Source organism: Perissodus microlepis, chromosome 7, assembly GCF_051167445.1.
Source record: "Perissodus microlepis isolate ML-2025 ecotype Zambia chromosome 7, ASM5116744v1, whole genome shotgun sequence".
NCBI classification, from domain to species: domain Eukaryota; kingdom Metazoa; phylum Chordata; class Actinopteri; order Cichliformes; family Cichlidae; genus Perissodus; species Perissodus microlepis.
Genome location: NC_140467.1, coordinates 14849686 through 15083484, shown reverse-complemented (window position 1 = coordinate 15083484; position 233799 = coordinate 14849686). Strand labels below are relative to the sequence as shown.

The 233799-nt window shown below is 39.8% G+C and overlaps 18 protein-coding genes and 1 pseudogene across 28 annotated transcripts; 6 read left to right on the top strand and 13 right to left on the bottom strand.

The window, feature by feature from the left end:
* Positions 1 to 21590: 21590 nt before the first annotated feature.
* Positions 21591 to 25656, bottom strand: lmo2 (LIM domain only 2 (rhombotin-like 1)). The gene is made up of 3 exons (XM_084933747.1): positions 24948 to 25656; positions 24007 to 24222; positions 21591 to 23002 (listed from the first exon to the last, which is right to left on the bottom strand). Exons 1-3 carry the CDS (start codon positions 24986 to 24988, stop codon positions 22777 to 22779), a joined length of 483 nt encoding a protein of 160 aa, XP_084789873.1. The 5' UTR covers positions 24989 to 25656; the 3' UTR covers positions 21591 to 22776.
* A 6938-nt stretch (positions 25657 to 32594) lies between these two features.
* On the top strand, positions 32595 to 42607 carry caprin1b (cell cycle associated protein 1b). Of its 2 annotated transcripts, none has more exons than XM_084933746.1 (18): positions 32595 to 32745; positions 34140 to 34304; positions 34427 to 34489; positions 34566 to 34652; positions 34753 to 34991; positions 35098 to 35180; positions 37719 to 37895; positions 37997 to 38049; positions 38137 to 38220; positions 39459 to 39650; positions 39725 to 39833; positions 39917 to 39978; positions 40059 to 40151; positions 40310 to 40453; positions 41123 to 41276; positions 41475 to 41651; positions 41833 to 41939; positions 42036 to 42607. In XM_084933746.1, the coding sequence occupies exons 2-18, from the start codon at positions 34140 to 34142 to the stop codon at positions 42120 to 42122; spliced, it is 2076 nt and encodes a 691-aa protein (XP_084789872.1). In that variant the 5' UTR covers positions 32595 to 32745; the 3' UTR covers positions 42123 to 42607. The 2 variants fall into 2 exon arrangements, with proteins under 2 accessions (XP_084789872.1, XP_084789871.1); XM_084933745.1 differs by having other exon boundaries at positions 41472 to 41651.
* Positions 42608 to 44798: 2191 nt separating this feature from the next.
* Positions 44799 to 56208, top strand: nat10 (N-acetyltransferase 10). Of its 2 annotated transcripts, none has more exons than XM_084933742.1 (29): positions 44799 to 44930; positions 45147 to 45273; positions 45411 to 45502; positions 45618 to 45789; positions 46463 to 46585; positions 46683 to 46744; positions 46851 to 46965; positions 47438 to 47545; positions 47678 to 47811; positions 47911 to 48004; positions 48090 to 48188; positions 48284 to 48420; positions 49363 to 49487; positions 49573 to 49723; positions 50029 to 50125; positions 50250 to 50366; positions 51281 to 51382; positions 51478 to 51552; positions 52829 to 52945; positions 53039 to 53172; positions 53252 to 53300; positions 53398 to 53494; positions 53581 to 53688; positions 53774 to 53946; positions 54044 to 54163; positions 54287 to 54385; positions 55376 to 55449; positions 55533 to 55613; positions 55701 to 56208. In XM_084933742.1, exons 2-29 carry the CDS (start codon positions 45160 to 45162, stop codon positions 55837 to 55839), a joined length of 3108 nt encoding a protein of 1035 aa, XP_084789868.1. In that variant the 5' UTR covers positions 44799 to 44930; positions 45147 to 45159; the 3' UTR covers positions 55840 to 56208. The 2 variants fall into 2 exon arrangements, with proteins under 2 accessions (XP_084789868.1, XP_084789867.1); XM_084933741.1 differs by having other exon boundaries at positions 44806 to 44930; positions 45131 to 45273.
* Positions 56072 to 61471, bottom strand: mapda (N6-Methyl-AMP deaminase). Its single transcript, XM_084933744.1, has 10 exons — positions 61313 to 61471; positions 61036 to 61166; positions 60781 to 60841; positions 60600 to 60687; positions 58658 to 58739; positions 58427 to 58553; positions 57629 to 57709; positions 57387 to 57525; positions 56642 to 56742; positions 56072 to 56420 (listed from the first exon to the last, which is right to left on the bottom strand). The coding sequence occupies exons 1-10, from the start codon at positions 61349 to 61351 to the stop codon at positions 56229 to 56231; spliced, it is 1041 nt and encodes a 346-aa protein (XP_084789870.1). The 5' UTR covers positions 61352 to 61471; the 3' UTR covers positions 56072 to 56228.
* Positions 61472 to 61591: 120 nt separating this feature from the next.
* LOC146382811 (tyrosine-protein kinase CSK-like) lies at positions 61592 to 75810 on the bottom strand. The gene is made up of 13 exons (XM_084933743.1): positions 75330 to 75810; positions 68794 to 68893; positions 68588 to 68701; positions 68381 to 68493; positions 66110 to 66329; positions 65226 to 65319; positions 65011 to 65076; positions 64498 to 64597; positions 64323 to 64413; positions 64165 to 64238; positions 63508 to 63703; positions 63310 to 63396; positions 61592 to 63108 (listed from the first exon to the last, which is right to left on the bottom strand). The coding sequence occupies exons 2-13, from the start codon at positions 68806 to 68808 to the stop codon at positions 62923 to 62925; spliced, it is 1356 nt and encodes a 451-aa protein (XP_084789869.1). The 5' UTR covers positions 68809 to 68893; positions 75330 to 75810; the 3' UTR covers positions 61592 to 62922.
* Positions 75811 to 75969: 159 nt separating this feature from the next.
* Positions 75970 to 82685, bottom strand: edc3 (enhancer of mRNA decapping 3 homolog (S. cerevisiae)). Its single transcript, XM_084933740.1, has 7 exons — positions 82524 to 82685; positions 82128 to 82293; positions 81815 to 82041; positions 81387 to 81725; positions 81148 to 81301; positions 79566 to 79783; positions 75970 to 79447 (listed from the first exon to the last, which is right to left on the bottom strand). Exons 2-7 carry the CDS (start codon positions 82289 to 82291, stop codon positions 79113 to 79115), a joined length of 1437 nt encoding a protein of 478 aa, XP_084789866.1. The 5' UTR covers positions 82292 to 82293; positions 82524 to 82685; the 3' UTR covers positions 75970 to 79112.
* Positions 82686 to 85003: 2318 nt separating this feature from the next.
* On the top strand, positions 85004 to 91850 carry LOC146382809 (uncharacterized). The gene is made up of 21 exons (XM_084932521.1): positions 85004 to 85060; positions 85233 to 85327; positions 85393 to 85501; positions 85635 to 85760; positions 86486 to 86611; positions 86891 to 86995; positions 87089 to 87196; positions 87290 to 87507; positions 87613 to 87862; positions 88451 to 88550; positions 88674 to 88713; positions 88816 to 88873; positions 88980 to 89053; positions 89146 to 89230; positions 89319 to 89394; positions 89471 to 89538; positions 89616 to 89714; positions 90197 to 90301; positions 90376 to 90537; positions 91129 to 91189; positions 91491 to 91850. The coding sequence occupies exons 1-21, from the start codon at positions 85019 to 85021 to the stop codon at positions 91676 to 91678; spliced, it is 2295 nt and encodes a 764-aa protein (XP_084788647.1). The 5' UTR covers positions 85004 to 85018; the 3' UTR covers positions 91679 to 91850.
* Positions 91851 to 91969: 119 nt separating this feature from the next.
* syt18b (synaptotagmin XVIIIb) lies at positions 91970 to 95976 on the bottom strand. The gene is given in 5 exon segments (XM_084932522.1): positions 91970 to 92773; positions 92869 to 93026; positions 93747 to 93903; positions 94198 to 95228; positions 95727 to 95976. Coding segments are annotated over 5 exon segments (1644 nt in total). The 5' UTR covers positions 95872 to 95976; the 3' UTR covers positions 91970 to 92620.
* A 2226-nt stretch (positions 95977 to 98202) lies between these two features.
* Positions 98203 to 109354, bottom strand: LOC146382807 (AT-rich interactive domain-containing protein 3B-like). The gene is made up of 9 exons (XM_084933736.1): positions 108954 to 109354; positions 107673 to 108299; positions 103736 to 103810; positions 103464 to 103536; positions 102253 to 102436; positions 101191 to 101441; positions 100702 to 100965; positions 100512 to 100601; positions 98203 to 99450 (listed from the first exon to the last, which is right to left on the bottom strand). Exons 1-9 carry the CDS (start codon positions 108978 to 108980, stop codon positions 99311 to 99313), a joined length of 1731 nt encoding a protein of 576 aa, XP_084789862.1. The 5' UTR covers positions 108981 to 109354; the 3' UTR covers positions 98203 to 99310.
* Positions 109355 to 112290: 2936 nt separating this feature from the next.
* On the bottom strand, positions 112291 to 115665 carry LOC146382806 (cytochrome c oxidase subunit 5A, mitochondrial-like). Its single transcript, XM_084933738.1, has 5 exons — positions 115518 to 115665; positions 114287 to 114403; positions 113014 to 113135; positions 112800 to 112921; positions 112291 to 112704 (listed from the first exon to the last, which is right to left on the bottom strand). Exons 1-4 carry the CDS (start codon positions 115588 to 115590, stop codon positions 112808 to 112810), a joined length of 426 nt encoding a protein of 141 aa, XP_084789864.1. The 5' UTR covers positions 115591 to 115665; the 3' UTR covers positions 112291 to 112704; positions 112800 to 112807.
* A 349-nt stretch (positions 115666 to 116014) lies between these two features.
* LOC146382805 (ribonuclease P protein subunit p25-like protein) lies at positions 116015 to 117988 on the bottom strand. The gene has a single exon (XM_084933737.1). The coding sequence runs from the start codon at positions 117986 to 117988 to the stop codon at positions 117368 to 117370; it is 621 nt and encodes a 206-aa protein (XP_084789863.1). The 3' UTR covers positions 116015 to 117367.
* A 286-nt stretch (positions 117989 to 118274) lies between these two features.
* Positions 118275 to 128814, bottom strand: LOC146382804 (protein mono-ADP-ribosyltransferase PARP6-like). Of its 2 annotated transcripts, XM_084933735.1 has the most exons (23): positions 128626 to 128814; positions 127863 to 127934; positions 127282 to 127388; positions 127117 to 127177; positions 126346 to 126436; positions 126193 to 126259; positions 125940 to 126089; positions 125715 to 125856; positions 123767 to 123898; positions 123224 to 123319; positions 123031 to 123123; positions 122824 to 122949; positions 122665 to 122730; positions 122458 to 122525; positions 122162 to 122210; positions 121889 to 122001; positions 121710 to 121782; positions 121513 to 121582; positions 121356 to 121435; positions 121191 to 121254; positions 121029 to 121113; positions 120834 to 120906; positions 118275 to 118331 (listed from the first exon to the last, which is right to left on the bottom strand). In XM_084933735.1, the coding sequence occupies exons 1-23, from the start codon at positions 128665 to 128667 to the stop codon at positions 118275 to 118277; spliced, it is 1977 nt and encodes a 658-aa protein (XP_084789861.1). In that variant the 5' UTR covers positions 128668 to 128814. The 2 variants fall into 2 exon arrangements, with proteins under 2 accessions (XP_084789861.1, XP_084789860.1); XM_084933734.1 differs by lacking the exon at positions 118275 to 118331 and having other exon boundaries at positions 120037 to 120906.
* A 5039-nt stretch (positions 128815 to 133853) lies between these two features.
* LOC146382803 (pyruvate kinase PKM-like) lies at positions 133854 to 142199 on the top strand. The gene is made up of 11 exons (XM_084933733.1): positions 133854 to 133880; positions 135060 to 135238; positions 135400 to 135491; positions 137466 to 137597; positions 137680 to 137866; positions 137953 to 138223; positions 138321 to 138471; positions 138563 to 138715; positions 140464 to 140630; positions 141449 to 141630; positions 141742 to 142199. Exons 2-11 carry the CDS (start codon positions 135088 to 135090, stop codon positions 141846 to 141848), a joined length of 1593 nt encoding a protein of 530 aa, XP_084789859.1. The 5' UTR covers positions 133854 to 133880; positions 135060 to 135087; the 3' UTR covers positions 141849 to 142199.
* Positions 142200 to 143444: 1245 nt separating this feature from the next.
* On the bottom strand, positions 143445 to 164166 carry LOC146382802 (potassium/sodium hyperpolarization-activated cyclic nucleotide-gated channel 3-like). Its single transcript, XM_084933730.1, has 8 exons — positions 159873 to 164166; positions 155378 to 155801; positions 154181 to 154342; positions 153215 to 153433; positions 151830 to 151976; positions 150989 to 151229; positions 149663 to 149827; positions 143445 to 146721 (listed from the first exon to the last, which is right to left on the bottom strand). The coding sequence occupies exons 1-8, from the start codon at positions 160526 to 160528 to the stop codon at positions 145154 to 145156; spliced, it is 3582 nt and encodes a 1193-aa protein (XP_084789856.1). The 5' UTR covers positions 160529 to 164166; the 3' UTR covers positions 143445 to 145153.
* Positions 164167 to 166689: 2523 nt separating this feature from the next.
* LOC146382801 (neuroplastin-like) lies at positions 166690 to 185700 on the bottom strand. Of its 4 annotated transcripts, XR_014800675.1 has the most exons (9): positions 185156 to 185700; positions 176385 to 176553; positions 176207 to 176301; positions 175438 to 175559; positions 171728 to 171998; positions 170046 to 170067; positions 169894 to 169971; positions 167959 to 168035; positions 166690 to 167677 (listed from the first exon to the last, which is right to left on the bottom strand). XR_014800675.1 is itself a non-coding variant. In XM_084933731.1 (8 exons), the coding sequence occupies exons 1-7, from the start codon at positions 185244 to 185246 to the stop codon at positions 167975 to 167977; spliced, it is 831 nt and encodes a 276-aa protein (XP_084789857.1). In that variant the 5' UTR covers positions 185247 to 185699; the 3' UTR covers positions 166690 to 167677; positions 167959 to 167974. The 4 variants fall into 4 exon arrangements, 2 of the variants coding, with proteins under 2 accessions (XP_084789857.1, XP_084789858.1); XR_014800674.1 differs by lacking the exon at positions 170046 to 170067; XM_084933731.1 differs by lacking the exon at positions 169894 to 169971 and having other exon boundaries at positions 185156 to 185699.
* Positions 185701 to 190309: 4609 nt separating this feature from the next.
* Positions 190310 to 193764, bottom strand: LOC146382800 (UDP-glucuronosyltransferase 2C1 pseudogene; annotated as a pseudogene). The gene is made up of 2 exons (XR_014800673.1): positions 193622 to 193764; positions 190310 to 192232 (listed from the first exon to the last, which is right to left on the bottom strand). The product of XR_014800673.1 is annotated as a UDP-glucuronosyltransferase 2C1 pseudogene (transcript).
* A 4310-nt stretch (positions 193765 to 198074) lies between these two features.
* Positions 198075 to 210591, top strand: LOC146382799 (ubiquitin-conjugating enzyme E2 Q2-like). 3 transcript variants are annotated; one of them, XM_084933724.1, is made up of 13 exons: positions 198077 to 198344; positions 203335 to 203439; positions 203547 to 203669; positions 203755 to 203811; positions 203910 to 204059; positions 204425 to 204509; positions 204618 to 204678; positions 204775 to 204865; positions 204964 to 205022; positions 206594 to 206642; positions 206719 to 206814; positions 206961 to 207027; positions 208234 to 210591. In XM_084933724.1, exons 1-13 carry the CDS (start codon positions 198186 to 198188, stop codon positions 208263 to 208265), a joined length of 1134 nt encoding a protein of 377 aa, XP_084789850.1. In that variant the 5' UTR covers positions 198077 to 198185; the 3' UTR covers positions 208266 to 210591. The 3 variants fall into 3 exon arrangements, with proteins under 3 accessions (XP_084789851.1, XP_084789850.1, XP_084789849.1); XM_084933723.1 differs by having other exon boundaries at positions 203907 to 204059; XM_084933725.1 differs by lacking the exons at positions 206961 to 207027; positions 208234 to 210591 and having other exon boundaries at positions 198075 to 198344; positions 203907 to 204059; positions 206594 to 206774.
* Positions 210592 to 212793: 2202 nt separating this feature from the next.
* scamp5a (secretory carrier membrane protein 5a) lies at positions 212794 to 223090 on the bottom strand. Its single transcript, XM_084933728.1, has 7 exons — positions 222887 to 223090; positions 221971 to 222049; positions 221748 to 221867; positions 220452 to 220608; positions 220266 to 220367; positions 218719 to 218836; positions 212794 to 216296 (listed from the first exon to the last, which is right to left on the bottom strand). The coding sequence occupies exons 2-7, from the start codon at positions 221975 to 221977 to the stop codon at positions 216108 to 216110; spliced, it is 693 nt and encodes a 230-aa protein (XP_084789854.1). The 5' UTR covers positions 221978 to 222049; positions 222887 to 223090; the 3' UTR covers positions 212794 to 216107.
* A 2203-nt stretch (positions 223091 to 225293) lies between these two features.
* On the top strand, positions 225294 to 231352 carry parp16 (poly (ADP-ribose) polymerase family, member 16). Of its 2 annotated transcripts, none has more exons than XM_084933726.1 (7): positions 225294 to 225413; positions 226099 to 226295; positions 227037 to 227174; positions 227258 to 227464; positions 227603 to 227774; positions 229661 to 229805; positions 230657 to 231352. In XM_084933726.1, the coding sequence occupies exons 2-7, from the start codon at positions 226107 to 226109 to the stop codon at positions 230790 to 230792; spliced, it is 987 nt and encodes a 328-aa protein (XP_084789852.1). In that variant the 5' UTR covers positions 225294 to 225413; positions 226099 to 226106; the 3' UTR covers positions 230793 to 231352. The 2 variants fall into 2 exon arrangements, with proteins under 2 accessions (XP_084789852.1, XP_084789853.1); XM_084933727.1 differs by lacking the exon at positions 225294 to 225413 and adding an exon at positions 225442 to 225630.
* Positions 231353 to 233799: the final 2447 nt, after the last annotated feature.

The following is a 233799-nucleotide window of genomic DNA, read 5'->3' as shown; positions in this document are numbered from 1 at the left end:
CACAAGTGTAAATGTATCAAGCCGGAAATTCGAGCAACAACAGCTCCTAAATTCAGTCGTCGTTAGACTTCAGTGTTGCATAAATATTTTGTTTGTGTTTATGTTGTGGAGGCCCGCACGAAGCGCGTTATCAGGGGGGTCCGTTATGCGCACACGCCCATTCACAGTGGAGGAGAATCAGAGCATCATTAAGCAGCTTTGCCATTTGAAAATGAACACTTGTAAATATCGAATATGCCTAAATATGAATCGTTAAGCCCATCATGCTCGCTGAAATAGGTTACTTGGCTTCGTGCGCAAAGATCTGGTACAACGAAGCCGCGCCGGCAATTTGCCTTTTCTAGACTATAAAACGCTGGAATGAAGCGGTTAAGGAAACAAGACGGGCCTTTATGTCTGTCGGTAGTCAAATTGGTTAAGCTGGCTCAAATCACGTCCTTAATTTTTAGGATATTGTCAAGATTACCTAAGAGTTTGAGAGACAGCGAAAATGAGAAAAATAAATCCCAAATCTTTTACAATCTGGCGCAACCGAGCGTGTCTGATTCGCATTAATATCACATGGTGACATGGTAATATACATGGTAATAGTCCCTTAATATTTGGCCAAACTTTATTATTATTATTATTATTATTATTATTATTATTTGTTTCTGCATTTATTTTTATTAATCTAAATTCTCGAGTCCTCTTTCTTTCTTTCAGGTTTAATTAATTTTATAACTTTAATTGTGGCTCTTGTTTAGCAACATGATGCAGTCCACATCTGCAGCCGTGTACTCAGCCAGCAGGAGGATTGAATTTCTTAAAACATATAAGATAAAACGAGACACCAATAAACGAATTAGCTCTATTTTTAAGCTGTTAGCGGTTTGTTTTTGTTGCTTTTTTGCAGTAATCTTTTAGTATGCATTGTGTTTCTTTCTCTGAGGAGGTCCCTTTTTTCACATTTTAAATGTGTTCACTTGTAAAATAAGAAAAGAGCTAAATGACCGGTTGAGGCCCGGTGCACGTGCAGGCGATGTCCTGTCCACCGCCGGCTTCTCTCCGGCTGTGCGGATATTCCTTAACGAGACTTTTGACTGTTTTGTTAGTAAAAGTCTCCCGCAAAGAGACATTTCAGATATAATGAGTATGACTCTGGCTGCACACCACACCGACCCCAACTTTTCTTTAGTCATTTTCTTTTCTTTTTTATTTTGAGCCTGAGTTGCGGCTGGTAATGTGAGGGGCGATTAAACCTGTTCGGCTTTTATACTTCAGATCCCTGCAGTTTATTTCAGCTGTTTTATGTCTTCGTGTCTCGACGAGAGCACGAAGCACACGAATATAAACAAGCAGCAGAAAGCTTGGCTGCCACAGAATGATCAGTGTTTGTTTACGTTATCAACATTATGATCGTATGTGAGACAGAAGACAAGACAAACATACGGGTTTTTAATGCAGTCTGTAATTATTCATTTCGCACTGTTTTCTAATGATAAGAGAGATAAATAATTTTTAGATATTTTTTATGCGCTAAAACCGAAAGTCCCTGTTGCCTTTGAGTTCTTAAGACAAAAAAACCCCTTTTCTGTTATTTGGATTTTTGAGTATTAAAGTTAGCACATTTTATAATTTTACCAGGCTTTTCTTTGCAAATAAAGAGGTTTGTTTTGAGAGTGTTTAGCTGGTGTGTGTGCAGGATTTAAAAAAGAGAGAGAATTTCTACATGCATGATTTTACCTCATTTATAGGAAATCAATATAAGTGGTATGAATTTGAGTTGTTTTGCTGTGCATTTGTATTTCTATATTTTTTTATTATTATTTTCAGAGTAAGATCCTACAAAAAAAAAAGAAAAGAAAATACAAATCTTTTAAGGTAATCGTGTCACAATTAAGGAACAAGAAGTTAAAGGTTGTCACACAGCTCTCCAAACCGGAATAACAGAGTTTCCCTTTACTACAGTGTATATGCAAGCCTCCGTTAATACAAACCATTCTACTGCTACAGGCTAAAGCCTCAGCTGTCACAGATATACATCACCAATGCATGGCATTCTCCGTGAAAGGTTTCCACTTAACGGTGACCTGCCTGTTTAATTTCCAGCAGGAACCATGTCCAGGTATTCACCACTGAGCGGCCGGGCTCTGCACTGATGCAGCAGCTCTCTGCCTCTGGGGTTTGTGTTGGCACAGGCCTCGTGTGCATCAGCAGCAGAATCCTCCGGCTATCAGTTTCTTGTATGAGAGGTGTGGTGAAGCGGTAATGGGCTGGAGAGAGGGCTTTAGGTTAGATTACTCAGTCCCAGCGTTGCCATGCTCTGTTTGAAAGTGGGAAAGCTATAGACATGAGGGACAGGAAATATACACCCCGCAGAGAGTTTCTATGCTTGCTGGGAATATATATATATATATATATATATATATATATATATATATATATATATATATATATATATATATATATACATATATGAAACTATTGGAATGATGACTGTGATTTTAATGTTGCCGTGCAGATGGATCACTGGTTCATTTAGCAGATACATGTCATAGCAGCAAGTTAACTGAAACTGAAGTATTTCCTGTGATGTCCAGTTGCCTTATAGAAAGTAATGTTGGAAATTCATAAACCGGCTGAGACTCCTCAGACGAGCCTGTCACATCACAGCTTCAGATCAAATCTCCCTCTGCCTTTGTGACACAGTCTAATTTAGGGATGACATTGCTGTATGGAGTACCAGCATTCACCCCCTGCTACAGCACAGTACTTTTGGCTATATTGAAATTCTCTACCCCTCAATGTTTTTGCTTATTGTTACTTCATTCACATGTTGGTGCTTAAAAACTTGCAACGTTAGTGCAGGAACACTGTTTTCTGTGACTGAGAAAGATAGATTTGTTTTTTGACACGAGAACTGGTGTGTAAATTAATCACTCTCCACACAGACTAAATATAATTTCATTTCAAGTAGGAAACATCTTGTGTCCAAAAGTTACCGTAAATTTTTCTGTTTTTCAGTAAAGGAGAAGCAGTGTGTGCGTGTGTGTGTGTGTGTGACTTTTTCCAACTTTAAACTTGGAAATCAAGCTTTGTTTTTCTGTGGAAAAACAATACCAGACACAAATTGCTGCAGTATTCACAGCAGCGTAATTTTCTTAATAATGTCCAGAAGGGGCCTGCTTTTGAAGAATTCAGCACACAAGAGTGTCACTACTGTAACTGATTGTTGAATTTCTTCTGTCCGAACGCCTTGCCATTGTTGTTTGAGTAACCTTATACAGTAGCAAAAGAAACAAGATAATTTACCTCACTGACGTTTCCACGAAAACGCCCTCCTAAAACCTGCTGTCATTCTGTAAACATCACTCTGCTCACAGTTGTTGCCCCATAATTATATGTAGTGCCCAGCTTTCACCTGCTGTCTCCTGTTTAGATATATACAGGCAGAGTATTAATAGAAATGGGTCTCTGCATGTCTGACAAATAGCACACACCACGCCCTTTGTATATGTGTGTGAGAGTAAAAGGGACAGCAGATTTTTATGTGTAGCTTTAAATTGGTTTCACATGAGCTGGGCACACACTGCATCAGCAGATTCTCTGATCAAATTAAGCAGAGATGAGGGGAAAGAAAAAAGAGGCAGCGGTTGTACTGATGTGTAATTCAATAAACAGGACCAAGTAGGGGCAGACAGAGTGAACGCTGTGCTGCCTTCATCACTCAGCTCTATATCTGGTTCAGCCATGGATGGAGACACAAAGTAGCAAACGTCCGTTCACCATCGCCGCCGTAGTCGACAGAAAATATAGATACACGTCTAAGGAAATAATGTATATCCTCTTTGCAGTCTGTATCCTAACAGATCTGTCACATTACAGTTAATTCATTAGTCAGGATTTATTTTTACTGCCTCAGTTTTGAAATCTTCAATTAGCTGAATGTAAGCAAAGGTTTGAGGATTTTATTATGAGTTTTTATTCATGCATTATAGATCAAATTATTAAACAAAAGTTATTAATCAGTGATTTTTTTTAAAAATGGTGTCAGACTAAGGTTTAAGGTTTACTGTTAGGTTTAATTAATGTGATCTGAAAAGTTTTTCACTTCGATTGTTGTACAAATGATGCACATTTTTAATAATGTTGAATAACTGCTGACAACAAATTAATCACATTATTAACTTGTCAAGAAAAAGTCCCAAACATTCACCAGCTGCGATGTCATGATTCTGTTCTCAAGTTAACACATATCTTAGGTTAATTATAATTTTATTTAAAAGAATTGAAAAAAAGATAAAATGTCAGATATTCAGTCTTTCAAGTGGCATAAATGATGCTGCTGTCTGTTTTAAAATATATATATTTTTAACATAATATGTATGTTAGTAGGATAAGCAGTAGCGAATGGATGGATGGATGGATGTTAGTATTTTGGGGATATGGACTTCCTTTTAGACAAAACAATTTTAAGGTGTCATGTTGGGGTCTGAGAAATTATAATGAGCATTTATTTCTCCATTTTCTAAAAAATAAAATAATCTGTGGATGAATTTAGGAAATAATAAATCCATCAATCGTTTGCTGGACTACCACTGCTGTTTTTTCCATAACCACATTTACATCTGCATCCATTAACAGTATTATATGAATGTACAAATTAGTCCTTGTACATTTAGATGCAAAAAAGCTAAAAGGATAAAATGTCTAAACTTACGAAACAAGTGTTTAGACCCTTACTGCAAATATCAACCATTCAACCTGAAACAGAATATGTGTACTGTAATAATGAGCCGAGTGTTGTCATTGTGTTCAAAGGTAATTGGACACATATACATTCGGTCCAGCAGTGTCAAAATATTGAATATTTTATTCAGCGAAAGCCTGCAGCCAAGTTCAGCTCTCACTTATGAAGCCTTTTTTTGCCGTTAGTCTGGTTTTCATCGGGTGACTGAGTTGGCCCATTAAGGATATTCCATCTCTTCACCATGAAAAGCTGTTTTGTTGTTTTTCGCCAAACAATTTGCTAAATGATGAAATGTCTGGTGAATTTGGCTGAATTGGAGCACAAAGAATACTTTTGTTTCTCCTGCTGCTTTATCAGACTATATCTTGTCTTTCTTTTTTCTTTTCTTTGAGGTCTACCAGTGCTGTGCACCATTCATCATTAAGCCTCATGTGCATCTGCATCTTGAGAGCCTTACTGATCACAAAGAGGTTTTTCTTCATCATGGAAATTATTGTTCTGTTTATCCGACAGACTTGTGCTTCTTTGTCCACCAGGTTTGCAACTTTTTGACCACCTCTGATTTTATTTATTTTAAGCCACATTATTATTTTCTTCACTCACATGGCCACATCTGTGCTTCTTATCAATTCTCTTCAACTTAAACTCCAAGTTTCAGGTAGTTGTTTTGTGCATTAATAAACTAACATTATTAACATTATGTCAATTTTTTTTCTAGCCCCAGTTTCACTGCACTTTGTATTAAAAGGACTGTATACACACAGATAACCTAAATTGCTCTCACTGAGGTTTAGCACTTTAAAGAAGACCGATTAAACCTTTCCTTGAGACATGCTGTCAGAGAGGATGCTCACGTTAGACTAAAAGTTCAGTATATGTGTACATAATCTTTCACACTTAAGACCACTCTCAATCCTGATTTTCAGATTGTTTTTGTTACCTCAGGCTCTGTATGGTGTCACTCAAAGCAGACATCATTAATAGTGTAATGGCCACCACCTTTCAAACCTTCTGTTTGTGAGAAGTAGCCAATCAGAAGAAAGGTGGCTTGAACTGAGGATCGATAGCTTATAACTGATTGGCTGCACCAAGGATCAGCATACATCTATTATAATTATGAATAATGCAAAGCTACTGTAGTGGTGTACAAGAAAAAAATATGGAGATGGAAATTATTATATATAAGGTCTTTTTTAATATGACATTCTGTCAACATTTGTAGTCTTAAAGAAAAAATAATAATTTTAAGTAAAACATAATGACCTTGGAGAAATGCCCATTATAACAGGGTTGTGCTAACAGAACAAACACTTAAGATCTGGAAACTTGAATGTGCAATATATTTATTCATAGGGGTGCCTTAATGAAAAACTGAAGCAGTTTCAGTTCAGGTATATACATCTGAAAGATTTCAGAGCATGACTTTGAATAATTGTGGATGCCACGGCACTAAAGAAACTGCCTTAAACACTGAGGGAAAGGTGAAGAAGAAACCTCTCTGCGCTTGTGTTGAATGTCATTATATCAAGCACTAGTTGACGACAGCTAGCGGGCATCTTTAGTTTTAGTTGAGTTTGCAGTAGATCACATGTTAATGATAATGAGTCTCTGTGATAACGCTGTACAATTTGAGTGCAGACAGAAATTGCACCATCTGCCAAGAATTCTGAAGAGATAACAAAAATCTTATGTGCTTTGATAACAGCTCTTTATGAAAAGAAACTATGAATGCATCTTACATCATAATTATATAACTTTACCACTAAAATTATTGTTTTCCTTATCTTCATTGTAGTCAAATATGATTATAAACTATTTCTAGAAACACATTTAGCAGTATAAGATATCTGCTCCTGAGCATTTTCATACAGAGGATCCTATTCAAGGCCGGCCTAATGCAAGTCAAGTGCTTCCAGACTGAAAATAGCATTTGTTGCAGCTCCATGCACTCAGGTTTTATAGTTTCCATTGCTCTGATTTATAATACATGTTCTTACGCATGGTGATGTTTTTTAAGACAGGCCAAATTAGCTGGAAAACTGAGTTTCAGTTCCATGCTTTTAGATAAGAGCAGCCTAATAAGAGTGCAGTATTTAGGCAAGGAGAATGGCTAAGTTCATTCAATTAAATGTATAATGGCTTGTATTGTGTCAGTACAGTGTCATTTCCTTTTTACATGTGACTTGAATTTGTGGAGGCAAGGAACAAAATAAAAGCAAAGGGAATTACACTTGAGCATTAGTCTCTCACTCAAAAGTGTTTATTATGTAGAAGTCATCGTTCAAGAAATGTCTTCGTGTTTTAATTTCGGAGTGAGACTATAGCTATATCAGCCACTGGTGGCATCTTAAGACTGTGAGAGGTAACGGCTAAAAATACTGCAACTTTATTTTTTTTACCCAGGTCTTCTCTCGCTCCCCGTTTGATACAGTTTTAGTTAAGTGTTTGGATTGTAACAGAGCACCGTGTGTGTGCTGACCCAGCCTGATCTTCCCATAGCAATGTCTGGACCAGGCCAAGCAATGTGCACAGAGACGCAGGACCAAAACAAAACAAACGGGTCTCCGGGAACAAGTCTGTCAATCCTGGGTTCAGCGCAGCCACACAGAGCTCAGCAAGGACTCCTATCTCAATAGGGAAAGAGCCACATTCCCCTGAAATGAGCTTCTATGGGATGAAAGCCTTGTGTGAGCCCCCCAGATGACCCACGACCCCGTCTATATTTGTGCAGGGGGGAGCCCTGATCCTGAGCGCTCTGCCTCCCTGCCAGGATCCCGGGGAGTCAGGTTGGGGTGGCCAGACAACCCCACCATTCTGCCCTCGGGTGTTTTGCTTTTGGGGTAAAGAGAGATCCTCAGATGAGCCGGCACTGTCACAGCAGTAACCTTTCACCCAAGGAGTTTTTAGAGGTGGACCATAAGAGGGTCTTCCTGGAGTGCTATGCTATCCCATGTCAGGGTCTGCAGGATAGTAATATTTCACTAAATCTTGGGATCTCCTTTCATGGTTTGAGGTTTTAATATTGTCTGTAAATCATATGTATCTGCTTTCAAATCAAAGTTGTGTGATTTTAGTATATTACACAGGCAGCATGATGTCCACATTTTACTTGCAAGTAGCTGAAGCAGTCTGGCATGTCTCAGCAAAATGGAGGCGAGCTCCAGAAAATTAAATCTCTGAGAGAAGAGTTGAGGAGAGGAGCTGTCATCACAAACCTGTCTGTTCCTTTCATCTTCACACCCAAAAAGCTTTGAATCATAATTCAGAGATTAGAGAAGGAGAGATACAGATTCACAGACTTTCAAAAGTGCCCCCCTCCTTTTTTTTTTTTTTAACTCACCCCTAATACCTTTGAAAACCAAGGATGCTCTGGAACGTCACCAGGCAGCTTCGTGGCACATGTAGAGTGCATGCTGGGGCTACGATGACTAACCTATGCCCTACCCCTTAGGCTTTTCAGGATGTTAAACTCAGTCCCAAACATACCCAATTACAAACAAACACACATGCTCGAAATTCCACTTTCACTTAAAGCAGCTCGCTGACCCTCCTTTCCTCTCTATTCAGGTTACCTCTACCCACTCTCTCCCTCAGGCCAGCGGTAATCCAATAGAGGGCTTACTTTAAAGGAGTCTGAACAGGAAGGCAATGTGAGTGACTGGGTAACTAACCCAGCTGCCTCCTCCTCCTCCTTCCCCACCAACTTGTATATGTTCAAGGGGAGATGCAAAGATGAGTGTAGCTTGACCCGATTGTTATCTGTTCCAACAACAAAGTCCAGATTCCTGCAGCTCTAGAGCAGCTCTCAGAGGGTGCAGACACAATAGTGAGCTAAATGCTAACATCATTGCTGTTTTGCTTGTTAGCAATTTCATATTTAGTTATTAACAGAAAGCACCGCTTGGTCTGGTTTTGCAGTTTGTTTTTAAAGAATTGATTTATATCTTGTTCTGATCATAGCACTATTTTGAAAAGGTTTAAATATTGTTATTATTCATCATAACGAGGCATACTCAGAATTTTATTGCATTTCAAGGCAATCCATCCAACAGAGGAGCTACCGCACTGTTTGTTCACACTAACATGCCACAGTGCAGTTTTATTTTAGGCTTTACTGCTTAATAAACCTTTTAAATATTCCCAAACACAGCTGGTGTGAAGATATGTCACAGCCACTTAACTAATGATGAAACTGGCAGAAAGTCACCAAACTTTGAGAACTTCTACAATAAACATTTCACTTCAAACCACAAATGTGAACTTCTCTGTGATACAAGGGGGAAGTCAGACTTTTACCTCACAATAGTCTTTATAATTCCTCCTCTGGGGACGATGAACATAGGTACAAATAATCCCTCCAAGTTGTTGAGATATTTCATTTTAGACAAGAGTGAAAGATAGACAAAAGCTTCCATTCTTGTCAGATTGCAATTTATTTTCTTGGTTCAGTGGTGTTGCATTAGTCAGTTCTTGAGAACATTAAATGACTTGGGATCCTGTTTGGCTGGTATTATGAACCACCCAAATAATTGTCCAATTTTCCTAAATTTCCATTATTCCATTGTTTGCGAAGTTTCCTTTTGCAAACCCTTTGTTGGCCCACAGCATTTTAAGGTTGCATGACTTCCTTTATTTTCCCTTTGTTGCTCAAATCTGACTTCTCTTTTCCTTTCTGTTCCCATCTGTTACAAAAAAGAAAACTTTTCTTCAATGTTGCCACTTTTATTATGTCTTACTTTTTTTCCTTTGTCACATAATCACTCCCATTCTTTGTCTCTCCTCTAGTGCGAGGGTTTGGCATTTCTGACTGCTCGACATCCCAGATGGCAACATCCAGATTAAGTGGCTGTGTCATAATATATTCTGACCATGTGACAGCCAATAAATGCTCTTGGTCGACCCTGCAGCCGAGAATAAAGCTTCAGATTCCAGTCGTATCAGAGGCAACAACAAAAAAGCTAAAAATCCTGCTGTTTCTTTATTACTTCTTTGCGATGTATTATTTGCAACTAATGTGAACAGTAGTAGTATTTACTGTAATTGCTGTAACCTAATTTAACTAACTATTAGGGGCTCCTCACCTGCCATGTGTTAATGCTGGCACTGAAGAGCTGCATGCAGATGCATCACATGGACTCCCAGGTAGTCTCTGACCCAACAGAAAAGGTCGCCTCCGACAGACAAACAGAGCTCCACTCATTCACCTAATTGTCAGGAATGTTCTCGTTGAGATGAGAAAGAAGCTCTTTCACATGGCGTCTAATCAGAGTCATGCTCCCAGCACTTAATTTCGGAGGACACTTGTTGAACAACTGCCTTGTCCTCTTTCAAACGGCTGAAGCGACTCGGAGTCCCGCTCACCCCCCTCCGCACATCCACCACAGCACAATGTTAGTTCACAGCCTCTAACCTTTTCTCTAATCACATGTCCGTTCACTGCTGCTTTTAACAAAGCCTTACCTTCTTCTGTTGTACTACTTTGATTACTCAATTTGCTCTTGGTTTGAAGATCTGAGCGAAATTCAAAGAAAAATTATAGCTTTTCCAAAAAAAAAAAGCAAATAAAAGGCGTCCTTGCTTCAAAACAAAGAACAAATGCTGGCAAAAAATAAAATAAAATTGCATTACATTGTATTTTCAACACTATTTAGCCCTTTTGTTTTTAACATGTGTCATTGTGGATGTATAAAAGAGACAGTTTCATCCAGTATTCAGACTTTTGGTAGAGATATGGTTGTTTCAGTTGTTTTTGAGACATTTTTGATTTTTGATAAAAAATATAAAAACTAAAATTTCATATGTCAATACTTCACAATTACAGTAGCCTGTTGCTATAACTCATGGCTATTTTGGGGTACTGTTTGTCAGTCTGTCTGTTTCCAGGATTGCAGACAGACAGAGTATTTGCTATTCGCTAATAGTCTTGTCAGGAGACCACTCTCATAGTGCCTTTGTAGGTTGTTGACTAAATTACTTACCTATAGATGTTTCTATCTGCGTGTTACTGTAAGCCCATTTTTCTTTTGTTCATTGCTGCAGATGAAGCTGACTCAACTATGATTTGTGGGTTCAGATGTGATCTCAGTCAGCTGCAGTAGTCATCATAGCATCCAGGAGTCTATAACAATTATTAGTAACAAAGCTTTACAACATATAACTTGAGAATGGAGCCTCTGGCTGGCCTGCAGACCTCGGCTCTCACTATTGCAGCAGGTTATTACTGTAAATCTATGGGCCTTCTTGGCACAAGTGAAGAGGGTGCTGTCTATCTTTAACATATGACAGTTGGCATGTGCAATGATCAAGCATTAAAGACACATGTGGGATAATACACTTGTCTCCACACACATTTGCCAAGATTGCTTCCACAAGTCAGCTCCTCAAATGGTGGCAAGAATTCTTTGACATTTCTACAATCCTGTATTTAAAATTAACATTGTCTTTTATATTTTATAACCAGCCTTGACTTTTCTAATCCTGCCGAGGGCTCGCGTCTCTTTGGTTTAGTAATGAGCCATATTTTACAGACTGCAGCTCCTCTGTGGACTTTGATTTACTCTGAGAATTAGCAGACTTGAGGTAATTTATGGAGCTATTTCACTGCATCATAGTACAGCTTTGGAACGGGACATTTTTATTTTCTTTATTATAATGCCAACTGTTTCCTGCCAAATGTGCATGAGCTAGGGCAGAATGACAGTAAACAGCTGTGTGAACGTGTGGCTAATGGGTCTTCATGCACGGGTAATATTTCAAGCTGGGATAAGTTTTGCCACAATTCAGAAAAATTTCACAATCTTGCTTTAGCTGATGTTTACGCTTTTCTTTGGTTGAAAAACCGCCAAGTGTTTTGTGATCTTTCTGGACTGAATGTTTGTCTATCAGACTTAGCTAAGGCCGACATTCCCAGAGCTTGATGTATCCAAGTAACGGGATTTGTGGAAATTCTGCTCTCAGACAATAATAATTGGATGTTTTTGTGTGGTTGACTCCTGTCTAAAGATAGTGACTCACATGGCAAACACAAGACATGGCAGTCCCTAAACCTGTAAACTGTTCCTGAAATTGGTGGCCAAGCATATTGGAGTGGAGTGGTCCACACAGGGATGCTGGCCAGAGGCCGATCAGGCCGCATGATTTAGCCTGAAAGGTAGCAGCAATGATGGAAGGTCACGGACAAAGAGCCCACTCACCAGTGCTCTTTTGCTTTACGCCTCAAACTCACGCGCACTGCCCTTCGATTGCTTATTGAATTACATCTAATCATTCAATTAAAGTCACATGGAGGAGCAGCATACATTGTCTGAACCGAGGCACTGGATGGTGGATAAGGGGCACTGTGTTGTTTTTCGTGGGAAGTTACAAAACAAGATGTCTGAAATGTTAGCACTATGACAGGCGTCTCAATCTTCAGCTTCAGCTTGGGAAAGCACCATCGGGAATCTAGATCAAATACTGCGATTTCCCTCCGTTTTCCCATTCAAACAAAAGCTTGCGTACACTGACATACATGACTAGAGTGTTTTTTTAATCTATGAATAAAAATTCTGCTGATCAGGGAATAATTACCACATCTGTACAGCAGAAGTGTGCAGGAGACAATTTGGTAACACTTTGATGTGTCTAATAGACTAATGTAGCAGAAGATCCTGTGTTCTGTCAGCAAAGCAGATGAAGATGTGCGTCCAAGATGCAAATGAAGCAATGCACATATTCATACCAACCCCAAGTAACCAAAAGATGTATAAATAATATTCCTTCTGCTGCAACATCAAGATCAGGAGTATTATTATTATTATTATTATTATTATTATATTCTCAGCTTCTTCCGTTTATTTCTGAAAAATGTATTCCTGTCCGTGCTATAATGGCTTTTCAGTGATAAATTAGCCACACAAGAGTTCAATTTCATTAGGTCTAAGGATTTAAAAAAATGTTATGTGAATCCACTTTAAAGTCTAAAATCTTTCAGGATCTGATGAATTAAAATAAAGTGAAAAAAGATGGTGAAAAGGATTAGTGAGGACAAAGGAGGGCAGCTATGAAGACTGGAAAGATGGCACCTCCATGTCTCAGAGAGAGGGAAGACTGTGTCTGAGAAATGGAGAACAAGTGTACTGGTACCAAATTTCAAGAACAAGGCTGATGTGCAGAGCTGTAGTAAATACAAAGGGATAAAGTTGATAAGCCATACCATGAAGCCTTGGGTAGAAGTTGTTGAAGCCAGGTTAGGAAGAGAAGTGATGCTCAATGAGCAGCATTATGGCATCGTGCAGAAAAAGATGTGATGTTTGCTTTGAGAAAGTTGGTGGAGAAGTATAGAGAAGGTCAAAAGGAGTTCCACTTGTGTATCTAGAGGAAACCATATGCCAGGGTGCCAATAGGGGAACTGCGGTACTGTGTGAGGAAGTCAGGAGTGGCAGATAAGTATGTGAGGATAGTGAAGGACATGTAAGACAGTGTGACAGTACAGATTGGTCCAAGGTGGGGGTGGGATTACATCAGGCATTGCCTCTGAAACCCCCTGTTTGAAATAATGATGAACAGGTTGACAGATGAGGTCAGGCAGGAGTCTCTGTGGACTATGATGTTTGCAGATGACACTGTGATCTGCAGTGAGAGTAGAGCAGGTGGAAGAAAACTGGGAGGTACGTACTGGTATGTATGTGTGTGAATGAGAAGGAGACAGCAGTAGCCTGCCTCAGTACCTAGCGAGGTGTCTAGGTATTGAAGATAGAAGAGTTTAAATACCTATGGTCAACCACCCAAAGCATCAGAAAGAACACAAGAGAGGTAAAGAAGAGGTGGAGGGTGGAGCAACCAGGGTGGAGTGGCTGGAGATGAGTGTCAGGGGTGGTTTATGACAGAAGTATAGCAACAATAGTGAAAGGGAAGATGTATGGTTTGGAGATGGTGGCAATGACAAAAAGAAGATTCGCGGATGTAGAGAAGGAAGACATGTAGTGGGTTGGTGTAACAGAAGAGAATGCAATGTGAATGCAGTGTGAGATGGAGGTAGATGATCCGTTGTGCCAGCTCCTAAAGGGAACAGCAAAAAAAAAAGATTAATGGGGTAATTATCATGATCCCAATCACTTGTGTTTAATGTCTCATTTGTCAGTTAAATTTTAAAATCAAAGAAAAGTTTATTACTTTATCGTAGGAAGAAATGAGACTTATTCATGGGATTTATTGGCACATTTACCCATGTGTATTTAAGGCCTTATGCGGGGTCACTTCCAAGGTTTTCCTAATCTATACAAGCTCCGTGTGGAGATCTACTGTGGCTGGAGCAGGTCGGGTGTTGAGAGGCAGCAGTGAGTGTGAAGGAAATGGGGTCTGGCATGTTGACTCAGGAGTAAATCCCTTCGGACTTCTCAAAAGACTGTTATTAGAGTTTAATCACCCTGTGATCCTGGACACACTCTGAAGCTGAGAGGGATGACTGATGAGCAGGCAGCATGCAAACTATAAGCATCAACTCATCCAGAAGCTGCAATCAACGCTTTGGATGGATGAGTGCAATCCAGTGATGAGGGAAAGGGGGGAAAGCTTTGAAAAAAATGACATTACACTTTTGTTTCTACTTTTCACGCTTCCTTTTTTTTTAAAAAAATTGTCTTTTTCCTGGTGTTTGAACAATTGGGTTAGAAACCACTAGATTACACTTGTAAATTATATGGCTAGCACAAGTTATTTGTTTTCATAGTTAGATTTTATTACCTCAAATTTCCCAAGGCCTTCACAGCAGTGTTCTCAATTTCTCAACAATTGAGGCTCTTAGTTGTCATTAGGCGCAGCATATTTTTAGACAAAGGGTACATTCTGTTGTCTGCAAAAGCAAAAAGCAGAGCATGAGTGAATTGTTTCAAGAGAATCTGCATAATGCTTAGTGACCGAGTCTCCATTTTAAGCTGAATTTTTTCCAGACATGCTGTAGCGCTACCAGAGAAAAAAGAAAAAGACCAAGTGTGGAGAGAAATGGACTATCAAAGGAAGGAACTGAGCTTTCATGTTAGGACACTTTGATTGTGTTACAGATTGGTTCCAGGTGAGGCTCCTCTGAAAGTAAAGAAGTCAAAGGGAAGACAGAAATTCGTAACTAAGGATGGCATTGGCAGGATTTAAATATAAAGGCAAAATGTAGAACAACAGGTGTAGAGAATTGAGGAGGCTCAAACACTGTGGGTTTTTTTTTTTTTACAGTGGGTGGCGTGGAGCCCTCCAGATGTTTGTGGAAAGTGTCTTTCTTAATCATTTAATAAACTTTCAGACATCCCCATTTCCCAAAAGGTTGGTAATAACTCATACAAAGACAATATATTTATGCCAAAACTTAAGAAATATACATATTGGGGTTTTTAAAAACAATCTATATTCCTATCAAATGTTTTAAGACACAACAAACAAAGGGGAACATTTATGATATATTATAATGTTAGTTAAATACATTGTGATATAATGGTGGAAAATCCTAAAACTAATTAGGTAAAATACTAACATAAGTAAGTATTTAAAAGATAGTGAGTCTCTTATAAGCAAATATGTGGATCAGTTTAAGATGTAAGATTGTAAATATGTGGGCTTACTCATTATCTATACCGTGTAAAATATTAAATGATTTAGAAAATCCATAGAAATCTTTGTATGCAAGGGACAAATCCCAAAACCGAGACCGAAAGGGTTAAAAAGATGGTTAATAACTGAAACTATTCCATAGTGAAAAATATTGCATTGGGTTTGAGGCACAAAAAACATTTATAAACAAGGTCTAGAAACACTGTTACGTTTAATCTTTCGACTAAAAATGAGCAGGACTATTCAGCTTGTTCTCAGTGCAGTTCAAATGCTGGCATCTATGGTGGTAAGGAGGAGTGCACGTCACATGGGTAAGTGAAGGCACCGTTAATGCTAAATAGTATGCACAGGTTTTGGAGAAATACAGGCGGCTATCTCTCATCTCCTGAAAACATTTGTTGCATTATGAAATTTAAAAAATGACAAATGGAAGCACAAACTGTTGAAGAGCTGAGAAACAAACTGAAATATTTCACTTTCAAAGCTACATGATTTGATCTTTTAACTTTCTAAGTGTTTGCAAAGTATTGCTAAAAAATGAGGCAACACACCCATCCACCCCCTGTCCCAGCTTTCTTTGTTGTTGTTATTGGCATCAAATTCAAAGTAAGAACATCTTAAAAAGACATTTAAGTTTCCTACTTTAAAGATTGATATATTTTCTTTGTGCTAAAATTATTTGTAATTCCCTGCATTGTTTTCATTTTTCACAGAAAGTCCGACCATATACCGCAACCCCAAAATACTTAGTTCATAATGGAAAACCAAGGCGTGCAACCTAGTCTCACATTTCAATCAAGTGAACTGAAAGCATCAAATATTTTCTTTTTTTTTCTTGAAAATGAATGAAGTAGTCAATTACTGAAATACTGGGAGTCCTTTTCAAGAATAGCGATCGATTAATCAACTTCAGAGTCATTTTATGAATTATGATGCATTGTTACAGATGAAAATTTGCCATGTTTAGTCACGTACAGCATAAAAATTATGCATAGAGATTCTACTGTCAGTATGTCTATATTTTATTTTAGTCAAACTTTCAAAGCCAATACAAATATGCAAGTTAAAATCTCTGCCCAGCCAGTTTTCTGTTTTTACGTTCTTCATAATCCATCCAAATGCGGCCTACCATCCTGCCAATGTGACTGCCTGCACTGATTAGAAGCAGGCATCGCACGGGAAGTCCAATTAGAGACGGAAATTGCACGGAGGCCGGCACTGTATAGCGAAGGTTTGCCGCATGGTCACTTACCTGCACATCTGTACCGATTTTTTAAAAGCAGTAGCCACCTTTTTCCACCACCTTAATTGGAGTTTCCATCGCTGATTGCTTGAAAGTGAAATACACTGCCACGGTCTGCTTCCTGGTAATGGTCTGGCTTCTCACTGATGCCTGATGAGAAGGAGGTATGTGTCAGATTTAGATTTATACCAGGCAGGCCGTTTTATGCTCATCTAAATAGAGCACGTAAGGGATCCCAACAGTGTTTGGTACAAGAAGTTGTCTAATGTCGCTTGGATAAAGTGCCTTGATAAAATATTACGTGCATGACCGGGCTGTGTTTAATAAGAAACAGGAAGTAGTTGGCTGAAGGAAAAGACACCACAGCAATCAATCACTGAAACGTTCCTAACTGTGTGATTACCGTAGTATTCACATGTAACAAAAGAGAATAAATCACAAAGGTTATTAAGACTCTCAATTATAAGCATAATTTTTTATATTGCCTGACAGCTTTGCTCTTTATACTGACCTGCTCTCTGCTTTCAGCACAGGCACAGTTCACCTTTGACCTTTAACAGTTACTCATGGTCATACTGAACCCTCAAGAATCTTTTCATGTGTCACGTTAGCTCATTTTCTCTACTATTCATCCATGAAAACATAAGTCGGTGGTTTTGGAGTTATAAAGCACATAATTCCTACGATTGTAGTTTCTAATCTGTATTATGTGCTCACAGCATGCAGCTGCATTTATTATTGTTCTGCAGTTTTGCTGCTTGTCCATCCCAGTAGGGCGGCACTTTTCCCCTCAGCATGTTTGATGAAGGGCTTGTGTAGTAGGGTTATCAGAAGCCAACGCTGCTCAACATATGGGGATCATTTAAGAGCATAAAGTGACTTATGGCCCAAGAATTTTGTATGCTGAAAAAAGAAAACATCCTGTAGATTGGTTCAAAACAGATTTACTATCCCTGCATGATAGATCAAAAGAATTTGGACCGTGACAAACTGTAGGATATCTATATCAAACGAATAAAAATATATTAGGCCGCTCAGACTAATTTAGTTTGAAAAATAAAACAGACAAATTTGTTTGTGTTTGAGATGCAAAGTGTATGCCAAACATGCAGAAGTTGATGCATCACAGAGATTTCTCAGATTTCCCAGGGAGTTTGGACATGTAAACTGGATATCCTGATGTATTGGAAAATTCCTAATTCACTCATTTACAATAAGATAAAGGAGAAGATTGAAGGATATGTACTACTTTACTGCTTATATGGTAGAACTGCAGTTAAAGCTGGCAGCTGGCTAGCTTACTTAACATGGATAGGAAAAGGAAGGCTAACAACTAGCCTGGTTTTGGACGTAGCAAAGTCTGTATATTTTTGTTTTCATGCTGGGACTAGCAGGGAATCAGTGATGCTCCAGGTCCTGTTTAATCCTTGAAAAATACTGAATTTCACTTCTTTTCTAACTTTGGTTACATAGGGCCAGATCTAAGCTAACTAAGCTAACAGGTAGCTTTGAGGTTCTTTTTATCACTTTTTATTATGTGACTATTAGCAAAAATGCCAACTAGTATTTTAGCACTATTACTTGAATATGCTGTTATTTTCATTTTGTGCCACCTTACCTCAATTATATGGAGACAAATGAAGCTACCTAAGACATGAGAAAAACTAAGGAAACTAAAAAACAATTAGCTTATGAATTAAGGAGTTATGTAGTCTAGTTATAGCCTGAATAGTTCCATTTGTTATGCTGCCTGATTACAGCATTCTTTTAGTGATAAACATTTTTAGTGCAGGGCTTTTATATTGTTGCTTTATTGCATTTGATTGAGTAAATGGATTTGAATGCTTCTGTGCTGTACTTCTTCAGCCTTCCTCTTGACATGAGGCCTCCAGGCTAAAGTGGTAAACATCATCATAATCAGACTCCATCATGTCACACGTCTGTACATATGGCTGGCTGAAAGGACAATAAGAGGGGGAAGATTAAAAGACTCAAAAAGACATGGTGGGGTAACAACACATGGGAAGGTAGATGAGAATAGGTGAAAGAGGTTGTGTGTAATAAAAAGAAAGAAAATATAAAGTGGGAGAAAAGTCAATGTGGATGGAACTCAGTCATGGAGTTTTTCTGGGGCCCCAGATATTCTCTACCTAATAAATCCTCTGCACATATTTAATCTGTTCAGAAGGACATGCCCAGAGAGAGTTAAAGGATGCACGCTTATTACTCACCTATCCCTGTCTAAGTTTGCTGCCATACCAAATCCCTACAACCCAACCCCCCCAAACCCTAACTCCCACAGCCTGACCTGCAGCCAGACTGCAGGCGCTACGGGCTATCAGAGAATCGGAGCAGGAATGTGACTCCTGACAGACACATCTCTCAGGACCTCAGACTAAATATGTTCCCAATTAGCTCCATCTGATAAAGTGTGAGTGCAAGTGAAACCCAAGGCGGGCATGATCAATAGCACTTTGCTCATTTTTTTTTTTTTTAGATGGCTTTGACATTGACAGGCCGCACTGTGATTAATCGCTGTGGTGCTGAAGATAATTGTCCAACCACATCTTCCTTTAGAGGTGTTGCTGAACTTTCATTCATGTCTACAGAGCTTTGAGTGTAGGTCGTCACTTCCAATTCACTTCTAATCGTGGTCCTGAACTGGCATCCATATGAAAACCAGCTTTCCCTTAATCTTCCTGTCGTGCGCCACCCAAGACACAGAGCATCTACCTGGAGAAGAACTGCCATCTAATGTTCATGCTGCACACTGCACCAGAGTGAGCGCTATTAGTGGTTGTTGTTTCTGTGGGGCCAGCTGTTTGATAGAAACAAGCTGCAAGCCGCTGTGGTTTAATTCTCAAAAAGTTTCCTTGGTTTCCATGCGCTCACAGCTGGATGTTTTTAGGTTTACCCATATGGGACTGCTGTGACACGGGCACTGGAGATGAAACAGGCCTCCCTCGGCACACAAACACGCCACTACACTCCCAGCCTTGTGTACAGCTGGTAGGGATGACACAAGAGGCACAGGGCTTTATTGAGTCCTGCTGAGGCTGCAGTGCAAGTCAATGCAGTGCTCTGGTAATGCTCAGCCTGCAGGGCAACAGTGGAGAGTCAGCGGATGGAACACAGGCCGCTTGGCCAATGTAGAGAGTTTCTGTAGGCCAGTGTGTTGTGTGTTGTGTGTGTGTGGATGTTGTGAGATGGGCTATAACCAGCCATCAGCTCCATCCCTTTTAAAGAGTACAACACCTTCATTTAACCCTAATGTTCTGTTTGGTGTTTAATGGTTCAAAATACAAATCAAACATTGTTTAATTACCCTGAAATACAAGTTTCTGCTTCTTAGGCTTGGGATTATGAGGGAGTTAGGAGATGAAGAAAGGGAGCCACATTTCCTTTTTTTCAGAGAATTAAGTCATATTCATACTTGCACTTCAATCCAGATGTCGAGACAGGAATAAATGAATGAAACAACCCCATTGTTTTTATTATTCTTAAAAATGATGATGGTAGATGGTATTCTCTGCTGTGTGCTATGCATATCAAGCCTGGTGTTCAGTATGGAATTGTTTTATTGGTGAGACCACCGTATAGATTTTTAGGTTTTCTTTGTTATTCTTTTCTCTTTTTTTTTTTTACTATGGCACCATTCCTGAAGGATTGCCTAATGCCACACTGATGATTCTGGAGACCTCCAAACAAGCACAGGGCCTATATCCCTCTGTGTGCCCATCTAGTGTATTCCCATCTCTATAGTGGTAAAACCCATTAGTTTTCACCACAAGTGTCTCCTTCAGCAAGAATGTAATCTCAGCCTGGGGTGGGTTTGGTCTGTTTCTTCATTCCTTCCTTCTCTGTGAGGAAACTATCAGACCCAGCTAATCATCCTGGAGCTTCTGTGCTCTGACATGGGTTTTTCACCCAGCTCTCTCCTTTTTAGTCTCTCCTATGTCTCCTTTGTTGCAGACTGTTTCCCAATCACATCTTTCAACCACTTCTTAATGCCAGCTAAAGCGGTCTCCCTCACCAGCTAATATCGTGTGGTCAGGCGCCTTTATTCCAGAGCGGTTCATGGATTTAATTACTGGCGGGTGCCAGTAAAGATAACTGGGGATGGCAGGACGTTGTTGGATGGCACTGGAGGAGCATGCTTTGTGGCCAGTTCAGAGTGAGTTGTCAGCTGGCAGTCGTGAGGAGAGAGAAAAAACACTGTGTCCAAGCTTTGAAGACAGACAGTGTGAGTAAGGAAAGGATTGAGCATTACAGCCCCAGACATCATGACTTCATTAGAAGATTCTTCTGTTTCTGTCTCTTGGATTCATCGATCATGTCAGAAGAGTTTGATCTTATTGGGGAGCTCTCCTTCTCCTTGGCAAAAAAAAAAACAACCCCTAAACAAACTGAAATGTCATTATTTTAAGCTTGAATTTATAAATCATTTAGTGACCTCTTGTGGCTAAAAACTGGGTTGAAGAATTGGTATCTATTTACTTAGTTGCCAAATCCTTCTATTTACACCTTCTAACAAGCTTGATAAAACAAGCTTTTAATCAGATTTATTGCAGCTTCACTCTGCTTTCAGCTTCTGAGAGGTTGTGTACAAAATATTGATCATAATAAGAAATACATTAACTTAACATCTATTACTCAAGGTGATTATAGTTTAATGTTTGCGTTTTATTTTTAAGCAGTTATAGTCATGACTCTGCTTAACCTATCAGGATGCAAACAACACTGTTGTTGTCTGTTGGTCAAAGTGGTACTTCAATTCTCTGCTTCTTGTGTTTACATTCTAGATAACTTCCTAGCATGTTTGTTTTACTGTTGCTGTGACCAATGTGCAGTATATATTCCAACTCTGATTTGCCATTCCTGTTCGGAGCATAATGAGATTATCTTGACCATAATTAACGTATTATTTGCTGTTATTCTGGTAAATAACGTGTTACAAATTGTATCTGCATCACGATCTCACAAGCTGTTTGACTTTTTCTTTGTGACTGCCAGGAAGACACCCAAAGATGATCAGTATTGCTCTGAATTGTCATTTATTAAATAAATTCAAGGTTAATATACAAAAAGTCTTGAATGGATGTCCAGAGAATAGGTAAAATTACAAAAGACGCATGCAAAACCTCTGAAAAGTCAGTAAAACAAGAATTGCATGGGTTCCTTGACCACTAGAGGGCGGCACAAGTTCAACCCGGTAATACATAATCATTCTGATCAGAACTTCTTTTCTTTTTTTTTTTAAATAAGTGGATGTTGTTTTTCATTTATAATATGAAAATCAGGTAATTCTTTAATTACAGGTCTGTAATTTCCTAATAAATTCTCACAAATTTTCTTGAAAACTTTCAGAAACGATCATAGATGTACAGACACAGCATTCACCTGGCACACATCCACTTCATTCATTCCACCTAATTTCTAGTGAATCAGCCAGTGCAGCAGGCCGTTTGAGCATTTTAAATTTGTCCACAGGCAAACAATGACTTTAAGAGAGTGTTTCACAAACTTGGTTGTATGTGGAAAAATATCAACTTAAGTTGAATGAATGAAGTGGAGCGCTATAATGATGACTTGAATTTGATTTAAATTCAGCTTCAATGCTTGTTTCGTTAATTTTTCATAAAAATATGAAGAAATATATGTTGGTGGGAGTGATAACATGGGTGATCTCTTCTCAGCTTCTTACTGGAGGCATGCAAAATAAAGCCTGACAACCACTGCTTTAACATATTACAGTTACAATGAATAAGCATTCAGTTAATGTATGTTTAGATTTAGAGAGAGACGCATTCTTTTAACAAAGTTCAAAAATAATTAGCGCTGGGAAAGTATTAAGAAATTACAAATCCATAAAAGACAAGCTGCTGATCTGCTCAGTGTAAAGACTGCAAGAAACTGGACAAATATTTTTTTTATCTTGTTTTTGTTCTAAAGTTCCAGCGTACAACAAATGACCAATATTGCATTTTTAAACATTGTCAGTATTGGAGCATTTATTTTTTGCCTTCAATAAAAAAGCTCTCGGTTATTGCTGGTGCAGTCTTCATTAGTCCCCATCAGGGAGACATGCAGAGACGTAGCCCCTCGTTTGCTTTTTTTAATGATTCCATATTGATTTCAAATGCATTATAAAGCCTGCATTTTAAATATAAAATGTCTATCAGTAGTCCATTCCCTTTGAATCAAGGGGGAAGAAGACATCCTCCTAAACCATATTATTGTTGTTGAGCTTGGTCCACTCAAAGATGTCCTGCTCGCACACAATGTCTGAGTTGATGAGAAGGTAACGATCACCCACACAGAAGTGCTTCTGGCAGGCAGCGCACTTGAAGCACTCCAGATGGTAAACCTTGTCCCGCACACGCATCGTCATCTCAAACGCTCGGATCCTCTTTTCACAGGAGGCGCAGAGACCGTCCTGGCCAAAAAGCCTGAGTGGATGAGAGGACATCAACATGTTACTGGGAGGAAGATGGAAAACATTTACTCGCTCTTAATGATGTGAAGCTGTAAGAGAGACTGACAGTATCTCCATTAAGGTACTCTGGATCTTTCCCCTGAGCCTGAGGGATTGAGCTGTTAGAAACCACCAGTGCTTCACAGACTTTTTCTATCCTTCTCATCTTCAGAAGCTGAAAATGTCACACAAACACCCACGATTTTTAGCAATTATTAGCAATAATAAATGGATCAGAGCTGAATTTCTGGGAAATGGTGCGGAAGTATCGAAGCATTGCATTACCTGCTTCTTGTTTGTTTATTTTACAGATAGGTTGTACTGATCTGCTTTACTTTCGGTCCATATTTTTCACCATAAAGTGGAAATGCATCGTCATCAAAGCAACACATACCTTTATAGTGGTAATACAGAGCATTCACAAGCCAGGTCCAATCATACAGGTTCTGCCACTGATTGATACTACATATTTGAGAGCACATTACGTATTAGGAGTACACCAGTGGGTCTGCCTGAGTTTGTATCTCCTCCTGATCTTATCTTAGGTAAATGTGTTTACCTGATATGGCTGTGCACACAGCTACATATCATATCAAATTTTATCAGTTCTTTAACAGAGACCTGCCTTCTTCTCCTGAATCTATTTCAACTTGTCTGCACTTTCCGCAATAAAAAAGTTACAGCAGGAAAGAGGTTAGAAATTTCTATACTTGCCCAAAGTGTTTCTCCATGAGCCTTTAAGGTGTGATAAAAGATATACATACTAGTGCATCTCAAAAAGTGCATCTTTTTCTTAACTAAAAGGGTGAACATCAATATATTCTACTACATGTAGACTTCAATATCCTCAGTCTACTTTGGTTTAATGTTGATGCTTATGGCTTTAAGCTCCATGCTAGGACATTTTAACATGTTGACCAGACCTCATTTAGACGACCTAATTGATTAATTCATAATATCACTACCAACTGAACAAACCTGAGGTAATCTCTCCGACACAGTTTCCTTCCCAGCTTGTAGTAGAGCCGACGACCCACCTCTCCCAACCGACAGCCACACAGATCGCAGCTCAGGCAGTCCTCGTGCCAGTACTGCTCGATGGCCTTCAGGAAGAATCTGTCACCAATGCTCTGCTGACATCCACCGCATGTCAGCAGAGATGGAGGCATCTGGAGGACCTCATCCACAGGTTCCCTGGAAAAAAAAAAAAAAAAAAGCAATAAGGATTTAGGGCTGCATCAAATTTTTGTTTCCTTCATCAGTTAATCTGCAAAGGTTTCCCTCAGTTGTGTGATTGGTTAGTTAGTCAATGTAACATGCAGGTCTCTCAAACGTTCTGCTAATTGATGAATCAAATACTGGAAAAGAACTGTTCTAGCTCTGACACATACTTGTTGGTAACCTGTTGATATTTTGCTATTATTGTGCAAATAAACCAAACATTTCCTGATCCAAAGTCACAGTTAGTGTTCTGCATCAATATTCACACTGTGTTGTATCTAATAAGTGCTACACAACCACATGTATATCTGAGCTGGAGCTGTGTGCACAGATGTGTTTTATTCCCATCCACCTGAGGGAGCCATTGGATATCAAACCGCTAACTGATAAAAAGTATGTCACACACAACATTGTTTGTTTTTTTAATATGTCGATTTACGCTAGGAGTGCCTTAGCGCTCCACTTTTTCCTCGCAAGACCTTCATTTTGTTATTATTCACATTAACATTAACACATCACTCTGTTCTTAAACTTTGACATTTTTAATCTAACAGCAGGATACTTCAGACCTTATGCTACCAGCTCTCTGGAGCTGTCTCACCGGAGAGTTGTGGCTGTCCCGTGAGTGCTGATGCGTCACGGATACTTTTACTTGAATCAGAAATGACATTATTTAAACATCATTCATTGCTACTTACTCGCTGGCCTCCAGCGTCTTCCTCTCTATAGTGGATGTCATTCTTCAAAGATGATGTCCAGCCTGGTCCACCAGATTAGATTTTGAAGTCACCGGCCAGCAAGCTCAGTGGGGACCCGCGAAGCGAAGCTGCGTGCGGGCGCTGCACCTGCTCCCCCTCCGAGGCACCACCAGCACCACCAGCAGCCCGCGTCAGGCTTTCAAACGTGTTCAATCGAAGGCAGCTGAGTCCAGACGAAATGGCCGCAAGACGCGAAGTGTTCGCTTTAAGCGGCTAAGCCGTGATGGAGGACACTGTCATCATTTCCTGAGGCAGTGACCCGCGGAGAGACTTCGCGTCTTTTTTTCCAAGTGTGACTGCTCACCCCGCAGGGACTTTGCTGCCTGTCCGCTCTTTTATTAAAATGCACACGCCGTCTGATGCGATCAGAAGGTCACTTGCGTGGCTCTCCGTGTCCGTGCGTGCCTTTTCACAGGCGCGCGACTCCACATGAAGCAGCGGGCACCGTTATTGTGCAGTAGCAGCAGCATCGTGTTTTAAATACACCCCCGCGCGCCCTTCCCCTCCTCACACCCCCTCTCTCTCGCTTGTCAGGCTGTGCTTTCGTTTTCCTCTTCCTGCTCACGACTGTTTGACAATGGGGGGAAATCGGTCTTAAAGCGACAGCTTAACACGGCCTTGCTCTGTCAGGCGTGGGGTGGGTCGTGACTGAGGCTAATGATTATTATGCTTTGCTTCGCCAGAGTGCAGATAAGACGAAAGATAAAGAGTGGCACGCTCTAATTCTTTGGGGAGGAGTATTTGTGTTTTCTCTCATAATTATGCCCCAGGTGTTGCCAGTTCTAAAAGGTTTTGACGGTCACTTTCTGTAAGGGTTCAGACGATGATGGTTATCAGTGCGTTAAGTAATGTGAACTTGAATTCAGTGGATTTATTATATTATACTTAGAAGCAAATTCCAAGGACTTCATTTTACTTCCTAAATTGTGATTTTACATTTTAGAGGTCCTACATAAACACACAGCTGTAAACATAGTTGCCAGGGCCTTTTCAGACAATCAGGGAAGTCCCTTACTTTTTATTTTTAATTTATTATTTTTGTTGCATAACTTCTCTGTAATGTAATCTTAGATCACTGATTATGCACAAGAGTATTTTCAGATACTTTGAGCAATAACTTTGCATCACATATCTTCTAAACGAACAATTTTAAGGTTAATTGGCATGGCTGTAGTTTAGGAGGTACAGCAGGTCACCTACTAATTGGTTTGAGCCCTGGCTGCTCCGGTTTGCGTGCCAGATAATCCTTGGGCAAGATCCTGAACCCGAAGTTGCTTTCGAAAAGTGTGGAAAAGCACAAAAAAGTGCTTGTATGAAGTACTATATAAGTAGCAGTCCATCCACCAGTTAACTCACTAGTAATTACTTTAATGTTAATATTTCCATCTGACGTTTTAACGATTATGTCGAGGGTAAAACCCTCATATGTGTACTTGCTGATTCTTCACACAAAGCTCAGAGAAATTGTGAAGCTGGAGGAAGATGTGATTAAGCTATGCTTAGAAATAATCCAAAAGAAAGAGCTTGTGAAAGCTGCCTCTTTGGGGAATGAATGCATTGATATTTCTACATAGTTTGTGTCCTGATGGCTTTTCCTTTTCAAACCAGAGCTGCTGTGGGCCCTTCTCTTATCTACTGCCAGTGCCTCAGGGCTGCCTGTAAGAGGGAGGGACACCGACAGCAGTCTGACTGGACAGGGAAGATAAAGCACCTAAACTCCAGCACCCAGAATCAGCTCCGCAGCCAAATGTAACAGAAAAAGATCACAGGCGAACTCTAAGATGAAGGCTGAAAGCATCCTTGGGCCACACAGTTTTAGAGCTGAGTAGACTCACTGGATTGATACCAAGCTGAGAAAGCCCAGGAGCAAGGTGAGCATGGCTGTTGTGTGCCAGCTACGCAGAAAGCAGAGCAGCTTGACAGAGATAAAACTCAAACTACAAATCCTTCAGATGAGAAACACGTTCAGATTTTGTACAACACAATAACACAATGAAGGGACCATTTTGAGTATAGTGACTTTAATCTTCACTAAATAAAAATGTCATGCAGTTAAACCCTCTTGCTTATATGCAGTGCAGGAAATCATTATTTTATCCCCTGTAGAGTTTGTAAGTTTGCTCACTTACAAAGAAATTAACAGTCTCTAATGTTTGTGGTAGTTTTATTTTGTTAGAGAGACAGAATATAGAACAAAAATCCACATGTGCCATGTGGCACATAAACTACAATCAGTCAATCAATTACAGATACTCCTGATCTCAACTTATTATGTATACTTATTATGCATCCACTGAATAATTTCTTTCCATTCCAAGACCAAAAATCTGGCAAAGGATGTCAGAGACAAAAATTTAGACCTGCATTAGGCTGAAATGAGCCACAAGACCATCAGCAAGAAGCTTGGTGAGTAGATAACAACTGTTGATGTGATTATTCGGAAATGGAAGAAATATAAAATGAGCATCGATCTGGAGCTCCATGCAAGATCTTGCCTCAAGGGGTAAGGATGATCATGATAAAGGTTGTGGATCAGCCAAAAAGTACATGTGAGGAGCTTGTTAATGATCTGAAGCAAGTCGGGACCACAGTCAGAACACCATTGTCAACACACTACACTATAATGGATTGAAAACTTTCACCCGCAAGAGAAGTCTTGGGAGAAAGAGCTGTGGTCAAATGAAACCAAAATCAAGCTCTTTGGCATCAAGTCAACCAGCCATGTTTGTAGGAAGAGAAGTGAGTATGACCCAAAGAACACCATCGTTACAGTCAGGCATGGAGGTGGAAACAGTATGCATTGGGTTTATTTTTACGCTAAGGGTACAAGACAACTTCACTGTATTGAGGAGCAAATGTATGGGAGCATGTACTATAAAATCTTGGACAAGAACTTCCTTTCTTCAGCCAGAACGCTGAAGATATGATGTGGATGGGTCTTCCAGCATGACAATGACCCAAAGATATCACCAAGGTAACGAAGGAGTGGCTAAAGAAGAAGCATGTTAACATCTTCGAGTGCTCTAGCTAGTCTCCAGGCCTCAATCCTATAAGACTTCTGTGGAAAGACCTGAAGTTTAACGTTTCTAAGCAGCAACAAAGAAACCTAAAGTATTTAGAGAGTTTATGTAAAGACTAGTGGGCCAAAAATCCTCTTGCGATGTGTGCAAACCTGACTAACTACAAGAAATATATTAGTGATGTTTGCAACAAGAATTTCTCCACCAAGTATTAAGTCATGTTTTTTCTTTCTTTCTGGATGTTTGGTCGATATTCTGTCTCTCTCCATTAAAATAAAGCTACCATAAAAATTAGATACTGATCATTTTTTTGGAAGTGAGCAAACATACAAATTCAGCAGGGGATCAAGTAAGTATCCCCTGCTGAATCCATATGAACAACAACAGCACAATGCAACTTTCCCTTGGTATTGTAATGCAATGATTTGCACATATGGTGTAATTAATATTTCTTTGGTACTTTGAAAAGTTCCTATCCATATAGTTTAATATTAAAATTTAAAGTTCATTCTTTCTTGTCATAAACAATCTTTACATGCAGTCAGCCAAGAAACTATTCTTGAGCTTTCAATTATGTAAAATAATCAAATAATGAATTAAACAGCTAAAGTTTTATTGACTGAGTGCCAATTTACGGTGCCACAGATCAACAGTTTCAGTCAGTGCCTGCATTGTGTCATTTAGGAGGGGAGGTTTGTAATAGTCTTTTTAGTTTTTGGTATTTTAACTTTCTCCTCTCTGAAACAATTAAACAAAGGAGGTTTTGAAGCTCACAATCAATACTACCCATGAATACATGTGTAGTGATAATATTTGAATCCTTCCAGAATGCCACGTTGCATTAACACAAAGCACATGAACAAATTCATGACAGATGAGAAACACAAGAGAGAAGACAAAATCAGTACTGACATGACACAAGTCATCTACTACTTCCTGTGGAGTTGACTGAGAGAGCCCAGAGGATGTTCAAACTGGCATGCAGAGACGAAGCTTTCCTGAAGGGTTGGTGCACATTGCATTCACTTCCTACTCCTCTACATGCACGATGGCACCCTTCTCATGGTTTCCCAGATAGACTGCTAGACTCCAGATGGCTCGGGGTGATAGGAGAAAGTATTCTCATACACAACTCGAGGCTGTAGTGACTGGGTGGTAAAACCCATATCTCTGTTTTAACGCTTCTTAAACGCCACCAGAAAGGAGGTGCACTTTACTGTAGATCTGACATCCATGTGTCACCCTACTTCTGTAATAAAACTGAAAGGCGGGGGATTTTCACACTTCATGCTTTGAACTTTATAGCATTTAAAATAAGGGCAATAGTGACCTTTTATGCGAAATGTGGTTTGCTATTTTCAGCTTTTATTCCTCTCTGGGGTACAAGTTGGGGAGCAAACAGTTAAGAGTGTAGACAACCTTTAGGGAAGTGCATGTCCAACTTCCTGTTTTGCCTGTTTTGTACTGAGAGCATTATGGAGTTGAAAGCAGTGTGGAATGTCGGGGGGAAAAAAACACTGCTGCTAAGCAAACAGTAAAATCATACAGAAGCTAGTCATTCAGCAAAGAATGGGAATTTATTTCCCAAGAAACAAAATATTGAAAGTGCTTGCAGGCAAATTTCCTGAAGTAAAAGACTATGGACATGGTGTTGACTCTACAATTGTGCAAACTCTGGAACAGCATCAGTAAAAACGACTACTTCCTGTCCAATCTAAAGTGAAATGATAGCTAGCTCTGGTTTAGCACGCCCCTCCTAAACAGCAAAAGGTCTAGAAATGTTTTATTGTTTACTGGCACCACAAAGGTCCAAACTGAGTTGTGCTTTTAACCTAAAAAGTTTTGTTGTAAAGGTCAGAGGTCAGATGAGGACCCACCCTAGAATTCTACTAGAAAACGGCTGGTCAGTCGTTGTTCGATTGAAATATAGCAGGCTGCGGAAATGAGTCACTGAAAGGGAGCTTCATTTACCCTTGGGATCCTCCCATAATCACTATTATCCTAAAAGAAAACACTTTTAGTGGAACATTGCAATCAAAAAGCTGTGCAGACATGTTAACTGCTTCCTGTATTTGGCAAAACAACAGAAAGCTGGCTACACATTCTTTTCAATAGTCTCCTGGTAAGCTTGACTGGCAAGCTGGTAAGTAACTTACATGGAAATTGTATAAAGTAAAATAAAAAAATAAATAAAATCCAGAAGCAGTTTTGTTTTTTTAAAATTCTGCTAATCAAGTCCATTTGTTTGTTAGCGTGAGTCCTTTATCCTCATTTATAAATAAAAACTAAATTTTTAAAGATTTGAAGTCTGAGTAATTACATTTATTAAAAACAACAACATAATTTCAACAACAACATATTTCCATGTAAGGGAAGAGTGAAACTTTCACTTCAGTCCTGCATCAATATTTGTTGATCATATACTGACCTTTACTGCCACCTGGTGATAAGTAACTAAAAACTATCTTTGGTTGAACATGTCAACCCTGTAAGATCGTTGTTGCCGTTGTTAAAATCTATTTGTTTAGGTGCTTGTAGAACTAGACACTTATTTTTCTAAAATGGATAAAAGTAAAATAGAGATATTAACTTAAAGTCTTTTTTTCATATAAAAAACTGCATTGCAGGTTTTAGACCTTGGAATCATGACAAAAGAGGTGCAGGAGATTCCATCTGTCTATTTTCATCCACTTATTCAATCTAGGGTCACAGAGGACAGAAGCCTATCCCAGCTTTGGCAGGGTACACCCTGGACAGGTCACCAGTCCATCACAATGAGGCTGTAAATGTTCTCAAATAATTCCTCAGGATTGTTTTTTAAGATGATTTCTAATTTTAAGTTCTTGAAAATATAACACAAACATATCATGCCTGTTGTTATATCCATCATAGCTCTCTAGCTAGCTGCCGGTATTAAGTTTAAGTCTCCAAAGCATGCTGCTGGGCCACGTTTTTAGTTGGACATTGGCTACTTTTTCACTTATGTTCAGTCCAGTCCTTGTATCTCACCATTTTCAGAGGATGTTTTTAATGTTTTGATTTGGGCTTTTTTTTGTTAGTTTTTTGTTAAGCCATTTGTTACTTAACCATGAATCATTCAAGCATAAAAAGGCACCTAACTCAAGGACCATTGTTGTGTATACATATAACAGACACCTAACACATTATTTTTTCCCGTTTAGTTGAATCTATGAAAAATACCAAAAATAACACACAGGCGTAACATAGAATTTTTGCACTATCAAGGTGATTCCCAAAGAGACCTGGTATATCTTGGTATGGTGTGCCCTTAAAAAATCTGAGGAAACTAAACAAGTGGAGGATAAATAAGTGGCAGGCCAAAAGAACTGTCCACACCATATGAACATTATTTAAAACTTATGTGCTTAGAAATGATTTCACTGGAATGGTAGCTGTCAAGAAGCTATTCCCAAGGAAGGGGAACAAGAAGAAAAGGTATCCCAAATCACACAAGAATTGGACTGAAAATCAGTGGTAACAGGTCGTATGGAGTCATGAATCTCAAATCATTATCAGTTTGTATAAAGGAAGTCAGGATAGAGGTACAACAGTGAGTGTCTACAGTCATCTGCAAAACACAGTGTAGATGACATGGCTCTTCAGCCAGTGGAGTTGAAGATACTGTCAAAATTGATGAAATTTGCAAAGCAGAAAAGTACAGACAAATTTTAAGACACCATGCAATACCATCTGGTAAGTGTCTGATTGATAATGGCTTCAGTTTTTAGCATGGCAATAATCCCAAACACGTGCCAATACAGTAAAAGCATATCTGGACAGAAAAAACACACAAGTAAAGAGTATTAGTTATGGATTGGCCTCCAAGGGACCAGTCAGTATAAAGTCAGCCAGTCAGTTTAAAGTCAATATATACAAATGTTAATTCTCAGGGTTGTTGAAGCTTTCCTAGGGATGGTCCAAGACTTTTGTATACTACTGACCTTAAAACATGCAATTAAGGAAAGTAGTATGTTACTTTTAAATTTGCATATTGTGTCCTTTTTTGTTTGTTTTTTGGCAAAATTAATTACATGCAAAGCTTGAGTACAGAGAGAAAGTATAAACACAGACACACACACACACACATATATATATAAACTCAAGGTAAACTTCTGAACTCTTAGGGGTCTTACAGGCCATCTTACATATTTAAATGTACACTTACATGATCTATATAACTTTAAACTGCTGCTATAAAGGATTGTAGAGCAGGTGTGAGGTGGTGCTCAGAGTAGCAGTGGATAAACTGTACGAGGCACAGGGAAAGATATGATAGCCTAATCAAAGCTAATGATTGTGCAGATTTTCTGTTTGGAGGTTGGAGACAATTATGCCTGATCACAAATAGAAACTTCAAACGTTTAATTGGCTTATAACTTTCCATTTATTTAAGTGATCAATTATTGATTTCTTAATGGTAAAGTCTGACTTTTTTAATTGTTTGCGTTAAATAAATAAAAAAATTTTCGTGATTTTTCCGCGTATATATATTCAGGCATATCTAAGATAGCTAAAAACGGACCTTCGCCTTTATAAAGAGTTTCTTCTTCTTTCGAACCGTCTCAGTTGTCGGTGAGGCCGGCGGGGCGGATCCCACATAAGAGTGCAAGAGAAAATAAAGCAACACAACAATAATAACAACTTGGCCTTTTCGTACTTTTCGCTGCCGAGCTCCCCTGTGGATATAAAACAGCAAGGTGGGTCATTCGGGAGCCGCTGTATCGAGGCAACGGGTCTCCCGGCGGCCGGCTGGTGGTTAGCACGCGCTGCTGTAGCTATCAGATGCTAAGTCAGTGGTGTGTGCTAACGGTAGTGCGGCCAAGGCCATTTTACCAAATCGAAGAGATGAGATCTGCAAGCTGGCCGTACTGCCGAGGAGGCTCAGACTTGCTAGCGAGTGGTATAGATTTACAGCCCGAGGTCTGAGGAAGCTATATTGACGGGGCGAAAGTGCGGGGTTAGAAAAATGATATCTCTCAAGGCTGCGCAGTTTGGATTAAAGTTAGCCAGGTGCTATTAGAGAATAGTTTTAAGGCCTAGGGTTTTTGTCTTGAACACTTACTGTGTTACGAAACTATAGCTAACTTCACTGTCACTTAAATTACAGCTATAATACATCATGTTTAAAAAAAATATATTAGGTCTGCTGTGTTATTTGGGCCAGTTGCTCTAGTTATGTTATTCACCAGTGACCATATTTATTTTCGTGTATAGTATAGTTAACTGTTTTATTTACGTAACTTGAGTGTCAAGAATATACATCAGGAGCTTTACATTCTAAGCAGAATAGTTCGCTGTCTCTCCAGAGTACGCACAAGGAAAACTTAATAAAGCTTTCAGTTAACCTCTCAAATATACCCATCCAGCAATTAGTCCATCCAGACCCACCTTAGCATGCACATGACGGTATCTCATGTAGTATAGGGACTGACAGCAACAGTTTTCTCAAAGAATTCAGTCGAAATTGTGAAGCACAGTGCAAAAATAAATCCAAATCTGCAGCTTCTCTACTCGTCATATATTCTGATACTTTGTTCCCAGTTTTTTGTTGTTGTTGTTGTTTTTTATCAGTTAGTAATATATTAACTCTGGATATCTGCTTATTACAACTTCCAGTCAAGTCATCATGTTTATATTGTAAAAAACAATCTACCACTTAAAATCTGTGCATTTTGCTGCTTGAAATGAATTGGAATCATTTATATGTTGTTGTTTTTATAGTAACATGAAGCCTAAATCTGCTGTGGCACTAAATGCTGAGTCAGGGGCCTGCTGTGGCTGAATCTATGTAATTCTTATTGATGTAGAAAATTATCTGCAGTGATCCTGCCTAAGAGGATCTATTTGGTGTGTCCTTTTTGAAGGTTTTGAGCGAAATTAATAATTTAACCTAAGATGATTGTCAGGTTAATCATTAATAAAAGTTATCTTTAGCTGAAGCAAAACAATGACACTGTTCCCTGTGGTCCACAGATAGTTTTGAGTATTTTCCACTATACCTTTTTTTTTTTTTTTTTTTTTTTCTTTCTGTTTTTTGAGTACATGAAAATATTGTCACCAAAAGCTGAACTGTTATACTTTAAATTCCTAGATGCCCTCAGCAATGAATGCAAACAGGACGGTGCAGTCTGCCAGCCCAGATGTGGGATCCGCTCCAGGGTCAATGGGCAATCTTGCACTTGGTGGACAGTCTGAAGTTTTGAAGCAAGTTCTTGTTGTTATTGAAAAGAAGGTGCGCAACATGGAGAAGAAAAAGGTGAGGACTATTGACCGGTTTGTTCCACGTCTTCTTGACTAAACTGAATTTCTGACAATAACCAGTTGTCTACATTGTGGTTAAATTTGAAACTGTTTGTTGCATTTTGCATCTTGTTACAGAGCAAACTGGATGATTATGAAGTCAGGAAGAATAAAGGGGAGGGTCTTAATCAGGACCAGCTGGTGGGTACTTCGAAACCAAAATCATTTTTAAAAGGAATGTAAAACTTGTGAAACATCTGTTCCTTCATCTTTTTAGGAAGCCCTCTCCAAGTACCAGGAAGTCATGAATAACTTGGAATTTGCCCGAGAGTTGCAAAAGACATTTGTCACATTGGGACAAGATGTAAGGTTGAGTTTTAGTTTTCTAGAAATGTTCATCAAAGATGTGTACAGCCTGGATTGTAATAACTTGATCTTTTGTGGCTCATACGCATTATCCTCAGATCCAGAAAGTAGTGAAGAAGTCTGCAAGGAGGGAGCAGCTGCAGCGGGAGGAAGCTGAGCAAAGGAGGCTGAAGACGGTTCTGGAGTTGCAGTTCATCCTTGATCGGCTGGGTGATGAAACTGTGCGGCAGGACCTGAAGCAGGGAGTCGGTGGCTCACCACTGCTGACAGATGCAGACCTTGCAGCTTTTGATGAGTTCTACAAGCTAGTGGGGCCAGAACGTGACCAAAACATCAGGTTTGTCTAAGGCAATGATACAGAAAACTTGTGCCTAGTTATGGGTTTTGTGTTTTCTTTTTCCCCATAAAAAGCTGATTTTAAGCGCTTATTTTTATCTGTGCAGGCTTGCTGATCAGTATGAAGATGCATCTGTTCACCTCTGGGACCTGCTGGAAGGGAAGGACAAGGCTGTGGTTGGAACAACATGTAAGCCAAATTTTAACTCATTTCCGTAGTAATCAACTCTGGTGTATTATTCGGTTTCTTAGTTTCTCTATTGCTTTGGCCAATTAGCTAAAGCTTTTTATTTCTCCTTTTAGTTTTTTATAGACAAGCAGTTCGTCTTATCAAAAATAATATCAAGTAAAATAATACTTGAAATAATGTAATTGCAGCCTTGCTAAAATTTATTGCAGAATTAAGGGGCGTCATTATTCAAGACAAATTGGCTTTATTTAGATGCCCAGCTGGCACTGAAAATTGTTGGCAGGACATTTTATCAGATGGATGGTGACACAACAGTCATCTGTAAGCTTTTTATCACACTGAAGCTGGTCATAAGTAATCTGTCGCATACTTTGGGAGTAGTTGTCCGAATCTGGAGATCCCAAATCAATGCCGCCTGGTCAAAAGTTACTCCGGTTGTAAGTCAGTCTTAATACATTAATGACATGTGCATGTAGCGTTTTTGTTAATGCAGCAATGTGAATAATCAAGGCTTGGGGCTATTGGCATTACTGCATTCTCAGCGATCTGACCTGAAGCCTCGCACTACTGCATTCAGCTCGGGGGCTGAGAGCTGTGGGCTTATCCTGACTCAGCAGTAGGGCAGGGTGCCAGCAGCCCTGTCGCCTGTGGTTCCACTAGTCAGATTTTTGGAGCCACATTAGGATACTGGTGACCCAGTTCACTGTGACACCTTTCAACCCTTTCCTGTCAGTCTGAGGTCTCATTCAGAGAGTCAGGGTGAGATTGATCAAAGTGACAGCAGACTTTTTCACCTAAAGCATAAGGCAGAGAAAGAAAAGATACTGGGCTGCTTTGGCTGAAGATCCGAAAGCATAAATGCATGAATCATCTTGAAGGTTTTCTACTATTTTCAAGAAAATTATAAATCATGTTTGGATTTATAATCCAATCAGTAAGCTCTTACCAAAATTGTTTCCAATGTGTGGGCTTAGATTTTTTTATTTATTTATTTTAAAAACTTGCATCAGTCTTCACATTGCCATATTTTTTTTAGTTCATAGATTTAAAGCAACTTAAGACTGTAAGTTCCCTCATGTTTATGTGTGCCAAAAATCCCATTTGGAGGCTGTTTTACAACAATACTAGGGATACTTGTATTGGCCTTTCTGTGCAGTATTTGTTTGTTCTCTGTGAGCTTATCTAGGTTCTCAGTCCTCTGGCATTCTCCCAGAGTCAAAAGACATGTCTGTTAAATAAATTAGTATATTATAAATTGGCCAGAGGTGTGATTGTGAGCATGAATGGTTGTCTTTCTGTGTTAGCCCTGCAGTGGGCTGGTGACCATGCCACAGTGTACCCTGCTTCTCATCTGACATCTGGGAGAGGCTCCAGCCCACCACATGACCCAGAATTGGATAATTGGTTAAACATGTATATGAATAGATACATATTTATAGGAAATATTATGCTATTTTTGTTGCTGTTGTACCTGAAGAATATGACTGGATATGTATAAAGCCAATGCGGTTGTGTAGTATTATTATTATTATTATTATTATTATTATTATTATTTCATATTGAAGTAGGGTAGGGGGAGTCTAAAACCTACTACTTTCATAAAAATCTGTTTACAATATGGCTCAGCAAAGTGTGGTTCGTGGTAGTGTTAATTAATGTGGCTTTGGTACTAAAAACTGAGCTGCAGGGAATCATCCTTTTTTTTTTTTTTTTTTTTTTTTTTTTTTTTAATTATTTTTATTGCAAATGTTTGTAGGCTTAGTCTGTATATGGTGTTGTAGAGACTAAAGGTGGAGTAGCACTGAATTTAACAGTTTTGAAAGTTGGACTTGGAAAATTACCAGAGCCCTACTGTGTCCAACTGAGGAAAGCTGGAGTACTAATGCCATTTTCTACTACATGAATCAACCTTTTAAAGGGATTTGTATTTAGAAATGATTAGCTTGTGTTCTTTTCTTTGTAGAACAGTTCAGTTAATGTGTGAATTTTCCTACTATGCATCCACCACCATCTACATCGTGATTAAAAACATTGTTTATTTTGTAAAGCCATTTTAACCTTTAGCTAGACAACAATGTCTCATACAGGGGCAGTTCTGAAAGTAATAATAAAAACACTGATCTTTGGCTTTGATTCCTGTGGAAGATGCAGGGGGAAAACATTTTGAGGCTGCAGTCACTAAATGTGTGGTCTTTTTACTGATGAAATTCCTCAAATTTGCACATTTATCTTAAAAAAAAAAAAAAAAAAAAAAAAAAAGAGAGGAAAAAAAAAAGTGGAAGTTCAGGTTTAGTGTGGGATGTAAAGCTTGCATCACTGCTCAGTTTTTATTTAATTGAAACTCAGTATTGTTACATCTGTTTGGAGTTTAGCTTGTTAAGTTCTCCTTAGTGTATCAGAAACACTTCCCGTTAAGTCATCTATTGATCCAAAGGTCACCTTGTTATTCCCGTGACAGCTCAATGCATGCTTTGATGGTTTGAGTTTCTGTTGAAATGCTGAATTTTATTTTATTTTTTTTGTCCCCCTCTCTGCTAGACAAGGCACTGAAGGAGACTTTGGACCAGGTTCTGCTGAGTGGGTACTTTGACCGGATTCCATCTCACCAAAATGGAGTGTGTGAGGAGGAAGAAGAAGAGGAAGAGCCAGCTACTGCTGCAGCACCTGCAGCAGTAGCTGAATCGTCAGAAGCAGAAGAGCAGACTGCCGATCCAGGTCTTGACCACTTTCTGATGTCTTGCCACTTAAAGTCCTAACATAATCCAGCAATAAAGAAGTCATCACAGCATTCACTGAATAATTTTTCCTCTTTACAGACACTGAAATAATTGAGGAATTCACAGAGCCCATTGCAGTGGAAACAACAGAGGTGAGAGCAAGTTTTTCTCTTCCATCAAAATCTGGGGAGCTTATTATATTTTCATCTTTGTGCTGATGTTTGCTTTATTACTTCCAGTTTGTAAACAGACAGTTCATTCCAGATGGCACATACAGCGGCAGTGAGAAGGAACAGGGAGACGAGTGGACCCGAGAAACAGAGGTATGATGTAATTATGAAGTAGATTTGAAAATTAATGAGCTTACTCAAAGCTAGTAGTAGTAATTAAATGTTTCGAAAGAAAATACATCTTCTGCTTGTACTTAAATCTCCAAGAGTTAGATTTTTTTGTACAGTCTTTATTAATTCAGTGTTTTTGTAAATTCTGGCTTCTGAAGCGGTTTCAAAAAATCAGCAACATGACCATGAAACAGAATTTTGTAGAGAAGAAAAAAAACAACTAGCTGCTGCTGCTATCGCAGAAACTAACATTTTCATTCTCTCATAAGAGGGTAATCTTTCTGTACTTTTATTTATTTCAAAAACTTGAAAATTTGGGGATAAATATTGAAGAAGATTTAGGCAACACTTGAAGTTTTATTTTATTTATTTTTTTTTAAATCCAGTCTATCACATGTTTTGCTAAACTCAAGGAGTGGTGGTTGTGATGACAGCAGCCACACTTTTCTTTAAGTGCAGCTGAAGAAATGTGGTGTAACCTGTTTGCTAAATGGTTCAGTATGCAGTTACCTATAGAGCTCTGTGGAGCTTTTGATTCTGATTTAGGCAGTACATGGCTAACAGTTTAACTCCTTTTTACTTATTTGAGTTTGTGTGCTAATTCTGAAGCCAGTTATTTTTCATTAAAGACTTGATTAACCAACTATGATTCAGGATAGAAGTCGTTATCATTTCCAGGCTTTTTTTCCCTGCGAGTCCTTCTCAGTGTATTGGCATTCATTGGCACCTGCTAACAGAACTTTCTAAGAACTGGTTCTCAATTGGGACAGTTTCTCTGTACTCATCTGAAAATGAAATGATTAGTGAGGGGGGGGGGGGGAATCCCTCAGGGAGCAGTAAATCTTTTTCACATCTGGGGTACTTCTATATATATATACTCTGGCTTTGTCTACTTACAGGTTGTCACATCCATGTTTGAGCGCCACCCTGAGATGGTATGAATGCTTGTGACAAGTGTGCAACACACAGGGTTTTGTTTTTAACTGAGGATATCCCATGACTCGGTCTGCCTGACAAGAAAGAAGTTGTCGAGTCAATGAAGTAATTGCAATGCTGGAAAGCTCAGATTACATTTTTGGTCTTAATCTGTGATGTCTTGGTTTACTAATCCTGATGTGAATACGAATGCATACAACTTTTCATGAGCATTAAACCACTTTTCAGTTGTTCTCGTTCAGTGCATTTCTCACTCACTTGTCCTGTCCCCCTTCCACTATCAGGCAGTTGCTGCCTTACAACAGCAGCAGCAGCAACCGCAGCAGCAGCCTGTGCAGCCTGCAGCGCCCCCTGTTGCCCTGGATACCCACCCAATGAACTTGACGTCTCCTGCGCCTCCTACTGACCCCATGGCCAGGAAGCAGGTGGTGCAAGACTTAATGGCGCAGATGCAGGGGACGTACAACTTCATGCAGGTGTGGATTTAGTTGAAAGCACTGCTGTTTGTGTTTGGATGTTGTGACTTGGTACTAATTACCTCTATTCTCAGGACTCCATGTTGGAGTTCGATGGACAGCCTATTGACCCAGCCATTGTATCGGCGCAGCCCATGAAACCTGCCCAAAACATGGAGGTGCCACAGATGGGGTGTCCTCCAGGTATGTTGTACCAAAGAGAAACATAGTCTTTATTTTATTTGTTTTAAGTTATGGCAGGTCTGACAATGTTTAAATTGTCTTAGTTCATCCTGAGACCCGGCTATCACAACCCAACTCTGTTCCTGTTCAACCTGAGCCCACACAAGTAAGTATTTAAATATAAGCAAACATGCTGTAAGAAATTGTATGGAGAATGGGTGTAATTTCTACTCCTACTGTTTACAGGTTCCAATCATATCTCCAACACCACCACCTATGTATCAGACCTCACACACACCAGATCCTCGACCCTCAGCAGAATCCATTGACCCCATCCAGGTAAACTGTGGTGGGACTTCAGTAAAGCTTTAATTTTTAAACTCTTTATATATCGAGTAGTTTTTCCATTGAAAGGTGGGGAAGTGCTCATTGCAGTCATGTGAAATTTTGCTGACCGTTTTTAATGTGATGTGTATTATGCCTTCCCTCCTCAACAGCCCTCCATGTCTTTGTCGGAGCAGCCTCCACCCTCTACAGTTCTCCCTCCAGCCTCACAGACGCCGGTGTTCCAGCCTGTTTCCAAAGCTCCTCACAGCGGTGGCATCAATGTCAACGCAGCACCATTCCAGTCCATGCAGACAGTAAGGCTTTGCTTCCTTTTGATTTTTTGTTTGTTTTTGGAGGTATAAATATGAACTGCTTCTCATGTCATAAAATAGCCTGTGTTAAAACCATGTTGTTCTTTATGGCAATTTCAGGGTTTACTCCATGTGGGGTTCTGCTTTGTTTCATGTATTCCACACATGCACTGTTTTCCATATCTTTGGTCCTCTAATTTTGTTAAACATTCACACACTTGTCAACTTTTCATGCTGTTCAGCCAAATACAACAAACAAGCTGCTTTTTAGCATGCATGTGTGGAACGTGGTTGGATACCCTCAGTTGTGGTGTTGTAGCATTCACAGTTCTCGTGCATCGTGCAGCTGTTCCCTTTCCATGCTTGGAGTGTGATTAAAGCAAAATTTTACTGAAATCTGGAGCATCAAGCGCATCATGTGGATAAACCAGCTGTTTGGAGCACAGAGTGCTCTTCACCACTGGAGTCACAACAGAAGTTCATTAATGACTTACTTTTTTGTTTTGTTTTTTTGAGTCCTGAAGTGACCTTATCACATTGCGTTTAAAATAAGTTTATAGCAGAACAGTTGGAATCAGGAAATGGGTGGCAGTGGACTTTACTCCTAATAACCATGTGACCTTTCCTCTGATTTTGGCTTCATAACAATGTGGGCTTTTGTTCATCCCTCAGGTGTTCAACCTTAATGCTCCAGTCCCACCAGCTAATGAGGCTGAGGCTTTGAACCAGGCCAGCCAGTATCAGAGCTACAATAACCAGGCTTTTAGCAGCCAGCCACAGCATCCAGTGGAGCAGACGGAGATGCAGCCAGAACAACTGCAATCTGGTGGGCAGACTTTAAATTTTATTTTTGCAACTTAAGTTTTCCTGTCCTTTTTTTTTTTTTTTTTTTTTTTTTTTTTTTTTTTGTTCTTCTTAGGGGCTTCACTGCAGTTAAACTTTATTTAAATGCATGTTCTTGTTCAACTACAGACTGAGTTATTGTGTTTTGGACCCCTTGCTATCTTGGTTTATTTTTTAGTAGTTGGTGCCTTCCATTCCCAAGACCAACCTGGAGGCCATCAACAGCCTTCCCAGCAGGGTCCAGGCTTTGGCAGGCAGGCTCAGTCCTTCTATAACAGCAGAGGCATGTCTCGTGGTGGACCTCGCAATGCCCGGGGCATGATCAATGGATACAGAGGCTCATCAAATGGTTTCCGAGGTATGATAACACCCCCAGCTGTAAGTTAGTGGTTTCACTTTGAAACAAGACTGAATATGTAATTTATTTGTTAATTTTTTTTATTTAATTTTTTTTTTAGTTCTCTTTTATTACACATTTGTGTATTTGGTAGCATGAGTTTCTCATGCATGAATTCTAATTTGTGTCTTTGTGTTTCCAGGTGGCTACGATGGTTATCGTGCTCCTTTCGCCAACACTCCAAACTCGGGATATGGACAAACTCAGTACAGCACACCTCGGGATTACTCAAATGGGAATTATCAGAGGGTATGAAAAAGTGTTCAAACTGTACGTGATCTTTGTTGCTGTTTTGTTGTTACAATTTCTAAAACATCCCTTTCCTTTTTGTTTTTTCTTTGTTAGGACGGTTACCAACAGAACTACAAACGTGGAGCTGGTCAGGGACCCAGAGGAGTGTCAAGAGGCAGCACTCAAGCAATGCGATCCTGAAAAGGCCTTTTCATAATGACTGTGACTGATTAACTTGCACCACACTGAAAATCCAGAATTCGAGAATGCATTTGCCTCATCTCACTCACGCCCATTGTTTTTGTTTTTTCTTCTTCCCCTCTCGTCCATCTCTTAAATCAAAGTAATGCCTGCTTTGATATTTGGAAGTCATTTAAAGTTTCAAACGCAAGCTAAGCTGTAAATCGATGATTTACATATGCCCTGTGTCTCAATCTTCCTGTAAACTTGAACGATTTCATAAGTTATGTTTTTTTTTTTTAATTATTTTAATTTTTTTTGTATTTAAAAATACACCTGCCACTGGTCCAATCCCTGGGAGTTGTTGTTTTTTTGTTTTGTTTTTTTTTCCCTGTTCTTTTCTGTAATTTTGGCTCCAAAAAAAGGCATTTACGTTCAACAAGCTCCCATTTCCTTGTTTGTAAATGGATGTTGCTTCAAGAGTTTCAATAAAGTTGTGTTGCATACCTGTGCTTCAGCCTTGAGTTTCTTGCTGTAGGGTAAATCTCATTTTACTTATGTTATTGCTCCAAAGAGGTTGTCTCCAAAGATAACACTAATGTAGTGGCAGGCATCTTTCTCAGTAGAAATTGTTTTAACCCAAAGAACACACTGCACATGTCCCCCAACACAGAGTAATATAGTGTACGCTGTTAAGTGCAAGTCCTGTTCAGTGTATTGGCATTCATTGGCACCTGCTAACTAAACTTTCTAACAACTGGTTCTGAACTGGGACAGTTTCTCTGTACTCATCTGAAAACGAAACGATAACAGATTAGTGAGGGGGGGGGGGGGCGAAATCCCTCAGGGAGCAGTAAATCTTTTTCACATCTGGGCTACTTACACACACACACACACACACACGGGCTTTGTCTACTTACAGGTTGTCTCATCAATGTTTAAGCACCACCCTGAGATGGTATGAATGCTTGTGACAAGTATGCAACACACAGGGTTTTGTTTTTAACTGAGGATATCCCATGACTCGGTCTGCCTGACAAGAAAGAAGTTGTCGAGTCAGTGAAGCAATTGCAATGCTTGAAAGTTCAGATTAAATTTTTGGTCTTAATCTGTGGTGTAGGATTGCAATGATATATACATCGGGGAAACCAAACAACCTCTGTCGAAGTGGATGGCACAACACAGAAGAGCTAACTTGTCAGGGCAAGATTCCGCAGTCTATTTACACCTACAGGCCAATGGACACTCTTTCAATGATGAGGATGTGCACATCCTGGATGGGGAGTCAAGGAGGCCATTTAGGTGAAAAGGGAATGACCGTCTCTGAATCAAGGAGGGGGCCTAAGGTTACATCTTTTGCCATCTTACAATTGATTGCAGCCATTCCCCAACTCTCTGTGAATGGTACTCATGATCTTTGATCGATGGTCATGACAATTTGCATATTAATGATCAAAGAAATTACCTCACAGCCCATTGTTCATTCGGTGGGATGATTTCAGTTATTGTGCAAACATGTACTGTTTATAAGGTTGGGGAAACCTGCAGTCAGCTGAAACTGAATAAGTCACTTGGATGAGTGATGAAACGTTTCTCCCATTGAAAACGCTACGTCGAGATGAACAGAATCTACCTTTTGGGACTTACTTACCTGGATGATTGAGCATGCGTCAAGACATCTTTTTCTCAGTACAGACGTCTTATTTTAAAGATGACTGTAGTGAAAATTCAGTTTCGTTGGCTCACGTGACTCTTAACTTTACTTTTTATTGCTACCAAAATATCTTCTCTGTAATGTTATCAGTCTAAGCGTCTCTCCTAAAAAGGAAAAACGGAAAACATCTAGCTGGTTGCTCAGTGTGGGATACAGCATCACCCTGTGGCCAGAGAGTAGACACACTGTAGTGCCGTCCTGACACGGGACAAAGCAAAACTAATTTTACACTATAAATTGCTGCTGCAATGTCTCTCCAAGCTATTTTAAAACCCGTTTTGTCCACACTGAATTCAAGTGGTGACTTTGTAATAGACTTGGAAAAAAGGCGCTGTGTGATAGCCGTCAGTCAAATATTTTCTCAAACTATTGAAAGGAAAAACTCCCCAAACTAAACACTTTACTTTAACGTGTTATAACAGTAGTTGTAGATAAGTCTTTCATTTAAATTTTTTTAAATTTATTTTTAATTTAACTGATTCTCTCCCCGTATGATATGCTTTTGTTTGCGTATTCAATAAATATGTCAAAAACAAAAACAAAGCCTCACTTGTAAGTACATGTAGAGATTTAACCAAAATTATTACTAGAAGCCGAGGCTATTCAATAGAAAATATAAGAGGCCAAGTTTTTATTTAATTTACATGTATTTGTCTTTTTAAGTATAACACAAAGCATTTTGCTAAAAAAAAAAAAAAAAAAAAAAAAAAAAAAAAATTACAGGGATTTAAAGGTAACGGAAATTATTCCAGGTTAAAAAAAAGAGCAAAAATTAAAAAAAAAATAACAAATAAATAGAAAATATCCAATATCCTTGTCTTTACCATTGCTTTCAGAATAGACTAAAATGTGTGGGGGCTATGAATATTGATTTACCCCCCAACCCCGCCACACATACACTTTGTTGAACTTGCTCCAGTTGTAAATGCTGTACGCTCAACACAGGAAACTTTTCAAACAAAGTCGCACAATTCTGACGTCACGCAGGGGTCCTCCATGAAGCGCAGTCTCCACGTGAATTTATCAACAACGTGATGGCTGGCGTGTAAGCTTAGCGTGCAACTTGCTGTGTTTTTACAAAAGCTAAAGGCCTGACAGTTCATCTGTAATATCAGGTAACCGGAAACGGGTCCATCCTACAGTGTTTCGTGTGTTTTGCTAGTTTAATCCTTAAATATTTTTGTTTTAGTTGTAAGTTAGCTCCACTGAGTTCTTCCTCCTGTTTCAGTTGTCAGCTCTTTGCGGCTCTGGCTCCACCGCTTTTGTCACACTGTTTAACTAGTGTCTGCTTCTGTGTGATTTTGCTATCGGACAGTTATTCTCTCTCTCAGGAGCAAATACACGATGGCAACCGTCCGTAAGAAGGTAGACAACCGGATCCGGGTCCAGATAGAGAATGGGGTCGCTTTGCAGCACAGGACCTTGTTTGTTGTGGTGGGGGATCGTGGCAGAGATCAGGTAATCCCATCACTCCCCGCGCATTCAAGACACATTAGCTTGCATTAGGAGCAGTGGGCTTATTTTACCTGCAGGGTTGTGAATTTACATGTGTGTAACTGAGCATTAAAACACAGTTGCCCCTCTCTGTTGTCCAGGTTGTCATCCTACATCACATGCTGTCTAAAGCGGCTGTGAGAGCTCGACCCTCGGTGCTCTGGTGCTATAAAAAAGACCTGGGATTCAGCAGGTGTGTGTGAGCTCACAGGAGAGAGGGTGCAATCTGTCAAATATTTAAAGAGTTCCACAAATCTGGGATTAAAAAAAAAAAAGTGTTTCTCATTATCATCTCATTTGCGAAACAGCAATAGAAAGAAGCGCATGAAACAGCTGCAGAAGAAGATTAAAACTGGCACGTTGAACCTGAATCAGGACGACCCATTTGAACTCTTTGTTGCCGCAACCAACATCCGCTACTGTTACTACAACGAGACGCACAAGATCCTGGGAAACACCTACGGCATGTGCGTCTTACAGGTGAGTCTCTGCTCTGGTTTAAAAAAGATTTTAGAGTAAAATAAACCACTAGGCTTCTGGTACAATAGTGTGACATCTGCCTGCAAATGAATAGTTACAGGGTTTGAAATGAACTTTAAGTCAATCTTTATTTGCCCTTACCTATTACTTGTTATATTGCTCATACTAAGCTTGGCCAAAGCTTCAAATAATGAAGTTAGCTGAGCCAAAAGCTGCACACTGCTCTAAACACAGTTTTGTGCGCTCATGGATCAGTACAATGAACGTCAGTGAGACTAGATATGCTTAATATGGTCGTTTCTGACAATGAAGCTCCACCCACCTGCTGTTCGAACGTTCTGTTTGGAAAGTACAGCCAATCAGAAAAAGGTTGGTTTAAACAGAAGGGCTTCTAGGTGCCTTCTTTGTCACACTGGATGAACTGAGAGGTTAACAGAGGCCCAGCATGACATTAAGCATCATTTTGAGCATCTTCTAAACTTCCCTGTTCACTTTTCTAAATGCTCTTTAAATTTGACCTTGTTTTTGTTTTGTTTTTTTCCTGTTGATGAACTTATGTTCCTGTTCCTTACAAACAAGAACATAAGTGCATTTGATCAGATCACATTTGAGGGCGGGTGAGGTGGGGAGGTGCATCAGGTGTTTGATTTCTATTGTTTCTCTTGTCACACAGGACTTTGAAGCTCTCACTCCTAACCTCTTAGCAAGAACTATCGAGACTGTAGAAGGTGGCGGTATAGTGGTCCTACTGCTCAGGACCATGAAGTCTCTGAAACAGCTGTATACAATGACTATGGTAAGGATTTAATTTATTATTAGATTCGGTTTGCTCTTCTGATGACGTGGAACCCACTGTGACCGACTTCCCCCCCCACCCCTTCTTCTTTCTCCAGGACGTGCACTCTCGATACAGGACCGAGGCTCATCAGGATGTGGTTGGAAGGTTTAATGAGAGGTAGGTGCTTTGCCAAGAGTTCATGGAGTTTGAAGTGTATTTGCTCAGAGGAATGAAAATTGAACCGTCATATTAAAAATGTGGTTTTATTTTTGTGTTTTTTAAGGTTCATTCTATCTTTGGCGTCCTGCAAAAACTGTGTCGTCATTGATGACCAACTTAACATCCTGCCAATTTCCACCCACATGGCAAACATTAAACCAGTCCCGCCAAAGACTCAGGTACCTTTTTTAATTATATAGTATAAAAGGGGTTTTTTTATCAGTTTTTCAGCAGATAGTTTGCTGACAGCAAGCTTCATAGTGGTTATCCTGCACATGGGAGGATTAATGGTTTAGACATTGTTCTGCTTTTGTGTGTTTATGATTTCAGACTATTAACTTGCATAAAACAGGCACCCAGGATTTATTGTCTGTACAATATGTAGGTTGCACTGCGTTCTGTCCCTTTTTAAATAAGTTTAAAAATGTTTCATACATTATAAAGACCAGTCGGGCCTCTTTGAGAAGTTGGAGGGTTTTAAGGACAGGCATTTCTGGCTGCTCTGAGAAGAAGCAATGATAATGTTTTTCCTGCTGTTGCTTAGGATGCTGTGCTGAAAGTCTCTGAAAAACCAATAAGTGCACATTTAGGGAGAAAAAAAGACTCCATACAGTATGCTCCCTTCTGACTGGCTCTCTCGTTCCCCTTCAGGAGGACAGGTTGCCTCCTCGAGAACAGGAGCTGAAGGATCTGAAGGAGTCCCTTCAGGACACTCAGCCAGTCGGTGTATTGGTGGATGCATGCAGGACTATGGACCAGGTCAGGGCCTTTTAAATGCTACAGACACATTCACCTCCTATAACTGAATTCAAGTTGACTGCAATGTTATAGTTAAACAGTAAGTAGCAGATGTGCAGGTGTCCCAGTTGTTATTTTGAATATTTTCTATAGGCAAAGGCGGTGTTGAAGTTTATTGAAGCAATATCAGAGAAGACGCTGAGGAGCACTGTGGCTCTGACTGCTGCCCGTGGTCGAGGCAAGTCTGCAGCTTTGGGGCTGGCTGTTGCTGGAGCTGTGGCTTTTGGGTATATATGACTTTTATCAATGCTATTTTAAAATATCAGTTTTGTCTGTTTTTATTCTTCTCGCTCGTCACCTGTTATTGTAACTTTTTTTTTTTTAAGCTACTCTAATATCTTTGTAACTTCGCCGAGCCCGGACAACCTTCACACTATGTTTGAATTCATCTTCAAAGGCTTCGATGCCCTGCAGTATCAGGTAGGCTCTGACTCTTCTCTGCACCACTGATGTCATGTGCACATGGTGAGCACGTACTGCTTCTTACTCCCATTTTAATTCGCAGGAGCATCTCGACTATGAAATCATCCAGTCTTTGAATCCAGAGTTCAATAAAGCAGTGGTGCGGGTGAACATATTCAAAGAGCATCGGCAGACAATTCAGGTAAACAAGACTAATAAGAAAAAAAAGTGTCTTCTTTTACAATAAAAAGTGAAATTTACACCTGATCTGATCGCACCATTACTGTGGCCCAACAGTATATCCACCCAGGTGATGCAGTGAAGCTGGGCCAGGCTGAACTGCTTGTCATCGACGAGGCCGCAGCAATCCCTCTTCCTCTTGTTAAGAAGCTGCTCGGGCCTTATCTGGTTTTCATGGCCTCCACCATCAACGGGTCAGTTTAAAACCTGAGTCATATTTATACACCACAAGATGCTTGTTAGTTTTGTCTGAATATATTACCGTGAAGACTTTTTTGAGTAAAATGATCAATGAGAGAAATGAGGCACTTAAATATGGAACTCCTGAACAGAAGTCAGGGCTCTAACACACAAAAATGTGCATAAACATGCTTATTTAGTCCCAATTTAGTCACACTTACCCACTGTCAGCACATTAGACAAGCGACTTTCCCGTCTCCTGACAGCTGACAATGACCTAACTAAACAACAATAACAGCTGGTTATAAGCTAACATCAGGCCAGCTAACATTAGGTTTAAGTATGCCACCATAGCTTTGTGCAGTCTACTGACATCTAGTGATGCGATGTTGCACACTGCACCTTAAGTCTTAAGGCACTGCCTTTCAAATCATCACACAGATCAAGTTTTGTGGCTGGGATGCTCAGAGCAGTTGCACAGTCTGCTGCCCAGCACTGGCACAAGGAAATACAAACTGGCTGTTGAGCTAAGCCTTTTCAACATGACTGAATCCAAAACTAAGCAACTTATACAGCACACAGTGTGTTTTTGTGCAGTCGGTGTTTAAAACTGATCATATTTGGAATTAAGGGAGCAAAATCCATCATAATGTTCACAGTTCCAGCAGCACAGGCATGAGATCCTGGGACTTAATGTCCTTCTGTCTTTATCTTCAGTACTTGTTGTTATTGCTGTAAATAAGTTTATGCAATCGTACATTTCAGCTTTAAGCTGTAGGAATATTGAATGAAGGGCTAAAATAAGCAGACAAGGCACTATTTTCAGTTTTTTTTTCTTTTTAAAAAAATCAAAACCAGTTGAGAAGTGCACACACCTGGGCTACTCGGGCACAAGAAGCTGCAACCAGTGAATTTTCAAATTTCTGTTTCCGTGCTAATTATTTGTATTTCTGCAGCTATGAAGGCACCGGGCGCTCTCTTTCCCTCAAGCTGATTCAGCAGCTGAGGCAGCAGAGCGCAGACAGTCAGCAGAGCATGTCTGCAGAGAACAGAACCACCAATACAGCCAGACTAGCAGCAGGTGAGGATCTCCGTCGCTCACCGTGTTTATGTTCAGTGCATCTGTATCGTGTGACTCACTGCTGTTTACCCATTTCCGTTCGCAGCTCGTTCTCTCCACGAGGTTTCTCTGCACGAGTCCATTCGGTACTCTCCGGGAGACCCTGTAGAGAAGTGGCTGAATGAGCTGCTCTGTCTAGACTGCCTCAACATTCCCAGGCTCATTTCCGGCTGCCCGCTTCCACAAACATGTGAACTGTATCCTTTGTTTCCCTAATAATCCCGCCTGAAGCAAATTTACATGTGTAATTTTTTTTTTTTTTGCTGGGTGAGCATTAAGTAGGCACAGTGTGGTATTTTGTGCATAGATCGAACATTTAAAGTCAGGCTGCAGAAAATGCCGTGGACAGTTATTATTTAAAATACTGAATTTGATCTCAGTATTGAAGTCTGTGCAATAGAAACGAAAAAAAAAAATTGCCAGATTTCTAATCTATGGTGCACATCACATCACCTACATTCACTATGCAAGTTTGCATTTGTCCTTATCTAATGCTGTGCAGATACTATGTGAACCGAGACACACTGTTCTGTTACCACAAAGCGTCTGAAGCTTTCCTGCAGAGGTTGATGGCTCTCTATGTGGCATCGCACTACAAGGTGATTGTCGATTGCAGTCCTTTGACTTTAATTTATTTATTTCATTTCCCCCCCCTTAAATCTACCGGCAGCGCAGTGCCCTGCACAGTGTTGTCATTTTTGTGACTCGTATTTTTGTCTCCAGAATTCCCCAAATGACCTGCAGATGTTGTCTGACGCTCCGGCTCATCACCTCTTCTGCCTCCTGCCACCTGTTCCTCCCACACAAAACTCACTACCCGAGGTCCTCGCTGTGGTGCAGGTGCTGTAATACACTCACAGACCCACTGTTTTAAATCATAGAGTGGGAAATGAGTAGTTAATGAAATTCTACTTATTAGTTATTTATTACAAACCAACAAAATTATGATATTTGCAAAAAGATTCACAACTGCTTATATGGGCATCTCAAATTTTTGTAAGTGGTAAAGAGTGTGTAACACCTTTATAAACATTATGTAGGTGTTGTAATTGATTTGTGTAGACTCTATTTTAAAAAAGTGTATAGCTGGGCAGGTCAGGAGGCACTGGTATAAAGTAAGACTGTGAACCTTTAGTCCATATTTTGTGTCCTGCTTCACTCTGTTTAGTTTCTATGTAACTCACTTTTTTGTTGTCACTTTCTCTCGTGGTTTGGTTTTGGTTTTTATGAACCAAAACTTCTTGTGTAGGTTAGGAAATAGATTGTGGTTTAGGTTAAGCTATTTTGATTTGGGACTGAGACTGCCCCCATTATTGCCGCTGCACATGGCCTCGGAGGACTACTACAGCCATAGGGCAGGGGTGTCAGACAATGAGGGCCGTGGGTCCGGAATCGGCCTGGCAAAGATTCCAGTCTGGCCCACTGGATGGCTTTGGAAAATGTGAAGAACAGAAATCTGGACTTTTAATTGTATTTTCATACATTTTTACAGCTTTTCCTACATAGATAGATAGATAAAATTTAATATTTATTTTACACATTTACTTCTTACAGTTATTTACATTTCTGGCCCAAATAAGGTCAGCAGTGAGCTCTGTTTGGCCCGTGATGTAAAATGACTTTGACATCCCTGGCTTAGGGTTTTTTTTAATAGTGATTTATTGTCACTAGCATGCATGAGCTCTATGAACATCACTGATAGGCGACCTTTTTGATTCCACTCAAACATCTATTTGCACCCTCGTGTCCCCCAGGTATGTCTGGAGGGGGAAATATCAAGACAGTCCATCCTCAACGGCCTGTCCAGAGGGAAGAAGGCCTCAGGCGACCTCATTCCCTGGACTGTCTCAGAGCAGGTACAAAACCTTCAACAAAACCACTACAGCTCATTCTTTTACATTCCAGTGAAGACATTTTTAAACTAATACTGAATCCTCTACTCTTGTCACAGTTTCAAGACCCGGAGTTTGGCACCCTCTCAGGAGGTAGAGTGGTGCGCATTGCTGTTAATCCAGACTACCAAGGAGTAAGAATCTGTCATGTTTTTCTTGATATACACTGTACTGAAATATTTCCGCTGCAGTTGCTTTCCTCAGGGAGTAAGAGTGGTGAGGAATTTCCTAAAGGGCATTTTTGTCTGCATGAACTATTATGCATTTTTTTGTTTGTTTTGTTTTGGGTGGCCCAAAGCTTCATGTGCAGTCCACTAAAGCATGAAGCAAAGTTCAGGGCTGTTTTTGGAAAGAAAGAAGCACCTATTCTGGGGTACTTCTGAGCGGCCCTGAATTACTCCTAGGTTAAACTCAGAGAAGATAATAACAGCCAAAAATACAATTTTTAAAAACCCTGAAACCCATCAGCAGTTATGTGAAGAACAGCAGAATAAATAAAAAGAGACGACGTGATGAAGAATACATGTTAGAAATTGATCTGTGGGGTGGTGCCTGTTACATCACTTACATGTTCAGAGAGATTTCTGCGAGAGAAGTGCCACACTTTAAAATAACGAATGGCAGCGGCATTAATTTAGGCAAAACAGAACTGGAACTGCTTGGACAGGTTGACGGATGAGGTGATGCAGGAGTGCCTGGGGACTATGATAGAAGAGAGACTGAGAAAGATGTAACCTGGTCCCTATTTTTGGGGGTTTTTTTTGTTTTTGTCTCATGTGTAGATGCAGCTGACCTATTAGCTTAATCTCAGAGGGTCTTCTCTGCACAGGAAACTCAGACAAACAATGTCCTGAAAGAATCTTTTAGCTCCCTGAAAAGGTTTTAGTAGTTAAAAATAAGGAAACAGCTGTCCACTAGACCATGCATCTAAATTAGAATAGAATTAGAATAGAATAGAAAAAATTCAACTTTATTCTATTCTAATTCTATTCTAATTTAGATGCATGGTCTAGTGGACAGCTGTTTCTTTATTTTTGTTTGTTTTTTTTGTTTTTAACTACTAAAACCTTTTCAGGGAGCTAAATTAAGTTTAGGGGAGATAATATTACACCCCTTAGGTGAGTACAGACTTCAGTGCTTGGTTGCAGCATTGTGTTTTTTTTTTTTAACCTGTCAGCGCATGAATGTCATGATTCAGAGGGAAAAGCCGTTTATTGTTTTCTTTAGTTTTTTGTTGTTTTTTTTTTTTTTTTTTTAAGGCTTTGGCCTTACTGTGTAAACAAAAGAAATCTCCACATGACAGAGGAATGCTTGCCCTCAGGAAGTTGGTGAAATTTGGGAAATGAAAGTTCCCAGAGCTTTTGTTGGCGTAGTAACACAGTTAATTTGAATAATCGACCTGTGCACCAGATGGGCTACGGCTCCAGAGCTCTCCAGCTGCTGCAGATGTACTACGAGGGCAAGTTTCCCACGATGGATGAGCGCACACAATCAAACCACAATGAAATCACCTCCGTCAGCAGTGAGGTAAGACACCGGTGTTTTCAGCAACATCTGCTAGACATTATTTGCGCACTTGAAGTGTAACCGGAGTGAACCTTGCTACGGTTTGTTGTGCAGGCTGTGAGTCTGCTGGAAGAGGTGATCACTCCACGCAAGGAGCTCCCTCCTCTTCTGCTGAAGCTGAGTGAGAGGAGGGCAGAGAAACTGGACTACTTAGGAGTTTCCTATGGCCTTACTGCACAACTGCTTAAGTGAGTTGGCTTAACATGAAGTGAAGGGGATGAATCTTTTGGAAGTGTATAAAAATGAATCTGTTTTCAACCACAACAGGTTCTGGAAGAAGGCAGGATATATTCCAGTTTATTTGAGACAAACCCCAGTAAGTACCATTCAGTCACTTTTTCATGTTTCTTTTTGTTGTTGCTTTTGTTTTTTTGCACTGCTGTAATTATTTTTTCATGTGCGGTTGTATGTAGAATGACCTTACAGGGGAGCACTCCTGCGTGATGCTGAAGGAGCTAAATACAGATGAAACCCCGGAGCAGAGCCAGTGGCTTTCTGCCTTCTCCAAAGGTGAACATGCTTACACTGCCTGAGGAGAACTGGTGTGCTCAAGCTTGTCAGGCTCCTTTAGAACAATTCTTCTTCCCCTTCCTCAGATTTTCGTCGGCGCTTCCTGTCTCTGCTCTCCTACCAGTTCAGCAACTTTCATCCGAGTCTAGCACTGAGCATTTTGCAGAATAAGAAGTCCAAGGAGAATACCTGCAGTAAGAGTCCTCTGTTTAAAACACCCTGATCTGATTTCTCCAGCGTAGACCTCACCCCAGTCTGACTTGTCTCTCATCATAACAGTTCTCAGCAGCTCAGAGCTGGCGGCTCACTTCAGCCCTTATGACCTCAAACGTCTGGAGCTGTATTCGAGGAGCATGGTGGATTACCACCTCATTATGGACCTGGTCCCAACGGTGGCACGCGTGTTCTTCCTCAAGCAGCTCGGTGATATGTCTCTCTCAGCAGCGCAGTGTGTACGTTTCCATCAACATTTTATATGACGGGTATCCTTCCGATGCAGCTGATTCCTCTGTTTAAGACGTTAACTGGCTGATGTCTGCTGTGCTCTAGGCTTTGCTGCTGGGAATCGGACTGCAGCATAAGTCTGTGGATCAGCTGGAAAAGGAAATTGAGCTTCCAAGCTCACAGCTCATGGGCCTCTTCAACCGCGTCATCCGTAAATTTGTGCAAGTGAGTTGCCAATAATGAAGTCATACAGAAAAACCTCACTTATGGATGATGTACAACTCACTGTTAATTAAAGCAGCTGCAATAAGACTGTAACATCAGATCTTTTCATTATTACTGCATTAGATCTTCACCGGCATCCAAGAAAAAGCAGTTGAAGCACAGATGGCAGCCACTAAAGACGTTGCAATGGAGCCAACTGTCAGAAGCCTCAGTGAAGATCTGGTATGTGTGCTAAATTATTACTGATGATTAGCTAATGCTGGAATAATTTACAGGTTATTACCATTAACCTCCTAAGACCCGAACTCTTCCACGGCATGCATTTTTAATTTCTCTTTGATATTTGGGCATATTGGGGCCCGATGAATGTAAAAACAAAGAATTACTAGATTTATTTTTTTTTACCTTGTTTTTGTTTTTATGAAAAATAAGAGCCACATATGAGGATATTTGTTTAAAATTCTGATAGAACAGTAGCAGTATAATGTCCTCGTAAGTGGATATCAGGCCCTTGTAGAGCAAAAATCTCAGCAGGAGAGACTAATCCAGCTTCAGGGGTCATAAATTGGTGCTAATCCATCATAAGGGAGCAGCAGAAAGTTCCTCCTTCATTTTATGCTTTTGTTTAAGGGTTTAATGACTCACCACATCCACGGTTCATGTAATGTTTCAAATTTCGGGCAACAGTTTTTGCCACAATCTTTTATTTTTTCATTTACTCGAAGAGAAACGAAAAAGAAAAAAGTTAAATTCTGTTCCCCCCCCCAAACCACAGCCATAAACACGACCTGATCATGAACTGAGAGTGAACTCATTATTCTGATGCATTTCTAATTAGCTTTCAGTTCTCGTTGGCCTTTTATGCTCATTTATGGCTTCACGTTTTTATTCATGGACTCTTCTAGAAGCAGCTTTGCATGCTCTGCAGCTTTAGCGCCCTTCCTCCTCCGTATGGCAGCTCACTTCTGATTGGCTGAAAGTTTGAAGAGCAGGTGGATGAGGCTGCTGTGCCTGTAAAGCTGTTTCTCTGTATTACAAAACACAAAGATGGAACCACAAAACCCCCACAGTGTTTATATGTCAACTTTGGTCTCGGTTTCAGAAGTGTCACACCTACATTTTATAGATACAAGTAAAGAAGGAATTATGTTGGAGCTTTACACCTAATACTGTGTCAGATTCAAACAAACGTTTTTCCCTCTCTGTTCATAGAATGAAGCCGCAAAGGAGTTTGAGGAGAGACACAAACAAGATGTGGAAAAAGTAAAGGAAATGGACCTGGAACAGTGAGTATCGGGTTTGAAGGGCAGCCTTGGCCATTACATTTTTTAGACCAGTATTTACTCTAGCTGTCTTTTTGTTTTTTTAGGTACAAAATTCGTGGAGATGATGAGGAGTGGGACCAGGTGCTGAAGAAAGCAGGGAGCACAGCTATCGTCAGCATAAAAAGGTAGAGTGTTACTTACAATGTTAGGTGAGAAATCTAGTGTTCAGTTGTTGGAAAAGCTTGTTTGTAATGAAGACCTGCTTCCAACAGTGACAAGAAGAGGAAATGGGAAGGAGGAACCCCCATAGCGAGCAATGGAGCTCCCCAACACGGAAAATTAAAAAAGAAGGAAACGCAACACGGAAAATTCAAGAAGAACAAGCATGGAAAATTTGGAAAGAAGGCGTGACAGTGAAGTGGACACAGTATTATCACATGTGTGATCTAGAGAATTTGGGATATCTTGGACTGAATTGTAAGCCTATGAGTAACTGTAAGACTGGATAGTCTCTTTTTATTGTTTTGTGTTAAATTCTGCTCTTTGTATGCTGTCACTTGCTGTAAGAACAATTTTGCTCCTCTCGACTGTGTAACACTGCACAGATACTGTCAACAGAACAAAGCATCACACTTCAGCCTGATTAAATAAAAAGTTATGATTTACTTTCCACTTACATAAACCATTTTACAGTATTTTTAGATTTAATGTAAGGGTTTCTGTAAATCCTTGTTAAATTGTTGCTTTAAAAAAAATTAAAACTTGAGGTATGTAGTTGGCTTTTGGCTCCGATGAACCGATCACTTGAAAAGCTGAGGATGTAAGTCATTCCACTTCTCTTTAAGCTGCTGCTTCACAGTCTCTGGTCCGAAGATGCAGTCTATGGCCTGCTGAGAGAGCTTCCACACGGCTTCATGACTGAGACCGAATGTGGAAGCTGCCAGCTGATATTCCTGAGACAAGTCCGTACAGAAGACTCCTTTATCGTCGGTCTGTAATGTAAAAAAAGGAACACGACCCAGTCATCGTTCAGTTGTGATTTTTTTTTTTTTCCCCCTTTCCTCTCACAGGTCTCTGATCTTTTTTTGTTCAAGTAGAAAGTTCTTTCTACTGTGTTAATTTAAAAGAAAAACTACATCTACCCACACCTGTGACAGGATGTCAATGCTGTGCCCCACCATTTTGTGGTTGTGTCTAAAGACAGTAAACTTACGCAAACTACAGTTGGGTGTCCCAGCTCGTACCAGTACTTGAAATGATGTTTGGAGTAACACGGCACAGTGTTGCCTTTCACATTTGATGTCAGGCACAGCTCTACAGAGAAAAAAAAATCAACATGAAAAGTTCTGCTCGTACGTCAAAAAAGACGCACTGCGAGCTCAAACCTCCACCATAACGCAGCTCACTATCGGGACAATTTACTTTTAACTACTGAGTATTGTGTTGTTAATATTCACTTTGTTTTCTTTAAGTTGGTAGTGCAGTAAAGATCAGATAAGCAAAGCATGACAGATGTTCACTTTGATTACACACACAGGAGAAGATAATGAATGATATGTATTGATTTGTAAATAACAACATGAATAACTTGAAAGGGTGAAACATAAACACGAGGTCAGAGGTCAAATGTGACATGATATTTGGATTCAGACTATAATGTGATATTTAGAATCCTCGTAGTATTCCCTATATGTTGTCAATACAACATACTTGCTATATTTTTATTTTGTCAGTATCACTGATAAGATGTGGACCGACAGATGTGGATGTGTCTGCATCGCTTATTTTCACCCCTCAAACTTTAAATTTTGGCTTTTCAGAGTGAAACTGCATCGGTAGCGAAATGCCTCAGTCACTGTGATCCTACAGCACAGGAACAGTGTGCATGTGAGGCATAAATTTGATTAAAAGTTCACACATTTTAAAATGAAAACATCTTAGCGTGGATGCTGCGTCACCTATTGGTATCTTTTTCTGAACCACTTTGTTAACGAGGCTTTGAGATCCACCGACTTCAGGATGTAAGAAGGTGCCGTGACCGATTCTGTCAGGAGGAAGACTCAACAGCAAATCTGATTCATCCAGCTGTGATGGAATCTGCAACAATATTTGATGACATCACTCTTATGTAAAATATTACTACAGTCAAATTATCTCTCTCTCTCTCTCTCTCTCTATTTTTTAAGTGTGCTATTCATACTTCTGAGAGGTGCAGTGACAACTTCAGTCCAGAGTTTTTGGCCTTCTGTAGGGCAGGAAGCAGATCTTTGCCATGGCCCACCTTAAAATGAAAGCTACATTATCGTGTGAAATAATGAGATGTGGTCCTACTAATAAATAGCATTACAATACAGTTTCCCAACATAATTTAAAGTCAATTTAACAAGCTACCTCTTATTTTCTTTCATATAAATACTGCTACAGCGTGGTTTCTGGTGTTTAACATGTTTTAAAAGTTTTTAATAATGAGATCAGCATATGCGCAATTAATCCCTGTGAGCCAAAAGCTCAGTATTAACACCTTCAGTTTGCAAGAAGCTGCCAATTGGAAGAAAGTCTGGTAAAAGCAATACTGGCCTTGAAGCAAGATTATTTAAAATGGTTTGTTTCAGATAAAGGATGAATTGAGGAGCTTCATCAAGGCCCAATAAATAAGGATTACTTTAAAACTGTGAATCATGCAAAGCTGCTCTAGTAGAGTCCAAGAATAAAAATGGGGAATTAAGGATGAGATTTAAGGACATACAGTTTACATCATTTTCAAAAATTAAACTCTTGTGCTCTGCAGAAGTTATTTGAGATGACCAGTTTAACAACTTTTCTTTGTCACCCTGGAAAAGTCCATTCCCACCAGAATAGACATATTTCATCACAAAACTAGACGGTGACCATTCCTATTATGGGTCAAATAGACCCAAACAATGCCAGTAAAACAAAGAGTAACTGGATCTGTAGCTATTAGTACAAAGCCACCATAGTACCAAACTGTCTGACAAACCGTTGGATCTCCACTGAGGTCAACTCCCACCACTAAACCATCAGATGACAGCATGAACTCCTCAGCCAAATTCACCGTCTCCAAGGCAACTTCAGTCCCATTCCTGCGGTCAATGGCTACCAGAAACCTTCAAGATAAATAATATTGAGAATCATGCACCGCTGTGGTCAGTGACACAGCCACAACTCATAAGACAAATGTGTGGACTTGCACACAGCTGGGTAAACCTACCTGACATCAATGTCCACTCCCTCCTCCTTACACTTCTGGATGGCTTTGATGACCGTTTCAATGTAAGTCTTCTTTGTCAGTCCTACGAACACAAACATACCAAATCAGTGCATGGTGAAAAAAATCCCAAGTAATTTCATGTTCAGTTTGTTCCCTCGCTCTTCCACTGCAAAAAACCCCAATACAAAAAAGCAAACAAAAGATCTGGAGGTGAAGTGCTGAACTCACACTCATTCAGTTCACTGAATCGCTCAATATGAGAAGGCGGTGGTGTACATAAGCACATTTACAGAATTTGTGTTATTTTCCAAAAACCTATGGACTTAATTGCATTTTTTTTCATTATTACTATTTTTTCCGTTATATATTAGTTGAGTAAAATATATTTTAAGTAACACTTTTTAATTCAGAACACTCACTATATTTCTTCCGAAATTGCTGGATTCAGCTCAGTCATGCCTTAACAGCAAACCCAGGTTAGTGTTTCTGGGATGGTCCCAATCAGAACTGTCTGAACTCAGCACTTTAGATTAGTTTTCTGCCTATTGTACCTTTGTGTTGACAGCACTGCTTTGTTTTTTGTTTTTTTGTTTGTTTGTTTTTTTTTGGGGGGGGGGGGGGTTTCCAGTTTTTAAGCGATTCTCTACATGTAGCTATCTGAAAATGTCCCAGAGAGAAACGCTTCTCAGAGAAGGTTGAAAATGCGCTCAACTTCATCTCAAAAAGTAATATCATTAGCAAATTAATAACAGTAAATCGATTATCTGTTTTTCCTATTCACCTGGAATTTTCAAGCACTATATTATAAAAAGTGCACATGATTGTAGAAGTCCAGGGCTCATACACATTTTTCAGGGTCAAAATCAAGCACTTTTTAAGCACTTTCAAGGTCCATTTTCAAGCTTTTCCAGACCATTACCAAAAAAAAGAATGCATGTTTCACCTCAGTAAGGCCATGTAAAAATTAAAACAAATCATTTTAGGTTGACTTAAATGTCCTTTGTTCCCCTTTTGTTAAAACATGGAAAAATGCACCACAGACAAATACTGAAAAAGGAAATGGTGCAATATGCATATAGTGTACAAACTCAAAAAACACATTTCTCTTAAAAATTAAGATTTGCAAATGTGAACAAATCAACTTGTTAAAGATATTCATCTCCACTTGGAAAAAAACAACAACCCCACAAAACAAGAAACTGCACCAAACACCACATGAATACACAGCAAGGCCAAATTACTAAGTAATCTCAACAGATATTAATGCTTCTTTACTATGTGACACAAAAAAATAGGAGACAGATGTTTTTTTTTTTAACTAGTTAAGCACCCACTCCCACAAAAATGGGGGCAAAAGGGAGGAGATCACGTTTAATCGGTTATAACACAAGGTCAGAAATACAAGTGCCGAAATGAGGAGTGTCCACAGAAACCTCTGAATCTCAGCTAAAATCTCATATAAACCATTTCTACAAACCTATAACAAAGCAAAGACACCAAACAGTTAAAAGAGCAGTTACATCACCATGAATCTGTGGACAGGTAATATCCATTACCCATACGAACCCTGGAAGTCACTCCCAAACAGTCTGGCTAATTTTTCAAGAAGTCAAAATGTTCTTCCCATTTAAAGAATTTCTCCATACAGATGCCCAAATACTTATATGTATTAGCCTGTTGTATTGTGCAACCATCAATTACAACTGGTTCCTATGCACATATACCCCTAGGATTGAATATAATTTCTTTAGTTTTATCAGTACTGAAAATAAGACAATGACTGTTATACTACACTTTGAATAATTAAAATGAATTAATTATTGAATTTAATAACCAAATCATTAGTCTTCTTGCCTCTACAATCATAGGTATACAAGGCTGAAAAGGACAGGAGAACTCACTGCTCCCTGTACTGTGTCATTCACCTTCGCCTGTCATTCACCTGTATCTCTCTCTTCACGTGGTGTGCTTCTTAACTCTAAATATTTGACACCATCAGCTGCAAACTCTTTGATAACATCTGTAGCCACCTGGCAGGAAAACAAAAACATCAATTACTTATAAATATCCTTAGAAACACTTTGACTAAAAGAAGCTCGACACTGTTTTGAGTCAGGCCTTACCATCAGGATATCCTCCTCAGTGTCCACCAACTTGTGGATGACCCTGAAGACTTCAAAGCACCTGCAGAGACCCAAGGACATAGTGTTTTAATCTTAACCCGTTTATCAACGTCTCCCAGACAGCTCATTCTGTCCACTTAAATTTAGCTCAACACATGCTTTTTCTTGTCGTTTCTTTTCTTTTTTATCAAATATAAAGTAGGGTTTAAACCCTGCTGGGTTTCATATGAAATTGTCAATGAATTACAGACGCACTCATCCAGAGTCCTCCGCTGTCCTTTGCCGATGGCCGTCATGCTGTGTTCAATGTTGAGATGTGGCTTTCGGCTGATGAGCTTCTCGATGGTTTGCGCGCTGACAGAACCATTGAGGTGAGCGTGAAGCTCCTGGTAACAATCAAAACGCTGACGTTAGCATTTAGTTAGCTTACACGTTAAGCTCCTCTATACATTAACCGCCCTTACTCTCTATAAACACCTTCAAATTACTCACTTTATAAGCCTCTGTTATTCACGTTAGGCGGTTGACTTACCACTTTTGGCAGCTCCCGATAAAAGACATCATTGTCCATCACAAAGTAAAGACAATCCGCGAGCAAGTCTCTGAGCTCCGAGCTGTTTGCTGCTTTTACAAACCTTTGTTTTCAGTCTACATTTACCCGGAACACCATCAGTGCAACCAAGAAATAATTCCCCGGCTGCTACTGCAGCGGTCAGGGTTCCGCTAAAGACTTTCTACATCAGATAAATGACTTGTATTTCCTCCTTTCTTTATTTCCTTTTATGGTAAAAATTTTGAATCGCAAAGTCAAGCTGACAGCAAAACATTGTTTTCTAATTTAGGAGGACATTCAAATGATTTTAATCATTATTTTGCCCTCCTTAAGTGTGTCAGTTGTCGGTACATTGTTATAGCTAATTGTATTCTCATTCATCACCTGATGGCAATGTTTCATTATTCAAGAAAGTAGCAATATCAAACAAATTTATGGTCATTAAAATATACTCAGAGGATCACGTGCCCATTTCTGAATGGGAAATTAAAGACATAACCGGTGCTGTATATATGCATTTAAAACATGTAGCTTCTGTGGAGCAAATTTCTTTTTTGTATGGGATGTAGATTTTTTTTTTTTTTTCAAAAGTAATGGATAGTAGTTTATTATTGCTGCATAGATAATGAGTATCTTCAAAAAGTCTTCAAATACATCCAGTGAAATAGAAAATAGCAATTTACAATTTAAAAACTGTTAAACTTTTAATATAATTTCAAAAGAATGTTAAAAAAAATTATTCAGAAAATATTTTCAAAAAGGTTTTTTGGTTTGTTTGTTTTTTATTGTTGAAAACGACAGTACAGTACAAGTATTAACATTCTCTGTTTCTCTTTCTCACAAAATCCTGATAGTTTGCTCAAATCCCAAAAAAATGTCTGATAAAACATTTTAGGATGTCAGATGAAAAACCTTTTCCTTTTTGACTCACGGGAGGATGAAAACGTAGTCATAAAACATTTAATATCATACAAGAGAAAAAAGATAAAGTTGGATAATTATTATTCTTTCTTTGAAATTTTGTCCTTTAAGCAAAAAAAATCCAACATTCATGCAAAAATGGTGTACCTGATATCATTAGGAGAAAAATCCCCCAAAAAAGACAACGACGTATCAAAATTGCAATTCTACTATTGAAGAATCTTTCAGTTTTAAACAGATTCAGTCGGCTGAGTCAAATTAAGTTACTTTTTACAGGTTCGTGAAATTAAAAGGACACTACCGTTACGTTAAGGATATTGATGTAAAGGACAAAAAAAGACGTGGAAGCACGTCAAGGCACTGGTTCTGAGGCAGCACTGTGTTCTAAGGACAGACTTGTTGATGACAGTTAATCATTCACTCTGGATAACAAAGTGCAAGAAGACGAGACGAGACAAACCTGATGGCGCCACTCGACTACGAAAGTCACTGCAGTCTGAACAACCTGATGTTTGCTAAAAATGCACAATGAAAACAGTATTTGTTGTGAATTTTGCCAAATTGTACAGTCCTTGTGAGATTTTTTTTTTTTTTTAATTCCACAGTTATGGTCTCAGTGGTCAAAATGAAAAAAGAGGATCTATGTTGTGTCTGTTTTGTCAGATCCCTCATTGTCTTTTTCCCATCCCTTGGGTGATATGCTGAAGCCACTCTTTCAACATCTGAAAACTTGGTCGGGCTGCGGGATCCAGGTTCCAGCACTGTTTCATGATGTTATACACGACTTCAGGACAGCCGTCAGGACAGTCCATTTTGTAGCCTTTCTCCACTCGAGGCACTACATCCTTTAATGGCTACGGGAAAGACCAGATTTGTTTGTTGAACATTTTGGTCCTTTAAACCTAAGGCTATACTCATAACACATATATGGATGTTCGAGAGCGATCATAAAGTACTATCATTATTGATTTTGAATTTTAAAAATTCATTGTTTTCTTAATCCAAAGCTGTTATTCCAGCATATTTTTTATGCACAAAAACAAACTGATACTTACAATTCTCGGATAAGGAACTCGGCCAAAAGAGTAAATCTCCCACAGCAAAATACCGTAGCTCCAAACATCTGATTTGGTGGAAAATTTCTAATGACAAATAGAAAAAAAAGGATATTAAGAGTTTATTTCACTGTGTTTTGGATACACAAACTATGCACGGCAAAGCACACGGCTCAGAACAGCTCTAAAGCAGCGCACCTTTTCTCTCAGTGCTTCAGGTGCCGTCCACTTCACGGGGAGCTTAGCGGTATCCTGAGTGGAAGAGGCCTCCTTGGTCAAGCCAAAATCACTGACTTTAGCCATGTTGTCCTCTGACACGAGAACGTTTCGTGCGGCTAAGTCTCGGTGAACAAAGTTATTGGTCTCCAGATACGCCATGGCTTCACAGACGTCTCTGTGAAAGTAAAAGAAAAAGTAACAAACGCCGGGCTCAGGCGTGTCGAATCAACTTTTTGTCATGGCACGAAAATAAAAAAATTTTAAAAATTAAATAAATGAAACTACTATAACTGATTTCTACCATTCAGTGGGAAGATAAAAGGGCCTTTTAAGATAATGAAATAACCCTTTTATCTGCTAACCGTGTTGTCTTTAAATATATGGGCTAAGTGGTCCTTTAAAGAATACCTGATAAAGATTTAAATTTGAATAAACATCAACCACAACTTTAACCTCTTATCTATAGACTCATGAGATATAATCTGCTCTTTGTGCTGCAAAATATGCCCCTCTTTAGAGCTGAATTTCCTCCCTCTCTGATCACTAGCTATTGCAACACCGCTCTGCTAATACTAATATAGCATAAAACACAACAGAATAACTGCCGAAATTGTGGTTCGCTGCAGAAATACTCACAATGCAAAATGTAGGAGAGCTTCTCCACCAAGTACTGTCCGGCCTCTGGAACGTAAATAGTCAACCAAACAGCCCTAACAACAACAACAAAAGCATGTTATATGTTTTATACAGAGTATTCACCACGTCGGGAGATTATCAGACACTCAGCCACCTACCTTTGCCATATACTCAGTAACTATAAAAAGACTTCCGTTCTCTTCCACAATCACTCCAAGCAGCTGTACCAGGTTATCGTGCCGTAGTTGCCTGATGAAGGGGACAAGCAGAGCAGTTAGTACGTGTCCATTTATGTTCCTAAAACGCGCCAGAACAAATGTTTAATTTACTTACGTCATGACAGAAGCCTCTGCAATAAAGGCCTGCGCTGTGGCGTCGTTTTTGATGCACTTCACAGCTACTTTGGTCCCTCTGTAGTCTCCCACCATCACATCTGAATAATCACAAGCAATGAACTGATCAGTGAAGCCGCCTTTATACGACCCCAAACCAACAGTAAGACGGCAATGCGGCAAATGACATGTTCACAGCAATTAAATTTGAACAGTTTTCTAACTTTTATGTCGATTACAAGGAGAAGAACAGTCCATATATGAACCTCATGGCACAATCTCATGGTTTTCACAGTAATGAAATGAAATTTGGTGGTTCTGCGATGAGGAATATTTAATATTTGGGGCTTAAATGTCTTTTTAGGCAAAATCCTTTACACCCAAATGCAGCATATGATGCGTCACATCTTTATGTTGCTCTGATTTCTGTTTCATGCAAGAAATTAAGACTGGGTTTAAACTCACCATGGAGTTTAAGCTCATCTTAAGTAAACATGAACCCTAATCTACTTACCTCCAAATTCTCCTTTTCCAATAACCTGCTGCAGCTTGAGGTCTTTTCTGCTCAACGACCAGCCGCCTGTTCATCATTGAAAGTAGAAACAGAATTCAGCTGAGACGCAAACAAGCTTTTGATCATCAAGAACAATAAATAAAAGAAAAATGAAAATAATAATAAAAATCCACAATGTCCCTGCTGTACAAGTTACAAAGAACCGGCAAGCTTACTCCTGGAAAATTCATCCTGCGCAGCCACCGTCCCTTCCTCCAGCTTTGGCTTGATTAGTTTGGTGCAGAGGCCATCAGCATCTTTGGTGTAGTGCTACATAGAATAAGAGATAAAATACAGTGCACATGGCCTCATAAGAGCAAAGGAACTTTTACCATGACAGAAACTATCAGAACCACATTCAGAGCTTCAAAGCAGCTTTAGTATTTTGGAAAGAAAATTCCCCCTTCATTTATTTGCAGAAAAAAGCTCAAACCAATTTGAATAGCAACTTTCACTCTGCATCATCTTTTAGAGGATTGGTTTAGAGCACCTAATGAGTACAGCTGTGGGTTTCGCTACTTATCTTTGTCCTTCTTATATTGCTTGTGGGTGCTGTAGCTGTATTTTAAAAGAAACTGAAGCTTGAAGTTCAAACCTTTGTGAACTTCTGTAAAAAAACATGAGTAAAACTCATTGAGTAGTTTATACCTGTGACCAATAGAGGGCTGCCTGGTCAAATACGGTCAAAACCACATGCAATGGTTGACTGAAAAGCTTCAGTTGGCCAGAACTTACACACACAAATCTACTTTACTGTGCAGAATAAATAGTATGTTGCTGTTCAAAATAAGCATTTCACACAGGAAAAGCAGTCATTTTGAGAGTAAAGACCTAGTATCTGTTTGAGGTTAGAACTCTGAACCTCAGCATACTGTTCACTTCCTCTTTGATACTTCCTGTTCATTATATGTTCCAGGAACTGCACAGACTCTCTGAAGTAGCACAGTAACATGGGGAGGCTAAAACATGCTTACAGTAGACTGATGCTCAATATAGCCTCCTAGAAAATATCAGAAACACTTTGTTTTATTTAGAAATCAAAGCCCAATTTGTGCCTTACCTCTACAAGCTGCATGAGGTTTTCAAAATAGACCTCTTCATCGATGGTGAGCTTGCCGTTGTGGTAGATGATGCGATAGTGCTCCACCTTACCGTCGCAGCTCACACACAGAGTGTAGTCGCCAGGGAAGTTAGTGCTTTCCCGTACCAAGAACAGGCCTGTCTCAGGGGGGTTAAGCAACCGCTCCGCCTGATCCCGAGTTATCTTGCCATGAAACCATCTGGTGGAAGAGGTAGCCAGAAATCAGTACACCGACAAAACCAACAGATCAGCCCAGCAACTCCAAATTCACATCAGCTGTATGTACACGTGACATATCCAATAACAACATATAGACTGTGCCTGCATCCATTCTACTGTCTGCATCAATCATTAACAAACATTATTAGTTAAATGTCTTCCTCCTATTTTACCCAATTGGATCCAGTCATTCTTAAACTGGGTCTTTTAAAGCCTTAGATGGTTTGCTTGTGCATTTCATTTTACGCTTGACTTTTTTTTAGTTGTTACACTGTCACGTTCCTTCTTGTTACAAACATATATATTGTAAGTAAATATATATATTTTGTGCATTTGGAAGAAAACAACTGTAACCTTGATGTTTCACTTTCTGTTACTGTTCATACGCTCTATTTTCCATTTAAAGACACGGCACCAGTGTCTGCTGAACAGATTACATTTATTATTTTTTTAAAAATTATTTGGGTATTGTGGTTTTCAGTGTAGCCGCTATATTAAGAGACGGGATTATAAATAACCACATTCAGTAAACTAACTGGTTCTTGCAGCGCGTTCTTACACGCTAAAAACTGCCTTAAAGTTTGGCTGGTTCATCAAAGGGAAGTTACACTAGCAGGCCTTAATATCAAAGTTTCTTTCTCTCATACTGACAGGTGTGTTTTGCTCATAGGTTTGTAGCTTCCTGGTACTGGCTGAGTGCTCTGTGGTCTGTGTACGCATGTATGCATTTGCCAGATGAAGGTCAAAACAAAAATATTCATTCTAAGAATGCTGAAGCGGATTTTTTTTCAAGCTGAAAGTAATTTTTTTTATAGCTACTGTACCTATTTGTCCATTTTCCCACGTTCCTCACTATTAGAAATAACGCTTAGAGCTGTTAATCAGACAACACGTGCAAAGACAGGAAAAGCTAAATCGGCCTTCCTAACACAAAATAAGGGGATATTTGTGGCTGATTATTGCTTTAGTCTTTGAAAAATTTTCATCTTTCCGTGTTTAATCAACCTCACAGTGTTATCACAAACCTTAAATGGGGCTTTAATGCAAATTAAACAACTACTGCCTTCATCATCCAGATATATAGATTAGGGTGATTTGCATATCCACTGCAACCAGTTATACAACAGAGGCTGTCACATATTTAAATGTGGTTTTTGGAATGTACAGCGTGTGCATTTGCACTTGGCTCCATACGAAAGTTACATTTAAATATCACACAATAAAGCTTGTTGGAAAGCTTTTCTTTACAGACACAGAAGCAGTTTCCCCCCGAGCTGAAAGGAAAGTATCGTTATAAAGTTTTCCTTTCAGTTCTGTATTATAGGATCTCATCTTAGCTCGTAATACAGAACTTTTTGAGGTCATGATCCCCTTTTATCAGTGTAAGCTCATATTCATTACTGGTAATATTTACTGAGAACTGCACATTATGTGAGAGTTGGTTTTCTTTTACTCATTTCCATTTCCACTCATTTTGAAGCAAGAGAAGGCATTTTTTTTAAAGCAACTATGAATGAGATATCACATGTCTGAAAGCATCAACTGATGATTTAAGCTCAATCCTAGGCACCTTATGCTAAAGGAAAATTATTATCTTATTTGGTTTCTGGTACAGTTCGATTTGCATTAAAGTTTATCAGCAAGTGTGCTCTAAATAAAGCTGGCATTCATACATATGCACATGCCTGCAGCAGCAAACCCATGACGTGGACAAGTGGGGAGATTTTTTAGATTACTTCAGTCTGAAATAGAAAAGAAACAACAGGAAACTGTGCAGAGTTCATGCAAACCTGAGGTGGAAGCAGACAGACGTGCACTGCAATTACAACACAGCCCGACCAAACTGTGGTCTCCATTCACACAACTACTGTGGAATTGCCACGACAAATAGGCCATCAGCCTTCTGCAACCACACAGCCATGGAAGAGGGCAAAGTCAAGCTATTTTAAACACTGCTAAAAACACCGCACAAAGATGGTGCGGTGGCAAGAGATACAGACAACCGATGCTCATGAGAATCTATATACTTACGGCATTAGACTCAGTTTTCCCCCACTTTTCACACCTTCCCTTTTCTGGACATAGTTGGCTGGGATCGTTCCCTCGCGGCCTGCAGAATTTTTAGCCTTGTACCAGTTTGGATCCTGAAATGCAAAAAGTTTACTGAGCGGCGCCGCATGGCATCAAACACAGAGCTGTGTCTTCATAGAAACGCAGACAACAAAAAAGAAATATTACCTTTGTGACAACAATGATAGTCAACACGTCTCCTTTGTTAAAGGGCAGGTCCTGCTCTGTTGTGCCTTTGAAGTTATACCTGGCCACACACTCTGTGCCCTGCGGCCATGGGTTCTATAAAAGCGAGGGACGGTCACTGTTTCAGTAAAAATCCGTATTTTTTCATTTGTGCTTGCAATTTTTGTCACACACCACCTGGACCTTACCTGGACCTCTGTCATGGTGAGGCGGTTCGATCCTCTCACAGGTGAGGTTTGCTAGCTCCTACCATTAGAGCTGGTAAACACACACACGCGCACACAGTACCTGTGAAAGCGAGCAGAAGAGTAACTAGGATGTCCCCCTGTTTACTGATACTGACCCAACCGCAAGCAAATTCTCAGGAAGATAATGAATTTGTGGTTTCGCTGTACGGGGGCACATGGTAATTCGAAGCAAGCAGATGAGCCATTATCACAGCACACTGGAGTAACATCAGATCAGACAGTGTCGGTAAAAATAACTCGCTCAGACAGAAAGCAGAACTAACAGGTCTTCTTTTTTTAAACACACTTTCACAACTAGTGCATAATGTTTCCATGACGGAGGAAAACCGTGCCAACATAAAGAAGCTCTTTCACTGTAGAATATTTCATACAAAGTAAGAAATGCACTCTGACATGCTAAAGTAAGAGATAAAGAGACCAAAATGCAACCTACTCCCTACTGTGTATTTCATGTGAAAACCTAGCTCGGTCTGACCTAAAATAAGGCACACACTGGTTCTCCATCTTAAACTCAATGACCGGGCCTTGTAGGAATCAAGATAGCTCTCTTCCAACCCTGGAATGCAAACTTGTGGTGAGATCTGACCAGGCCCCAGGGACTCATCCAGCCCAGCATTACTTTATGTCAATAAAGCAGCCACTGTGACACTAACCTTAGGCCTGAGTAACCCCGGGGCCTGTGTTTCCATGATACACACACACATAAACACACAACCAATCAGAGCAAAGACATCATAGTTAAATGATGACCTACAGATTAAGTTATGCTCCACATCCTCCCTCTCTCTTTCCCCCCAAACCCCACTTCCTCTCTTGCTCTATCAGTTCCCAGGAAGAGGTGGCAGGGCTCAAATGGTCAGAGCTCAGGGAAAATCCTGGCTCTGATAAACTGTCACTTTACATGAGGTCACATCCTTTGACATGTCCACTGCAGTGCAGTCAACTTCCTGTACGACATCCCAAATTCTGTACACACCAACTTTAGGGTGGATTGCTTAGAAACGCGATAAATGAAAAAGATCCTCTTCTCTTATAACGCTTCTTCCATCTGGTGTGTTTTTCTGTTTAAATAAATAGCCCGCCATTTCTCAGACAAGCGTGTGTCTAAAAACTATCACGAGACTGTCATCACACCGCACCATGGGGATGTGATGGATGTGGTCCCTTATGGAGTAGTGCAGCTGTCTCCTGTATCAAGGGACAAAACTATCTGGACACATTTCCCACACCCTTAAGAACAGCCCCACTCTGCTCACCCCAACCCAGCTCTACAATGTGCAGACAGTCAAAGAAAGGCAAAGATAACCGAGCTGCTGTGGGCCAGTTATTCTTGTGTAGATGTGTTTGTGTGCAGCTGTGGTGTGTGTGTGTGTGTGTTTCTTTTTTATCTTTACAAAGACTTTAAAGACAAACAAATTATTGACACACACCAAAATGCAAAACTGTGGTGAGAAAAAAATTCTGTCTGTTCATATGGAAAAATAAGAGAGAAGTCAGAAAAACGTGATATTTTTAGCCGTGCTGTTGGTGTGGCTATAAAGATCTCACTTTTGGTCTGTGGGGCAGCACATCACAGATCTTGACTTGAATGCTTGAACTAACTATTACAAGTGTTGCTGTGAAAATTTGTGTGTGCATTCACAGGGGCTTCGAGATGACTTCTATACTCTTTGGGCATTTCATCAATTTCCCATGAGCGCAACCTTCCGGTAAGCAAATTCATCAACCTGTTAATGACGAAAGCGCCACATAAACCAACGACAGTACCATCACCCACAGCTTCATGCGGTTTATTCATCATTATTAAATTATTAATTATTAAATAAAATCAAAACTGTAGCAACGACACAATTTTAACCCAACTCGAGCAATCTGGTAATGACCAATGCTTTTACCTTATGTTGCATGATGCTATGCTCCCCAAACAAATCTCATGCCAAATAAGAACAAACCTCAAAGTCCCTGCTTTATTAAATAAAAGAAAACAAGTTTTTTACCACCTAAAACTACATTTAGTCAGCTATTGTTTCTGCATCGTTTATTTTGAAAATATTTTAATTTGTCTTATTCTATAATAAGTTTTCAGTATCTTTTAATCTAAATATATACCTATTTTACATTACTATTATTACATTTTAACTGTGATAACAAAGGAAATCCCCATCTCTAGGATAAATAAAGGAAACGTTATCTCATCTTAGGACAAAGTGTGAACATCGGGCATTTCCCAAATTTAGACCACCAACACTGGCCAAGAGACATCACAGAGAGTCCAAAAGACAGCGTGTGTCAGCTGCCGATTATAAATGAAACAATGTAACCTAGTCCAATTTTAACAAAGAAAAAAAGAGAGCGAGAAAGAGAGAGAGAGAATGTAAAGTTGTGTGTTTGTTGTGTCAGGATGTTCAGCATGGAGATCCCAAAAGTGAGGGAGTTGCAAGCACTCTGTTCACTATGATTCAGTTATTATGAAATGTACTTTCTCTGCATTTTATTTTCAGGTAAAAAAATCATAATTTTATAGTCACAAGGTTTTTTATAGAGTGACTGTCTGCACATTGAGGCCACTTAACTCCTATTGTGGCCACTGGGACATTTTTACTTATGTTAGTAAAAGTCAGAGCAGTTGTTTAATATTAAATAGGTTTTTTTGTGAATACATTCAAAGCCAATCCCTACCTGCAGAAGGGAATAATACATTAATATTGTGCATATCATAACTATCATGACCTCTCTAACTAAAGGATAAGCTTACCTAGATTAATAAAGCTGACTATTTTTTCAGAAACGTCTGGTTGTAGACCATCTGTCCATACAGCTGTACCCCATTCAATTTAGGATCTATTTCACTACGACCCCAAAATGAAAAGCCGCTGATGTAATACAGGGAACGTCGGGTGTTCACCAAAGTCGACAATGTTGGTGTACTGTAGGCTGCGACTGTTGGAATAAACTTTTATGACAATGTATCAAATACTTGATGTCACACAGTCCAAACCAAGAGTATGTGGACAGTTACAGGCTTTTCATATTTTGGCTCTGTGCTTCAGCACATTTGATTTTAAATCCAATATTGGACCTGCTAATTCAAAGCAACATAAAAATAACTTTATCTCTTCCAAACCAGGATGCAAATTGCAATGGGTTCAGAAATAGGTGGACATTTTTTCCACTTTTCATCATCAAGCAAGGTAACAATCCTAAATATAAAACCAGATTATCTAAAGGATTGACTGGCCAGGATGATCACCTGATCTCAGGCTGACTGTACTGCATTTTAGGTGTTGAAGACCAGATTAAAGGCAGATAGACACCATACAAGAGATGAAAGTAGCTGGAAGGTTATCGCTAAGCCTCAAAGTATTTTCCCCCCAAAATTGAAATGCATCGTCTTCATATGTATCAGTTATTCCTAAACACTGAATATTTGGGCGCTGTTAAAAGTAGTTTTTTTTCACTACAGATTTAAATGGTGGTTTCCAAATCAGCATTTCCAGATCCACAAGGTTATTTTGTGACTGAAACACATCAAAAGTACAATCATCTGAGTTTTACCTCGAAGCAGGACATTATGCTGACGATGCTCTGAAAGCCACCAGAAGTTGTGGACTGCAACAGAATATGTGTGAGGGAAACCCTTTGTAAAGAGTCTCGTCAAAAGAAGAATGTATCAACGGGGTCAGCAGCTTTTTTTTCCCTTTTTTCATATTAATCTCTTCTGGGACGCTGAATGCTTCCCAGCAGCAGGCCACCAGCAGCTGAGTGAACGGGACAGAGCTCATTCTGCCACAGACTCCCACTGCCATTTCCACAGAGCTCTGCATGGAGCCACAGCTTGCTTCTTTTCAGGAAGCAGCAAAGGATCTCATTGTGAGTGAGTCAAATTTCTGCTGACCCCAGTCTCATTAGATCCAACATCATCATCAATGCGTCCACTGAGCAGTTTTAAGGGCAGCGATGTGACTTGATCTTTAAATTTTGCTCACTGTTCCATTTTGTGTTTACTGCTCTACATTAATTGTAGACATAAATCTCATAATTGTGCACATACACAGATATGAGTTGAATGAAGGGAGGCGATGGACAACATTAATTCCTAAAAGTAAAAGGAAGCCACAGTCGATTAGTTTAATGATAAAGAGTGACTAATAAATAGTGTTGGACTGTATAACTGCAAAATAAGCTCATACAGCTCTTACATGGTATAATATCGCATGTTCTTGCAGTTTAAAACAATCCTGTTGTCCAAATCAAACCACTGATCAACACTTGTCTCTTGTGCCTTCTTGTGCAAGTCAGTTGCAGTCTTTACTGAACTAATCAGCGGCAGCCTGACTGCACGGAGCAAGACAGGACAAGAATGTAAAAACATCTTCTTTGACCTAAAATCTGCCACTCCCTCATTTACTCACAGACAATAACCGAGGTGAAAATGTCGATTGTGCACGGTGGGAGGCTGAATTAGCTAATTGTTCATTCCCCAGAGCTATCAGAAATGACTCCCTCTTCTTTTAGTCACACATCGAAGACCATGAGATCATAAAATGAGACTGTGGCTCAGGTAGAGTGGGTCTTTGTGTATAAATGGGATGGATCCTGAACCCCCTGTAATAATAGAAAATGCACTGCAGGAAAAAGTATTAAAAACACATGAACGTGGCTTGTATGTAAAGTGTAGAAAGGCACCGCTCAAATTCAAATTATTTAAAGCATTAAAGCCTGTTGATGCCATAATGATACATCATACAGCGTTTAATTCTTAAGATTTTGCAGGATCGTAAAAATGTGTTGTTAACATTAACCTAGTGGTTCATCTCAGTAAATCATCTGATTGATTCTTTTACTAAAGGCTCCTATCGTTTCTCTAAGTGCAGCAGAGGGCCAGCACTCCAGCCTCATGATGCTCTTCAGTTGCTTTGATACTACTGTCCTGTTAGCAACACTGTAACAGCAGCAGGGCAGCAGAGAGAGAAATAAACACTTGACTTTTGTCAACATCCACTGAGCTGCCACCTGGCTGGCACACAAACAGTAATGTGCACAAGGAGAAGGCTGGTGGGGGGTCTATAACAACAGCCAGCAGATGTTCCTGAGAAGGAAGTCACCTCTGCCTTTAGGGGCAACAGCTGGACTGTGGTGCTTTGGCACAGCTGACTGAAACAAACATCTGTAGGATCTGAGAGAGGAAGTGCGAGTCCAGTGGTTGGACCTGAAACACAGACCATCATTGTATCACTTTTAATAGCTCAGAGTTTTTCCTGTGACGCTTGAGGGGGGGGGGGGGGTTAAAAACTAGGTGTGTACTTAAAATAGTATCCAATTTATCATAAACAAACACAAAAGCTAAACTGAGAAACAAGGTTGTTTTCAGCGTAGCAGGAAGAAGGATAAGCGATTGTTAATCGGGGGCAATCCCCTGCATTTTGGCCAGCCAGCCATTCTAGTGAACTTTGCATTTTATTGCCATCCAAAGTTCGCATGACGTACCAAACCTCTTCACGCTGGAGAACGTTTGATCATGTTGACTTCACCAAGGAAACAGCATCAAAAACACCATATAAGTCGAAACTGCCGTGCCTGAACAGCGGATGGACCTTTCCTCGCTGTGGCGCGATCACATGCAGGCTGTTTTATGGGTGCTGTGTGCACAGCGCAGAGTGAAGTGCAGTGCAAGGCTGCTGCTGCTCATGCAGCCAGGCGTGACACATTATAGTGCAGCAGCAAAGCTTTGCTGCGGTTTTACGAACTTCTCTCCATCCTGTTTCAACAGCTTAATCTTTCTTTACAGTTTATCGTACTCTAAAAGAAGAATCTTTGCTGGTCAGGAGATCCGTTGCTGCACCAGCGCACACTTCACACTTTGTCTGAAAAAGGAGGGAAGTCCCGTTTCAGCGAAAAGGGCATCACCCAGAAAACACACCCGAGAGATGCTCTGCTCAGCTAGATCTCTGATAGCGGAAATGTTGTTTTCTGACGTGCATTAATCGCTTTTTGCCATTTTCTGACGGGTGCAGCCTACCCGACGAACATTTAACAGCGCCGCTCTGCAACTTGTAGCATGCAAGTGCACGTGAGAGTGCGCCCGGCGTTAACAAAACTTCAAAAAGCTGTCAAAGATCCCAAAGTCCGTGACAGTGGGAATGAATGCTGCTCTCCAGCTCGAGAAAGCAGATTATTACTAGTCACCCAACATGTTATAACACAGCAATGTGGACAGCTGTGCGCTGCAGCTTCTTCTTCACCCCAGGAAGTCAGAGGAAGTGGTAGAAGTTTGGAGGAGGATGTTAGTAGGGCCACGTCTATAATCGACTCACTTAAAAAATACTTTTTCATTGTGATGTTTGAATAAACTATCCATGCCCATTCGACATCCTAACATTTATCTCCGCCAGAGCTGTCAGTCACTGCATCTACTTTAAAATAAACAGCACATTTTAAAATTTAAAGGCAGCTCTGTCTCAAACTTGAAATCTTACCTGTTTGCAGGTAAAAGCAGCCGATTTGAAGCGCTTACAGGTGATTCCGCACGTTTGTTTTTCCTTCTACAGGAGAGCACAGTTTGCCATTCACGCAATAAATAACCGACAGTCGATGCTGAAGCGCAAAACACATCCAGTCCTGATGAGGAAGAAGTGAAAACTGTCTCAGGTGATCAGAAAACTTGAACGGCACCAAACGAAACTCGACTAAAAAACAATAGGCAGCGGCGTTGATGCGTCTCCAGTCAAGACTATTTACAAAATAGACCTATAAATGAAAAAAGACAGCAAAACAAAGTAAACTTCCACAGATGTATCGCCTTTTTTGTGTCGTCCTTCCGTTTAGAGGGAGAAATAAAAACTCCCGCCACGGCGATAAGTATTACTCAGTAAAATCGCGGTGAGTAATTAAAAAGGATTAAACTTAATTTGAGTCAAGTTCGCTCTGCGCTACTCCTTTTTCCCGTCACATTCAAGTTTTTTTTTTCTTTTTTGGCCCCACCTTGATTTCGCGCATGCGCGTTGCTGACAACTAAAAATAAGTCCCCACAGGATATGTCTCAGTCAATTCGGTGAAGGAATTTGATCATCGATGAGGCAATAATAACAAAAAACAAAGATACAGGGACAGCGTGGGTGCAGTTGTTTTCATTTAATTGGTTCAACCTGCAGATGTGACATATTAAGACTGAGCAGCACTTTGCACATGAGGCTTCAAAGGGAACTCACAAAAAAAAACCCAAATCCTGTGTTGTAAAGTTACGTGTCTATATATTTCTCGAGTTAAATGTTAAGAGCAGACATGCATATTAAGACATATAAATGATTAAAAAGAAAAGAAAAATGGGGGTGCAGGGGGAGGAGGGAATCCCCATCTGCTGCAAAAAAAGAAAAAAAAGAAGAAAAAGACTTGCACAAACATATTTCCTGTAAAAAGTCAGACTGATCCAAGTTCTTCGACTGTTCACATTTTATTGATATACAATCCTTTCTTTGTTACCGTTGATGAGAAAATAGTGTTAAGTACACAAAGTTGTCATTACAGCAGAACAAAAGGGAACCACAATAAAATGTTTATTTACTGCCCCCTAGTGGCCAAAGACGAACTAAAATCATTTTATTCACATTCAGCAACGCTGGCTGATGACGTTTCCAAGCCAGACTTGTCTCAACAGATGTGACATAACACATGCAGTCAGAGGAATGTTAGCGAAAGGACAAAATCCTTAAGTATGAAAGTAACTTTCGGCCAATCGGTACATGAAGTCTGTGCAGATTAATTTACACAAAAGAAACAATTACAATGACTTTGAAAAAAAAAATCCTCAGATGGTGTGGACTGCTTAAATTTAGCCTTTCTTACACCAATTTCAAAGAATACACAATACAACTCCAAATAAGGGCATGTTAGAGAACAGCTATGCAGATCCGACACAGATTGGTAACCTCAACATAATACACTTCTGGACACATTTCAAATCAATGTGGTATTTCACAAGCAGCAAATGGTTACATTCATTGCTTGAAAGATCTGAGTAGACATGCCTCCATCAAGGCATCAAAGGGGGGAAAAAAAAGCAGCTGCACGTGAACTTCACAGTTTGTGATTTAGTGTATTGTTAAATATCAGCTTAATGTCCTGAAATAAAAGCGCAAACACAAGAATCAAGAATATTTTGTGATTTCCACGATTGCCCAATCCTGGAGTTCTTTTTTCTTTTTTAAGCCAATTTTATTGGTTCCTAGAAAGTATTCAAGTGCAGGACGCTGCATCAGCACAAATGAATTGAAATACATTTGAATCCCACCACACAGAAAGTAACATTTGGTAAAAAAAAAAAAACATATCACTCCAACCTGTTTGGTTGGACTTATTTTTAGCCAAAGTGTCACTTATATTTGTGTCACTTCAGGCTCCGCTTTGACAGACTTGTATTAACTTCTGCATATGAAACATGTAATACTGCAAAAACTTGCCCAAGTTGTGCAATCGCTTTGACCTCATCAAGTCTGCACCAGTTTTGATTGTGTAAAGCAAAGTTGGCTTTTGAATCCAATCTGTACTACCAAGCTAAACAGGCAACAGCAACCCAACATCGCCAAGAATTAGCAGACTTGAATGTTCACTGTGAGAGAATATGGTATCAGTACTTAGTTTGCAGTCTGCAGAATATTTTCTCCATAATACAGTAATGGCTGAAAGACAACAGATGCTGTATGAAAAATATATTTAACAAATCTAAACTCTAGTTGGCATTCGATGAGGCAATAAAGATTTTGCATGAGTTGTACAAATAGAACTTTGGGCCTTTCAAACAACAGTAAAGCCCTTCATCCCATAACTGTACCAAAGTTTAATAAACTTATTTCCCCTTAAATTATCATGAAAAAGGTACGACTGCATCTATTTTACATGCCATGTCTTGTTTCTAGAGCCCTTATAATCACGATATAATTTGCAGAAGAGACAAAAAAGCTGTTGTAATCTGCTGCTCTTGTATTTGAACACATTGTTATATTTAGGACAAATATTACAAGCTTAATTCCCACCAAAGCATTACATAACAGTGACAGAATGTGGCAAAGTACTGCAGGCAGCAATGGAAAGACCAGCGTAAGCTTAACTGTAAGCCGTCAGATCCCAATACGTGTGAAAACTGTTCATGCGTGTAAACCGAGATGGATCTGCGTCTAATCACTGGAGTGCTTTGAAAGAAAGGTAGATTGCCATGACTTTCAGAACTTTCCTGTTTTAAATCAGTGATTGTCCTACTCACTTTAAATCTGAACATTAAAGTCCCTTACAGTCATTAAGCTGTCAGCATCTTAATGTGTCAACTTCATGTCTGAACAAGCACACAGTCACACACTCATAAAAGTCCCTGCAGCAATCTAAAACAGACTAACATTTACATATCATACTTTCAACATGGCGCAAGTCTGAATGTATGCAGTCATTATAACAGACAAGTGTGAAGAGGATTATGACTGCACGTCTCATGCCTTTTGAGAGCTCACAAAAGATAGCCCTAAACAGCAAAAACATGACGTAACATTTTATGCCACTGACACTGTATGTATTGTACAATAAGATGAAGCCTATAGTACACTTTTAGATTTTCACAATCCAGAACCAGGAGCTCTGAGTATGTGTGAGGGCTAAAGCAGACACTCTTCTCTGCAGCACCTACACAAAGACAACCAGATGCTGTGTTCTTCGTGACTACAGCACAAAGAACTAAATGTGGTTAGACTTTGTTTGACACAACGCTGACAATGATCTTTGCCACAAGTGCTGTGCACATATTGCAGATATGGCGTGCATGACACCATATTTATGTTTGAACTGACAGCAAGAGAAATTTGAACATAAAAAGTTGAAGAAACCAGCACTGTTCTCCTGTATTCCCTCTTTGAAACGGCTCTAATGTTGCATTCTTTGACACTTTGGTTATCATTATGAATTAACAAGACTTATTAGCAATCTTATTAAACTGCTTGCTATACCCTCCAAAAGTCTGTATTTTCAGAAATGCTTACATTTTTCCCCTATCTCTATCTATATGCACTTAATCCTACTACGCTACTGTAAGATGCATCACCACTGGTCCTTCAGTATGAGGAAAAAGATCTGTTTGCACACACCGAGTTCAGAAATTTCACAGATAAACTGGAAAAACAGATCTAACTCTGGAATATAAGGCGCCAAAACCCAAACAGTCATGGAAGGTAAAAGATTTAATCTGTCAACATGACGTGAGATGTCGACCATCTGACCCGTTATGCCGAGTGCAAGGGGATGACAAATTTGCAGCCAAAGGGAGAATGGTATTTGATTCCCACTTCCTGGAACACCTGGCGAGGAATTCCTATGTCACACAGGTAGACCCTGCCAGCCCCTTCAGCTAAGGGGAGTGGAAGGCAAAGTGAGAGGGACCATTTGGCTTCAACTGCCTGCCCCTGGCCGCCAGCAGGGGGATCTAAGCTTAGCACTGGTGCTCTGTTCTGATTCGCCCAGTCTGCAGCTGCCCAGTACCAAGGCTGATCCATCAGGAATGTGTTCTCATGACAGTCCAGACAGTTAATGATTAGATCCACAGGGGTGTCAGGGAGGTCTGTGGAACCACAGAGAAAAAAATAAGAATGTCAAGGTATTTAGCAACGCTTTTGTTTTTAATGAAGCCAACAGTATTTGGAGGGGGAGAGATCAATAAAGCCACAAAACAAACCTACCTTTGATACTGGACACCTGTTTGCCACCAGTTTTGTTGAAGAGGGTGACCTCGCTGGTCACGGCGTCATGCATTTTGACAAAGTTTGGCAGAAACAGGACGACCTCCACTTCGTGATTGGCCAGGTGCCGACCGCAGCTGATGCCCTGAGCTCCCTGAACATGAGGGCCACACAGCAGTGCCACCGTGGGATGCTGGTGCAAATTCTTCGGGGTGAATCTGGAAGAAGCAGGAATAGCAAAGGTTTTATTTAGTACTTTAGAAGAACAAAATGACTAGGTTAATTAGTGTTGATGCGACAAATATGAAATAAATAGAAACAAGAGAGAAACTTAGAAAAAAATAAGTACTCTGAGAGCACAAACCTCCACCAAAGCAGCTCACTCTCTGGGGAGTATTTACTTTCCAGGGAATAGTATTGCATTTTGTATTTTTTTGCACAAGCTTTGAACCCTGCGGCTTTTAGTCAGGTGCGGCTTTTCTATGGATTGTCCATGATTTTTGTCATATCGTAAGACGATTTGTTTTATTTGTTCCACTGTTGTACGGCACTACGTTGCCTGGCGGAAGGGCATGTGATCAGACACACAGTATCGGGTTCAAGAGTGGTATGTTGGTCACATGTCCATCCGCCAGGCAACATAGTGCCGTACAAGTAGCGCGAAAAACAAACTTCAAAGTAGCGCTACGCGTTCAGCAGGAGGCGTGGATGATGAGCGGCGATAAACTTGCGAAAAGCAAGTTATGCTCAACTCCACCGGTGGAATCTGACAGTGTGGAAAAGTGTGAAAACATCCATGATCACCAACGGATTTCAAGGGCTGGACTGCTGCATGATGGAGAGGAGGACACCGCCACGGCCCTTCTGAGGGTGTTCGACTCTGACACTGACAACGAGGATTTCTTTGGTTTTGAAAGTGACAACGAAGGAAAGAAGCTGAGAGTGGATGACGAAGCCATCCTGAGCCTGTTCGTTATCCGACACTTTTCTTCTTGTTAAAGCCGTGTCACTGCACCTGAGCCTAAAAGGTAGTCCGAATCTATTTTTCTGGTGTGCTGTAGGTTATTGTTATGTACTACATTTGTTACTCATTTATGAAGCACAGTACATGTTTCATACTTGTAATTACCACTACTTGTACATATACCTAAAAAGTTATGCAAATATGTACCCATAACTTGTTTTTCAAAATATTAATAAAAGTGATGTGTCTCCAAACAGCCATCTCTTTCCTGACAATTCCCTTTGTGCATATTCTCTTACATATGATAAGTCAACATTGAAACACCTGCGGCTTTTAGTCAGGTGCGGCTAATGTATGTACAAAACAGGATTTTCCCCTGATTTTAGCTTGTGCGGCTAATATTCAGGTGCGCTTTGTAGTCCGGGAAATACGGCATTCATTTTGTGGTTTTTATAGCTGTTTTCACTGCACTAAAAACTTCTTAAAGTATATTTAAAAAGAACAAAGTGAAACTGAAACCCATTTTAACTATAATGTGATATTTAGAATCCCCATATATTAGTATCATTTCCTAAATGTTGCCAGTTCAACAGAGGCACATTTTAGATAATTGCTTACCTGTTTGGCCCCCCTAGTAATGTAAGTGCCATCTGACTGGCACACACTCCAGTCATTTCCAGTCTCCTCTCCAGTGACAGACCATGGCGCTCAGCAACAGACAACAGACGCTTGTGCAGTTCGTAGGTTATACTCGGTACAACAAGTCCAGAGTCTGTGGAAAGTAAAGCAAACATCAATAAGGCTTAAATTGATTTACCTGCATCTCCACTTCATTCATTCCAATGTAAAACACTTGCCGGTGCAGTATTCTTTGGCCCCAGGCTGCGGTACAGTAATCTGTCTGTACACAACAGGTTTGGCCTCCAGGATGTTCTCATCATGCCGGTACCGAGTAGGAGTCTGCTCCTGAGGTGTGCCGCGTGACCTCGCACCATTACGACGCTCCGATATGTCAATCTCTGAGAAAACTGCTGCTTTGTCAAAAAGAGCCAGGTTTCCTTCAAAATCAAAGTCTGTGTCCAGGAAATCATCCACGCCGTCGCCAAAACACTCATCATCTCTCTGCTTCATCTGGCCATTCTTCACCCCATTCTTCTTCGGCGTCACTTGATTTACCCCTCGATTACTGGCTGACCCTGAGGGGATGATCAATATATAGTTAACCACTTTGCCACAGATGAATATTTAAATTCATTTTTAGTGAATTTAACAGCATTGCACTTACAGGAGTTATGTCTTCGACGGAATCCTTTAGGCTGGCCAGGTATGTCCAGATGACGCTCTCCATAACTTTTAGAGCAGTGCTGTGGAGAGTTCAGTTTCTCCACAGATCTAGGGTCACCCTTTGGGACTGCAACCGGTGCGCTGGTTACCTTTGCAGGTGCAGCAGAGGTAGTCCAACTATTATCATTTCTAAAATCTAAAATCTTTAGGTCTTTTATGTCAATGGCACTGAAAAAAAAAAAAAAGAGTCAGAATGACAAAACCGATGAGCTAAAAAGTTGACAATGAGCTAACATTTAGTAGCATAGACTTACCTGAATGTGACCTCTGGCACGGGACACTTGACTCCATTGTGGAAAGGCTGTCTTAAGGAGATGGTTTGGCTGGACTGGTCCACAGATGATACTTCTCCCTGGTAGACTCCCAGCGTTGGTCCACAGTTAATTGACACCAAACTGCCCAACCAATCCGCGGCCATTTCTGCAGCACGTGTTATTAAGAAAGAAAATATTAATTATGTAGCATTACTTGTCAGAGAAGATTTCTAGAGACAGGAATCATCCTGGTAGCTAACTTTGTGACCAGGACATCAGAAATACTAGTCGTTCGGTTTTACTAGAGAGTCGTGACTAGCTTAGCCACGGCCTGCTATCAACCTTAGCTAAGTTTATATGAAGGTAATATCGCCTTGAAAAAAGATAATTGTTTACCTTTTTGGAGTTACGGTGATGAAGAGCCCCCTGAACAATACAACTCAATAAACTGCAATATTAAGTGCTCATAAGAAAACAGTTTCTTCTTCAACTATTAGCTTCTTAGCTTTTTGAATGGAGCAAGCTTTCACGGTTTATACCGCTTCCTGTTTCCGGAAGGAGTACCTTTTCGAAATAAGAGGCGAAGCTTAACAATTTTTTACCAGACAGCTGGAAATCTGTGGTGAAGCTTGTTTTTGTCCCCCCCCCACACACACACAAAAAGTCAGGCAGAGCTAAGTCGAAATTTCAACTCATTATCTCAAAATCTCTGGTTATTATCGCAAAATGTTGACATACTTAGTATCTCGAAATTTCCAGTTATTTCATATAACTATAGCGATACGTAACAGCGTAGTTTTGACTTACAGATGGCAAAAACAAATTTCCTTTAGTGGCTACATCTTATGGATATTATGGAAACTTGTTTCAGGCACTGAAAAAAATAGAAAAATGTCTTCTATACGTCCAAATTTCAGTTTAGTCTCATTGACTAAGATACTAAACTTGAAATTTCGACTATGGTATCTAAAAATTCAGACTTTCTCAGAAATGACTTCAAGAGAAGTCAAAAATTTGAGATACACAATTGTAACAAATAAGTCGACATTTGACTTTTTTTTTTCTTATTGGCAGAAACAAAGCTTCCACGTAAACCTCAGTATAACCTCACTTCTAGATTTTCAGTTGAAACAAATATTTTAAAACAAGCAAACAAAGACGTATATACATTTTTATCCATTTGTGTATTTTGTTCCCATAATTGTTGTGGTATTGATGGAAGAACTGCAATTTTAAAAATGTGTAGCTGAGAAAATGAAGGTCATAATTTTAAACAAACATGTACCGAGTACTTCTTTGTACAAAATACAGATGTCATGACGTCTGACTTCTCATGAGTCAGAAATGGTGTGATCCCATCTCAGCATGGGTTCTAGTACCTACTTGCAAATGGCAAACCGCTAATTCAAATAGATTTGGTTAGTAGAATATTGAGTCATTAAATATTTGTTGCTGGTGGAAAAATTTTCATTAACAGAGCAGTGCTTCTGAATAATGGTCTGACTTGCTAACGCAGAGAAACAAATTTGGATTTTGCCACTTGTGTGCAATATTTCACACTGATTTATAGAACTGCCCAAAGATTATCCATCATGCTGCTCCCTGAAGTTTAAATACAGAAAGAAAGAAAAAAAACAATCATATCAAGCATTGTTTTCTCTTTTTGTGCTTAGAGCGATCACAGTCAATCATTTACTGTTACGCATAATTAATCAAGGAAAAGCTGGTCGTTTGGGAGATGCTCCTGACAACTCGTGTCAACAAACAAGTAAGTCAGCAGGCAAAGTGAGCTCATGCAGAGGCTATCCCAGGAGTGTTATCCGTGATACACTCACCCAACAGAGTCCTGTGTGCAGAGGCTGTCATGGATACACGCGCTAAAAGGCTGTATGCTGAAAAAGGTGTTATCAAAGCTGCGTGATACTACATGAGATGAGATGAGCATCCTTAGTGCACAGGAGAGGGTTTCTGCATCAAAGTAAGAGAAAGTGTCATTTAGTGCATCTGCAGAAGTCAGTTTAAATTTCACCATGCACATCTGTTCTTATCTCTCATGATACAGTTGATGACATGGCATACATGCATTTAGATATGGAGACTGGTGTGAAAAACACATGAAGAACAACGACCACTGAATTATCTAACTTTCATAAACACGCTGTAACAACCCCAAAGTGTTAAAACCAGATGACTATCATGAAGTAAGCAATTCAAATATCAAGACACATGATCTATGAATAGCCACAACACGTTAAGCTGTCATCTTTGTGTGAAAATCTGTCTTTGACACGTGGGCAGATGTGTGGAGTGTAACATCTCCCAAACAGAGAGGAGCATTAACTTGGATAGGAAGACGCTACAGGATGTTTAGGGGTTCAAGTCCATTTTCTCCCGCAGACCTGGATATGTGGGACACCAAATCTCGCTTTACAGGCCAGGCAAGATCAAGATATCATTTTATATTTCTGAACTTGAATAATCAGAAGGTAATTATTTAAAAGAAAATGCTTCCCCCCCCCCCCCCCCCCTCTTTTTAGACATCAGCATGGTGTGGTATGGCATCTGTATCAGGATCAGGCTTTCTGTCCAAAGTCAGCACAAGGTTGGGGAATATTATATAGAGACATGAGTTTTCAGTGAGGTTGGTATATGGCTAATTTATGTGTTTCTGAACATCGAGCAGTGCTGGTGGCTCCAGGCAAAATGACCCAGGTCTAAGGAGGTGGCAATCATTGTCCCATCTGGGGCCTGAGAGTCCCACACGATCATTAGGGGCTGAGTTAAGGGCTGCCCGGGATGGAAGTAGCTTCAGACAAACAGAAGTAGTGCACTGGCTGCAGGAAGCTCACGAGCGACTTGAGTCTCAACTGGACTGGCTGAAGACCAGAGACATGCTGAGCTACAACGCAGCTATTGCACAGCTGCCTGGCAGGGCAAGTTGATTGAAATGTCTAAGACCAAATACATAATATGCCTTATTTGTTTTGAGTGTGTTGAATTTTTCATTCTCCTTAGCTGTTTTGGATTGATTGCTACTCTGGATAAGTATTTGGTTTGTCTTGCACACAGCATCCTCTCACCATGTAATAATGTGTCCCATAGCAGCTACCACAAATGATGAAGGGCCTCGAGGATGAGAAGAAGGCTGCTGTATCAGCTGAAAATGAAAAAAGCAGACAGTGCAGAGAACTCTGTGAAAAGTAAGTCCTGGAAAAAAATATTTAAGAATTTAAGAAAAAATTCTCACATGATATTTGCTTACAAGGGTCTTAAATCTGGAAAAGGATTTGTTACAAATGAGGTCTGCTCTGGACAGAGGAAGCATCGATCAATCAACTGAGAGAGCTCCGTGCTCGCTCAACAGAACATTACCAGTGAGTCAAGAAGGCTTTAACAGACAAATGTTTAAGCCATTGGATTATTATAAAAGATTCACGCTAAACAAGGTGTGACTCCTTGTTCCCCTTTGCTAAATGACACTTTTTCTAACAAATGGTTTTAATCCAGGAGAAGCAGAAAGTTGACACAGAGATGCTGGAGTTGAGAGTGGCTCTGAAAGAGGCTGAGACTAAGGCAAAGACACTAGAAGAAGAGCGTAACAAGGCACTCCAACAGCTTCGAGCATCTATTGAGGTGAATTTAAAAATATTACAATTTAACACAATGCTACAATCAAATGCCATATATTGTATTGCTCTGTTTTGTTTCACCAAATGATATCTGACTGTGTGGAACTTTGGGGGGGTTTTCTTGGGGTTTGATTCCAAGAAATTGGCAAGGGATCCTTTGGGTCTTGTGGATTGTGGGGTTCATCCTCTGTTGGATGGGCTTGTTTCAGTGGGTACTGGGGAAGATTGGAAGCCAGGCAGGGTGTGGTTGGAGCAATGGGTTCAGGGTGTGGTATCAGGGGAGGCTGACCAAAATTCTGCCTCCCCTAATTGAGCAGGATGCCGGAACAGAGTGAGCTGTGCTGCACTGCAACAAGGTATCTGGAAAGCTGCACAATCAGAAAAAGTTTGCTTGTCTGGCCACACTGTGTGCATTGGGCCCTTTTCTGTTACATCAAGTGAACATGAACTTGTTCTGACTTGTTTTTGTGGTGTGGCGCTCACACTGTCCTGTCGGAGGAGGTCGCTACTGATGGGGAGTTCTGTAAAGGAGGTTCTTTGTGTGCACCGTCATATTTAGATGAGTGTTTTGTGTGAAAATACCTTCCCTAAGAATCATCAGCGGTTGATGGGTTCGTGTTATCGCAGATAGTTTTGTATAAGTGACATCAAAGTGTGTCGTGTGTCATGCATCAGTGGTGTTGCTATTTTCATCTCTTCAGTGTGCGCTCTGTTTCTGTGCACACCCAGATGCAGAGGACGCTGTTGAGTCAAATAGAGGAGACGGACAAGAAGCTCGGCCACACTGCACAGGATCATTCTGAACTGCAGAAAGAGCTGAGCGAAGCCAACAACAAGATCAGCCAAGCATGTCTGGTCAGTTTGCCAGAATTCAGTATTTCATTGCACATCCACACCGATAAGCCTGATAAAACTGACAATAAACAAATTTTTTTTAACCAGTTAATATTGTATAGATTGTGCTCCGGAGAAAAGAGATGTGATCCATTTTAAATGACAAATGTTTCATGATGTTACCAAATTGTTGTTTTTTTTAAACTTCCTTCAATGCGCAATCAAAGTCCCATAAGTCCAGTTTTTACAACACACATGATCAAAATTAATTTAAAACATTATCTTCCTAATTTTGTTCAGGAAAAGGCCATCTTATCAACTCAAGTGTTGAAGTTGGAGGACAATATAAAAGAAATAAAGTCCAAACTGACTGAGGCTCTGTGTGACAAAGATCACCTGATACAGGTATTGTTTTTAACTGTGATGTGAGTGTAATCCACAGCATAGATCAAAGCACTGTGATTTATAACTACAACTTAGTTTTCGGGTGCGTTACAGGAGAAGACAAATCTTCTCCACAGGGTTCAAGTCCTGGAGATGCAGACTCACAACAAACAGCAGCAGAAAGATGTTGTGGTGAAAGAAGACTCAAAGGCTCTCAGAGAGGTTGTAAAAGCTTTTGAGGAGCTATTCTTTTAATAAGTTTTAGTTGGGAGGAGGGTTCTTAATTGAAGTATTGCCTTCCTGTAATTGCACCAGGAAAATGAAAAAATAAGAGGAGAGCTTGAAATGATCAAGAAGAGGCTGGAGATATCACACCATGAGCTACAGGAGCTGACAGAGGAGAAAATCATAAACACCAAACAGGTCACCGATCTGGAGGTGCGGTGCTCTCAGCTGATCAGAGAAAAAGAGGAACTGCAGAGTGAAATTAAAGGCAGACTTGAAGAAATACAGGAAAAGTGCTGTGAGCACAGGTGAGATGGAGCTCAGACATATTATTTAATATGAGAAGATGCTTCTTTATTCGTTATTGACTATGCAGTGCAGTACAATTCTCTTTACATAAACTATTTCTTCAGGGAATCTGTGGAAGTTTTGGAATTAGAAAACCAGAAACTGAGGAATCAGTGTCTGCGTTTGGAGGGTGAGGTGTTTGAGAAGGAGAAGCGGGAGGAAGAGTATCGCAAACAAGATGTGGTAAAGGTCCAGACCATCGAGGAACTGAAGGCTGTGGCCTCACATTGGACAGAGAAATGGCAAAAGGTGGCTTTGACCCTGCAGTCTACACAAGAGGAGTTAGAGGAGTTAAAGAAGAACTCAAGAAATAAAGTAAGAACATTCTTTTGCCATGCTCTTAAAGACATCAAGTATATCTCATATACTGCTTCTCCCAAATAATCATTTTCAGACACTACTACTGTACTAAAGTCTTTTCCCAGTGTATGAGACCTTGATATTTTCCATAGGTACTTGGATAAGTTCCTGGACCATGACTAACTTCTAGGCTAACATGTCATGTCTCACAATCACACATGTCTGGAATAAGTGCAAAGAAAGTTTTCCTCTTGGGCAGATGAATGTAAACACCGCCTTCTGATGTCAGAACACACTTAATTCTGTGCAGTGGAAGATCCAAGTGAAGTATAAGTAAACAAAATGATTTTGTTTACTTATACTTCACACTATTTTTGTGAAGGGAGATCATTTTTAATAAGTGCATTTATCCAAGTGTTTAAAATAAAATACTGCTGAGGCTAAAAAAGGAACTGCCATGTATAACAAACATCAAACATTTTGATAATATTTTTCCAGTTAGAGAAAAAAGATCTAAATCCGAAGCAGCATAAAGAGGGCAGTGTGCCTCTGAATAGAAACCTGTAGCTGTAGATGATATAACTGAACACCTGTAACATTCAGGGAGGATGTGACTCGCTGCTCAGGGATGAGCTTGAAAAGCTGGAGCTGGAAAGGAGCAGGAGCCAGGCACGTCTTCACAGAGATAAGGACAAAGGTAAAGGTGAGCTCACTTCTGAGTAATCTGTGTCAAGTGAAAATATTCCAGACAAGAATACAGATCAGGTATTTTGCAGTTATCCAGTATTAAATAATTCTCTGACACAAGGGGGCGTTGTATTTGCAGGTGAAGGGGGCCAGATTCCAGACAAAGGGACAGAGACATGGTAAGTAGATTTTGATGAGATTTCCATTTTCAAAACACAATGTCAGGAAAGTGCTTGAAATGAAATTTTGTGAGCTTCATCATAACTGTTTTTTTTTCCCAGCTTATCAGAATCCTCTTTGTTATGGGACTCTGAGAGCCACCCAAACAAATCCCTTCAGGTAACAAAATATTCCTGCCTCACTTATGTGCATTTTCGACACCTTAATGGAAGGTGAGGGGAACTGTGACGAGAAGATGATGTTGTCTTTCGTAATTTACGTACAGGTCAGCATCCAAAGCAGTGAGGTTCAAAGACTGAAGCAAAAACTTGCAGACAAAGAGAATGAACTGAGTGAAAAGTAGGCTTTCTTCCTTCTTAAACTTATGTGTGACATATTGTTGTAGACTCTGAAAATGACTGTGTAACAGATGACTATGTGCACTGTCTTAGAGAACATGCTTTAAAGACTCTAGAAAGGCTGAGAGAGATGGAAAAAAATGAGGCTAAAATCAAGATTTCTGCCCTGGAGCTCGAGGTAGTGTCACTACAACCTGATCATATTATAAATCAACACATTTAACCACTCATAACCTGAAGGCTATGTTCTTATCTCCTCCCCTTAGCTCATGAAAAAGGTTCCCGAAGATGGCCAAGATCAGGGAAGCCTTCTAACAGACATCTTCATTCGTGACTCAGAAGGTATGAGCCAGCCTGCCAGGATTCAATGCACTGATTTACCTTGCTGAGTTCTGAAACGACTTCTTGATGTTTTTAGAGATTCCAGGGAAGGTGAACCAAATCCTCCCAAGCTCGAAGCTTCAAACCCGGAGGCAGTTTTATGAGGTCAAGTCCATAAATGGAATGTATTAAAAGCCACCTGTCTTTGTAAATGTAACAAATGAGGCAAATCTTGCCCACAGGTTGAAGATGGGAAACCTTCAGTCCAAGGCCAAAGGGGCAAAACGGTCTGTCCGCTTATTGTAGACACAGAGCAGCAAAGGAGACTGGTCACTGAGCAGGTAGTGTATGATCCTAGTCCTGATCCAAGTTAGCACTATGGCTCCAGAGTGGCATTGTTAATGAGTCTAGTTATTAACTTTTCACTGAAATACAATCTTATTTATATGAATTGGTAGGAGAGCCTTAGGATTTTGCACAGAATTTCAGGATAAAGCCTGCAACAAGTTTGGACTTGTGGTTGTCAGTGAAACATCCCAATAAATTTTGAGCTAATATGCTTAACATGTCAAGTACTTAATTTAATAAACAACAACAGTATTCCCTGCAGCTTCAGCTACATAATGATGGCCGGCAGGTTAAAACATTAAACAAAGTTATGCAAAGTTTGTACATTCTAACTAGTGTTAGCATGTTAGCATGTTGATAGCACTAGTCTGTTGTGAGTCCCAGCATTCAGGGAGTTGCTAGTGTGGCCAGTTTTGTTTCACACCTGCGGTAGGTTACAACAAGCCTGAGCAACTGCTATTTTCTATTACTGTAGTTAAAGAGTTTATTTAAAGAACGAGAGGGAAAGGAGGCCCAGCAGGGTGACAGCAATGGAGCCTCTTCACCTCAAGACTGGACACCCACAGTTAAACTTGTTAGGGTAAGAAGCCTCAGCCATTTAAAGCTGAAAAACACAATGATCCTGGCCAAAAAGTGTTTGTGACTTTCTCTCAGGCTGCAGTGGACAGGAGAAACTGGCAACAAGCCTCGGGTTTGATGCCAGTGTTTGAGGAGGATGAAGAGGAGATTAACGGCTGTCCAGCAGAGGAGGAGGAGGAGGAGGGAGAGGCAGGAGAGGAGACCCATGATGAAAACCTCCTTGATCAGAAACAGCAGGTTATTAAACTTAATGTTCAACTGCAGAGAGCATTACCAAGTTCAAAAATGTATAAAATCCAACTAAAAGAATAAAAAGAATATACAGTATATATATTGTAGGGATATATATCATCGGCAACTGATTCGACTTAATATCTTTAGTGGCATTATCGTGACACGCAGATTATACTGTGAAATTCTGAACCGCCCTCACTTTCATTACATATATACACGCATATGTGCAGAGAGCACTAATCCCAGCTTCTACTTTAATCAAAGAGCAGGGCTGTCATTCTGACTGCATAGCTGCTTAAATGGTACGTGGAAAAAAACATTTCCGCCATAATCTCAAATATGACTCCTTGTACTTGGTAAATAATCGGATATAAAGCAAAGGAGTTAACCATTCAGTAGAAACACAGTGAAGTCAACCATGAAAGGATAGGAATGAGTTACAGTGTGTTTCCATGTGAAGATCTTTGACCAACTTTTCTGAACATTTTTTAGAAAAAGGATTAAAATCATAAAATAGCGCATTAATATGGCCAATGCACACCTGCAAGAGGAAACATGAAGTCAGAGGTTTGAAACTGTTCCTCTCCTCATCAGATCTCAGCTATGACTGCAGAAATCAACAATCTGAAGGCAAAAAATGACAGTCTGCTGCAAGGTGAAGCTGTGCTAGGATCAGTGTAATGAGTAGTGTAGAAATGTGTCTGCATGGCTGTGTTGTGTTTCAAGTCTTAGGACGTACTCATCCCAAACAGGGACATGTCCACAAATTTCCATGAACACAGAGTTTTTTTTTTTTTTTAAACAGGCACAAAAATGGTCATTGGTGGAGAAGTCTCTAGTTTAAATGAATTCACCTTCTGATTCTATGTTTGAGTTCTTTATTCTGTATTTCTAGTCTGTTTGTTGGATTTGAAGTTTGGAAATTTAAATTTTCTCCGTCTTTTCTTTTTGTCAAGCCTTAAGGTCAAAGAGGTCAATCTGGGACCGTAGCCCTCCCAAAAAGCTCTCAGATAAGTCTTCTCAGTGTTCAGATGAATATGGCCCAGAGTGGAAGAGGACACTTCCCCTTTATCCTGATGGAGTATTCCTGGCTGAGCTTGTACACATCTGTAGCCCTGATGAAGAGGAGGGAGAGGTTAAATGACGTATTTGTGAAGACTCCAACCAGCTTTATTCCTGTTGCTTCACAGAAAATGATTGTTCCATTCAAATATTTTATTGTATCGTTGTTACAGAAAATCATTAAGCGGAACCATAACAACAATAATTTTAGCATTTTTAGCTGATAAAAATCCCTCCAGTATTCTTTAGTCAAATCTGTGTGTCTTTTTATTTATATGACATGAGATGACTCATCACCATCATTATTATTATTTTTACATCCAGAAAGAAACTTTAAAGACATATTTAAAGAACTGTGAAATGACGGTGAATATGTACTCACACATCATGCCAGATGGCAGAAAGATTTTTAGCGACAAGGACCAAATACATCTGTATTGTAAAGACTATAGTGTTCAGTTAAAATGTTTTGGGTATAGAAACCAAATGGATACAAGACTGCACAATTAAAAGGTTTATTCTGGGCTTTGCTTTACAGAAACTTACACTAAAAGCAACTTTCAACATTTTGCATAGAAGAATGTAGTGACTGATATGCTGAAATAAGGCCATGTTGAAAGAACTGATTTCTCAGAGTTTCACTGAACACAAGCATTTCATATACCTAAACAACAATTCAGTCAGACAACTCCAGGATACAGAGTTTGGCTGCAAGCTCATCACTCCTTTCAAACATCTGTCAGAGCTGATGACCTCCTTAAGTCTCCATTTTGACAGTGAGGTGGTGGAGGACCTGAAACAGCAGCAGTGCTGGGGGGCAGCTCCACTGGGGTGCCATAGATGGAAATTTTTGAAGTCCAAGTAAGCTGCCAGATTGGGAGGGTGTGTATCATCTTGAGTGTAGACAGCACTTTGAGGTGAACTAGATCACAGGTTGACTCTATCCATACGCGCTTCATGTCTGACCATTTTTGTTGCCCAAAGAGCTCAACAGTAAATCCGCTCCATTGGTCATCAAACAGCCTTATTCTATTGCGGTTTCAGGTTGAATAGTGTGCTATCGTGCCTGCTCCACATGCTGGCTGCACATGTCTCTCCAATGAGCACGTCCTGCATCTGCAGCCTCTGCTCCAACGAAGACTCGGCCAACAACTCTGGCTTCTGAAAGGACTGCATTCTGCCACATTAGACAAGAGAGGGGACGCTGAATTGTGTTGCATTTATTATACAGGAAAAATAAAACTATTGCCGTGGTATATGATGATTAATGACTTGGTTTATTACAAATTCAAGCATGAGGGGCAGCTGACTGATGTCTCCTGGAGGCAGGTCAAACAGGAAAGAAGTGTTCCACACAGTACAGGACCCTGCTTTAGTCTCTCTGCTACTCATCAAAACTCCCTCGTGGTGCAGATTGATCACCTGGTAGTCTATATGCATATACACAAACACAATGTGTCTAACTTTCATTAAGTACTAGCAGATTTTTAGACGATTTAGATCTTAAATAAAGCATTCAATAAAGTGTTCAAAAAGAGTGAAATACATTTTTTAATTTAGATTTTTAGCTGGAATTTACACTGCACTTGGACCACATTTAACTTTGCATATACAGTATATAAGTTCATTCACTATACTGCCTCTTATTATTCACGAACAAGTACTTTCAGGTTCTGAGATAAAATAAAGAGATTATCTGAGTCATGCTTATGTGACATATTGTGCAGGAAACTGATATCATGAAATCACTTGGATCTATATACAGGATGAGTTTGCATGCAATAGAAAAATAAAAAAAATAATGCCTTGACAGACTAATGCATACAAAGATTAGACCTGACAGATAAGAGTACCAGTGGAGATTGGAATGTTTCCTGAGGATTGTGTATAGCGAAGGATTAAACCACAATGTCATTAAAAAAGGGATGATCTCCTGATGCATTCTGGTCCTGTAAGACATCATTTAATCCCATGAACATTAAAAGCAAACATAGGGAATTACTTTACCTCTGCCCCTGAAAGAAAAAAGTTAGTTCTACCCATATATACCCATACATATATATAATACATCTGTCTATTATGCCCTTATAGCATTCTGAAATCACATACGCATTTTGTCGAGTTTAAGTGACGCCAAACTCTGGTTTTACCTGCTGCCATTGATGTAGAAACAAGGCTGTCTAGATTATCAGCTCTGAGGACCGTGACTTTAACAGAGTGCGACAGAGTCTGATAATGAAGCAAAATGAAGATCTGTGGAGGACAGCTAAGCTCCTTACACATCAGTGCATCCTGAGAGGTCAGACTCTGCACTCAAAGGGCAAAAGTTCAAAGAGCAAAGAGGGCATTCCTAATTGGCAGGAATTGCAACTTGAACATTTAGCTCTGTCATACACAGCAATGAATAAATAAAACTACAGAAAAAAATCTGGAAATTTGTTTACATTTCTTCCATCTTGTTATTGTTCCAGGATTTAAGTTCAGAGGTCTAAAATTGTGGCCAAAGGGGCTATAAATTTGTACCCGAAAGGTTCCTAATCAATCATTCAAGTTGCTTTTACCTCCAAGTACGGACATTTAAACCACTCACAGGTGTATAACCTTCGCTACCTTTTTTATTTTCTACTTGCTTCGATTGAGTTCTTTTGTTAAGTGAAGTTGCGTCTGTGGTGTCCAGTCTCTTCCTGCACACTCGGCTTCCAGTTCACCCAGAGAACTGCGTCTGGGGCTCCCTGGTTCTCGTGCATTCACAGCTACCTTCAGTACACACCTTTGGAGCTCCTCCACAGAGCTCACCTTAAAAATTAACACCAGGCTGTGGGCTTCAGAGCTGGAGCTGCTCTGCACAGTGGCTTGCATAGGAAAGGGGCAGAGAGGCGGTAGGCTGCCCTGCACAGACACATCTTCCAGCCTGTGAGGCGTCCCACTGAGGCTGAGGACAGTGACTGTCAGGGTTTGCTGCTCTGGAGAGAAGGCCATAGTGAAGTGGAGGCAGGGTTTTGGTGATATTGGATGTTGGCAGCTTGCACTGGAGCCATAGCTTAGTGGGGCCAATGGGATAGGTTTTTCTTTTGTAGAAGGAGAGCCAGCACTGGGTCTGGTGAGTCTAGTGTGCTCATTATAAGATATGTGTTCCCCAGTTACAGTGCAGCGTCGCTGCAGGGCCTTACGTGTTTTGGCCAGTAGTCCCAGTTTGGGAAAGGAAGGCAGCGAGCTATGACTCTGGTCTAATGGTTTATAAAGAGGTGATGAAAGCAGAGGCGTGCTGAGGCGGCGCAGGGAAAAATAAGACTTTGGAGGCTCCTTTTGTTCACAGGAAGTTTGATTTGAAAATGCCAGAGAGCCAAATTCACCCTCTGAAGTAGCAGCGCTGCTAAAAGTGGACGGGTACTCCAGCACTTCTTCATCCAGCTCATCAAACTGCTGCTTGGATGCTGATGCTGTTGCTGCTGCTGAGGGAGAAGGTGAGGTCTGAGCAAAGGACACAGGTTCAGCAGGAGCTGGTGCTGATGTCGCAGGAGCTTTGTCTTTCACTCGAGAAACTTTACTTTTCCACAAGCACAGAAGGCATCCCAGGACCAAACACAGACAAAAGGTGATCAGCCCAACCAGAAGAAGAATCTGGAGATGAACTGTAGAAGCAACAAGGGATAATAAGGTCAGGTGGCAGAAGTAATTCATCTCAGTCAACTCTGGGATTACATAATGCAGTTAATGTAGTATTTGGGCCCATGTGCTGGAAAATATTAGCATATTACTAAATGACTGGTTCAAAATTTGTCAGCGCTTTCTTAAAATATACACATAAAAACTGAACAATATATTAATAAATATGCTATTCATAATATGATTGGGTAGCCAAGTTTACAGCCCTTAATTTGTGGAGATATGCATCACTAAAGTAGGTTTCTAAATGAGTAAAAATGATGTAATTATCAAAGAGATTTAGTAACACAAAATGTATCAAAAACACAAACACTGGAAAGAAACATTTGATGTTATTCTTGCTTTGCTTTATCTATGAAAACAACAGAATCACATCTGTTATGGACCAGGGAGCTCTTTCATCAGCATGTATATGGTAATAGCATGTGGCGATGTGGTTATTGTTTTGGACTCGGATACCGTACCTTCTAACTGTTTGGTGAACAGGACCTGAACCAGAAGCCAGAAGAACAGAATGACCATGATGCCCTCGATCATGCCCTTGCAGCAGAAAAGCAGCACAGACTGCCACAGAGGCTGACCGGGGTACTCCTCATCATGATAAGGCATGGTGCCAGCAGTAGAGCCTACTAAGAAATCCACAAGCAGAAGCCCAAATGTCCAAATAAAGAAGATCTTTTGCTCAACTGATGAAAACACATTTAGATTTTTAGTCCAAAACAAAGCCAAACAACATTATTTTAGACTATCAAGTAAAGGAAAAAAAGGCACAAAAACATTTGCACTTGCCTTCATAAAAACATTACTGTAAATTAAAATAAATAAATAACTGGTTTAATTTAAAGTTTCTTCTCTTCACCTGTAGATCTATTTCTCGTTCGGGAGTCAGAAAATCATCCTTCTGTCCAAACTCTCTGCATACCGTATATTCCAGCCTGCATCCCTGGATAGTGATAACCTCATTTGCAAAGTGACTTACACACTATTATTCCTGTCTGGTGGGTGGGGACCGTGGGCGGAGAGAGCCGTCATAATACCTCCGCAGCATCTTTCCTCTTCAGTGTTCCAGATGTAAATCCAGCATTTTCACTATAGCATAATTATCCTAACAGTGAATCCTGTAACCCTCCCCCCAACACACACACACACACACACCACCACCGTGCTCCTTTGACCCATGAATTTGTTTTTTTTTTCCATTACTGTCATGATAGGTCTGCTACAGAGTTAAGCAAGTAAAGCTCACTCTGTAGGTTCTTTTCCATATTCACAATGTGATGTGTAGATTTTTACACATTACAGTAAGCTTAGAAGTTTTTTTTTCTTTATGTCTCTATGACAGAAGCCAAACTGCAGGGACTGAAAAAAGTAATTAAATTTACACTTAAATTTGTTTTTTCCCCCTCTTGCTACACAGAGTTAAAGACAGCAGAAACAGCTTGGCATACTGACAGATGTGCATCTTTGCTTGTTCACAACACCCCTGAACATGGATTAGTGTATGTGTGTCATGTGTAGGCGAGGAAATACTACCCCCATCTGGCCAAGCAAGAACTTATTCTTGAATTTTTGGATCCAACTTTCCAGTGATGGAAAGGAGCTGCTGTTCAGATATTTTAATTAAATAAAGGCAGCTGTATCGCACAATAATAATGAGCCAGTTGAGATATCCAGAGTAAAAGTACAAAACTGGCCCCTGTGCACAGCACGCCATCGCCGATTCTAACATCCAATTGTCTTTTTTCAGATCAGCTGGCGATGTTAAATGTTGTTTGGCTTTCTGATGATGGCATGGATGTTTCCAGTGGACTCATTACCTGATTGATAGTATGCACATGTGAGAGGAGGAATCCCTAATTGGCTGAATCGTATTCAGTGTGTATATCTGTGCAAATGTGCATGAACACAGCTCCTTTGTAGCTGACAAAGGTCACACAGACTGAAACTGAATAACAAATTATGGTAAGTGGGACAGTGTGCAGTGGTTACATTATATATCTTTCCAACATAATTTGTAAATTGATTATATGCCAGCCATCTGCAGGCTGCCCCTCCCTGAGCCTGGTTCTACTTGAGGTTTCTTCTTAGTAAAAGAGAATTTTTCTTTCCAACCACCACAAAGTGCTTGTTCATTCAATTCAATTCTATTTATATCGTGCAAAATTACAACAACAGCTGTCTCAAGGCGCTTTTGATTTTACAGTAAAGACCCTATAACAGAGGGTCATAGAGCTCCCATATGAGGGTCCCAACCTAACTTAAGAGGAACATTGGCCTTCAAGGGGAGGGGAGCTATGACAACCTGGATATAACTGTATTTTGAACTTTGAGTCATGTAAAGCTATAGAATAATAACAATAAGTCTACAAATGTGTTCCCACTAAACAATAACAACTCTTTAGGTATGTACAATGAGCAATATTAAGTTTTATTTATATTATTAATATTAAGCTGATATAGTGAAGCTGTTAGCAGACAGATTATTTGCATGTCCAACAATTACAAAGCAACATTATTTTTAGTTTGTTTCTGTTTTTGGCTTCCATCGAGGATACGTCGCACTCTTAAGCTGGTAATTGCTCCACTGTTCTCATCGGCTTCTCACAATCGCATCTGCCTGCTGCGTGCTGGTGAGCAGGTAGTGTGCGGCAGATTTTAAGAGCTTTAAGAGAGACGGATTAGCTGTCTGTTGTGCAAAAAAACCCAAACAAAAAACAAACTATATGAGAGTGATGAGAACTAAAATAAGTGGGGTCTGAAAGCTACAAGATGAGCTGAAACTCAGTGAAAAGTCAGTTTTCTCTTTTAAAACTTGAAATGCATTGTGATCAACATTTCTTTTCAAACATTTACAAAACTACATGCTATCTGAAATCAGAGACTAGCCTCTGTGTCAAAAGTCTGAAGACATATTCGAAGTGGAAAGAAAGAAAAACGGTATTTTTACAGCACACAAGATTTATTTTATTCCTCATCCCTACATTTACAGGAAACATGTTAATCCAACAGAGCTGAAAGCCAACCTTTTTAAAAAAAAAAAAAAATTCCCAGTGGCATTTGTTTGCGATCATGTGTGTACGTGATTGTCCATTTACAGTTTATTTCAACAAATGAACACATGCGGCATTAAGCACTGCATATTTCTCTGAGGACTGAGGTAGCACCGTTTCAGTGTTCACATTGAGGTCATTAATGATACATTCTCTGCATTTACACTAATATAAAACAGCAATATGACAAGACATACATATAAGATAACAGTGAGTCCAGAGGATATTCCTGAGTCCAGAAGAAAGTAGCCTGAGAAACTTGCCACCATGGGAAGTCAACTGAGGTAAATGTGTCACTTTCTGCATACAACACCCAGCAGAAACATCGCCTCTGAGTTACTTGAAATAAATGTTCTGTCATTTTGAGGCCTCGCCAAATGAATAAATAACAATAAAGCAAAAATGAATAAACATCTCCCCTGAAATTCCCTTTGAATCTTTAGGAGTTGCGATATTTCTGTGGAAACTGATGCCCTACATTTTCCATGAAAGCAGTTACACAAAGTAAAAACTTTTGCTCAAGGTAAACTGAAAGCTTACCAAGAGGAATACAAAATGGCTTCAAGTAGCTATGACACTGAACTAAGGCTTTTTGGTCTTCACTAGCTGCTCTTTGGCAACCACATTGTTGTACTGATGGAAAAGGCAGCTACGGAACGGCTTTTACACCTACAAACGCAGCTGATGTTCAAAGAGCCGTAGCAATTATTTTGCATTAACGATACTTCCGGACAAACCTGTAGCCCTTTATACCAGAAAGCTACCATGTTTGAAAAGTCTTCTTCTAACAGGCACTAAGGTAAACTGAAACTATATTAAAATAAGCTTGAGGATAGAGGTCAAAAATGTTGACATTACACTATTAAAGTAATAGAAGGTTTCCTGTGTTGTGGCAGAGAATCCGTGGAGTTCATCCAGTTCTTGTCTGACAAGAGAAGTAAATAGTGTGGTGCACTGTGTAATCATTATGCTCCGGACAGATTAAAAAGCCAGTGATTTTAATTTGGTCCCTTTGAGGAGGTGGGAGATGAGGAGGTGGAACTTTGTGCGGAGGAAAAAGCGCTGAAACCACTTGTTCCTGCTGGAGTTACATTCTGTGACGACACAGAAGCAGACGACTTCTGGGCAAACAGTTTTCCTAAAGAAGACAACGGCATTAATGACTGTGTCAGTTACAAAGAACTCACTGTGCAAAGGGCAATTGAAAAAGAAAGTTTTTACAGGAGTCTAAAAAAACAGAGTCCGCCTAGTGATTCAGTAGCTTGTAGAACAAGCTCTAGCAGTAATAAGTTCAAGTGTCTCACATCGTTATTTATTGCAGGCATTCATTTATGCACAGCTCTCTTAAGGTCCCGCCACAGTGGGTGGAGGTCTGGACTTTGACTGGACCATTGCGACACCTTGATTCTTTTGTTTTTCAGCCACGCTGTTTGCCGTTTGCTGCTGTGCTTGAGGTCATTGTCCTGTTACATGACCTACTTTCAGCCAAGCATTAGCTCACAGACAAATGGCTTCATATTTGTTGAGACTTCTAATTGTCCTGTGATGATGTAACTGAGGCCTGTAGAGTCTGAGATGTGGCATGCGGATTTCTTGCCTTTTCTTTGAGTATTACACAGCCTGAACTGCATGAAAAGACTGTAGTTTTTGTATCAACTAGGTGTTTTATTCACAAAGAATTGATCTCTGCCTTGTCTGTTTTTGTAATTTCTTCCACTGACTATAGAAGTCAGGATTGTTAATTAGTACACAGTAAAAACTGAGATTTTTAGGAATTCTGACATGATTTTAATAAAATGCCTTAACTGGTAAATTTCTACCGTTGGTATCTGAATCTGTTCGTTGATATCTAGATCAAGACTTCCTGTTCTGCATGTGACTCATTGTCTATTAAAGTAGATCCATTTTTAAAAGAAAAAGAAAACGCTAAATTGTAGTCAAACAATAGCCGTTTGTGTTGCAGTTCAGCAAACACAATCCCTCTTTTGTTCTTGACAAAGGCCATTTACCCTCATGCAACCAAAGACATGAAATGTTATTGGTCAGTGGAACTGGTACTACAAGTGCAGTACACATACTGCTTTACTTCTTTCACTGTAGATATTAATTAACTTAGTTCATCACCACGTGCGCTTGTTCCTCTACATTAGTGTCACGCACCAAAGAAAACACGCTTCCTTTACAGGTTTCATAACTCACCTGAGTAAACAGTGCCGTTGACCTCCACAGACACGCTGATACTGGCCGCTCCATTAGTGGAGAGATTCAGCGACAGATCGTGTTTGCTTTCTGTCAGAGGAAAAACAAAAATTCCAGTGAAGGGTCGGTTCCAGAATAAGCATGCTATGATGTTCAGCCATGACAGAGGTCAAAGTAGAAGCAAACTCACCATTGCCAAGTTTGAGGTTCATGGGGGTAAAGTGAGAGGCCATAGCCAGGAGGTTTTGTTGGAGTGCCTGCTGCATGAGGCGCTGCTGCTCCTCAGCGAGGCGCATCATTTTCTTCTCTGGGCTGTCAGCTACAGCTCCACCTGCTCCTTGCTCCAACCTCTCTCTCAGATGCTCAAATGTGGCAGCTTGTGCCAGCTGCTGCTGTTGCTGCCCCAGTGCCAGAGCCATGGGCAGCTGGGGTACAACAGGGGTGGGGGACTCATCTGATTGGAAACAAAGAAAAAGATGAAGAAATTATTATGTTCATAAGAAGTTTGAAAAATTATATATTTATTATTCGCGATTCATGATTACTGGAAAACAAAATTATTATCAGTGTGCTAAATTTGCATTGCAGGGCTTGCCTATGACCCAAACACTATAAAGAGGCTCAGATTGTATCTGTTGTAAAATATGATCATTTTAGAAAAGAAAACAATGCGGCGTACCTATGCTTCTCTTTAAATGCGGACTAGCGGAGGTATTGCGGCCATTGTGCGTGGTCGGAGCGCTCTGCATATTGGGTGAAGACAGGAGTGCATGTGGAGCAGAGCCTGGGGAGGGGGAGTAGCGGTACAGACTACTGGTGTAGCTGGGACGCCGGCCTTCTCTGCGGTTGCTATCGATGGCCGCCTGCAGCTCACCCGGAGAGCTCAGGCCTTTCTTCTCGCACTCAAAAGGATACAGATACTTCATATACCTGCAGGGGGAAAGTTTCACGAGTTTTCCATCCATTTTCCACAAAAATATTTTTAATTATTTGCAAATATGAAGGATAAAGCAGATGGTTCCCTTTTCAAGTCTTTATCTACAAAATGCTAAGATCTATTAATTGTATGGTTCTTTAGGGAGCAGTTACTGGAAGTCCACATTTTTGCTAACAAATGAGCTAAAACATGGAGATTCTAGCAAAAGTGTGGTTGTTCCTGTGGTAGTAATGTTGGTTAGCCACCCAGTCCACATCTTAATGAATGCTGGGTGAACTGGTGTTATATTATGTGGAGATATCCACGGGATAAATCCCTCTGTTTGCTTAAATACCACCTTAACAACAAAGCTCCCGTTTTTCTGTGAAATGCTTCAACAGCTACATGATTTATTGCCATGAATGCAATTTTCAGCCTCCCCCCCACTACTTTTCTTTCTAGCTGACTGCCTGCAAAAGCCTCCTGTGAAGACCTACAAAGCCACAAGGATAAGACTCTGCAGACTGTTATCTTTTAAAATTACAGACTTTGCAAACCATAAAAATACATATCTAGATTGGTTGGTCAGAAACAAAGTGAGCAAAGGTTTCATTTACGCAAATTATAGTTATGTTCTTGCAGCATTATGGTGTTCAGAGAATGATTACATTTCATCATTTTTAAAATAACAGAGTCACAAATATGTGCTAGCTCTTGAAAATATATTCAGCATTTTTGGAGTCATTTATAGTCTAACCAATACAATCATTTAGCAAGCCGATTGTTGATCAAAAAAATCTGCCAAAACACCTGAGAGAAACCTACTGGGTGCGTAAGGTGAAGGCCGCACTGGTGATTGATGTGGGGAGACTGAGGCCTTTGGTGATCTCCCTCCATATCTTCTTGTTAATAACCTCCACCAGGCCTCCTTTCTCTGTCACAAGCTTGTAAAGCTTGTACAAGTCCAGCACCTGTTTTGCCATGATGGGGATGCGATTCACAGGAGTTCCTGGATAAATAACAGAATGCATTGAAATGTAGTGCTTTCCATTGTTTTGCAACTCTGAAAAGTTGTCGCTAAACAAGAACGGGTCTTGTGAACAACATGAGGCAGAAGCAGAGTGTGAGCTGCACACCTGAGGGCCTTAGGTCAGAGTTAGATAATGTGGCTTAGCATGTTTAATCTGCGCGGATAGAGTTGTCAAATGAAGCTAGTTTCAGATGTGAGGCGGTGGGGGTGGGGATAATCCACAACAACAGCTTTGTTGATGCATTGATCTAAGTGCAAGGAGCGGGGCTATGTTAGAGTCAACAGCGCCAGCAGGCCACACTGACTAAACTGACCCTTCCAGTCCTGATTTGGAGAAAAGCCAATTAATGAAGCCGGCTAAAAAGCAGTTGTAGAAATCAGATTACTTTGTGCTTAAGATGAACACAGACACACATGCACATTTTGCATGCCAATGACCTTGCCCCACATAAGTGAAGATTAGTGAACATGTTGCACTTCTTCTTGGATTTGTTTCCACAAACAACAAATCCTAATCTTGGGATTTGTGGAAACAAATCCCAATCTGTATGAAAGTCTTTAACCAAGTGGCTAAATCCAGGGATGAAGATGCAGAAGTGCTGAAAAAGAGACTCAACCCATCTAGACTCTTGTGGTAAAAAGCAGAAATAGGCAGGATTACAACCTCAGTCTGGGTTTCCACAGTTAACGTCCCCATGTATGATAACAGTACCTGCTTAGATTCTCTGATTCTATTAGAGCTAAAATGTTGACTGACTGTATTTGTGGTCTTGGTCGCTTTCAGAGCATTTTCAGTATAATGTCTTGCGCTACAGTTACTTAACATTAACAAAATGTCCAGGTGGTCTGTGCTCCTGTTTTTGGTGAGTTTAATTGTAAGAGTTAATCTCTATATTAATGGTACTTACCTTAGTTAGCTAATAGTCAGTTTTAGGACACAACTTTGCATCAAAACTGCCGTGTCCAAATATCGACAATGTAAAAAATGAAAGGTTTTGAACCTCACCTCGTTTCTGCATAAAGACAAAGAGTTCGTCGAGAAACTCCTTCCGTTGTGGGTCATTATCCAGTTCATAAAGCTAGAGGATAACACACACACACACACACACACACACACACACACACACACACACACACACACACACACACACACACACACACACACACACACACACACACACACACACACACACACACACACAGGAAACAGGGCAATAAACTGTTAGTCTGTAGTTTCTTCAGTTATTTGACATGTTTGCTTCTACCACATATACGAACCTTGGCAAAGTCCCGAGATGGTTCTCCTCTTATTTTAATGCCGTCAGTCTCCTCGGCCCACATGGCACTTCCTCTCTGTTCACACAATAACAGAAAGACACATTAAGAAAATCATTTCCAACTAGCTGCTGCAGGGTAAAAGTCGTTATTCTGCTTAAAGAGTACTAAATTCTATAGTGACATAATAATAAAAACAGGTCATTAATTCAAACACTGGTGTTGCTGTTTTTCTAAGTGAGATACTTTGAGTACTCCCTAGTACACCATCAGACTGTCCTCTGGTAAACACATGATTACTGTAAATATCTGACTGGGCCATGACAAATACAATGGAGATCAATTAAATGAGCCGTGCTGTACTGGAAGATTAATGTGACATGTTATTCTTCCACCACCTCATCAACGTAGCAAAGGTTGCAAATGTGAGTGGAGGGCAGCCTGAGTGCAGCTGAGTGGAAAGGCCTGCTGAGCTGGTTATCCCACTAATATGCACCGAGTGTAGCATGGTAGTGCAAGTAAGTAAAACCCTTTAATGTGACATTAATTATGTTTTTTTTTTTCCTCCCTGAAGAAATTACAAATTCATTTCTATATGCAGCTTATGAAAAGCCATCGCAGCCTTGCCTTCTGTCAGTTCTTGCGGGTGTGTGCCTTTTGGTTTGCGCTTGTGTTTTATATTAACATGTTTTATATTAAAACAAGGAGTCGTCGTTTAGACAACAAAACATCAAAACATGTTTTTGTATTTAACCGCATCAAAAACCTTCCATTCTTATGCTTGTCATTAATCAAAATAACAGGCTTGTTTTGTCTTTTTCACATTTAGCCTTTTACTTGATATTTTGTGTTTAACTGTATCATTTTGCCTTCATAAACACATACCTATTCACTGAATGTTTGGTATGGTAATAATGTCAGCCCGGAGTCTAAAAGCCATAACATATAAGCCTTTGTTTCTCTGATTAGCCAGTTGAGAAGCGATTATCATTTGGCTTTCGCTCCAGCTGTAACCGTCCTTGTGTTTACAGTAAAAACAGAAAGGCAAACTGCAGATACCAACGCATATCAACAGCAGGCTGCAAGTGAACTGCAGTGGTTCTCTTTGAAGTCAGCTCCACAGCATCACTAACGTTTATTACAACCAACTTAAAACTGGACTTTCATTTCACTACTAATAACTGTGTAAGACTAAACACTGTCATATTAGTCTTGTACACAGTTTAATAGCTTCAGTTGTTTGTATTCTATTGAAACTTTGATTTAACCACAAACCCATTACTTCTATTGAGCTTACCAGCTTTTATATGCACACGAGGCATCAGCTTTTTAAAATTTAATCCATTAACTAGTCATCAAAACATTGCAGCCAGCTCTTTCAACCACCTATCCATTACTTTTAGCTAATCATTTCCATCCTTTAAATATTATACCAACCTCCCTGACAGTAAATCTATTACATACAACAATATACATTTTAAATATTGAGCTATTCTAAGTATTAGCAGCGCTTTCACAAAGCATGCACCTCGAATTTCCACTCTGACCCTCATCTTGGTAGGAAATCACTGTAACAAACTCTTATAAAAACCAGCTTGTGCTCTGGCTATTTCCAGTTTCTTGCGGGTAAACTGGTCAAACTCGTCCCAGAAGTTACCAAGCTATTGACACATCCAACAGATTGGCCTTAGAATTTCTAATCAAGGACTTTTACGCCTTCAGCAGAAACACTATTGAAGGTCTTTTCAGCATCAAATCGAAATAAAAACCCTCCCCCCTTCCTTATTGATGAGCAACTGAGACCTACTGTGGATCTGTTAACAAAGAGCTTTCAGTTAATTGCTCACAGAGCTTTCACACATCCCAGCCTGGGAGTCCTGATAGTATTCAGTATGTAGGTCAGGAAAAAAGGGCTTCTTTTGTTTTGTTAAAGAGGCAAGTTTTATTTATGTGATTTTTTTTCAATATATTTAAATTCAATTAAATTTAAATGCGTATTACTTCAAAGTAAAAGTCTGTCTTGTCAACCAGTCGTGACCGAAATCAAGGCTGACATTAAAATAGTGAAATGTTAATACTAACCGACTGCCCCCTATAATGAGCTTCATTAAAATCATTCAGTTTCTCCAACAGGGCAAAAGTGAAAACTCACCCCTCTCCAAAATCTCAATGCAGCGACAGGGGGTCCCACATTTTTTTTTAGCCGAATCAAATTATTGGCCCTTTAATCCCCCCAGGAAGTCAAGATCATTTATCTGGCTCCTCGCTGTGCTGCAAGCTTGAATGAACAGGGGCTCTTTATCCCCACCCAAGCTACATTTAAAGGCTTACAGTGAGACTGCACATAAGGAGCGAACAATGGCTGTCCGGCGTGATGAGGCTTGAAACGCATGTCAAGATTTTCAAAGATATTTCGGTAATGAATTGAACTAAAGAAAAAGAAGATAAAGACGCCGTAGAGCACGGCACAATCGTAAGGTGAAAAGAGCAGCTATTTCAACCAGCCACCAATTAACTTGCAGAAGAGCCACTTCAAGCTTGTGGACTTGTTAACATGGTTGTTGGATAAGAAAGCCTAATAGGCAACCAGTAAACACGACCTCCACTTTGAGTTTCAGCTGCACAAAAACCCAAAACAAAACAAAAAACCCACAAAAAACACAAACAAATGAAGCAAACACCTATTTCTTACACAAAGAAAAGAAGATTTCTAGCTCAGTGTGGTTACTCATATTTACAACCCTGCTAAGAATCAATAATACTGCCAACAAAAATGGAAACCAGAGTAAAAGACTTTTCATCAAGTAAATCCAAATATAATTAAATATGACAAAGAATACTTTCTGCAGTTAATTTTACAACTTACAAAGATCCTCACAGATCTGAGTCACAGGAAAGGCCTTGAACACATTCGTTCTAATTTTAGTTTCGGGCTGTGAGATGTTCCTGACTTTTAAGCAAAAACAAAAACAGAAAGCAAACCATTTAACAGACACACACTTCAGCCTTTCCACCACAGTCTCTCACAACTCTCATTACTGCGCTTAAACTAAAACAAAGTGTTCTTTATTGCTGCAGGCTTGGCTTGCTGGCCTGTGAAAAGGAAAGACATTGTGACTGCAGTGGCCGTATAATGTATTGATTATTTTCAGTGAAATTAAGCTGCCATTTAGTGTTGCCCAGCGACGCCTCAGTTATGCAAAGCCATCTGCAAGACTACAGTAACATCTGGGCCTGGATGTTTGTACTTCCACATTTGACTTAAACCAAAAATCAGACAAAGAGGAAGGAAAAAAAAACTCTGAATAATGTGTAAAACTCTGGGTAATGGTATCAAAAGGACCATTCTTCTCCTGTGAAACAACTGCAAGTAAATTTTATGGTTAGCAGTTTGCATGGTGAGCCACAACCCAGCTGTCCCTGCACCTACAGCCCTCATTAATCAGTGCATTATATTGACGTGGCGGCCCTTTTTCAGGTAGAGACGAACCAATCAGCTTGCTCCCCAAAAGAAGGGGAAAAGACAACAGCTGGACACTGGACTCATACAGTTGCAATTTAAATTCAACCCATGGCTACATTTAAAGAAAATCTGACTGATCTGCTCTCATTTCAAGTCCACCTTCTTAGCCCTGAAGTGGACTTTGAAGTTAGCACTGGTGCACAGCCATGATCATTTAGCTCAGCCAGTGGCCAGAAGGTGTTTTCAAACGTCTGAGCCACGATCTGATGTATGGCAGAGAAAAATCTCTGGCCTGGAAAGTAATTAAGATGTGCATCTGGCCAAAAAAAAGCGCACCTTCCTTCCCGTGCATCAGGAGGGCCACCAGGCAGCAGTGAGGAAGGTCAACAATTAAGGCAGAACATACGTATACACACAAAATAACAATTACAGATGTGCATTTTCTCTCTTTCAGGGAGCAGTCTATTACAATCTTACCCGTTTCACTGACTCATCAAAGCCCCAGTCAGCAAAGCCATTCGCTGACGTGAAGGCATGATGACCCGCCGGTGACGTCAGATTCTTTTCCATGTGCTCTTGTTTTTTTCCTGAAGGTGGAGATTCAGACGTTTGCTTCACAGCCGCTGATGGAGATGTAGAATAAGGCTGGAAGGGAAAATGCGATACATGCTGGAGTCGGGGCTTCTTTGCCTGTTGATGAGAATTGTTCTCCTCCTCCTCCTCCTCTTCCTCGCCCATGTCTTCCTCCTCGTTGTTCTCCTGAGAGGTCAACATCTCCTGTTCCTCATCTTCTGAGTTTCCATCCTCCTCTGCCTCTGGATCCACTCCGCTCAGATGATTATTCAAGGCCTGCTGGAGTGCTGGATTGCTCTGTCCATCTACTCTTTCAAACAATGTAGAGTCTGGTCTTGAAAACGAGGCTCTTGCTGCGGCAGCTTGTTGAGCAAACAGGAGCTGAGCGTGAAGAAGCTGCTTCTCCTGCAGGCTCATCTCCAGCTTTGCTTCTTGTTGTTTCTGCAGATGCTCCATCACCACCTCCAGCTTCACGCTGGCTGGACAGGACTGTGAACACCCAGCTGAACTTCCAACCTCTGATAGGTTGGACTGAGGAGAAAAACACAAATCACTAATGGCAGAACTTTAATGAGAAATTTTAATATCTTTAAAAAAAAAAACAAGATAAAAAATGATGTGATTAACATGCTTTAATACCCAGCAGCAATTTGGTGGCCTACTCCAGAACAATAAACATGGTCAAAAATGCTTGCAGAGGCAAATTAAACATAATTAAATACCAGATATTAATCATGGTTTTTTTTTTCTTCTTCAAGTTAAGGTAGACTACCTTTGGTAATCGGGAAGAGTGGACATCAGAGAGCTCATTAAAGGGCGGTAAAGTTGAATAAACAGTTGAATAAACAAACACAAAAAGCGTAAATTTCTATTAAAACACATTTTTACATGGGGCCAAATATCTCTGTCATTTATAAGTTCAATAGTCGCAATTTGCTTAAGGGTCCTCGGAGTAGGTTATTTCACAACGGGTTTCGTCGTTTTTATTGGACACATGGATGAAATTTAACTTCACATAAAGCTCACTTTAGTGCTTCAAACTTGTTGCCCTCGCGGGGAATGACAGGGGGAGCTTTAAAAAGCGTAAATTATCATAGTAAAGTCCACTTTTGTCCCATTTTGCTTTGTTACTGTAACGAACACGAGTGGGCGAGCTACGAAAGAGTCGTCGATAGGCTTACTCACCATTTGCGCCTTTGAGTAATTCATCATCGCCAACAGGTCTCGTGAAGTTCTTTCTTTTTTCCTTCGCCAGAAGTTAATCGCATCTCATGACCACTTTCTCCTTTTTTTAAAGTAGAGAAACACAAAACAAAAACCCCTTCTGTCGATCAAATGTGGTTTAAAGCCCCTCGCTGTGTGAAGGCTGGAGTAATGGGAGCTGGAGGAGGGGTAAATACTGCTGTGCTTCAACTCCCTGCGGTCACTCGCGGAGCACACAAACTAAAATATCTTCGATTGTCTGCGAGTGAGTGGCGCACACCCCCAACTTGGATGAATGGAAAGCCCGCCCCGTGCTCAAAGATCGTAAAGTGCTTTACCGCTTCCAGCTATGTGTATCTTCCCACCCACTCCTCAAAGAAATCCCACCCCAACGCAGAATCCATTGCTGATTCTTACCAAGGTGATGTGACCTTTACCGTAGAAATAAATCAATAAGATAAAACAACACGTCAAACTAGTGAAGCCGTCTTTCCTTTATTAATAGTGTTTGCATTAGGGCCGAATTAAATCATTTTGGGAGAACCTCGTGACAAAGCGTGAAACGCAAAGTGTGTGTTTTTAGTCTGATCAGATATCTCCAGTGAATTCTTCCTGTACTCAGTGCACCACTATCATGTAAACACTCACTTCTGTTTCCAGGGCCAATAACAGGGTTGTTTCAGTAGGCTGGCACATGAACAGATCAAGAACCAGTCTGTGGGTCCAATTCTATCAGAAGTAAATGCAAAAAATTGGTCGAGAAAGCAGCAGATAGATTACTAACAAGCACATCACCCCTATTCTTCCTTCTCTTTATTGGCTTCCAGTCAAATTAACAAATCATCTTAAAATGGTATTAATTACATATAAACAGCTACATGGACAGCCTGCTGCATATATATTAGAGCTACTGAGACCTTATATCTGCCACCGACCTCTCTGATTTTCTGATCAGGGTCTCTTGAGGTTGTAGCTCCTAAATGTTGGAACAGCCTTTCTCCTGTTGGATGTCCTTGATGGACTTTCTAGCAAAGTGAAAGTTCGTATTTAATATTCAATTAAATTTTATTTATATGACACAAATCACAGTAACAGTAAACTCAAGTTGTCTCTACAACAGTACAGAGAAAACAACAACAATCAGACAGCCCACTATGAGCAAGCACTTGGCAAAAGTGGGAAGGAAAATCTCCCTCTTAACAGGAAGAAACCTCAGCAGAATTAGGTTCAAGGAGGGTCAGCCATCTGCCACAACTGGCTGGGGGTGAGGGGAGGGAGACAGGACAGAAGACACACTGTGGGAGAGGGAGGCAGAGATTAAGAATACTAATGATTAAATACAGAGTGGTGTATAAACACAGAGAGTTTATACACCACTCTCTCTCTCTCTCTCTCTCTCTCTCTATATATATATATATATATATATTTTTTTTTAATTGGAACAAAAGAAGCATGACAAAAAAATCCACTACTTTCTTGATCAAGACAAGAGTAAAAGAAAGAAATACCTCTCAAAGTAAACGAGGATGACCTCCTGACCTCTCCCTCGGGAGATGCTTTATGTTACTGAGGTAACCCATCCAGTCACTAATCCAATGTTTTAGTGGCAAGTGAGGCAATGGGGCAATTTTGCACAGCTTACATACATCAGGCTCACCATGCAACAAATAATACACGGCTTAAAGGTGTTTAATGGCTAGTCTGTGCTTGTTGTTTGTCAGTCTGTTCACAAACATTTCTTAACCAGATAAGCTGTCAGTCCAGTGTGGCAGTATTGCAAAAACAAAGATGTGTGCATTTGCTTTCTTCAGTGATATTTCCTGGTCTGTAAGAGACGCTCCGACTCTGTTGTACATGGAAACAATCTGTCTTTTTATGGTGTGGTTTTGGGGAATAATTCCATTGTTTTTAACCAGTGGTGTTTGGTAGGGCAAAAATAACGTCTTACACGTCCTTTGTTTTATGTTCACATTTAGAAAGTACAGGAGCTAGGGAGCAGTAAGATGTGTATAAAAGCACTGAAACATTAAGAGGTATTATTCCCAGTGAATCATATCCTTTTTCTCCCGTTGGCAGGGCATTAAAAAGGGCCATTCAAATTTGAGATAGCAGTGCCACCCCTGTCCCCAGCTGGTGCCACACCCCTGCTGTTTTCCAATAACCATTCAACACCTTTATTTATGAAGGAACTCTGAAGTAACTAAACTCTTCAAGCAGTGCCAGCAGGAGAAATGTCTCCTTTCTATAGTTGCCTGCTAAGAAAAGCTAACTATAACTGTAATCTCGGCACCTTGGTGAACATTTGATGCTCTGCTATTCTGAGCAGCAAAATACTACATGTGATTACTCTGCTTGCTCGGGGGAATCAGTGTCTATAGTTTCTCCCACCAGTCTAAATAAAGCTATTGGCTGATGCTGTTGACGTGAGCAGAACTCTTAGATTCAGCTATCGAATAAAGCTTTTGTAGACCTGTAGGTAATCACAAGCCAGACCAACTAATATATATATATATATATATATATATATATATATATATATATATATAAATAAAAGTTATTTTTTAAATTTTAAACCCAGCAAGAGAAATCGAAATTAAAATGCTCTGCAGGATGTTTTGTGGTATTTAGATCACGGACAACAATAACTAGCCCATTGTGGCACAGAATAGATAACCCCCATTTCCTGCACCTCTAAAAATATTCTAGTAGGCTACCAATAAGATAATACTATCAAGTGTCTTAGCTTCTCAGAAAAAAGTTCATACAGATAAAAATAATAAGCAGCTGAAGATCTATTAAAGGGGTTTTAATTTTATACTAGATACTTTTAAGGTTTTAGTTTTACCGGTGTAGAAAGCACAGAAATGATCCTGTACTCATTTTAAAATGTCCAATTCCATTACACAAAAGTATCGCTTCAAACCAAGCTTCCTTAAAATATACCTAAAAAAAACAACAGTCTACAAGCCTAAAGAACAAGTCATTTGTTAATGTGACTCTACTGCACTAAATTTTGAGGCATATTTGGAAATAAAAAGCTAAATTTTTGCACTGAAATAGTTTTGCCAACTTCGACTTTTAGTTCCTACATCTAAAGACACATTTCCAAATGATGAGTCATATTTTAAAATCAATGGAGGAACCGCTTAATACTCAGTCATGTTTTGTTTTGGGCAGACTACACAAACTGAGTAATTTTAAAATGACAATTATACTCGCAATACAAAATGTAACTTAGAAAAATGTCAATTCTTAAAAAGATATTTATCAGGAAAAATAAATTTTACTTCAGACATCTTCTCATAATAATATCACACCATTTTTCCTTTGAACAAGTTTATTTTACCCGCACATAAATTTTCCCTGAAATACAAAAAAAAGAAAACAGATGTAGATTGAGTACAGTAGAATGATTTTACATTCATATGGAAATGCTGCTCCCTGGTGGTAAAATGTGAATCTTACAAGACACACACTCGGACAACATGTACCATTTGGTGACACTTTGTTCTCTATTAAAGCAACGTGTAATGAAATATTGCTCCAACAATTACTCAGACTATTGAAAAATATTCCATATACTTGTGACACTCAAAGATACAGTTTCCTTTATTATGTTCAACAATATTTTACAAGCAACAGAACTTAATAAAGGCCAAATTAAATATCGCACGCGTTTTATGAGGCAAACATTGAAGTAAAAGGGTTTTGAGTCCAGGGTATGTTTTTTGATCTGAAACAAACAAACATATATAGACATCTGTTAAACAGCCATCTTATAACACACATGGAAGAGAATAAACATGACTGAAGAGATGATTTTACTACCTGCTCTGCTAAATTTTGTCAATGCCGAGCTCTTCAGGTGTAGAGATGCCAAGCTCATTTAAAGTAGGCCGCAGCTCCTGGATCACGTACGGGTAGATATCTTTATGGGGTCCGGCTTTTTCCTGAGGAAATAAACAATAAAACCCATTAATCACCATTATCTGACTACAAAGGCTCTGGCTGGCAATTTTCTCTCATGTGCCTTTTCTCTCACCTTCACAGCTTCCAAAATTCGGATAGCGCTGGCCAAGTCGTTTAACCTCCGACAGGCTCTCAGTGCAGCCTCGAGAATCTTTGGCTCAGGTACCAAATCGTACCCAATCAATGTGTTCATCCCTGAAACAAGCAGTCACAACACATTTAAACCGGAGATCAGAGAAAAAGACTTCTAAAGGATCTGAGCACAAACAACAAATAAATAAAACAACTAACCATTCTCATCAAATTATTTTCGGTGTAGCTTGAAACAGTATTTTAAATCCCTCTTTACCAAAGCGCTCTATAAATGAAGCTAACACTTAATGGGCACATGCCCCTGTTTCAATTATCATCAGAGGAGTCTATTTTGAGCTGGTGCCATACACACCACCCTGCTGCCAAAATTACTGACTAATGGATCAAATTTGTATTAATCCAAGACTCAAAAATAAAAAAGGTTTTATTTGCTTTTGTCACGTTTGACAGATTTAATGGACATAGGTAGGCTGTTATATTTGATAAATCAGCTGTGACATAAACCTGCATACTGTAGACCAGTGGTCCCCAACCCCCGGGCCTCGGACCGGTACCGGTCCGTGAGTCGTTTGGTACCGGGCCGCGAGAGTTGAGGCTCAGGTGTGAAATGTATGGTTTTCCTGGGTCTTTTCACGTGTGTTGTGAATAAATCTTCTTTTTTTCGGTACCGGTACTGGTTTTATTTTGTTGTATTTATCCGCGACACCTTAAAGGCCGGGCCGTGAAAATATTGTCGGGCATAAACCGGTCCGTGGCGCAAAAAAGGTTGGGGACCGCTGATTTAGACAAACCACTGTTGTCTAGTGCTTATTTATAAACTACACACAGCCTGTCAGTGTTTAGCAGCTGTTAACAATATAGATGAGTTTTGTCAGTCTATATAACTTTAAAACAATATCAGGGGTGAATGTCTCATCAGGAAAACTGATTTTCTTATAATAAGCTCAGGTTTTACATTGTTATGATATGGGTTTTACAATAGGAAATGAATTGAAACAAATGTAAACAGATTCTGACCAACAGATTCAACCATTTTTGTTAACTATGCAAAGCAAACATACAATTTTAATCATTATATTGCAAACTATGAGTGTTTACTTAAATCTTAATCTCACTAAGCCTCTTAACGCAAAATTTTACAAGGCCAATTTTTTAATAATAACCTCTGTTGACTCAAGACAAACATACCTCAGCAATGAATAACAATTCCAGTGATTACATTGATTCAACATTACTATATTCCAGAAACGTACCTTTTCTCAGTTCCCATGCGTCAATATCTGGCTTGTTAAAATAAGTGACCCAGCGGGCATCGAACTCCTCGTCTGTCTCCTGCTTCCCATGTGAATAACACCTTGAGGCCAGAAGAGCTGCATGATAAGACATAATTTTTTTTTCAGTGATTTGTGTCTAATAAAATAAACCTACAGTGCCTGTTAAATAAATGCGGAAGGACCGGGCTACATCATATTTTAAAATTTTCATACATGACAGGCGAAATATTAGGGACACTTACACTACCACCCCAACTCTAACTTCAATAATAATAATGATAATAATAAAACCAACTTTTTCTTCAAACCAACTAAAACTGAAAATGCAGTCATTCCTAAAGTAGATTTGATGGCATCAGTGTTGTTGCACTCGCCAGTATTAAATTTCATAGGTGTATCTAATAAAGAGGCCGGGAATTGTATCTGCGATGTAAAAAGGACAAATTCTTCCTTGTAATGTGATGCAGTTGGATCGCTGCCACCGTCCTGATATGACCTACCTTGTGTATCAGTCTGCACGTAGCAGATTGACACACTAGGACTTGACATACCGGAAATTTCTGTCACATGGTCCTCAGGTTATATTTAATAGCAATTTAAATGAAACAATATGACTTAGGCATGTGCTCAGGTATCATGTTAATACTAATTAACCTGCAACCCAAAGAACATTTCTCATTTAGACTTTTTGATCCCTAAAGAAACACCAAGACAATGCAAAACTATGCAGAAAAGTATTCTGTTTGTTTTTCATAAAAATCTATGCCAAACTCCGTTTTGATGTTGAATTCTAGTTGGCTGAACTCTCCTGCAGTCACCTAACCTACTTAGCAACTAGCGTCAGCAGTCACAATCACAGGGCCCGAGACGAAGCCTTCTAGCCGGGTCATGACAAGGACATAAACTCCGCCAAGAAGAACAACAGGACATTTTTTCAAAGCACCACACCCACAGTTTACGTGGGAAGAAGCTGGACTGAATGAAAATGTGGATATCATGGCTGAATCATTATAATGCAGTTTCGTAATGTTTATTAAATAGCGACAGTACGATTTTTCTTGAATAAAAGCTAGCTAGCTTAGCCGTAAAGGAACCGCAAATGCCGACAGTCACACTTGATTTCCGTTACATTGTCTCCCTGACAGTTTCTAAGCAACTATATCAACTACAGATTAATATATTTACAATGGGTGACTAAATTAGAAATTACCTCGGCTCCCTGGTTGCGTCCGAGTTAAACTCCGGACACCAGAGACTGACAGTCGGACGGCGGCTCTGAACATGATGCGAGACTGCGAGCTACACGGACCGGTGCGGTCTGTCCGAAGGAAGCTAGTGCTAACTGTGTTAGCCTGGCACGTACGCAATCTCCTGTTGCGCACGCGCAAACTGCAGCTCATATTTACCCTTGACTTCCCTAGAAAGAAATTGCAGGATTGAGAACTGGGAAAACATGTTAATATTTGCAATGTCATTCTCACAGAGAAGTATTTTTTATGGGATATCTTTTTTTTTTTTTTTTTTTTTAATGCGAACGATACAAAATAGATGTTTCAAAGGTGCTTGATGATAGAATTGCACACAAGTTGAAACTGTAAGACACAGAGCTTTCTTAAAGCAGAACATTTTAGATTTATGATCATTTTAGTTGGATATAAGTGGTGATGTGCATGAAAAAGGTGTGTGTGCAAAACTTCAATGTTAGACATTTAAACTGCTTTTATTTCATGTCATCAGACACTAAAACCTCAAAAATAAGATGCATACAATTAAATTCATGTGCTTTACTATTTATTCAGCCTGGGTCAAAGGCGAACTGGAGCATTACACATAACCTATGCAGGTCACCGGTCTACCACAGATATAAACAACTACACCGATTGCCAGTTCAAAGTTAATCTAAAAATAACAATCTCTTGTGAGGGAGAAAGCACACACAGGTGGAACATGCAGCTTTTACACAAAGAAGTCCCAACTAACCTGGAGGTTAGTGAGGTGACCACTTGACCACTGTGTCACTTTATGATTCATTTTCATTGATGTGACTCTACTACAAAAGAGTACCATCATTATCAAAGTCAGTCAAACAAACCAAAAATGTATGCTCTTGTGAGTCATTATTGTGCACATGAATTATTTCCACAGGCAGAAAACAGAATAAAGACAACTGATGCAAAACATGTTCTTTATATTTAAAATGACTATGACCAAATCCATGACTACTGGTTGATTTTTTGCATCAGAATGACCCCGTACAGTGGTCAGTAGTGTCTAGCATAGGTTGTTGTGTATGCTTCTTTCCCCAGCTGTTTTCCCAGCTGGGCACAGTGTAGTTTGCTTGTTCATTTGCAAGTAAACTAAATATTAATATAACTACACTAAAACACCATCATCAGCTTATAAAGTGGGACAAACAATCATTTGATCCCCTGCAGAAGTTTGTTCACAAACAAAGAAATGATCAGTTTTTTAAGGTAGTTTCATGTTAATGGAGAGAGACAGAATATCAACCAAAAATCAAAATCCACAGACAACACAGTACATAAAAGTTATAAGTTGAATGCCTGACATTGATTGAAATCAGTATTTAATCCCCAAGCAAAACATGACTTAGTACTTGGTGGAGAAATCACTGTCGGTAAGCACAGCAGTAAGACATCTCAGGAGGAATTTTGGCCCACTAGCTCTTTAAATCCTCATAAAAATCCGAGACTGTTCATTTCTTTGTAAGTGAGGCAACATAGAAATTCAGCAGGATTAAAATATTTCCCCCTCTATGACTACAAATCTATTACTGATATTGTTGCTAATAATAGTTATAGTCATATGTTAACCTGTTACATTTCACAACAAAGTGACAAAGTATTGCAAAGAAGCATTATAGACACAACTGTTTACTTTTGTAGCAAAATGCCTTACATAAGCATCATGATAAACCCCCGGAAATGCAGAGGTATTATTTTCTTCAAGAAACCTTCATGCTGTAAAATGGAGCACACAACAATCTATTAAATCTATGCAAATGCAAAATTTCTTATTTCTCATGAAGTAATCAGAGGTTTAGGGAGGACATGCACTCGAATCATCCAGACAGAGTCTCTTGGCTGTGTGTGGGGATGAGTGAGCATGAGCCGTCCTGAGCAGACCCTTCCGTCTCTCAGCATCCTCTGTGGGAACACTGATGATTTGTGGTGGCTGATATCCAGGCTCCTGGGGGTCCAGAGGATCTTTAGATAGATAGATGCAGATGGCAGGAACTCTCCGCTCCATGGTTATACCTGGTGCTCCAGGTTGTGGACTCTTCCAAACCTCCTTCACTGTGTTATAGTAGAGTTTGGACACCTGGTGAAGACCTTCAACTTTACGTTTCAGGATCTCCACACAGGTGATAGTTTTTGTGACTCCTCTGCCTGAGCCAGTGAAGACCACCTGTCTTAGTGGCATCCCATTTGGTTTTCTTACTTCCCCTTGCATGCGAGCTGCTGCAAACTGCAGTAAGCTGCGAATCTTGCTTCCTCCTTTTACTCGCATGTGCAGGATGTCTGCGGCCAAGCCTGGGATCGGATAGGGAATGCTGTCCTCTGTGCGGCTGATTCTCCTGAAGTTGTTCTCACCAGCAGTTTTTGGAAGTGGCAACGAGATCTGGACAGAGGGACTGAATGAAGTAGGCTGCTGTTCCATTGCCACATATAGCACTGTTCATCTGACCCCTGGGTTAAGTCATTACTTAGAAAGCAGCAAAATAACAGTGCGGGAAGCTGCAGTAACAGACTATTTGTATGTCTCCTTTGGGATCTAAAACATTGTTCTTGTTCCTTTACTCTAAGAAAGTAAAAGCTGAATGGCTCTGTAATCTAAACTTGTTACTTATCTTGATCCTCTCTCTTCTCCGTGAGAGCTTCTTTTTCATTTTGCCTTTATGAGCGCTGAGATGGCAGCCAGCAGAATAAAGAGGGCACTTCTTCCACTAATCCCACTGAAGTGAAGGAAAAGATGTCCTTGCTCTTTTCAGCACTGAGGACAGCTGATGCCAACAGACACATATGAGGCTCAGAGAGAGACATGTAGAGTGGGACATAGTGCTCTTAAAGGCACATGCAACATTTTGCCTCATTTAATAATGTCTGTATATTTCAGCTAGTTGGGTTTCTTGTTAAAAGGCTTAAGGGATCTGGGAATGGTTTTGTCTGTGTGGTTGCTTGAATTATACAGACGAATGAACACGAGTTAATGAGATCAAGGCACACAGCTGAAATAAATCTTTGTTTTAACTGAACTCGACTCAATTGTGCCACTTTGCTGACATTCTTAATGTGCGGTTTTGCAGATATGACACCAAACAACCAATCTCACTCAAGATGTGGAGCAATGCTAGTCATTGTAGTATATAATGGAGTGTGGTTTTTCCCAGTGCGCTATCATCAGAGAGCCATATGGTCCAAGAGAAATGTCTTCCTTTGGGCTATTACAGCAGCTTCACAGCTCTCCTCCTTTCAGTGCATCGCCTGCTGGGCTGACCCCAAAATAATCCTTGCTACAAAAGTTGTGCTTCTTTAAGAAATGACATGTACAAGGACAATCACATCTTGGAGCTGCTACTTTTTATTGTCAGACCACAAGTACATTAAATAGAAAGACAGAAAATCAGTATCCAGATGGGAACAGAGGTGCATTGGTTGCAGCTCTCTTTAGAGAAGCTGATCCAAGGGAGGAGGTGAGGAGCCAGCTGGAGGGCTCATATGGAATCAGCATGCTGTTATAATGGTGCATTTCTGCCTCGCAGGATGGTATGCACCCCATGTTAAACAATCAGCAGAAGCATGAAATGCATTATTCAAATTAAGTTACTTTACAGAAGAATTATCTGCTTTTCATAAACATCAGTTAACAGCAGCATTCCCATCCCGAGAATACTCATTAAATATTTGAAGGTGGTTCACTGGAGGCCTTGCGCACGCTCCAGAATCTCCCCAAGTGTTTATTTTTATCTGACATGTTTAGTGTTGCTGGAAAATGAACAGAAGCTCCAGCGCCCAGCTGCGTACCCAGTTTAAACATCCTTCAGTCTCCAGTTTATGTTTTTCATAACATAACAGTTATGTGGTTTGATCCACTGTATTTATATCGAAAAGGTCCTTAGAGTTAATGGTCACACCCCCATCTTGTGGAAGAAAGTACATATTGCAAAACTAATATCACCGTGGGTTAAAGTGAACCTGCATTACAGGAATGTTAAGCATTAGTTTGTTCTAAAAAACATGCTTTTGGAAGAATATGAAATTAATGTCTGATGAATACATCTATAGATGAACTGCTAGATACATACAATATGGATGGATCATACCTGTTCTTTTCTCTCTGTTTTTGTAGGGTGATTACATACAAATGCTGAGGGGAAGTGGGGGTGATGAATGTGATGAATCTGAAAGTGTTGAGCATGTAATAGGGATCAACATGTATGTACATACTTTTTTATACTCCATGTAGGACTTGATGATTGACTGTTTATTTCATATCACATAGATTTTGTTGACTTTGATTGTGCACATGTGTGCATGTATGTATATGTACATATGCACGTGAATATGTGCTTGTGCACTCAAACAAAAAACTATTTGAATGGTCATAAAAAAACATGGAAAGGATTTCCACCTGATTAAATTTTATTTTAGCATTATTCAATTCTTTCAACTTCATGTACTTTAGTTGGTTAGTTAAATAATGATGACTCAGCTTATTTACTGCAGTTGAGCCCAACTTAATTTAATTGAGTTGATCCAATCCAGGCAAATTACATCAGTCCAACAAAAGTACTGAAAGACATTTAGTAAGGTGGAAATCCTTTTCATGATTATTTTAAGTTAATTTAAAGAGTTATTTTTTGGAGTGTTCAACTAAGTCAGAGTCTGGTTAGCATAAAACTTGTCATGCACATTGTTTTTTCCTCTAATTTAATGGATTTAGGACATAGCTGTCACTCCATAAATCCTTTTCCACTTGTCCTCATCCGGGTCTATTCCTGTCATAGGTCGAGAGGTAGGGCTAACCCTGGACAGGTTACCACTCTATCACACAGAGACCAACAACTGTTCACACTCACATTCACACATATAGCTAAATTAGAATAATTAACCTAATCCCACTAACTGCAGGTACCCAGAGAAAACATGCAAACTCCACACAGAAAAGCCCTGGCCAGTGGATTCAAACTCAGGGGCTTCTTGCATGAGGCAACAGTGCTAACCACTGTGCTAGCCACAATAAACATCAGCATACACGTGGTGTGTATGCTTTTCTCATATTCAGTTTTGAGGTTTTTGTTTAAATCATTTGAATGTTTTTCACTTATGCAAGACATATATTTTTACCTCAAGGCGCTCCGTGTTTCATGTTAATGTCTTAAACCAGAGAAAGCCACAGACAATCAATATTCATTCTCACAGTTTTTGTTTTTATTATAAAGAACAGAAAATGACATACGTGTGTATGTATCCTGGTTTTCTCAGCATGGCTTTGAAGCAATTACTCGTGAAATTTCCTGCTGGATTTTGTCCTCTTGGGTGTTTATGTTGATATCTCCCACCTGCCCGTTTTCATAGCTGTGGAAGAAGAAAGCAGCCTTTTTAGGAAGCTCAAATAAAGTCCAGAGTTCTGACTTTCTGAAGAAAAAAAATGTTGGAACTGTTTCTCATTGTTTGCTTTTGCTTTTTGTCTTACTCACACAAAGAGGAACCGTGTGCACACGTGGTCGGAAACCGGACACACCCAAATGTTGCCGTGTTTTTGCAGGTTTTTAGAAGTTATCACTGTTAACAGATAGACAAAATCACATCACATGCAATTAAATAAATCTTTGTTGCTTTGTGGGGTCTTCCGTATTTACCTTCACAGAGTGCAACGCAGTTTAGGTTCGTGCTTTGCAGAAATCTGCCTTCCCCCACTTGTTCCTAAAACATATAGAAATACAAGATGAGATACTGAAAGCAAAAATGATATTATACTCCAGAGTGAATGTTTGCAGCATTTAGATAAATGTGAACAACCCGACCTGCTTGATTTGGTTTATTCGGTTGTATTTCTGCAAGAGTTCTTCTCTGGTAGGAATTTTGTACTGACCTTTCCCCATCTCTAAAGAAAAAGGGAAGAATACTCTTAAAAACATGCAAAAAGAACTTGAATCGACAGACAAGTAACAGAGTTCTTACCAGAATATCCAAATGATATGCTTGAAATGGGACTCAAATAGATGCCTTTCCCATACGCAGCACCATGGAGCTAAAATAGAAAGAAGGGAGAGGTTTCAGTGGTCTGAACATCCACATAAAAATTTCCTATGTTGAAATTGTCTGTAACTTCAGACGGTGATCAAAGACAATAAGAATTTAGAATTTATATATTCTACCTGTAACTTTGTGTAAGATGCGTTAACCAGCCCGTTTCTCAAAATAGAGTGCCAGTTTTCAATGTGGGAACCACTGAAAGAAGAGAAATATGATCTACTAAGCATGGATCGTGCTCTATATATACTGTATAAGTGATGATGTGAAAATTTCATGAAAAAAAGTCTTTGACTTCACTTACTGGAAAGCAAAGGTGCTGCCATAAAGCTTTTTGGCAGTTTGAAAGTGAGCCTCCTTACATGGAGGGCTGCTGATCAACAGGAACTGATGGGGTGTGTGCATAAATTTCAGTTGCTGTTAAATAACAATTGATTAAAAACAACAACAACAAAAAACATTAAATTATAGAAAGCATAGTATGAAATTTGATATGTGGCTGCTAATTATTAACTAGTCTACAACTGCTTTAAAGCTTGCAGCTAGACTGCTAATAGATCTGACTGCTTGGGCATACCCTGCTCAGCGGAAGCTTCACAATGTGCGATCTGTTGCTTGCTAAAATCCTGTTGTAAAACACACAAAAGCAAATCCAGATATTAACCTAAATATAACTGGATTTCACTCAAGTTACTCTTTTCTAACACTTTCATTTAAACGACTTCAGACGCAACGCTTAGCCCAAAACAATGCGCTTGCCAAGTTTGAACTAGACTCGATGAATGGCTACTGAGGCGAGTGAGTAACAAAAGGACAGATATGCAGTGATCTACTAAATAATAACTAAAAACACATCCAGATTTAGTCTCTCACCACTGCAGTAATGGATGTGCGAGAGGGTCTATCTTGTCCAGCTGCTTCTTAATCTCAGAATATGGACCCTGAGTATGATTTAAAGACAATTTAATCATTATAATCTAATAAATCCAGTTCAGGAAATCATTTACCTGCTTTGAGTTTGTGCTCAGTCAGCAGACCGATGTGTAATTGTTGAAAATGAAAGTGTAGGTGAGACCTCACCTGTGCCATCCTCCTGACCAACAAGACATTGTCCAGAGCTTTCTGCAGCCTGTCAAAGCTTCTGCTCTGTTACAACAAAAGCGAAAACAAATCAGTAAAATGACACACTGAATAGTGCATGACAGATCACGCCAGTGGTAACTTTGATTCAGCTGATACCTTTGGACTAAAGGCGAGAGTTTTGGGGTTGTGTGGATCGACAATAGAAGGGTACGGTTCAAAAATAAGGCTCTTGCGTGAAGACTGAAGGGCAGCTCTGCACATGGCTACCAACAAGTCGATCACCTGCAACAGCAGAGATTATTGCCTCACTCATGTCCCATACTGTAATAACTCCTGCTATAAAATATTTAAAAGCTTACCGACCTCTGCACCGGTGGCAACCTCTTCTGTCGCTCCAGACATAACCCCCAGCATGTGAAAGGAAAACACACACAGCTCCCTGGTGCAAACCGCTGGCTACAAACACACAACGTAGAGAATACTGTCGAAGAATCAAGGCTCAGTTTTACTGAATAGCTGTTCAACCAACAGTTAATTATTTATCGAGAGCTCGCACCTTAAGCATGGGCCCATTTTGAAACACGTGCCGCTCATCGCAAACAACACAATATTCATTCAGTGTTGGGATCCTCTGTTCAGCATACCTCATTATCTGTGCACACAATGAAAACAGAGGCAAAGTAGCTTTCTAAGAAAAGAATTCAAAATCAACACAAACCTGCTCAAATTTTATGCTTAAAGTCAATTTTCCTGCTTTCCAGCTCCATATTTTGTAACTGGACTCTTAATAGTGTCGCTTTCCATGATTAACAGTTCAAACTAATCATTATTTATCTTATCCCAGGCCTTGCACCAGCCCTTCAGTAGCTTCCCTCTCTTCAAGCCAACTATCTTGTGATTGGTTGTCCCCTAGCAAACGCAAGTTTTAACAAGCAATTCAATTTTTTTTTAAGTAGCACCAATTCACAACAATAAATGACTCAAAGCCTTTTATATTGCAAAGTTAAGACCCTAAATTATTCAAGAGAACTCAGAAAATCTGCTATGAGCAAGACAACTCCAGCAGAACACAAACCATCAGATTAGAGTAAGCTTTCACCTGCACCAAGAAGCCGTGCTGCAGAGTTGGTGTGGTCTTACAGTGCCCGATTGCCTGGGATGTGAAGAGTAGCTCCATCAGCTGTTTAGTGTTAAGCTGTGCTGATGATTTCACTGCTGAGACCATCACCCTCTGTGGAAGAAGGGTCACAAACAATATCACTCTATATTCAGAACTTTAAAAAAAAAGGTAACAACTCTGGAAAGACCGAAATAAAGTCCAGATTGCTGACATCAAAGACAGATTTGAGGAAGGAGTGCTCTGCCTGCAGGAATGCTTTGAATGCACTAATTGGGATGTTTTCGAGCAATCATGTGGAGGTGATCTGGACAATTTTGTGGACATATAATGCTCATATATTTCTTTTTGCAGAGATATGATTATTCCATGTAAGAGGGTTTAAAGTACTCAAATAATAAGCCATGGGTTACGAAAGTAGTTAAGTCCACAATTCAAAGAAAGAGATATGCTTTTCAATAGGGAGAGGCATCAGAGCTGCAGGCAGCCACCAAAGAGCTGAAAAGCAAAGACCAGCACGCATGGCATTTTAGAGGGTTTTACCATTCAGACAGAGAATTTGCCAATGCTCTTACTGCTTTGATAATCCTTTTGACATATATGATTTCAGCAAAGACTTTCAGGAACTGAGCCACACATTAAGGGACAGCATTTTAATATTAGTGAAGTTGTAAAGGAATTTCTTCATATTACGGTAAACAAGAGTCAGGGATCAGACAAGTAAATGTGGAAGGCTGCTTAAACACTGCAAACAAGCTGGGCCTGGTTTTTCACTACATCTTTTATTCAGTTCCTAAAGTTATACATGTCCTCAGTGTGTGGAAGAATGCTGAAATTGTCCCTGTTACCAAATTCCAGTCACCCCAAAGCCCGCAGTGATTTTCAACCAGAGGCTTTGACCTCAGTCTTAATAATATCTTTGAAAGACTGTTTGCGTATAACCTTCACAGAGAAGTCTAAGACTCCACACTAACTCTTCTTAATTTGCTCCTTAAACCCTTGGAAGGAGACGGATATCATGTCAGACTCTTTACTGTTTACTGATTGATCTTCTGCATTTAACACCATTCAATCATGTTTTCATTTGTAGGCTTTTAAGTCCATTTGAGTTAAGTCATAATCTTTCTAACAGAACACAGACAGTGAATGAGCTTCTTTTTGGCCAAGTCAGGTCATCTGCTTGTTCACAAGGGTGTGTCCTGTCCTCCTTGCTGTTTATACGATGCACGAACATGTGTCGAGGATGTTTGAAAGGACAAACACTTTAACGCATGCAGATTAAATGCCATTATTAGTCTTTTGGACACCAGCCGCAGATCGGTTATTGAACAGGTGGTTTGAAGAGTCTGATCTCCAGCTCAACACATTAAAGACCAAATGAAAAAAGCCCAGCACACTTGATGCCACAAACATTAAGGGTCATACTGTGTAATGTGTGCACAGGGATTATTACTGATGCAAGACTGAATTCTGATAGTTTGCTTTGCTTGTGGAAACTGTTCAACTTTCACATCATTAAGATGCTGTTTGATGGATCTGTTATTGAGTTAGTTTTAATTTTTTTTACTTTTAGTCTTTGTATTTTGGAAGATGACAGAGCATCAAATTGTGCACACATCTATTAATTCATTTTAATTGGAATCGATTAATTTAGATTTTTTAGTTTTGTAGCCTTTTTGTGCTATTTATAGCCTCAGGGATTGAAGTTGTTGTTTTAGTGAAGCCTGGAGCACCCTGTCTTTTCTCCTTTTTTACCGTGTATATGTGAATATAGTTTTTGATGTCAGGTCAATTAGCGTCAAAACAAATCTACCGAAGGCTATCAATAAAAGAATCTGAACCTGAACCTGAAACACAGTTGCAGATAGAAAATATGTACACATACACCAATTTTCCACATCGATGTATTTTGAAGTATATTTTCCCTCACCTTTCCGCTGGGCGTGGAGGTGAAGAGCTCTCCGGGATTCTTGATGGTGTAGGAAGTTGTATGATTTGTGAGTCGGTTCAGCTTCATTGCTGGTAAAATGATCCGGCGTCTTGCAGCTGGTTCCTGGAGCTCCTTTAGCCTGCTGATTGTTAGACAGGAGTGAATAGATCCATGCACTAATGGATTCAGCCAGTAAAACAGCTGTGTCATTTAACTCTTTCATACTTTGATAGTGGCAGCCTGGGTCTAAGTCTTGCACAAAATTTCTTGATGGTTCCACTTGGCCTGAACCAGCTGTGACTCCTCTTCTGCCCAGTTACAGCGTTGTCGTTTGCAAGGTGTTTCCACACCCGAGATATGAAAACTGTGAGAATACTGGAGAACAAAAATGAAAGGTTGGCTTTTACACAATCTTCAGATGAGCTATGACTGAGATAAAAAAAAGGTGGATGTGTCCTGTTGGAGCAGTTACACTCACTTCTGCAACTGTTTCCCAAGACTGAAGTTATTATTATTAGACAGCTGAAAGACCTCAACTGAAGGTGCTGCAGTGAAAAACATCACTTGATCAAGTGTCACATTGATTTAGACTGAAGTCAATTCTGCATGTGGATTTATTGTTGCTGCTCACCAGGTCCATCCAGATACTGAGACATAGAAAACTTCAGACGGATAACGACAGGCTCCGATAGATTAATCCTCCAGGCTTGGGCTGCCACCTCCTGTGGACACCAAAAAGATTTCAACGCTTTCAGGTGTCATGCGAATATGTCACTTTAACCAACCAATGCATGTGCAGTTGTGGTCAGAAGGTTCCAGACATCCATTTGTCACAGAGGCACAGTCACAAAAGAAAAACGTGGTCTCTTCTATAGATATAAATGTGATAACATAAAACATCTAACTAATGGAAAAGCTTAATGCATACTGTTCCCAGAATGCATAATTGGAACATGGTTCATGTTTTAAATTCACAAGACTCTTTAACTTCTTTTCATTTGATTAGGATTTGCCTCTCTGTGCTTGAAAATATGAGTTATTCTGGGCACACCAACAGTAATGATAGTGCTGATATGACAGTGAAGACATTTTTTAGGACATCAAACTATAAGTCAGAAAGTTACATTTCTGTGGTGACTATATGATCCAGCAGGATAATGATCCTAAACATAGATCGGAAGTGGTTTTGAGACGGTTAATTCAAGATAAAATTAGGTTAACTTATAGACCCAAAGAGAGCTGATCAAATCAAGAACATGGGATCACATATTAGCTGCACTTCACATAGAGATAGTACCTTCAAGTCTCTGTCTATTTAAAAATAATAATTAATTACTTAGATAAATTGGTGAATAACAGATAAAAATGTAATTCACTTGTAAATTGATGTAAATCAACTCACATCTAAAAAGTTAGCATTAATTTTTAAGTCCACATCCACATCATCAATTGACCCGTACTCCCTAGGAGAAAAAAAAGAAGGGAAATTGTGAAAATGTAGTTTAAAAAGGATCATGGATCACTTCTATTAAAAGCCATGAACAAGGAGGGATGTTCAGAAGTTCACCTGACAGAGACTGCAGAGACTGAATACAGAGTCCTGACTGCCTCGATGTCCCTGTCCAGCCAGGGGTGGCGACAGAAGTCAGCGGGATACTGACTCCACAACTCCCCCTATGAAGCATGATGAAAGGAAGTTACACCGTTATAACTCCAGTGTATGAGATGACATGTACTGATACAGTTTAAAGCTGATTATGTGTGATCTGAACAAGCCAGTTATTGTGTATTTTTACTCTCTAAAGATTTGTTTGAGATTTTTAAAAAAATAAACTAAACATGGTCCTCAGAGTAACATATTATTTGTTGGCTTTGCTTAAATACACACAAACTCACTGCAACAGAAAGATTAAGAAAAAATTTTAAATGAGTAAAGTATGTGAACAAAAGTGGATTTCAGGAAGTGTGTTTACAATGTAGACAATTTTGTTTGCATTAGTGTGAAATCATTAAAAGGAGAAATCATTGTTCCTGACAAATACTTTTGTTTGTTTTTAATTATCTTTTATATGCAACAATATTTTATCCTTGAATGGTTTTAAAAATGCTACAAGGTTGTAATAGGAAGACACTGAAACTGATGTTTACTTGGATTCCACACAGGATCTCGTCTGCATCAGCGTCGTCGTCACTGTGGCGCTCCTCCCACTCCTGGCACTCCTGTTGGGTTGATGGGAAAAGCTGGCAATCAAAATATCCTCTAATTTACAGAGTTAATTTAAACCTTCTATTAACCCAAACAAAATCAGCTGGCCCTGCTGCTAAGACTCGCGCGTCATTTAAGCCATTTGCTTGATGAAAATGCAAAAACAGAATATATACCACAATGTGATGCAATTTCAGCAAGAGACCAGGAAGAGAGGGCTTCAGCTATTTACTTCTTTTTTGTCAGTTGATCTGCTAACTGTGTTTTTAATTGATTTTCTTGTCGGTTACCCACTGCAAAGGCTGGTGCAATCCTCTGCCCTACAAAAGGATAACTCCCTCTACATGTATATAAAAGTGTGGTGGTGGTGTTGGGGGTGGATATCTGGAGCTTGTAGACTCATCGTGTCCTTATATCTTTTTTAGCAACAATCAACAAAGTGTCCATTCCTGTGTGACTGAAACGCTATTGGGAAAAACATTTGTGGCTTAATTAGTTCAGTTACTTCTGTGATGTATGAATGAGCAGCTTGCTCTGAGTATCTTGAACTATGTCGAGATAATTGCTGTTTCCCTGGTTTTAGTCTGTGCACGGACATTAAGTGGAAAAGTAAATAAAACAACACATCAACATATTTTGCTCATAAGAGTAGAGCATGTGTTTGCTAATGTTAATGATACAGCAGGTACGAGGTTACAATCTTACCTTTCCTTCAGGAGAATGTAGCAAGAAAAAAGGATACTCCATTTCTGTTGAAGGCTCTGCTGGCGGTGCCTTCTCTTTTCAATAGCAGGAAGTCCCACATGCCCAGCCTGACTTCTTGGTCACATGACTGACTCCAGACACTGGCAGCCTGATCACTTGAAAGTCTGTAGATGTGGATCTGTTCCTATATCTCTTTAAGTATCTTATGTGGCACAGGTAGTAACTTAAAAGCCAGGCGCATTAATCAGTGCCTGGAGTGATGAGAACAAAGCTCCCTCAGATGGAAGATGGGTAAACAGGTGATGTTTGGCATTTATTAGCCTTGTTTTCTGTCTGCTGTGTCACAAACTGACCTTAATCTGCAGTTACCCTTGTTAGCAGTCACCCGCTGCTCCACAATCTGGTCAGATTAGACACTTATAGGACTGCATACATCTGTGCACACCTTCAATAAACAAGTGCTTTTCTTGGGTAATCCACTTAGACATGAATGTCTAAGTGTCCCCTGTATATTTACAGGGGATGGACACAATAGTATAAATGTCTCATGTCTCAAACAGGAAACTGCCATTTTGGTACAGACATCAAATGCAAAAATGACTGAATAAACTCATTATTTTTATACACCCATCATTACAGGTAATATATTTCAAATAAATTGGTGACGTAATTAAGTAAATGTGTTTGTAAAGAGTCCACTTTTAAGATTATAACAAATCTGATACAGATTTGGGGAAAGGTCAAAAGCTAGAACTGAACCAAGAGGAACGCTGTCATATCTGGTAAACATTTTACCCACTAGAATAGCTCAGAGAACAAAATCTACTTAGTAAAAAAAAAAATCCAGATAAGGAAACACTATCTACACAATCTACTGACACCATACACATTAATTTTACATTAAATACAATAGTTACAGTTAACAAACAATAACTGACTGCAGTTTCAAATCATTTTTTTTAAAAAAAGAAAGATTTTATCTTGGAAGTTTCGTTTGTATGGTTTGTAATCTGTATGACACCATGATTATTTTTGAATGTGAGCACATTTAAGTTGCACAGTATGTTGACACTGTGACAGAAAAGTCACAGTTCAGCAGATTGTCCACAAGAGAGAGCTGCTGTTGAGTTGTTGAGAGAGGGGGGGGGGCAGGTTATGGTTTATGCGACATGTTTTGCAGTAAATGTACAAACGTTAAACTGCAACTTTTTGAAACTTTAAATGTCACTGCTAAGGCTTCTCAGAATTTTATCGATTTATACGTTTTATAGGCATAGATGTAATATTGATGCTATATCAACCATTTTGATAATCCTTCGTTTAGCTTTTGCTTTGTAATCCCAGACTTGTTTTAGACCACATGCAGAAAAATAAAAAACCACAAATATTTTTGAAATCTGTCAAACACCTGGTTAAAACAAACAAACAAATTCACTGAACTGAAATTATGTTTTTATACCCAAATGTGTACCGGCGTACCCGACCTCTCTAAGTCAAAAATTTGTCAAGCATAATTTTCGAGAACTACATATCATATTTTCTTTCTGTTCAGGAATACAAGAAAATAACAAAATAATATTGTTTTACTATTTTTCTGCTTTTTAATCAATATATAACAACAATAATTATATTTTAGCAATTTTCCAAATATCAGTTTGTTTAAAGTGCTTGCACATACTGACTGACAGAAACAGAAACATAAAAAATGATTTTCATAAATTATTATTATTTTTTATGTTTCTTCCTTTTCTGTGTTAAGCACATTGAGTTTTCATGTAATGAAGTTTCCTATATAAATCAAATTGCCATTGTCATTATTGTTAAATCAGGCCTTTCACTGCTCGGTAGTTTAATAAATTTGTTAACCGCTGCACGTAGATTTCAGGACAAAGTAGGGTTTGCAATTAATTTACAATTTTTAAAAAATATCCACATATATTGTTAAAAAATGTGGAAAAAATAGTGGAAACAATTTAAAATGGTACAAAACCTACTGCTCTGTGATCTACAATATTACAAAAATGAACACATTTACCCATGTTGTTGTTGTGATGCTGTCTCTGCTTGAATGCAGTAAGATTTTAAAAAGATAAGTAAGAAGGGGGATGGCGTCTTGGATTTCATTGCATCATTGTTTGAGCTTTTAACCCATCTGTAATCTGGAAATCAGTGGCGCATTTCGCTGCTTCTGGCAGCTCCAGATTTATCCACATATAGATGGAAGGTCAATGAAAGCCAGTTTGGAGCCAGCGCTGTAATCTCAGAGGATTACGCTATTCACACACTGCATGAATATTTATGAGTCATAAATGAGTGTAAAATTTGTATACTTACACCCAGTTTAGCAGACTAGAAGACCCTAAAGGGCGTCATCCTTGTCGAGAAGCCTTTCCTTTCACTTATGTCGTTTTCTATAAAAAAGTGGATGAATTTAAAAATCATCTAAGGTGTTATACATGTGAATTACACATAAACATTTTAAAGAGAGATTATAAATGACTGGCCTACTGGTTTAATAAAACTCTGGGGAGTGTGAAAATATGTGCTGAATACAACTCCCAACCAGTCGTGGCCAGCTGGATGCCCCTCCCTGAGCCTGGTTCTGCTGAAGGTTTCTTTGTCGCCGTTTTGAGTTTCTTTGGTTTGTATTTTTAATTATTCTTGGTTTCATTCTGTATTCTGTTTATATTGTTTTGGTTAAGTTCCTGTTATCGTGTCTTTGGTTAAGGAGAGCTTATTTATATCCATTTATAGTTCCCCTCTTGTCTCAGTGTTTTTCCTCTGTCTCTGTCATGCTGGTGTGTCTTAGGTCTCTGTGTCATCTCCTGTCTTATTTTGATAGTCTCTTGTCTTGTGTGCATTGTATTCAGTTCTTCTTCCTCTTACTTGTTATTTTGTAAGTTTCAACCTTGTTCACACCTGTTGCCTGTTCCCTCATCATCAGTGTGTGTATACAGTATGTCTGTCTTTTCTTGCCCCATGTCGTGTTCTCCCTGTTGAAGTGTGCTTTGTGTGTTTTGTGTTTCCTCCTTCCTCTTAGAGCCTTGTTTGTAAGTTTCCTCTGTGTAGCCTGAGTTATTTTGTATTATGCATTTTGTCATTCTTAGATCAGCAGTAGAGCTGCTTTTGAATTTTCCATTTGTCCTTTTTGAGTCATGTCTGCCAGACAGCCATCCCTGATATTCTTCCTGTTAAAAGGGAGGTTTTCCTTCCCACTGTCACTGTCAAGTGCTGTTATATGTCATCTGATTGTTGGGGTTTTCTCTGTATTATTGTAGTGTCTTTACCTTACAATATTAAGTACCTGGTGGTGACTGTTGTTGTGATTTGGCACTATACAAATAAAACTGAATTGAGTCAACTCTGGGTGGGTCTGGTTTTATGGTGTGGAGCGGCATGTTACCACTGCATTACAGTATGTGTATGTGCGTGTTAGATTTTGCATTTCTGTGCTTGTCAAATGAAGGAAGTTGAACTATGACAAACTGATTATTTTTGACTTAGTAGTCATTTAAGGTGAAGATGGAAGGAGTAGAGGTAGTGAAAGAGAACTGGAGTCAACTATCTAAAGTAACGGACCCTACGAGATGAGTGAAAAAGAGAGTGCAAATACGGCAGAATTGGGTGGAAATGAGTATCAGTGATAATATTTTACAGAAGTATGACAGCAGGAGTGAAATAGGTAGTTTACAGGATGCTATGATGTGTGGTTTGGACACAGTGACACAAACAAAAAGACAGCAGCAGGCTGAGCTAAGGATGTTAGGATTTACATTTGGAATGATCAGAATGGACAGGATCAGGAATGGTTTGAACATGTGCAGAGGAAGGATAGCGGATATATTGGACAAATGAGGTTGAAGACTGAACTGCCATGGATGTAATGAAGCAGGACATGCAGAGGGTGATAGTGGTGGTTGCTGGGGACAGGGTAAGATGGAGGGAGATGATCCACTGCAGCGACACCAGCAAAAAACAACTGAAAGAAGTCCTTCAAATTTAAGGTGGAACTTAGAGATTAAGTAAAAATGAGCCACGAGGAGTTTTTGTAAGAATTGTGTAAGAAGTCAAGAGAGACACTGCTCAGTTAAATTGAAAAGTCAAAAAAGGATAAAACCTGAAATAATAATGGGAAAAGAATACACAATGCAACAAAACAAAATAGAAAAGGTCTCCATCTCCAGTTCGTGCAAATCCATACATGCGTCATTATTATCTTTAGACAACAATTATTTTAGTTACACAAAAAAGAAATTTGAAAAAACTCTTCTGTCTGGTCTCGTGCCTCACTGTCTCTGTAACACAAATAACAAGGCGCCATTTTTCTCATGACACCACCAATCAGCTCAGAGGGATTTATCAGGGTTAAAAATGACAAACGGGATTTAAAAGGAGGGAACATATCAATATTAAAAAAAATACAAAAACAAAACAAAATAAAACACCGGCCCACTTTAACCCCTGGCTTTGGCACATCTCATCTCTTTTTATGTGACATCTCCTGATTAATACATGAACAGGATTGCTTTCCATTTGTTACTGTTTAGGCTCAAATCAGTTTGAAGAGTGCAAAAATGTAGTGAGCACAAGTAAAAAGTTGTCAGTAAAAACTAGTCAAGTAAACTACACATGCCTGAAAATTCTACTTAAGTACAGTTACGAAGTATTTGTACTTCCCACCTCCGTTCGGGCCACTCACACACGGACTCTATTCACACCAAGTCTGTTTACTTTGTACTACTTCCAAGCACTTTGCAACTTGTTCTCTAACGCGTGCCTTTCTATTGTTTTGTATATATTTATCTTGTTTTTGTACATATCCCTTATGACTGCAAATATTTCTCCTGGTTCTTATGAGGTTAATTTTCCAGATACGACATCAGCGGTTGCACTGAATTTGAGCTGTCTCCGGGCCAAACAGATGATGGTGTCATGTTTGAGGACTCTGTGAAAGTCTGCGGAAGCTCTGTGATTAAACTGTAAACTAAACTTGCACCTGTGCTTTAAAGCGTAAACTCTGTATAACTCAAAATCTGGCAAACCTCCGTCTTCTTATCTTAATATTTCCCCCTGAATCTGAAACAACTGTCAAAATAAACATTTAATTCAAGCATCTCTTCACTCACCATTATTGCCCTCACCGCCCTATATCCTATGTCACTCAAAGGAAAGTAGTCCCGGTCAGTTACAGGCATAAAACCGATCGCTGCGACAGGACTTGTGGCGCTTTGGTCCCTGCAAAGTTCACTTAGTAGGTGAGTAACAGCAGCAGAGTCGCGTTATTTGTGTCTTCGAGGTGGAGGAAAGGTTTAAAAGTGTAGAAATGTAGTATATTAGCTGTGTGGAAGATCAGAATCGCTAATGTTGGTTTTGCACATGCAATCCTTTAGATTTATCTGGTAATTATGTATATATGTAGCACGTTACCTGTTAATTAAGCAGCTAAAAACCAAATGTGTTCTTACTGAACTGCACGTTTAAAGAAACCATAATCTCGCAATAACATTTATTAACGTTCAAATGTATCACCTTTCAGTCGGGTTATATTGGGTTATATTGGCTTGGATCAATTTTAGGAAGTAGCTGTTACACTTATTTATTTTTATTTTATTTTTTGCTGGTTTTGCAGACAGCAAAGGGATCAATAAAGACTTTGATTTACTTAAATAATGAGTTAATAAAAATGTCTGTTGCTGTTTGATTATGACGTTGATGTTTCTACAGTCCACAAATAGCCTCAGCTGACTGTTATTTTAGGTGAATACAAAGGGCAGACATATGGTCTCAGCCCACCCACCACAAATCCATGCACTGCCCGACAACACACTTTTATCAAGCATGCTGCACAAGTGCAAGCTGAATTATATAAGTTTTACTCGTCTCTATAATGTGGGCTTGTGGACCAGCATTACACTTCAGGCAGGAAACATTATTTTTTTCAGCCTCCTCCTCAAGTTTGTGCGTGGTTTTTTGTGTATGTGAATCAGCTTTAGTCGCTGTCAGAAGTGATCAGCTCCTCTTCTTTAACATACACTCATGCTGGAATGTGGGACAGTGCAGTCATTCAGCCCCATACTGTTGTCCTTGCTTTTTGTGTCGGCTGTTCTCCAGTTAGCCCAAACTGGACTGTGAGAGGGTTGAAAGTCATCCACAGAGAGGTGGAACATTTAGTTTGTGTTGACACTCTTCTTTTCCTATAACATATTTTCGGTCTCTTTTTTTGTTTGTACGCTCTTTTTGATTTTTTATTGTCTATATAAATTCTTCTTCAACTTATTGGTTGTAAGTGCAAAGTCCATTGTGTCACAAGTAAAAATATTAGATGCCCATGAAAAAAACAGGAGATTTTCTACATAACCTATGGTTGGTGCCATACGCCAGAGTCACCAGGGCCCCGGTCGATTATCTTTCATGTTTCTTTCTCTCTCTCCAAGGTCTTTTCCTGCAGACACAGATCCAGCCATGTCGAAGCCAAAGGATACAGGCTCCTCTATCATCCACACCCAGCAGCTACAAGCTGCTATGGCAGACACCTTTATTGAGCACATGTGCCTGCTGGATATCGACTCTGAGCCGGCTGTGGCTCGCAACACTGGCATCATCTGCACAATTGGTCAGGCGCATTGCCAAGGCCCATTGATTTGTGCTTATTATGTGTACAATCTGATTATTTTCTTCATGTATCTGTATCGAAAAAAGAAACACGACCTTGGTGCAAAAATGTGATCATCTTGGGCCCGTGTCTCACTGTGTTCATTAACTGTCTCGATGCAGGACCTGCCACCCGATCTGTGGAGATGGCCAAGGAAATGATCAAGGCTGGGATGAACATTGCAAGAATGAACTTCTCCCATGGCACACATGAAGTGAGTGAAGGGTCAGAAATACTTTCTGCCAACCTCAGTTCCTTATTTGTTTCACATTAAATGTTCTAACCTGCTAAAGCCCTGATTTCACAATCACACACTGTGACGTCACAGATTCCAGTAAAGCTACATGCTTGACAGTACAAACCCAGATCGTCAAGTCAGTTTCTTTGCCCTTTACAAGTGAGTCGGTGAGGATTTACCCTTTACTGCAGCAGCAGTCAGAGTGCCATTACTCTTGTGGCCTGGTGACCATCTGTAATGTGATCTTTGAGCCTCCTCTCGCCCCCTTTGGCGCTCGGTCTGTCTAGTAGCTTGTGAACCCACTGTATCGTGGCCAGCTCTTCAGCCGACATTACACTGTTGACCCCTCGCCTTTAAAAGTCAAGCCTCTTTCCCTTTTTCACTGTCACCTGAGTGGATGAGCCGTCAAATGTCATCAGCTGTAGCAATGAACACCCACAGTTAATTTTTGGATCTTGAAAGGTTAAGTGTGTTAAAAAAAATTCTCTCCAATTTAACTTGACTCAAAGTGGCTCAACAGCAGTCAATAAAAAGACCTCAGTTTTATCTGTACAGCAAAGTGAATGTATGATTTCTTCTGAGGAGGGGAAAATACATTTGACCTCTGTGTTATTGGTGTCACAGTTGCCAGTGCAGCTATAAATAGGAGTCACCCCCCCCACAGCAACAGTATGAGGAGAAGGCATGTAGAGAAGCCAGTGACCAAGGACAGTAGTCAGAATTCACATCACTGTTTTTGTTTAAGTGAAAAATACATTCATACCTGTCATGTACCGAAGTATGTGGCAGCTGTTTATGTACAGTTCAGCTGAACAATGTCTTCCTTTCAAAATATGTTGCACTTATAAATAAATATATAGTTACATAACCAGCACTGAGGCGTCACCTGTTGCTCTACTAACTGAATTTAGCTGTTTTTAAACAAAGGGTTTAAAAAATATATAAATATCCACCTTTAATATTTTTGTAACGTTTTTAATTTATTTGTTTTTTAACCCTTTAAGACCTACCATAGAACCAAGTCCGCCAGAGCTTACTTTATATTTTTACATGCTGTAGTGCCATTTTCGGGAGCATTTCAAGTTGCTATACATCAATACAACTGTTATAGCCCAAATTTTAATAATATGTATGCATTAAGTCCATAGTAACTACATAAATTGCAAAAAAAGTGCAATAAACTACAAAAAAATTTAAAATTTGTTTTTTTTTTACATATATTTCTACTTGGAGAAATTTAAGAGGTTTATCCCTCAAAACTTTAAATACAAAAAAGTTGCAAAAAATAGTTTACAACAACAGGAAATTTATTTTGAGTGTCTTCATAGTTTTATTTTTGAGATACACCAATTTTTATATACTGCAGAAAAAACGAAAAACAATCCTATAATGCAAATTTGCAAAAAAAAAAAACCAGCATGTGCATCAAAATAAACTATTTAAAGCAGTGCAATTTGAGTTCTAAGCATCCCAGAAACTATTCAGAAAAGCATAAAGTCAAACATAACTTTTAAAAACATCAGTATGGGCTTTTAAAGCCTACAAGTAAAAAACTACATTTTCCGTGAAAATGACGTCACTTCCGGTTTCGGGCAGGTAATGTCGGACATGCGATCGTTCACGCTGATGTCTATTTCAATGTAGGAAGTGTTATGAACAACTGATCGGATCGGCAAAGCGTGTTTCTGGAATATTGTTTTTGTTGCTGCAAGCGCTTTTTATGCAATTTTTGCAAAGCTATATGTGGAAGGAAACCGTGACCTAGGACAAGCTGATGGCATAAGATGTAAGTACAACTCCTCCAGTTACATATGCAAAAAAAATTATTGCGCTAGCTTACGTGGTTCCGGTTCTACAGGGATTTAAAAATAGTTACGCAAAACCTCCAACCGGCTTTCTAGGTTTCAACCATTGCAAGATCTTTTTAATATAACATCTGTTTTCATGCAGTACCATGCCGAGACCATCAAGAATGTCCGCGACGCAACTGAGAGCTTTGTACCTGGATCTGTTGACTACAGACCAGTGGCCATCGCTCTGGACACCAAGGGACCAGAAATCAGGACTGGACTTATCAAAGGCGTGAGTTCTTGCCAGATTACCGCAGCTCTAATGAGGCCAGTGTGAGCAACTCTCTCCTCAAGTCACTTCTCATTGTTTTCAGAGTGGCACTGCTGAGGTTGAGCTGAAAAAGGGTGAAACCATCAAGATCACGCTCGATGACCAGTACAAAGACAACTGTGATGAGAAAATTCTGTGGCTGGACTACAAAAACATCACTAAGGTTGTGCAGGTTGGAAGCCACATTTATGTTGATGACGGTCTGATTTCCCTCAAGGTTAAAGAAGTCGGTAAGAGCACGAACAATTTGTCCGTCCTCCTTTCGTTCTGCCTCCAGTAGCTGAAATATTTTTTCTGTGCTTCCTTGTAACTGAAGGCAGCAATTACTTGATTTGTGACATTGAGAACGGCGGCACACTGGGCAGCAAGAAGGGCGTCAACCTGCCCGGAGCTGCTGTTGACCTGCCTGCAGTGTCTGAGAAGGACATTCAGGACCTGCAGTTTGGCGTGGAACAGGGTGTTGACATGGTCTTCGCCTCTTTCATCCGTAAGGCCGCTGACGTTCATGCTGTCAGGAAAGTGCTGGGTGAGAAGGGCAAGGACATCAAGATCATCAGCAAGCTGGAGAACCATGAGGGCGTGCGCAGGTGTGTGGTGTAGTGTGCAAACGATCACAACACAAGTCTGTCTTTTAGATGGTTGAACTTTTTTTCTTCATCCCCCCTTTTTTTTTCTTTCTAAAAGATTTGATGAGATTCTTGAAGCTAGTGATGGCATCATGGTGGCCCGTGGAGATCTGGGAATTGAAATCCCAACCGAGAAGGTCTTCATCGCTCAGAAAATGATGACCGGCAAATGCAACAGGATTGGCAAGCCAATCGTCTGTGCCACACAGGTCTGTGATGGGAGCACAGATTAGTGGAGTCCAAATAAGTTCTTTTCTGCAGACATGAAATGATGCAGTCTGTCTCTTTGTTCACATTAAGATGCTTGAAAGCATGACCAAGAAGCCTCGCCCTACTCGCGCTGAGGCCAGCGATGTTGCCAATGCTGTGCTGGATGGCAACGACTGTATCATGCTGAGCGGTGAGACGGCCAAGGGAGACTACCCTCTGGAGGCAGTGCGCACACAGCATTTGGTAAGATGGCTTCAGTGTGAATGTGCTCAGTGTAACCATCTTTAATACCAATATCAAAAGAACACCAGAAGGTTTTTGAATGTCTGATGTGAGAACTCCTCCTGTGAAGTTTGCCGCTGCCGCAGCAGTCATACTCAGTCAAATTGTTGTGTTTTGAGCCTGTGAGGAAGCTTTCATTATAAGTATAAAATCCCTCCCCCAACTTGTTAAAGTGTGTGGTTTATCTTACATGTGAATCTTGAGCGTTTGCTGCCAAACAGATAGTTTTTCAGCAACAGAAGGTTCACATGATTCAGATTTGACATGCTCCTTTGTGTGCGTTCCCTTTTATCTGAAGCTACTTGTTTCACTTTTGCACTCGTTATTGTTGTGTCTCAAATCAAATCACTTTTATTGTCACATCACATGTGGAGGTACACTGGTACAGTACATGTGAGTGAAATTCTTGTGTGCGAGCTTCACAAGCAACAGAGGTGTGCAAAAATACAATAACGTAAAACAAGCAAAATATAAGAATGGCTAAATCTGAGACTAATAAATATATGTACAATATATAATAGTATATGCATTACTGGATGTGTATACTAAATATGTTTTTCTACGTGTGTGTGTGTGTGTGTGTGTGTGTATCTACATATTTTACAAATTAAATAGAGTAAACAATAAAATAAAATATATAAAAATATACAGAGTTGGTTAAGACTTGTGTCTTGCTTACTAATCACGAACTGTGTGCCTTGCGTCCAGAAAATGTATGCCCAGAATATGTAACATCATTTTGTTCACAGGTTCCATGAGGGCATATCAGTAAAGTTTGATGATAATGATCAAGGCCATGAATGTTATCCACACTCAAATCCAGAGAAATTAAAAAAAGTCCATAAACATAAGCGCTTCTTACGATAATCAAGTCTGCCATGTCACGTACGCTACATTTTTTAGAACAGGTATAATTCAGTTCAATTAATTTTTTCAATAATACGAAGAAAACAGAAAACCTCAACAATCATATGATCCCCTTTGAGCAAGCACTTTGGGGACAGTGGGAAGGAAAAACTCAGTTTAAGTTCAAGTTCAAAGTTTATTCGCCACATTTAGACCCCATGTACCAGCATCATTTCTCAAATGCTACTAATATAAACAAAAGCACTAGAATTTTAAGCTTAGTTATAAAGACAAAGACCATCTAATGAAAGTTTGGACCTCTGACCACTTCTTCAAGGTCAAAAAAGGTCAAAGTAACCTGATATTTAGAATCCACATATCTGATTCCCTATATGCGTATATGTTGTAAATAAAAACAATGGCAGTAAGAAACATAGTTATAAATTGTTCTGCATCGCATTATTATCACTTCGACCTTCAGCTCAATCTGTTGGCCTTTAAGGAAAGGTCAGAGGTCAAAGGTGGCATGACATCTCTGCCGTCACATTGGGTTTTACTAACAGCTTGTTTCCCATTTCTTCAACCTTCTTTGCCCATCACTGCTCCTGCACTCCATCTGCTACCAACAGCATCTCCTCTTGTCTTCTGCGTGGTGTGATACAGCTCAGCTTGCATGTGTCTGCAGTGCACAGCAACGGTCTCTGGACGTCGCAGCCGTGGCTGTTGTGTAGCTTGATGTTTCACTTTTCTTTCAGGTATGAGGAACTCTGCACTAAGCCTAACTTTGGTCTTTGGTCCCACAGCTCAGACTAGCTGTGTATCTGCAGTCTGACAGCCACTGTAATCTGTTTTCACTTATTCAGATCGCCCGTGAAGCTGAGGCAGCCATGTTCCACAGGCAGGTGTTCGAGGAGCTGCGTCGCCTCACTCATTTGACCCGTGACCCCACAGAGTCCGTCGCTATTGGTGCCGTCGAGGCTTCTTTCAAGTGCTGCGCCAGTGCAATCATTGTGCTAACCAAGACTGGCAGGTGAGACTCCGGGAACATTTCCACCCAGTAAATCTCTGTAAAGCTGAGTCATAATATCCTCCCGGCGCCCACTCTCAGAGAAGAAACTGGGGCATTATAATATTTTTCTATCCTGCTGCCTCCGCTTCTTCTTGAATGCAAGCCCCCAGCTCGTTTGAAGTGTGCCAAGTTTCACTGCAATCACAATCTGTGCTCTGCCCGTGACCTTTTTGAGATCTGAACCCTGACATTTTACAAGTTAATTTTAACTCCCTAATCGTTCTTCTCCACTTTAGAGTTCATCCTCCCAGCACATGGCACTGAGGAAATACATATAGTCAACTGGGCTGATTTCATAATGATAATCCTATGAAATAACGTGGGCTATACTTAATACTTTTAAAGAGTGATTTATATGACTGAACTAAATTATCTCCTGACTTTGCTGTTCAGATCAGCTCTGTGGAGATGTGTAGCATCTTTCAGCTCAGTGTTGGTTGTCTCACACCTTTTTGCTTTGCTCTGCTCTTATTGGTGGGCTCTTTCTGCCACAGTAGGTGTGTTCACAGCATGCTACCTACATAGTGTGAAACAGCAGATAGTTAGCAACAGGCAGGTAAACTAAATAAAGCATTTAGCTGCTAGAAAGCCAAGCATTTTAATCAGGAGTTGAACTAAAAGACAGATTGAGAATAAATATTAGACTTGAACTAATAACACTAATTTAAACTTCAAACGAATTAATATTTTGTTCCCTAACTTCTAAAATAAATAGCCAGCTATTTTATAACTGCTCCAAGTTATGTCAGAGTGCAGTGACTTGTGCCTGTCACCTGCAGGTCTGCTCACATGCTGTCGAGGTACAGGCCCCGTGCCCCCATCATTGCTCTGACCCGCTGCGGTCAGGCCGCCCGCCAGGCTCACCTGTATCGTGGTATCTACCCTGTGCTCTACACCAAGACTGCCAACGACGTCTGGGCTGAGGACGTGGACCTGCGTGTGAACTTTGCTATGGAAGTTGGTGAGTGTCAGAGTTAAGAGGATGTTCTGGTAGTTCAGTAAAGCTGAGCAAGAGATTTTTGCTTGTTAACTTAATCTTTTTTTCCCCCTTTTTAAAAACCTCTTTTTGTAGGCAAGCACCGCAAATTCTTCAAAACTGGCGACATGGCCATTGTTGTGACCGGGTGGCGCCCAGGGTCTGGTTACACCAACACCATGAGGGTTGTGCTGGTGCCTTGAACTTCATTAAAAAATATCAGTTACTACTTGTCTGCAGCCCACCTTCCCTCCATACTGAACTTTGTTACTGCTTTCAGAAAGCTCTTCTGTTGATGTCTACAGAGTCCATGAATAAATGTCTCATTCACTGTCTAAATCCTGCTGCTGGAGACTAAACTTTTTAGTGGCAACCCTTCTGGTGAACAAAGTGAACAACATTGCTTCTCAGTGCACACTTTAGCCTCATTTCAAGCTATTTTGTTTCCTTTGTTCATGGCTAGTGCAAATGTATCATTGTGAAGTGAACTGGTATGACTGGGTTTACATCCATTAAAAGGAACTATGTGATCAACTTTGACTCTTGTAATCACTGTCACTGAGTCAGCAAAATGATAACAAATAAGAAAACACGTTGTCAAATCTGAAAAAGCAGATAAAGTAAAAATAAACTACTAAAAAACACACTTTGGCAAACATTTACTAGCTGTGTTAAACAGAACTGCAATAACAAAACATACTTCCATTTAAACCTCCCACTGTAAACAGGCCACTTCCTGGAAAGCAGTCATCCAAAGGAAAGCACAGGATGGTGTCCTTTGCACTAGAGTGACAAATAACTTGATAAATTGTTTTTAGGATGTGAGCTTTAAAAGTTGACAGTTAAGAACAACAATTTCAAATGCTACCTGTTTTAAATGTGTTATAAGTGAACTACTGTACCTAGAAATGGCAAACACAATAGCAACTACAAAGAAATGTAAATTAATTGCTGTCTTTGTTGCTTCTTCAAATCTTAGTCTGTGCTTATTTATTATATATATTTATTATTTATTATATATATATATATATATATATATATATATATATATGCGCATTGTGTGTTTGTAAAACATGAAATTACTGTTAGTTTCAAAGTTGATGCCCTCCTTTCAAATTTCCACACTTCCCAAAGCCATCAAGGCGATTGGACTGCTTGTGGTGGGCTGCTGGGTTAGAGCCATTGTGATTGGTTGTATTAGTTGTGAGAATGAATAGGAAGCTGCTAGAATTAAATATCCAAAACTATTAGACTTTTTTTTTTTTTTTTTTTAGATTTTGATTAAATTAATGCTAATCTTTAAGCATTAACTGAGGAAATCAGATATCCAGAAATCTCCAATGACTGGTGTTTCATGATTTTTAATCCCTGAATACTGCAAAGTGTTGATATAAAGAGAAATATTTATAAATTTAGAGTTACATAAAAGGACAGGAAAAATTAAGTAGATCATTATATGATAAAGCAATCTTCCAAAACCAGCTGATCTAGTGAAGTTATTTAAGGATATGGAGGATCAGGTCTGTCAGGTCTGTTAATCAAACTTTGCAGTAGCCCTGCATTTAAAATCTCTGTTTACTCACTAAACCAGCAGTTATCGCTCCATGAACGTGGTAGATAATTTCTTTGTATTGAGTATCTGGCAGATTATAATCCTGGCTATTTTCATTGTTGGCACCAGACAACACCATTCAGTTCTCAATTTCTAATCCGGCTTAAAGTCTAGAACTTTGCCATAATTTATTATCAGATTCTCACACACTCTCCTCCTGGAAGGAAATAAACGGTTGAGGTGAGGGTAATTAACCATATGTCATTTTATTGCATTGAATTTGGAGGCTTAAATAAAATGTCTGTAACATACAGGTGACAAAAGAATGAGATTCGATGGCTAAAAGGCAGCAAAATGATAATAAATATATGAATGGATGGATGAATGAATGACACCTCCTACACACACGCACACACACACTTTTAAGTTGAATGCACTCAAAATAACCTCTAAGCAAATGCCTGTGGCAGGCGGTTGGAGGAGAATAGTAATGAAGGATTGATCGAGCCCATTGGCAGAGGCTGGCTAGTGTCTGATGGTATCTCTTTCTTGTGGAACTCAGAGTCATTGCAGACCTTAGGCTCACCAACCAGGCAGCTAAAGCCACTGGACAGGATCCTCTGATGGTCCGACCTGCCGACCGGCTCACAGTTTGTCACCGGCTGCAGGTCCACAAAGGTAGACGCATCATCTAAACACGTGAACTTATTAACAAGTAGAAGGATTTAAGAGTCTGGTTTTTAAAAGTAAGTCAGTTGATATACACGTTATTGATTCAGCATAGCATCACAAAGCAGCAATTGTTCAACAATACATGTCAAATCTTTCAAATATTGTACAATGAAAGAGGTAAATATGCAGCAATATGACCCATCAGGGGTTCTCGTTGATCGTGAGTCCAGGAAACTGCTTTTAGCCCTTTGACTGGTGCAAGAAACATTCAGAGCAATCTCAGTGCATCGCTGGTTTCAGGATGTTTTGATTATCGACAATTGCTTCTTTCTTTTTTTTTAAAAATTCAGTTCCCTTGTTTTAATGAGTCTGATCTCAAATCAGAATCTCACTCATTGATACAAGTGCTTCGATTCACAGTACCTTTGCATACCAGTAAAAAAACAAGACAAAAGAACACACAGATTATTGCATACTATGCTAATGGCACACAAACCTCGGCTCAGGTGGATGTTTTGTACCAAAGTTATTGCCAGACTGAAATAAGTTGGCATCTATTGTGAAATCCGTCATCACCTTCATGTTTAAACACATTCAAAATGAATCCCGCTCCTCCCACTCACACATTTTCATTACATTCATTACTTAGATTTATTTTTAAATACTATCTGATCTGTGTGACCCATTTGGGTGTGCAATATTGCTGGAAAGCTATCTTGGAAGACGTGCCATCGTCAAGCCTTCAGGTTATTTCTGAAACGAGCAAAGTGCACAGTCTGTCTCTCCTCACATCTCTTACGGAGTAACCCTGCGTTCACGCGACGCTCTCAGCAGTGGGAAAGGATGTGAACAGAGGACAGCAATTTTTTTTTGGTTTTGATCATAACTGGATACAGTTGTGGACGACGTTCCAACTAAATAGGATGTGGCTAAAAGGTTACACAAATTGCCTGGACAATGGGGTTTTAAACAAATACAAATCACAGAGTGCGGTTAGAATATAATACACAGAACAATTGATACTTTCATGAGGTGTTACATATACCCATCAATACAGTTTGGATGTTATTAGCATTTTTAAAGACGCAGTATCCTGTAAAAAATATATATCTGTCACTGTCCATTATCAAACTTGATCCGTTCACTCTGGTTAAAAACAAAACCACTGAGCTCCAATCGGATTAGAATAGCACACCCTCCTACTTCAAAATTTGACATAGTGGTTAAAATGATGCCAAGTGATCTTCCCTTCGCTCAGGCATTAAAAGAGGGTGTGTCTAAATCTCACAAATTGGACGGGAGTTTGGACTGTTTGTGTTCCTTCTCTAACATTTTAGCGGGAGATCTAATGGGAGGAGAGTGAAAACCAACGGACTGGTGCTGAGGCTCAGGCCCTGAATGTGTCCGACTGACAGGAGTGGCTTGACCCGGGATCGGGGTGTAGGGTTTACTGACAGCCATCGGTGAGGAGAAGGGGCTGGGCGCCCCTGCTACACCCTCAGAGGAGCCGCTTATGGCCAAAGGCCTTTCCTGGTGTATAGAGCTGTGAGAGCCTGAGATAGTCTTTATTTCCTGGGAAAAGAGATCCACCGAGGACTCTGCCCTCTGTCTGAGGGTACAGGCCACCCTGGCAGGGCATGAGGTCTGAAGGGTTAGAGGACTATGAGAGTCCGCAGTGCTGGGGAGCTCACTGTGGCATACTGTCCTTCCCCTCACGGGGCTCTGGACGCTGGGACTGTGGACAGGAGGCGTGTAGCAAGGCGAGGCCTCTGCAGAGCCATACTGGGCCAGGGAGGCGAGGGCTGAGTGCTCTGGGAGAACCTGCGGGAGAAAAACAGACTGGAGTCCTGCCAGGCTGTGCTGGGCCAGAGAGGCTGCGGCCCCGGCTCCGACTGCAGACACTGGCTGATTAAATCCAGCGGAGGACTGGGTGTTGGTGATGAAGGGAAAATGTGGGAGGTTCAGGCCACTGGTTCTCCTGCTTGCTCTGTCACTGCTGGACCCCACCTGCTGTGAGGTGATATGGGAGGTTTGCTGCAATTGGCTCAGTATGGGGCCGACTGAGCTTGAAATAAGAGGGGTTAACGTGGTGGCTGAGGGGGCCGGGAATCTCCCTGCTAGCCTCCCTGGTGCCCCCTGTTGGAGTAAACCTATCGGTCGTGGTGAGGTGGTCATAGCACCGTGAAACGGCTGGGAGTGGAGCTGAGCGGAGCAGGTGTAAGAGACGGTGGCCTGGCTGATGGGAAACACCGACGCCATGCCAGAGTGGGGAGGATGGAGCAGAGGCTGGTGTGTGTGCAGAGGGGCGAGGGGCTGCAGGCTGCTGGTGAAGATGGGCTGAGACGTCAGTATGGGTGACAACGGCCCACTGGAGAGTTGCTGTGTCCTGGGGAATACTAGTGTGGCATTCTCAACCTCAGATCTAAGGTTGGCAGAGCTAGCGGGAGAATTGGGCCCTGAACCACAGCTACTGGAGGCGCTCGCTCCAACATGTACTCTCTTTGAATAGCTGGACGGGTCCTTCACAGAGCCGGGACGTGGCACCAGAGGATGGTGGAAGAGGATTGGAGGAAGCTGGGACTGGTGGGCCAAGGCCATAGCAAGCGGGGTGGTGGCAGCCGCAGCCTGGAGCGGAGCCTGAACCAGCGGGGCCCAGATGACCGGGGTGGGTGACGGAGGAGCAGGCGGACGGTTTATACTCGGCACAGTGCTGGTTTGGTTCAGCTGAGTGCACTGGGCCATGTCGCGGTCGTGTTGCACTATTCTTTGGATGATCTCACTCTCATGAAGGTTTAGTGTGCCAGAACTTTGGTGATGCTGAACTTTGTGTTGAAGAACAGAGTTCCTCTTCCCTGTTAAGAAAAGAGAAAAAAGGCCGTGATGCACTTTTAGCCCCTCCCCTTTTTTCACAAATGACATCCTTAGACAACACATCAGCACCACACGCTGAAGAGGAAGAATTAAATATAATTGTATAACTCAAAAATATATTCGTCAATAGTGCGTCCATGCAATGCAAACACTTTTAAATTATGTATTTCTTATTCTGCACACAAAAGCTCCCACAACTCCTCTCGTATATGGGAGTAAAAAGGCAAATGATACCTCTAGAAAATGCAGCCTGCTGTTAATACACTACAAAAAATACACTCACAATTTGACAGATATTATCTGACAATATTGGCTTACAAGTTCAACGGTGCAAATTTTGTCATATATATTTCCATGCTTTACAATCTCACACTCTGTCACAGTGGGTCTTAAAACAATGTAGTCTCATCGTTTACAATAACCCAGCACTGTTTGTAGCACATGTAGCGGAGGAGCATCATTGCTGAGTAAACAGTGGAGTAAAGTCAGTCACTAAGTTGCAAACTAGTTTTTGAAATATGCTTATGTGAAGTTAATCTATAATGATCCAGAGATTTTTATTTTCTTCTAACTAACATACCAACATACTGCATAAATACACAGTATATAAAGATATCGCAATGTTATACAGCATATGTATCACTGCTATATTGGTTCTCACTACCTGAAAAACAAAAAAAATGTACTAGGCATGGAAATCTACTGTCATTCTTCCGCAGATCAGCATATTTCAGTTGAACTTACTGTTTCCAGACCTACTTTAACCTTGTACCTTTAAACCTACCTTCTCTGATTACCCACATAGCAGAAAGGTCTGGCCCAGATCTGGTATCAAGCCAGCACTGCTGGCTGACTTCTGGCATGATAAGATGTATGTCATCCAGATTTGGGTCAGGCCTGGCATAGATGGCACTATTTATGTGATGGGATGCCATATCTGGCCCGATTGTGGTTTGGTTTATGTGGCCCAGGCCCATAGAAAACAGGTCTAGCCTGGATCTGGCATCAAGGTGTCATGGCAGGGTGTATGTCAACCAGATGTGGGGCAGGTCTGGCAATGATGGCACTGTTTGGTCTTCTATTTTAGTTAGAAGACCAAATGCCATGTTGCAATACTATACTGCTATGGTAGCCAACGTTTCAAATGCAGGTTTGACAGGTTTGTGAGTGTACACTTTATCCAAAACCTAGTGTCGGTTTACTCGTTTTTTTCCAGTGGGTGGCTGTAGCTCAGGAGGAAGAGCAGGTCACCCACTGATCGGAAGGTTAGTAGTTCGATCCCTGGTTCTTCCAGTCTGCATGGCAAGAGTGAGAATGTGTGTGGCTGTAGTTAGGAAGCACTCAGTTTAGCAGAAGTGTGTGATTGGGTGAATATGGCATGTTGTATAGAGCACTTTGAGTAATCTGGGAGAGTAGCAAAGCGCTATATAAGGAATCAGTCCATTCACTGATTCTTATATAGAACATGTTGTAATTACATGGCTTGATTAAGGTACACATTGGGCTGACATCTGGGGCCAGGGTTGAAACTGTTGTGGGCCAGCAGTGTGTCTGCAACTGGCCTTGTGCTGGCCCATGTGTGGGCCACATCTCGCAAACCATATCTGGGCCGTCATTCTTTGCGGTATGTGGGCCATGTGTAAGCACATTTTGTGGGCCTTTAGACCTAACTGTCTCTTTTAGGTTCCAATCCAACTGCAGACTGCACAAAAAATACTCTGTTTGAGTTTAGTTTACTTAGTAAATACTTGCTTATAGTATAATTCACTGGTCACTTTACTGGGTATACCTGAATAGCTGCTTAAAAATGCAAATATCTAATTAACCAATCACATGGCTGCAACTCAGTGCATTTACGCACAGAGGCCTTGTACAGACGGCCTGCTGAAGTTCAAACTGAGCATCAAAATGGGGGAAGAAAGCTGACTTTTAATCTTGCATGGTTGTTGTTGCCTAAGCCGGTCTCAGTGTTTCAGAAACTGCTGATCTACTGGGATTTTCCCACACAACCATCTCTAGGGTTTATAGAAAATGGGCCGAAAAAGAATAATTGTCCAGTGAGAAGGAGTTCTTGTTGATGTCAGAGGTCAGAGGAGAATAGCCAGACTGCTTCAAGCTGATAATAACCACGTGTCACAACCAAAGAGCATCTCTGAATGCATAACACTTTGGACCTTGAAGCAGATGGCTTACGTCTTTGTTAATTAAAAACAGGAAGCTGAGGTTACAGTTCACACCAAAATTGGACAATGGAAGACTGGAGAAAAGTTGTCTGGTCAGATGACTGTCAATTTCTGCTATGACACTGGAATGGTAGGTGTAAACAGCATGAAAGCCTGGCTCCATCCTGCATTGTATGATCAGTTCCGGATGCGGGTGAGTGGGATATTTTCTTGGCACACTTCGGGCTCTTTAGTACAGAGCACCTTTGTGACACGGTGGAACCAGAGACTCGCATCATGGATGTGCAGCTTATAAATCAGCAGCAATTGTCTGATGCTGTGACGTTAATATGGACCAAAACCTCTGAGGAATGTTTCCAGCACCTTGTTGAATCTGTGCTACAAAGAATTAAGACTTCCAAAGGACAAGGGGGTCCAAACCGACCTTAGCAAGGTGTACCCAGGAAAATGACTTTAAACTGTTTTCCATTCATATAAGATTAATTAGTAAAGTCTAAAGACCATGGATTAATGTGGCACTCTTACATTTCAATATTATTATTATACACTGTTTTCTATTCTTGGCTTTTGTTAGCCGCTGTGCTTAAATACGTGCCTACATCCACGCCACCACTAATAACAGATATAAAGTCCAACTGATGTTAATTTTAGTGCAACACTAAAATTAACAAATGAATGATTGATAATAATATAAAATTGGTGCCAGTAAATAGGTTTTATCTTATCTTTAAGGACTAACCTATGCGATCCAGGCGGTCGAGCGCCACAGTCTCAAACGCCCTCCTCATCATGGGATACTCCTCCAGCACCTCGTTGAAGTGGTCTACAGACAGAGAGTACAGTCGACAGTAGTTGTCTGCCCGCACGCTGGCAGTCCTCCTGCCTCGGGTCAGCAGGCAGATCTCTGCAGGGAAAGAGATGAGAAAAAAAAACTTCAATTCTTTGTTTCACCTCTTTAAAAGACTTCCTGCAGAGTGCAAGACAGGTATTAACAGCAAGGATTAAAAACAACACATTACTATGAAGTGTTATATAATGAGTCCCCCACCACCACCACCACCCACCCGTCCTCCTCCTTTCAGAAGTTGTGTGACAAGCTGCAACAGAATTCCTATCTTCTTAGATCCATTCACAAAAGAAAAGTCCAAAATAGTATTATTAGTATGAGATGATAAAGCATGAAAAAGGCTGATGCCTCTGAACTCCACAGATGGAGCACTTAATGCAATTTCTGCAGCTTACAGTTTGTTCTGACCTCATCTGTCGTGCCAGATCAGAAAAATAAAATAATGCGCCATTAAAAGAAAACAGGAGGGAAAAAAATGAGGCATATTTTTCAGGACAGACATATTGAGGATATAGACACACAAATACACACACACACACACATACTCTGTCTCTCTCCATCTCTCTCCGCCCTATTCTGTCACTTTCTTGAATTTATTACACTTTACATCATGGGATTTCTTTTTATCTTGTGTTGGTTTTAGATGTTTTCTGTCCTAGTTTATTATTTTAACATTTCTTCATGTTTTTAGATGTAGGAGAATAACTTGAAGCCAAATTGTTTTTGCCCTGACTGTTTTACTCCAAATAAATGCGTGACTATGAAAGGTTTAATTTAGCTGCTTTTTTCCCCCCTTTCCTTGTTTAATACTTCTGCCGAAAAAAATCTGAACAGAATTAAGAGTTTTATGCGTCGTAGTTGACATTTAATGATGACATTTCACTTTGGTGCACAGATGGAACAGACAACAACAGGTTGAGAAAACATAACCGAGAGGAAAAATTCTGGATTTCAGTTTTAAATATGGTGTAACAAAAAGGGGAAAACCCCACAGATGGAATCAAAGATCGCAAAGCTCTGCCCCTCTTAGTTCCCAGCGCTTTTAAGGAGATGATGTGGACGATTTTTCCCAGCTGTAATAGTCGGGGAAGATAATCTGCCGAGTGCCTGAGCCAAATAAATCAAAACAAATCATACAATCACCACTCCTTCACATGCATTCAAACTGACCCACTGTCCACTACAGAACATATTAGCATGCAGAGCAGCCGACTTCACCTCCAAAATAAGAGCCATCGGACAACTTGGTGTCTTTGCTGTTCTTGGTCAGGACGCTGACAACGCCGTGCTGGATGAAGTACATCTTCTTGCCGATGGTCCCCTCCCTGATGATGTAGTCGCCCGGCTGGAAGACCTCAAAGCGTAGTTTGGTCAGCATGGAGGTGACGAAGTTGGGATCAGCGTTGGCGAACAGGGGCATGGAGGCGACCAGTTTGCGACAGTTAAAGTTGATGATCTCCTGCAGGAAAGAAAAAAAAAAGTTCACCTTTTACATTTTTTTCTTTTTGCTAATGCAATGCCTTCAAAAACAAATTTCAGTCATGATAAAAGCAGGGGGCTAACAGCTTAATGCTCTTAATGCTCTTTTAATGAGGTCCCCCGTCCTCTTCAAGCCATTACTTATCAGATTACATGACTATTAACATTGTCAAAGTAACACAGCCATATTAGATTACATAATTAACTGTTCACCATTAAGAACAAGGTTGCTCATGTCATGCATTTATACATGCGCTGCTGACGACAATAAAATGTTTGCAAAATAAAATAATGACAATGAATAATTTTGTTAACATTTTACTATTTAGAAGGATTAAAGAAATGCTAAACAAATAGCCTACAGGTCAGAATAATATAGCTGTAAGCTTATATAAGAATAAAAAATGTATTTGTCAAAAATCATCTGGTTTTTTTTTTAAACACCAGACTTTACTTAAGGGTTATATTAAACGGACAGTAAATGATTAAGAGAGCAAATAACAACTTTATGTTGTCTTTAAGCATTTACACATTGTTTGCATAATGCATGTTATTTAAAAATCATCTGTTGATGGCTGACCTCTCTCAGCGGCTCATTCAGTTCCTCCAGTATGCTCTCCTCGTCAAACATCTTGCCCTGATACCGGTGTTCGTAGTAGTCGTGGATCCTCTGACGCATGTCAGCAGGAAGCTTGTGGAAGGACATGTACTGCTCCACTTGTTTGTACTATGAAAAACACAAAGAGCACAGTTATTAACATGATTAAAAAAACTATATATATATATATATTCCTGTTGATTAGAGTAACAGAAGGCTGCAAATGTAACGTAACATAACCGTGAGACAAAATGCAAAGTCATGTCAAAATGAATATATTACACTGATTGATGTGTTGGCTCAGAGGTAGGAATATAATGTGTCTCATTATTTTAACAGTCAACTGTCAGGCCATCTGTGAAACCTGCCCACAGTGCAATGTTGTGACTCTGCCCCATCTGACAATTACAGTTGTGCTCTGCAGGCTGCAGCTAATAACATTAACTACTGTGTCCTTCAGCAGTGTACTCTAGCAGCAAAGCACCAAATATGGTCCATGCACCCTGTCTATGCATGGTAAATCCAGCTGTAAGTGTCAGCTCTGCTTTTGATAATGCACTGCCATGTCTGTCTTTTTTGTGTCATGTTGCAGTTCGTCTGTCCTTTCCCATATTCTCCACTGAAAAGTTAACGGCAGCTATACGTGGGTGTGTAAAACATGTTTTTGCAAACAAAAAAAGTGGGTTTACTCTCCCCTTCAAGATCTGTCACTTAGTGAAAAGCAGCAATATTGAAATATAAAATAGAAATCCTGCATTAAAAATTGCACTTAGGTAGATGTCCAGATTAAAATACATCACACAGAAAAAAAGCTCCTCTCCTTCACCTAATAATATATGATATCAAATAATAATAATATTATAGGATAGTATTCATATTTTTTTATTTTTTAAGATGATGCACATCTTACCGTTGTAATCTGCCTTTTAAGCTTAAGCTTATTGTTGTTCATATATATATATATATATATATGCAAAATACTCATATTAAATGTGGCCACAGTTTGAAGTAATGAGGTCAGCATATGTGCAAGTAATCCCTCTGACTCAAAATCGCAGGCTTCAGACTGCTGTAGCCGCTCATTATAAATAAGGTATAAGTAAATAAAGGCCCTATTTAAGCTGGAACTTAAAAAAATATATAGCTGGCAGTTTAACCTAAAAAAGCACATTTTATGAACTGATGACAATTTTATTTTTTCTTTCTCTGTTGGCAAAAGAATTCAGAAAAGAACCGAATTTGATACACTTCATAATTTGATAATGTAATAAGTGAAACAGTTAAATAATATTACCTTATGAAATGTAGTGGAACAGAAGTGTTATAGCAGAAGTAAAACTGTGGATGATTTTTCAGCAAACACCCACCTTTTCTTGGTACTGCCTCCTGGAGGAGTCCAGAGACTGAATGAGTGCAGTCGCATGCCCCACAAACATGGCAAAGCAGGTGGCACCCACGATCATGCTGAGGATAGTGAGCCACACGTCAGCCATACCGATAGGAGGGTACAGGCCATACCCGATACACAGCATGTGACTCATGGCCTTGAACAGGGCGTAGGAGTACTGCTGACCCCAGGTGTCATTCTGAAAGGGATGCAGAGGAGGAGAGATAACGCGTACGGCTATCTACGACCGGCGGCTCAGGAAATATTTGATTTGTTAGATTTTTACACCGGATGGCTCTCCTGAATGTGTAAACCACTACATTACAGAGCCATCGTACATCACGTCTAAATCAGCTTAATCTGAGCTTATGGACGTGAACACAGATGTATTTCCCAACTGTTATAAAACATCATTTATGGGTAGGTCTGTTTCAGTTTCTGCTCTACCTACTGTAATGTGATGATTTAAAACAAAAAACTTATTGTAAAGCAGCTCCAACAATTCTAATGTTGCCCATGTGAAATTTTTCATTATTCTTTGGTGGTGTGTCAACAAGATTGTGCAAAAAAAGAAAGAAAAAGAAAGAAATTAATGATGCAGATCCAGATTATTTAAAAACTAAAACAGCAAAATAAAGCACTGCTTTTGGTGGTCGATGACCTTTTCATAGTTGATATGCCTAAACAGCAGCATCTTCTTCAGGAGGTGTTAACAGCTTTGCAAATAAACAAAAACCACCCTATTTCTGCAAAATGTTTATTGAAAAACACGTGTGACTGAAAACTGGATATGAAGATTAAACGCGCTACCTGTTGACGTTAATTTAATCTGCGCTCTCAAACCAATAACCAATGACGCTTAGAGATAAATGTCTGCATGTGGTTCGTCATGTTTTGGGGAGGAACACATTTTGGAGGCTGTCTGACTCATAAATAATCCACTTACCACCATCTTGTTCCTGGTGACCCAGCAGTCAGGGGGGAAGTCTTGCAGCATGGGAACCAGAAACTGCAGACAGCCATCCCAGTGACACAGCAGCAGCATCATACCAATCAGGTTCATGATACGCACCATGGCGCTGGCAAGGTCGTATGTCATGTGGAAAACCTGTGACACAGATTTTCAGAATTAGGGGGAGAGAGAGAGAAAAAAAAGAGAGATAATAAAACACTCATATCTCTTCTATAAAATGTTAACACCCATGCACGCAAACAGAGGATTTGAAATAAACAGGAGGAACCGCGATGATGGTGTTGATGGATGCAAGCGAACTATACCGAACCACACTTAATCTTCTATAGACTACCAGAGGCTATTTCAGAGCAACCATCTGTAACGTTAATGGCTGATGGGGATGGAACATATAAAAAAAATAATAATGCGGGATAATATCTCTTATTGAGTAAGCTGACTGTGTGTAAGTGTGTTTAAACGCAGAGCCAACAAATTAACTCTGCAGCAGCACTTTTTTCCCCACATACAGAGCAAAAGTGTAAGAAATCTGTTAATGAGAGAGAAACCTCAGTATGCACGGTGCCTAAAGGGAAACTTGTACTGTTAAAAAGATGGATGTGCACATTAAACATGGAGAAAGTTTAAAAAAATGAAATCAGGCTTCAGGCAGTTGTAAACGCTTTGTTTCAGATTGAGTTTTTTTCTGCCTTAATATAATCTTCCTTCACTCTGCTGCTCTTCAAACCTTCTATTTGCAAGAGACAGCCAATGAGAGGAAAGCTGGCCTAAAGGGAGAGAATGTAAAATAGTTTGTGTCAGGAAGAGGATGAACTGATAAACTGGCTGACTGGTAAACAATGATTACTTTTGATCTGTGAACCATGCAAAGCTACTCCAGTAGAGTCCTGGAATATAAGGATGAAGGTGGAAATGAGCACAAGATGTCCCCTTTGAAATGAGAGAAGCATCTGAGAGCATGCTGCAGGTATTAATCTGGAAAATACTGTAAGAAATTCACTAAATATCAGCCCCACTACTTAAAAGACTTAAAAAATATTCCCACTTAAAAAGCTAGAAGCTGTGAATTTGTTCATTTTTATCGACTAATATTTTTAAGACTGTGACAAAATCTTTTAAATATCCAACCAGTCAGTTGAAGCTAGCCAGTATGGGGCTATCTTCATCTACCTCTTCCCACTGGTGGATATAGCGAATGAGTCTGGAGAGGCGCAGCAGCCGTAGCAGACTGAGGATCTTTGTGAAGCGGACGATCCTCAGAGCTCGGGCCGTCTTGTAAAAGTCTGAGTCGATGCGCGTCTCCACGATAAGAAAGATGTAGTCCACGGGTATGGAGGAGACGAAGTCCACCATGAACCAGCTCTTCAGGTACTTGATCTTGATCTGATGCGGGTCCAGGATGATCTCCGTGTTGTCCTCCTTGACGATGCCCGTGCGGAAGTTGAGGACCAGGTCCATGAGGAAGAAGGTGTCCGACACGACGTTAAAGACTATCCAGGGCGGCGTGTGCTCGTCCTTAAAGAAGGTGATGCCCACGGGGATGATGATGAGGTTTCCCACCATCAACAGCAGCATTGTCAGATCCCAGTAGAACCTGAAAGATGGACAGTTGGATGTGACTCACACCACAAACCACAGCAGGTCAGCGTCATTAAGGCACAGAAACGGCTTATTTCTTCTTATTTAATGTAAACAGAGGGTATAGTCTCCTCTAGGTCTGGCTAAAACTTCTTTGGGGTCATGATATTAGGTTGCAGGTGTTAGTTGTGGTCTATGCTAAATGACCTAGTTTCATTCGAAAAGTAAACTTGCACTAACAATGACAACAGGCCAAGAAAAGCAATTATAGTAGGAGCTCATAAATGCGATGCAATTTGGTTACTAATTTAGTTTAAAAACAGAATCTAAATAAACACATGCTGGTATTAAATCTCAGCACGGCAGAAAACCTGATTGCAAATGTCATACCTTTGTCATAAGAGCCGAGCTAAACAAACGCAAAACTGATGTAAATGAAATGTTTCTGGGTGACCAAAGAAATAGTAAAATCCTGCTTGTGGATCTGAAAATTCAAAATGAGCATTTTTTGCCTTCACTTAAGAAAAAAATTGGACAGAATAACTGGTAATAAAAACGCATCTGTTTGAACTTTGTATTAAAACAACAACAAACAGGAACGTATTGATGCGAACATTTCATCAATACAAAGCCAATCAGTGTTCGCTGCTTAGTTTACACAAAACACTTAACACAAGTATGTGTGAGTATATGCTCCAAATTCAAAGTGATTCTGGCTACTTATAGAAATGAACCTCGCTGTTTCACACGGTCTGAAAACCCAGCAGAGTTCTGTCCGAATGAGCAGAAACAAGCAAAGAATTATTTTCTGATTCAGTTAAAGAGTGGGCCAAATGGGAAAAGAGTGACACCGGTTATTGGGAATTCATTTGAATTACTCATGACTACATATTGATTTTCAAAAGTATCAGCAGCAGTGTGTTCAGTTTCATCGAAAACTGCCTGTTACTAGTCATTTACACACAAAACAGAACACATTTATTTAGCAAATGTTCTTATGAAATTTAGAAATATGGCTAATTGGAGTTCACTGTAAGCTATTCTGACTCTTGATTGATGTTTCCCAGCTATTTGATATACTCATTCTTTTTAATCTAGCATTCTACATTTGTCAGAGTCACACAGTAATGTACAACGCATCCACACAAAGAGCGTGTAAGATGAGAAACCATACATGTGAGATTTCATGAGTGAGTCGTGTCAAAAAACAAAACAAAAACAAATGAACAACTGATCTCACCAGGACAAACATGCAGGGTCAGCAAAAGCTGCACGCCAGCTGGAGGTTAAGAAACCAAATATCTCATCATCTCATCAGCAGGTATATTTAAAACTTTAGCCTTTTCTCCATGAATGGGGGGGAAGAAAAATATATGGAGGCTCAAGCATGCCAAAATATTTTTTTCTTTTAAAAAGTGTAAAGTTATTCGTATACATTCATAAATATTAAAATATACAGGATCTGAGCTTTTAATTAGCTTATGTATTTATTTATTTTCTTAGTTAATTTTTTCTTTTAAGCAATACATTTGTTTTCAAAGGTAAACTGAATTGCATTTTCTTAAGACTTAATTATGCTTTTTCTTTATACATTTTTTTTTTTTGTGCAAAGGATGCAGCAGTCATTCAGAGTGTCACTGTTTGATCCATGCCAGGTTCACCACAATATTATATGTAATATTTGCTTTTTGAGGTGATACCTCCCAGTGGGTTGCTGCTGTGATGAGTTACAGGTGCTGCATTGTGTTACTGGTGATGGAAAACATTCTAGAGTCGAATGAAGACAACACGGTGGAAAGAGGCAGAGGAATCTGGTAAATGCACTTCTACCTCTTCTAGTTTACTTACACCCAAAATGTTCACAGTCACATGTGACAAAATTTAGAAACCAGTGAGGGCACGGTGGCCATTTGTCCTAATCAGCTTTCTGTTGTTCTTTGCCAAACAAAGAATTTGCATTTCTCTCGACATCTGCCCGTTGTCTCTGCAGTGACACACTGGTCCTAATTGCGCTTCCTCCCTCTGGCTAAATCCACCGTTATCTCCTGTGAATCCATGTCATCTCCAGAAGTCAGCACCCATCAGCCAGATGTTGAGTAGTTAGCATTACTGCTCTGCAAACGTCACTGTGCTGCAGAGCGCTGGAACAGCTGGATAATTTTATTCATTTATTTATTTATTTATTTTTAAAAAAAAGGTCTGCAGAGGACGGTACATTGCTGACCACCCTGCTGGAACATCGGCTGCCTGTGCGCACAGAATTCAGACCACAAAACAGACAACTGGCTGGTGTAATCTGATGTTACCATCGAAACAAAGCTGCTGCTTGTACGGTCTGTGGACCTCGACTGATCCAGAGACAAAATCTTGCACTATTGAGGTCAGAGTGCAACTACGTTAAAGAGCATGAGAGCAAAAAAGAGAGGGGAGTTACAAGCAAAGTGAACACAAAAAGGCTTAAAATGGTGAAAGGAGCTTAGATCAATCAGGACAGCTGAAAAAGGGATCACATTTGTACTAGAGATACTTATCTCTTGCTGCCAGAGTGCAGCTGAAACACAACAGCCTGCATGCAGCTCAGTGGCTTAACACACACCTGTACTGTGGCTCAGGCCCACCAGCAATCATATTAACCATATTTACGCAGTGTGCCAGTTCAGTGTGTCTGCTGCTGTATCCTTAGAAAGCTTTAGAATGAAAAAAAAAACAGCAGTTACTTGATAAAAACATCAGATTGTGTGTGCCTATAGGAAGATAACAGGAAACCGTACATCGGTTATACAATGCCTTGCTGACTGTCATGGATGCGCACGGTATGTCAGCTCACAAGCAGGGGACGGAGCTGCCTCTTTGCTGGATTGCCAAAAAATCTCAGAATAATCTCTGGTGCTGCAAAAGGCATCTGTAACTTAAAATGGGATCTGTGGGATGAAGCGTTCACCTTATGAGACCCGTGGCAAGCACTAAAAATGCCTCTCCTGCTCGCACTGCGACCCAAAGTGAGCATAAAGTAACAACACCTCGTACCTCACACACGGAGTTAACAGCTGGCCGTCCTGATTCCTCACAACACACCATTTTCATTTCAATCTCTCTTTCTGTGTGTGTGTGTGTGTGTGTGTGTGTGTGTGTGTGTGTGTGTGTGTGTGTGTGTGTGTGTGTGTGTCGCGCTCTCTCTCTCTCTGCATTTTTGTGGCATGTCCCCTCCCCGTCCACACCATCTCTGCTCCATTAGACTAATTGTGCTGTAATAATCTCCCACTGATGTGTGCTTCTAATATCTTGAATGGTCATGTTACCCTATTTTGATTACCCCATTTCCAAGCCCCTGCTGCACTCTGTAATCCATTGCCCTGGCTAAATGATGACAAAAAAAGTGTAATTCAGATGAGTGGAAAAAACTGCAGTGGCACACATCGGCATACAGCTGACTGATGAAAAATATGATGACAGTGAGCATTAAGGTTAAATGCCGGGAAAATCTTTTGGTGGTGGACCTAGCCAGAATACTGGTGTGCAATGAAATAGTGCAGCATGGCTGGGAAATTTGTTAACTGTGGTTGGCTTAGTTTGTTGCACATACATGCAAAGAGGTGCAAAGAGTTAATTAAGTTCTACATAACCTGATGACACCATTGACACACAAATGCACAAACTGGGCCAACCCAAAGCAAAAGGACTTATATCCTGGATATGCATGATATAACCACGTTTCCCTGCAAAAAAAATGTAGACAACGCTTTTAAAAATGTCCATTTGCACACGTTAAGCCATTTATCTGCTCAAGGTGGGCTACTGAGGCACATTTAGCTAATGATCTACCTGTTCTGCAGAGGCTTACACTCCTGATTATCGTGCTGCTAATATGGCCACTGTAGTTACAGAAAGGCATGCACGGGGATTATTGTTTATACCCTTAACCCGTTTTATGGCTCATTCATTCCAGGCAGTTTTTAAATTATTAGTTTTAACGCATGCGCAGGCCAAATGAGCCTTTAATGTGTGATAGGATCACTGCAGCACTTCTTTGTAGGACACAACTATTTGCGATTTAAAAAAAGAAAAAGGATTTCTGCACAGAAATTACCTAAAATCACTGTAGGGATGGATTATCCAGAAGCCTGCAGACTTCACGCGTTCCCTTTCGTGTTCCACGGCCCTCTCACTGCCCAACATCCGCAGGGAGAACTTGTTGACTCCCGGCTGGAGCATCGCCCCAAACTGCCGGTGCATGAAGCCAGCCTGGTAGAGACGCTCATCTTCGGGTATTATTTGCTCAGAGCCCTCCAACTTGATGAAAGTTGACTGGTCAAACAGTGACGGTTGCCCGACTATGCCGGTCAGCCCACCCGTTGCCCGCTGCAGGGCCCCGGGGCCGTGCTCACCGGGGAAACTCTCATTGACTCCAGCATCAGCCTCGGGGATGAGGCGCCTCTGCTCCGCCAAATCTGACCCGGGGGGATGCCGTCCGGAGATGGAAGAGATGCTGCCCCTAAAAAAGCGGCAGTCCCCATTCAAGTTGGTCTTCACGGTGACGTCCCTTTCAAAGTCTTCGACCCCGGCCTCCCCAATGCTCTTGCAACTGCTCGCGGGAGACAGAGAGGACAAATGTTTGAGCCCGATACTTTTCCTTTTAGTGTCCTTGTCGCCGTTCTCCCCTTCGTCAGTCACAAAGGGCTTTTGCCCAATGTTTTGCGGCAAGCTGTAGAGCCGTTTGCGCATGGAGGACTGGAATCTCTCCATTTGGAAGAACCAGAAGAGGTTGCGCTCTAAGGACAGCCCGTGAAAGCGGGGGGATGAATCATGAATCTCACACACTCGGGGTGCCGCTGGAGGCAAAAACAGTGACGGGGGAGGTCCGCAGGACGGGTCGTATCTTATCTGACTCTTGGGACGTGCCGCTCTCCTCCGGTTCAAACATTGAGATGCGTCAACGAATGCGCGGCGGTTGCGATCAGACGCTCATGTAAAAGCGCCAAACGACAAATGCATGTAAATCCAGGTAAGCTCGTTGAGTGCAGACGGGAGCGCATCAGGATGCAGCATGCTGAGCGTCGGACGTGCCGGAGTGGGAGAATGCTGCTGCTGCTGAGCTCCTCAATGACAAAGCATGATCCCCACCTCCCCCGAAAGCCTATCTGAGCCCTCTCACAGCGCAAGGTGAATACACACATGCACGCAGCTGCCCCTGGCTTTCACTGAGCGCTGACATCACTAATCCATAAGCCTCGCGCTTTCTAATAACGTGAATATTGATGGAGCTAATCTATCGGGTTGCCATAGGAGCCAGGATGGCACACGCGCTCACCCCGCCCAGGCAGGACAAACTAGAGAGGATGATTCAAGGATGCGATCTAGCATTGGAGTTGGTAGTTAAATAGTTGAGAGGATGTAATCTTAAGGTTTGGTGTTTGTGGCATCGGGCCTTACACTGCAACAAACAATTCTGATATTTGCCCAACCCGGTGAATGATGTTGGGCACAAAACTGACACTTAAGTCTGATTGACACGAGTTTTACACGAGCTGCATCCTGTGTTTAAGCATGCGTGGTTGTTTGTGATGCTCAGGATGCGCAAATCTTGTGCCCATCTTGGTCATTTCTGGTGGGCAACGTGGATTGTACGTCCTTGGCAGCACATGCACGGCAGCCAGAATGTGCGTCTATATGATGTGTATGGCTCTACTGCATTATCTGGGTTTTGCAGGTTCACCTGGCTATGAAAAACATAAAAATAAAATCTTAGGAATGGCACATGTAATCCATAAGCCAACCCAAATTATTCTCTTAACTGCCCAGATTTCTCACCCAGTGTTAAAATATCTCAAATTGACCACCGGGTAATGATGGTATTGAATTTTATTTTCCCACGTAAACACTGGCATGATCCCCACTGTATAAATAACGCTGAATGCTTCATTGAAAATCATCAGTTGGGGGTTAATTAAAACTAAAATAGTGCACAAAGCTGTTTGGTCACATATCACCTGTGTTTTTGGCAAAAGTGTTGCATCAGTGTTTCAGTTTTATTAGCTCAACAAGACAATTTTAGTTAAAGGGAGAAGTGATGAAATACTTCTGGCCAATGTGGCAAATTAATTTGATGAAAGGTTGTTGACAGCTGGCTGCATTAAGGTTGTATGATTCAATCCAAATGTCACTAAAGTGATTTAAACCATACAGCAATCTCATCTGGCACACTGCCAACCAACAAGAAGGGCTGAACAGTTTGTTTCCCTTGAAATTTTTCCCCACGACACAGTGGTAAACTAATTAAAATCATCATTTGTGTGCCGCTTGCACAACTAAGAGAACTCTTCCTCCACTTAAATTATTTATTTTAATTCCCGGCCATCAGCGGCCACATAATACGCGGATATAAAGTAGCACACAGGGAAACAGGTTATTCTCTTTTATTTATTAGCTGCTTGTTAGTCTCCTAAAGGGATGCCCAGATAAGGACTTAACACTTTTTGTTTTACACCACAATCATCAAGCTTAGTGATGTTTGGTAGGCAGTAAAGCTAAATTGTCAGAGTTTTATTTCCAGCCCTTTCAGGTACCTGCAAATGTAAACATCCCAGCCTGCTGGAAATCAGGTCGGTGTGTCTTCACTGGGCTGCAAATTTGAATTTCCATGCAGTGTCATCCTTATTCGTACCCCTAGTGCACTGTATAGGTGGCTTTGGCTGATTTACACTTGACTACTTGCTTAATTTTCTGACCTGTGACATCACAATAGATCCCATCTTTTGGAGGAAGTAATACAAGAAGCTCAGCAAATGTTAAAAATAATAATAATAATTTTACACCCAAGTCAAAATGAGAAAACATGTTAGAGAAAACAATAGAGTCATACTACTCACCAGCCATTTTCTTAGGTACATGTTTTTTTAAATTGCGCATTAATGTGTTAATATCAAATCAATATATCAAATCAATATATCAATAAATATTAAAAAAATCTAATAAATATCTACTCAGCCAATCACCTGGCAGCAATTCAGTGTATTTAGGCATGAAGACATGATCAAGATGACCTGCTGAAGTTTAAACCGAGCACTAGAATGAGGAGGAAAGGTGATTAAGGTGACTTTGAAGATGGTGTGGTTGTTGGTGCCAGACGGACTGGTCTGAGTGTTTCCGAAACTGCTCATCCGCTGGGATTTTCCCACACAAGCATCTTCAGGGTTTACAGAGAATGGTCCAAAAGAGAGAAAATATCCACTCAGTGGCAGATCGCTAGGTGAAAATGATTTGTTGATAGCAGAGGTCAGAAGAGAATTGCTAGACTATTGTGAGCTGATGGAGAAGTAACTCAAATAACCACCCAAGGTATGCAGAAAAGCATCTATGAGCATGCAACGTGTCCAGTCTTGAAGCAGATGGTAAATGGACTGGTTCTTGCATAGCACTTTTCTACACTACTTGAACACTCAGGGCGCTTTATACCCCATGCCTCATTCACTCATTCATACATTCATACTTTTTCTACACCTAAGTGCTCTCTATCTAATATTCACATACATTTATACTCTGTTGAACACATCCAAGAGCAACTTGGGGTTCAGTATCTTGCCAAGGTGTACTTAGGCATGTAAACTGGAGACTTGGGCAGCCGGAGATCAAACCACCAGCCTTCCCATTAGTAGACCTGCTCTACCTCCTGAGCACCCCATCAGATGGGCTACAGCAGCAGAAGACGGTCAGGTGCCGCTCCTGTCAGCCAAGAACAGCTCTAAACCCAAAAAGGGGTTTTTTTGTTTGTTTTTCTGAACCTCTGAACTGGCAAGCAGAGGACGTGAGGCTCACAAACTCTAGGTTCTTTTTGCAAAAGCCAGGCAAGACAGACATAATCAGAAGAAAATGGGAGAGGGGTTTTAAAGAGACAGAAGCCAAAGTAGCTTGTATCAGTGCCGTTACATAAGTCTAGGGTGCTGAGACTCATACAAAGCTTAACTAGTTTGCCATAAGAATAGAGAGATTTAAACAACCCCTGAAATACTGGAAGTTACCGCTATGAGTTAACGCTTCCACATTTGAGTAACATCGAGTATCTTTTCACATTGGAAACATTTTTTGTTTAAGTAAAAAGAAAAAGATTCATTTTGACAAAATACCATTTCATTTAGGTGTCAAACAATTAATAAAATCATGTATTACCCAAAGACTTACATTTAAATGGTACGTCACACTGTATGATGCTATTTTGCACTAATCACTGCTTTGTTTCACTTACCACAAAAGTCTTTATTTAAGACAACTAATTATATGCCATTTGTGACACATGATGTTGACAACTGTGGCAGCAGATGTAAATAAAGTCCAATAACTAAATAAATAAATAAATAAAACATTAATCTCTCCATTAAGTTTGGAGAACTCTTTAGATTTGTTATTAAAACAATCCGCTGGCTTGTTTAAGAAGTAGTCCATCACACCGTTTTAAAGTTCACCTGACATAAGATAAGATAAGATAAGATAAGATAAGATAACCTTTATTAGTCCCACACGTGGGAAATTTGTTTTGTCACAGCAGGAAGTGGACAGTGCAAAAGTTATGAAGCAAAAATTAGAATACAATAAGAATAAATACAGTACACAACTGTACAGAATAGAATAAAATAAAATACTATATACAGTAGAATAAAATATACAATAAGATAAAAATAGAATACAAATGTTATATACAACTGAGTAAAAAATACAACGATGCCAGAAAAGATTATTGTACTTAGTGTTATTGCACATGTGTGGATGTGTGTGTTTGATCAGTTAAAGTCTTTGTTGTGGAGTCTGACAGCAGTGGGGAGGAAAGACCTGCGAAATCTCTCCGTCCCACACCGTGGGTGCCGCAGTCTCCCACTGAAGGAGCTGCTCAGTGCTGTCACAGTCTGCTGCATGGGGTGGGAGATGTTGTCCAACAGTGATGACAGCTTAGCCGCCATTCTCCTGTCACTCACCACCTCCACTGGGTCCAGAGGGCATCCTAGAACAGAGCTGGCCCTTCGGATCAGCCTGTTCAGTCTCTTCCTGTCCCCGACAGAGATGCTGCCGCCCCAGCAGACCACACCATAAAAGATAGCAGAAGCCACCACAGAGTCATAGAAGGTCTTCAGGAGTGGGCCCTCCACTCCAAACGACCTGAGTCTCCACAGCAGGTACAGCCTGCTCTGCCCTTTCCTGTAGAGGGCGTCTGAGTTATGAGTCCAGTCCAGTCTGTTGTTCAGATGAACACCAAGGTACCTGTAGCTGTCCACAGCCTCAATGTCCATACCTTGGATGTTCAGTGGTTGCAGTGGAGAATGCTTGTGCCTGCGGAAGTCTACCACCGGCTCCTTGGTTTTACTGGCGTTGATCTGGAGGTAGTTCAGCTGGCACCAGTCCACAAAGTCTTGATCCGAGAGATTAATCCGCCCGGAGGGAACAACAAATCATTTTTGTCAGGAGTTGTGTTCCCTCCTTTTTTTTCCGGGTTCACAAAGTCACAGATGTCTCTCTGCTCTAGAAATGGACTGATTTTATTACTGTTTGAATCCTGCTGACATATTAATCCAGGGTGCAGCATTACATCACAGGAATTAGACCCAAACAATTAATAGAACAGTTAAAAAAAAAGACAAAAAAAAAAGTCAAAGAACAATAGTTTAATATTCTCCGGCTGGTAATAGTTTTTTAAAATATTCCTGAAAGTCCATCAGGGAAGAAACCGATGCTACCTTCCAGGAGGAATGACAAAATAGTGCCCGCCTTTGTTGTGCTGCAGCAGTTTCCCACATTTTGTGATGAAAGTGCTTCCCACTACAGCTCGAGGATAACACAGGAGAAAAAATATACGCTGTATTTATTTTAAATCTAGTGAGATATCATACTTCTTTTTTTTTTTTTTAAAGCTTTACAAGGTTTTTTTAAAGAAGAAGAAGGAGCAGCAGAGGACAGTGTTTAAGAGGAACAGTTTCAAGTCCAGATATGGACTGATGTGAAAGTAGAGTAATCTTTTTTGGGATTACATAAATGTCTGTGACTGCCCTGTTATCTGTTATGTTTGCAGTTTCGTACTATGCAAAGTGTTGAATAAAGTTTAACAAAAAGAAAAGGCTTCAAAGACTAAGGACATCTCATGTGACTCAGGTTAAATTTGCACATTGATTTTTTATACTAAGCAAAAAGAACTGGTATCTAATGTACAACAAGAACACAGATCAGTCTCAGTAAGTGAACTGAGATGTATGTATGCATGCATGCATATTCCAATGATGTGCACTAAAATCATGAATGAAAAGCTTTTAATGGCTGACTTGACATGTAGGTTTGCCTGTTTCACTACCTGACAACTTATAAAAAGCTCCCTCCACAGTGGCAGAACTACAAAGTCAACTTGCAACTTCTTTCGGTGCTTTGCTACTGGAAACTGAATTTCCCGGAGGAACCCACCCGAGGGATTAATAAAGTTTCATCTAATCTAATCTAAGTCAAAGTATTTGACATTGCACCATAAAACAGAACTCTAAACATCGGGCCCTGTGAATATTTGAATCTGTTGTTTAAAACTCATTACCTTTCCTTCATTTCAAGACGTGACCTCAGTGGCATCCTCCATTAATCCTAAAAAGAAAGGCAGCTTCATCCCTCGGCTGTCACTCAAAGTCCTTTCACCGTGTACTATTTTCTGTCTTTTCATATCTAATCTGATCCTTGATTTTCACAGCGTAAGACTTAAATGTACCCCCGAACACTTTCCTCACGGTTTGCAGGTCTTTATTGCTCTGATGTTCATCACTGCATTCCCCACTTCGACCTCCTGAAATCTCACTAGATGGAGCTGTTCTCCACTTTTGAGAGTCCATGTGACTAAGAGTACAACTCTGTGTGTTTTGCAAAGAAACTGATTTGCCAGACACGTCTGATTTTTTAAGATATTTATTTTTAAAAATGACTCGGGATCTTGGAATTGCTTCAAATGTGTCAGCTCGGACGCGGGCTTTCCTTTCTGCCCCACGTAAGCTGTCGAGAATTCATGCAGCTGTATTGTGTGCCATCGACGCTCTACGGTGATCCTACTAGATTAAAGCTTTGTCACAGAGAAATCAAAAGCTGCAATGATTTGCAATATACTGATATGGATGATAATTGCATAGGATAATAGCCATGCTGTACAATACACATAATTATAAAATAATACGTTAGAATGATTAGTACAGATTTCCTAAAGTAGGCTTTTATACAGGTTTTTTTCATACTTTTCAACATTTAAGTGCATCATATAATATGGATAGTCTTTATATTAACGGTGATCTGATACATAGTTATTATGATTTAATACATACAGTACATACATACAGTAGATCTTAATCAAATTTAGAGGGACATTGCAAAGCCCTTAAATGTAATAGATACTGTCGGATAAAATGAACCAATGGTATGCAGCAGGATGATAAAACTGTACACATCTGTCATACCAGATTACGGTGGTATTTTCTTTTGCTGAGTGTCGTTTTTCCTCTAAAACACACAGTACAGATTATTAAAATGAAGCCACTCTCAGAGAAAAAACAAAATAAAAACAAAAAAAGCCATTTCTGTAGCAAACAGAAGGTCAACGTCTTGCATGCATTATTTTTAGAAGTAGTAAAAATGTTAAATTAGTGGTTAAGAGCGTGGGAAAAATAATAAACGTCAACAACCGCATGCAGTCACAATGGTTATAATGTTAACAATTCTATAATGGTTTGGGTACCTCCTGACCTCACACCCTCACACAATAAAATCATAAGGCATGCCTCATTTAATTCCTCCACAACCATACTTTTAATGGCAGATGCGTCCTATAAACAACGGGTATGGAGTCCATTCTTGTTTACCTTCATATGGTCAATACATGTGTAATGAGACCTGCAGAAAAGAGAAGATTCAGCTTGTTAGCCCAGTGTAAATGCGATCTATTAGTATATATGAGTTATCCTGCGTGACAAAAGCATTCAGTTATTGTTTCGTATGGTCAATTTGTATTCTTGGAGGGTCTTTACCTTTTAATATAAAGCACCTTGAGGCAACTGTTGTTCTCATTTGGTTCTATGTAATTACACTTAATTAAATTAAATTAAATCAGTCATCTTGGGTTTGTGGCCACGGGTCTTTATTATCAGGGCTTCTCTTAATAATTTAATACTTACTCAGCAGACAGGCTGCTCAGTTTGTATTCCTCTGGCGGAGATTCTTGTCTTTGTGGTTGTTGGTCGAGTTAGTTTTCCTTTACAAAGAAGTAAAACACACAATCAGCTCTCATCTCAAATGAAGCATATATGAGGTATTATCAAGCAGTTCTGTGATCAAATCCCTAAAAAAACCTCCAAAAAAACGACTTGTGGTGTAAATGGCAAATCTCAAATTCAAGGTTATCTTCTCATGCACCTTTACAGTTTATTCAGCAAGGCTGCTGCTTTTTGTCTTAAAACACCTGATTGGACACTTCAAATATCAAATATCAACCGGTCTGGGTGGTGACCCATCATTTTTCATGAAGCTACCTACGCTCACAATGACACAAGATGGCACTCTGGCACAAATCCTTCGTAGGGGGAAAAATATAAATCAGCTCGCTTGATATTTGGTCTCTTGGCAAAAATTGCAGAGACAGTAGAAGTGGTCAGAATAGCAGCTATGCTGGAAACTGTTTGGACATGATCAAGAAGCTGATCTTGAACAGAGATGAGCCTAATTTAAATAAAGCTTTTGAACACATGTCATACACAGAAACTAGTGATCTCAGTCCTAACTGTAAAATGATTGTTGTCGTGTATGAAATAAAAACAGCTAATGCTCGGCTTTCTGTTTCATGACATAAAATAAACGCTGCAGGCTGCTAATTAACTAATTTTAACATCTGCAAGCTTGTGGTAGAAATTTACCATAATTTTATTTATAGATGAAACTGACTGATGTTGACAGTTGACTGATGCCTTGATGATGGGCTCAGGGTTATTAATGCAACCACTGATGAAAACATCTACTACTACTGTTTGCAGCCATAAACTGTATATCAAAGATGGACATAGCCAGAGGATCGTCATTTAGTCCTTTTGTCATGTCTAGTCTCTAAACCTTTAAGCCTATATAAAGCTGGGATGTCAAACTAATTTTACACCGAGGGCCGAGTGTGGCCCAGTTATGTGGGCCAAATGAGTGAAACTCCAATTTCTGTCAGTCTAAAGACATTTAACTACACATTTAATCTCCAAGATATCTTAATATAATATAAAGAAGTACAATTTCAACAGCACATGTCAGTTTTTTACATTAGAAATGTAAAATTACAGAAAAGTCTTGTAGATCACTGCTTTGCCTTTCCTATATATATTTTGCTGGGTCACTTCTGGCCCCCTAGCATATGTTTGACGCCCATGCTACAATGTATTTTACACTAAATGGGACAATAAGTTATAAAATTAGCATCACATTTTCTTTAACACGACTTAAAACTAGTGACTGAGCCCATAAACACATGAGGAAAATGTTTACTGAGGTATTAAGTCATGTAAGAAGCATATTAGTTTTTTCTTCTATAGACATTTTGTTTCCCCCTGCTGGCCATTAAAGAGAATGCAGGTATATAGCACTCTCGCATTAGATTACAGTTTTTAGATCTGACGCTACGTCCATCTTTTACATTCAGTCTTTGACTGCAGCAAGGACAAAACCAGTTATGTAAATATTTTTTAAACATTTTTAAACATAATTTTTACCTGCTGAGAGTTTTTTCTGTTCTTTTTTTGTGTGCATTTCAGTGAGCTAAGTTTTTTCCTCTTAAAAAAGATACTAGGTAACTAAAATTTAGGTTACCAGGACACCTGTCAATAGATTACTGAAGCCAGGAGGGGAAACAGGAAGAACAAAACTATGCCTTAAATCACACATCTGCCTAAAACTACGTTGTAGCGTGTTAAAAAACATTTAATAAACAATGCATACTACTTCTCACTGCCAAACATGGGCGGCTTAAGCAGGACTTTCCTAATCCAGACAACTTGTCAGTCACAGCAACAGTGGCCAAACTTGACCTTAAAATACCATCCGGTGATTTATCTGAAATACTAGGACATGATGCTCACCGTTATTTGTGACCCAGTTTTAGGAACTACTTCACAGTGAGCTCTACAGACTGTCTGGAGTAGATACATCATGATAATCTACAACAAAACACACATTACTTTACCAAGCTAAACAGAGATAAGGTGGTAAGAGGTGAAATGTTTATACTTACATTGGTCCAGCTAGATCATCATCTGTGGCAGCAAGAGGAAAATATGGAGAAATGAACACCAAAAAAAATAAAATAATCGCAAAGAAGCTGCACACGCTGATGAGGTGTTTTGTTTAACGCTGACATTTAGTGCCCTAAAAATCTCTATGTCTGTGGTTTCCGAGTACAGACTGTTACCAAATAAAAACATAGCCTAGGTGAAGTAACACAAGAGCAAACTGTATATATATATATATATATATATATATATATATATATATATATATATATATATATATATATATATATATATATATATATATATATATAAAATGGCTGCGATGCAGAATGAAAAGTAGCTCATGAGAACACTCACAAAACAAACATCACAATAAAATGCACAAGCAACTGAGAACAACAGGCAGAATTCAAACTGGGAAAAAAAAATACTGTAGTCATGCACAGACAAGCAGCGCTCACAAAGAACATCTGTTCACTCAAGGAGATTAGCGAGAAGCAGGTCCATGAATATCAGCCCTGCGGTGATAACTCAGCGCAGAATTGTCAAACAGTGACGAAACACTTCAAATTCCTTACAGTGCTACATGCCATTTCTCTGCTGCGGTGATTATGTTTATGAGTGTGATGCAAAGACATGGCATAATCATTTTATCAAAACAAATAAAAACCTAAAGTTTGGAACTGAAACGTTTAAAAGTGCTGATTATAATGTGCCGCAGACGGGAGGATGACGAGGCTGAATGCTTATTGAAATTCACGAGGCATGCAAAGTCTCTCACTTACCACAAACACAGTTTACGTTAGGCAATTTGGAAAAAGGGGAGGATGGGAGATATTAAAGCAATCTTTTAAAATATATGCAACAAGCGGAGAGAAGAGAAACCAGGTCCGAGACTTTCAAGTAAAACAATTCACGAAAGCAAGCAATCTGCATCCGTCGTAATTTGCTGCTTAAAGGCTGTACGGATTCTCAAGGGGACTATATCGCTCCCATATTCTGCAATCTATTCTGATAAAATAATAAACCGTACTGAGAAAACGTTCAAGTGCAATGACTGTAGGCGTTAGTGAATACCACCGACAGCTCTTAGGTGTCAGTCATTCCCTCGGTGCTACAGCTAATCAGCAGGTGACAACATCAAAATTCTGTTTGAGAGGAAAAGGTTGCCCAAATACCATTAATGCATAATATATGACGTAGCTAGACTCTCAAATGAAGTGCTCAGCGCTATCAGAAAATCGCAGGATGGCATACCCAGGTTTCACAGCTAAATTACGAGTATCATTGTTAAGTTTGCATTAGGTACATTGCATTGAGGACACTACAAGGTCCCTGGAAAGGTATTAATAATTGAAACCGCCCACCTCCTCAACACTGCAGTATCATATTTCTCATGAATATTAAAGGCATGATATTGTCCTGACAAGGTGCAACAGTGTCTGCGTTCTGGGTCAGCCTCGCTGCCTGAATTATTGAATGCGGGCACAGCGATGGGCACAGTGTCAGGCAACTCTGCCGGTGCACCTGGGGAAGAAATGCCTTCAAGCTCACACCAGAGCCTTTTCACATGACAGACCCATTAGGTATTTCATTTGTATGCTGAACGCAGCTAATCTATCCCCAGTTATATTTAAACAATGGACTAATAAAACATTCCTAAGCATCATCAGCAGTGACTCACCGTCTTGTAAATCTTCTGGCTTCTTGCGCTTCTCATAAACAACGATGATGATGACCAAGATGATGATCTCAGCCAAAACCCCCAAGAGAGGCCATAAGGGGGCCAAGTGGCTGCGAACCCTCAGCACAGATTTCTCAGTAGTGTGGCCAATCATGTTGGTGGCGTTGCAGACGTACACCCCTGGATCTTCATTAATGTCCAGATTCAGAATGTGGAGCTCTGTGTAGTTGTCTTTGCTGACGATGTAGATGCGTGTTGAGTTTTCAAAGTCCTACGAAGAGGGAATGAAGAGAATCATCCTGGTGATTTGGCAGTGAGAGTTTATCTTACATGGACAGTTTTTTGTGCCTTAGTTTAGATCATGGGGTATTATAAATTCACCAGACATGTTATTAGGTACACCTGTTCAGCTGCTTATTAACACAAATGTCTGATAAGCCAATCGCATTGCAGCAACTCAGTGCATTTAGGCTTGTAGACATGGTCAAAACGACCTGCTGAAGTTCAAATTGAGTATCAGAACAGAAAAGAAAGGTGATTTAAGCCACTTGCATTTCAGAAACTGCTGATTTACTGGGTTTTCCCACACAACCATCTCTGAATCATCTGAAAAGGATGAGCTGCAGTTGTCTGGGTGACAATGCAGTGTTGATGTCAGAGGTCAGAGAAGAATGCCCAGACTGCTTAGAGTTGATAAAAAGTAACTCAGATAACCACTTATTACAATCAAGGTATGCAAAAGAGCATCTCTGAACGCACAGCACGTCCAACCTTGAAGCAGATGGACGACAGCAGCAGAAGATCAGGTGCTGCTTTTTGTCATCTAAGAACAGGAAACGGAGGCTCCAGTTCGCATGGGCTCACCAAAATTGGATGATAGAGGGTTGAAAAAAATGTTGCTTGGTCTGATGAGACTAAATTTCTACCTGAATATTTGGATGGTAGGATTTGGCATAAACAACATTAAGGCTTGGATCCATGCTGCCCTTTATCAACATTTCAGGCTGTTGTGGTGGTCTATGGTGTGGGGGATATTTTCTTGGCCCAGAGCATCACTGACTCACCACCCACCTACGTGAGTATTGTTGCCGATCCACACAGTGTATGCGTCTTCTGATGGCTCCTTACAGCAGGATAATATACCATGTTATAAAGCTAAGATATTTTCAAACTGGTTTCTTGAACATGTCAATGAGTACACTGTTTCTAAAATGACTAAAATTCACCAGATCTCAAGCCAATGGAGCACCTTTGAGATGAGTATTGTTTCAAGCACCTTGTTTAATCTAAGCTATCACTGATGGGGACGACAAGGAGTACAGAGAACTGACCCAAGGCTTTGTGGACTGGTGCCAGCAGAACTACCTCCAGATCAACACTAGTTAAACCAAGGGGCTGGAGAGTAAAAACATCCATTTTTCTACTTCACTTTGGAGTTCAATAGCGTCTTTTAAATAGATTTTTACCAATAAAACTTAGCTTTAACTACAGGGTGGGCCATTTATATGGATACACCGTAATAACATGTGAATGGTTGGTGATATTAAAGTCCTGTTTGGGACACATTAGTATATGTGAGGGGGCAGACTCCTCAAGATGGGTGGTGACCATGGTGGCCATTTAGAAGTCGGCCATCTTGGATACAACTTTTGTTTTTCCAATAGGAAGAGGGCCATGTGACACATCAAACTTATTGGTAATGTCACAAGAAAAACAATGGTGTGCTTGGTTTCAACGTAATTTTATTCTTTCATGAGTTATTTACAAGTTTCTCTTTGTTCACAGCCATTGACATGTCGAAGAGGTTAACACGTGAGGAGCGGATCGAAATTGTGTTGATATCTGGTGAACGCAGTAAGCGGGTCATTGCAGCAGATTTCAATGCAAGACACCCTACGAGACCACCCATCTCCCATGCTACAGTCAGCAAACTGCTTGCTAAGTTTCGTGAAACTGGTTCAGTGTTGGATTTGCCAAAATGTGGACGCAACAAAACTGTCACTAATGAAGAAACATCAGTGGCTGTCCTAGCTTCATTCAGCAAGAGCCCACAGCGTAGCACTCACCGCATGTCACTGGAGAGTGGCATTAGTCAAACATCCCTTCGGCGGATATTAGCTACTCACAAATGGCACCCTTACAAACTCCAGCTACTGCAGCATCTCAACGAGGATGACCCAGATCAGCGCACAGGATTTGCAGAATGGGCAAAACAAAAATTGGAACAGGAACCTCAGTTCACGCAGAAGATTTTGTTCAGTGATGAGGCAAACTTTTATGTGAATGGTGAAGTTAACAAACAAAACCACCGCTATTGGTCTGACACTAACCCACATTGGATGGATCCCTCCAAGACTGTTGGAACAACAAAAGTGATGGTTTGGTGTGGTATATGGGGTACAAAGATAGTGGGTCAATTCTCCATCAATGGAAACCTCAAGGCCACTGGATATTTGAAATTGCTACATGATGATGTGTTTCCCTCTTTGTGCACTGAAGCTGGCACGTTCCCTGAGTTTTTCCAGCAAGATGTTGCACCACCACATTATGGGTGCCAGGTCCGAGCATTCCTAGATGAACAGTTTCCTGGAAAGTGGATGGTCGTCGTGGGCCAGTTGAATGGCCCCCAAGGTCTCCCGATCTGACCCCCTTAGACTTTTATCTTTGGGGTCATCTGAGGGCAATTGTCTATGGTGTGAAGATACGAGATGTGCAGCACCTGAAACTACGGATACTGGATGCCTGTGCTGGCATTTCTCCTGCGGCGTTGCTATCAGTGTGTGAAGAGTGGGAGAAGAGGGTTGCATTGACAATCCAACACAATGGGCAGCACACTGAACACATTTTATAAGTGGTCAGAAACTTGTAAATAACTCATGAAAGAATAAAGTTACGTTGAAACCAAGCACACCATTGTTTTTCTTGTGACATTACCAATAAGTTTGATGTGTCACGTGGCCCTCTTCCTATTGAAAAAACAAAAGTTGTATCCAAGATGGCCGACTTCTAAATGGCCACCATGGTCACCACCCATCTTGAGGAGTTTGCCCCCTCACATATACTAATGTGCCACAAACAGGACTTTAATATCACCAACCATTCCCATTTTATTATGGTGTATCCATATAAATGGCCCACCCTGTAGTTATACTAAAGTAAAAATAAACTGAAAAGAGTATTTTCACTTTTATTTTGAAAGGTTAGCTATTGTTTTTTAATCAACTTTCTATGACCATGGGCTTTTTTTAAAAAAACATAAAATCAGACTGAAAAACAACAGTCGTGCCTGAGTGTGATACTTTTCAGGTGAAACTGTTATATCGGTGGGTGTTGTGTTTATATTTATTCTGGATACGTTTACATTTTTCCATTTATTGTAGATCAATTAAAGAATCGATCTACAATATTTTCCATTTGTTGTTTCTGTTAATTGTAAATGTTCTTGTTGAGCTTTAATATTTAGAGTAAGTCAAACACATAAAATCCTTACTGTGTTAGACTGCAGCTGTGGGATTTGTGGACCTCTTAACCTTAAGTGTTCTTAATGGTGACCTTCTGCTTAGGTAGCTAGTCTGAATTACTAGCAGGAGATTTACTTTACCACTGAAACCAGTTGCTGTACATATGAGACTTAGAATCTTTTTAAAATCATAAAATCTAAACATCACAAATGATATCTAAGCAGTATCATTTAAATTCATATGACATACCTTGTCGTTCCTGCGCCAGGACCACACAGGGTGAGGATAGCCCACAGACTTACAGTGGAGTATAGCGTGATCGCCCTCGTTCTTATTCTCACTACGTTTGTGGCCTACAATCTCAGGAGCAGCTAAAACACAAAACACATTTGAGAAATTAATTTTTTTTTAAATAACAATAACAATATAATTTTTTGTTATTTTTCCAAGTTGAAACTGATAGTAATGCTCTCACTGTTCGCTGTATTGTTTTTAACCACATTGCAGATTTATGAAGTAATCTGAGTAAAAGCTAAACATAACTTGCACTAAAATAGTGCACACATACACAAGTGTGTATGAAAGTGAACTTCAAACATAAAACATTACATTTAATCTAGCAAGAGTATTTGAGCCAATGTAACCATAAACTGTGTGCATTACTCAGTATATTATAAAACGGACTGCAATAATAGAAATGCCCCATATAATATCAAGAAAACTGCCCCTGAAATCCAATTTACCTCCATTGCAATGCAACAGCAGAAAAGGCTGACCAGATTTTACATAATCCCTTTCCATCAGACAAACAAGACACCATCTGCTGCCACTGAGCCGGGCACTGGCTTGATGGAGGTGTCAAGGGCACCGGCTGCCCCTGAGCAGCCAGCAGAGCCGTTTGAGATCACAGGTCCTCACATGACAGCGATACAAGTGCTCAAGGCCATTTTTATTGGTGGCATCTCTAATGTGGCCTCAAAATTGCAAAGACGGCTTTAGCTCGCCAGTCAACACCTACATTTAACTTCGATGGTGGCGTTGGCCGAAGGAGTCGTGCTGAAGTTGTAGACACACATGTACACTCCAGCGTCATCTGCTCTTGGTCTTTTCAGCCTGCGGAGCAGAAATACATCTCACGTGAACGCACGCCAGGCTGCTAAACACCTCTTCCTCTCACACTCGTGAAAAAAGCTGACCTGTACTCAGTGTTCTTGCTTGAGTCACGCGTTTCTGGGATCTCCTCGCCGTTCTTCATCCAGAAGCTTTCCTGGACGGTGCTGTGGGGGCTGGTCAGATTGCACTGCAGTGTGAGGCTTTCTCCTTCCACTGGAAGCGTGACATGTTCAGAGGCAGCAATGGACGGCTCTGCAAGAGAGGCATAGCTCAGCCACAACAGAAATAGTGGGTGAAGGCGCGCTGGAAGATGTAGAGTTCAGACACTACAGACGACTGGTTGTTTTTCAATAACGCTCAGGAATAGTTTAAAGTGGGAGGAATTATTCTGGGCATCCCAGCCTGCTGAAGTAAAGGTCCATTCACTTTCTGGGTAGCTGGACATGAAATACACCCATTCGAGCAACTACATTACCAAATATAACTTTACAGAACAAAATGCAGCTTTTGGATTACAGGCTAGCTTTGGATGAATTTTCTCTTTTTAAGAAGCACTTGGTTTAATTATAGCAGGTGGATGTGTTTTGTGTGAGGCATGATGATAAGTATACATCTGTTACAATGCAGGTGGATAAAAGCAGCTTTCACATTACAGTGACTCCAGAACATTTTTTATGAAGCACACTAATGTTATTTATACCAATTCTTTGCACTTACCACAACTTATTTAGCTTCATGAAAATATCCCTCCACTTAATTTAGAGATTAGATTTATTATCTTAAAATGAACCCCTTACAACAATTAAAATCTGCCTCCTCGTTTGCATCCCGTAGAAATGTAACCTGCCGAAGCTGCTCGCTTCAGTTGGCTTTTAAACAATGAAGATCTTAATTGGAGAGTTAGTATTCTGCTTAATCCTGATTATCTATGTCTTGTTTGCACAGTTAGACACCAGTGAAGCTCTTAATCTTTAGTCATGGCCTAAAACACCGTCTGCACACAAAGCACCTGCAGGTTTGTGCTGGCAGGTACTCAGCCCCCCTCCCAAAAAAAAGAAAAAAAACTGTATGGAGATTTGGCCCCCATTTTGTCCTTTTATAAGGCAGTCTGCTGAAGAAGATACACGTCTCTAGAAAAAGCACTGTGATTCTGGTGAGCAAACAAGAAACTACTGTTAGCGTTAATATGAGTCAGAAATGAGACGTGCTATCACTCTCCAAATAAAACATGGCTGTGATGAAGGTGATACCAAATGCCAAATACCAAGCAGGTTACAACAATGAGAGAAAAATCACAATTATAATTAATAATTCTGGGAAATTAGAAGAAAAGAGGAGAAAAGGGAGGAAAAGAAGGAAAAAACTGGGCTCTGTGAGCTCTAGTTTGAAGTAAGAGTTGAAATGTGGGATGAGCATTAAAAAAATACTACTCAGCTCTGCTTATTAAAGATAACAAGAAGATGAGAGGATGGTGTTTTTTCCTCATTTCTCAGGTCTGTGGGGGAGGGTGGCACCTACTTAGGAAGCTACTGCTCCTCTGGAGAGGTATGATGGAGGCTGAATCACACAGGAACTGGGGGAGGATTGCTCTACACTGACCACTCACTCTGCAGCACTGTTATAGTGGCCTGAGCACGGATCCAGGTGGTGGCTGGATTTTGGTGGAGGTCATTACGCCGTGGGTCATTGCTGGCTCTGCACTCGTATGTCCCAGAATCGTCTAGTGTGAGATGCGATACCCCCAAGACGCTCACAGCATTGATGCCGTAGGCGGTGCTGATGGACACCCGCCGCTTCCGGGCACCATCCCACAGCTGCCTGAAAGAGTCAGCTCGGTTGATCTCAGAGTACCACCACTGGATTTCGGGGGTGGGGTTACCTACCACGTCACAGTACAGCTCAAAGGTGTCACCTGTGAGCTTTGTCTCAGAAAGAGGTGATTTCACAAAGCCTGCCGGTGCTGGTGGTGGTCGTTTAAGGGGGCAGCGTGTCCAGAGGCAAAACAAAAGAGGAGAAACAGGTGCAGGTGAGAAAATAACAGGTATAAATTAAAACAGGAGCCAGACAAAATGAAAAGAACAGCAACAAATGCAAAATAATGAACAGATCAGACAAATAACAAATGAATAGACATAAATAAATGAATAAATGACAGCTGCTTAACTCCCCAATTAATCTAATAATTTCCTGGTTTATAAAATTTCTAGCCATGTTGATAAATTCAAATTAAAGTTGCAAATATCATCATTTCCCTTCATTAATTAATCTGGCACTCATTAGTTTTTTCCCAATTGAAAAGGGACTTGTTATCAGAGGATCCTTGAAGCTAGTCTCACCACTTGTAGCCACCTCAAGGCACAACTTTAATTTCAGTGGTCCCAGTGATGAATAAGGACACCAGTCAAATCTGACTAAAGAAAGGTTCCTGGTTTGTAAGTAATTCTTCTACTACCAACTTTGCTGTTACACAATCACCCCACAGATTTCAGTTAAGCATTATTTTTATCCACAGTGCGTTCTGAATCTAAATCAAAGAAGAAAGAAATTGAGATTTTGGGTTCATCCTATTCTAACTAGAAAGCAACATCAGGAAGTTGGTTTGATCGAGAAGTTGAATCTGTATTACGGTCTCTTTTGTACATATTTCAACAAATCGGTGAAAAATTTAGTTTTTAGTCCAAAAAATAAATGCTGAAAATTTCTCCTGCAAAATTTAGCGGTTGGTGTGAACCGCTACAAAAAACATTTTTGCCCAAATTTTACATAATCCTTTTATATATCTCATCTTGGCTCTGTCAGCTCAAGACGTTTTAATTCCTCTCACCTTAAGCCAACTTCACCATGTTTACAACAAGCACCCACTGCATATATACAGTATATGGTAAATGGCCTGCATTTGTATAGCGCTTTTCTAGTCCCTAAGGACCCCAAAGCGCTTCACACTACATTCAGTCATTCACCCATTCACACTCACATTCACACACTGGTGATGGCAAGCTACATTGTAGCCACAGCTGCCCTGGGGCGCACTGACAGAAGCGAGGCTGCCGGACACTGGCGCCACCGGGCCCTCTGACCACCACCAGCAGGCAAACATGGGGTTAGTATCTTGCCCAAGGATATTTGGCATGCAGCCAGGAGGCAGCCTGGGATCGAACCACCTTCTGATTAGTGGCTGACCTGCTCTGCCACCTGAGCTACAGCCACCCCCATTTCATATTTTGTGTATATATTACACAAAATATGAAAAAACAAATCAGATCCATTTTAATTGTTTAATCTTGCTTTTAAAGATGCGACCATTCGCTCTCAACCAGAGCCCAGCGCAATGTGATGGCGTCTGATGCAAAGTCACAAATCAGTTCATTGACAAACAGTTTCACCTCTGATGAGCCATCAGTCATCACACTGACAATTTTTGCTCTGGGAAAAAGAGACAACCCCAGATCTGTCTAAACTATTATTGCTGCTATTCCTGGGAAGCTTTAATTCAGTTCTTCTGGGACGGCCCTGCAAGGCTGCTCTCACTTGGTTCTGTACAATTAATGGCATCATATAAAACTGCGCCTTGCTCGCACAGCGCTCACATCAAGAAGTCCTCCACACGACCTTGTCATTTTCTTGGCTGTATAATAAAAATATCTCAGTGCTCAGAAAATCGTGTTTATGTAATTACTGAATAACAAGGACACTGATACAACAAGCTGCTTATAATTTGACTGGATTGAAATGTCTCCCTTTTAAATGTAAATGCTTTTAATCATGGAGGTGGAAGTTATAAGCACGGTCTATAGGCTCTGCAGAGAGACAAGAGATTTATAGAAGCCTCAGCTCTGGGTCTCTGGGGAGTGTGTGGGCACATGGTGATAGACCCCCTGCGTTTCCATAGAAGCACTCTACGGCAACAAAGAAGGAAGAAGAGACAGCCAACCAGATGAGACAGACCATCACAAGACAGATGATCACCTGGTTTCTGTATCAAGCTGCTGACATCACAAGACTCTGCTGCACAGCCTGCAACGGGTTCTTGAAGACCAGCCCATATACAGTGTGCACATAAAGATTCCTTCATACATGCAAACCAGCAAATAACATGACTGAAACCTAAAGCCAGCATCTCAGCTCTTATCGCAGAAATGCTGAGAGACAGACCCTGTCAACTCCGACAGAGTAGACATGTTAAAAGTGCTGAGCCAGTAGCCACGTCCTCGCAACACCACTGTACAGTACATGTCACACGACACTCGCGTCAGGAGGATTTCGGTTTAGTTTTGTGTGCGTCTAATGTGTGGGATGTTTTTTTCCATTAGTGAATAATAAGCTAGCTTAATATCTTAAATTAAACATGATGTCCAAGGACAAAGTTCTCACATAGCCCTTCAAAGTTTCAATGCAACTTAAGGTCACATTCCTGGTGCAACTCAGCGAGAACGTTCATGACTGACGCGGGCCCGGGATTTCGAGGGGTGGAAAACTATGCTACTCCAGCTGGATTTCAAAATGTGCTTCTTTTCACATGAGCTGGGCGAGGACAGCTCACCAAACTGTGGAGAATTGTAATGTTTGTCCTTTTCATTAAGGCCTAAATTATCTACACAGTCCCTATTTGAGCCACAAATTAAAGCTCCTTCTGTTAGCAATGAATCTTTTTTTACTCACTTTGAGATGTGTTTCCTGTACTGCCGTCACAAAGACTGAGGTTCACTTTTATTTTTTCACCTCCTTTATCCCCTCCAATGAATTTTTTCTTTAATTTGTTACTTTCCACAGTTACTGCGCTTGTTGCTGCTCCGCTATTTCCATCGCTTAGGGAACGCCACTGATGAATGCCAGGGAAAATAAAATTGCTATCGTCTTCTCATTTTTTAGTGATTTTCCTGGGAGATTTTGTATCTGGTGCAAGACAGAATTACATCATAAACCTTTGATGATGGGAGGCAACCAATCTAAAAACAAATGGTGCTAAGCTCAACAGCCATAACATTGTGCAAAGAACATTTAGTTCATATTGACACGTTAAAGGAAATAATTTGCCTATTTCACACTTAAACGTATAAAAACCCAATGCAACATCGTAAAATTGTACTTGTTGTAGCAAATCACGTCACATTTATTATCAAGAGATCTATTCGTATATGCTATATCAGCGTGACAGTCCAAAAATCTGTTATCGCCATCTAACGTTTTCATTGTCTGTGTTCCCAATTTGCTTCTAAATTCTTTCTGAATTTTAATGTGCATAAAGCACCTGTGTGTGTGTGTCTTTTGTTCTCTCAATGAAATAATTGTTTGGTCTTTAGATGTCGTGTTTATATGCTTTTTCTGTTAATACTGCAGATCTGTGTATTATTGGTCCTTGCATTTTTTTTATTTTTGCACTTTTGCACTTTTTGACTCGTGTTTTTTTTTTTTTTTTGTTGTTGCTGTTGTTGTTATTTTTAAAACCTTTAGCTTTTCAGTTTGGTTTCAGTTCAAGTTCAGGTGTTTATTTTTATTCTTTGCAGCCGTTTTAGTTTCCTCCGTTTTTCCCCATCTGTTCCTCTTTCTTGTCTTTCTACTAGCATCTGTTCCACTGTTTGTTATTCTGTTAGCCGCTGCATTTACCCTTTGTCTTCTGAGCTGTTCCCTCTTTTGCTTTGAAGGTTACCTTTCTGCCGTGCCTTGCTCTAGTTTTACTTTCGGTTTTTCGGTTTGTAATAAACTGTGTTGATTAGGTTAAGCTGTGTCTCGTTCCTCACCTGTTTCCACCTGCCCATCAGGCCAGTATATAAATAGTCCTAACTTTCTTTTGTCCTTTATCAAAGTGTTTGTTCCTGTCTGGATCCACACTATGACACTGTGTGCCAATTTCAGGTTTATTATTCAAACTGCAAATCCAAGAGCACAAACTGACAGCAGACGACCTCGAATTGTCTGACGAATCCAATTTAAATGTGTCTAAAATGAAGAAATTCTGGCCACAGTCCCAGTTTATGTTCCAACACATACTGAAGAAAACAGCAATTACATACATTCACATGCTGGACGGTATTAACTGCACAGTGAAAATGGTTCTAATATATATGTCTTAAATGTTTTGATATAGTTTAATAAACATTTCGAAGCACTGAAATGCAACATAAGGGAGCTGATGTGTTATAGTAACAATAGTTATACTTACATGCAATCAGATTAAACTGAATTTGACAACTGTGTTGTTCAAGCATGTTAATGTTTTATATGCATCGTGGGGCTTCAGAAAACGGCACTACTTCTCTTACATTTCCCTATAGGGATTGCCTTTGATGTTAGATATAGCAGAAATGCACATTAGAGATGAAACAATGCATCCATCAAATAATTATCAGAAAAAAAGAATAAATGTGAGCAATTCTGGTTAGTCGTGATCAGTAATGGTTTATGTCATTTACCAGTCAAAAATACAAACCGTTCACTGGTTCCAACCTTTTAATTGCAGGATTTAGCTTTTTTTCTCTCCTGTGTGCTCCTCAGCTGCTCGGGGTTTAAATTTTCATGAGAAACATGTCAGCATCGTCTTATGTTTCGGAAAACTGTGATGAGATTTGTTCCCCGCTTTTTCCCTTCTTCGTCCATATGTTGACCAAATAATTTCTTAGCCAAGTGAGAGTAATAATCAATGGATTGCTGGGCAATGAAAACAACTGATATTTAATATCCCCGGCAATTATGGTGCTTTATATGCTTTTGTTAATTTACTCTATTATAATACAATACATTGTTACATCTTTTAGTTTTACATGTTTAAATCGTTTCCTTAAACACAATCATTTTCAGTCTCTGGAAACATCTACAAATGTAATGCAAATTATTTGTAAGTTGGCCAATTCATCAGGTACTGAAACAATAAAATCTACAACTCAAACTGAAATAGCTCACAAAATATCATTTTTTAGCTTCTGAAAATAAAACATTACTTTGTTTTTCAGACTGTTTAAACAGTCTATTATGTTAACTTCACTTTAGACTCATACATCCACAGAGAGTAGGGCTGGGAATCACAAGATACGATCTTGATACATTGGGAAAAGAATCATTTATTTCATCTCTGCACTGTTGTGTTACAGATTACTATTGCATTAAATACTAATTCAATTAACTGGCGTCTGATTTTCCCCCCATGTGAGTCAGTTTCTTCTCCTTCTTCACTTCATTTAAAACATTAGCTCAAAGAGAAATGAAGAAGTGAGTCTGGTAAATCAAACTGGATTGATATCTATTTAGAGCGGGGTGTCGAACTCCAGGCCTCGAGGGCCGGTGTCCTGCAGGGTTTAGATAACACCCTGGGTCAACACATCAGAATCAAATGATCAGTTCATTACCAGGCTTCTGGAGAACTTTAGGACATGTTGAGGAGGTAATTTAGCCATTTAAATCAGCTGTGTTGGATCAAGGACACATCTAAAACCTGCAGGACACCGACCCTCGAGGCCTGGAGTTCGACACCTGTGATTTAGAGCATCTGTATGTTGTGAAAAAACATTGATATTTGGTGTCTGAGGGGGGATAACGCATCTCGACAGGAAGCAACATGATATACTGTTGTATTAATCGTTTGAGATATAGCTTCACATATAAGCAGCCAAATGGATTCTGGGACGTGACTGGCAGCAGTGTTTGTTAATATTCTGTGTGACCGCAATCTGAAGAAAGGAAGAAGAAAAAGAAGAAGAGAGAAAACTATAATATTTGAAAGGCAATAAAGAAGATTGATCTCTACCTCCTCCTGTCGGATGTAAAGCCAGTATTTCTAATCAGAAGTCTGAGCTTTGTCAGCTCTGATTGGAGAAGAGATGTTATGAGTGGGCGCACAGTATAGGAGGAGATGTGTAATGCAATCCTACACATGGACCACTCCGGGGAAGGCCGGAGCTCAATCCATTCTCACTCGTCCGCACACAGAGCTCGCAAAGGGATGCAAGAAGCACTGCACGCTTACAGTATACACAAACAGATAGTGGGCTGAGAGGGGGGTTACACTGCCCTAATCAGTTTGGGGAGGGATGAGGTTTACGAGCCGAGGGTGAATTGGGCAAGTGGAGCTGCGCTGGGAAATCAATGCCATTCTGCAGTGCAGCACGTCTCAGCAAAGAGTTAACAGATTCACTGTTGCAAGAGGACATTAAAGCCATAGTTCCCAGTGCAGCATCTCTGCTCTAAAAATAGGAACATGCAGCAAAATGGACTGATGCTATTTACAGAGCTGCGCTTCTAAGGTCCTACATAGTTACACGGGCCTACATGTTACAAGGACCTGCACTGATGCATACAATTATTTCACTCTGTAGCAGAGGATTTTATTTTTTCAGAATTCCTGATCCCTATCCTGCCCCCTATCCTGCCATTTCTGAGCAGACCCAAGCGTGACAGCATGTTGACTGGACGTGTGAGAGAGTGTTTGTGTGCTGGCATCACAGGTTTTAAACTTCAGTGTGGCACGATCCTACCCGTGGACAGAACTTGTCCTTGCTGCCTGAACCGCTCATGTATCGGCTCAGTATTCAGCTCCACACTTCAAAGGACATTTTAGGGACACTGCACAGGCCTCCTTATGGCTCACTACAGCAGTACAGATTGTAGCCCATTAATGATTTATTAACCCTTCTTTTCTAACGCTGGGCCAACAAGACGCCAATCGATCCGCTCTGGTGTGTGTTTCTATCAGAGTAACGTTAAAGGATTATCTACTGAGGCTGGAGGAATCTTGCAGTGATTCATTTAAAGTAACATTTTTTTTAATGCATCAAAGTCAGCCAAAGCCAGTGCCTCCCTTAAAACCGCATTCTCACCATGATGTGTAACACACTGCGTTTTTCTATAGGGAGAGCTTTCCTACCGTTCTGAGATGAGACGGACTGCAGCATCAGAGCTCCAAATATCGCCACCGAGAAGATCATGACTGCAGCTCTGCGATTGTCAGGTATCATCTTCGGAGACGGTGGACGGAAAATGCCGGTAGGAGAGCGCTAAGGTGACCTGCGCCGGTTATGATGGAGCGGGCTGGGTTCGCCGAGGCTCGCACCTCCAGATACACCCCAGTCGTGTCACGTACAGAGTCAAGCGTCGCTAGGTAGACGAGCGTGAGCCCACAGAGGTGCAGCTGGCTACCTGTGCCGCTCTGCTGACAACCCGGTGCAGATACCGAACCACCTTTTTTTCCTTTTTTTTTTTTCTTAACCACCCGTTACATCTTTAATCCCGCGAGATCTTGGAGGAGCGCAGAGACAAGACGGTGCGTCCAATGGCAAAGTGAAGCACAAATCGATTTTGTTGAAATAAGATAATAACCATGGTATTTATATGTATATTGCTAGACCTGTTTTGTACGAAGCCCCTTAAGAATTAGAATATAGTTGCGATTGTTTCTTTCTTGTAGTCAAATTAAGCCGTTGTCGCCTACAGTGTCTGCAAACCAATCAGAAGCGAGTGTTTCTTTGACACTTCATCCTTCAGTAGCTACTCGCTGAGCAGCCGTGTCCTGTGTCGAGCAGGTTCTCACTCGGCCTGACTAAGCCTTGAACCCAACAGCACCTGTGGCTTTACTCAAACTTTTAATCCAATTTCTCTTTGAGCAAATATAGGTTAATGGCAGGCTGACACCTACAGCACAGAAGCACAAGTCACTTGCTCTTCTACATCATGAATGTGGGGCAAAGAGTATGGTGTCTTTTGCCTGCAGAACTGTGCTATGGGTTCAGTGAGGTGCTGGAAACATTATTTTTGATCCACGCTGACATGACAGCATCACACAGTTGCTGCAGATTTATCACCTGTACATCCATGATGCCAATGTTCCGTAGCACTACACCTCAAAGGTGCTCTGTTGGATTGAGATCTTGTGACTGTGGGCGCCATGTGAGTACAGTTAACTCATTTTCATGTTGAAGAAACCAGTTCGAGGGGATCTGAGCTTTGTGACATGGTGTGTCATCCTACTGGAAGCATCCATTAGAAAATGAGTATTCTGTGGTTTTAAAGGGATGGACAAAGGGATGCAAATACGTCACTTTACCACCAGCAACCACCTGAACAACTGATACAAGTCAAGAAGAATGAATGCGTTTATGTTGTTAACACTCAATTCTGTCTCTACCAGACCAGGCATTATTATAGTATCAGTTTCCTGTTTTCAGCTGACAGGAGTGGCATTTGGTGTGGTCTTCTGCTGTTGTAGTCCATCTTCCTTCTCCGTTCTGATGCTCAGTTTGAACTTCAGCAGGTTGTCCTGATCGTGCCTGAATGCACTGAGATGCTGCCATTTGATTGGCTGATTACATATTTGCGTTAATGTGAGATTGAACCAGTGTATTGAACAACGTATTAACCAAGAGTTTGTACTCATATCACTATACTTGCATCGTTTGCATGATTATATGTAAGTGAAAAAAAAAGCATCTATATATCAAATGAAAAGAAACAATTCAATTCAGTTTTATTTATATCGCAACCAATCACAACAACTTGCCAACACTCTATATTGTAAATTAAAGATTTGTTTCACCACTTCTTCAGTCAGTAATTAAATTCCTGTATTAATAAAAGAGAAAAGTAAAACCTAAGACTTATTTCAGCAGCTTTTCTTTGTGATAATCGCCTTTGGTATTCATGAGGTATGCCTGTTTAGATCAGTACATCTCTTTTTGAATTCATATCTGTCATTTTGCCTTCATTGGCATTTCAGTGTGGGATGAGGAGACAGGAAAAACGGTGCACAGTCCCACATAAAGTGGGTCATCTGGACTCCCAGATATCACAGATGGATAACAGATTTAAAAACCTGAATATATAGGTCAAGAAATACAAGGAACGCACTAGCACAATAATCAGTTTATATCCAGGTTTTCTCAGCCTGCTGCATAAAACTGCGGAGCTGGTTCAGTTGGTTCTGACTTTTAAAAAATGGACGATTTCTCGCAGTGACTTCAAAACAGGGTTCATTGTTGGGGCATAAGTGGCAGGATCATCAGTCAGAAAGCCTGAGTATGAAAATAGTGTGACTCATTTTGGCCAGTAAGTGAAGAGATGACCCAAAAGCAGCATGCAAAGGTAGGCAAAATACAAAACCCAGATAACAGAAAGTTCACAGGAACAGCAGCAAATATACAGGAGGGAAAGTAAACAGACAAAGGTGAGGGCAAAGGCAGGTATTTATATAACTACATAGGCACGGACAACTATCCTTAGACTACACTGATTAACGCGAACACCTTAAAAACAACTATAAATTCAAAACAAGAACCAAAGCTTATGAAACCCTGGAACCTGTAAGACCGCAACAGTACAATTTGTCAGTCAACTGAGCTGAAAATCTATGGGAGATTTTAGGCTGATGTTATACACAGCACTCTCCACCATCACCATCAAAATACCAAAACAGAAGACATCTGTTAAAATAATAATGTTCCATTCCTCCAGTAAAGTTTCAGACGTCTGGAGAATCACTGCAGAGAGACAGTGATGCTGTTCTGGTGGTCCAACACTTTGCTTAAGCTGTTTTCAAGCATGCACTGAAACGCTGAATATTTCTAGACATCCCTAAACAGAGGTGCATGTGAGAATGTAATCCGGGTCATAATTGTAATATATATTGGACAGGACATCTGGAGTGTTACCTTACCCCATCAGACGTTAGTATAATATACTAAACACGATACTGTTTCTCATTTTCTTTCAACCTTATAACATGATGTAATCAGTTGTTTGGACTCTTGTTATTATTTACTATGCAATAAGAACACTTCCTATCAGCCAAGACTAGCAGGAAAATCTAATGTTAATCAGTATAATGTCATTTTGAGCTGAAACTGTATTTTCAGAAATTACTGTTTTGCAAAAGAAAGTTACTACTTGCCTCAAGTGATTCTTCTCTTTTCTTTTTATTAAAAAAAGCAAATTTGTGCTTGTTCATCATCATAACTATTCCCACATTCAGTGCCCGACACGCTTATGGGTGTATTTAACCACTATTTTTGTTATGCTTTATCAAAGTCCGCTTTCATTCACGGTGATTGCGGGGGTGGCGCTGACAATGTCAGTATTTTTTGGGGAAGCCTCAGAAGATAAGAAGTATGCAGTAAAAAAGATGATCCACTGTTTCTTGATACAATGATTATCACCATTCTTTTTACATTAGGGCATGTCTTGTCAATTTTCTAATATGCTTAACTGATTGAAAATTTTTATTTATATTTTTAAGAAAAAAAACACTTTTTTGTGGAGCTGGAAACTAGATAGAGAAAATGTGACAATCCCCCACACTCAGACCAGGATTTGTTGTTGTTTATTAATGGGCTGAAACCGAGCAACAGAATGGGGATAAAAGGTGATTTAAGTGACTGAATGTGGCGTGATTGTTGATACCAGATTAGCTGGTCTGAGTATTTCAGAAACTGCTGAACTGGATTTTCCCAGAGTTATAGAGAACGGTCAAAAAAAGAGAAAATATCCACATCAACACATCATTGGTGTTTAGGAGTACTACACGCAGGTGCATCACAGCAAAAGAGGTAAACAAATGGGCACACATATATGACATTTAATTAAGTTTCCCTGTGGCTTTCTCTGAAGGGATGATTTGCAAAAAACAACCAGAAAGGCTGAAAAATAAAGCAATAGCTGAATTGCAAGAAAACCTTCAGTTGCATTTAGGAATGGCTCGAAGCTCATTTCCTCCCTTTTGTAACAACACAGTATGGGGTCACTGAACTGGACCCTGTTATACAATCACTGGTCTTTGTCCATTCCTTTTTCTTCAGTTATTTGTCAAACAATGTGACTCATATGCAGTTAATTGTACTAACAGACCGTACAAATAGTTTGTGCTCCAGTTTTTGTGAATGAAATTTCAGCTGCAGTAATTAGCAAGCATCTGTGAATGTACAATACAAATCTGAGTGGTTGTTAACTTTCAATGAGAGGTGAGTAATAGTTAAGCAAATAATGTAGTTTGAGTCCTGTGTCAGACTGGCAATCTCTCCAGGGTGTACCCTGCCTCTCGCCCCAAGGTAGCTAGGATAGGCTCCAGCCTCCCTGCGACCCTGATCGGGAGAAAGCGGAAGAGAACGGATGGATAAACTGATGATGTAGTTTGCACCTCACAGTGCTAAGAGGACATCTGCTTTCATTTAAGTGTAGGCTAGGAGAAAATAAATGTCTCACCATAATTAACCCACTGCTACTGAATCTGTCCCTCATCCCAAGTCCACCTGGAAAATCACTGACTATGAGAGCCACAAACAAAAAAAGTAAGACATGACGTCTGTTGCCAATGTGCAGTAGCATGCACACAGGACATGCAATTACATCTGTTTGCTGACTGAGAGCGTTTTTAAATCATTTTTGTCTTCATAAAGCCCACAGATCTGACAAACAGAGTAAATAAATAGTAAATGAACTGGTAGAGTGCTTTTCTACTCTATTTGAACACTCAGAGCAGTTTATATAAGCCTCATTCACACACATAGTCCTAAAAACTGTTTTTGTTTTTGTATGTGTAAATGCTTTTTGTCTAACCTTCACATACATTCACTGTCTGACAAAACGCATCAGGAGAAACTCTGAGTTCAGTATCTTGCCTAAGGATACTTTGGCATCCAGACTGGAGCAGCCAGGGATTGAGCCACCAACCTTCTGTAGCAGATGACCTGCTCTACTTCCTGAGCCCAGGGGCTGTCATTAAAATCCTGCAGAATCCATTTTCTTCATTTTTCAAACACAAAAGGACATAAATTGAATTTCTTACAAATTGTTACAGAATGGCACGTCTACTAATGCAGGACTGGACTGAGCCATTATAAATAAAAATCAGCTTAACTTCACTGTCAGGAAAACAGTATGGGACAGATAGGTGCAGTGTGTCTTGTATTGCCATCTAGTGCCTGGTCAGTAAATGGCTTAAGAGCAGTACACATCACTGACATAATTCTTTAAAAATGTAAGCAGGAAACAATGAAAATACAAGAGAAATTATTAAATAGAAAATACTAGAATCATCTTTATTCACAAAGCACTTTTCAAAAAACAATTTGGTGAAAAACAAGGTGGGGCTTGCCCAGCTTTAAAGTGATTCGCTTCTAGAGTTGATCCATGTGTGGATTGGTTGATTTTTTTTAAATGATTCTTCACCATTCGAAGATATAGCTTCACAAATAAAAACCTCGACTGAAATCAGAAACATTCAGGATTATGCTCTTGATTTTCTCAAGATAAATATGGCAAAGTAAAATGCTTTCAGGTAATTAGCACATGGCTGGTGCAGAGAACGTTTTTTAGATAGGATTGCTTTAGTTTTTCTGATCATTCACGTTTAACTTTTTTTCCAGAAAAGATCATTCTCCACACTAGCCTTAGACATAAAACACAAATGAGCATCATAAGCAAAACGACGGTCAACAAAAAAGCAATGACATCAAGAGACTTGTACACAAACCACGACATTTTGTACGACTGTGTCTGCAGATGACGGGTCCCTTTATGTCTTATAACATATTCTATCCAAAACACTGCCTGATCCAGAGGTTTCATGGGCTGATCTCTGTGCAGCCTGGAGAGCATCTGCATGTTTTCCCTGTAAGTGGAATTGTAAAGAGCTGTCATCAGTGCCTCTGCAAAGCTATCTCTTCCGAGCATAGCGATATCCACAATCACAGCTCCTCCTTTTGCTTTGATCCTGGAGAGATTATCGGGCTGATCAAAGAATAAGGGCAGTCCAACTATAGGCACCCCGTGGTAAATTGCTTCCTGAACTCCATTGGTGCCTCCATGGGTCACGAACACTCTAGTTTTGGGATGTCCTAAGAGATCATTTTGTGGCAGCCAGTTGACTAGTAACGTGTTGTTTCCCAGGTTGGTTGGCCTTTGTCCTATATACCTCCATATAACCTTCTGAGGAAGTCGGGCAAAAGCTGCAGCAATTTCCTCAGTAACATGTTGAGGAAGCTTTGCAACTAAAGTCCCAAGGGTCATCACAATGACTCCGTGGTCTCCAGAGCTCTGGACAAATGTCTCCAGGTCATCAGTAAGCGCTTTTGAGGGTTTACATTGAAATCCACCCATGTAGACAATATTTGGCAATGTTGGACGTGGGAATTCAAAGACAAAATCATTTCTCATAAGCCATATATCAGCGTCCAGGAAAAACGTTGAGTAATCCACATCAGGCCCAAAGTACTTCATAACAACCGGTTTGTAGTTTGTTTCTGCCATGTAAAACAATGTGTACATGCCAATAATGTAACTCAACATATTCTTTATTCTCTCAGAGAAGGTCATCTTATCTGTTAACTCCGTTCCAGTAAAAGGAATGTATGCCAGAGGTGAGGGAGCAATAAGGAAGTGAGCCTCGCCTTGAATGGTCCATCTTACATTGAAAACCAGAGGAAGCTGAAGTCGGCGTGCCAGCATGGCCCCGCAACCGATGCCAGGGTCAGTCAAAAGCACATCGTATTTAGCAGCATGTAAAGACTGCATCAGCTCTTTGTCTTCAAACATCTGAACGATTGTTTCTCTCATCCCTTTGTGAAACTGAGTGAACTGTTCTACAACCACATTCCGGATCTGAATTTGAGTCCAGATGTGGGACCAAGAGGACGTAGGTTTTCCCTGAAGCCGGATTTCCAGCTGTTGAAACAAATATGTTTCAAAGTTTTCCTCAAATCCACTAGAGTAGGGAAGTGTGACAGAGGTATAGAGTGGAGATTTCTCACTGATGTACCAGCTATCAGATGGCCGAATGACAGTGATCTCATGACCTTTGGCATGCAGTTCCTCTATGAGCACTTTCATGTTTATCCAATGGCTTCCATCCAGTGGGAACACCAGAATTTTGCCCCCAAATGAACCGGGTGGTTGAAATGAGAGCAGCGTAAAGAGGATCAAAGGTAAATAAAGCATCTTCATGACGTCCCTCAGATACCTTAAAAATACACAAAAACAAGTCGGTAACACAGTACTGCCTGATCATTTTTGTATAATTTGATATTTCCACTTGATATCTTGACTATATATGTCTGCAATAAAGAGACAAATAGTGTTTACTTCATTGCAATATTTGAAACCCAAAGTTTCTTTTTACCTATCAGAGATTATAGAAGCATGCTGTGCCCTAGGATTGGGGCTCCCTGTCGTGTTTCTGATGTTTAAGAGCTGTGTGGGGATTCCTCTACTAATCTTCTCACAGGGATTCACTGAAATTATTTATGTAGATCAGAAGAGTTCAAATTATTTAGTACTTCATAAAACTCAAACGTCCTCTAAAAGACTAAAGAAACATGGCAAATATGGCAAAAATAAACATATGTGTATTGTCTTTTTTTTTGTTTTTGTTTTTTTATTTATTGTTGGAGCACCCAAACCTTAGAAATCTATGGATTAAGATATTTTGTTGTATTTAAAGCAGTTTTTAAAAAGCAGCTCAGTTTAAACTCATAAAACAGGGCTTCTTATACCTCACTGCATCAGTACTAACAGTATTATAACATTAGACATTAAAATAAGTTTTATGTAGGCATTTTAACTTTGGATACTTTGAATATATTTGCTTATAGTCTTTGTGTTCTGTGAGAAGCTGGAAACATATGTCCATGTTATGGACCAAGCCAGGGTTTGGGAAACTCTGTGCTTTGGGGATGTGCAGCTCAGACGGGCAGCTGGGCATTAACTGGTCATTCCCCACAGCTGGACCCACAGCTTCCATGCGGGGATGTGCCACACAACCAGCGCTGGACTGCTAGTCCACATTCCCACTCCCTTACAGTGAAAAATAAAAAAAAACTTTTATACCAGCCTGGGTCTTCATAATTCTCAGAGATTAAAAAAATAAAGAAAGGGATCCAGACAGAAAACTCAAATCAAACAGTATAATTGTAATTATCCACACCCACACTCAATTTCACAAATAAAAATCTTGCACCAGCCTCACTCTTCATAGCCACAGCAGGGAAAAATTGAAAACATTCTAGAAATTTAAACTGTAAGAATTGAATGAAGTTCTAATGAAAAACCGGCTCTGCGTCATTTTGGTCCACAGCCTATATATAATACAACTCCAACTGCAGTTTGCTTGCGAAAGACCACACTGTTTAACAAAATCAAATCCAACAAAGCTAGTTCTGACAGTTAAATCTGCCTTTAAGATCACAATCTAAAAACAAGTAGGCGTACCACTCCATAATATCTAATTATAGACGTTTAATCATCCAAAATTAAAATAGTTAGACTCACATTTTTATCATAAAGTGTTTTATCATAAAGTGCGGGATGTTTCTCCAAACATATTTGCATTTTAAGCTATAGTAACACTTACCCAAATGCTTCGAGCAGGGAACCCCAGGTTCAAGTTCGCTATCACGGTTATGCAATGTTTGGTGCTGTGTTAAATCCACCTTCTACACGGTGTACTGATTTGTGTTATACAAGGTGTGTACTGGGCTTTGAACTACTACTGCCAGAGTTCATGTTAGCTTGTAAACAGAACAGATGCATGTTTTCTGCCATCTAGTGTCCAATCAGTGCATTACTCTGTACTGCTTGATCGTTTACCTAGGCCAGAGCATTAAACTGCATGGGTGCATGCAAAAAAGTGTTTCCACAGCCTAAAATTACCAGAAACGCGACCCGATTATCTCTATGAGATCAGTTAGAAATGTGCTTATTAATGCAGTCATATTATGTTGAGATGGTTTATAGGTGTATAGAAGTAAAAGTTCTGAATGTTTAAACAGCAGCTGACTCATATAAATGGAATAACTTGGTTTATATGCACTTATAACTTAGTCCTGCTTCTGAGTTCTGTATTTTAGGTCCTGATCCTTCCTGGCTCACACATGGCATTATGACAGAATGAAAATAGCCAAATGCTCCAAACTGGACAGTGCTTCGTAGTGATAATGGTGATGACCCAAAGCAAACTGCAAGAGTTTCCCAAAGGCAAAGAAATGGGATATTCTCCAGTGACCACATCAGTCACCTGATCAAAGCTCCTGAGCTTAAATCAGGTGTTTTTCCACTATTAAATACAAGACTGAATGCAGAAACACCCATAAACAAGCAGCAACTGTAAGTGGCTGCAGAGCATCTCACTGGAAATGCTAAAATGTCACTATAGCAACTCAGAACGATAATCAGTAGTTTGTATAGATTCTGACTATGAATGTCTGACATCATTGGTGCACACTCCTAATGAGAAGACATGATGTCCTGGGTGATCTCTTTCCATATCTAGACCAGGGAACCACTTAGATCCTGCACATGCTGACGTGCAACTCGGTGGACCAAAATGTAATGTCCCAGAGGTGCTCTATAGGGTTTAACGTAGGGTCCGGTCTATGGTTCAGTTTCTTATTCCTCCAGGAAATGCCTGCAGACTCTCACCACATGAGGCCAAGCATTGTTGTGCATCAGGAGGAACCCAGCACCCACTCCACCAGCATAGGGTAGTAGTGAATGGCAGCCATAGCGCAGTTGGCTAGCCTGTAGAGGTCTGTCCCTCCCTACGTTATTATATGCCTTCAATGTAACAATGTTAAAGGCAGCAAAACATTCTTTTTCACATGCGTCTGTCTCATATGCACAGGGTGAACTTGCTCTCATCTGTGAAAAACACAGGGTGCCAATGCTGGACTTGTAATTCTATGACAAATTCCAATCTGGTTCCACGGTGCTGAGCCGTGAGCACGGTGCCCACTTGAGGATGCCAGGCCCTTGTGAAGTCACTGTCTGATTGCTTGGTCAGAGACACTCACACCAGTGTCCTGCTGCTGGAAGTCATTTTGTAGGGCTCTGGCAGTGCTTATCCTGTCCTTGGTGGCTGATGGGTTACGGACCTTCTACAGCTGTGCCCAGCTCTCCAAGTGTAACTGCTTGTCTCCATTCCATCTCCTCCATGCTCTTGAGACTTTGCTGGAAGACAGAACAAACTCCAGTGGCACATATGCCATACTGGAGGAGTGGGACAACCTGTGAAACCTCTGTAGGGTCCAGGTATCGCCTTGTGCTACCAGTAGTGACCCTGACCCTATAGTTAAATGCAAAAGTAGTGAAAAAACAGTCTAAAAATATGAGGAGGAAAAAATGTCACTGGCCTCCACCTGTAAAACCATTCATGTCTTGTCATTTGTCTCATTGATGCCCCTCTAGTGCACCATTGTTATTTTCATTAACACCAAACATTGTTATCATCCAGCATTGGCTATTTTAACTGATATCAGCTTATCAGCCAATGAGATAACATTTACAATAGGTAGTGGTTTATCAACGGTGTCACATAAGTTACACTAGCTACATGTTTAAAGACAGTGTGATGATATTCAAGACCTAGAAGACTTTACTAAAATATATTTACTTTCACTGAAGATTTATATGTTTTTTAGGAAATAAAGGAGGGAATTTATAACGACAAAAACAAAAGAAATAAAAATATATGGGCCAAACTGTTGACACAGTGACTATAGGCTCAAAATTTGTTAATCAGTTCTTTTAATCTGTTTGACACAGGACAGATACAGAAAATCTTTACCACTTCATTCGACAAGACGTTTTATGTATTGGCTTTTGTGCATTTCTATACTTTGTTTTGTCATATTGTTGTTCTTTTATTTAACTATTCTACATTAAACTATGTAGTCGTGTTTTCTCTTATATTATCTTATCTTGTAGAAGCCAGGCAACACTCATAAGACCACAGGCTTGAGTATGTCAATTAGTTTGTGGTCTTTTCATGATTCACAGGTTTGCTTTGCGTGACAGTTAATATGTGCTGTTGTGCCACAAACATTCACAATTCCCAAACAGCTGATGTAGCTACATGTCTGACTGGTATTATACACTGACTAATTATACATCTGACTGATAAATAGTATCAATACATGTATATGCATATCAGGACAAAATTATTACCCCCCATGAAATTTAAAGTTTTTGTCAAAATTGACCTGTGCTTTTTTAATAGCGCAAGAGACTGTCAACATAGCACTTCTTGAACATACTATTTTTCATTAGACTGCACAAATTATTTCTGTTTGAACACAATAACAGTATTAATTCAGAAAAACAAAATTGACCAGGGTCAATATTATTATTCTCCTGAGAAACTGACCGTTTTATTTAGCCATGGTACAAACCACTGCTGTACGATGATGTGTTTTAACTTTGTGATGCTCAAAACTTGAAAAATTTAGATAAAACTGCAGTTTATCTTTCAATTTACACACAATATAAAAACTTCAGTATTTCCAATTGAGGTGAGAAATATCACCAGTCATTCAAAGAGTATAGCACAAAACAAGATTGGCAGAGGTAGAAAGTAAAACTGGTGAAACATGTGTCTAAAGGCCCCAAACCAACTGCTAAGATTCTAGTAAATACCTTAGCTGAGCCTGCAATTGTAATTCAGTTCAATTCAGTTTTATTTATACAGCACCAAATCAGAACATCAGTCACCTCAAGGTGCTTTATATTGTAAGGTAGACCCTACAATAATACATACACAGAAAAACCCAACAGTCAAACGATCCCCTGTGAGCAAGCACTTTGGCAATAGTGGGAAGGAAAAACTCCCTTTTAACAGGAAGAAACCTCCTGCAGAACCAGGCTCAGGGAGGGGCAGCCATCTGCTGCCACTAGTTGGATATGAGAAGGAAGACAATTGTAGTCTTAAAGAAGAAAATAACTAAATCACTGCACAGGAATGGACCCCAAGGTTTCAGACCAAGAAAAACTCTGCTTTTGCAAAACAGACACCTTCATAACCTGGAGAAAGATTATACTGGCAGTGTGCCTAAAACTAGAGCTCTTTGGCCACAGAGATGTTGCTTATGTTTAGAGAATAAAGTGAGAGGCCTACAACCCAAAGAACATCATCCCCAGGGTAAACACGGTGGTGGGAGTATTTTGCTATGGGGAGACTTCAGTGCATCAAGAACTGGAAATCTTATCAAAGCAGAAGCAATAATTAAGAAAGAATGGTGTGTGAAGATTTTTATTTTAAAAAAACCTCAAACAGGAAAATTGTGTCACTTTACCTTCCAACACAACAACGACCTTGAGCATAGGTCGCTCCTGGTGAAGAACTACCTACAGAAGACCAAAGTGAACGTTGCTGACTGGCCCACACAAAGCCCTGAATTGTATCCCACTGAAAATCTGTGGGGTGAACTGAAGACCAGAGTCCCTGCCAGACAGAAGACCATCACATCTGAAGGAGCTTGAGAGATTTGCCAAAAAAGAATTGATTGCTCAAGATTTGCTTGTGAGACTTAGTGAAAACTACAACAAATGACTCCAGGCTGTTATCCAGCAAAAAGGATACACAACTGACTGTTGGCAATAGGGAAGCTAATAATTTTGACCATGGTAGTTTCGTTTTTTCCTAAATAATTTTATTTCTATGTGTGAAGCAGTAACCATCCAAAATAAAACTAGGTTGTCTGTGTTTAAGATTCTTTGCTTTGTTTAACAGCATATAGGAAATACTCTTTTTTTAAAAACAACAACAACAACAACAACAACAAAACAAACAAAAACAAACATGGGGATGGGGGGCACTAATTATCTTGTATAACACTAAACCTTTTCATGCTGTTAAATGGTTCGTTTAAGCAAAAGTCACAACTATGACTCCATCTGTACTGGTGCGAAAATAAATATAAAATAATGTAAATATATTTATGTACGTATGCGGTGTCACAGCTGTCAAAACGCTGCTAAGAGTCTATGTGCGCTACACAGGTTTATATAAAGCTAACTCTCCAGCCCTTTGTTGTTGTTCTCACGCTAATATGCGAGATCCGTACAGCCGATTCGACTGCGCGGTCGCATTCCGCCCCGACTTCCCCTCTGCCAGCGGCCTGGTGGTTTGAGATGAGTAGAAGATGTCGGTTTCGGGGCTGAAGGCCGAACTGAAGTTTTTGGAGTCAATCTTTGACCCAAACCACGAACGATTCAGAATAATAGACTGGAAACCCGATGAACTCAGTTGCCAATTCAACGTAACAGGGGAGAAGCTGCTGATCATCCACTGCAACATCACGGTGAGTCCAGGCCAGCTCTGCGCACAAGCTAACCCAGCGTCTGACTATCGACTGAAACCAAATCGGTCCGCGGAAGGCACCGTGTTTACAAATTAACTACGAATAAAGTGTTCGCTTTCATTTATAAACTGTGGCAGGCCATTAAAATCCGAGTAACCCCGTGGATTAAAGTGGACGACACACGAACAGTGTTATGTTCACTTTGAAAAATTATACAATAAAACGTCGATTAGTAACGACGCTGCGGTTGCTTTTGCTAGCTTGTTAACTGAAACTAACATTAATGCTAGCTTGTTTTTGTTTGCCAAATTAACTGCGTTACTGTTGAAAGTAGTGCAACGGCTAACTTTATCACTTATGGCCTATATCTAGTTCAATTTAAACTTAATTTAGTTAGGTCATAGGAGGGCTTTCACTACACCCCAGCTGCTTTCAAGCAGTATTTTACTGTGTACGTGTGTTTTTAAACAGACATAGCGTCGAGGTCCCGTACATGGCTTTAATTGACGTGAAATAGAAGCGGTTTAATGGAATGCTGTTCGGTCGTCCTTTCTGCCTTTTTCAGTAAGTAGACTGATCCCTCTGACGAACTTACTGGCATACATTAAAGCGGTTACGTTAGTGGCTTCTTTATCTCGACACTAAAACCTGACGAAAGCGACGCAATGTACATGTGAAATGTACGTGACAATATTGCTTTTTTGACCAGCTGTTAACGTCAGCGGAACTGTATATTTTTTAGTAACGCAGCCCCCCCTCCCCCCAAAAAAAGAAACGAAACAGGGGCCTAGTATTTATACGCGTTTCACAGCCCGCTCCAATACATTAGCGATTAAAATCAAATTCAAACTTGCGCAAAGCGAACATTCCCAGCCATCACAAAATGTAGATGAAGGTAGGTGTAATCTATTAACAACTGAGGCTCTTTCTTTTCGCTTGGCACTTGTTTTTCTTGGTTCAGGTAAGCAGATGATGAATCTTCCTGACAACCTGACCACATCCTCCTCCTCTCAGCAGAAGCATGCACACACACAGTTACACTTATGCGCATTTTGAGGACGCGCGAGTGCTTGTTGAAACGCTCCGAATACCTTGCCATATTGAGATTAAACCTCACTGTCTGTGTCCTTTTGAGTCAGCCCATGCTAAAGGAAAACTAGATTACACTCAGGTATATTGCATTCTTCCTGTTCAGAGGGGTAGCTGTGAGTTAAATGTGGCCCCATGCTGTGAACATGGTCATGTTGGATATCATTGGGTATGATTTGAAGCAGATTGCCACGAAGAGATCAGAGCTATGGAGTGATTTTTTTTTTTTTTTTTTTTTTAAACATTATTATTATTTTTTATTTTTACATAGCTAGGATTATGCCAAAGCCCATTAGGTTTACATTGATCATTGATCATGTTGTGCACAAACACTAATGTCACCAGAAACTGGGCAGCATTTATACCAGTGCTTCATTCTTCTCCTGAACTGCATTCTTCTCTGCTCAGACAGAAACCTCCACATTAGTGCTGGTTTAGGAGTAGAAGAAATCAAAACTGGAGGCATCTCCCTCTGTATAATTTGTTAATCTTTGAGCTCCTATACTGCTATATCATTGAAAAGGTGGTACAAGTTGTCACAGCCATACATTCATGTCTACCAGCTTTGCCACCAATGTAGATGTACAAGCAGCCTAAATGACAAAGCATGGCTTGAGGCACCACTGTTTGCAAGGGTGACAATACCAATTATAATTGCCCCTTTAGACTGCAGTCTAGGGCCCAGTTTTCACCACTTAAGTTTGCTTCAGAAAGATGAGACTTTGAAGGAAAATAACACAAGAAAACTGCTTCCTTTGCATCCTCCTTCTAAGCAAGCATTGATGCAGAGGTTTTGTCTGAGTGGTGACCTCCATCAATCAGGAGAAGATTTCTAGTCTGATGTACTGCAATGACATCACACTGGTTACAGCTACAACTACACATGTTTCTTTTCCAGCTATTTATTTATGAGTGACTTATGTATGTGTATATATATGTATATATTGTACTATTCTTAGTTAGCGTATTGTCTGTCTTGTCTTAATGTTGGTTTATAATGGAGCACTGTAACAAAAAATAATTTCCCCCAGGGATTAATAAAGTATTCTGATTCTAACAGTAGGTGCGCACGGCTACCAATGTGGTGAGCACAAATAAAGCTTAAGGCTACGTAAGCAGCACATTCACAGTGTTATGCTAGCATCTAAGTTGGCAGACAGCCACAAAATATCTGATTAAAATAGTTGGAAAAACTGGCACGGCTGATACTTAAAAGATATTTAAGCCAAGTCTTCCAAGGATTAGAAAAGCAAAGAGACATTTAATTCAAATCACGACAACAGTCGCCTCAAGGGGCTGTATATTTTAAGGTAGACCCTACAATAATACATACACCGAGAAACCCAACAATCGTATGACTTCCTATGAGAAAGTGTTTTGGCGACAGTGGGAAGGAAAAAGTTTGTTTTAACAGGAAGAAACCTCCAGCTGAACCAGGTTCAGGGAGGGGTGGCCATCTTCCACGACTGGTTGGTATGAAGGGAGGAAGACGGGTCAAAGCATAAACCAAATGTTCTGTCTCGTGAAACATAGGAGAGCACCCACTGATGCTGTTATTCTCGCTGGTATTATTTAAAGACAAGTGCACATTATTTACCATGTACACGTAGAGCCATCATGTGAACGTAACAGATTTAGACAAATAGACTTCACTTTTCAGACCCAAATCAGATGCCTGGACCATCTTTTGTACTGTCTGTAGTTCCAGCCCTCTCCTGTTGTCATGAGTTTTGGGTTGCGACTGGGAGAACAAGGTCACAAATAAAAGGGGTTGATCGGTTTCCATCATATGGTGGCTGAGCTCAGTGTTATAGACTGGGTAAGAATGTCAGATATCCAGTGGGAGCACAGAGTAGAGTCCCTCTTGCTTCACTTTTAAAGGAGCCAACTGAGATGGTTCTGGTATCTGGCCAGAATACCTCCTTAACACCTACCTTTGGAGGTTTTCTGGGCACTGGCAACTAGGAGGAGACCCTGGGTCAAAACCAGAACACTCAGGTTATTTATCCCTGGGTACTGGGATGGAGTGGGTGTCCTCAAGGAGTAACTGGAGTAAAAAGATGTTTGAAATATAATGTTAAGGGTTACAGCTTCTGTGACCTGACCTTAGATAAGCTTGAAATTAGATGGATGAAATTATAGATGGCTTTATCCTAGACAGTCACACATACTGGTACACTTGACTGCTGGAGTTGCAGGCAATGATTTATAGGAAGTAGGAAGTGTCTTACAAACACAAAGGTGTTTTTTTTCTAGACTTCTCTGCAAAAAGTCTTTTATTTTCCACTTGTTTCAGCAGTCTTTCTCTAAAAATTCCTTGCCATTGTACTCTGTCCTTGATAAATTGTTTAAATACCTGCAGAGACTGACCCTCTAGCTCGCCCATTATGTACCACACACTCCAGCTTTCAAAAAGGGGGCCACTGTGTGCAAGTATAAAATAAACTTTACAGCATTTTTCTTGAATGAGAGTCAGAGTTCACAGTTAGACAGAAGAATAAATGTTAAAATGTGTAACAACAGCCCAAATCTCATGACACTTAGTTATCGAAGGCGTAAAATAGGAGCAGGAACTCGGAAATTGATGACATTTTGTGTAAAAGATCAGTTTATCAGCTGAAATCTAGTATGGAGATTAGTAAGAAGTTGAAAGGCACGTATTATTGAGTTACACTAACACTACACTGTGCTGATAATAAAGGCATCGTAATTACCAGTTCACCAGTTTCTGACTTGTAAAGAGCATTCACGTCAGCATCCAAGTCATGGTTACAATTAGATGCCCAGTTTACACAGTGTAGTTTACAGTTTGTGGCACCGTGTGTTTAACTCCTCCCCACAGTGGATGAGAGATCTTATGCCAGGTTTGATTGGAGGTTGTAAATACTATAATATTTTTCATCTGTGGCGCATGCATGTATCAGGCACTCAGTCAGATCCTATTTTAAACACGAGTTTGGCTTTTTGGCCATCACCATCTTTGTTGTTTGAAAGCAGGCATTATGATTGAGGGATGTTTCTGACTCAGTTAATCAGCATGATTACTCAGACTCTGGAAAACCAGCAGATTTATTAACCTTTAAAACGAGAAGAAAAATTGGTCTTGAACTTTAATTATCATGCATTTGATTATATTGCCTTATTAATCATTGAAATAATAAAATAAGCCATAACCTTTTTTTTTAATGTATATAATCTGACACGGAACTAAAACTACCAATCGAGACAAACATTTTTTTTTTTTTTTAAATTGGGATCTTGAATCAGTTGAAAAGTAGGGAAGTTTTCTCAGACTTCAGTGCAGTCATTTTAACATGAATACTGCACAGTCATTGCTGTATAAAATATGCAGTATGTTTTCTCTCAACATCTTTCTTAACTTTCTGAAAAACCCAATCAAAAATAAAACATCTCTTATTAATATATACATGGTTCTCTCTTCTTCTGTGTGCAGTATTTTCTTCCCTTGGTCTTTTTACATTACCAAAACTTTACATAGTACTACCATATGTGTCTAAATGCTTGTTTGAATACGTTTCCTGCTAAGCACAGCAGTTGAAAACTGGACTTTTACTTATGACTTTAAAAGCTGTATTAAGACCTAATTGAAATGTCAAAGGAGCACTTAACCACTTCTCTCTCGTGCTCGAGTTGCTTTCGCTCTTCAGCTTGTAGGAGGCTAATTTTGTGCAATGGGTGGCTGTGTGGGCTAAGGCTTTTGGTTTGAAGTCACTTGTAACTCTGAAACGAACTTTATTACCCTTTATGTTAATCAGATTTCTAACCCAGGGTGACATTTTTGTTTCTTAAAAGCAGTGGTTTTCTCTGTACAATTCAGGTGCATTCTGTTGACTGTAAAGCCATCAGCACTTGAGCATGATTCTTATTGCTGCTGTTGCAGGAATCCTATCCCTCAACGTCACCAATATGGTTTGTCGACTCTGATGATCCCAGTCTGGCTGAAGTGTTGGAGCGCCTAGAAGATGTGAGGAAAGGCAGCACATTGGTAAGATGGTTAATATGGCTCTTGCTCCACATAGGATGCTTTGCTACATTAGGAAAATGTAATTTAATATTATTATTGACAGTTTATCTTCTCGATGTTTCTTACAGCTTCTACAGCAGTTGAAGCGCCTTATTTGTGATCTCTGTCGTCTTTACAACCTGCCACAACATCCAGATGTAGAAATGCTGGACCAGCCTCTGCCAGCTGGCCCGATCACCCAAGACAGAAAAGTAAGCTCAGTAAATAAGAGTAAAGCTCAAGAGTCTTTCGTTGACCTTAGCTACTCACTGTTTTTCAATTTCCAACCTTTTACAGCACGGGTTATCAGGTGACGTAACGTCTGAAGAGGAAGAAGAAGATGAAATGGGAGAGGTATCCAAATATGATCCATTGATTGATCGTCAATTTGTTTAATATCTTTGGGTTTTTTTTTTCTCTTTTCTGAACAAATGTATGTGTTCTGCCAGCAGGATATTGATCTAGACCAAGACCTGGACCATTACGAAATGAAAGAAGAGGAGCCGGTGGATGGAAAAAAGTCAGAAGATGAAGGGATAGAAAAAGAAAATCTGGCTATCTTGGAGAAAATCCGTAAAAATCAGAGACAAGATCACTTGAATGTAAGATTTCCATCTGTCACATTTTTAATCAAACCTTAATCTCAGTTAATATTTTTGGCTTTTGGAGATTATGAATGCACAATCACGATGAGATAATTAGTCTTTTGTATGAATTTCTACTAGAAAATAATTTTAATTATGATTTGTTTATTTTTTGGGCGCGGCATAATTGACAGACTCAATATGAGTCTGTCAATTATAAAGGGAAGAAGTTGTACATTCTCATGCAACCTACCAGTTTAACAGCAACCTCCAACACTCAGTCCAAAAATGTAGCAGTCCAAGAAAATTGTGCAAAATCTGAAAACCTCTGGTATGCTTCCTGTTTGTCCAGTTGTTTAACCGTCAGTTATTTTATGTTGCAGGGTGCAGTCTCTGGCTCAGTGCAAGCCTCAGACCGCCTAATGAAGGAACTCAGGGAGATCTACAGGTCACAGAGTTACAAGACAGGTGAATACAAGGAACCATTACTCAATGCTTGTGGCTTGCATTGTATTTAATGTTTTTTTTCAGAAGCTTTAAGTGAAGCTCTTTGTGTGTTTGTGACTCATTTCACAGGTATTTATTCAGTCGAACTAGTCAATGACAGCCTTTATGAATGGCATGTGAAGTTAAGGACGTAAGTTCTTATTCTGAGTGTATTTTTATTCTATTTATACTTCCAACTTTGAAAATTATGCTTTTATTTGACCTTTTTTGTTGCTGTTTGTTACAGGGTAGACCCAGATAGTCCATTACATAGTGACTTGCAGGTCTTAAAAGAAAAGGAAGGAGTGGATTACATTTTGCTCAATTTCTCTTATAAAGTGAGTCCTATGGAAGTAATTGTCAACAGCTTTTATTTATTTATTTTTTATAGTATAGGGCTGTCTTAAGGCAGTTTTTTTCTTCTTCTCTACAACAGGATAATTTTCCCTTTGACCCACCTTTTGTACGGGTTGTCTCGCCTGTGCTCTCTGGAGGGTGAGTGTGCAGTAGTGTTCCCAGCCCAAATTACATACAACATCATATGCATCTTATGAATGTTACTGCCCAGAATATGCTTTATGATTTGCTTGACAACTTCAAATGGTTTCTTCTGTTATTAAAAAATAACACCCCACTGTTTAGACTAAACAAATATGTAAATTCCTGCTGTATTGCAGCCTTAAGATTGTTTAAGCCGTTTTATAGGTGGTGTTTAAAATAATAACTTTAAAAAAAAAAACCTCATAATAATAATAATAATAATAATAATAATAATACATTTTATTTATCGTGCCTTTTAAAGACGCTCAAGGTCACTTTACATTAGTACAAAAAAAACCATAAAACATAAGGTAAATGAAAAATAAAGTATAAAAGCTAAACAAGGTACAAATGGACTATGACGGAATCATGATGAAGGGTATGAAATTTTGAATAGATGGGTTTTAAGACGCGATTTAAAAGTGGAGAGAGAGTTTGGAATGCACTTCCACCACATCTCTGAACTGTGAAGTCTCTGGGCAAAACAACTAAAGGGTCTGAGTCCCATGAAAGTCAGGCGAGCAGGTGGAACAGACAGAAGGGAAACTGAAGAAGAGCAAGGTGTATTAGGGGGTGAGTACGTATGGAAAGGATCAAATAAATATGGGGGAGCAAGGTTAAGAAGCACTTTGAAAGTAAGAAGCAGGATCTTGAAATGGACACGGAGGTGAACTGGAAATCAATGGAACGGTTTAAGAACAGGTGTTCTATGTTCAGTAGATCTAATTCGGAATATAATACGAGCGGCTTTATTTTGAACTAACTGCAATTTATGGAGAGATTTGAGGTAGACCATAGAGAAGAGAATTACAAAAATCTAAGCGAGATGTGACAAGAGCATTGACAAGTATGGCGGTACTGTTTGGAGTGAGTGAAGGGTGAAGGCAGTTAATATTACGAAGATGAAAACGGGAAGACCGAACTTAAACAGGATAAAACAAAGGAAGTCGGAAGTATAAATTTAAAACAAAAGTTGAATTACAGGTGCTTAATAAGGAGTTTGATAATATAATATATATAATACTCTAAAGAGTTAAGTAAAAATAAAAAAAATTGTGTGTGTGTCAAGTGGTTCAATAAAGCAAATGTTACATGAAATTAAGTGGTTTAGGATTTCTTTTATTTATTTATTTATTTATTTATTTATTTTTAAAAAGATACAGTGGCTTAGGTTGCATTGTGTTAGGTACAGGGTAGAAATAACCTATTATCATAGAACAGGAGATTCTCTGCTAGAGAGAAGTCCTGTTGTAAATAAGTATGGTATGACTTGTGAAGATTCACTGTATCTATGCTTATGGCAGTAGAGGTGAAGCAGTTAAAATTTAATTTAAAAGGAATTATAAAGCACACGCCATTGCCATGCATCACTGTACTATACTTACTTTCAAGGCTTCTGATAATTTTAGCAAATTAAAAAAGAAAATTCTGGAGAGCAAGAAAAATACTTTTTTTTTTTTTTTTTTTTTTTGAAAAGATTAATACTCTTTCGCTCAATGACACATTTGTGAATCTTTTTTTTTCAGTTATGTTTTAGGGGGAGGAGCATTGTGCATGGAACTTCTCACAAAACAGGTATGCAAATGGGATAAATAAAATAATAATTATGACTAACAACAGGAACTGATTCATTTCAATTTGCGTTTGTTAGGGCTGGAGCAGTGCCTATTCCATAGAATCTGTCATTATGCAGATAAATGCAACTCTGGTTAAAGGAAAAGCCAGGGTGCAGTTTGGAGCCAATAAGGTAACACATTTGATGAACTGGTGTGATGTTTGTTTGTTTTGTTTTTAAATGAACTTTGTTTCAGTAATGAAAACAAGTAAAATAAATGGTTCATCCTGTAGAGCAAACTGCTTCTGCATATTAACATGTTGCCTTTTGTCTTTCAGAACCAGTACAATCTTGCCAGAGCACAACAGTCATACAAATCCCTGGTTCAGATTCATGAAAAGAATGGTAAGGAAAGAGTGGAATGAATTACTGACGCTCAATGAACACACAATGGGAACATCATGATCCTTAGCTAAAGGTCCCCATACACTGATGCATGTATACAGTCTACTTTCATATAAATGTAAACATGAGCAAGCTTTTCTTACTGGGAAATTAAAATTTATAGGCAAAAGTGTTAAAAAATTAACCTTTTTACAAACAAAATTCATACTAGTCCCACTGTTTTTCACACAAATTACAATTTGAGTATTATGTTTTTACTAATGGCATTTCCATTAGCTTTAAGCATACTTCCACATATGTAAAATACCACTGCATTTTTGTACTGTACTTCCTTAAAGGTTATAAGTGCACGTTTTATTTGCATGTAGCACATATACACCCTGTTTCTCTTGGTTTAAAATGGCCTTTTGTTTTTTTGGGTACTGCAGTCATTTGTGGGTCATCGATGTGACGTAGTATTTAGTATTCATGCATGAACGCATTTATGTATGAATATTTTATAAATTTGTGTCACGTATCTGAATCATATTTTGTGCCTAAATAATTTCTGTATAAAACAATTTATTCAGTTCATGACAAAAGTTGAGTCTCTAAAATATTTTAAGTAAAACTATTAAATAATAAAAGCTATTAGGTAAGAAAGATCTGAGATTGCACTCCTTACTTTCACAGCTATTACCAGTTTAAATAGGGTTTTACTTGGACACCAATGTTGACCTTTGTTTTTGGTAGCAATAGCATAAACATATCACTTTTTTATGACATACACTGGTCATACCATCTGCCATGAAAAGTGTACCAGCCTAGATGTATTTTATTTTAAATATTTTACCATTTAAAGAGATGGTCTTCTGTTCATTTAAACGAACAGTTGGACCATGTGACATTTACAGGTTTTAGATAACTTTTAAAAATTCATATTTGAAGGCACTACAAATGTATTCAAACTAAAAGTTTTATAAAAAAAAACAAACTAATTCATTTAACAGAAATGATACGCTCGTGCACAGAAATAGGTCACATCAATGACCCACATGCAGGATGAACTGTGCACTCTTCTTTCACCACATCTGTGTTACAGTTCTAGTTGTTTGAAACTGCATTTATATCAGGGTTTTGTGTGTTCGTGTACAATATGCAGTGTTAATGAATTCCACTTTAACATGGCTTCTTTAAATAACTGCGTTTGTCTTTCTGTTCCTTCAGGTTGGTACACACCACCTAAAGAGGATGGATAAGGAGCTTCTACCACTATGCACCGGGAACATGTCTTTGAGTCGTCTTGCTTTCTTTGGAATATTTTCCCTCTCTGACTTACTGGGAATATATCATCGTTCTCACGGAAACCATCTTGTTGGCTCATTTGACAAGTATTCCCGTCACCTCGCTCCAGGAAAGACTTTATTCCGGTCTCACTTTGCTTCTCCCCCTCAGTGTTTTAGTGAGGAGGATTATGTGAGGTTATCACTAGTTCTGTTTTCTAAATATGCTCATTTGTCTTTTGAAAACAAACAAAAAAAAAACAAAAAAAAACTTTTCTCCCTTGAAATTTGGGGAAATGCTTTTTCTTCAGCTGCTTTGACAAAGCGGGCTTCACAGTCCATTACCCCTCATTTAGTGGGAATTTTAAAGGAAGATTGATACAGAAGCAGAACCTCCTCACAACTGCTTTTGTTTCGTTCGTTTCTTTTTCTTTTTTCTTTTTTTTTTTTTCTTTTTTGGAAATTAACTGGTACATAAATGCAAACATTGTTCTAGAAATATTATTTGGCATTTTTTTTAAATTATTATTTGGGTATCCTAGACAACAAATGATACGATTCCATATTTTGTAAGCTTATCTTAAATTTGAGATTACCTACTACTCACTGTTTTTTGTTTTTTTTGTTTTTTTGCACTTGCTTTTTAGAATGTGTGAAGAACATCGGGTCAAGCAGAAACAAAATGCTGCAGTGTTGTGAACAAGTCAACTTGCAGTTAATTAGAAAATAAGGCCGATAGGTATGAAATACATCAGAATTTCCATATTGTATATCTTATAGTGAGAGGATACATAAGATTGGAAGTTCTAACCCCTCTTGGGTCCTCTTGCCTTATTTATGTTAAAGGCTGCAAGTGCTTTTTTTTTTTTTTTTTTTTTTTTTTTTTTTTTTTTTAAATAGCTGTAGAGGTTGATGGCTAGTTGGATGCTGACAATGAAGCCCTCTGTGTGTAAAGTTAACAGCACGTTGTACAGAAGCCCCCTATTCAGCCGCTGATCTAAAAAGCTGGGTTTGATTTGATTGCAGTCATTTCATCCAGCAGATCTGCTGGAGTGGACTTTATTGAGGAAATAAATTAAGGTTTTTTGGATGTTTCTTTGTTCTCCTTTTTTAAAAAAAAAATTTAATTTTAAAGCAAACTTGTCATATCATCCTCGCATAAATTTGTTGTAGTGTTTTGTTTGTTTGTTTTGTTTTTCGTTCCCCTCCCTGCCCATTTAAAATTTGCCGCCCTGTCACTCGACATGACTTGGAGCTAAATGTCCATTATCTGTAGGGCTTCCTCTGCCATTACAATATAGCACAGGTGTGTTTTAGTGTTGCTTGTGGAAAAGGATGATTTAGTAGTGTGATTATAAAACTGTACATTCGAACTTTGACCTTGCAATATCCTGTAGTACACACAGAGTGCTGCTGTTCCCCAAATTACAGGACACACGTTGTATCTATCAATCTGTTGGCTCTTTTGCAGTTTATTTGCTAACACTGTCTGCAAAAGTACATTTGAATGGCAACTCAGGTAACAAACAATACTTAGGAGGGGGATCGGTACATGTCCATGTTGAGCTGCGGGTGACTTTCTGGGTTTAATTAGTGCTCAGTTTCAGTAATGTTTTGACATACTTGCCCACTGATGAACTGAACTTTAAAACACAGGTCGCAAGCAATTTACATAGCGAGTGCTGGATTGCAAGGAGCATGTTGACCAGTCTGTGTAATTGCTCTCACTGATTTTTTTTTTTTTTTTTGGATTTTTTTTATTTTTATTTATTTATTTGTTTCCACCCCCACCCCCTTCTCCCCAGAAAGGTGTCATATCGTGAATAATTTCTGATCAGAATTTCTTTTTTGTTCTCAGCACACTGCTTACATCAGACCTGTGACAACAGGATGTATCTGTGGGTGGAGGTTATTAATATCTTTTATCAAGACACTTTCACCAATGATGGGGACCCGTGTGGTCGGGTGTAGAGAGGAGGTGCACATTAAACCCTCTGTTACAGACCCTTTATCCACATGTGTGACTGCCTCCCTTCAAAATGCAAAAGCTCGGGTCACAGCAGATACTGAGATGATTCAAGTTTGACGGTCATGCAATGGTAATTGGGCGCTTCTCTAACTGGACTGTGTGTCATTTATCTCAATTCATTTTCTGGCACCAACAAGTCTGACACTCTTGGCTCATTTTGGGTTTCTTGTTGTTGTTGTTTTTTTGTTTTTTTTTTCCATTTGAAGAAATTTTGACCATGTACAGTAATTTGTAAACTTGCATCAAGTTTATGAATAAAGAATTTTAAGATTATCACTGGTATTCGTGTGTCGCATTGGAGTCGTAAAGTTTTTTTTTTAATTGTTTTAATTTACATTTTAGTGAGTAGCAAATTTTTAGTTTTTGTTTCTCTTGAATATCAAATATATTTTTTCATAATTTAAAGTTGATGATTAGGTGGCAGTTGTAATGTGTGTTAAGTAATTTACACAATTTTATTATGTAGTTACATATTTACAATGTAGTGTAATAATTTATGTACTTAAAAGAAAAATAGTTAAAATGAGGTAAAGCACATTCAGAGTAAGGTAACTCTTTTATCTGGTTTTATCTCAAGTGCAATAATTAGTAGTGATGTTAAAGTTTAGTTTCAGAGTTCCCTGGTTTTACATTGTTCTTATTGCCAAGCGTGGAAAATGTATTCAAATACTTAAATAGAACTAAAATTGTACAAATTGAATATTTGACTCAAAATTTGGCATAGGTGTAAATAACTACATGAATACAAAACCTTTGGGAATTTGTTTCTGTTGCTTATTTAGCAAATATTTGTACTCAAGTGAGTTTAAAAACATTACTACAAAGGATTGATATCCTTTAAGGCTGTAGTTCATTGGAATAATTGGGCAAATACTTAATCTCTTAGAGCCGTGTTTAGGAATCCATAAATTCTTTTTACACCTCCAGGAAATTAAGGAAACACTTAAAATATACATTTGCTCTTAATGAATGAAATATTCAAGATGAAAATCTTTACTGGTAAGCATGGATGCAGTATCAATTGTTGAGAATGAAATGATATCATGGTCAGTGTAAACCCTTTCAGCAGCTTGTTGAGGGCTGGATTCAAAACCACAACAAAAAGCAGAGTTAAAAGTTCAAATTACAGGCTGATGCAGCTCATTTAGTACTCATTACTGTTTACAGCCCCCACTTGCATGTGCACTCCCAACATCTGGGAACACTCGTGAAGTGATGGTGGATGGTATGCTGGGAATCTTCCCCCAGACTTGGATAAAGTCATGGATGGGCCTGGGGAACGTGATGGGTGAGGCCACCATCAGATCCGAGGGTTTTAGCCTGGTACTGCTGGTTGGAACATGGAGGTTTATGGTATCCTTCAAGAATATGCCTTGAAGGATCATGCTGGATGATGTTGCTGGTAGCGTAATTTTGACCACGCTGTGTCCAGACCCTTTCACATCTGTCACATGTGCTCAGGGCTCACATGGCGCTTCACTGGCAGATCTCATTGTTTCTGACAAAACATTTACACGAGTAGCCTGCTGCAGGTCACTTTGGAGAGCTCCTCCTGTTCCTCCTCGCACAAAGGAGCAGTTGCTGGTCCTGCTGCCTGGTTGATGCCCTTCTCCATTTCTGTGCTGGACTGTGCAGGAAGACCCAGTAAATTTTCTTGTGACAGCATGTATGGATATGCAACCTGAATAGGCTGCAAGTACCATCTCATGCTACCAGCAGGGACAATGGCACTAGCAAAGAGCAAAGCTACAGAAATATGAGTCAGGAGGGATATGGAGAAAGCAATGGGCTTCCTCTTGTGTTTTTCTTTTATTGCCACCCTCATTACCCTGCTCTATGCTCTCTCTGATTTAATCTTAGTTGCTGATTGGCTGCTGATGGCAGGTTGAACAAATATAACAAATATAAACTGGGAGATTGTCTAGCATAGTGATCAGCATCTAGAATATTTATAATTAGAGCTATTTGTATCTATTAGAACCATTTTGTTATATTTTATAACTCTGTAATTTATTATAGGTTACTTAGTTACTACTCCACTACCACATCATTTCCAGTTGTAATAATCAGATACAGTGTGCTGAGGTATGAAATGAATGATATATACAAATGCCCCTGATTCATTTGGAGTATTCAAATCATCAACCTTCCTTAAAAGTAAAGCATCCATAAAAGTGTTTATGAATTGTAATTTATGAGAAAGAAACCACATCACTGTTCATCACCATGTTTAGGCTAAATTGGATTTTTTTTAGCGAGTTTTAACCTAGAAAAGAATCAAAATTCAATTATGTCGGAGGGGAGATGAATATTAGAATATTTAAGGTTTGTATTTGGACAGAAGAAATTGAAGGTCAGCTACTCGAGACAGCTATTTACACCTAAAAGTCAATAGTTCATTTAAAAAAAGTTACATTTTCCATATCTACAACTGTATAATACCCGTATGCAAACTCATCACATAACAAAACAGGATGCAACAAGAACTATTTAATATCTATTAGGGTAAGACCAAATAATACAAAAGTAATACACAAAATGTTTTCCTCGTTCACTCGTGGAGACGCAGCCCCCTCAAACGACTTATTCAACTATTTAGGGCCTACTGAATTTGTTGATCCATGGCAAATATTTACTGCACCTCAAGTAATTATATATTCATATATACTTATGATATAGTACATGTTAATACATTTTACACAACATACAGTACATGTGGGAATAAGATGGGAAATGGCTTTCAGAAGCTTTGATACAGTGGCATTAAGTGTATAAGCGGCTCCTGCTACACAATAACTACACAGCTGCAATTTCCATAAACACATGAATTGTGCCGTATGTACATATGGCGGAAAGTTTGGACTGATCCAAAGTTCACCAACTTACTACATACACAGGGAAAGTACCTTATTTGTTCAACTTTGTGCAAAAAAAATCACATTTACGTTATAGAAATGGCCAGCTGTGCATTTACTAACAGATGAGCGGATGTATGGTACTTTTTACAGGGTTACACCTCCTTACTTCTGTGTGTGCATGTGCTGGTGAAAATGCTATGAAACTGTAAAATCATACAAGTGGTATCCAACTCAAAAACAGGCTAGCCATTCATTTTATGACACTTTAGGTTGGGGTTGGTAACATTTTTCTTCCTGTATTTAAAGGCTGCACAACAGGACCCCAGCTCATTGTAATAACTCTACTGTTAGTATTGCTCCACTCTGAATGAAGTTTGCACCGATGCCAAGAGGAAAACCAGCGCAAATATTACTTACTTTTTTTCCCAAAAACAAAAAGTATAGTAAAAAAAAACAAAACAAAACAGAAAGACACAACAAATCATGTGCTTCACAAGCATCCACACGTCATTCAAATACACAGGGGAAAAAAAAGAGAGATAAACAAAACAACTAAAAGGTAGCACAACAAACAGCCTACTGGATACCACGTCATCACAATCAGACAAGACGACTCACAGATTTTAAAGTAATGAGGATTCAGATAACTTCATTGTTTTAAATCTAATGGTGTTCGACTGTACGAACCATCTACTGTATGCTGAATCTTTCAAAGACTCGAAGAAACCAGAATGACACCGTCTCTGACTGAACACATCAGGCCTCACCAGGCCTACGCACGAATGTCCTTTTGTGATATTTCACTCCATAAAGAAATAACTGGATTGAATTTAATATACTTTTTTTTTCTTTTATGTAGATTTCTTATTACACCAACTCATGGAATAACACCAACATCCACGAAATAACACACTAAGGCCTGAAATCCTGAATTTCAGAAACAAGGAGTCACTGAAGCATTTACACGTAGGGGTAAGCGGGAGAATTTGCCAAAGGGAGAGTAAACATCCATCACTCCATACAATGTTATGACCACCTTACAACAATTATTACTATTACTTACCATAACCTGCAAGTGTTTTGGTTTTCTTTCACTTTGACCTTTATACTAACATCGATTTGGAATGTCTGACCAATAAACTCCAATCTTTAAATACTGCGTGTGCTTCACTTTAACATGAAAAAAAAATGAAATATTTGAACTAAACTCAGCCTGCTCAACATAAAACTAGTATGTAACGACAAAACCAAACATGGTCAATAGGGGCGATATAAGGAGACAAAAGCCCGACATGTTGAAGCTCTACAGGCTTTACAGGTAGAATTTAAAAACAGCTATTAGACTTTTCCTGAGAATGTAAATAAATCGACTTATACTGTCAAAAAGATCACCAAAACAAAAACTCCATATTTCTGTTTTTAAAATATTCATTTTGGTCGGTTTAACTTTCTTTTTCAATCAAAAAAAAAGGAAAGAAAAAAAGCAGAGAAAGATGATGAGTTTCTTTACTGGTATTTAAGCATAATTTAAAAAAAAAACCCAAAAGGTTACTTAAAATGTACCATAACCTTTAAGAAATAGGTAGTTTGATCTAATTAATTTCTTGCTGTAAGTTAAAAAGCAACCCCTGTCACATCTGTATGTAAATATGAAATAGCTTTGGTCGCTAACAGATTGCTGCAGTTGCCAGTAGTTTGCAAGGAAGATGCTAACTTGTCTACAAAAACTGTCTAACTGCTATCTGAGCTGTGGTGAAACGGAAAACGTTAGCCTTTAAAATAAAAGTTGTGCCTCAGCGGTGCAGCCAACATGTTTCAAAAGGCAGAACGTTCCTGGTTAAGTTGCACTTTTTCAAGTTTTACTGCTGCTAGGTCAATAGTTAGCGAGCATTTGCATACAAGTCAGCATCTTCAATGCAAACTAAATTTGACCTACTAGCAACCAAAGCAACCACAAGGGAGGTTTTTGGTGTTGCACCCTTTTTTTTTTGAGTGATTTCACCTGGTGACTATTGGCAATATCCAGGAACCACTTGCTAGCCCGTTGGAGAGTACATATTTTCCCCTTGCGATCTGTGGATCTTTCACATCTGTGAGAAACAGCTTGCATGACTTTGTCAAAATGAAATAAAATCTGCCTCTAAGAGCTCTTAAGTGACATATAACGAGCTAGTCAGATCATTAGAGCTATACTGCTAGCTATAATTGCTAAGAAGATTTTAATATCCTTGGATAAAGCCAAGCTATCTGTTTCAGCTTCAGTTTCTGGTCTTTTTGCTAATTCAAGCTAACTGGCTGCTAGCAAAGATTAATTTTATAATACCCTATATATAACCCTGAAGCAAGAGAGTGAATTAAGGTGTTTCCCAAGATGGTCAAACTATTCCTTTAATGGGAAATAAAAAATTCTTGACATTTGTATATAAGAATTTAGCTGTTAGCCAAACAGCTAGTCCATTACATCAGCTGAGAAATAACTGTTTCAGCATTGGTGATCTTCAAGGCTAATAAAAGTAAAGACCCTTAACAATATAGCTGTTTCAGTCCCTTAAATATCACATTAAAGATCATTAGAAAATTTACAGAGTGACATTGGAGACCACCTACTCGAATAAACTGAAGATGCTCAGGGGACTGGGTCTACCTATTTTAGGCTATGTGTCTCTGTTGGAAAGCAACACCGACCAGCTACAACTGAGCAGCATAAAACAACAGCAACATTTTTTGTTTTTTAAAATAACTGTTGATTTAAATGTGAACCGAGTAAAATAATGAAATCCCAGTACATTTGCACCAAAAACATGACTTTTACATTGTTCTGTTTGAGTTCAGCATTACAGTGTTATAATGACGGGCACCTAATTCTGAATTGTGTTCTTAATTGATCCCTTTTTAGTTCTCCCACTCAGCCGCCTGGCCTACTCCTCTGTCCTACATGGGTTCGTCGTAGTTGTAGGTGGGAGCTGCTGAGTACTGATTCTGCTGCATGGCGCCTTGAGCAGCCCCCATGGCGGCCTGCTGGGCTGCCTGCTGGACATGGGGGTTCTTCCAGGCACCCGTAGCCCACTCCTCCTGGGCTTTACCCAGGCTGCCACCACTGCCGCGGTAGAAGTTATGCACCTAAAAAAAGACAGAAAGGAGAAATGGGATTCAACATGAATTTTACTCTCTATCAAGTATGACTTTTATTTTTTTCAATTTCTAAAATTGACCAAATTACCATAAAGAAAAGGTGAATTTTATTATTTGTCTGTAGTGGCACCACAGTATTGGCAACATTTACTTTCCAAAGAGCTGTTCCTAAGCAATTCTAGACCGAAAAAAATATATTTGAGACTTACAATCCCAATGCTTGTCATGTTTAAATAATGTTATACCTGCTGTAACGCAAGAAATTCCCAGCTTATAATAATAAATGATATCATCCTATATCTTAATGACGTTCTTAATGAAGTTGACACACCTTGTTAAGTATGTGACAATTCTGCAGTGGGATATTTATGATTATTTACTACTTTAATGTTGCATTTTAAATACACTAATACCTTGTTTTTGTTGAATTTATGGAATCACAGAACTAATGTAAGTACAAATGTTTACTTATTATTTAATAACCTTTATTACCAATATGAAAAAACAATAATGAAGTGGATGAAAAATCATCAGTATGCTGCGGCCCACTTAAAAACCAGAAAATCCCATGAAGCCCTTCCCGATCTTAAATCTTCTGATCGAAACACAAGACAAACTGATGTATTTCTCTGAAAAATATATTAAAAACATAAACAACACAGGCTGTTGGCTATTAATTGCTAATCCTACCCAGTCTTAAGCAAAGTGTTAAGGCCAATCTGTGACCCACCTGCCTGGGACACAAACTTTAATACAGGAGCGGTAAATTCAGGTCAGAGTAATGAGCACTATCACAACATAACCAACTGTTATTACCATTTTTACTTCACTTTTTATATGAATAATACATTTATATAAATATGTAATGGTACATACTTGCAAGTAATTTTAAACTGAATTTCTGTCATTCCTGAGGCCCCTCTTGTAATATCTTTGGTGCTCACCAGGGGGGCCAGGCCCACACTTTGTGAATCACCGTATTAACATATTTAGACCTACTTTGAAACAGGGTTTCTATAAAGCTCTGCAGTTACTTTGAGTTCTTCTGGAATTTGTGTGAATGAATCAAATTAAAAGGAGGTTACCTCGATAATACATGAAAAAAATAGCAGCCTAATGGCTTTAAATATAGCAAAACAAAACAAAAAATAGATAACTTTCAATTTTATTTTGACAAAAGTCTACCAACAATTTATGCTTACTGGTAAAATATCAGTGCTGGTAGTGAAATAAAAGATTTGTCCATGCACTGTTAAATTTTTCTTTTTTTCCCATTACTTTTTCAAAAAAATTCAGACTCCATAGATATGCAAGGTACTCAATACTAGCCATTTATCTGTGCTTTACTAAAATCAAAAAGATAGTTTTCACAACCATCTAGTTTTTTGTCACAGTTTATTGGACAAAAGAGCTGAGTGCAGATCCAGAGCTGTGTGTTTATGCCACCTAGTCATGACTACCGATTGATTTATGTAATGTCCATGTGGGCAGGCACAGCCAAAGGGGCATCGGACCCTCAATGACAATAAGTGACATCAAGACAAAATAACTCCTGGTGTTGCTATTTTGGGACCCGTTAACTGGGGATCCGCAAAGTGAAGCAACTACCAATGAGAGCAAAGAATACCGCTGATTGATATATGAGGGTGTGGTGATAGATGGACAGCATTCCCATGGTAAGAATTTGCCACAATGACTTAGCAGGTATAGTTAAAAAACTAGAATTATAGCCTTAAAGAAACAACAGATTCTAAAAGGTGGATGCTTCACACACATCTTTAATCCTGCAGCACAAAACAGTCACACTTTGACCAAAGCTTTAACCTAAGAACTCGGGATTAGCATCATCAACTTAGATGCCACCAATCATGAAATATGGTCACAATCCCCTCTTCTTTTCAAGAGTTGTGGCTTCAAATATTTTTGCAGAACACTCTGATGTCACAGTGAAGTCAACCTTTGACATTTTGTATAGAAAACGTCATAATGTTATCCTATTAAACCTTACTGTAATATGTTGTCAAACACAGCATATGAACTATAGAGTTATAGCAAAAAAACATCCCCCCCCCCAAAACAAACAAACAAAAAAAAAACCCAGCCACAATAACCTCTGATCACCAAGTTCTAATAAGTACTTGGGCCCCTCATGGATTCCTTGCATTCACCAAAAAGGGATTTAAAAACAGCCTGAAAAAAATAAATATCATCTCCAAAAATTTCTGTTGCTAGTGCAAATGAATCAAATGTCATGTTATCACTGCTTCCCTTTAAGTGGGAAACAGCGCTGGCATTATAATACAAGCTAATTATTCAATGCTACTTGGACTGGATTGCTATCTTTCACTTGATAATACCAGCACTAATTGATCTAATCATTTCTGTGACCAGGTAGAAATCAGTCACTCACCTTTGAGAGGGCGATGAAGGATAAAACAGCCACTGCAGTGAACATGATGGTGGGAATCAGCATGACCACAGCTGAGCCAATGTTGGTGCTGAAGAAGGTGATGGTGGCCAGCCAACCGCTGAAGAAGAAGCACAGAAGAATCATCATATGCTCACAATATGGCATATTTAAATAATACATTAAGCTTGATAATTCTAGATAATTCTGATATTGGATTTTTAAGATTGATACCAAAATATTTAGAGACTATTGTTACAAGCTGTGAATTACTAATCTATGCTGTGCCTAAAGCCTGATGTAGACTTCTGCAGAAAATCTACATCCTAACTTTACAACCTGAAACCAGAAACCCCTCTTAACCCTACATCGCAACCTTCCATGCCATTGAGCCAGCATATAGATGCATTTCTTAAAAGCTGAATGTCAGGTTACAGTGTAGAGTTAAAAAGAGTTTTCAGTTACATCAAAAGCTACGGCATAGATTTCCTGCCGAAGAATAATTCAGGCATGATTCTGTTCGGATCAGCTGGTTGTTGTGTTTGTGGAGTTCAAAACAGCCTGATCAAAATGGAAGTTGCAGAGAGCCTTGTGCTGGACAAACTCTGTTTGCCTAAAGGGTGTGTCTCCTGGGGTTGCTGTAGCTCAGGAGGTATAGCAGGCCGTCTGCTAATGGTGGTTCGAACCCTGGCTACTCCAGTCTGGATGCCAAATGTTTTTGGGCATCCAATGCATCCATTGTAGTATGAATGTTAAATAGAAAGAACCTTTACACAGAAAAAGCTTAGAAAAAAAGTGCTTGTATGAATGGGTGAATGAGGGAAGTTGTTTAAAGCCCTTTGAGTATTCAGATAGAGTAGAAAAGTGCTATGGAAGAATCAGTCCATTTACCATCTGTCTCTTCTTAGAAATATAACAAATATATTGGTCATTTGCTCATGCCAGTGTATGGGCTGTATTCTTGTTTTCACACTGCACATATTTAATAATCATTTTGTTGTTAATATTATTATTAGTGTGAAACAAAAAGGACTTTCAAGGGGTAAAAAACTGCTTGTATACCTGCTTTTTAATATTTCCCATTTCTCTTCAGTACATTAACGTTAAAGAGAGGTTGAGTATATTACAGTATACTTATGTGGTGGTGGAAAACCCTAACACTAACTCTAAACCTAGGCGATGGGAATAGTTATTTCATTTATTAAATTATTTTCCCATATCTTGGCAATCAGGGAACAAAGAAAACAACCATGCATCAAAGTTAATCATATTTTATCACCAAAAAATGATTTAAGAATTAGGAGTTAAAGTTTGATGGCTTAGACCTCAGAAGGATAATGAACCTCTTTAAAGCCTCATTGGTTTAGAAAAAAATCATTTTTTGAATCAAAGTGTATGCTTTAGATTAGATTACAAAGTATACCCCTTGATTCAGGTGCTTCTAGAATCATCTTTAGCAACAATAAGACAAGAAATAAACTCTATAAATGCCAGTTAATTTCCATTTCATCTGTACACATTACTTTTAATAAACCAGTACAAACGCTTACCACACTCCCCAGCCTGGAATGCCAACAGTCTGGATAATACTGATCACCACCTGGGCCATGAAGACGAAGAAGAAAGCCATGAAGTTGAATGAGCTGTCTGTCCTGCATGGAGAGACTAATCGTCAGAAATGATCTGATTCAGCGGAACAGCAGGAAGAAGTGTAACTCAGAGGGAAACACGCTTACTTCAAGGCCTTGTAGATGGGCCTGAACCAGCACACGTAGGAACAAGGGGTGAAGAGGATGAGCCACAGGATAGCCATGCCAAAGTTGGTAGCTCCACCGCCTCCACACATCCATGCCAGGCAACCAATCAGATTAACAGCTAGTGTGGCACTATGCACTATCAGCGTCACAGAGAGGAAGAATGACAAAAACATAAAAGAGTGAGGAAACAAACAAACAAAAAAAGGCTACAGCAAACACCCCACAGGCTCCATCATTACTCATAACTCAGCAGGATTTAATCACTATGAAGACCAACAACTACGCACTGCCATATTTCCAGTTCTACATTCAAGACTTAAACTACAATAATAAAATATGATATAAAGGTACATTTTATTCAGCACACCATTTCCACCAAACATAACATATACTCTAAACTATCTTTTCACCAGACTTACATTTTTGCTTTAAATAGCAGCACCTATGTGATAATGAAAAACATACCATAATACTCATGTGACTGTAATAACTTGACACTACTACCTACTTTTACAATTTATGTACAAATTATGTTCTTCATTAATGAGTTAAGAGTTAGTGGATCTCAGATAATAGTGGGGAATAAATAAAGAGCATAAATGTTTTTGGAAATTATTCCTATCGTTCACTATAAAACTGTACAATAACTCCTCTTTCTGTGACAGGTGAGCACACCTGTCAAGCCTAAGATTGCACACACATACTTCTGTATTATATTCTAAGAGTTATAGCATACATTAGAGGTGAATGGAACAATCCAAGTATCAATAGTATCAAATATTGGTATTGGATTGATACAAGCATGGTAACTTTGTTTCACAATGTACCATTTTTCATTTTGTACCCCACTGATTTGTGTAAATAAATTATTTTCTTGGGAAATTAAAAAATATAGCTGAAGTCCTCATTTTCTGCCCGTGGGACCTCAGTTGGGCTTCAGATATGTAAACAGTTTGTCAGTCAAATCACAAACCACTAAGTAAATGTGTGAGCTAAATCATTTTCAAACTTTATCCCTCAAAATAAAAACCACGGTAAAATGAAAACGGTGGTTATCTGGCTCTGTGACATAATGTGAGACCGGCCAATCTAGTTTCCCAGCTGCACGGAGTGTTTTCACTCTTTAGTTCTCATAATATTTTGGGTAAAACAAAGCAGCCCAGCATGAGGGGGAAGAGAAGTAGACAGGTTAACGGGTTACAGCTAGATGCATGCAAATACCGACTGCTTCCAAATGCAAAGCAAATAAAAAGCTCTTCCTGCAGGTACACTCACAGATCCAGAGGTAGTAGAGCCTCTTGCACATAGTGCGGTGTTGGTCTGGGATCTCGTTGAAGTCTTGGTAAAAACATGGCTTAAGGGGGATGAAGCGAGGAAGGGGAGGGAAGTTGTTTTCTAGGACACAGAGACGTGATTCAGTGCTTCACATCAAGAAGAAATCAAGTCAAGAGAGGTGCATGAGCTTTTATTCAGCCTTTATAAATGGGGGGAACCTCACCTGCCATGATTCACTGCTTTCCGCCACTTGTAAACCAGGCACACAGACTTCTTCAATCTCAGCTGCCTTGAAAAGCAAACTGCAGAAAAGGAGAGAAGTGCATGATTAAGTGCAACATCACTTACTATCCCGGCCCTGCTTGTAAGCAACAGGCCACAATCACTGCAATAGGAGTCTTTGACATCCTGACACGATTTGGAGAGAGGAGGTACCCATGGTGGTACCCAGCCTCCAGAGGAGCATCAGATAGACTGAGATGAACCTGTTTTCTTGGTCACATATTTTAGCGGTGTAATGCGCGCTCCAGGACACAGTGTGGCCTTGTCGTGATCTCGAATGGATATCCTTTGGGATTCAAAATAGGCGTTTGAAAGGCCTATTGAGCTTAAAGGCTGGATTATATAGACGTTACTCTCTGTTTATCGCGTTCTCTTTGCTAAACAGGCCATAATCAACTACCTTCCATATTTAACTGTGTTAGAAAATCATATTTGTAGCGCACGTCATGGTGGACGCATGGTGTATTGAAGGGCATCTTTCTGGCACAGATAAACCAATCTATCCCACGAAAATGCAGTCTGGCTGAAGTTGCTTTTATTCATTGTGAATCGCCGGCTGTCTTAGACGTGTATTTCGTTCGGCTGACGGCAGTGATGCTGCAGTGGGGTAGTGCATTGAGATTACAGGCGATGGAGAAGCGTCCTTCAGCCTGCGCGACAGGCTGCTGCATCGGGGCTCTTGTTCATCATCCGGACGTCGAGCAAGTCGAGCACAAACTCCTCGCAGTAAACAGCCCTACAAATTTCGAGGTTTTACCGAAGCTAGAACCCGCTAAAAAAATAAATAAATAAAATAAATCCAATATTTTCCCTCCCTCTCTAGCTGGAGACCAATGAATGAATATGCGGTGTCCTACCTCCGGTTCAGTCCGTGAATGTCGCTAGAATACCTCCGTCCGTTTAAATTGCATCCTACGATTTCATCTGTATTAAAACACAGTGGCCGAAACAGCTAGATCTGGCGCTAATCACACGAAAATGTCGCGTATTTCCTCAAATGATGGGGTTGGGAGTAAGAGGCGGGCACGTGACGTATGGTCTTTTCATTACGTACATACCGGCCCCCTCCTCGACGCTGGGTTGTGCCCGGCCGGGTAGGACCAGGGCCCTGGAAAAACAATGGATTTGTTGCTGACCTGACCTGACCAATCACAAAGGAGAAATATTTTAGCTCTTAACCAATAGGTTGACAGTGTTAAAAATCAGAGGAGGCATCATACAACCTGACCTGATTGGCTGCCTGTTATCAGCTACTTCCATAATAAAGATAACGCTTTACTAGTAGTATAAATACATTTCAATGTACAACTCTTTTCCCAGTAGTGGTAGTAGTAGTAATAGTAGTAGTAGTTTTTAATATATATACAACATCTTGAGTGCAATAAAATAAAACAAAATAAAATAAAACACACTTGATAAGTAGAATTACTTTTTTGTAATTTTGCATCTGTACACCAAGATAATGGATTTCAATTCAATTGATTCAGGAACTTTTTATATGTACCCCCTATTTTCAGAGGGTCGAAACATGTACAATTATACAACAAGTTATTTGATGATTAGATGAGGTCTGTTCACTCGTTATTCCGTGCATTTAGTATCAGTGCACTGACATGCTCAATACGAGGTCTAAAGAGATGTCGCTGCAAGCAAAGGAGACACTCATAAAACACCTGTCATATCATCTCAAGGGAGAAAGTGCAGCATTTGGTTATAAATTCTAGACTTCAGGCACCAACTGCAAAATATTTTCATCCAAAAACAATAGTATTATAGTACCTTTACCTGAGGTACAACAGGTTAATATGGACTGGGTCAATTCTCTTGTGCTTTTCTCCTATGCTTGACTACAAATTTGCTTCACAGTAAGTTAAGTTTATTCCAAAGAAACCACATAATCAGCATAGCTGAAATTGCCTTGTGCAATTAAAATACTTATCAAGCTGAAAAGATACTAAGGAGTAGTAAATTATTTATAAATGCCGTATTGATCACTTTTATACCAGGCTGCGAAACAATTCCCTCATGTGACTTGATTAGTATTATTAGAAACTGAGAAACCATAAGCAACCGAGGGATTTTTTTTTTTATTCAAAGGACATATTCTGCTAACTTGATCAGGGGTTTCAAACTTAAATTAGCTGTGGGCCACTGCTGGCACTGTCATATCATGTGAGGACCACTTTAGTGTTCAAGTAGTACAAAAAACAAACAAACAAGAAAACACCCACAAATATTTGTGAGTTTAGTGTTTGTTGTATAAAAATCTACGGAAAGACCAAAAGACAGTAGTCTATTCTACAGGAAATGTTTGGTTTTCTTGAAGGAATTGGTCTGGTAGATCATTTAATTCTATTTAAGAGTAATTGATGGATATAACATGTCTTTGAAAACAGATTTGAAGGAGGGGAAACAGAAAGAAAAGGCTGAGGTATGCCCAACTACACAAGAACTGGACTGTAGAACAGTGGCAACAGGTCAGGAGAGAGAGGTATAGCAGAGTGTCTACAGCCACCTGGAAAACACAGTGGTGTTTGGGATCTTCGCAAAATGATGGAATAATGAACAAAAAAAATACCATCAGATTTTGATCCACCACATATTACCATCTGGAAAACATGTGATTCAAATCAAACAATGGATCACTATTAGTCATAGATTGGCCTTCCCAGCGCCTGGACCTCATCATTACTGAAGCAGTGTGGGAACATCTTGAGTAAGAGTGGAACAAAAGGCAGCGAACACTCAAAAAAGACCTCTGAATGTCCTTCAAGAAACCTGGAGAACTATTTCTGAAGACTGCTTAAAGAAATGATAAGAAAGCTTATCAAAGAGCGTTCAGGGTGTGTTGAAAAACTGATATGTTTATATCAAATATTGACTTTCAAGCGTATTAGAATGGTCCAAAATCTTTTTTTTTCTGTACTTCAATGTACTGTATGTTTGCATATATCTCACTAAATCGGTGTGCCTAATAAAATACAAAGAAATGAATGGCCTAAGACTGTCTATCGTGCCACCCCAGCAGCTGAAGCACTCTGTTTAGTTGCTACTGTCAAACATTAGATGGCTCTCTGAAACATCGGTACAGTTGGTCTCATGAATGCTGCCTTCGCGTGTCCTGTGCAATGTTAGACTCCAGGTAGAATAAACGTTTTAAAACAGCAGACCGAATACACATTGGCGTTTATGCGGAAATTAATTGTGTGCTCCGTCTTTGTCTCACACTGCCTCGATAGCACGGCTCACACGCTTTCTCAGCTGCACATCTGTCTGATGTGTTTCGTATACGGTTTCCAAAAGGCAGAACTGTGCATGAACGCAGCAGTGCCTGAAGCTAACGCTAGCTTTCCCTTCAGTGCTATGAGTTAAGCAAGACTGAAGGTAAGGGCAAAAATTATATTTCTTAACAAGGTCTGTCAAATTTAACTCATACGAGTGCCACAGTGATGTATTCCCAATACATACGGGGACCTGCAGTAGTCCGACAAGGCTTTATTTAGTGAAGAGCGGCAGTTATGCTCTCTTGTAGTGGCTCAGCTAATGTTAGCTACTCAGACGTCGCTTTCTTTGCATAATATTAGTAACCAAATACAGAAAGGTAAGACTAACATTACAAATCAGCATTAGTAACTATAATTGAACTGTCACTTTTGTCCTAATATTGACTTTATAAAGATTGTATTAAACCAAAACAGTCTAACTTAGCAAAAGCTAAAGTATGTAATTGTTCCAGTAGATGAGCTGAATTTAGCTAGTGTCCTAGTTTAGCAAACTAAGGGTGAGGTGTAATGTCAGCGTTTGCATCCCAAGCAGAACATCTTTCAAAGTAAAAGAAAAAAGGCAGCGAGATGCCACACTGCCACAATACTCACAAAAAAGCTAAATGTTAAATTATAGCATCCTCTTTGATGTGAGGATTTGAGTAAAATAAACTACAAGAGCCTTGATGAAATCTTTCAATGTGTATAATTATGAGGATTAAAAACTTAGTCATTGTTGACTGCAGACTTACATAAAGCGGCAACCTAGACCTTGGCCATGTGCTATCTTATCTCTTTGTACACAGTGCTGGGAATGCAGCCACCGCTGCCACCTGAAGCAGTCAGAGAGCTGGTGTGCTCTTGCCTGCAAAGAGACCCCGTAGCAGCAGACCTGCGATGCAGCCTCTTCGTTGCTGCCACTCAGAACTACAAGAGAGACTCTTTGCTTAGACCATTCCCTCCTCGTTACTTAAGTGGTGACAATAAGGAGTTTGAGGAGTTGGTGAGTGCTAAAGTGATTGTCAAAACCTCTTGAAGATTCTAGATTATAGTCAGTGGTAGCCTATGCTTGCCTAAGTGCTCCTCAGTTTAATCATACAAGCTATAACCAGCCTCAGGGGTAGGGTCAAGATCACCAAACCAACAGCAGCAGCACCTCTTTAGTTTAGCCATATATTCATTCACTCAGGTGACTGATCAGAATGATCACCAAGCCTATGGACAGAGGTATCCTAGCACAAGGACACTCATTAACATGAAAAGTGATACAGAGCTTTACATGGCAACTAGAAAAAATAACATGCATGCACACATCTACACAAAATTGGAAGACAGAGGGATGGCAGACTCAACATTAGAACATAAAATGTAGCTACTTCAGAAAAACTATACCCAGCAAGTAATCGGTATCAACTCTCAAATCCACTACCACTCATATAGCCTGACCTATGATCCTGTGTTGAATGAGCGGGAAGAAACAAGAATTGTTTATTTTCAGTTGAGATATGGTCTGCTAAGATAATTGAGAGAACTGATCAAATGTAACATGATATATATCCACTCGGTGGCAGTGATGTGCTGTTAATGGTAGCTTCATGCCAATTATTACTCATAGATGAATTTGTGATCATTTCATGTCTTTGGTGTCTTCTCACTTTGAGAGACGTGTGTTCCGAGGAGTAAAAGAGACATTTGAATCTGTTTGTGGTAATATGATAAAAGAAAGGAGTTTTTCCTTCTCCAGCTGGCAGATGTGAACTCGTTGCCTGGTGTGAGAGAGCTGGTGAGACTACAACCTAGAGAAGCAGATCATCATTTGGCCCTCACACACTGGATTCTGTCTTCAAAGAGCTTTGCTGTAAAGACACTACAGAAGGAAGAGGTATGTTACAGGCATAGAGAGATGAACCACAAATTTGCACCGCTTTCTTCTTTGCTCAAGCGTGTTTCTCCGATCTTCACTAGTACGCCAAACTCTGCAGCCTGACGGAAAATGAAGCGATGTCTGCACCCGTGCCAGACTTCCTCTTTGAGCTGGAGTACTCTGATCAGATGAACGCGAGGTTTGAGAGGACGAGGGAAGGACGAGATGTTTTTTATGCTTTCCACGGGAGCCGCTTGGAGAACTTTCATTCGATTATTCACAACGGCCTACACTGTCACCTCAACAAGGTCAGTGTACCGAAACCTTATTTAAAATTTTTTTTTTTTACAGATCATGAGGAGCAAGGCAAGTTTAAGAGGATGCTGAAGGGCTGGAGTGTAAATCAGAGTGATACATTGTGCTTACATGGACATTTTTCATTGCAGAACTCGGTGTTTGGAGAGGGGACCTACCTCACTAGTGACCTCAGTATGGCTGTCCTCTACAGTCCCCACAGCAGCGGCTGGAGAGAAAGCATTCTAGGTCCACTGCTGAGCTGTGTCGCCTTGTGTGAAGTCATTGATCATCCAGATGTTAAATGCCAGGTGAAGAAAAAAGGTATGTTTAACAGTCAAGTAAAAGCAGTATGCTTTCAACATGGATTCCAAAGCTATGAGGAGGCAACGAAAAAGTGACAGTTTATGAAAACACCTGAGCTATCAACAATTAGCAATAAGACATATGGAGTAAAGAGGTCAAAAATGTGTGCATTTGTACATATATGACGCATCACAGTTTTTAAATAAGAGTGAATCAGAGAGACTGGGAAGAGAAAAGGAACAGAGCAAATAATGGGAGACATAATTCGGTGGAGTGAGCAGAACCAGAGCAGAAATGGGCGAGGGACTTGATGGGTGAGTGATGTTAGATAGGGATAACTTCAAATGACACGTCATGTAACAGGGCTGTAACAAAATTAGTATTTGTTGTTTGATACTTGAGTCATGAAACTTCACATAGCAGAACATAATACCTAATGATCAGCCGGCATAAGATGAAGAAAGAGAAAGGTGGTGGGGATCTGGGTGGTGCTGATGGGACCAAAACAGCTGTGGGTACCAAGCCTGCACTAATGATCATGTAGACGATGCACAGTGATGTTTTTAAGTCTCTTTGCGTGCACAAGATCCACCAAGGCTCCTGTGCTAACTTGGTTAAAACAAGGTACTTTTATTGCTTAAATACCTATATATACTTCCATCCATCCATCCATTTTCTCCCGCTTATCCGGGGTTGGGTCGCGGAGGCGGCAGCCCAAGCAGAGAAGCCCAGACCTCCCTCTCCCCAGCCACCTCCTCCAGCTTGTCCAGAGGAACAGCAAGGTGTTCCCAGGCCAGCCGAGGGATATAATCTCTCCAGTGTGTCCTGGGTCTGCCCCGGGGCCTCCTCCCGGTGGGACATGCCCAGGACACCTCACCCAGGAGGCGCCCAAGAGGCATCCTTGTCAGATGCCCGAACCACCTCAACTGGCTCCTTTCAATGTGGAGGAGCAGCGGCTCTACTCTAAGCCCCTCCTGAATGGCCAAACTTATCAACCTATGTCTAAGGGAGAGGCCAGCCACCCGTCGGAGGAAGCCCATGTCCGCCTCTTGTATTCGCGATCTCGTTCTTTCGGTCACTACCCACAGCTCGTGACCATAGTTGAGGGTAGGGACGTAGATCAACCGGTAAATTGAGAGCTTCGCTTTTACACTCAGCTCTCTCTTCACCACAACAGACCAGTACAGCATCCACATCACTGCGGTCGCTGCACCAATCCGTCTGTCGATCTCCCGCTCCCTTCTCCCGTCACTCATGAACAAGACCCCGAGATACTTAAACTCCTCCAACTTGGGGCAGGAACCTGTCCCTGACCCGGAGTTTTTCCATTTACTCTAACTTAGCCCTCAAAACACTTACAAGTCACTTTCATTTATTCACACACACACATTAATGCACTGCTTTATTCTCTTGTCTTTTAAGCACTTTTTACCTCTTACAAACACTCACGTGGATGCACTTCGTCCAGTATCTTGGACAGGGACACTTGGACCAGCCCAATGGAGTATGCATGCAATCTGCTTTCCTGATTTACAGCTGACCTGCACTTATCAGGAAGAGTGAGGACTTAATGTCCAGACAGGCTGGAGTTAGGGAAACAGAAAAATTCACTGTTGCCAAAAAAATGAATTGGCAAAGAAAACCCCCCCCACCAAAAATACCAATTCAGGGAGTCACAAAGTACTGCAGAGAGTACTCATGGTAGCGATAATGCTCTTATATGATGTAATATGACACGTTGTGGGTAAAAAAAAAGTTGCCTACACTTTGTCTTGAATTTATTTCAGACCTTTATTCCTCTCAAAACACTCAGTAACTGCATAAATCTTTCCAGGAATGTTCTACCTGCTTATTGCTCTTTAAATCAGAACCTATTAAAGCTTTCCGCTCATTTATCATTTCAGATTCTGAAGTTGTAGACCGCCAGCGCTCGAGGGCAAAGAACAGTGAAGGAGGGGATGTACCACATAAATACTTTGTAGTCACCAATAATCAGCTTTTACGAGTCAAGTACCTGCTTGTTTACTCTCAGCAGAGGCACCTGTCCAGGTAAGACTTTTCTGGGACAAATGATGCCGTTTGCTTTTGTGTACTGGTGAATAGACAACATTAGACCTAAAAATGCTTTCATACAAACAGGATTGGCTGACAAATCAGAAATTCAATGTGAAAGTTGTGGAAAGGTCACATTTTATTTGAATGTCCTCCAGCACGCAGTCTCAGTAATCTGATTACAGCCCACTAAGAGCAAAGAAGAGAAGCAGAATACAATTTTTTAAACTTGTTTTTATCAATTTTACTCATTCATTTACTAATTCAGATTAAATAAAATAAAAGAGAGTATAGTGTTGAGCAGAGACAACTTTCCTTTGAAGAGTATCTGGGCTTGGCCTTAGAGTGAACTTCAGTGTAGAGCTGCTACTCCTCCAGTTGATGTGGTGGATGCTTCCTGGGTGCCTCCTATGTGAGGTGTTTCAGGCATGTCTACCCAGGAGGCGATCCCAGGATGGACCCAGGACATTCTGGCAGTATTTTTTCTATTGGCTGTCTTGGGAATGCCTCAGTGTCCCCCTGGAAGAGCTAGAGGAGGTGGCTGGACCAGGAGTGGTGTAGGCATCTCTTCTTAAATCCAGAGCTGGATGGACGCAAGTAGCCACTTGAAATTAAATAAAATAAAATAAAACAGGGTCCAGATCCAAGGTGTACTTTACCTCTTGCCCAATGTCAGATTGGCTCCAGCTCCGCCGTGAGCCTCATTTAATGAGTGGTTAAGAGAACTGACAGATAAATAATCAATAGCATGAAAGAAAATGAAAATGTTTGCTTGTTTTCATCCCGAGGTTTGTTAGCTCGCTCTTCTGTGCTGATGGTCACCGTGCTTTTCTGTTTTTCTTCCTCAGACATTCCCGCAGCCGCTCGTGGCTCCTCAGACACCATTTTGCCATCATGATGAGTCTCTACCTTCTGCTGCTCGTATTCATCGGTGCCTTAAACTCAAACACCTTTGTATCCTTTTGGAACAGACTATTCAGGTGAAACGACAACAGGACACATGGCATGGATGTTTCTAATCCACAGTGCCTTCCTGCCAAGATGTTGGCTGAAGGCATGAGAAAAAGAGTTTTATGCACCTTTCTACTGTTTTCTCTTATAGTTCTTTGCTTTGTTTGCAATATGTAATGTAATATAGTCATCATTACTGTAAATGCAAGATAACATATCGTTTCAGATGGGAATCTTGTTATGTATTGATTTTAATGAAATCTGTATGAAGATCTTTATTGATTTTAAGACAATGGCAGTGTTGCTCCTTGAGTTTGAATGATTCAGTAAATAATCAGTTTTATAGTTAATCTCTGTTACTGTGTTGTTTCAGTCCTCCGAGGACACAACGATGGAAATCATCCTGTTTAAATAATCAGTGTGTTTTGGTTTTCTCTTTCTGGTTTGATGTACAGCGAACTCCTCGTTAACTGAGCCATTATTATCACTAATCAGTTTTTCTGGCCTTGATGATAAACTGAAATTCCACTTTTAAATTCTTGAGATTGTCATTGTCTGTATTTTGGAAATTAATAAATTGGGATGTTTTTAAATCTTTTGTTTTTAAGTGTAGATCAAATATAGTGGTTTTTATTTTAATGTATACATTCGGTTTTGGGGACTGCGGCGTTGTAGTATGGATCAGTAGATATTCAGGGTTGTCATCTAAAACCACTGATCTCTGAATCATTAAAACATAAAAAAAGGTACCTAACTCGTGGAATGACAGTTTCATGTCTACAGTAGCTAAAAACTTGGAATCTTTCGATATATGTTCTTAAAATTTTGAGGAAACTGGAGATGTGGATGACAAAAGAAGAAGTGGCAGACCTAAAAAAAAAAAACCCTCTAATGCAGATGAACAGTATTTGAGAGTCATGTCCTTAAGAAATATGAAACAATTCCAGCAAAGACCAGACACAGGATCTGAGAGATGCAACTGGCCTTTCAGCTACTGTTCATTGAAGCCTGATCAGAAATACTCTCAGTGGAATGTTGGCTGTCATGAGGCCATTCTGAAGGAAGGAAAATGGGGACGTTAAATTACACAAGAGGTGGACTGAAAATCAGCGGCTTGGTTCAAATCATTGTCAGTATGTATGGAGGTCAGTAGAAAGGTACAACCGTGAGTTTCAGCTATCTGTAAAACACGGCAGAGGCTCTGTCACGGCTGCATTTCAGCCAGTGTTGTTGGAGGTCTTGTCAAAATTTCTTAAATTGAAACCAGATTTGAATCACCATCTGGAGTGTGTCTCATTTCTTCAGCATGACATCGATCACAAACGCAGTGCCACCGCACCTGGATAGAAAAACGCACAATAAAGCACTATCAGTCATGGACTGAGCTAACTATAAAGGTGGCCCAGGAAATAATGACTTTTATTCCCTGTGTCTTGGTGCTGTATGTCTATGTATTTTTGCACATTTTGATAAATGATTGCACCTATGTCCCATATTGATAACAAAATATAAAAAAGTGAGGGGTGGCTCAAAATCTTGCACAGTGCACATGCTTTTATTTCCGTACAGCATAAAAAAAAGCGTTAAAGCATCAGGTTAAAATGAATTTGAAATACTAACATCTCTAATGTAAACGGTGTTTACAGAGCGAGGCACCTCTTTCGAACAGTGCATCGTTTCTATTGTTCTCAGCTTTTCGTGTTGCATTCAAACATGGGTTACCTCTGACAGGGGCAAATTTATTACTGCTGGCACACAGACAGTCCTCTTTTAACTGTGGTACTTTATCAGTAAGAAAAAAGTGAGAGTGATATATGGGTTTGATAACACAGGCGGCCTGCTTTGGTGACTGATCCTGTTTTCCTAATAGATACCCGATGTGCTGATGTGTGTGTATTAACAGCCCGAGAAACGCGCAAAAGAGAATTTTTTTGTTTGGTTTTGTGGAGCAAAGATGTAAAGCAAGACTTTAGCTTAAATCGGGGTTCTCATTAAGAAATGAAGACAACCAGGAGAACACTTTGTGTCAATGAATAATTTCATTTACTCATAAATAACCGATGGCACAGTGCTTTCAGTCTTAGTTTTCGTTTCCTCAGGTGTACTTGTTATGCTGCACAAATCTCTGTACTTTAATTAAACATCAGATATTATTCCGATGTCTCGTTACGTCACGGATGCAGCTTACTAACAAGTTTGAAAGAAGATGAAAGACATTGCAGGCCATTGTTTTGGTTTAAAAACCATTCCCATCTTGCGAAATCCTTCAGATAAACTGCTTCTGTTCATCAGAAATGGCTCACATTTGAAGGCCACAGAACAAACTGCCCATTGTTGGTCCACACTTTATTCCCTTTATGTACAGGCTTCATTATTGCTGCCTCATAAACTGTCTGTTATTCAATAACCATCAACTGTGAGGGGGGCGGCAGCCGTAGAGGGAGCTCAACTTGTTTATCAGAAAAAAACTCCCAAAATGAGAAGCAATCAGAAGAGAGGGAATCTGTATTATTCCACTAAATGTTTGTTTTCTTCATAAAAAAAATTCATGCATTCACAAATATTTCCCTGTAAAAGACGTGTATTGTGCAGGACTGAACTTGAGGCAGGTCTGCAGTCAGGTATGATGTTTGTTATCTTTGCCAACATTTGCTCCAAAACTCCAAAACCCTCACTTACAGATCGAGGCCAGAGCAGACCTGTCAGAGAGTACAATCAATCAATCAATATTTTATTTCTATAGCACATATAAAAAGGACAGTGTCCATCAAAGTGCTTCCTACAAGGTAGCCAAGCAGATTACAACAAAAGGCAACAAAAACAGTTAAAACAATTATAGTTACAGTGACAGTTACAGTTACATAGCACAAATGCAGACCAGGTGGAAGTCCAAACTAATTTGCTTCAAAAGCTAGCTGGAACAGGCGAGTTTTTAAGCGTGATTTAAACGTTCAACACAGTCCACTGGATGGTTTTGCAAAGCAGGAAAATAATGATGTCTTATATAAAATGCTTTGCTATACATGATGCCTTGCTGCAA

Coding starts and splice junctions, on each gene's coding strand:
- scamp5a (XM_084933728.1), bottom strand. Junction 218,837..220,265: donor ATTCCAGGCTGGGGAGTGTG/GTAAGCGTTTGT, acceptor CTTCTTCTTCAG/CGGTTGGCTGGCCACCATCA. Junction 216,297..218,718: donor CCTTCATCGCCCTCTCAAAG/GTGAGTGACTGA, acceptor GTCTTTTTTTAG/GTGCATAACTTCTACCGCGG.
- edc3 (XM_084933740.1), bottom strand. CDS start 82,291: ATGGCCGCGGATTGGTTGGGCAGTTTGGTGTCAATTAACTGTGGACCA. Junction 82,042..82,127: donor GTGCCAGAGGTCACATTCAG/GTAAGTCTATGC, acceptor TTTTTTTTTCAG/TGCCATTGACATAAAAGACC. Junction 79,448..79,565: donor ACAGGTGTCCAGTATCAAAG/GTAGGTTTGTTT, acceptor GTGGTTCCACAG/ACCTCCCTGACACCCCTGTG.
- LOC146382807 (XM_084933736.1), bottom strand. CDS start 108,980: ATGATGAATTACTCAAAGGCGCAAATG. Junction 108,300..108,953: donor ATTACTCAAAGGCGCAAATG/GTGAGTAAGCCT, acceptor TTTTCTCCTCAG/TCCAACCTATCAGAGGTTGG. Junction 103,537..103,735: donor CATCTCGGGACTTTGCCAAG/GTTCGTATATGT, acceptor GTTATCCTCTAG/CTTTATGAACTGGATAATGA.
- LOC146382799 (XM_084933723.1), top strand. CDS start 198,186: ATGTCGGTTTCGGGGCTGAAGGCCGAACTGAAGTTTTTGGAGTCAATC. Junction 204,679..204,774: donor TGGCATGTGAAGTTAAGGAC/GTAAGTTCTTAT, acceptor TGTTTGTTACAG/GGTAGACCCAGATAGTCCAT. Junction 206,815..206,960: donor TGCAGTTTGGAGCCAATAAG/GTAACACATTTG, acceptor TTTGTCTTTCAG/AACCAGTACAATCTTGCCAG.
- LOC146382809 (XM_084932521.1), top strand. CDS start 85,019: ATGCTGAGCTACAACGCAGCTATTGCACAGCTGCCTGGCAGG. Junction 90,302..90,375: donor CCACAGTTAAACTTGTTAGG/GTAAGAAGCCTC, acceptor ACTTTCTCTCAG/GCTGCAGTGGACAGGAGAAA. Junction 90,538..91,128: donor TCCTTGATCAGAAACAGCAG/GTTATTAAACTT, acceptor TCTCCTCATCAG/ATCTCAGCTATGACTGCAGA.
- LOC146382805 (XM_084933737.1), bottom strand. CDS start 117,988: ATGGAACAGCAGCCTACTTCATTCAGTCCCTCTGTCCAGATCTCGTTG.
- LOC146382804 (XM_084933735.1), bottom strand. CDS start 128,667: ATGGAGTATCCTTTTTTCTTGCTACATTCTCCTGAAGGAAAG. Junction 126,260..126,345: donor TCAGTATCTGGATGGACCTG/GTGAGCAGCAAC, acceptor TTTTCACTGCAG/CACCTTCAGTTGAGGTCTTT. Junction 121,583..121,709: donor CATCTTACACAAAGTTACAG/GTAGAATATATA, acceptor TTTCTATTTTAG/CTCCATGGTGCTGCGTATGG.
- parp16 (XM_084933727.1), top strand. CDS start 225,573: ATGTTAGCTACTCAGACGTCGCTTTCTTTGCATAATATTAGTAACCAA. Junction 227,175..227,257: donor AGACACTACAGAAGGAAGAG/GTATGTTACAGG, acceptor GATCTTCACTAG/TACGCCAAACTCTGCAGCCT. Junction 227,465..227,602: donor TACACTGTCACCTCAACAAG/GTCAGTGTACCG, acceptor TTTTCATTGCAG/AACTCGGTGTTTGGAGAGGG.
- lmo2 (XM_084933747.1), bottom strand. CDS start 24,988: ATGACATCCACTATAGAGAGGAAGACGCTGGAGGCCAGCGA. Junction 24,223..24,947: donor AAGACGCTGGAGGCCAGCGA/GTAAGTAGCAAT, acceptor TTTTTTTTCCAG/GGAACCTGTGGATGAGGTCC. Junction 23,003..24,006: donor TGTCGGAGAGATTACCTCAG/GTTTGTTCAGTT, acceptor TCATCCACTCAG/GCTTTTTGGCCAGGACGGTC.
- LOC146382802 (XM_084933730.1), bottom strand. CDS start 160,528: ATGGAGAGATTCCAGTCCTCCATGCGCAAACGGCTCTACAGCTTGCCG. Junction 151,230..151,829: donor TGAATGAGCCGCTGAGAGAG/GTCAGCCATCAA, acceptor TCTTTCCTGCAG/GAGATCATCAACTTTAACTG. Junction 149,828..150,988: donor CGATGGCTCTTATTTTGGAG/GTGAAGTCGGCT, acceptor CTTTCCCTGCAG/AGATCTGCCTGCTGACCCGA.
- LOC146382801 (XM_084933731.1), bottom strand. CDS start 185,246: ATGATACCTGACAATCGCAGAGCTGCAGTCATGATCTTCTCGGTGGCG. Junction 170,068..171,727: donor GCCAGAAGATTTACAAGACG/GTGAGTCACTGC, acceptor TTGCTGCCACAG/ATGATGATCTAGCTGGACCA. Junction 168,036..170,045: donor GATGATCTAGCTGGACCAAT/GTAAGTATAAAC, acceptor TTCTTTGTAAAG/GAAAACTAACTCGACCAACA.
- LOC146382806 (XM_084933738.1), bottom strand. CDS start 115,590: ATGTTCAGAGCCGCCGTCCGACTGTCAGTCTCTGGTGTCCGGAGTTTA. Junction 114,404..115,517: donor GACGCAACCAGGGAGCCGAG/GTAATTTCTAAT, acceptor CTTATCATGCAG/CTCTTCTGGCCTCAAGGTGT. Junction 112,922..113,013: donor GAATTTTGGAAGCTGTGAAG/GTGAGAGAAAAG, acceptor TTATTTCCTCAG/GAAAAAGCCGGACCCCATAA.
- LOC146382803 (XM_084933733.1), top strand. CDS start 135,088: ATGTCGAAGCCAAAGGATACAGGCTCCTCTATCATCCACACCCAGCAG. Junction 138,224..138,320: donor AACCATGAGGGCGTGCGCAG/GTGTGTGGTGTA, acceptor TCTTTCTAAAAG/ATTTGATGAGATTCTTGAAG. Junction 140,631..141,448: donor GTGCTAACCAAGACTGGCAG/GTGAGACTCCGG, acceptor TGTCACCTGCAG/GTCTGCTCACATGCTGTCGA.
- nat10 (XM_084933742.1), top strand. CDS start 45,160: ATGGCAACCGTCCGTAAGAAGGTAGACAACCGGATCCGGGTCCAGATA. Junction 50,367..51,280: donor AGGTCCTCGCTGTGGTGCAG/GTGCTGTAATAC, acceptor CGTGTCCCCCAG/GTATGTCTGGAGGGGGAAAT. Junction 55,450..55,532: donor AAGGAAATGGACCTGGAACA/GTGAGTATCGGG, acceptor TTGTTTTTTTAG/GTACAAAATTCGTGGAGATG.
- mapda (XM_084933744.1), bottom strand. CDS start 61,351: ATGGACAATGATGTCTTTTATCGGGAGCTGCCAAAAGTG. Junction 60,842..61,035: donor CAGCGGAGGACTCTGGATGA/GTGCGTCTGTAA, acceptor GGGTCTCTGCAG/GTGCTTTGAAGTCTTCAGGG. Junction 58,554..58,657: donor GGAGTGGACATTGATGTCAG/GTAGGTTTACCC, acceptor TTTATCTTGAAG/GTTTCTGGTAGCCATTGACC.
- caprin1b (XM_084933745.1), top strand. CDS start 34,140: ATGCCCTCAGCAATGAATGCAAACAGGACGGTGCAGTCTGCCAGCCCA. Junction 38,050..38,136: donor TTGCAGTGGAAACAACAGAG/GTGAGAGCAAGT, acceptor TATTACTTCCAG/TTTGTAAACAGACAGTTCAT. Junction 40,152..40,309: donor AATCCATTGACCCCATCCAG/GTAAACTGTGGT, acceptor CCTCCTCAACAG/CCCTCCATGTCTTTGTCGGA.
- LOC146382811 (XM_084933743.1), bottom strand. Junction 68,494..68,587: donor CTATCATTGTTGTCACAAAG/GTAATATTTCTT, acceptor TTTGCATTTCAG/GATCCAAACTGGTACAAGGC. Junction 64,598..65,010: donor TGGAAAAGGAGAATTTGGAG/GTAAGTAGATTA, acceptor GTGATTATTCAG/ATGTGATGGTGGGAGACTAC.